Source organism: Diospyros lotus, chromosome 5 (assembly GCF_014633365.1).
Source record: "Diospyros lotus cultivar Yz01 chromosome 5, ASM1463336v1, whole genome shotgun sequence".
Lineage (NCBI taxonomy): Eukaryota > Viridiplantae > Streptophyta > Magnoliopsida > Ericales > Ebenaceae > Diospyros > Diospyros lotus.
The window spans coordinates 11,022,407-11,310,764 of record NC_068342.1 but is presented as its reverse complement, the minus strand read 5'-3'; the positions used below and the strand labels follow the sequence as shown (position 1 = coordinate 11,310,764).

The window sequence follows — 288,358 nt, the reverse complement described above, 5'->3', positions numbered from 1 at the left end:
GAAAAGAGAATTCCTGGGTTGACTTCACTGAAATAAAACTTTTCTCAACTTCAACGATGGGTTTGGCTCTCATGCCTTGAGTTTCATAACCATGAATGACATTCTTTTCTAAAGCTTCTGCCAACACACACAACACATAATTTTCAAACCTGAAAAAGAGGCATTTTGTCCACAATTTGAGTTTTATGCCTTTGGCCTTTTGCCCTAAAAAATTCCAAGAAAGTGCAGTTGAGATTCTTTCTGCATTTTCTTTCAATGTTAATACTGGCCATTATGTTTCCAAGGTTTTACTGTGGAAAGAATTATGAATGTTGAGCATTTTTCGTCATTGTAAACTATGCTTTCTAAATTTTAGGTTGCTGTTTCATTCTAATTTTTGAAGCTCAGTTCTGTATGTGGTTAGCAACCTGCTCCATTTGTCTGCCTGTAACTATCACTGCCCACTGTCTCGGACTCTGTGCGCCCTCTGGCTCTTTTTCTCCAGAACGGGCTGTGGCCCAAAATACTTTGACTAGTGGTAACATTGCTTTGGGTGATTACTGACCATAACTTACCCAAAAAGCAATTAATGGTTGGGGAGTAGGTACATTGGCTTTAACTGTGTTATGGCCCACCTTCTTGTCTATAGATTTGGCCCTTTGCTGGCGGGGTAGTTGAAGTCAGGAATGTCATTTTTATTTATTTGGATATTAATTATGTTATTAGGGCCGACTTAGTGGGTTATCACCAAACAAAAAGGTAAGCAGCATTATGGAGGGATGTCGTTTGCTCACGAACTTTAATTTTTAGAGAAACACTATTAAATTGCTTGTTAATATCTCTATTGGTTACAGGTTCATTCTTTCAGAAATTGATTGACCTATAGAAAACTAAGGCATTATGGCTGCTTTACAGCTGTTAGTGAACTAACCGTTTTGGGTACACCCCCATAATTAGCCTTTTATTTTGATATTGATTATTTTGTGGGTTATTTTTTAATGCTGAGACAATTAGTTTATGGGTTAAATTTTTAATGCAAATAAGTTGATGGTAATACCATACGTAATTACATTTAGGAAGCATGAAATATAAAGCTTTAGAACTATCTCAGATAAAGCTATGTCAATTGTAGTAATGGTTTCAGTAAGGTAGAAGACTTAAAAGGATTAATTATGCTAGTTTTGGAATGTCACATAGCTCCCCCCTAATAGCATTAAGATGATACAAACTTATTTTGATATTTGCTTGATGTGGTGTAATCGTATTGTTATGCTGATGAAAAGTAGCTTGCTGCTTAAATAAGCCAAGTTAACATCATTAGGATAATTCATGCAGGTTCATGTACATGTGGAGATCCATGAACCAGTTCCATGAAGTCCAGAATGACATTGTACAGCAAGTACGGGGCCTTGTGAACAGTTCAACCAAGGGTGAGTCCACATCTGATTTGCATCGTCAGGCTACTCGTGACCTTGAGTCGGCTGTCTCTGCCTGGCACTCTAGTTTCTGCTGCCTGATAAGATTCCAGCGGGACTTTATTTGCTCACTCCACAGCTGGTTCAGGTTGACCCTCCTTCCTGTCGACAGTGAACCAACTAATGGCAGCAGGGAACCTTCTGAGGCACTTGCCTTCTGTGATGAGTGGAAGCTTGCCCTTGATCGTCTTCCAGACACAGTTGCATCCGAAGCCATCAAAAGCTTCATCAATGTCGTCCATTCAATATCAATGAAGCAGACAGAGGAACTGAAGATTAAAAAACGTACAGAATCTGCATCAAAAGAGCTTGTGAAGAAATCTTTATCCCTTAGGAATATAGAAAAGAAGTATTACCATTCATACTCTATGGTTGGTATTGGGCTTCCTGATCCTGGGACTGATACTGGTCACGCCTTGGACGCCCGCGACCCACTTGCTGAGAAAAAATCTGAGCTTGAAGCTTCCCGAAGGCGAGTGGAAGATGAGATGTTGAGGCACTCCAACGCAGTCGAAGTGACCAGAGCAATGACACTGAATAACATCCAGACAGGCTTGCCTGGTGTTTTCCAGGCTATGACCAGTTTTTCTGCCTTAATTGTGGAGGCACTCGAGACAGTGTGCAATCGATCTTATGCCATAAGTAGATAAGCACATAACATTCATCTTAATACACCAATATGATATATATTTTTTAGTTTTAAAGACATGTTGCAGTAAGGGCAAGGACTTCTAAGCGGCTGCTCTTGATGTCATGTTTAAATTCCCGCTCCCCGCTTCCCCCCCCCCTCTTCTGTTTTTTTTTTTCCTATTTTTTTTGGGTATGTAGATATATGGAATTTTTGCAGTTTTGTCATCCTTTTTTTGGTTGGAAGGGAACAGGAATGTTTCTGTACAGGAAATTGCTTGGATTATTGTATCAGAGATTTCACTTTTTCAGCAGAGAATAAATGTAATATCTTCAGCCTTTTGCTGAGTTTTAACTATTTCTTTCCACACGAGTAGTCTTCTTTCTTCCTTTAAAAGCATTGCTGTTTCTCTACTTTTATAGTATTGGATTCACCTTTCATGGCCTTTCCTGCTGCAAAGTACAACACTAGATAGGGTTGTCTTTTTAAGGACTGTTCTGTTCTTAAGGATGGGTTTGAAATTCTGAATCCATTCTGAAATTATATCATCTTATCACCAGTAAAACTCGCTTGTTTTTAACAGATTGAATGTTACAACTGGGCTTTATCAGGCTCCCTATGTCCTGCAGGACACTCAATTTTTCCTGTGTATTTTAAAGATTTGACAACAACAATAGCAAACCTCAATTCTAGCAGATGAAATCAGCTATATGAATTTCAAGAGATTCAAAAACTGAAAATGACAGCTTGGGATGGAAGAAGATGCTGTCAGCCACTGTAAAACACTCCAGTTTTCTCAGGTAACAACTCGGATCTTGCTGCTCTGCTCTGCTAGTCTGTCTGTCCATTTTTCACCTTACGTGCAAAAAGAGGAAGAACAGTCAACCCAAACTACTCTCATAATCGTTTGTTTGTACTAGCTTGATGATGCATCAGATTAGTGTTCTTTAATATTTTCAGATCTGGCCCAGAAACTGCGCCTAGAAGATAGGGGAATCTACACCGAATTGCAGAGATACTCTTCTTTACAGTTGCAGTGTAGGTTCTGGAACTTATTACTTTTTAACTGCTGCCGCATCTCAGTTGCCCCCTTCAGTCTGTAAGATGAATATTAGTTTATGTTTTGACATTACTTAATCTTTGATCCAGAGTATGCATGTTTTTCTTGTCTTCTTGTTTGGGTTTTTTTTTTTTTTTTTAAAGATCTTTTTCCTAATAAAAATATTAGAGATGTAGCTCAAAGTCAGGTTAATTACACTAATAATAACCCAATTTTGTATTCTATTACTCTTTGGTCACTGAATTTTGAAATGTTACCTGTTAGTCACTGATATTTCAAAACGGTTACTGCTTAATCACTAAATTTTGAAATGTTACCTATTAGTCACTGATATTTCAAAATTATTACTGCTTAGTTATTGAACTTTAAAATGTTACATATTAGTCACTGATATTTCAAAACTGTTACACTGAACTTTAAAATATTACCTGTTAGTCACTAATATTTCAAAACTATTTCTCATTCGTTACTCGTGAACTTAAAGTTTAGTGACTATCGAGCGACGGGTGAAAAATAATTTTGAAATATCAATGACTAACAAGTAATATTTTAAAGTTAAGTATAACAGTTTTGAAATATCAGTGACTAATAGGTACCATTTTAAAATTCAATGACTAAGTAGTAATAATTTTGAAATATCAGTGACTAACATGTAATATTTTAAAGTTCAGTGACTAAATAGTAACCGTTTTGAAATATCAGTGACTAATAGGCAACATTTCAAAATTCAGTGACCAAACAGTAATAGAATGCAAAGTTAAGTTATTATTGGTGTAATTAACTCCTAAAATCACCTTGTCCAACAATCTAAAGAAATTGAAAAATATTATGTTTTGTCTTGGTTGCACTTGAGCCAAATTTTTTTTTTTTGCTAGAATGTCTTTGTCAATATTATGATGCACGACAACTTAAAATTAATAAAATTAAAAATTAAACTCACTCAGGTCTCAATCTCAACCCATAAGATAATATTTTAAAAAAATGTTGTTATATTGGACGTTACTTGTTAAGAATTTAGAATTTTACTTTTTACCGCATAATCTTACAAAAAGATATGACTATAATAAAGTTTTTATATTTTTGTGAAGTTATTGCCATGATCAGATCATCATACTTGTGAAATATGCCATTGAAAAGGAATGCATGTCCTTGTATGCATGCATGCACGATGATGATGATGATGATGATGATGATGGGTATGAATAAGGGAGATGGGTGAGTTTGTGTCGTGGAAAGTGAGCGAAAAAGCTCCAAGTGCGTGGGTGGGTGGGTGGGCGGGCGTTTAGATTCCAAATGTACAGATGCTGAGTCATGAGTGATGATGACTGATGAAGATGGATGGATTAAGTTTCCACGATGAGGTATATTGTCATGAAAAGGGCATAAAAAGTGTCCATGACCATAATAAGATGCTATAATGGCCGGCCCTCTCATTCATGTAGAGATGGCAAAATGGGCCCGGCCCGGGACCGGGCTAGGGCCAGCAGTTTGTTGGCCCATTTAAGGCCGGGCCGATTTGGCCCGGCCCGCTTGGCCCGGCGGGCCGGGCTGGCCCGCCGGCCCGTTAATCGCCCGCGGCCCACAAAACCCCCCCCACCCTCAGCCTCGCCTCTCTCTCGCCCTCGCCCTAACCCTAACCCTAACCCTTGCCCTCGCCCTCGCCTTCACCCTCGTCTCGCCCTCTGTCATTCTCGCCCTCGCCCTTGGCTCTCGCCCTCGCTCGCCCTCGTCTCGCTCTCTGTCTCGCTCGCCCTCTGTCTCGCCCTCGCCCTAGTCATCGCCCTCGCCTGCGCCCCTGTCTTGCCCTAGCCCTCGTTCTCGCCCGCGCCCTCGCCCTCGCCCGCGCTCGCCCTCTGTCTCGTCCTCGCCCGCGCTTGCCCTAGCCCTCTGTCTCGCCCGCGCCCCTCGCCTGCGCTCGCCCTCTGTCTCGCCCTCGCCCTCGCCCGTGCCCACGCCCGAGCCCCTGGCCCGCGCCTCTTGCTCTCGCCCTCGCTCCTCAGTCGCCCGCGCCCCTCGCCATCTCTCGCTTACTGCCTCGCTCACGCTGCCTGTCTCTGACTTTCAAAAATTTGGCGGGCCCGTTTGGCCCGCGGGCCCGTGGCGGGCCGGGCTAGGGCCAGCAATCTGCTGGCCCGTTTTTAAGCGGGCCGATTTGGCCCGGCCCGCTTGGCCCGCGGGCCACTTGGTAGCGGGCCGGGCCGGCCCGGCCCGGCCCGTTTGCCATTTCTACATTCATGGCATTAAGTGGAGTGGAAAATGCGGGACCCATTATTGAAATTATGAAGATGATCATGTTCAACTATAAAATTTAATAAGTCAAATGATGTGTGGGGGTATGTAAATTTTAAATTAAATTGAATTGAATTTAAATAATTATTTAATTTAAAATTAAATTATTATGATTTGATCGAGTTTTGATTTTCAATTTAGTCTTGATATTAAATTAAAAAGTGAGATTTTAAAATAAAAAAATTTATTGTCCAAACTCTATTTATAAACATAACATGACAATAACAAATCTTAAAAATTATTACCTCATTTTACTACGCCTTCAATCATCTTCATCTCTCTTATCTTCTCAAATTATAGTTGTCGATTGACCAATTTCGTGTATGTTCTTACCATCAACAACATCTCTATTGTTGTTGTCTATCATTATCGTTCACAATGTTGTCCCTTATGCTCTACTCTTGTCTTTGAAGCCTACCAACCACCTCATTATACTTGTGTCATCTCTAATTGTCGTCCTCCTTTACTTGAGTTGTCCTCTTTGGTCATTAACTACCTTTTTATCTTGACTGACTTATTGGACTAGCCTAGTCCAAATCGATTGCATACTCTTATGTGGGGGTTCAAATATGTTTTTTTCTTAAATAAAATATGAAATTTAAAATAAAAAATTAAGTACTGTATTAAATGAATAATAATTTGATTGACGTACAAAATATTTATTGACAAATTTAAACAAGATAAATATAAATCTAACAAATTCAATCAAGAATTTGAACTTGATTTAACTAATAACTTAAAAGGCACATTTTATCTAAACACTTTATTAACTTAAGACACTATATAACAATAAAGATTTAAAAGACTTTAAATTAAAAATAACTTATAACTAAACAGGCTGTTAGTTCAAATTTTATCTTATTGTAATATTAACAATATATATATAATAGATTTTGTTGTTTGCTGAATGGCTGGTAAGAATTATGATTTTTAAATAAACGGGCCGAGATGCATTGTCCTGGCCGGGCTAAACCCATTTCCATCGGGCCAGATGAGTCAGGTCTGCCAAGCCCACCGATTCTTTCTTTGTTCTTTTAAATTTTTTATATTCTGCATAGGGTTGGGTTGGGCCGTGCCAGAAGACCTTGCCAGCCCGGCCCATGGGTCATGCCTGGCATAGCCATCGTGCAGATTAAGCACTCATTTGAGCATAATTTTGTTTTTTTTTTTTCAGAATTTTTGAGAACGAAAAAAAAAAAAAAAAAAAAACTGAAACAAAGCTACAGTCAGTCAAACAAGTGCTAACTGGGCTGTCAAGCATCTGACAGCCCAGTATATATCGGCCCAAATAAACTATCTAGAGCCCATTTTTAACTGGGCTGGAATGGGCCTAAAGTGATCGAATTGGACTGAGTCATGTATAAAAATCGAAATCTAACAATTCTTGCTCGGTCACATGAGCCCAGACAGGTTGAGCTAAACCAAATTAATTTAGTTTGGGTTGATTTGGTTCGGCTTGACTCTAGCTCGATTCTAACTTGCGTTTATAGGATTTAAATTATTTATACAAAACTTTACTAAATTAAAAAAGTTAACCAAATATAACATAATGATACATCATCAGGTTAAAACAAAAGTCGTATAACATTTAAAATTTTTAACAACTAAAATCTACAATAGAAAGAAAGAAAAAAATTGCATTACAAACAACCTCCAATAACTTCCGATTGGTTTCTAATGATGAGCTGGAATCAAATTCGGTCTGTCCAGAACTTGGTGAACAGAGCACACTAAACTTATACAACACGACCTATTTTACATATCTAGACTTTAGATCTGTGCATATGAATATATGGGGGGGGGGGGGGGGGGGGGGGGGGGAGGGAATGTCATTTTGATGGTGTGCGCGCGTGTGTGGGTGCATACATCTGCATTACCCTTAAGAATACAAATAGATGATCTAGTTAAGCATGCGAAAACCAGATTCAGCAGGTACAGACAAAAAAGATAACCCACCAATTTCAATTAAAAAATGCTAGCTTTAGTGAAGGGGAATGAGTTGTCTACTTGACAAGTTGGGTTTGTTAACTGTTCAATCTTTTGCCCATCTCAAAGAATGAGAAGTTTCATTTAAGTTTGAAGGCAAAGATTTTGCTTGCTTTATAACTGGGGTAAAATGCCACTAGCAAACATGTATGGCAATGCAGAAAAGGAGTCCTCTCCTCTGGGCAGATCCCCTAACTGACAGACATAACTACACCACAGCACGGAACATTGCTATTATTATCACCCTAAAATTAGAAGAACTCAAAGTCCAGATATTTACCCCCTGACTTCATGTCTGTTCCTACCATCCTTTTACTGCTGCTGCCACCGACCCCGAGCGCGTCTACGGCCCCGAACTTGCCAGGCAGCTCGTACTCAACTGGTCGCGGTATCTCTGGCGGCGTGCTGCACCTTATCAGAGCCCAATTTACACCTTCAAAGAAAGGGTGCTGCTTGATCTCGGTTGCTCCCCTCTTCACTCCAAGCCGGTGCTGTGGCTCCTTCACGAGCAAGCCCCGGATTAGGTCCCTGCTGTGATAACTGGTTGCCGGCGAATCTGGAAATTTGAGTTGCTGTCCCACCACATTGAACAGGGTAGCACGGTTTCCTGAACCCTTAAATGGTGTTTTACCAAAAAGTAGTTCGTGTAAGAAAATGCCGAATGTCCACCAATCGACTGCGCTGCCATGGCCTTCTCCCTTGATAATTTCAGGTGCCAAATACTCATGGGTCCCGACAAAGGACATGGACCGTGCTGCAGTTGGCTCGGCAACAAGCTCTGGAAGAGTATTTGAAGGCAACCCAGGCTCAACTCGGGGTTTTCGGGTTTTTTTCTTGTTCTTCTGGGGAAAGAGTCGGGGAATTAAACATCCAGGCTGGATGCATACGGATGAGGGTTCAATGCAGGCAGGCTGGACACAGAATGCAGCTCCGTTCCCACGATTAGATGGGTCAGAATCAAATGAAGTTTTGATGAGGGTAGGGCAAACAGCGCATCTTAAAGAAAGGTCAAAATCTGAGAGCATTATGTGACCGTCATCACGTACCAGAACATTTTCTGGTTTCAGGTCCCTGTAAACAACTCCCAACATGTGCAGATACTCGAGCGCCAGAAGAACTTCTGCAGCATAGAACCTGGCCACAGGAGGAAAGATAGCATTTAATACCATTGCTCCCCCCAAAACTGCATAGTTAAAGAAAACAAATTGTGGAACAAATTAATGGCATTCCAATATGACAGTCCCCTTCTCCTTTTTCAGAAGCTTCATTTATTATTAAGCTCATTGTTTTACGGAGAACATAGCCAAAAAAATTAACATTATAGGCAAACATAAGTAGCCACAAAATGCATGAAATCACATCATTAAGTAATTATCTAATAATTATCAAGCATTGATCACGCTTGTTTACAAATTGAACAAAGCATAGAGTAGTCATTTTTGACATGGGACAAAATGGGCTTCTTTTGTTTAGCACTCCTAGTGTACTTAATGAAAGCTGTTTTATGATCTTAAAACAAGTCCACTCCATGTAAAGCTTTGGGTCCCATCAACCAACAGGGTACAGCAGGGGCTTTTAACATTATCTCTCCTTAAGCTGGTTCACCAAAAATTTAACAAAAGGGCCAGAGGAGATTGCAAGTGGGAAAGATCTTAGGTTTTAAAATGAGCCAAAGTAGACTCTCCAGAAGAGAAATTTCCAAATATTCCAGGTCAAACTTTTTCTTGCTAGCACTCCTATTTTTTACCGTTTTCTCTACTTCGCATAACTAAAGTATATCAAATGCAATATGATAGATAGCTCCAGTAGGCATTTATATGTATCAATTGCAATTGTTAAAAGTAGCAGTATAATAAGATGGATGATTCTAATAAAAGTATAATAATCAACAACAAATTCACAAGTCTTAATTCTGCTAGGTGGGGTCGGTTACATGAATTCTAGGTCTCCAATCATCTCTATCTATGGCCATATCCTGATTGTTTTAATAAAAGTAAAAACACAAAATGGTGCTTAGGAAAAAACAAACACAGAATAGTGCATAACCATAAGCAAAAGAAAGTTGAGCTATCCAAAAACCACAAGATTGAGGACGAGCAAAAAATGAGTGTCCATCCTTGACAAAAATCAAGTGAAAAAAAATATAACCTTCCAATAAAAAACCAAGCTCTCCACTCCTTAAAAAGTCCTCCTGTTTATAAATACTCCACCAAACACAGAGACAATGTTGGCTATACAGATATCTGCTAACCTGGTGGGCTACTCCTCCAAGGGAACAAAAATCCAGTAACAACTAACTCTTAATAAGGAAGAAGACAAACCCCCAAAAATCTCATGCCACTTCACAGCGGAGGAGAACATGATCCATTTACTCGCTCTATTTCTACACATACAACCCAACAGAACTTGCCTATGCATTGCCTTCTAAGGCAATAAATAGCAACAGCAGCTTCAAGAGCAGCTGACCACACAAAGAATGCAACTCCTGGAGAACCAATTGATTTCCACGCTGCTTTGCAAGAAAAGCAGGAGAAACCTTTATCATAGAGAGATTACCGTAAAAAATAAGAAAGGGCTTTATACCAGTGTTTTCAAAAGCACTAAGCACACTAAAGTGCAGAAGGCCTATGGAGCTTAAGCTCAAACCCCAAGCACACAATGAAGTGAAGTGAAGTGCACACAAACAAAATAAAAGGTATGAACTTAAATAAGAATAAAAAATATAGACTATTAAAAAGCAATCATAAACAAGGATGAAAGGTCTTAACTCTTCATCTCCCATCAGAAGTCTGGGCATTTCTAGGAATCTGGAGTCTTCTTTTTTTAACATATCTGATTTTATTAAGATCTTTTTTAGATCTGATGACAGTTGTTTTTGGGTAAGGACTCCATCCAAGCAGCCACACAACATCAGAAATTCAAACAAATCCAACAATCCATATGAAAAGCGTGCTTTTTAGTGCTTCACAGCTCAAATAAAAGCACAAATTAAGCATGCTTTTACTGTGCTCAACTGGAGTTGCTGAGCTTCCACCACAAAAAGCTCTTAAGGAGTTGCACTTCGCACTTAAAGCACACTTTTGAAATGCTGCTCCACACTCATTTGTCCACCCTTTGCTTGGTCATACAATAAATGCAATCCTAAAAGTTTAATCTAGAGAATGATATTCTGCTAGGAGATGATGAGAAACATTTAGACAAGACTGTTCTCTTTATTGACAACCATCAAAAAGAGGTCAAGAATTTGCTCTTGCAACAGCCTATAGCCACACCAACTATCCTGCCTAAATCTTACCCCAAAATCATCTCTCAGCTTACACTGTACAAAACTTATTAATGCCTTCTCAAAACCTTGTAAGAGCTCTCCATAAACCCACCTCAATGGGAGATTGAAATCATTTGAACAACCTTGGGCCCCCTAGAACCTGGATCATTTATGATAAGCAGCGCCTTTTAACATCTCATATGTATGCGTATATTACTTCATAGAATATTCATATCTATATCCAGACTTTCTAGAAGAGTATATTCATCCAGCTTAAATATGAATAAAATTTACATCCTAGACTACCAGAATTTATATCATCATTGATATTACAAATATACTCAGAGCTTGATTTGACTGTCCCATCATTCTCAAAGTTCCAGCAACTTCTTTTTTGCCTAAAGAAAATGATGAAGAAGAACAAAGCGCCAGCTATGGGTGCTAGTTATCAGAGACATAACTTTATAATAAGGCCAACATGAAGTTTTCATCTTTGTAATTGACTATCATAGTTTTGATAGGACAGAATTGAGCCACCAGGAATGCTGAAATGAAATCATGAATGGAAGATCAAAAGGTCACAAGATTACATCACTAGGAATGCTATTCTCAGCCCACTAGAATAAACAAAACTAACACCTTATTCCTAACACAGTAAAACAACTAGGGGCAAAAACGGTGTCAATAATGGAATAAACCAAGATCTCAGCCACACAACCAGCGAGCACAGTGATATCATAAAGAGTTCATACCAGGATAGGGGACAGCCCAAAAATTTGAGGCAAATACTTGTCAAGCATAAGAAGGCCCCAAGATTTAAAAAAGCAGTACCATCCAACAGAATGATGAATTAGGGAGGAGTTCAAAAACTAAAAGGCAAAGGAATGGAAACCTGAAACATTTTACATAAATGAAGTAGGGCCAAGGAAACTGCTGGACTATACTACGAACAGGACTGGAGATAGTGAGGAAGGGAAACAATGTGTTAAGGAAATTATAAATTCACTTCCCCATATAATTACAGTGCCTCTAGAGGCATGTGGTCTTGCTGCATCTGCTTCCATTGTGAATCTCACTACATTTGTCATAAATTAGGCCTTGTACACGGGTGGATTGTGAGGGAAATAACTTAGGGCTAGAATTGGAAAAAAAAAAAATTCCTGCATGGCCTTACCATGTTAAAGCCAATAAGTTAGATAATCTTTTTTTGTTTTTTGGGTAACATGGAGTATCCAGACTTTCAACCTGACTAATCTCCATGACCCCATGCAAACCACCCCATCTACACGAGCTAGGCAAAGCTCCACCACTATGCAGGCAAAATCCCACAGCAGCCACAAAGGGCATGTAGTGCCTACACAGACTCCACCACACAGTGTGGTGGGAAGAGCACCGCATCAACGACATGCAGTGTGCAGGGACACAAATTGCACAACGCATTGTGGGGGCGTGACCCCCCAAGAATCCTGCCGGAAAATGGCTTCTGCATGTAGTCAATGAGAATCGAACCTGCACCAGGCAACCCCAATCTTGTGGCAAGGACTAACTTGGACAACCCCAAGGGGTTTATACTAAGATAATCTTATTAGCTCTAAAAATACAAGAAGTAAAGACAATATGGTAAAAAAAAAGAAAAAAAAAACACCAAGCAAATAGTGATTCATGGTCCAGAATTTTCCTCCTATACTTGGTTCATGTGGAAGCATATTACAACTAATTTTTGTTAAGAAAAAGAAAATACAATAAGTGTCAGCTTAGGTCAAAAAAATTGGTAACACAATCCATCTCCATAATGTCTCAGATTTACAGTTACTCCAGCAACTTGTTTTAAGGCATATTTAATGGGATGGAGTTGGGGAAGGGGATATTTTTTTTTTCCTTTTTGTGTGCCTACCTGGGGCCTGGGTGCATACATCCCAAGGTAGATCCTGGGTGAGCTGAGCCCCAACCTCGTGAAGAAGGCAAGTCAAGGATTTGAACCTACACCAGCCGTGTGAGGGGAGACCCACCTACCAACGCACATGGCCCTAGGGGCACCAAAAGAGGCTAAGGTGGAGTGTTAATGTGATCAAGCTAAACTACTTGGGTGCCGCAGCAGATAACTATAAATGTAGAACAATCAAATGCAGTTCAAGACACTAGCATGCTGCAACCTGGAAAAAAATAATGCCTATATGTGGTAGATCGTAAGTCAATTGTTTGATTGTTGGAAAACAGCAGAAAAAAAAACAGCTCAAACCCTTGCATGTAACATAAGATAGTGAGTGTTTTGACAAAAATGAAGTACATCATGATTATGATACAAGCACTTCACAAATAAATGGTCAACACAATACAGAAATTCACAAACCCATCCCCCATGCAAAACTTTGAATGAAATAAAATCAGAAAGATTCAAAGAAATGAGTGTGCTAAATCAAGATTATGTATATCTGTCACCCTGAACAAAAGCTCCTAAAAAAGGAAACATACATTGAATTATATTTTAGAAGGCAAGGTATGTGAAAGTGATCACCTCCATCAACTGAAGGCATGCAATTCAACTGTGGAAAACATAAATTTCTAAACCTTACTATTTGGTTGGAACCTCAGCTCATCCTATTCCAATTTATATTTGTTGTCTTTATATAAATCAACACAAACACTTATTGCTATTACAATTACATATAAAATGGCCCGGTAAACTCAAAGCTTTCAGTATAACAACATCAAATAAAAAGTAAGACAACAAATAATGACATGTATCACGGTATAGAGACAAGGGTCAAAACATGCAGAGGGGATATTAAACCGTTTAAAATTACAATAGAACTGCATCAAGGTTCTGCACTAAGTCCATACTTATTTGCTTTAGTAATGGATGAACTCACTAACACATTCAGACAGACGTGCCATGGTATATGCTATTTGCAGATGATATAGTGTTGGTGGATGAAACACAAGAGAGAGTGAACACTAAGCTTGAGTTGTGGAGAAACAATTTAGAATCTAAGGGATTTAAATTAAGTAAAAGGAAAACAAAATATATGGAATATAAATTTAGTAAGAATGCAAGAGTGAAGGACGTTATAATAAAATTGGAATACCAAATCATATAAAGAAAAGGCTATTTTTGATATTTGGGATTAGTGATTCAAAAAGATAGAGAAATTCACGAGGATGTCACACATAGAATTAAGGCAGGTTGGCTAAAATGGAGAAATGCATCGGGGGTGTTATATGATGGTAAAATCCCATTAAAACTGAAAGAAAAATTCTATAGGACAGCTATAAGACCAACTTTGTTGTATGGCTCAGAATGTTGGGCAGTCAAATACTAACATGAGCAAAAAACGACTGTAGTGGAGATGATAATGCTAAGATGGATGTGCAACCATATAAGAAAAGATAAAATTAGAAATGAGATTATTTGTAATAAGGTAGGAATAGTGCCAATCGAGGAAAAGATGAGAGAGATTAGACTAAAATGGTTTGGTCATGTGAGAAGAAGACCAAGAGACACTCTTGTGAGAAGAGTTGATGAAATAGAACAATTAGTCAAAAAAAGAGGTGAGGCAGACCCAAGAAAACTTTGGGAGAGACATTAAAGTTTGATATGAAGTGTATGGGCCTAAATGAAGATATGACAAAAGACAAAAATACATGAAAGTCTAGAATTCATGTAGCCGACCCTACATAGTGGGATAAAGGCTGGATATGTTGTTGTTGTTGTATAGCAAAAGAAATTAGGTGAAAGCCATGAGTCTCTAGATGCAAACTCACCCATAATAGATCAGTAACTGTTGTAATTTCTATAACTATATCATGTATAGTTATAAAATTGAATCAAAACAAAACCACATTAAATTTATGAAACAATTCCTGGGTGGATGGCTATTGTAATATTCTTACTGTTTTCAAGGTTTAAATGAAATTTTCATTACACATATGGGTCAAGTGCCAGCCCCTTAAATTGGCATCAAGCATAAGAAATCCTGGGAGTGGGGGGCACAATGGTTAGGATGTTATATTGATGTGGCATGATTAAAAGAAGAAGCATCTGGTATCATTAACCATAGAGAAAGTGTAAAAAAGGAAAATTTATTTTCAGCGGGTCATATAGCAACACAATCAGCCAAAATTGACCAACTCAGAAAAATAAAAGATGGCCTGTGTAACAGAAGTTCCTAATGGTGAGCTTCATGTGATAGAAAATTATGCATAATCTGTATATACAACGAGCTACATTTGTTATTCCAGGTAGGCCTCAACCATTGTAGATAAAAACAGAAAAAGAAGAGGGGCATCATAGAGAAATGATGCATCAGTTGTATGTATAGAAAGCATTAAAAGTGAAATGAAGTAGAAAGCAATTAGTAACTAGAAAGCAAGGCCTCAGGCAGAAAAGTTATAAAATAAAAATCATACCTTGCTGCATACTCAGAAAAGTGCTTTCCAGGTTGCCGTTGTCTCAGAGAGTGCAGATCACCCCCAGGACAATATTCCATGACCAAACATGAGAATCTGTCTGTCTCAAAATGAGTATACAATGTTGGCAAAAATGGATGGTCCAGCAACTGCAAAATCTCCCTTTCTGTCTGAGCTCTTGTCAACTTCTTCCGGCTTGCAAGGGATGCCTTGTCCATCACTTTCATTGCAAAATAACACCGGGTTCCACTCAACTCAGAGAGATAAACACTGCCAATGTCACCACAACCAAGCCGTTTGAGTAATCGAAAATGACTCATGCCCAATATTCCATCCCGTGCTCGAATGGCTAGAATAGCTTTCCATCTAGGATCATTTCCCTTATGAGGCTTATTAGCACTCCCAGTAAGGTTACTCCAATTACTATCATCACTGAGGCCACTGCTATCGCTTGCACGACTAAGGCTAGTTTTTGCACTTTCCAATGAATCTCCTCGTACGCTCCCTTTCATACTCTCACAATTCCTGTCAATGCTAAGCATGCCATCACTCATAATGACATCGCTCCGATATGTCCCATCACTCCGATATGTACTAGTGCAGCTATTGACAATGCTCATAGCTCTGACCACTCCAATACTATCAATGCTACTGTGTGGACTAACATTGCCGCTTGGTGGCAAAGAAACATCCCAAATACACTCCTTTTCATCAGAATCTGGGGGAAAAAGTGTGCTCCCTGTGTTTTGTGAAGGCCGAGGAACTGAAAATGGCGAAGAAACTGCACCCAAGTCACTCGGTTCTTCAACCAAGCTCTCCACTGGTGAAAGACCAGATGGGCTTGGTTTTCTGATGCCAGGAACCCGAATTGAAAGATCTTCAAGAAATGGACCCTTCATAGACAAGTTCTTCACCAAGCATTTACCCTCTGATTTGCTTTGACCAATTGGTACATAGACTGGTCTCATTAGATCAGTATCTACAGGTTCTGGAGGGTGACTAGCCCCAGAAAAAGAACTAGGGCCACCTTCCTCAGATGAGTCACCACTGCCCTTAAATGCAACAACATCAGGCATGAGTTCCTCTTTATCCTGCAAAGAGTTCTTTCCTTTCCACGTTCTTACAGGTTGAGGAGATTCCCCATCTTCAGAGTCCCGTTCATCTGATTGACCCACATCATCTCTTACAGAAATTATGCAGGAAGCTGATGTCTGACGGAAATGAGGCAGCTTCCCAGAAAGCGCCTTTGTTTCAGGAATCATCTCCATTTCTGGTTAATGTATGTCCTTACATGGAACTCTTGCAGCAAAACAACCTGAAATTGGGTAGAAATGCAATTCAATAGGCAAAACCCCAGAGCTCCTAAATATTAGCACGAGGATCATTAATTCTGATCTCATAAAATATCGTTAAATGAACTTTAACGCAACTCATGACTAAGATTTGCCGTCATTCAGTTTCATTGTCCACAGACCCCGATAGGGGACAACAAACAACATAAATATCGATTATTTAGGAAGACGTAAAACATCAATCACAACCTTTAATCCCACTAGGTGGGGTTGGCTATTTAGGAAGATGTAAAAAAAAAAAAAAGTTCACATAAGAATAACCATCTTCCGATTTTTCATACAGGTAGCTGACTTCTCCTACAATTCCATTTGACTGTTGAACAATCAAAAGCAACCAACAATATACCAAGCCTCAATCCCACTAGTTAGGGAGTAATCAAATGTGGACGAGGAAAGAAAATGGGAATCTGACAAGTAACAAATTAACAGACGCCTCAACTCGAAGCATCCATCAAATTAAGTTTATCGTTCACTTTCCCATGATTCATCATCATTTAAAATTCACACGAAAATGAAAGTGAATCCGAAGAAAAAATATCCAAAAAGATGTTAAAATAACACCAAGCAGCAAGCCATAGGCTCCATATTAGTCCGCCAACTGCAAATTTTGAACCATTAAAACAAGAAAAAAACAAGCCTGTGCACCTATCTAGAACCTCTGTGTGTGTGTCCGTGTAACAGGAAAAGAGAGGAGGCTAAAAGCAACGGTAATCTTGACCAACCTATGAGTATGAAGGCCTGGAACTCGAAGACAAGATATGAATAATTAAAGCACTAAAAGTGCACCCCATAACCACAAATCTTAACTTGACTAACAATCAAGTGAAGAACAAAAGAGTCCAGAAAAAAAAAGACTAAACAAACCCCATCAAACCATAAGGCAAAGCCGCAACAGGAAAATATGCCAAATTGCTACATTCCCACCACATTACAGTAGATAGGATTAATAAATACTTAAAAGAACCGGACGTTATCTTCAATCCCACTCGAAAATACCTCAAACAAATTGGAAATTTAAAAACCATAAAATTCCCTAAAAATGAGAATCACAATCAATCAGTGACTAACAAATGAGAACTCCGCGCTGATGAATCTGGATCTAGGGCTTGTCCCGGGGAGCAACAAATTGCAGCGAATTTCGGTTTCGGCAACTGGGTTCTTCCTCGTGCTTCTGTTCTAGGGTTCTGGTGTGCAGAGCTTTGAATCGATCTTTTTCTCTCTCTCTCTCTCTACACAGAGAGCAGCAGAAGGTGTCTCTCTCTGTATCTTCAGAGAGCAGCAGCTCTGCAAAAAGAGACTGCAAACTAAAGGTATTGTTGCTGATTGCGAGTACTATTTGTGCTCCTAACTTCTTCAGCTTTTGCTTTTCTCCTCCATTTTTTTTTTTTTTTTAGCCCGTTCTTTCTCTGGTTTTGATGTGGCGCTTCGCTTGAGATGATGAGAGAGAAAATGCGTCGTTTCTGGTCAGAGAAGATGATGAGAATGGATACCCCCATGCTTATTTTTCTTTTATTTACAAGTAATAATAATATGATTAAAAATAATAAAATTTGATCAAATTACAAATATTTTTATTTATATAATATTTATTAATTAAAATATAAATTATAAAATTAAGATATAAAAAATATTTTAAATATAAATATTTTTTATTATATTTGTTGATGTCAGTTTAATGGACTGTGAATTCGATTCTCGTCCTACGTAATAATGATGCGAAATCTCTTACTTATAATTTATTTCTCCTAATATAATTGAGAATACAAATATCGAGAGTCACACAAAAATATCATCACAATAATAATAATAGTATGATTATTTTTTATTAAAAATTATGTCCTTTTCTTTTAGTTTAGTTATTTTATATATAATAATTAAATTCAAACACAACACAAGACTGAAGGTGATGACAGGGAGAGAGCCAGAAGGGGTGGCTTGCGGGCAACTTTCAGTGTCGGGTCGGGCCGAAGTAGTGGGCCCACAACTGTTGGTTCTTTACACTACACGTCTTTTCAGAGACTGCCGCTCTCTCAGTCTCACAAGTCTCCCGAGTGGAGTCGGGTTTCGACCCGATCGGCGACCTTCATTTTCCTACAACGCCACGCATGGCGCGTCCGTGCACGCTCTATTTTTTATTTCTTAATTTATTTTATTTTGCTAAAATAGTATTTATTAACCAAAATATAAATCCAAAAAATTAAAATATATAAAATATTTTAAAAAAATATTTTTCATTATTTTTGTTAAATTTATCTATAACTCTTGAAAATAAAGTCACATGACATCTAATCTAACATTTTTCAAATATCTAAGTATATTTTGAATCTTACAGACAAGAAAAAAATGGTGCATGTATCCTCAAGTGTATTTTAAAATATTTAGCAAATAATTTAATAAAAATTTTAAAATATTTTTTAGTCTTATTTTGACCATTCTATATTTTTGTTATAATATTTTACTCTTGTGATTGATTTTGATGATGAAAAATAAATGGTTATATACCTTAAGTCAAGTTTATATTTTTTAAAAAAAATCAATTTCAATATACTTTGTTAAAATGAGAATCAAATCAAATGAACTATGTCTTTATATATATATATATATCTTAAATGGAGATTTGCAAAAATACGTATTATGTTTTTAATTGAATCTCTTAAATGATTTTTAAAAATTGGTTTTGGTTCGATGGTTAAAATAGAGAAAAAAAAATTTAAAGGCAAAAGTCCAACTATTGATCGATTCTAGGAATCTTTCGATTGTTTTGGTCAAGTTATTGACCGACCTTTTTAGGCTATTGACTGACGGAATACATGCTCCTAGTGATTCATTTTTGGATTCATATTTAACGATTGTTTCATGTAAATTGTCGACCAATATAATCTTTGCATTAGTAAGTGTCGACCTTTTTTAGTTCTTGTTAATTATTTATTTTGTTTTTAATCTAATCAGCTGACTGTTTCTTAGAATCTATCGATCGTTTTATCACAGGTTTTTCTAATTGTTAGTTTTGCAGGCTTCAATAGTTACAAATGATTAGTTGGTTTCAAAACTCTTGGGATGCCTATAAATATCATTTTAGGAAAAGCTTGAGAAGACTAATAAAGAAGAATAAATTCATTTGAGCTTACATTTATATTGATAGTGCTTGAGTTTTCATTTTTTTTATATCAAAAAGACTTTAAACTTTATTTGTTTCAATTTATTCAAGCTTTTATATTTTTGTCTAGAGACATTTGTAATGAGAGATTCATCTCTTAAATTATCTCCAATTGTATCATTATTGTATTTCATAGCTTTTAAAACTAGAGAGTATTTTAATAATATAAGGTTGTGATTTCTTTGTGGTTTATGCTAGAGGGCTTGTCGAGTGTGGTAGGAGATTTTAGTGGATATTTTCAAATCATCAATGATGAGCTAAGATAGTAGATTAGGCTTAATTTAGCTGAACTACTATATATCATTGTGTTTGTTCCTTCTTGACCAAAATAGGGGCTATCGGAGGCGGGGCGCAAGCTCCAGGGACAGATCCGTCCAGGAGGCGGTTGGCACCTGCAAGCACTCCAACGGTCTAGTGAGTAAGAGAGCAAGATGATGTAGTGTATCTGTAGATCAAATGTGAGAACATACATTGACTCTGAAAGAGAGTTGGTTGATATAAAAGGAGGAGATGTCATCCGGCATGCATGAGACATGTGTTTGCAAGTGATGGGACTGGGTATCTAGTGCCAAGGGAGGTTCCCAGGTGATAGCATGGTGGCGACGAGACCCTCATTAACGTGGATGGGACCTGCCATTAATGAGGATGTGATCTGAGACGGTTGCGCAGATATTCAGTGAGAGCAGTAATGATGCCGTGACAAGCTGGCACTGGGACAAAACTGGGTTCAGAAGGGAGATCAGATTGGGCCTGAAAGAGGGGTCGAGATTGGGGCTGAGATTAGGCTTGGAGGAAAGGCCGAGATTGGTCCTGGACGATCCAGTGTCTTTCTTACATTAATTTTATTATTTATGTTTTCATTTCACTTTTTGTGAATATTTTTTTAAAACCTCATAAAAAGTTTTGTAATTTTTCAATCACCCAATTTACCCTCTCTCTTAGGTGTGTGGTGTCATTCATTATACCAAAACCATTTCTAATAGGTCTAAAAAATATTCCAACCCTATCTTAATATAAGCTCATTATTCATTTTAACGAATGTTATTTAAGACTAAAATTGAAATTTTGACACATAAAACAAAAAAGTGAGCTTAAAAATGAAAGCGATAAAAGAATATTGAAAATAATTTATTTTACGTTAATTTGCTTTCGAGATTATGCAAATTCAAAGTCAATTATTCTTTGTGCAATTTTGTTATTCATTAAAATTATGTACTTACAAATAATTCTTATTTGTATTATTGATGATATATAAGAAAATTCATATAAGACAAAAGTATCAAATCATTCGAGTTATGCTAGAAGTTAAATCACTATGTCACCACTTAATGCCCAAATATTAATGCCTAAATGTATAGAAGAATTGGGATCCACACTAAATACAACTAAGGGAACCAGAGATACATTACTCAGAAGGAGTTCCCCATCTAGCTACTATATAATCGATGTTGATTTTGTGTTTGAATTTTATTGTTGGGTTTTGTGATTTAATTTTTTTGTAAAAATTTTGAGATTGAGCTACGAGAACCTATGTTACATGAAAATGGAAAACATTTTTAATAGGAAACGAAAATGTGGAAACGGACATTTTTTTTAAAAAATAGACATAAATAGGGTCCAAAACGGGAATAAGAAATATTTCAAAAACGAAAAAATAACACCTATAATATGTTTCCGTGCAGCATAGGTGAAAACTCCTAGGTGAGGAATTTCACCTTTTGATTCAAAAAAATCAGGGAAGTTGTGTTCTCATAGGCCTTCTCTCTTCTCTACTCGGTTAGATTAATTTGAATTGTTGGTATTATTAAAAAAATAAATATACTTATGCTATTTTGAATTTTTGTTATTATTATTATTTTTACATTTAATATTTTAAATTATAAATACTTAATAAATACCTTTTAAACTACCAAATACATCAATATTAAGATTTAAATAACATTCTCAAACCATTATATATATTTTTAATTACCCATCAATCTCGTTTAACAAATATATATTACATATATGTTCAATTGAAATAATGGACACTACACTGGGGTAGGATTTGCTAAAATGAATCAGATAAGATTGTATCAAAATAATTTTAGAATGTTTTTTGAATTAAAATATGAAAAAATTAAGATAAGACTTGAAATTATTCTAAGATTTTTATCAAATTATTTGTTAAATTTTTTAAAATATACTAAATGATATATGCGTCATTTTTTATTATTTGTAAGTTTCAATACATGTTTATTTGAAGGGAAAGAGAAATAAGTATATTTAAAAAATATCAGATAAGAAGTCATGTGATTTTTTTTTAAGGGTTATCAGATAAATTTAACAAACATATTAATAATAATAAAAATATAAAATAATTTTTATATCTTATTTTTTTTAATTCTTGATTAACGAATACTATTAATAATAGTCTTCGAGGTTGATAGTAATGAATGGTGAGACAACAAAATAACTTATGATTAAAATTAAATTAAAAAATAAGAACTGTAAGAGGAGCGACGAATGTGCAACTCACGTCTCTAGACAGACAATGCCAACAAAGAACACCGAATGAGGTGAAATGACAGAAAAGCCCTTTGATGCAGACGGTTGAAACCATAGGATAAGTCGGGGCTCGAAGGTTAAAATGGACAGTGAAAAAAAATAATGGGTGTGAGTGCCTGCTTCGCCCATGTCAAGTGTAGACACAACCATTAAGAAAGGAATACCACTCAACAAGGGCGTTTATGTAATTTTAACTTTCTTCAATTTATGAATTTGAATGAATTTTCATTTTTTTTTTAAAGTTCCTATTCTTTTCCCTACCTTCCTCTGTCATTCATGCCCTATTTTAGATTAATTTTTAAAATGAAAAAAAGGGGTGAATTTGATGGGTGTATACGTATGGTTCCTCATCCTGGCCCAAATAATTGAAGAGAAGAGGGGAGGGGAGGGGAGGGGAGGTGTTTGGATGGAATGGGTTTTGATTAGACTAAAGTTGAGAGCCTCAGCCTCAAAACTTGACTCTTCCCCTCAGTCACAAGGCAACCCACACTCCTCACTCGGCATCAAAATAACATTTATTAAACTCTGTCCAAGAGAGAGAGAGAGAGAGAGGGCCTACATTGAACGAACTAGACAAGCTTGGAATTAAAAAAATAATGAAAAGCGCCAGATAATGGGTGGATGATGTGCATAATGATTAGCAAACTTTTACTATTGGTGGGGGATGCTTGGATTGAATTGAATTGAATATACAAGTTGTCATGTGGGTGGGTCTCTAACTCTAATCCCATGAATGCAAAGCTTAGTGATGAAAATGATTAGCTCAATGTTTTTTTACCACTCCTCACCCCCCACATTTTCCCAAAAAGAAGGATTTTGTAATGTATTTTTGTGGACCATGGAATTCCTCCCCCCCCCCCCCCCCCCTTCTTTCTTGCTTTTTGAAAAGGGGGTTTGAAAATTAGCGTTGGAATTGGCAAAAGGGGATTGGCCATTGCATTCAATCCTGCCCTTTCTTTCTTCATTCCTTTCTCACTTTTGAATGCCCATGCTCCAAGTCCAACAACCCCCCCAACCCCAACCCCAACCCCAACCCCATTTGCTTGCTTGTTTTTTCTTCATTCATACCACATATTTTATAAATATTCTTCTTAAGCTCCACAGTAAACACACACATTTATGTTACAAATATGAAACAATATCTATTGATTTCTTGGGCATTGGTCCTTATTATTGGGGAGCCTTGAGCTTGCTTTTCTAACCCTTTTTGCCTTTCGGTTTAATTTTTATATATGATTAGATTTTAGATATATTAATGCATTATTATTGTATTGAATATGTTGGGTTGTGCCTCTCATTCTGCAGCCCAAAAATAATAATAATAATAAAAAATAACCCTGATGTTTGATTCAAACTGGACTCGCATCATGCATGACATATTCTGATCAAATATCAACCAATCAATCATTCAAAAATAAAGATGAATGTTCTTTTTGACCTACATGGGCGGCCCAAATGGATCTTGGGCTCTATAGAATAGGCCCTAACTATGTAGCAAATTGTCTTCGTTGGGTGGGGATGTGAGACCTTTCATCATCAAGTACCATCCCTCAATAGCTTCAATTGGCCATAGGTTGTGGGCTCCTACGAAAGACAAGAAGCCCCCCAAGAAAGGGCATTTACAAATAAAATTCTTGATGAATGTTAATGCTACATGTTATATAAAGGATCGAAACTTAGTCTCTAAATAAATAGTATTTTTAGTATCTGAAAATGCTATATATATATATATAATCACTTAATTATGATATTGATGTTTTTGATGCATTATATTTTGTGTTACTTCCCGAACATAAACCTTATTAAAATATTACAATTGAATGTTAAGTAACATTTTCGCCAAAGTGTCTGGTGGGTGGCTGGCCACGTGTAGCTCTTGTGGGAGGATGCCGAGCCCTGCTCTCTCTGGACCATGCATGCGAAACATGTGGGGACTCGTCAAAAATACAGTACATGCGAAACATGGTAATGCATGCGTATGTGTGTACGTATGCATGTCTGATGATAAGCCCAACGAAACATGTGGGACTCGTCAAAAACACAACTACATCCGAAACATGGTAATGCATGCGTATGTGTGTACGTATGCATGTATGATAAGCCCAACGAAACATGTATGTATGATAAGCCCAATCGTTGACATGCACATTGATATTATGTATGATCATATATTCAAAATATTCACGAATGTTATTTGTCTTTGTTTATTGGTATGGATTAAACTAAAAAAATATGATTAAATTGAAATTGAGTGGTTTAATTATGGTTTTAAATTTTTAAAATCAAATGAGTAATGGTTTGGTTTTAATTTTAGTAATTTAAATTTGATTTGATTATAATTTTTTGACAAAAATTAAAATCAAACCGAACCATTACCGACCCTACGTCCAAATACCATTCCCATAATTAGTTACTTGCACACTAAAGCACATCCAAGTCTCAAGGTTCCTGTATGTATGTTTTATCTTATCATTTGTTATTTGAATTTTTCAAATCAAATGTTTGAATACAATATAATACTATTGCAATGGATTTTTCAATTCAAATGTTTAGCGACCCTAATTTTAACGTCGAAATTTGAAGTTTTAGTGATGAATTTTTTCGCCATTAAATGTCTCTCTCTCTTTTTTTTTTTTTTAAAGTATTAAAAGCATCTCAAATTCAAATTCAAGATATATTCATAACCCAAAAAATACAAATATTTGAAGTGACACGTGCACAGGGTCATTTACAATAATATTGTTTTCAACACATCCAACTACTATCGCCATACTTTGCCCCCGCCCCATTAAAACTGTCAATAAATATTATTTATTATAATCGGCGGCAGCAAATTACCAACAAACATATATTTGTTTGGGAATGTCATTAGCTCGTCCCATGTCAAGGGAGCCTGTGATCGTTCAGTTTGACCAATATCAAATTCAACCCAAACAAATGTACCTTTTTTCTAGCTAGGTATGGACGCGTAGGAGTCAACCTGTACACATGAGAGTCACCATCGATCTTCAGCTCCTCCCGGAAGCTGGTTTCTTTGTATTTTGCCGACCTGACCATGCTTAATTTCTTAATGAAGGACTTGGCTTCTTTGGGTCGAGGTTGAACTTTGAAGGGCACCCACCCTTAAAACTACCCTGGGTACACGTAGAAGCATATACAGTCACAAAACTTGCATGTTCCGTGAACTTCATTAGTTAATCAATCACGTTCATATATTTCTCTCTGTCGGTGGCAATGCTGGTTTGTTAAGCATCACAATATATATATAGTCAAAACTAAAGCTAGCAAGCAACAATCATTAGTTTGAAAATAGATATGTGGGTGGGTGTGTCTCTGTATATATGAATCAAATCTAGGTTTTATAATAATTCATATACATGCACGAACTAATTAAACAAGGCGCGCTTGTCTGGTTACTGGGTGGTGGAGCCAGAAACCTGAATACATATATATATATATATATTTTGGTGAAGAAAACTTGGAAGTCTTAAAGGAGTCTAAAATTGGACATTCTGTTGGGTTTGGGGCTGGCATAAACAATTGACTATAACTTTTAACTTGCATCGATGCCTGGGTGGTCGACACTTTTTTGTTGGTTTGCCGACACAATATATATATCAAACTCGATCGAAAGCCTCAAGACTTTATAATTACCATGACCAGACAGACAGACACCCACACAGATGGATGGACGCAGATGATCGATGGTAGTTTTGTAGGTATGATGTGGGGAAATTAAGGCCAATAATACTCTCGTTGCACTGCACTCATGCCAAACTAATTAATGTGCAGCAGCACAAAAATCTTTCAACATTAATTTCCATACTACTCTTGAGTTGAAAAACAAAGTTAAGATTGGGAGGGATGATTGACTGGGGGTCTACTCTACTCTACTAGACTAGAACTAGAGTTTGATTCATTCATTAATGCTACGTACCATATAAATAATGTATGTATGTATGTATGTATATTCTGGCTTGTATTTGGAGTTCCGTACGTCGTCGACAGCTAGGTGCCAGGCAAGGCATGTCTTTTGAATGCTGAGTTTCTTTGTTTGAATCGCCATTTTCAAAGCGCGGTGATCTCAGTGGCTGGCAGGAGGATCCAAATTATAACTTTCTCATTTTGTGAGTTTTTCCAAATTGTGGATTCTTAATTATGTTAGTCCATCATTATGTTTGATTTGGTTTGATTTTTTTTTATTTTTAATATAAAACTTTTAAAATTATATATATTTATGTGTTATATTTGTTGTCTTTAATTTAATTATTATTTATATTTAATAACCTTTTATCGATGGTAGATCGAACTAAAAATTCATTTTCTCTAATATTAGACTTAAATTGGAGGGTTGTTTGTGTAATTCTCGCATTGGCATTAGTGAACTTTGTCTTATTTCTATGTTTAATCCTATTTTGTTAGTTTATGGTTCATCGGTTCTTTTATTTTATTTTAACTTTTGTAAATGGAATCATAAATTTAACTGAGAAAGCAACGACACTTTCACCGTAAACTTGCTAGTACTATATCGTTCATATAACATATTTGATTTGAATTTGATTTCAGTTTTGATAAATAAAAATATACATCTCCTTTTTGCCTAAAAATTTATCTTTTATATGAAAATAAATATCATAAGAATATTTGGTCTTTATAATTTTTAGCTATTTAGATGAGGATGAATTATCTTTTTATTTTTTATTTTAATTATGAAACAACTAAACACAGATTAAAGAATGATTCACTCTTGTTGGTAAAATATTTAAACAAAACAAAAATTGACAAAAAAATCACAAAACCCTTAAAAAGGAGCATAACCAAAGAAGTCACCGCCGCCAAGGGGGATCAAAGTCCAAAATTGGAGGCAATCATATCAAATCAAAGAATGAAAATAACACCAAGACAACACAAACAAGTGAAGGAAGAAGAAGGAGGGGGGGGGGGGGGGGGGGGGTGTTAGTCCATACAGTACTTTGGAGCAGGAAGAAACACACATATGTGAACGGCTGATTGGATCTAAGTACTTTTGCGTCCCAAAAAAGTAGTGGACTGGCCACCATCGAATCATAGACTTTTGTGGGCTTGGCTTTGAATCCGCAAAGTTTGGCAGTGATTCTATGTCTCTTAAGACTTGTTATTAATCAACTATCCTACGGTTTCCCTGCAGCTGATAATCCACCAACGGAGGGTGTGCCAAGTGGACCTCCTTGAGTGGTTTGGTCGCCTCAAGTGAGTCTCTCTGTCTCTGTATTTCCATCATCGACATGCTCCCGTACTATTTGGACGGTTGCTTAATTAATTGCTTCTTCTTTTTCCAGTTTATTAATTATGTGGATATATACATTAAAGGAGAGATAAGCTCGATCGGACTAGTGGTTTACAAACTGCCCATGCTTTTCTTGACTCATAAGTTGCTTTCATGTCAAGAAGAAAATGGGGTGACCTTGAGATCTTGATTGATTGGTACATATTCATTTCATGACTCTCCATTCACTAATTATGTGGTAGACATAGAAAGGGTGTCTTTGATCAGCGCGCCCCCCCCCCAAACAAACAAGATTCCAACAAAATAAGGACAGCAAACACCCCCATAAAATTGAATCCTCAATTAAAGAGCAAATGAGAAGCATATGAACATTTTAATAACACATAATGCACCTGCAGTCACGCCTGAAGCTTCACATAATACACCCAATTTTTCTCAAAAAAGAAACGAAAAAAACAACTCAAATGGTGGAAAACTAAATAGGTGACTAGTAAGCATTCAATAAGAAATTAAGAATCTTCTACTTTGGTCAACAAATCTATTAATTAGGAATGATACACACAATCTAAGAAACATGGATCACAACCTGTGTAATAGGGCTATGACCCTAAGAAAACCACAATTTATTTATAATTTACGTTTTTAGGATTCGTTTTTGGTTCAGTCGGGTCGGCGAAATGATGACAGTTGAGCAACCATGGACTCCTTCCACGGGTAAGGTTGTAAACTAATTGGGTCAGAAGTCAAACTTGATTAACAGCTAGCCTGCAGCTTGCTTATACTCTTCAGTCCTCATCAATTTTATATTTAGAAGCTAAAAAAGTCAAAATATAATGACCATTACCATTTGTTCTTTGAAAAATTGTGCTTCAAAAATGTTTCTTTATTTCAAATCCCTTCCCAAAACTCTGCTTTCTAAAACTATAAGGAATAAATATATATTTATTTCAGGGTACGATAACCTACAAACCCATCTAACTTATTTTATATATGTATTATGTGGAATTATGAAACAAACATGAACAATCTTGTGGACAAGGAGAACGAATTCTGTACGTCTAATGTAATTGGGGTCGGCTGCATTGATATCTTAGGGGCATGTGAGTAACCTTAGGGGCATGTGAATTTGGTGAGGCCAAAATCTTTTGGCAAGAATCTATTTTGATATCCATCTTACTTGACGTAAGAAATTATAAAAAATATTCATGTTAATTAGATCACTATTTAAACGATATTTAGAGATGCTTATTTTTTGTGGACTGACAAATGTGTTTTTCCTTTTGTTAAATACATAATAATTATCAAGTGATGAAATCTAACTACTTGGGTATCTACAAATAACTGTCTAATCTATCACCTTGTTGCTGAAGGTGACTTAATTAAAAGAGGAGTGTGTAGTGTGACAAAAGAATTTTTCAATTGGATTTTAATTATGGGCAATAATTATTCCCTAAATGAGTAACCATCTACGTTTGTACTCAATCAAATGGAAATGTTAGATCAAGTCGAGTTGGGTCCCTTTTTATATAAAGTACGCGTGTATTTTAATCTCAATCCTTTTGTCTCTTTTTTTTTTTCCTAAAAAATATAAAAACAATTGGGTAATTTTTTTCGTAGAAGATACGAATTTCCTAGAAGATACAAAAAGTTGACTTATTTTGAGGGCGATACAAGGGAAGGGAAGGGAAGGGATCCTGAGGGCCATCAGCCATGGCCATCGCTAGCGCGCGGTTGTCGTATATATATATATATATATAACCCACACGAGCATCATGAGCAGCCAGCGGCTGCCTCAAATTCATTTCAGTTTCACACATGGCGGCGAATGCAGGTAATTAATCTCCGGAAGCTTTTATTTTCTTTCTATCTTTCTTATTCGTACCAAGTTATACCCTTTCTATGTACAATTTTAAGTTCATCCGTGCCCTCTACTTCTATTAATAATTAATTAATTAATTAAGCCGCTGTCCCTGTTTTCTTCTTCTTCATCATCTTCATCCTCTTCGCAGTGGCCCTGAATGGGCAGCCGGAGCTCACGAACCCGTTCACAAGGTGGAGGTACGTTTTCAGGTCGTGGCATACCGCCACATTGCCGCCGGCCACGTACGGCGAGTCCCGGCTGCTCAGCCGCAGCTCCCGCCCCACGTCCGCGTACACCCACTGGGTCTGCTCCACGCTTCTCCCGATCCATGTCGGTAGACTCCCACTCGACGCCATTGCCATTTCTGGCCGGTTATTGGGTCTTTTGTCGATGACGAAGCCAGGGACTTTTGTTATCGGGTCGTCGGAGTTCACTATCCGGAGCACCTTCGTCCCCTGCTTCTCCAGGCACCGGCGGAAGCTCCCGTTCCCGACGCGCGGGCAGCCGAACGAGATGACGGTCACCAACGGCGCCCGGCTGAATGTTGTCTTGATGTCGTAAGCTGTCAGCGTGGCCAGGGCCGCCCCGAGGCTGTGCCCGGTGATCGTCAAGCTCAGCGGCTCGTCGCCGTAGCTTTGGAGCAGCCTCTTGATCTCTTCCCTCACCAAAGTCTGTAAACTGGGGCTGGTCTCGGTCCCAGAAGTGTACAAGCTGAGAAAGCCGCTCTCCACCATAGGCTCTGTCTCTGTGCCGCCGGAGCCTGCATTGGGCACCGGCGCGAGAGTGGCCCGGAGATTCTCGAGCCACTCCAAGCAAGTGGCGGTGCCACGGAAGGCCACCACCACGTCACGGCGGCCCAGCCGGGAAATCTCGTCCTTGTCCTGGCACACTGCCACGTAGCCAATCCAGCTGGACTGGGTGGCCATCCAGGCGGGAGCCCTCTCGACCCAGGGCGGCAGGCGGATGCCGGAGGTGGCGCGCAGGTTCCTGGTCAGGCGGAAACCGGTGCGGGCGAAGCCGGAGCGTTCGAACAGGGAGCTCTTGGGGTAGCGGCAAGAAGCGTAAGAAGGCGAAGAGATGTCGAAATCGAAAGCCTTATAAGCGGCATCGACGAAGTGTCCGTATCGAATGATCTCACTGCGTAAGGTATCGTCCAGTGGGTCCAGAAGCCCTTCCCAGTTCCGGACCCCTTGATATTCCATCCAGTTCCTGCCCAATCGCCCCGACTCCGAATCCGACACGATCGGGTCAGGCCCGCCCGATTGCAACCGGAGGCGGGTGTGCTTGCTGTTGCTGCTCCGGAGCTTTAAATGTAACGCCTCGGGGGTCACGTGGCGCGCAGGTGCCGTGAATTTGCATGGCCGGATAGTCCTTGTTGTCGCGTGGCAACGGATGATCATCACCATCGTACTCTGTGGCCGGGGATTATTATTATATATATATATATTAAAATTATATATATATATATATGTAACAGAACAGCCTCACCCACGAGTGCACGGAGTTTCTTGTCCTAAGCAACCAACAAAAAGTGTTTTGTAAAGTTGAGAGAGAGAGAGAGAGAGAGTTCAGTTCAGTGGAATGAATGTGAGATATAATAGCAAAATGCATGCATATATGTATATTATATAAATGTCATCACAAGTCTCTTGGACATTGAATATGGAAGGGTGTGTGTGGCCGGGGGGGGGGGGGGGGGGGGGGGTTTATAATTGCAAAAAAGGTTAAGTTCACTCCAATTGAATCTTAATTGCATGAATTAATTGTGAATCCGTAAATGTTGTGACGTGGGCGTGAACGTAGTAGCGTCCGACACAAGGGGGTACTTTGAAGAAATTTATCTAAGACTTTAACCATCAAAAACAAGATTGCATTTATTTTTTTATTAATTATTACGACAATATCAACCGCCACAACACCACCAAACATTATCTAGAAATCAAGAATAATGTTATTTATTTAGATTGAGTGACATCTTTTTATTAAACAGTAAAAAGATGCACAAAAAATATGATTACTTACACATTTTTATTACCTAATGAAAATGTGCCACCTACACTGGAGATCGGTCTAGATAAATAGCATTACTCAAAAATCAAACACTAAATGCATTACATCATCAAAATTAATTAATATCCTTGATATTAATTATGAATACTATTAGAAGTCATAACTAAGTTATATAATATTTTTTTATTAAAAGAAATAAAAAGACTATGTATTATTATTTTCTCTGTCTAACACATCCTCTAATAAGAAAGCAATACATGACTGACTGATGATACTGTCAATATTAGTCACGACTCCTAATATTACTTATTGCTTAATTAATCAAAAATTCTATTTCTTTTATTTGATAATCTCAACCCAACTTCTAATTTTAGGTTTTAAGACTTCTTCTGTTTGAATGTAAAATAAATAATTTCTTGACTAATATTAATAATTCAGGCCATGGTATGGTATGGTATGTTATGATATGTTATGTAATGTATGTGGAGGTATAGATGCCTGCATGCATGAATAACATGTGGATGGATCCATGGTGATGGTGGGAATTAGATACGCATGGTTGGTGGGTGACACAAGAGTTATAACGGGAAAAACTGCAGTGGCGGGGCTGCGATTGATCCGACGACGGACGGAGTGGGGTCGCCGTCACATCCAACGGTCCACATCCAATCGGCGGACCGAACTTATATATAGCGCAGAAAAAGACACCATATATATAGTGGCATTTTCCGACCTAACAAAAGGTAAGGGTCGGTCACTCACCAGTCATTCGTGTCCTTGTTAAGATAAAAGGGTGCTATTTGTTCTTTAGATTCAAAAAAATTAAAAGAACCTGTCGCGATGGCTTCACTGTGGCATGCCGATTATACATCAAGGATCATTGATCAATCACTAATTAAGTAGCATCAATCAAATTAATTAACCACGTGATATTAGCCACACATAATTCTAATATCAACTGTGTTTGGATTAACAGTTTTAACTTGCATATATATATATATATATATATGTACAACTAATTAACCAAGAAAATAATAGTAGTGCTCTAAATATTTTGTACCACTCTCTCTTATATATGTTACCTACCAATGCCAATAAGGCATAAGGATGCCCTCTAAGTTATGCTTAGTAGTCGTTTGTGTCCTTAAACTTAAATGGAAGTATCATGTCGCTAAAATTTTAATTTTGATCCTATTACACACTTGGAATCTCAAATACGCACGTGCGCATGACTTACACGTGATTGGTTAAAATCCTATCATACAATTGGGTTGATGTGTGGGGGGCAAGCAGTCGCCAACGATGAATATGGGCAGAAGTGACGAGCCAGCGATAGTAGCAGCATAGGCAGCAGATCTAGTCGTCGATGGCGTGGGAGGCGAGCGGTCACTCGCCTTCCTCGTGCAGGTGGCGACAATAGATCTAAACCTATTATGCCATGTTGCTAGTGTTAGAAATTATGATCTGATCATACGTAGCGGGAACATAAAATATGTTTTATTTGGTATCACGTTTTTTAAATCTTATGGTTAAATCGAAGACACAAAATGAAAAGTTATCTCAAAACAAAATCTGATTGCATAGCCGATAACCCGCCTGATATCTTCCACACGTAAGATGTTAAGTCGGTCCACCCGAAATCGCCAAAACTCTAAGAGAATTGAAAGTAAAAAGGGACACGAAAATTTTCTATAAAATTTTTGTTTTTCAATTCAACTGATTGATTTTCTGGATTCTGGGTTTAATGGTCTATTTATAGACAAAACCCTAAAACCCGAAGTGTTATTGGATCGAGCTTTAGGTGCTAGCAAAAATTCCAATCTAATTTGATAATTAAATAAATAATTATATTAATTATTTAATTATTTTTATTTAATTAATAAATAATTGCACTTAATGTAATACCCGAGAAATCCTAAAGGGTATAAATGGTGTTTGATGAAGGGTATAACTGGAATTTTTGAAAGAAAAAGACTATAGGGTACACTATCGCAGTTTTAAGTGACCGAATCAGTCGAAGGGAGTACCCTGGACCCTAGATTATTAAGAAAAATATAATGGTATTGTCGAGTAATACGAGTTATGATTTTAGGCATAAAAAAAAATTGAATTGGGAATAGTTTTCGATATAACTGTCGACCGAGCTGAGAAAATCAAATCGACATAGGGAATATTCGAAAAGTCAATGGAGCGTGTTGAGGACCAATATTCTATGTGTAGAACAACCCTCTAATGATTTCGGGTCGAAACGAAGAGATTTAGGATCAAACCGATCAATCAGACCTAAGTATAATTTTTTAATTTTGCCCGATAGAGGTCAAAAAGATAAATTTTCATAAATTCCAAGGGTGAAATGAGGATTACAAAACTTGTAGGCCGTAGTGGTATAGTTGGATAGTGCAGGGGGTGTTATGGAAAAGGCCAAAATGATATTGAAAGAAATCAGGGGGCTAAAGTGCAATTTATCAAACATAAACAGTATAAACGCGCAAGGGAATTTGGCCGCTGCCTTCCACCGCACTTAGCCACCGTTTTCGGCTATGGGATGGCCAAGGGAAACTTGGGAAAGGTCGTATATGGCATGGGCTGGCTTGGGGGCCAAGCCTCAGCTGTAGATTGGTCGAAATTTGGCCGAAAATCGCCTACAAATAGTTAGGTTTTGGCCGAGAGTTTACACAAAAATTACTCACGTTTGGGAGTGAATCGAAGGCAAGGGATAGAAGGCTTTTGTTCTCGAAGGGTCAATGATCAATCTTGAAAAATTTGGTGAGCAAAGGATTTGTTTTGAGTGGGTTTTGGAGCTTGGTCGGAAAGCTTGAGGCGGATGCCTCCGCCACACCAGCAATTACCGATCTGAGGGATTTTTCAGTGTCCTTTTGGCCGGCAACCGGTGCCATTGAGATCAATTCATCAAGAGCTTCAAGGGGGTGTCATCATTTTGGCCATCGAGGTATTTGCCGACGGCTGAAAATCGGAGAAGAAGGTGGCGCGTGAGCTGCACACGCCACATTTTACGCGCAGCCACGCGCTAGGGGCGTAAGGGCGCATAAGCAAGGGTATTTCAATAATTTCTCTTCCAGTATTTTTCTTGAATTATTTTAGGATTTATTGTGTGAAAAAATTGGGGAAAATGTTTGAGGAAATAATTATTTTGGAATTATCGAGGTGAAAATTGAGAGAAAAAATGAGGAAATTATGGAAAAATTAAAGAAAATAGATTTTGATGCTTCTTTAATTAAATATGGTGTTTAGGAAGTGTCATGGCTCGAGGTTGAGTATAAGTTCGGGTGTTTATGATTTAGCACACAAATCGAGATAGTGCACGAGGATCGAAACGATCTGAATACATTCGAGGTGAGTGTTTGCCCCCAAAACTTGACTTATTGTACCCTAAAAACTTTGTGTTTGTTCTATCTAAACATGTTGTAATTTCATGCAAAATGGTTTTGTTGCATGCAAATAATAACCGGTGACGGTTGGTTTTATGAGGAATGTTTGTCCCTAAACGTTTTGTACTTGTGCATTGTATTTTATAAAATTGTTGTTTATATGATGCATTGAATTGTGAATTATGGCATTATCTTGCATTTTGTAGTTGTTTATATGGAATGTCAGCCTAAGATGTTGTCTGAATAGTGTAGCTATAATTCTCTAAGAACGTAACAGAATAATAGAGATATCTCATGCTGGTGTTCATACCAGGGTAGCCACCTTGGTTTTCGTGCTGGGCCGTTTAGTCAGGAAAGTTGCACTAGGATGACTAGGTGGTCCATATGGGATTTGAGTAGTGGTTCCTAGATGCTTAGAGTGAGAACGTAATCTCCGACGTAAATATGGTGAGCTGGGTTCCTGTGTTGATGTGACGTTCCTGAGCCGGGAGTTGGTAACGATTGTTCCCGAGATGTTGGGGAGATGCGTTGACTTGCCCCTCTTAAGCTAGAAGCGCGTCGTGTCGATGTGTCGGTATGGTGGTATAGTTTTTAGAGAGATTGCTCTTTCCCCATGGTAGGGTTAAGCGCTTTAGGATTCTCTTAGGCTAGGGCTTACCGGGTTGTGATGGTTTATTTCATGTCTTGCATTCATTCATAAAAATGTGATTTTGAACTCTCACTTAGATGATTCGTCATCTAATATGGACTATGTCCCTGGAATATTCAAACGTCTCAGGTGAAGGCAGCGGTGCGAAAGGGAAAGGCATCGCCAAGGAGTGACGATGATTAGTGGATAGTTTACTTTATGTCGTTTCAATTATATTGGTTATTTTGATGACGCCATGTAAAACGCTGGTTTGGCTTTATGATATGAATAAAGTGGTTTCGATTTTGTTATATTGAGGTTTCGATCTAACTTCCGTATTTGAGGTGATTTATCTGTCTTAGTTTATTAATAGTTCATAATTGATATACTGAGAAGGTGTAACGGGATCTTCAGGGAACGATTTTTTGTGTTGAGTTCTGTTGTTTGGAAAAAAAAAATTATTCCCGAAATCTTACGTTACCTAACGCCCTAGGAAGACGGGATGTTACACTTATAATTTAGTAATTTCATAATTACTAAATTTGCTATTTTTCTTTTAAAACGATTTTTATTGGGTGGGATTTTCTGGATTCACAATTAAATTGGTAACGAAAATTAATCAATTATTAATTTTAATAAATCATGAGTGACATTTAGCAATATGTCACGATTACCCAATTTAATGTGAAGCGGGAATGTGAACTTTTCACTATGGTGCCATGCAATATAGTCCTTCTATTATCTTATATCCCAACAAGATATAAAATCACAAACAACAGGTCAAATCTCTCGATTTCGTCATATGACCAAATCCAATAATCACACTTGTCTAATATGACATAACCTCTATGGAATCCAAATTTCGTTATCATATTACCTCAACCAAGGATTTATCGTCAAGTGACCACTAGATCGCATATGATATCCTACTCGTATATCTCAAGGTGATAGATTTCATGTCTGATGCACACATACATCGTTTGTTACTGAACTAGGCACATAGATACATACGACTATCCCTGATTAGGACAATCATATAACATCGTTGATATCCTAATCCACCAACACACAGATATCCATGTCATCTCAAGTCTAAAGACTAATGCAAATTCGTAGTTAATATTGAATTATTGACCCGTGAAATAAAACCAATGTGATTCAATATTAATAATCTCATTCAATGAACTCGTTCCTATAACGAGCACCCACTCGTTTTCATTCTATATCTCATATAGAGTGGTATGAGACACACCAAGAATAAAGAGGAAGATGATGTGTCAACCTTTGCGAGTTGCTAATTATCCGGGTTAAGAACTCTATGGGCAGGAATATATTTATAGTATAACGTATTGTGAATTATCCGTCTCGATTATTCTTAACAATTAAGAATGGTATCAACTCTTTATTATACTAAGAATATTTGTATGTTCAATTCAAACCGTATTACAACTTAAATTAAACATAAAACTTGTCATTAAATAGAGTTTAAAGAATTACAAAATTAAGCTTTATTGTGTTACTAGAATTGGTCTTAAAGACTTATATCTAACAACTAGCCACTAGCATGAAAAAGACGAGTGAGCGAGCAACCGCTCGCCTCTCACACTACAGGCAACCAGATTTGTCTGCTCATTCCCATGTCGTTGCTATAGCTGACTTCGATTGACGCCGTTGCTAGCCACTGGCACAAGAAAGACAAGCGACCAACCAATCGCTCGTCTCCTACGCCGCTGCCGACTTGATTTATTCCCTACACTGCTGCTATTGCCAGCCCACAGCTGCCCGCCCCCATCCATTGCCAACAACCACTCGCCTCCTATGCCACCAAACCCAAGTTCAAGGACATGATAGGTTCTGATTCAAATTTAAGGACACAAATGACTTTTAGGCATAACTTGGAATGCGTGTTGATTTATGCCTTATGCCAATGGCAATAACTAAGGTGGTGTTCTCTTTGTGTTTTAGTTTTGTGTTTTGAGTTTTGAATTCATTTTGAGTTTTGTGTTTTGAGTGTCTGTTTTGAAATTTTTGAAAATGCGTTCTTTTTATCATTCTGAAAAATTATTTTTCAAAACAAAAAACTAGAAAACGCGTTTGTTTTTAAATTTTAAAAATGATTTTTTTTTGTTATAATGATATTTTATTTAATAAATTTAATTTAAAATAAATAATAAATATTTATTAATAAATTATAAATTTGATTCAAATACTTTAAACTATAAAATAAAATTTAAATAAAATAAAATAAAAAAATCAATAACCTTATAAATATCATTTAAAAAAATTAATACAAACAAAACATCACATATTCAGTTTAATAAATAAATAAAATTAAATAACAAAAAAAAAATCAAATCAGGAGCCGCAACCATCTTCTCCATCTAGGGTTTTCTGTGTATGTGTGTGGGGGGAGGAGGGGCGCTATTAGCGATGGCTGTGGCGGTGGGGGTGCTGGTCACGGGTGCTGGTCACGGAGGCGCGGTCGCGATGGCGGAGAGGGGTGCTGGTTGCGGTCGCGATGGCGGAGGGGGGTGCTGGTCGCAGTAGCAATGGCAGAGAGGGATGCTGGTCGCGGTGGCTGTAGGGGGCTAGGTCGATGATAGTGGTTGCGGTATTGGTCGCGGTGGCGTTGGGAGGCGGTGGCGGCAGAGTCGAAGGTCGACGGTGATGGCGATAGCTGTCGATGGCTAGAAGAGAAGAGGAGAATGGAGAGAAGAAGGGGGGAGAGAGAAAGAGAAAGAGAGAGAAGGGGGCAGTGGGTCTGTCCGTGTGAGCGCGGGGGGGGGCGCAGGGGGCTGTTTTCCGCGTTTTCCATTTGTTTTGTGTTTTCAGTGTATTTTCACTGAAAACGCCCAAAACAACAAAATGTTGTTTTGGGTTTTCTTAACAAAATTTTTAGTTGTTTTCGAAAACGCATTTTGAAAAATAACAAAGAAAACGTATTTTCGATATTTTCAAAAACTGAAAACAGAAAATGGCCCGAAAACGGGAAATAGAACAGCCCCTAACTTTTTCTATGGGTATGTATCCATAAAATTTATCCTAATATAAGGTTTTTTTAAATTAAAATAATATTTAATTTTGTTCTTTCTCATTAACAAATTATTTAAGCCTATAATACCTTATAATTTTTTAAATTTGTATTTTACTTTAAATATTTAATTTGTATTATTTGAGTTTGAATTATTTTATATATATTACTTCATTGTTCGAAACCAAATGAGAGAACCCAAGTGGCAAAATATTTATGATATGCGATTGGAATTTTGCTTCGGGGTTAGAGTTTGATTTGATGTAGACTGTAGTCCGCTAATAGAATTTAAATATTGTTTATTGACATTTAGACACCATTTATTGTTTATTGACATTTAGACACCATTTATTATAAGGGTTTATATATGTAGTTCTAATTAAGTCTAAAAAATATGTTAATCATTTTAAAAATAGGATAGCTAATAAAATTTAAAAAATATGTTAATCATTTATTATAAGAGTTAATAAATAAATAAGTTATAAATTTTTCCACTTTCATGAAAATTGAACCAGTGAGAAGACAAGCTTTGCTTATTATGCCCTTATATATGGATATATATATAAAGTGTTTTCTCCATTTTATTAATTTGATTTAGGGAACTATAGTCTTATAGTTTGCACCATGTATGATGATTCATGACAGAATGAGACTTTGGTTAATTATGAAATGCTTCTTACTTGGTATAACAATGTATATACACACATATTAATATATAATTGATTATATAAATAAATACTTTGCATAAAATAATATAAATACTTTATTAAACCGGGTTGGAAAAAGTAACCATGATTCAAGCTTACAATTAAAATAAATTAAATAGGAAACTCTCTCTGAACAGATATTTATGAATGTTGATGCTACAATAAATAAAAATATACACACATTGTATATATTATTTTGTTATTATCACTATTATTTGGATACACATCAAAACCCATAAAGAAATCAAATTAAATTAATTATGGGTCTGGAGATGAACTCATGGACCATACCCTTGACCATCTATGGAACACTGAATTAAAGGTGCTCCCTCTGTGTTTATTTAATTTATAAGTCTCATGATTTTCCAGTTGGTTTGAATATGCATGTCCGAATGAATTTCTTTGTTTGTTTACCAAAAGTCTTGACTTTATGGACTCTAATGATTGGAATTTCTCGAGAATGAGAAAGATTTTTTTTCTGAATTTGCTTCAAATTGATGTAAAATTTTTATGGTCACAAGAAGTTCTTTGTAAAGATGACGCTTAGTGGAAAAATATCTATACAAAAGTATATTCATAATCTACTGATTGGATTTTAAAATCAAATGTGGCCCCTAAGTTTTTTGGTGACAATAGAACTATTTGTTACCACACAAAAGGTCATCTCAATCGAACAAGTCACAATGCGTGCAAGTGTTTGGACATGATAGTAAGAGAAATAAAAGTAAGGGAGTTCAGGGTTACAGTATTTGTGTGCAAGTGTTTGGAGATGACAGTAAGAGAAATGAAAGTGAGGGAGTTCAAGGTTAAAGCATTTATATATATATATATATATATATACTGCCCTCACGATCATCTATGTAATTTAATTTATATATATCCTTAAATGTAGTAATCATTGTAAATTTTGAAACCCTAATAATTAGAGTTAATGAGAATGATATCTGTTAATTTCATGTACGTTTATGAATAATGTTCGAGCCCTACCTAAGAATAAGGATCGATCACTATCTATCCAATTAAAAAACTCTTTTTTAAGCTCAAGTACGTAACTAGCTAGTTGGGCATTTCTCCTTTATCCTCCACAGATTTTCTTTTTCTTTTTTTTCTTTTTCTTTTTCTTTTTGTTTGTTTGCTAGTTTGCATTAATTCTTAATTGCAAGGAAAGAGATCGAGTAGAGCTGGTTGTCATCATTTATTGCCAAAAGTGTTTGACTCTCTATCGATTGAGACAGACTTTGGTGCAACATTGAGGCGTACCATTGCTTGCTACCTAACTTTGACTATATATATAATCAGTATCTTCCACCCCTTTGGCAATCTGAGTGGTTTATAAGTGTCAATGGTAGTACTACTGATGAGCTGTTTCTATTTTTTGTCGCACGGGCTTGCTGTCATACTGCTAGCCTCTGCTTGTCTTAAAGCCAAATTCCTTTGCAGTTTACAGTCATTACAAAAATATCATATTGTCTATATTTATATATATATATATATATATCCTGTGTATATAATCAACATCAATATGTCATCTGTACCAACACAACACTATTACAAAGTAAGCTCTTCTCATCAGTTTTGAGCCGGAGAATTAAAACAAGTTTATCCAATGAAGGGTCTCTCCTCCATACCAATAAAAAAAAAGGGTCTTTCTAAGTAGAAGGTCTCCCTTCCCTGGGTCCCTATCGGCCCTTTATTTGGTTCTTCGCTTTATACATGATCCCAAGTGAAGATGTGAGTTTATTATGATAAAATATCTAGAAAAAGTCTCCCAACACCCAAAGATCTCCTCAAGGAGGATTATATATAACAAATAGTTTTATGTTTTAACATATAAATATAAAAGAGGTTACATATCATTGTACGTAACTGTGTTTTTTTATGTAAAAATTAATTAATCTTGAAACTATAAGTAAAAAAGATGCATTCGTCCCATGAAGATTATTAATGGGTTTTGTGGCGAAAGAGACTAAGAATGTCTTAAAATGTTAGAATTTGAGATAAGAACATAGCCGATGATCACAAGAGACAATTAAGGGCTTTGATTTTCTTAATTTTGTAGAGTTTTAGTGGGTTCCAGCCCTTAATTTGTTTAGGTGTCACGTGCATGTGTGTGTGTGTGTGTGTGTGTATATATCTTCTTTGTTAATTAGCAGAATTTCTATTCTCAGCAACAGATCAGCTGATGTGTCACCCAGAAATGGCAATGACACACTGTGCTTTGAAGAGACAACTAATTAATTGGCTGGCATGTGGTTGCATGCATAATACCCATATGCATATACATATACATATATAGATGTATATAACATAACGTAACCACACATACATAGATAGAGTAATCAAGGGAGAAGAGCGTGACATGCTTTGTTAACTAAATTAATGAATCATATGACACCTAATTTTTATTTGTATCTATTTTATAAATACGAACATTGCAATCAAGGGAGAATATATATATATATATAGCGGCACAATAACGACCAATTAGTCATCTTTTACTTACAAATATTGTATACTCAATCGTGCAGTTAAGTCCAATTCAGTAAGTAAAGTTGTCACTCAACACATAATTCACGTTAGCAATCATAGCGACAGTCAACACAAGGAGCCTTAGGATTCAAATTTTAGCAGAGTATATACTATTATATATTCATGTTGATAATAATTTTTTATACAAAATTCTGTACACAATAACATACTTGAAGATGGTATGTATGATTAAGAGGTAATCACACGTCATGGTATAAATATAATATATAAAATATATATGTGAATACGTATATATCCATACATATTGTCCTTCGATCCCATTAATTCTGAATTTGAAGAAATCAAGGTGGTCATTTGGAAGAGGAGTGACTGGACCCTTGAGTCACTTTCATTATTGTACTAGCTAATTCCTTTTTGGCAGAAATTAAGATTGATTGAATTAGAAGTTGAAATCAACTGGATTAGACTGAAAATTAATGTTTTTGCACTGGTGATGGGCATGAATATGTTAATTAACGTTATAGGACTTTGCTTCTTGAATTGAACCCATATATAACTAAACTGTTGATGATGATGATGATAAAATGAGTTGCATATTGAAATTAAGGTTGCCTTCTGAACGAGGAAAATGTGTGAATGCTCAAAGATTTAGGAAGAATACAAGGGAGGAGGATGATGGAATGCTTTTGGGGGGGTAATTACTAGAAATGTGCTTTTGTCTCAAAATATTCCCAAGTGCTTTGCTCCCTCAAACCCTACCATCTTTGGGAACATCCAAAAGAAACTAGTCGTTATCCCCATGCTATATAAGCTTTGATTGAATCCTATATTAATTATTTCTTTTTAAGGCAATTGCCCAATTTAATTTGGTTACTAATTATTAAATACTTTCTCTTCTGTACAATCCATGCATATTTGATGTCATTATCTCACATATAATTTTAGCCGTCTAATTAAGTGCTTGATTTCACTGTCTTGACTGTCCCTAATGCGTGCCACTAAGATTACATTTTGGGGCATTAATTCACTTGGGAACTACAACTACATATATATATGTATATATATAAAAGTTAGACGTGGCTTAATAAAATTAGAACTTGGCTTTCATTTGATTGTTCTAAGTAATTGATTGGCCTTTCGCTTCTGCTTTGTCCTATATAGAACAAATGCCTTCTCTTGTTAATGCCTTCTGATCCTTCTGTCTCTGCTTTGTCCTATATATAAACATTCGAATGTTGAGTAAATATCAAAAAGAAATAAATCAATTGATTCAGATAATTTTGAAGAGGAAATATTTTGTTCAGTAAATTAAATTACCCGAAAATAAATAATAAATATATTTTCTTGGTAAATATCAAAAGAACAATTAATTAGAAGAGTGGCTTTAAGCCATTAATTGCTTATCGTATAGAATTAGGAGTCTCTTCTTAATCCAATTATTGGAATTTTAGAAGCATGCCGTTGCAATGCAATGCTATGCTTGGAATAAGTTGATGACAATTAATAAGCTCTCAGGAGGTGTCCTTTTTTGCCGTCCAGAACTTCTCCTCGCCTCTTGTGTACTTATGGCTTCAAGACAAATTATTATTTGGGATTTGGCAATGCGATTCAAATTCCAACAAGCTGACTATATATGTAATAAAAATTCTATTTTTAGGGTTTCTTTTTTTTTTTTTTGGGGGGGGGGGGGGGGGGGTAGTAAAAAATACAATGACACTTTGCAAAATTTTCAATCAAAATGATAGATGATTTGATTTGAAAAGAACATATCGCAAATGATTAAATCATTCTGGATTAGCAATTATGCATATCAATTGCATTAGGGGCTCTTTATCTTAATGGGCAGCAGGGCTGGCCTGACCCGACCCGGACCTTTTACCATTTTGGAAATCACATTTAATCTCAGATATAACAGACAGGATTCAAATAAGAGCAGAAGAACAAAATCAACCCTCTGAGAGAGAGAGAGAGAGAGAGAGAGAGAGAGAGAGATGCTTCATTAATTGCCTTGTTTTATAGCCAAGTTTGAATAAAACAATGCAGCTTGGGTGTAAACGAATCAGAAGGAGACAAGGAAGAATAAAGAGGAGAAAAACAAAATAAAAGCAACTTGCCCACCCCCCCTTCTCAAACTACAGCCACCTATTTCATTGCAACAGTACAAACAAAACCAACCAGTCACTGACTGGTTGCTCTATTCAATCACTAGCTAAGCACTGTGCCTCCAATCAAACAAGCTTGACCTGGGAAAACTAAAGGCGAAGATAAAATACTTCAAAATGAAATGCCAAGGCCTAGAATTCAATAACAATCACTCACTTTCTCTCCAGCTTGAAATCACACACAATGCGAGACCAAGACAAATGGGTGGTTGGTATTGATAAAAAGGGTCCTTTGGATGCTAATGAGAGGTTCAATCACGCATTAAATAAACTACATTACAGAAATTTCACAATGTCACATTTGAATTGTAGATAGTTACCAACATCATACAGGACAGGCAAATTATTCAACACAGTTTTCTTTGTGAGACAGACCTTGCCCACAAAAATACGACAAAGTGGTTGGCGAAAAAAAAGAAGAAGAGATATCTCCTTCTCCTTTTCAAATTTCATAGTTACTGCACATTTCTACTACAATTTCCTTTTCCTTCTTTGAAATGTTGTTTTCTACTACAATTAACATCCATTCTAAAGAAGCATTTAAAAACAAAAAATCAAGAATTTCTATCTAGAACCTGAATCTGCATTCCCATTCTCCTTCTTAATCCACTGACTAATCTGCTTTCTTGAATTTTGTCCTCGGTGCTTCCTCATACCTGAGTTTCTGTGCTCATTAGTGCTAGGTCTATTTGAAGACCCCCCGGAAGTTACTGAAATGATGGTAGGATCGGTGTGCCGTTGCTCAGCTGTTTCCTTGGTTGACACAGCTGTAGGCTGTGGAATTGGCCGTGGAAGAAACATACCCGGCTGTAATACTAGATCCTTTCTGGGCTCAATTAAGCCATTATTCTCCTGCTGCAGTTTTAAGATGGCTTCAAATTTTTGTCTTCTGATCTTCTCTGAATCTGCCTGAAGAAGGTTCTCATCCTCATTTGCTTCAGCGTCATTGCAACTCTGCGTCTGACAATCAATGTGAAAGAAATAGCTTAAGTTCACTTAATATGGTTGGTTGGTACTCAAAAAAATGCAAACAATCATTTTTATGTAAGATATTAAAGCTTTAAACAACAGAAAATTCACAAATTAACCAACTAGCTTATTGAGGTGTTCTCCTTTTTTATTAAATTTAACTGATTGCTATTGAATGGCTTAATCCTTTATGTCATAGTTGATAGGAATGCCAAGAGCGCAGGTGTTTTTCTCTCATACACATAATCACTAATTTTTTAGTCTCCACATGTAAATTGTCCTAAAAAATTATTCACCTTGATGGCTGTTTACAGGGCATCATATTGTTGATCTAATGCTTATTTGCCAGTACCCTAAATTGAAAATTCCTTAAATTCAGAATCAGAACCACATTTATGAATCACATGTGAGACAAAAAAATTGGCAATATATGTGAAATAAACAATTGATTAATATGTTATGAGCTGACCATGATAACTGCCCAAAGACATTCACATGAACCCTCAGCTATCCATTGTCTCAAAAGTTTAGGACCCAAACACTAACAATAAAAAAAAAAAACAATGTCCATTACTGAAAAGAAGATGAAAATAACTGATAGGTTTTATAACCACAGACATACGGACAGGGTAGTAAATCCCACTTACAGAATCAGCATGCCTCAACTACAGACTGCACTTACAACATCTGTTTGCTTCAAGATTTTATAATTTCATGTTTGGAGCAACCAAAATATGTCAATCAGTCACATTTTTGGAGAATAAGTGGGCTGAGCATGCATATTCAAGGAGATTCAAAGATTCCATATATTAATGTTTTGTTCCCTTTTTTTCTTATAAAACTGAAAATTTCATTTTATAGTATAACCACAGCCAAGATGTGAAAAAGTAAGGCATGCTTGATAGTACTTTTATTAATTGGACACAACTTTTTCAATTTTCTGATGTTACTGACAACCAAAAAGAAAAAGGTAAAGTGAGCTCTTATGCCTATTAGTTGGTTTTATAATTAAACATTGCTAAAAAAATACTCCCCCTCAAATTCTAAGGTTATAATGTCTTCACTCTATACATAGTTCATGCTCTAAAATAGAAAATAATATTTTTCTCTACTTTTCCCAATTCTCATCTCATTTTTGAAATATCTAGTTAGTTGTTAAAGGTTCTGGCATAACTTTTCATTTCATCATAATGAAAATTTATCTAACCACTTGTGATCTCCCCCTTCTTTCTAAAATAATTGATGTGTTCTTTTTTTATTTTCTTTGGGTTTTAATCTTTTTTATTTTATATAAATGAATAATTCAAGAACATAAAGCCACAATACATAATGAAAGTAGTAAGTAGTATTTTGCTGATCAGATAAGCAGACAAACAAAAAGGACAAGCGAAGTTAAGGAGACTGCTAGTTTCCACATTGTTGTAAGAATAAGTATTAGTAATTTTTCTATCTAAATTTTACTATCCAATCATTTCAAAAAAAAATAGGTACCTATCATTACTATCAACATCTTGTATACTCTCAAAAAATTTGAGAACACATATGAACATATCCGATTGGTTCTAATTTTTGTTCTTTTTATAACTGAAAAGATAGCTCTAATTCATCTGAAAGCCAGAATATATTTTATAAGATAAATCGAAAAATCAAATCTTGCTCATGAATTGCACAAGGCAACTTGAACTAATATTAGTATAAAAATGACAAACTTGCATTAGTTAAGTTTAGCACATGATCACATACCAACTCAGAATGAGCGCTAACCAAGTCAAGCACATGTTCAATGTCCTTTGCAAGGAAAACCCTGCGACAAACAGGACAGCTACCTGTGATTTCTTCTGGTATTCCATACGTGCCCATGCAAACAAGCCAAACACATACTTATCAGAATAACTATTGCCAAAAAGAATAGCACAATATCTGGTTCTAAAAGCAAGAGCATATAAATGCTACTTTCCCTAGCTGCCATATAACAACATAACAGAAATGCATGTATGCTACACATGTTTTGCAATTTGCAGTGATCGAGATAAAGGTAGATAATTTGTACATCTTCCATGCAAGATGATCTCCACCAGAAGAAAATCTTGCAGATAAAGCATAATATTTTCAGCACTATATAGATGCAAACATAGATGTTAAAGGCGAACCTAGACACAAGGCGCCAGTTTGGCGCTTGAATGGGCTGAGGCGACATGTTTTCCGAGAGGCCCTCGCCTTGCATGGCGAGGCGCGCCTCATGAAACCTAGGTTTTATTTAAAACCTGGGCAGCCCAAGTCGGTAGGTCGGCTCGTCACTCCCATCTTCCTCCCGATGTCACTCCCATCTTCTCCCTCTCCTTTCGACCTTCAAGCCAGCCACCGAAACCATGGGAGCCTCTAGAAACACCCTCCTCAAGCTGTCCAGCCGTCGGAAACTCCCATCTTCTCTAATGCCAGCCGTCGATCGGCCTGATCTTCCTCTTCTCGTTGTTAAGCCGCGCCCGCCTCTCTTTATACGGTTGTTGTTTTCTTGTTGATTGGAGAATTTTGTGGAATTTGGAACTGTGTTGTAGCAGCCCAGTCAATGTCGTTGACAACTTCCAAAACTGACCCAGAATGGAATTATTTTGAAGCTGATCCTCATAATAGAAATACCACCACATGTAAATTTTGTCGTAAAGTACCAAAAAGTGGCATATTTCAAGCGAAACAACATCTTGTTGGTGGTTTTAGGAATATTAAAACTTGTCCAAAATGTCCTCCATCAGCAAAATAAGATATTGGAGAGTACATGCAAAAGTGAGACAGAGACCGAAGATGATGAAGACTTGGAAGAGGGAGAAGAATTGGGCTGAAGAAGAAGATGAAGGGGTGATTGAAGGGTATAATGAAGATATTGACCTTGATGTTAATGATCTTCTTGATGATGATTGATTAAAACTTCTTTATTGATTGTGGACTTGTAGTGTTTATTGATTGTAGACTTGTAGTGTTTATGTATTTGTTTAGAACTTTGCATGATGATTGGTACTTGTTTGAGTTTGAGACTTTGAGTTTAAACTTTGATGATATTTCTAATTTAGAATTTGCATAATGAATAAATCAACTTTGATGTTGTTAGTTTAGAATTTGAAGATGATAAATCATGAATGACATGCATGTGTTATTATTGATAATTTGACAGTTGTTTATGATTTTACAAGATTTTGAGTTTTTTTCTAAAATGTGCGTCTCGCTTCGCAATGGCGTGCCTTGGCTCATGCGCCTCGCGCCTCAGGCTTCAGGACCCTTTGCGCCTCGATGCGCCTATCGCCTTTCAGAACTATGGATGAAAAGGATGATAGCTACCTTCTGGAACATGTGGCAAACAAGAATACTAAAAATAAATTCAGCATATTTACATTGGACAATGGCAAGCACGAGAATACTACAAAAGGAAGGAAAAGAAAAAGATAGTGTTCATAAATTCAGCCTGAATGTTATTTTCACACCCGTGGAAACTGAATTAATCATTTGATTCTATATAGCATCCAAACCCTCAAGTTGACATAGTAAAGCAGGAGAACCACATATTGTGGAACACCAAAGTCAAACAAACAAAATCACCTTGAGCCAAAAGAAAAAAAATAATTTATTCATTTAACTGCTAATGAAAACTCAACAACCTAATGTCAAATGCCATGTTAGGCTATCAAAAGGGCCAATCAAAGAGTTTATATAATTAAAAAAATCCTACCACAAGCTATCCAGTCATGCACAGAAAACTAGTTTCAACCATTCAGGAGTTTTTGGATTACCTTGTTGATTTACCATATCCCTGGAAGCACGCAGCAATGCAACTGATGAACTAGCAAGGTTGGTCTCTTTTTGAGACTGCAGCCAATTCCACCACCGTATAATACAATCACTAGCCAAAAAAAATGAAATAATTAATGAAACTGAAAACCAGAGACACCTGTCCATACAGAAAAATCAACATGTATACAATATTAAACAGAAACGTAAAAGAATAGGACTAAGATCCAGAGGTTACCAATGAAAGCAATGAAAACAAGACATTAACTTCATAAATGGCAACTTATTATCATCAGCATCTTCTTCAACCAATGGAAGCAAACACAACGGACAATTCCCATCTGGGTGATTCATGCCAGATAACCTTTCCATTGCTTCCTAATAATATGGTTAGAACATCAATATTTTCCAAACTTGTAAGCATCAGTATATTCAATATGCTCTTTCAGATTTTGCAAATTTGATAATGTAAAAATTCAATAACCAGGTTCAATCAGGCAGTAATGACCAAACAGAATATGATCTATTGAGTACTGAATTTTATTCGTAGCACAGGATTAAAAGATATCTATAACATTGTATCCAAACAAAATGAAAGATCTTTCAGTGACAACAAAGTCCTCCATAGAAGACAAAATTGTTCAAGATCTGAAGATATTTGTTGTAGAAAAAAGAACATTACCTGCTTTGGTGGATGCTATGGTGTCATGGAGAGGTGCTAGAATTGGCCATAGAAGAAGGTGGCTTAGTACTTCATGATATTTTATAATTTTTGGGGGAGACCACAGTCTAGTTTTGCTGGTAGTGTTGAGTCCTCTGTTTAAGGTCAAATTGTTCTCTTTTGCATGCTTGGTTCTTGAGCTGAGTTCATTCTACCTTGAATCACAAATTGGATTTTCCCGAGTTTTCTGAGTACACATGGGCATTGATGAATTGAGAAGATCAATTTCCTGTCAAATTGTTCTATACATGGGTGGTAACCCTTGGGCCTCTTACCTATATATAATACATATTTTACCAATCAAAGAAAAAAATTAAGATGCTACAAAAAAAATATTAAATGGCAAGAGGCCTCACCAAATGATATAGATAAATTTGCCTGAAGGAATACTTGTTCCATTGATATGCTGCATCATTAAAGGTTGGTTCATTTAGGAATTATTAACACTATCTCCTCCCCTTTTGTTCTCCTTCATCCACCTCCTTTGCTCTTCTTTCTCTTGATTCCCTCCCTTCTTGATAACCAAAGATTGCTATTTTAAGAATAAGTTTATTTCAAGCCAACCAAAAAAGTGCTTGCATATCTTTAATTCCATCTAGAAACTATAGTTTATTATCTCTCATCACTTGAAACAACACTCACTATGAAGCAAACTATTATCTTGACCATTTCTTTCTTTGTTGAGTTAGAACTCACCTGAGAGTTGAGATGAACAAGACTAAGAGTGTCCAATATGCCCAACTAACCAACATATCCCAAGTATATCATAGAATAAGCCGAACCAACCAACACATCCTATGTATAAATACTTATTACCCATGGAAAAGAAAAGCTTTGGACTCACAGTACTGACACTTTGCATTCCACATTCATTTTAGACCGGCCAGATCAAAACTCCACAGTGAACTGATATACTCTAAGTGACGCAGCGTGTAGCACAAGTGTGGAGAAAACACACCAAAATAAACCCTTGAAAGAGTAAACTTCAATGGCCGAAGCTTGGCTTTCAAGAAAACGCAAAAACAAGACTGTTTTGCTAAGAAAACCCAAATAAGTTGCTGAAATTTGATTAAGAAAAACTTGATTACAAACTCTAGATCCTAAGCATATTTATAGTATTTGGCTAATCCAAATCCATCTAATATTTGGAAAACAAAATCCAACTAGAATCCTAATAGAAATAAATCCTAATCCAACATGAAGTAAAATCCTAAATCAAGTAGAAACATGAAATTGAATCCTAAATCAAATAGAATTCTAAAAACTTAAGAAGTATTAAAATAACATAAAGTAGAATCCTAAACCAAGTAGAATTCTAAAACTTAAGAAGTATTAAAATATTGTTCCGGCGTGGTCGGGTCAGCTTTGGGCCGGGTCTTGATTGGTGACCGCATCATTCACCTCCACTTGAGAAGAATTCGTCCTCGAATTATGATCTGGGTATGATAACTCAACGTCCGACAAATACAAAGAAAGATCAGCAACATTAAATGTTTTGGAAATATCCATATGATTTGGCAAATCCATAACATAAGCATTATCATTGATCTTCTTTGTAATCTTGTAAAGACCATGCTTCTTTGGCTTGAGCTTGTTCTGTTGTCTTGTAGGAATCTGTTCCTTCTTCAAGAATATCATGACTTTATCTCCAACCGCAAATACCTTGTGCTTCCTATGCTTGTCAGCTGCTGCCTTGTACTTCTTATTCGCCTCGTGCAACTTTTGCTTGACATCTTCCTGAACTGCTTGAACGTGTTCGGCTAAGTCACTAGCTGCAACACTGAAACCTGGTACTTTTGGTAATTTTACCAAATCCAATGCATGATTAGGAACTTTCATGTATACAATAGAGAATGGTGATCTTCCTGTTGAGCTATGCATGGCGTTGTTATAGGCAAATTCCGCTTGAGCTATGATTAGGTCCCATTGTCTTGGCTTGTCTTTGCAAACACTGCGAATCAGATTTCCTAAGGTACAATTCACCACCTCTGTTTGTCCATCAGTCTGGGGATGTGCTATGCTACTGAAATTCAAAGAAGAATCGAACATTCTCCACAAGGTAATCCAGAAGTGACTCAAAAACCTTGTATCACGATCCGAAGTAATAGTTTTAGGGACTCCATGTAGTCTAACAATCTCCTTGAAAAACAGTTTGGCTGTAGCTACTGCATCTACCGTCTTCTTGTATGGAAGAAAGTGCGCTATCTTGGAAAACCTGTCAACCACTACAAAAATAGAATCCATGCCTCGTTGGGTTCGCAGTAGACCCAACACGAAGTCCATAGACAAATCTTCCCAAATAGCATTGGGAACAGGCAATGGCATGTAGAGACCGGCGTTAGAAGAGTGCCCCTTAGCTATTTGACATATATAACACCTCGCCACAATAATAGAAACATCTCTCCTTGCTCTTGGCCAATAATACCTTCCCATAACAGCTTCAATAGTCTTGTCTCTGCCAAGATGCCCTGCTAAGCCACCACCATGCAAATCCCGAATAATTTTCTCACGAAGAGATGTGCAAGGGATGCACAACTTATTTCCCTTCATGAGAAACCCATCATGCACATAGAAATCTCCTGATGGTTGCTGAGACATGCATTGTTCCCATACATGTTTGAAATCCTTGTCTGTCGCATATAATTCTTTCAAGCACTCAAACCCAACAATCTCAACACTAAGGGTCTTGATCAAATCCACAGGCCTACTCAAAGCGTCTGCCACTCGATTATGCTGTCCCGACTTATGTACAATTTTATATGAAAATTTATCAATAAAAGCAGACCATCTAGCATGCATATCACTCCTCAATTACCTTTGGCTACTCAAGTACTTAAGAGCTTGGAGATCCGTGTAAAGAACAAATTCTTTGGCAATCAAGTAATGTTCCCATATCTTAAGAGCCCTCACTACTGCATAAAACTCCTTATCATAAGTAGACCACTTTCTTCTGGCTTCACACAACTTCTCACTGAAAAATGCAATTGGTCTCTTCTCTTGGGACAACACAGCACCTATACCCACTTCACTCGCATCACACTCAACCTCAAACAATTTGTCAAAGCTTGGCAAAGCTAAGACATGAGTGGTACATAATTTATCTTTTATCAAGGTGAAACTTTGCTCTTGTTCTTCACCCCAATGGAACTTTCCTTTCTTTAAACACTCAGTAATTGGAGCCACAATACTACTAAAGTGTTTGATAAACCGCCTATAGAAAGTTGCTAACCCATGGAGACTTCGCACATTACTAACATTTTTAGGAGTTGGCCACTCTCTAATAGTTCGCACTTTTTCCTCATCTACCTTTACGCCCTCTTTACTTATAACAAAGCCCAAGAACAACAAGCTCTCACTCATAAAAGTACATTTCTTCAAATTAGCATAAAGTTTGTTTTTCCTCAACACACTCAACACCTCTCGAATATGCCCCTCATGCTCATTAATAGACTTACTGTATATCAAAATATCATCAAAATACACCACAACGAATTTACCAATGAAATGGCGTAATACTTGGTTCATTAGTCTCATGAAAGTGCTTGGTGCATTGGTTAGTCCAAAGGGCATGACTAACCACTCAAACAACCCATCTCTCGTCTTGAAAGCTGTCTTCCACTCATCTCCAGGTCGAATTCTGATTTGATGATAACCACTTCTAAGATCAATTTTGGTAAAAATCACAGCCCCATCAAGTTGATCAAGCATGTCGTCGAGCCAAGGAATTGGAAATTTGTACCCAATAGTAATTTTGTTGATGGCTCTACTGTCAACACACATCCTCCAACTCCCATCTTTCTTTGGTGTCAATAATGCTGGCACTGCACATGGACTCATGCTAGTCTGAATATGCCCTTTTCTCAACAATTCCTCTATCTGCTCACGCAAAATCTCATTCTCCCTAGGACTTATCCTGTAGTGTGGTAGGTTAGGCAAGCTAGCACCAGGAACCAAGTCAATGTGGTGTTGAATATCTCTCATAGGAGGTAGCTCATTAGGCAACTCCTCAGGAACCACATCATGAAATTCCTCCAACAATCCCTGCACCTCCACTGGAATTTGATTCACCTTCAGTAGCTCACTCACACTCTCTCCCTTGATAACCAATAAGTGAACCTCTCGAGTATCCTTACACTCCCTCACAAACTCAGTGTGTTTATGTGTAGGGATGGCAATTGCAACCGAAACCGTGGGGAATTGAACCGAAACCGAACCGGTCAACGCAGTTAAAAACCGTTTGACTGGATAATGGTTTGGTTCGGGGAAAAACCGAACATTGTTTTAATGGGTATGGTTTGGTTATGGTTTTCACTAAAACCAAACCAAAACCCGAACCGAATGGTGGGTAACCGAACCGAACCGAATATATATATATAATATGTATAATATGTATATATAATATATATTATATACAACCCCGCCCACCTGAGCCTAGCCTACCTGAGGCTAGCCCACCCCAACCCAATTGCCTTGCTTGCAAACCCTTCTCCCCTTCTCTTCTCCTTCATCTCTCAACCTCACTCTCACTCTCTCTCACCCTCGCTGCCTCTCGCTCGTCCGCCTGCCCTCGCCCTTGCTCTCTGCATGTCTCTTGCTCTCGCTCGCCCTCGCTGGATCTCTCTTGCTCTTGCTAGGGCTCGGACCCTGCTCTCGCTTGCCCTCAATCTCTCTCACCTTTTCTGCCTCATTTCTCTTGCTCCTCCGCGCGAGCTCGCCAATCGCCCTAGCTCTCTGCATCTCTCTTGCTCTCACTCGCCCTCGCTAGATCTCTCTTGCTCTCGCTAGGGCTCGGCCCCTCTTGCTCTCGCTCACCCTCAATCTCTCTCACCCTCGCTGCCTCTCGCTCTCTACCTCATCTCTCTTCATATTAATTTATTTTTTATATTTATAATTTTGTTAGATGGAGTTAGCTCATTCATTTCAGATGGATATGCATCAATTTACGAAGAATATATTAATGTTGTTGATGAAGGAATTAATTTTCGTAGCTAATTTTTTTTAGCTTAAATTACAATTTAATTATGCATATATTAATTTATTGATTTTAACAATTGTAGGTTTGGAAATGTGATTTTATATCCAATAAGTTTTGTAACTTTATGCAAGAATAAGGTAACTTTATTAGAATTTATCTTTATTTGTTGTGAAATTATCAAAAAAATTTATGAATGCTATTTGTCTTTGTTTGTTGATATGGATTAAACTAAAAAAACCATGGTTAAACCGAAACCAAACCGAAACCGAATGGTTTGGTTATAGTTTTAAATTTTTAAAACCAAATGGGTAATGGTTTGGTTTTGGTTTTAGTAATTTAAGTTTGGTTTGGTTATGGTTTTGACAAAAACCGAAACCAAACCGAACCATTGCCAACCCTATTTATGTGTAATGGTAAGAAAATTTCGCCCCTCCACTTTAGAAGCTTTGGTTTGATTCTTTTCCACTATGGGTAACAAAGTATAACGCACACCTTTTTTCTCAAGCTGATATGTGTTCTTCCTACCCGAGTGCTTAGCATCCACATCAAATTGCCAAGGCCTCCCAAATAAAATATGGCAAGCATCCATATCAACAATATCACAATAGACTTCATCGGAGTACTTACCAATAGAGAAAGGCACCCTGCAACGTTCATCCATATGTATGCCACCAACTTCTTTGATCCATCCAATCATGTAAGGGCTTGGATGTTTTTTAGAAGTTAACTACATCTTTGTCACCACGTCTCTTCCTATGATGTTCTCCTGACTTCCACTATCAATAATCAACTCAAAGATTTTTCCTTTCGCCGTACACCTCGTGCGAAAAAGCTTATGCCGTTGAGTAGTATCATCATTCTTTTGAGATAGCATTAACTTCCTCACTACACAGGTATATTGCCCATGTCCATAATCTTCTTCGTCATCCTCCCCATCAAGCCCGCAATATACTTCCTCTTTAGCAACATCTTCCTCTTCCTTTTCTACAATGTTAACTGTTTTCCTCCTTGGACAATCACTAGATCGATGCTCAACCTCATTGCACTTGAAACATTTTAAAAGAATAGGCTTTGCATAAGGATTAGGGGATTTTGGAAGATTAGAAGTAGTACCTCGAATGTTTCCCCCCGTTGTAGCCTTATTAGGGTTGACTGTATGGGGTGGATTGGAGGGTTGCGCTCCTTGAACCGACTTGCCTTTATCAAAAGCTGGTTGTTTATTTTCATTCCCATTATACCGACGATAGTTGTCATTACGAGATCTCTCACTCAACATTAACTCAGCCTTTAAAGCTAAGTTCCTTGCTTCTTGCACACTCAGAACCATCTGAACCCCAATTTTATCACGAATAGCAAGCTTCAATCCATTCAAGTAACGAGCTGCTTGTTGATTGTCACTTTCTGACAATTGGTTTCTCTCCGCTAATTGTAAAAACTCAGAGGTATATTCATTCACACTCTTCATTCCCTGTGCACATCTTTGATAAGATTCAAACATATATTGTTCATAGTCAGGGGGCAAAAACCTACCTCTTAACAGTTGCTTCATTCGTCTCCATGTCTGAACTGGCTGTCAGCCTTCCCTCAATCTCGTTTCTCTTAATCGCTCCCACCAAACAGATGCACCGCCCTTCAACCTGTAAGCCACTAACTTTACTTGTCGTTCATCTGGGATCTCCATGTATTCGAAAAAACGGTCAACCTCAGTGATCCAATCCAGGAACCCCTCAATATCAAGATCTTCACTAAAGGTGGGAATATCAACTTTTAGTTTATACTCATCGTTGCCCCAGTAGTTGTGCTGATGCGCATTCCTCCTAACCCCTCTACCATCAGGGTTAGCTATTGCTCGACCAAAATCATCCTCTTCATCGCTATCTTCAATCACTGGTCTTCTAGGATTAACAAGGACATGATTAATAGGTGGTCTTCCCGCTCCGGCTTGATTCACCCCATTATTCAGGTTCCTGTCATGATCAACTCGTAGTAAGGTGCCCAATTGGTTGCTATGTTGCTCCAATCGTTGCTGGATAGTACGAGTTACTTCCCGTTGTTCTTCGATTGCTCTCCAAACTGCGGACAACCCCTGATCACCTTCATGAGGCTGATTGCTACCATTACCTTCAAGATTGGCCATCTGATTGGTTGATTAACCACTCTGATACCACCTGACGCAGCGTGTAGCGCGAGTGTGAAGAAAACACACCAAAATAAACCCTTGAAAGAGCAAACTTCAATGGCCGAAACTTGGCTTTCAAGAAGACGCAAAAACAAGACTGTTTTGCTAAGAAAACCCAAATAGGTTGCTGAAATTTGATTAAGAAAAACTTGATTACAAACTCTAGATCCTAGGCATATTTAGAGTATTTGGCTAATCCAAATCCATCTAATATTTGGAAAACAAAATCCAACTAAAATCCTAATAGAAATAAATCCTAATCCAACATGAAGTAGAATCCTAAATCAAGTAGAAACATGAAATTGAATCCTAAATCAAGTAGAATTCTAAAAACTTAAGAAGTATTAAAATAACATAAAGTAGAATCCTAAACCAAGTAGAATTCTAAAACTTAAGAAGTATTAAAATATTATTCCGGCGTGGTCGGGTCGGCTTTGGGCCGAGTCTTGATTGGTGACCGCATCACTAAGCTACAAAACAAAAATATGGATTAAGCACCCACCAGAGTATGTATATTTAATCAGTCACCATGGAATCATAAACACAATGTTAAACTAAAATTTCAGAAAACAATAAAAAGTTAAAAAGGGTGGAAATGAGAATGACGCTGGTTTACCTAAAAATAGGCTCCTCTAAACAAGTATGCAGTCTGATGTAATTAATAATATGAAGTAAAAGCAAGTATATACTCATCTTTCAACCAAGCAGTCAACATCTAAATTTACCAGTTGAAGATATGAACAAGAGTAGTACACTAATTACCTCACAAAGTGCTACAAGCATTAAACAAGAGGACAGTTCGCGAGCTTTGTCCTGAATACGATCTCTAAGATACTGTTGCCTCTGTTCATCAAGGCCCTTGGACTCTATTATATAAATATGAGGTGGTTCCTTTGGATACTGCAAAGAAAAAGGTAAAGATGAGCACAAACATAATAAGCAATTGAGTGGTTGAAAAAGTGTTCCAGCTGCTTCTTTTTTTACCAAGTGAAATCCATTAAAAGATAAACAATCAGAAAGAAGACAAACCTTGTGTGACGTTTCAAAAGAAAATAAAGATAAAAGCCTACTTATCCATAGGCATATACAAGAACCCACAAAAAGAAAAAGAAAAAAGAAAATGCAATATCCACTCAAAAACGAGAGATAGAGAGAGAATGGAAGGGATGGAGGGAGGTTCCTTTCAAACAATGAATCAAGGTCTTGATGTAGGAAAGGCCTCAATTTGTTTCCCTCCAAAAGGACCAAGCTGCACAAAGAGGATTGTAATATCCCGTATCGAGCGAGGAAGGACCAAAACAACTTATTCTGATGGGCCTACGCGAACTTCCCAAGGGTCACCCATTCTTAAGCTTCTCTAACTCAAGCACGCTTAACTCAAGATTTCTTTGCCTACATTCAGCCCAAAAGGTACCCAGCTAGTGTTATTTCCTTCTTTACTTATCCTCGATATATACTACTATTCTCTAGGCTCTTGAGGTATTATCCCCCCCTTGAGCACATGACATGTCATGAACCTAGGGTTTAGCCTAGGGTTGGAATGACAATCGAAAGGTGCTGATGAATAGAATCAAAAACATAATATTTGAGAGGAAGAAATGGACAGAAATGGGAAAGAATGTAGAGAGAAATGAGGGAGGGAAGTAGAGAGAAAATGAGAGGGAGATTGTAGAGAAATTGTAGAGAGAGAATCAGATTTCATTCATTTAATTCAACCATATCCTTCTCCTCTTACAATTGGCCTTTTTATAGGCATAGCTAGATGTTTAACTAATTTCTAACAATATCCTAACAGCACTCATGTGCTTCTAACAACTTGTAAAATATTCCTAACTAACTATTATACCCTATTACAATAATGCCCATTTATTACTCCTAAGGTCATGACATGACGTGCTCGTCATACGACCTTACAACTAGTCTCAACTCTCCCCTTTGGAGGCTTCCATCCTAGAAGCCTGTCAGGAATCGCTCCTTGTTCAGGCCCTTGAGCCCCGGCGCCACTCCCCGCCCTCATCGGACCGCCTTCACCAAGGGTTGGCTCTGATACCACCTGTAACATCCCGCATCGAGCGATAGGAATGACCAAAACAACTTGCCTTGCTGGGCCTACGCGAACTTCCCAGGGATCACCCATCCTTAAGTTTCCCCAACTCAAACACGCTTAACCCGGGAGTTCTTTACCTACATTTAGCCCAAAAGATATCCAGCTGGTATTGTTTCATTCCTTACTTATCCTCGATATATACTACCCTTCTCTGGACTCTTGGGGTATTACAAGGACTGCAGGTGGTAGGTTCCATACATGCTTATGGAGTGGAAAGTGTTGATCCCCTTCTAGTACATTGTTTCATTAAGGAGAGGTGGACGCCTCTTCTGTTGGTTTATCAAATGTAAAGAGTGAAGCCAGTAATTGTTTATGGTCTAAAAAGTTCGTCTATTTGTACAATAATATATATATATACGCACAGAACAAAACTCCACTAGCCTGCCATGAAAATGAATTGTTATCCAGCCTGTATCCAGTGGCCTTCATAAAGTACAAATTGTCTACTTCTCACCTCTACTCATCCCCTCTTTTCTTCATAAAAATGGCAATCCATCAACATATGTTAAACATATATTTTGGTCAGCTGAGTTTATCCTACCAATCTATGTTATCAAATCTTTGCTCTAACAGGTCCATATCTATAAATCATAGTCCAAAATGTCAAGATCCTAACATACATGGATAGTCCTAATAGCAAAAATATAGTGCTTAATCACAACCAATTAGACTCAATAAATTCATGGATGACACAGCCACAGTTAAGAAGTCATGTGGATCACTAGAACATAGAGTCTAGACCAAATAATTACTGGAATTTCCATCATATTCGCTCTCACCATAAGAAAACAAGAGCCTCTACAATATAAAAGCTACTAAAATTTACCATCACAAAAAACTACTACATCATTCTCCAAAATCCACCCATTTTATATCCTTGGAGACAGGTGGATTTAGAACTTTTTTTAACTGGGGTCATAATTGAAATAAAATGGTGGATTCAAACTTCTGTTTAAAGAGGGACATGATTGAAATAAACTGATATACGAAATTATTTTAATAAATAGCTAGAGAAAATTAAAAATAAAACTAAATGTTTGTTGGCATGCAATTTTGATTTACAAATTTAAATGTGACATAATAAAAATTAAAAACTAATAAAAGTAGAATAATAACAAAAACTTTATGTACAATATACTCTAATTAAGAATTTACACTATTGTTAAGAAAAAGTAAAATAAGCCAAACAATGGTATAATGAACTAATTTTTAAAAAAAATTAAACAAAATACTACGGTTTCCAAACTAATTAACAAACTATTACACTTTTTCTGCCATGTCAGTCCATGCTAGATGTGGGCTCAGTGTGAGAAATTTAACCAGACAAAACTTGCTCCTTACTGTGACTCCTCACAGGAGTGAGTTCCACTTTTCCCAGGCAGCCCCTCTTGTGATGCATTACACAAGGCTAAAAGCAAGCTTGGCCCTTGCATTACAGTGCAAGGCAGCCTTGCACTGTAGAATCTGGGAGGAGTCAGTTCCACAGTAACTCGCTCGTGCCAAAAGCAAGTTTGTTCCATCAAATTAACACACTAGCATGTGATGCTAACATGGAAAAATTTGCAGCTATTTCTTAAATAGTTTCAAAATTGAAGAATTTTTTTTAAACATGTTTAGAAATTGTATTATTTTTAAAAATTCCTCATGTACTAATAATAATGCAAGTATGAAGCAAGTAATAATTCATATTCTTTCTCTAATTATCTAATAAGAGAGCGAGTCTTGATGGTAATGGTCAGGTAGCTCCTTTGTGATACAAACAGCCTCTTCACAAAGCAAGGGTAAGGCTACGTGCAAAAACGACCAAACCCCAACCCCAGAAAGAAAGTAGTCTTGGCCATTGGAGAAAGTCCTATTATTATCTAATAATTAGGGGCATACTGAAATATTAAATTCCAAATGGCAACATTTTGTTGAATCAAACTCACCAATAAAAAAGCTATTGAATGAAATTTGACAAAGATATGCATATATATTTGACCAAAATTATTTCAATGTACACTAAATATACAAGTTTATACGCAATTTGATATGTATCTATAATTAGAAAAAGAAGCAAATAAAATATGAAAAACTACTTGCATCTATAAGTATAGCACAAATAAGTTAGCTTCGGAAAATACCAAATGTTTACCCATTATTCTTTAAAAAATGTTCAAAGGCCAAAAAACAAAAGAAAGAGAACTAGAAACCAAGCTGAGCCAAAAAAAAAGAAACAGAGAGGAAGAAAGATAGAAAAATAGAAAGCGAAAACAAATGAGTGGAAACTACAATACATTTGACTGGAAGCAATTGAGTGGAAACTAAAATAATGGCCAATGCAACTTCAAAAATGTCTGTTTCCAAGAAAAAGATAGTTAACTATCATCCATTAACCATTCAATTTGCAAACTACAACTTTTGGTAAAATAGAAAAGGACGACCAAATGATTCTGTTTGCTTTCTTAGATGGTTATAAGACCAACATTATTGTATTACGTGGAATGTTGGGCAATTAAGCACCAAGAAGTTCAAAATATGTGTGAATGAGTTAAGGATGTTAATAGATTTACAGGCATACAAGAAAAGGACAAAATTAGAAATGTTTTGAAAATGTAGATGAAAACCAACAGATATACCTGTGAGGAAAGCGGGTTGGAGCAAGACATTTATGGTAAAAGAGATAAAGGAACATCAAAAAATCTTTGTGAACAACTCTTTAGACATGACGTGGTTTATAGTGGCCCCACTAAATAAATGGTCAGCAATAGAGACGATTGGTGAGATAGGATAGTTTTTTGTTATTGTTGTAATTATACAAAATTCTAATAAAATACTTATCTTGAAAAAAAAAATGAAATTGCTAGATGAAAAAAATTGCAGTCTTTTATCAGCTAACCTCGTCCATCAAAATGAACATTAGATGTTGTAAACCAAAGAAATATATGTTGCAAGGGAACTTCCCAGATTTTCTCCCCAAACAAATCTTTTCTCATCTTTCAGGAAAAACAAAAGTACAACTTGCAAGGAAACAGTGTCTAATAAAGAAAACAAACCAAAAGGCAAAAATGAATGGGTAAAGAGTGACAAAGGAACCAGGCCCAAGCTAATGCTTGGTTTGTAGCAAATCTAAAAGTTATCGACCAACCTCCCACAATATCTAGAATGAAGTCATAAAATAACAGTGCCAGTCTGAACCAACTTTCAGGTATCACTATTTTGGATACTAATTGAAGAGAAGAACAAAGACCTTAACTAACAAAATGTGAATGCAAGACAATATATTAAAAAATAACTGTATTCTGAAGCAATAATGGCAGATCTTGATATATTTATGCTACAGATTACCTGGGAACCAGCTTGTATCTCAAGAACTGCTTCCACAAACTGCAAAGTAAATAATGAAGAAGCAGCAAATATTTGATCATCACCAATGAAGAAACAGAAACAGGCAGATATAAGCCAAATATATATACATACATAGACATGGAGAAAGAGAGATTGATCTGAGAATATATGTTGACAAAATGAGTGTTGCTTCTACCTTGTACTTCCAACATAATCTTGCCATAGCAATAGAGGTCATGTCAGTAAGTGATGGAAATAGCTTTCTTCTTTTACTGTCATCTGTTTGGAATGTAAAAGCTTTTAAAATTATACCCATTGTAGTATAGATATAACAAGCCAGAATTTTGTTGTTTTTTACCCATTTCTGTGACCCTTTCTCTTCTTTGAGCCAATTTTTTTTTTTTTTTTTTTTTTTTTGTGCGTGGGGGGGGGGGGGGCATTTTTAGCCCAAAGTTTTGGGCCTGTGAAAGGCACATCTGGTTGATATTCTTATTTTAGATTCACTTTTTCCTTTGTCTTCTTTCCCTATCTTTTCTTTTCTCCTTTTTTTTCTCCATTCCAAACAAAATCCACATCCCTCTTCCATCTACCTCTCCCATCCATTCTTGAAGCCACCAAGCTTACAATCCTCTTGCCTTCACAGGCCATCACCATAACTTCGATCAGCTACTGATAACACACAAGAAGGAAACCTCAAGCTCACTTTTTTTATTTTCTTCACCTCCCTTTTTTTGGTCTTGGGTGCTTGATTTAGCAAGGTTGTGAGATAAGGATTTTCTTTAAAATCCAATTCAAAATCTTGTTTTCCTCGTGTTATTATTTGATTTAAGCAACGGTTGTGTAGATTGTTATGATTGAATGTGAAGGTAGAGAGAGAGAGAGAGAGAGAGTGGGTCTCTAACATTGGCAGGATTCGTTGATTGATTTTGGAGCTTTTGTTATCCTAATAATTTTGGTATTATTTCTAGGGGATTCAGTTTAAGGAGTTACATTGGTTTTTGGTGTGGGGTATTTTGCAAACATGTAAAGAACTCTACAAAGTTTTATTAACCTAGAAAAAAGAGTTTTATTAAATTTACGCATGATAAACACTTTAAAAAACCAAATCAAATAAAGTTTACATCAACATAGAGCTGCAAGCCTTTTTCATAATTAGTCCATGCATGAGTTAAAGTTTTATATATGAGTTCCAATATAAATTACTCAACTCAGGCTATTATTTCAAATGTGCTTCTGCATGATTTACTGAATCCATTCATTTTAGGCTACTTTGGGATACAATATGAAGAAGAAACTTAATTGAAAAAATAGCTTTTAGCCCTTAGTAACTAGACTGTGCAAGGATAATCGCTAAAAGGCTTTGCTCCCCATAGAAGAGTATTTGGTACAAATGACATATTTGTTTCCATTCATTCATGTGGATTTAGATCAAAACCACTATCAATTTTCTTTGATATCCTACATGAGTTTCTCACCACTAACTACTACTTAATAAGTCAAGGCTCTCTCCAAGTAATTACAAATTTACAATAAAGTCATGATATTGCCAATACCGCAAGTAAAATAGAGGAAACGTTCAACTATCCTACATACCAAACAGTATTCACTTCAAACTTCAAAAACTATAATTCACGTCTCTAGTATAAGAGTTCTAGTCGTTAGAAACCGCATGGCCTCTTTAAATTGATAGAGCCTAACACAGCAAATACCCAATAATGGAATTAGACCCTTCGTATACCATTTTGGAACCAAATAAAGCGTAATGAAGCACGATCTTGAATTCCATCACTTTGGTACAGATAAAGTGGCTAATACTTTCATCGCAGATTCTGGCAGATAAATTATTTTCCATCAAATTAACAGAACACCCTAAAAATATTCCATACTGTGATTGTGGTTAACTAATCAAAATGCACAACCCACTACGGATACGCGAGAGAAGTGAGCATGAATTGGGTATACACGTATAGACAGAGAAGTTTAGATTATAGGGGACCTGCTGGGAGGAGACATCCGCGGTCCGGGGCTTGACGTGAAGGTGGAGACGAGGAGGGTGCGATTGAAGAACAACGCAATCGTCTCCGTACACTGCTTCCACTGCCTCAACTTCCATCGCCACTTCTTCGTCTTCTGCCATGTTGTTTGTTTGATTAATTGCTCCGCCTTCGCGTTGAGCCGTGCTATTGCGGTCTAGGATATCTGAGGGAACGAACAGTTCTATTGCCGCCGGGATGTCAATGCCCACCTTCGTGCATCCTCGTGAAATATGAACACTCCACTGCCCGTTGCCTCTCGTGTCCTTTTCTGTAAATTACGTTCACGTGGCCCCAGTTTTGGCAAAATTCAATGGACACCCCCTCTGACTCTGAGAATTTTCAAAACAACTATAAAATTATAATTTTACCATTTCCATCTATTTCTCACTCCTCGTCTAATATAAAAAACAATAACACAGACCTATCAAACCACTTTATCCCCGATTTGTGTGGTCTATTATTAATGGTTTGTAATTTTTTTTTTGAAGATCTCTAATTTATATTTATTTTACTTAAGTCAACAAGTTTTATTTTAATTGTCAAATAATATAAAATAATGTCAATAATCTTTTATGGATAACTAATTTTTATCTCTACAAATTTTTGATAAATAGTTTTTATTTTTATCAAATATATAATAAGGTAACTTCTGTTCTAAATCACTTGTCGTTGAGTTATAGAAACCCATCGATTGGGTTAGTTCCTACATAAATAAATAATAAGAATTTGATATAACAAAAAAAATAATATAAAAAATATTAGAAAAGATATTGTTATCATCATGTGTTGCGGAAAAACACTTACAAAAATAGAATCGATTAGAGCAATAATCAAAACTAGTGCATCAAAAATAAGAACACAGATAAGAGCATGAAAAATAGAACTATCTGTAAAGGCGTTTCAAGGCTCAGATCTCAGTCTGTTCAGATCGTACTACTCAGGTAACACCAACGGAATAGAGCAACCAAACCACAGAAAAGCCCCCAAATCCCAAGGACATAAACCCTTTAACAAACAAAGCCCTCTTATAGATCTCGCTCATAAATCACCCAAACGGATACTTACCAAAACGATTCATAAAGAAACAACCAGCACCATTCACAAATAAGATGGAAGCAAGAACATAAGGCCGGGAGTTTTTTTTACACGGATTTGTCGAAACGAATAAATAAAGGCTACTCACCGATTGACCAAGGGCTTCCAAATAAAAGGAAGACCACTGCCATGGAAAATGAGATATAGTCGAAAGAGGAAGAACTGACTCATGAAGATCGGCCATCAAAAGAAACTATCGGGGGAGCAAAAAGAGAGAGAATCGGCCATTCAATAAAGAGCAATAAAAAACAGCAAATGGGCTTTTATATGACGATGCTAGGGCAAGGCAAAGGGTTAAGTGGGCTTGGGCTTAGGCTTCCTTAAGCCTTGAGCAAATGGGCTCAGACCATTTCTCCTCCAAAGGTTTAATAAAGGGCTTATGGGCCGACTTTTTTAATGGGTTGCCAATGAGTGGTATGAACTATGGATGGTACTTCAATCCCAGGCTTAAGCCTATGAAGATAAACCCGAAAAATTCGTCATAGCCTTGGCCTCATTGGGAAACAAAAAAAAAAAAAAAACAAATCTCCATATGATTCCCAATGAGGCCAGCAAACACAAACAGAAAGACAACAAGCACATGCAACATAATGCAAATAATGCAACAAATGCATAAGCAATTATCAAGTAACCTTACCAATGTTAAGAAAATCGAGACAGCTTCTAAATTTAGCCATAGGCAAAATTTTAGTCCCCATATCAGCAGGATTATATTTAGAAAGCACTTTTTTCCAGTCTAATAATGTTTTGAGACACAATACCATGAATGAAATGCAATCTCACATCTATATGTTTAGTGCATTTGTGAAAAATAGGGTTTTTACATAAGTGAATTACAGATTGACTATCAGAGAAAATAGTCACATTTTCATTAAGAACACACAGTTCATTTAGCAATATCTTAAACCACAAGGCTTCCTTAATAGCCTATGTAACAGCAATGTATTCTGACTTGGTGGTAAAGAGGGTAATAATATGTTGAAGCTGAGACTTCCAACTAATGCATCATTCACACAAAGTAAATATATAGGATGAGGTGGACTTCCTATTATTTCTATCACTAGCATAGTCTGAATCAGTAAACCATTTAATCTCACACTATTAGACTTATGCTTATATATTAATCCTACATTGTAGGTGTCCGTCAAATACTTCAATAACCATTTCACTGCTTCCCAATGAGAGGGACATGGGTTTGTCATAAATCTACTAAGAGTACTAACAGCATAAGCTAGGTCTGACCTATTACACACCATAAAATACATGATCGAACCTGTTACATTTAAGTAAGGAATTATATTCATATATTCTTCTTATTCCTCATTAGTCGGAGATTTATCTTTAGATAATATGAAATGATTTCCTAAAGGTAATAATACTGATTTACTATCATGCATACCAAATCTTTTTAGAATTTTTAACACATATGTTGTTTAATGCAAAAATAACATAGAATTTGACATATCTCTTACAATTTCAATACCTAGGATCTTCTTAGCCATACCTAGGTCTTTTATGTCAAATTATTCACCTAAAGTGGAATTTGTGCTATTGATCTTTTTAACATTAGGGCTAATAAGAAGCACATCATCAACATAAAGTAAAATAAACACATAGTTATTTTTATTTTATGCTGAAAATATAAGTAATGATCAAACTCACTTCTTTTAAAACCAATTGATTTAACAAAAGAGTCAAAACGTTTATATCATTGTCTTGGGGATTGTTTTAAACCATATAAGGATTTTTTTAAGAAATACACAAAAATTGGTTTCCTTTTATCTTCAAAACCTTTGGGTTGATACATAATTTTTTTTTCCTCTAAATCATCATGCAAGAAAATAGTTTTTACATCTAGTTGTTCAAGTTCCCAGTCAAAATATGCAACCAATGCAAGCATAACATGAATGATGGTGTACTTAACAACTGGTGAAAAAATCTCATTACAATCTACCCCTTTCTTTTTGTGTGAATCACTTGGCTACTAACCTAGCCTTAAATATTATTGGTTCACTATCAGTTGTACCCTCTTTAACTTATAAATCCACTTGCAACCCACAATTGACTTATCCTTAAGTATAGAGACTAACTCCCAAGTTTGGTTCTTGTTGAGGGAACTCGTCTCCTCTTTCATTGCTTTTATCCATTATTTTGAATATTTGCTTCTTATGGCTTCCTCATATGTGTTAGGCTCATTTTCATCTAACTCTTGATAGTTAGCATAGGCTAATTCGAAATCTGATGCTAACTTTGAGGTAATCTATGAGACATTTTTTCCCTATCCCTGGCTAGCTGATAATCAAAAACTAATGGCTGGTCAATATGATATTCTTCTATTGTTTCTCTCTTCTCATCTATTTAGGGCTGATTTTGACTCTCCACCTCACTAGAGGTTGAATGAGTGTTCTCCACCTCATCTGAGTTTATAGGAGCTTGGGTACTTGAGTTTTTCAACTCTTCTTGAGGACACTTGTCCTCATTAACTTTGTCACCACTAGGCTTTGTACAAGGTATTTCAGATTCATTAAATGTGACATCTTTACTAACAATAATCTTTATTCCCTTTTGGTTTCTATCCTACACCTTATACCCTTTTACTCCCTTAACGTATCATAAGAAAACACATTTCCTAACTCTAGGCTCTAATTTTCCCTCATTTTGATGAGTGAATGCAGCACAACCAAAAGTTATAAGAATTGAATAATTAGCACATTTTTCATGCCATTTTTTATAAGGAGTATCACCATTTAAAGCAGTTGAAGGAGTTAGATTAATTAGATAACATGCAGTCATAACGGCTTCTCCCCACAATGACATAGGTATATTTAAACTAATCATCATACACCTAACCTTGTCTAAAAGTGTCATATTCATCATCTCAGCTACTCCATTCTGTTGATGAGTGTAAGGGACTGTTTTATGCCTAATAACTCCATATTCCTTGCACAAATTGTCAAAATCAAAATTACAAAATTCTAAACCATTGTCAGTCCTAAGGTATTTTATCTTCTTGTCCGTTTGATTCTCTATTTGAGTTTTACAGTTTTTAAAACTTTTAAAAGTTTCAGACTTATCTTTTAAGAGGATAACCCAAACTCTCATAGAGTAATCATCAATTATGGACATAAAATACTTATTACCACCTGAAGTGGGATTTGACGTTGGCCCTCGTAGATCTGAATGAATGTATTCTAAGGCTCTAGAGATTCTACGGACATTAGAGGAGAAAGACAACCTATGATGTTTTCAAAGGACAAAATGATCACAGAAAGGGATATCAGACACAAAGTCTTTACCAGATGCACCCTTATCACTTAGCAACTTAAGCCCTTTAACACTCGCATGGGCTAACCTATTATGCCACTGGATGGTGGCATCCTGATTGATTAATCCAATATGGGATCCTAGATTATTAATTACCTCAACATTTAATACATAAATCCCATTTCTCCTTACCCCCTTACAGACTACCATTGCTCCTTTAAACATTTTTAACATTCCATTTTCAATTTTTCCAGTTAGACTACTATTTTCTAACTCTCCCACTGAAATTAAATTCCTAACCATTTCGGGTATATACCTAACATCTTTTAATTTGAAGACATAACTAGTGTCTAACTTAACAGAGATGTCTCCTACCCTAATGACCTTATATGCTATGTTGCTACACACTATGGCATGCCTATTTTCATATTCATGCAAAATTTCAAACCAATGTTTTTGTGATGTGACATGAAATGATGCACCTGGATCTAAAATCCATTCATGCATGTTTGACCTAGATGTAACATTTATTTCAATGGAGTCAGAATTTAAGAGCATGTATACTTCACTAGGGTCATATGAGGTTTGTTAGCTTTTTCTTGATCCCTATCTTTTTCTTTATTTTAATTTTTCTATATATAGCAATTTTTAATAAAGTGCCCAGTTTTACCACACCCATAGCACTTCTTACCCTTTTCCTCGGTTTTTGGATTTGGATCTACTTCTACATTTTTTCTTACCACCTCCCTCTTGATTCTTAGACTGAGACCTACCTCTCATCATATGGACCTTACCAAGTCTTTTCTCATATTTTAGTTATATTTCTTTACTTCTTAAGGAATCTATGATAATTTCTGGTGTTAGGGTATCCCTACCATATTTAATGGCATTTTTAACCTCTTTATAAATATCAGAAATAGCATTTAATAAGATCACAACCTTATATTCTTCAGATACTGTTTCACCACAATTAATGATATCTTGAACTAATTTGTTGAAGACATCTAAGTTGTCATCTAGATCCTTAGAGGGGTCAATCTTAAAACTGAAAAAATTCTCTAACAAATAGAGTTTATTTGGTGTGGACTTTTTCACATATAATTTTTTCAATTTTTCCAATAACTCTTTAGTTGTGTCAAGTTTTTCTACTTTTCTTAACACTAAATCAGAAATATGTAAGATTATAGAAGTATATGTTAATTCATCACCTTCTAGTTTTTGTTATTCTTTAGTACCTTCAGGGTATTTACCATATATGGCCTTAGATACTTTATGTTGTACTAAAATTTCCTTCATTTTTTGTTGTCATATAGAAAGTCTTCATTCCCATTGAAAATCCCCAATTCGAAGTGTGTGGTCATATTCACTAAGTATATGAATTACACAAAGAATATGTAGCCTAATTAAATTAATACAAACACACAGTTTAAAATTTAACTCAGGCAGCTGATTCACAGAGGGATAATAAACAGAACTGGAATATGACTAAATAGGGACATAGAAAACTGATTAACAAAGTAAACAGTATTCTAAACCGGTTTTGCACACAGCCAAATAACTGATATCACACACAATAGATTATCAAGATGCACACAACAAAGTATATATATGCACTGAAAATAAATTTCAGAGAACAGTAACTATAAAACAAAATCTCAAACAAGTTGATACAGATTTACCGAGCTAGATCTCAAGAAAGAGATCTATAAAGAAAACGAATCGAGTCTCATGGACCTACAAGCCTCTACGCGCAGCAGCCTGCCAATTACACACCCCGTCACCCCTCGGAGAGTAGGCTGGCATGCGCCGGTCAAAGCGAAGCTACTCGGACGAACGATCACGAATCTGGGGTTGGTTTACCCCGAATCACTCACTGCACAAAGTAATAGAAGTTAGACGATTCGAGTTCCAACGTAAACCCTAGAATCACTTACCGTGTAAATCGATCGAGAAAACCAAAAAGGTTTTTCAATTAGGTTTTGATTTTGCACAACCCAGGAGTCACATGAGGCTCTGATACCATTTGTTGCGGAAGAACACTTACAAAAACAGAATTGGTTAAAGCAATAATCAAAACTAGTGCATTGAAAATAAGAGCATGAAAAATAGAACTCCCTGTAAAGGCGTTTCAAGGCTTAGATTTGAGCCTGTCCAGATCGTACCACTCAGGTAACACCAACGGAATAAAGCCACCAAACCATAGAGAAGCCCCAAAATCCCAAGGACATAAACTCTTTAACAAACAAAGCCCTCTTACAGATCTCGCTTAGAAATCACCCAAACGGATACTCACCAAAACGATCCACAAAGGAACAATCAGCACCACTCACAAATAAGATGCAAGCAAGAACATAAGGCTGAGAGCTTTTTTTAGACGAATCTGTCGAAACGAATAAATAAAGGCTACTCATTGATCGACCAAGGGTTTCCAAAGGAAAGGAATACCACTGCCATGGACAAAGAGATCTGGTCGAAAGAGGAAGAACCGACTCACGAAGATAAACCATCAAAGGAAATTATTGGGAGAGCAGAGAGAGAGAGAGAGAATCGATCGTCAATAAAGGGCAACAAAATACAGCAATGGGCCTTTTATATGACGATGCTAGGGCAAGGCAGAGGGCTAAGTGGGCTTGGGCTTGGGCTTCCTTAAGCCTTGAGCAAATGGGCTTAGCCCATTTCTCCTTCAAAAGCTTAATAAAGGGCTTATGGGCCGACTTCTTTAATGGGCTGCCAATGAGTGGTACGAATTATGGACGGTACTTCAATTCCGGACTGAAACCTATAAAGATAAACCCGAAAAAATCGTCATAGCCTTAGGCCTCATTGGAAAACAAAAACAACATCATGCATATAAGAAAATAAGAAAAAAATATATAGAAAAAAAAGAAATATATGATAAATGTGTAAAAGATAAAGAGAATAAGAGCATTTTAAGCATTACATCAAATTTAATGCTCGATTACTTAATAACAAGGACTAAATTGTGTCAAATTTTAAATCTCAATAGAGATTAGTGTAATTTTTCAAAATTAAGAGGTATTTTTAAATTTTGTCTAGCCTTATGGTTCATAAGTGTAATTTACCCTTTCACTTTTATTTTTTTCCTTTTCTATTTTTCCATTTTATTGTATAAATAAACAATTAGAAAAATTTACATTAAACACTGTCAAGACTTGTTTTTAATTATGAAAAAAATTTCTTATATTTTAAAAAACAAAACTACCTTTATTATTAAAAATTAAAAAAAAAGTAACCGTTTCACCCATAATTTTTCTATTCCTTCTATTTCTCTATTTTCTCGTGCACTTCATCTCTCATACAACTTTTCCTTTTTTCTCTCATTTTAATTACAAAAAATCTTATTTTAACTTACTACAAAATAAAATTTTATATTTAAAAATATATTTGTTAATTACAAAAATAATATTTTTTTACGAATATATTATATGTAGTTAACAAAATTATTGCAATACATTTTAATTACAAATAATTTATAATATTTATATAAATTAAAATGCTTTACGAAAGTGTACATATATAAATTAATATACATATCGACTAAATGTGTAAGTATAAAAAGAAATATTTATAAATATATAAAATTGGAAAAAAATCAAAAGATAAGAAAAAAAAATCAGTAACTTTATATACATATAAATATAAAATTTTGAATACATATTATAAAAAAATCACAAGTGGTTAGTAGTTGGATCGCCAATGCTACATCAAAAACCTATATTTAGTTTAGTATAATGATGATTGGCAATGGACAATACATGTGATTTTAAAAAAAAAAATAGTGTGCAATAAATCATCGAAATAATTGATTGATTATTTTTTATTCTCCATTACATGTCGTGGGTATACAAGTTGTATTGCTTGACAACTACTATCTTGAATTGCACGTAACTTTGGCCATTGATTGTAAAAATGTATAATTGTCGGTATTGGTTTTAGATCATTGAAAATAATATATTTTCTCATCTATATTGTCCAATTATTTGGGATATGGTGGAAAATCCTATCACAATTTGCCAAAAACAAATCTCTATTATGTTGTTATTCGGGATGGAATGAAAAAATCCCATCCCAATTTGCCAAATATAAAAATAAAGAAAGTCAATATTTGCCCTCAAGGTACAGATCAAATGGTTGGACGTTAGAATTCGCACCAGTAGGTTGTGTGTTTGATTTGTTGCCCTACGCAGTGAGACAAAACCTTAATCTGTGATTTACTTTTTCTGTCGAAATCGAGAACATGAGCAATGGGAGACCGTATAATGACGAAAATCCCAATAAAGTCAATATTTGTTTTGTTGCTTTAATTGGGATCCATTTATGTTGCATGAGAAATGGGATAAATATGGGAAAACGCCGTCACTATGTGAGTTGTAAGAGCATCTCTAATGTTGTCCAACATTGGTTTATACCAAAAATTTTAATGCCATTTTAGTGTTGTCTCCAATGTGTAACACCATTGGTGTAAAAGATAATCAAATATGAATATTCTATAAATAAATATTTAATAAATATTAATTTATTTATTTAACTTAGTATAATAAAAAAATATTTATTTATTTAAATATTTTCTTTCTATTAAGTAATTATTAAAATAAAAAAATTCATATACATAAACAAAAATAGTTCATTTTATATTAACATGGTATTTATAAAATATATTAAATATTTTAAAATATATTAATATTATACTCATTTTATAGATTTTAATAAAATATTCCTGTCGGTATATATTTTTTGTAATAATTTAATTAATATTTCTAATTATTAATCAAGATATACAAATATAATAAAAGTGATAAAGGATATAAGGGGAATAAGTTGTTTTGAAGTTCTACAAAGAGGGGTAAAATTGGAAATAAAATGAAAAATAAAATTTGATGTTGGTGAATAGTATAACACTATTCACTCAACACCAAATTTGGTGATTGAAAATTGTGCCCAACACCATTTTGCTGTATTCATTTGAGAGGTTTATGCGCCAAATAACAATTAGCGCTGCAATTGTCGCATTTGTTAGAGATGCTCTAAATTTGTGGTTTCTCATCACTATTGTTAACAACTCAATTTGCACGTGACAAAATGAGCTAAAATGAGAAAAGGTACTTGAAATGCTACCTATCGTTAATTAAAGAGAGATACAAAGCGAATAAAAGAGAGAGAGACAAAGTAAATGAGTGCATTTTTTTATATTTAGGAACATTTGATAACCGTAAATAGACAATAATGGGCTAATTGGAAAAAAAATTTTGTATAATAAGGGTAATTGTTTTATTTTTTTAATTTATTTACTTGTTCATGATGATATGCTCTACCTATATATATATATAATAAACGTGTAATAATAAAACTATGATATTCGTAAATAAAACAAGAATTTCCAATCATGTCCTAAATTCTTATACACAATTTTGTGTCAACACACGTGTCATATCCAAAGTTCATTTTCGTCATTCAATCAACATTAATTTTTGACCTCGTTACGTTCATATGCAACATTGTTGTCATTTGGCATTAGCTGTCAATTGTTTGATGAAAAAGAAAAAAATAAGTATTAGCAAAATAAGAAAAATAAACATGCATATTTATTATCTCTATTTAGACGTTTCAATTTTCTTGTTGTTCATAAGAATTGTTATAACTTGTTTCAACAACGATGTGTTTTGTTGATTTAAAAACTATTGACGAATTAGTATTTCAATCAAAATCTCTGGTTTAATTAACGATGAAACCTATTATCAATGGATTCTATTGGTCACTAGATTAAGTTGTGGACAAAACTTAGTCGTATATTTTCTTTCTATCCATTTGTATTTGTCCATGTTGCTATATCTCTCTCCCCCAACATTCATGCGTGACCACAATAATAATAGGGCATAACTGACATTATAGGTAGTCATCGACAGATAATCATATTGTTCATAATCGAATTGTAGATAAATATATATATATATAAATATATATTTTAAAAACATAAAAGTTTATAAAATATAATTGTAAATGATATATAATTTATAATAGATAAATTGTTCATTAAACATAAATTTAAAACATAACGTATGTTATACTTTTGTTATCAAGATAATTAGTTATACTTTTAATTATAATTATGCTTTAATTAATTTATTTACACAAATAGTAATACGACATTCTTGATTATTTGAATAATTTATAATAACTTTAAACTCTTATTTTACCAGACACATCTCTATATAACTAACAATTTAAAATACATTTTATCTATATTTTTATTAATTTGAAACACCACATAAAAATTTTAAAAACAAAAAATAACTTAAAGCTTATAAAAAAAAAAAGCCCGGCGAAACAGTCTCTAAATCATATAGAAGCTCAGTCCTGCGAATCTCTCTCTCTCTCTCTCTCTCTCTCTCTCACGGTCTCTGTTCTCAACTCCTTTCGGATAGATAAGCCCCAAACCCGAAGGCCTGCCCGCTGGCGTTGATTTCTCTTTCCTTTTCATCCGCCGCCATGGCGAGTCTGGCTCTGCCCATTCTCACCTCTCTGCTTAAACCCCATAAAACCCACCTCTCCTTCCTATTCTCGGCAAGCCCCAACGCCGTTTTTATTCGCCAACGCCATTTCAAGACGCCCGTGGTCTCTGCAATCACCACCTCTGCGAATACTCGACACTCGGACCCAGAAGAGGCCGCCAAGAAGGCCTCGTCGGTGCCCACCTTCCAACAAGCCATTCAGCGCCTCCAGGTTCGCTTGCCCTGCTCTTTACGTGTTTCTCTGTTCGTCGGTTGCCTGTTGGGTTCCGAGAAAATGATGGGAAAATTTTAAGTGAAGTTAAAAAAAAAAAAGCCTTTCCGTGTATAGCAGAGAGCAGAGAACCCTGACTTTGTTGGGTTTTATCGTTTCTTATCTGTTTGTTTGCGTTTTCAACCGGTTCAGGCAATCAAAGGGAATGCTTCGCGGTTCATTTTTAAAATTCAGTGGTTCCCCGTTTGGTCGCTGGGAAAGCCTGGGGAAGTAGAGTGAAACAAATTTAGAAATTCGAAGTTGTAGAAGTAATGCAGGAACTTGCCATGAAGCCTTACCCTAACGCTTGTGCTTTTTCGCCGAGGCAGACAAGAACCGAATTAGCTTCTTTGCATTTCTTATTGTCTTACATTTTTTAGAAGCTACCAAGAAAATTGATGCGAATATATAGGAAAATAAACTTGTTAATTATTTGGAAGTTGGACAATTTTAATTGGTTATTGCTTGCTACATTAGGGCTATCTTTTTGATTTGGATGTGAATAATATGCATGGTACTTCTCCTCCATGCTTTCCTATTTATGATTATCTGTAATGAATGCTCTTAATGATGTAGGAATATTGGGCTTCTGTAGGATGTGCTGTAATGCAGTGCAGCAACACTGAGGTAAGTAATACAAGCTTTCTTCTTAGAGAGTCTTTGTATCCTGTCCGTATGTCATCTTTACCTAAGCTCCTTTCTCTTCATTGTCTTTATTTCTTTAAACTAATTCTGAAAGATAGTGGTATTTACTGCTGGTAAATTTCCATGTCATTCTGGGGCAATGTCTTCTAGTTTGCCTGGACTGAGGTTAACATGTCAGGGGCCATTTGACAGAGTTTTCTGTTTTCGTGTTCAATTTTCATTTCACTTTAAAAACAACTTAACGTGCTGTTTGATAAAAATATGTTGTTTTCATTTTTGTGTTCGTTTATGTCATGGCCCAAGGGTTAACATGTAATTAGATGGTTATTAGAAGGGTATGGCAGGCTATTGTAGGTTGTTATAACTGTAATAACCCACTTGGCATGGCAGCCTAGTTGGCACATGGCCACTTGGAGATTCTAGAGAGTTAGTTAGAAGGAGCTTCTAATGTAACCAGCTCCTATAAATAAGAAGCTGCTCATGAGGATGGGGATATGTGAAGATTATTCCACAAGTCCTTTCCCTCCCATTCAATCTCAATTCTCTCTCTCTCTCTCTCTCTCTCTCTCTCTCTCGCTCATATCTCCTTTCTCGCCATTATTCATTCCTAAAATCCTAGAAACACAACCCGACAGATCTCAGATCTGACATTTGGTATCAGAGACAGCGACCTAGCGAAGGGTAGTATGGCCGACGGAATGTGAGGGAAGCAGGCGGAGGCACGGGTGGATGCCATGGAAGCCGAGTTGCGTCAGAATCAGGCTCAAGTAGAGGATCGCCTAGAAATCTTGGAGTTAGGAATACGGAATACACAGGAAGAGATTAATCGAAGTCGATCGGAATATACGTCCAATTTGGACCAGGTAGCGAGCGAAATTAGATCGGAATTCGTGGGATATGCGGCCAGTTTCGATAGAGCTATTAACGGGATCAGGGATGAATTCGCCGATTTAAACCAACAGCTTAGTCAGCAGCTGAGTGTGGCTTTGGGAATATTTGCTCGGCAACCCCAAGCCAGTCTGCCAACTGACTTTCCCCCGAGGGCCTCGTCAGCGCCAATTTTGACTACACCGCGAGCACGGCAAGGGATGGATGACCTAGTGGAGGTCAGGAACCGGGAGGAAACAGAGGACGATCTCATGAACCGAGGCGGGCGAATCAACCACTCCCATCCTCAAGGGCTGCGGATGGACATTCCGCTGTTCGAGCGTGATCGTCCTCGATGGTGGGTACGACGTTGTGAAAGGGTCTTCTACCAGTACCGGGTGGCGGAGGGTGATAAGGTAAATATGGCGGCAACTTACTTGGATGATGTGGCTGATGCCTGGTTCCAGAATTGGAGCAGGGGCAGAGAGGAGCTGAGTTGGCCTAGATTTGTGAATGACATATGCAATCGGTTTGGAGAGAAGACAAGGACTAACGTCATAGAAGAATTTAACAAACTCAAGCAAAAGGGATCGGTGGAAGAATACTTAATGAAATTTGAGGTGCTAAGATCGTTGTTAGCCTTAGCTCATCCATCCTTGGACGAAGCTTATTTCGTGTCCAGCTTCATCAGCGGGTTGGATGAACAAATCCGACCCACAGTTAAGATGCTCTATCCGACTTCGGTGGAACAAGCCGCTGAACAAGCATACTTGCATGAGATGGCGTTGGACGCTTTTGTCAAGAGACATCGGTTATTTCCTAAAGGGAGTAGGGAGGAGAGTCCATATGGGACTTCCAGTAAGGGTAGCAATCCACCATGGTCAAAGAATGGGATGGCAGGAAGACCTCCCCCAACGCCAAACCTAGCTAAAGATCTCACGCTAGATCAGAAGCGACAACTGAGATTATGTTTTCGTTGTGGTGAGAAGTTTGGCCCCGGACACCAATGCAAACGTATGTTACTTACGATGGAAGGCCTCCAGAATGAAGAGACGGACCAAGATGGAGGGGAGGACCTTGGGGCACAAGAGGAAGGCGACAAAGGAGGGGAGATCTCAATGCATGCATTGCAAGGTCATGCATCAGGCCGAGTATTAAAGGTATGGGGAACAACAGGAAAAAGGAACCTGGTAGTACTCATTGATAGCGGCAACACCCATAGTTTCCTTGATTAGGAAACAGCCTCCACCCTCCAGTGTGAACTGCTGGCAACTACTCCTCTGTCAGTAATGATTGCAAATGGAAGCAAAATGGTAAGTCACTACAAATGCAGGGAGTTCAAATGGCAGATGGGGGGTCTTGAGTTTGCAGTAGATTTGAGGATTCTTCGGCTTGGGGGATGCCACATTGTGTTGGGAGTAGATTGGATGAGGACGGTAAGCCCTCTGGTATTTGACTTCAACACACTCGAAGTCACCTTTGATAAAGAAGGCCGCAAAATCACCCTAAAAGGGTGCCAGGAGACAGGGGAGTGCAAAGCGGTATCGGGTAAATGATTACAGAAGTTGCTGGATCAAGGGGAAACACTGGTAGGGCAGCTACATTCACTGTACGCCTTGGAAAGGGGCAACTACGTCGGAGAATGCAAGCTAAGAACCAGAGACCAACTTACCACCCACTCAACTGATCCCTATCTCAAGCAGGTACACTCTCTTGACCCTGTCCACACATTGTTGATGGAATTTGAGGATTTGTTTGCTGTTCCGACTAACCTACCCCCACAACGATTCCTTGATCATTCCATCCATCTTAAATCCAATATTGAACCCGTTAACCTAAGAGCCTACCGTTATTCACCTATCCAAAAGGCAGAAATTGAGAGCCTCATCAAAGACATGCTCAATAAATCCCTCATTCAACCCAGCTAGAGTCCCTTTGCCTCTCCAATACTGTTAGTAAAGAAAAAAGACGGTACATGGAGGTTTTGTGTCGATTATCGGCAACTAAACTCCCTCACCATCAAGAATAAATTTCCCATTCCCATCATTGAGGACCTTTTGGATGAACTAACCGGAGCAACCATCTTTTCCAAACTAGATCTCATCTCCGGTTACCACCAAATCAGAATGAACCCACAAGACTGTTACAAGACCGCCTTTAGGACACACCAGGGACACTATGAGTTCTTGGTAATGCCTTTTGGCCTTACTAATGCCCCAGCTACATTCCAAGCTCTTATGAATCACATTTTTGCTCCCTACCTTCGAAAATTTCTTTGATGACATTTTAATATATAGCCCCAGCCTACACCAGCACCTCAGCCACCTACGAACAGCATTTGAAATCCTCAAAAAACATCAACTCTTTGTGAAAAAGTCTAAATGTACATTTGCAGAGCCAAGAGTGAAATACCTAGGCCATATAATTACTGGCCAAGGGGTCAGTACAGACCCATAGAAGGTAGCTGCCATGGAGAATTGGCCTAAACCTAAATCACTGAAGGAATTGAGGGGTTTCTTGGGGCTCACTGGTTATTATCGGCGATTCATCAGAAGCTATGGGGTATTGAGCAAACCTCTAACTGTTTTGCTTAAAAAGAATAATTTCCATTGGGGCCAGGAGGTAGATGAGGCTTTTGCAGCTTTAAAGGTCGCCATGACTCAAGCTCCAGTATTGGCCCTCCCCGATTTTTTGAAGGAATTTGTACTGGAAACGGATGCCTGTGACGTAGGAGTAGGTGCTGTTCCAAGTCAAGAGGGCAGACCAATATCGTACTTGAGTTAAGCCCTTGCAACCCGGCATTTAGGTCTCTGCATATACGACAAAGAGCTGCTAGCGGTTCTGATGGCAGTAGATAAGTGAAGGTACTATCTAGAGGGTAAGCGATTTATCATTCGAACAGACCATGAAAGCTTGAAGTTCTTATCGCAGCAAAGGGTGAACAATCAACTTCAACGCAAAGGGATTACTAAACTGATGGGCTATGACTATCTCATCCAATACAGAAAAGGAAAAGAAAATTTGGTGGCAGATGCGTTATCTAGAAAGGCGGAACCGGGCATTTGCCATGCCATCTCAGCTTTGGTACCCGATTGGGTGTAGGAGATATCTAACAGCTATGAGAACACGGCTTGGGTTAAGGACAAAATCACTGAGCTGACAGTCCAACCTCAAGGGGACACGAGATACACCTTCCAGGGTGGCTTGCTGAAGTATCAAAGCCGAGTGGTCATCGGCGACTACGAGCAGTTGAGGAGCCGAATATTGCGAGCTTTGCATGATTCTCCTATAGGGGGCCATTCGGGATTACAGGTTACATACCGACGGGTAAGACAGCTATTCTATTGGTCGGGTCTGAAGAAGGACACCACTCAATATGTGCTGCAATGCACCATCTGTCAAAGGTGCAGGCATGAGTAGGTCCCATATCCCGGCCTTCTACAACCATTGGAGATCCCAGCCCAAGCTTGGGAACAAATCTCCATGGACTTCATTGAAGCTCTCCCTAAATCGGAAGGATTTGATACCATCCTGGTAGTCGTAGATCGCCTAACTAAGTTCGGTCACTTCATCCTCCTCGCTCACCCATTTACAGCCACTGAAGTCGCCAGAAAATTGATGGATAGCGTCTTTAAGGTTCATGGGATGCCGAAAGCTATGATTTCAGATCGAGATAAAATATTTACAATCCAATTCTGGAAAACATTATGCTAGGGGCTGGGCATCGGGTTGCAAATGTCATCCGCCTACCATCCGGAGACCGACGGCCAAACTGAACGCGTCAACCAGTGTCTAGAGACCTACCTCTGGTGCCTATGTTTTACCAAACCCCGAAGTTGGAGCCGTTGGTTATCATTGGCTTAATGGTGGTATAACACCAACTTCCATACCGCACACAAAAGAACCCCATTTGAGGCCTTATTCGGCTATCCTCCCCCAATCATTCCTGCTGTGATGCACTACACTTCAGCAGAAGTATCAGCAGACCACTATCTCCAGACACGACAGGATGCCCTTCAGATGATAAAGAGGGAACTCAGCTTGGCTCAACAAAGGATGAAACATCAGGCTGACAAACACCGAACTGATCGGACCTTTGAGGTGGGTGACGAAGTATTTCTGAAGGTCAAACGGTTCCAACAGCATTTGTTTCACAAGGGACCTATCTCTAAAATTAGCCCAAAGTACTATGGTCCCTTCAAAATATTGGATAAGATCGGCACTGTCGCCTATAAACTGCAATTACCGGATGGTGTGGGGCTACATCCAGTATTTCAGGTCTCACTCCTCAAGAAGGTAGTCGGCACTGCAGCTGTTGTTAGCCAGAATCTACCCGAGCTATCTGATGATGCAGTTATGGACGGTGAACCTAAGGCTGTGATTGATCGGCGGGTCATTTATAGGGATTCCTAGCCCATCACTCAGGTCCTAGTCCAATGGACACACCTACATCCGGACAATTCCACTTGGGAATACTTGCCGGAGCTACTTCAGCGTTACCCCAGGATGACTAGCCTTCTATAATTTCTTGAGGGCAAGAAATATTTTAAGGGGCGGGGAGTGTCACGGCCCAAGGGTTAACATGTAATTAGATGGTTATTAGAAGGGTATGGCAGGCTATTGTAGGTTGTTATAACTGTAATAACCCACTTGGCATGGCAGCCTAGTTGGCACATGGCCACTTGGAGATTCTAGAGAGTTAGTTAGAAGGAGCCTCTAATGTAACCAGCTACTATAAATAAGAAGCTGCTCATGAGGATGGGGATATGTGAAGATTATTCCACAAGTCCTTTCCCTCCCATTCAATCTCAATTCTCTAACTCTATCTCATTCTTTCTCTCTCTCTCTCGCTCATATCTCCTTTCTCGCCATTATTCATTCCTAAAATCCTAGAAACACAACCCGACAGATCCCAGATCTGACAGTTTATTTCTTAATTTTTTATTTTCTCACTCCAACCTCACCTGTCGATAGCCACCATAGAATCGTCAACACACCAGTGGCTCTCAGACAGTCTTCTGAGATATTTTCCCAATTCCTTGTGATTTTTCTTGGTCGACACATGTTGCTCTCTGTCTACCCATTATTTTACAGCTATACGTGTTGTGCTTCTTTTTGGTGGATCTGGTCACGAACAAAGACCGAAGTGATTGAATTTCCTTTGGGATTCCTTTTGTTTGGGTCAAAATCTGAGATAATATTATGAGCATGAGCATTGAATTGAATGATTCAGTTTGTTGGAGCTCTGGAAGCTTGATTTTGGCTGGTAGACACTTGATTAGGTTGAATATTTTGTTGTTGGTGTCACTGCTCGCGCTGCTACTGCTGGTTGTTGTTGCAGACAACAATGGAGTTGACAGTTCACATCCCAATCTGCACCACGTGCTATATGCAGAAGGGGGGGGGGGGGGGGGGAGTGATGCACTGCCATTATAGCAATAGTGCGAGTGTTTTCTTGCTCGAGATCTGGTAGGGGTTCGCGCCACCAGTGGTGGGGTGACTCCATGGGCGTTTGATGGTGAGAGACACACAAGGTTGGGGGGGGGGGGGGGGGGGGGGAAGATGCCATGGTAGCTGGTGATAAACTTCCCCTGTTCTCTATTTTCTGGGTATGTTCTGGTTTGATGAGAAAATTTGGTTGGGTTTGTCTTATTTCTTGGTGAAAGAGAATGTGGGAGGGAGAAATGAAAAAAGTGCAAACACCTTTTTGGAGTTTTTAAAATTTGTGAAAATGAAATAAAGGAATAAAATGCCATTTTCTGTTTTCATTGTCAAAATAGTGAAAATGAACATTGAAAACTGAAAATGGTAAGCCTACCAGATGGACCCTTAATGAGTGATTCTCCTTGTTTATGCTTATGCATAGTTGCTAAAAGAAAAATATGCAAGGATGCTGTTCAATGTGCACACATAAATATGCCTTTAGGTTCTGTTGAGATATTCATTCTCCATACTCTGGAATAATGGGCAAAACACCCAAATCTGTTTCAACTTTGCAAATCCACCTTCTTGTAATTTACTAATGTGGTTTATTTTGGCATTGATTGCATTGTCCAGGTTGGAGCAGGGACTATGAATCCTCTAACTTTCTTAAGGGTACTTGGTCCAGAACCATGGAATGTCGCGTAAGTATGTTTTAACTTTGTAGTGGTTCCTGCTTCCTAGATATTAAGGGGATTGCTATACTGGGACATCAGAATATAATTCTGGATGGATTTTGATGTCAATAATGATATTGTTGGCTCTGATCACAAGGAGCTTTGAATGGACAATGAATGACCGTATTTATTTGAGAGAATGATTGTGCATTTCTGCTACTGGCATTTGGAGATGACTTAAATTTAAGTACTTAAATGGTTGCAAAGTGAACTCAATACTGCCTGGAATGATTATGCAAATGCATTACTAATTTATCTATTCTTAGGCTAATATGGTTGCTCAGATTTTCATTTATTTTGGTGAAATTGTGTTATGTAATGGTCAAAATTTGTGCATCTGATCTAAATCTATCCGTGATGCCTAAGTGTTGCCTATTCTTCACAAATCAAAGAAGTCTAATATTCTTTTATGATGTGGTGACCAAGCCAATGAAGTGTATATGCAGAAGGCTTCTTTTTTCTAGTGGGATGAGTATCTCGTGAAACTTTCTGAAGGAGGCACTTGTATGTTTTCAAGCAGTCACTTAGGTGTGGTTTACAAAATTCTGTGAAGCAATACTTGGCGTTGGTCTCAATTGGGGTCAGACACACCATTCAGTTTTTCATTGGTCCTGAAATTTGGTTTCTATTTGTTGTATTTTGAGAGGTGAAAAGTATTCTGATTTCTTTATTCACAATGAGGTGTATATATATATATATATATACCAATCTACAAGGTACAACCATAGGACAACATATCTTCCTAATATATATGTACAGCACTATCTAGCATATATATATATATATTTTATAGTACAACACTAGTTCTAACATTCCCCCTCAAGCGGACGCATATATATCATATGTACCTAATTTGGTACAAATGTAGGCAAGCCGTGGACCCCGTAATTCCTTGGTAAGAAAATTAGCCAGCTGGTCATTAGGGCCAACAAATGAGGTACTAATCTCTCTAGAAATCAACTTTTGTCTCACAAAGTGACAATCTATCTTTATGTGTTTGATCCGCTCATGAAAAACTGTATTAGAGACAATATGAAGAGCTGTTTGATTATAAAAAATAAGTTGTATAGGCCCTGAATCTCCAAATTTCAACTCCATGAGAAGTTGCTTGAGCCAAATCAACTCACATGTGGCTAAAGCCATGGCTCAATATTCTGCTTCTGTGCTAGATTTAGCCACAACATTTTATTTCTTACTCTTCCTAGACACCAAAGTTCCTCTAACCATGATACAATAACCTAAGATAGAGCGCCTATTTGTAGGACAACCAACCCAATCCGCATCAGTAAATCCCATAACGTGCTTGTGTCTTTTGTTCTCAAACAACAAACCTTTATCAAGAACACTTTTAATGTACCTTAAGATACACACTAAAGTGTGCCAGTGACTATCACAAGGGGAGTCCAAGAATTGTCTTACTACACTTACAACAAAAGAGATGTCTGGCCGTGTAATGGTGAGGTAATTAAGCTTCCCAACCAATCTCCTATATTGCCAAGGATCCTCTAATGGCTCCCCCTATTTTGGTACAAGCTTAACATTAGGATCCATAAGAGTATCTATAGGCCAGGAATCAAGCATATCAGTTTCTTCCAAAATATCTAAGGCATACTTCCTTTGAGAGGTGCACACACCATGGGCTGATTGAGCTACCTCAATGCCAAGAAAATACTTCAACCTGCTCAAATCCATGGTCTGAAAATGAGAATGCAAATGAGTCCTCAACTGCTCAATACGAACCTCATCATTTCATGTAATAACAATATCATCTACGTACACCACCAATAATATGACTCCAGCAGTAGAATGACGATAGAAAACAGAATGATTAGCTTCACTTTTACTCATACCAAAAGATTGGATGACAGAACTGAAGCGGCCAAACCATCACCGAGGAGATTGCTTCAGGCCATATAAGGATTTCTTCATGCGACATACTAGTCGAGACTCCCTCCTTTTGAGCAACAAAATCAGGAGGTTGCTTCATGTATACTTCCTCTTGAAGATTGCTATGAAGAAAAACATTTTTAATATCCAGCTAATAAAGAGGCCACTGCTGAATAGCGGCCATGGTAAGAAAAACATGAATAGAAGCAATCTTAGCCATGAGAGAGAATGTATCACCATAATCCAGGCAAAAAATTTGAGTATAGCCCTTAGTAACCAACTGAGCCTTTAGATAATCAATAGACCAACTTTAACTATAAACACCCACTGACAACCAACAGTAGACTTCCTCGGAGGGAGAGGAACTAGATTCCATGTCTCATTAGCCAGCAAGGTAGGCATCTACTCATCCATAGCATGTCTCCACCCAGGGTGAGAAAGAGCTTCAGCATCTGTCTTAGGAATAGAAACAAAAGAGAGCAAATGCAAAAGCAAAATAAATAGGTGACAAACGGTGATAGCTCATAAAAGTATAAATGGGATGAGGGTTGCGAGTGGAACATGTACCACGACGAACAGGAGCTTGGGCAGAGTCAGAGGGAGACGAAATGATGGCACCAACTGGAGGAAGACATGAATCTAAAGGAATACCATAATTGACAATCGGAGGAGTGGCAGCTGAAGGCACTAATGGAGGCTTAGAACAACGTTGATAAGTTTTGAGAGGAACAGGAGGAACAAGAACAAGTATTGAGACCAGAGGAGGAAAAGAAGGGATAGGAAGAACCTCATGAAGGGAGGAAGAAGACCCACCAGACGAAGAAGAGAAAAAAGGTGTAGACTCAAAGAATGTGGCATCAAAAGAGAGAGTATCTACCAAGTTCAAGAGAGTAGCACTTGTATCCCTTCTAATGACGAGAGTAGCCTAGAAATACACACTTGATTGAGCGAGGAGACAATTTATCATGACCAAGGGAAAGAAGATGAACAAAACAGGTTGAGCTAAAGACACGAGGGGGAATAGGATAGATGGGATCATGAGGAAAAAGTAAAGTATGCGGAATGGCCCCATTTAGAATAGTGGATGGCATCCGGTTGATCAGATAACTAGAAGTGAGAAGAGTGGCATCCCAAAAGACAACAGGAACATGCATGTGAAGGAGCAGTCTCAATGAGATGACGGTTTTTACGTTCAACCACCCCATTTTGTTGCCGAGTATAAAAACAAGAAAATTGATGAACAATACCCCAAGATGAGAGAAAAACCTGAAATACATGAGAACAATATTCCTTGGCATTATCACTGTGAAGGATCCGAATGGTATGACCAAATTGAGTAGAAATTTCATTACAAAAAGTGAATAAAGATTGCAATTCAGCACGATCTTTCATTAAGTAAGGCCAAGTACAACGAGAATGATCGTCAATGAATATAACAAAATAGAAAAAACCCTGTTTAGTGTTGACTCTACTAGGACTCCAAATGTCTGAATGTACAAGATCAAAAGGAGCATCAGCTCGTTTATTAAGATGACTAGAATAAGAAGAACGAACATGTTTGCCTAGCTGATAAGACTCGTATTCTAGAATAGTTAATGAAGAGTAGATAAATGAGGATGACCAAGCTGAGAATGAATCTGAAAAGGAGATGCCCTTGTAGTATATCATAAGCAGATGACGTAGATGACGACAGGGCCAGATAGTAAAGTCCCTCATACTCATGTTCTATGTCAATCATCAGTCTCATACCTCGTTCCTGCACAAGAACAGACTCATAATCAAAGATAACACGACAATTCAAAGAATGAGTGAGACGACTAATAGAAATGAGACTATACGGGCAACTAGGAACATGTAAAACAAAATTAAGAAAAATAGATGGAAGTGGACCAGCCCTACTGATACCGATGGAAAGGATTTTAGACTCATCAACCACAGTGATAGGAGGAAGGGACGCAAAGGAATCAAAGTGAGAGAATAAAGATTTATTACTAGAAATATGCTCTGAAGCAACATAATCAAGAATCCAAGGACTAAATTGAGTATGAGTAAGACATATATGAGGAGTACCAGTGGGTGATTGAGTAGAAGAAAGAGATCCTTGGGCAATAGAAACTACGGGGGATGAGGCATGCCAAGCTACCTGGAACTGATGATACTTAGCCAACTCCTCAGCATAAATTGTATATGTAGAAGCTAATCGCTCAGTATGAGAGGTATTGAATCTCACGGACTATGTGTCTGCACCCTCAGGAATTGCAACATTGGCCTTGGCAGGGTGACCATGGAGTGCATAATATGTATCTTTATAATGACCATGGCGACGACAATAATTACAATAAGGGCGCTTACCATTGCGACCACACCCAACGCCCCTATCACGACCACTTCCAGGTCCAATCTTAGTGGAAGATCCAAGAATCTGAGAGGCAAGTATAGATTTCTCTCTAACTGAAGTCTCATAAAATGTTTGTATACTACGAAGGATCTGGGCAAACAGCTCTTCCATGGTAGGTATAGTGGGACTATTCAGGATTTGAGTGAGAACATCCTCCATATCGGGCCCAAGTCCTGCAAGGGTAAGCACCATAAGCAATTTGTCTCTTTGTTTCTTTTGCTTATTTATATCTGTTGTAACCAAGAGCATAGCGTTAAAATTTGTCACAACAGATTGAATACGACCCAAGTATGTAGGCACATCGGAGTCCCCTTTCTGAATACAGAACAAATTACTAATGATAGTGTATACACATACAATATCATTAGTATATGGCTATTGAGCATCAGATCAAATATCGAAATAGTTCTCATAGATATGAAATAAGGGGATTAAATCAACATCTATTGACTGCTGTTATGTTGTTTTCTCGAGTCTAGGATAAAGTCAGTCCTAGCAGATCAGTGAAGGCAGTGCACAAAAGTGGTTATTGAAGATTTAGATAGGAAATTGTAACCCCATGTGAAATTAGTGAAAGTTATGGGGTTAAATTGTAATTATCTAAAGTCTTCATTGGGATGTCCGCCCTATTCTATAAATAGAGGGAAAGGGCTAGCTGAGTGAGTGCAATTTTCTCATTCTATTGTATCGAGTGGATATTCATTTTGAGAGGAAGGTTAGTGAGCAAGATAGCTTTATAATCTTGGGAATGAGTGTTGGATATACTCGGGAATAGGAGAAATTATTCATGCTGTTGTATTGATCATTCTTGGTAATAAAGAAGGCTGCTCTTGGTGGGTGTTTGGACGCTGGATGTAGGGTTGTAACCATTTTTTCCAAATCAGGATATATCGCATGCCTCTTGTTTGTGGTTTGTTTTTTTGTTCACTTTCTTGTTATTGTTTTCTGCATATTGATTGTTTATGTTCTTAAATCAATCTGTGAGAGAAAGTTCATGAGACATACTTAATTCCATCTAAAGAATCCTAATCCGGTGAATATAAATATAACATTGCCACAACAATGTAACCAATTGTGCATTTATGCGATCCCATATAGTCCTATCTACTTCAGCAATTTCAAAAAGCTTCGTAGTCAAATGGTCACTAATACCATGCCCACGAAATCACATTTGATTAGACGCTGACCATGACATATAATTCTTACCATTCAATTTGTCAGTGGTAATGACTGTAATATCATAAAAAGATGGTACAGGTATAGGAACGGTTGCTGGTACAGTCACAGTCGAAGAGGTACTTACCACTCTAGGATTTGAAGAGGCTATAGCGTAAAACCCAAGTCAAACTATAACACGACTCTGATCTGAGTTAAAATCTTACAAATCGAAGCATTGTGAACCAGATATGAACCTGATGACCCAAGACAGATTTGAAGTTACTACAAACCATATCTGAAACTGCAAAACCTAGATCTGAAACCAGATAGCTATTGCAAACCAGATCTGAAATTGTAAAGCCTAGATCTGGTTCAGGTGGCTAACGGTGATGGAAGGAGAAACGGCGGTGACAGACGCGAGATCTGAAACCAGCCGCGACAGAAGGAGAAAACAACGACAACGACAGATGGAAACAACCACGCGAGATTTGAGAAACCGGCCGTGATGCACGAGATTTGAGAAACCGGCGTTGGATAGTAATGGCGACGATGATAGGCAAAGTGACTGGCGGCAACAATGGCGGTGGCAATGTTTGGAACTAGGGTTGGGTTAGGGTTTGTATGGTGGCTCTAATGCCATGTTGTATTTTGAGAGGAGAAAAGTATTCTGATTTTTTTTACTCAAAATGAGGTATATATATATGAAACAAGTCTCAGGAAATTGTGAATGCTTGCTTAGATTGATATTTAGAGGGCTTTGAAAATATATATAGGTTACAACTTATTCTCTTTCCTATAAAGTAGGAAAGGATTTGAGTAATCTACTCCTAAAATCTAGGAACAACTATCTCCTAAAGTTTAGGAGATAAAATAGATATAAAATACAAATTTACAACAATTATCTACAATTGAAACATAATTTAACAACTTAAGATAGTTTGATTTAATCTCTTCACTGAGTGTTGCAAAGCGTCGACACTCCTCTTTAACTTAGACTTCTCCTTCCACTTGGAACCTCATTCTCGTCCAACACTCCCCCTCAAGCTGGTGAATAGATGTAAGTCATTCCCAACTTGCTAATTAGGGACTCAAAACATGGTCTTGCAATTGCCTTTGTTAAAACATCAGTTACTTGATGGAAGGTATATAGGACAAACTTATCCCTTCTTTCTCAATCTCTTTCTTTATAAAACTTTGATCTATTTTCACATGCTTCATTCGGTCATGCTAAACCGGATTTTTAACAATACTGATAGCTGATTTGCTATCATTAAATACCTTTATTTGTTGAGATAAAGGTATCCCCAAGTCTTCCATTAGCCTTTCCAACCAAATCAGCTCACATATCCCATGAGCAATTGCACAGAACTCGACTTCAGCACTATTGCGAGCCACAACTGATTGCTTCTTGCTTCTCCATGTAACTACATTTCCCTAAACCTTGGTACAATACCTTGAAGTTGACCGACTGTCTTCTCTAGAACCGGCCCAATCAACATCCACATAGCCTTCAATTCCCTTTTTTTCAGTTTTCTTAAACATCAATCCCTTCCCCGGTGTCCCCTTTAGGTATCTTAGAACATGATGAACATCCCTCATGTGTCTTTGAGTAGGAGAATGCATGTATTGAATGATTATATTTACTAAATAGGCTATATTTGGCCTTGTTAGTGACAAATAAATCAATCTTCCTAATAACCTTTGATACCTCTCTTTTTCCACCGGAGCATCATCACCATTTTCTTCAACTTTCCAGCCCTTTTCCAAGGGAGTTCCAGCTGGTCTGTAGGCCATCATTACTTTATCCTTTAGCAAATCCAGGGTATATTTTCGTTATGAGATGAATAAGCATTCTTTGCTTCGGGCCACCTCCATGCTTAGGAAATATCTCATGGTTCCTAGGTCTTTTACTTCAAACTTAGCCTTCAATTGCTTCTTTAGGTTATCAATTTCTTGCAAATCATCCCCTGTCACAATAATATCATCAACATAAACAATCAATATAGCCATTTTTTTATTTTTCTTTTTAGTGTGTTTAATAAACAAGGTGCGATCAAATTGTCCTTGTAAACCCTAATCGGATGAGAGTCATGTTAAATTTATGGAACTAAGCCCTCGGTGACTGTTTTAATCCATAGAGGGATTTCTTTAGCTTGCACACACTTCAATTATCAACCACATGCTCAAAATTGGGGGGAACCTTCATGTAGATTTCCTCATCCAGATCGCCATTAAGGAAAGCATTCTTAATGTCGAATTGGAAGAGGAGCCAATCTAAATTCTTAGCGATATATAATAACACTCGGATAGAATTTAGCTTAGCAACTGGTGCAAATGTCTCATCATAATCAATCTCATAGGTTTGAGTGAAGCCTTGGGCAACCAATCTAGCATTGTATCTCTTAATACTCCCATCCGCATTATGTTTTATTGTAAATACCCACCTGCATCCAATCGGTTTCTTGTTTGGAGACAGTGGAACAATCTCCTAGGTTTTGTTTCCCACTAGGGCAACCATTTCTTCCATAACAACCACTTCCACTTTGGATCACTCATAGCATTTTGAATATTTTTAGGAACTTCAGTGCTATTAATCTTGGCCACAAATCCCCTGAACTGTGGAGACAGTTTGTCATATGTTAAATGGTTATACATAGGATATTTGATACACGACCTTACCTCTTTTCTTAGAGCTATAAGAACAGCCCAATCCAAACCATCTTCCTCTCTAGCATTGTTGTTAGTGTTGTTTTTGAGTGTAGTAGTCCCCTCATCATTAACCATATTCTCTTCTGATGGACCAGCATCTGAGAGTAATGGCTAGTCTTGCTTTGGTTCTGGTCGGGCTTTAGGTCTTCTAGAGTAAAAAGACAGAGGGTTATTAGCGGCTGTATGTGGGGGATGCTGATGAGGACCAAATTTAGGGCTAGAACCTGTTTTCTCATGCCCAGAATGATGAGGAGATTCAGAGGTATGAGAAACAGAGGGGGGAATAGAATGTACAGGCTCAATAGGGGAAGCAACTGGTTCTACTAGTGTGTTATCACAAGGTGCTAAGGATGCTCCCCTTTGAGAACATACTGGTAGGACAGGATCAATGGGAAAGAAGGAGGGAAGAAGATCGGTAGGGACTAGTTTTGTGCATGTGATGGGATAAAATAAAAGATCCTTGTAGAAGGTAACATTGGTAGAAACAAAAAATCTGTGATTGGTAGGACAATAGCACTTGTATCCCTTTTGAGAGGGTGAATACCCAACAAAGATGCATTTGTGAGCTTTAGGGTCCAATTTGGTTCGAGATAGAGCATTGTTGTGAACATAACAATGCATCCAAAGACCTTAGGATCATTGGAAAAAATGTTGGAGGCATTCGGATACAGATTACAAAGGATGCTAAGGGGGGTTTGGAATTGCAATGTTTTGGAGGGTAGACGGTTGATTAAATAAGCAGTTGTGAGGACAACTTCTCCCCAATAGGAGTGAGACACATTAGTGGTAAACATCCTAGCTCTAGCCACTTCTAGGAGATATCGATTTTTTCTTTCAGCTATCCCATTTTGTTGGAGTGTATATGGACAAGAGTTTTCATGAAAGATACCATGCTCGGCCAAGTAGTTTGTGAAATCATGTGAAAAATACTCTTGACCATCGCGGTTCGAAGGATTTTAATAGAAGTTTGGAACATATTCATAATAAACTTATGAAATCTTTTGAATATGTTACTAGCTTTTGATTTTTCCCTCATTAAATACACCCAACAAGCCTTAAAATGATCATCGATGAAGGTAATAAACCATCTAGAACCAACGATATTAGGGCATTTTGAAAGACCACCCCAAATATCACTATGGATCAAATGGAAAGGTTTAGAAGGCTTATATAATTGAATAAGATGATGTGATCTAGGCTGTTTAGCAAGAGTGCATTGTTCACATGACAGAATCTGCTCTTTATTGTTGAAAATATTGGGATACAAAGATTTTAGATAAGGGAAGTTAGGGTGTCCTAAGCGTTTATGCAATAACAAGACTTTGACATTGGTGTTAATGCTTAGGATAATTTTATTTGAAGAAGAATTAGGGAAATCTCCTGCAAGACAGTAAAGGCCGTCCAACACCTTAGCATTGCCAATCATCCTCCCCAAGGCTTGATCCTGAAACACACAATAGGAAAGGTAAAAGATTACATTGTAATTCATATCCTTGGTGATTCGACTGACTGATAGTAAGTTATGTTGCAAACTAGGAACATATAGTACAAAATTGAGCCTCAGTTTAGATATACATACTATTCCCATTCCTAAAGCAAGTGAGGTGGTTCCATCAGCCATAGATATATTAAGGGAGGAGTTACATAGGGTATAATCAGTCATCGAACATGTAGAATTTGTCATATGATTTGATGCACCAATATCAACTACCCATATGTTCTTAGAAAACCTTTTAGAAGCTAAGGAGTAGTGCTAGGAATTACCTTGCAAGGCTAGTGATGCAGTGGATTGTGGATTATTAGAACTTGATTGGGCTGTACCTTGATTGAGGAGCCTGTACAAGGCTTGTATCTGATCTTCGGATAAGTTCAAACTAAGTTTAGTTCTTGCTGAAACCTCTACATTATATGCAGATCTGGGGCTCTCCTTCCTGGGTCGTGGCTTCCAATTTGCTGGTTTGCCATGGATCTTCCAACAGGTCTCCTTAGTGTGATAGGGTTTCTTGCAATGGTCACCATATTTTTTCCTTTCCTTGAGTCTTGGGGCAGAAGTTCTCCCTGTTTGATAGAGGCAAGGGCCGAGTTTTGGTGTGGCGAAACAAGGTCGGTTTGGTGCTGAAGCATCACCTTACGCCTGCTTTCCTCCTTTCTTACTTCTGCAAATACTTCCTTAAGAGATGGTAAGGGCTTTGTGCCCAAGATTTTCCCTCAAACTTCATCCAAGTCGGGATTAAGGCCATGTAGGAAGTCAAAAATTCGATATTTTTCTATCATCTTATTGTATTTGTTGTTATCAGTTGGAGATTCCCAATTGATGGTATAAAACATATCCATTTCATGCCACAATTCCACCAAAACATTAAAATATTCAGTAACACTGCTCATATCTTGTTTGGTTGTCCTAGTGGTAGATCGAATTTCAAAGCATTGAGAGGAATTCTCTAAATCTGAGTACATCTCTTGGATTGATTCCCAAATCTCTTTTGCTGTTTTGTAGAATAGGTATGTTCTCTCAATTTTAGGTTCCATAGAGTTGATCAACCAAGCCATGATAGTTGAATTCTTTGCCTCCCAAAAGCCATAGGTGGCTGCCATGGATGATGGAGTAAAGATAGATCCGGTTAGATAATCGGATTTGCCCTTGCCCTTGATCACTAACATTATCGATTGAGACCACCCTCTAAAATTACTCCCATTTAGCTTATGCTGAATAATTTGTAAAGGGTGGTTATCAATAGGTGTTGTAGAGAGATTTGATGAAGACGGAAGTGGGAGAAAGGTTCTCGGAGAATTGGTGGCTGATGCTTCGGTTAGGGTTGGATTTGGGTTTGTTTCGGCCATGATCGAAACTAAAAGAAGTCACTGTCGCTTCTGATCGAACCTGTGCTTTGATACCATGAAACAAGCCTTAGGAAATCGAGAATGCTTGCTTAGATTGATATTGAGAGGGCTTTGAAAATATATAAAGGTTACAACTTAATCTCTTTCCTATAAAGTAGGAAAGGATTTGAGTAATCTACTCCTAAAACTAAGAACAACTATCTCCTAAAGTTTAGGAGATAAAACAGATATAAAATACAAATTTACAACAATTATCTACAACTTAAATATAATTTAAACAACTTAAGATAATCTGATTTAATCTCTTCACTGGGTGTTGCAAAGCTTCAACACTCCTCTTTAACTTAGACTTCTCCTTCCACTTGAACCTCATTCTCATCCAACAATATATACCAATCTATAAGGTACAATCATGGGACAACATATCTTCGTAATATATATGTGCAACACTATCTAGCATATTTATATTATATATGTACAACACTAGTTCTAACACTATTATTCTCTTGGTAGGCTATGATGAAATTGCCAAGTTGAAGCATGTTATTCAGTTTTGTTTGAGTGGCTGGAAGACTAGAGGGACTCAGACATATCAGTTGTTAGGTATTTAAATGTGGCAGTGGCAGTTAGGTAAATAGGCTAATTGTAAATATGTTATTAAGTGAGGGGTATATGAGAATTGTCTCAGTTAGTACTCACTTTGTAAATCTCGCCCTTATGTCTATAAATAAGGGGGAGAAGGAGACTGCCGATTTACATATTTTTTCTGATCATTCTCATTGTTAAGTGCGAGGGCTGGATTGCAAGAGAAAGCTAGTGTGAGAGATAGTCTTGTAATCTTGCAGTGAGTGTTCTCATGTAACAGTGAGGGAAGGGATGTTGTGAGTGAAAGTCTTGTACAGTTTTCATCAAGAAATTAGTGGATTGCTCTCTTTGTTGAAGGCTGGATGTAGGACTGATTTATCAGTTCGAACCAAGATAAATTCTCGATGCCTATTGTGTGGTTTGATTGTTCTTAACTTTGATCTTTTCAATTCTGATTCTGTTCTTTAATTTCTATTTATGTATTATGATAGTACCGGTGAGTTGAAAGAGTGAAGAGTGTGTTATTTGTTGGCTTCTTGGGTAAATTAATAGACTGCCAGTGCGCTCCCAATTGTAACAAAACAGTTTCTGATGCATTTTCATACTGAGGGGTTGGGCAGACTGCACTATTTTCTTTGTTATGAGTTGCTACATGTAAGATGTGTATACTTATCATAGAGGAAGTATTTACTTGGCTTCGTAGTAGAAATTGGTTGGGTTGTCTACCAGTTGGTCCTGTCGCTCCTAATCCCGGAGTGTGAGAGACAAAGAAACTTGTGTGAAAATTTTGAAAGTTACGTTGCCTAATTGGAAAGTGAAGTATCTTTATATCACTTGACCTGAAATATGACATGCACCTGGTACATAAGTTAGTTATTGGAGTATTATGGAGTACCACACTGATATGGTACCTTAACTGAGCTTGAGAATTTGGGTGGTTGTGTGGATCAAATGTACATCTTAATGGAAGGTCTCACAGTTGCAGACATGGAAATTTCTCTTCTGGATGGAATTCTACCATGTACTTTCTTTGGGAATAATTTGGTCATCTGGAGGAGAAAGAAATGGTCACAGGACCTAGTAGTGAAGTTGAGTACACAGCTTGGCACTCACATCTAGTGTGTTAGTTTGGTTACAGCACTTTCTTCAGAAACATTCGTTCCTAGGCCAGATCCTCTTCAATTATCTAGTGTTAATTAGACAACTTCCCCCAAATGTCTCCTAATAATGTGTTTCATCAAAGGATTTGACATATTTTGGTTAATTCATCACTTTGTTTGGAATAAGTTATTCAACAGAGACATAGGTATATAGTTTTTGAGGTATGAGGATCAATTATATGGTGTTTTAGTAAACCTTAAGTTTAATTGCTTTAAGATTTTTGTTCCAAGCTCAGATGAGTTAATTCACACCCATGCCCAAACATGCACATGGAGTCATAGACACATATTGTAATACCCTGGGTTTCAGTTTAAGAATGTGTGATGGATGAATGGACTGAAAATAGATGACCTTTTAGTGCTGCCTGTCAACCTAGAGTTGACTTGGGCATTGTTTGGTGGAAGGGAAGGCTTGTTGGTGCTACTGGTTGACCTAAAGCCTACTTGGGCATCAACTGGAGAAGGAGGTGATATCTGTTGGTAATGCTAGTCGACCCATAAGTTGACTTAGTATTGGTTGTGCTTCCTGCTGAAAAATTCCGTAAGTGTTGACAGACAAGGGGAGGAGTTATTTTTGAAGAGCACTTTGGGAGACAGATTGAATTAGAGTATACACCATTTTTGTAGCTTGCATCAAGATTGAGGAGATTCTACAATGCCTAATTTGATGAATCTTGGTTGAGATTTGATAGGATTTTAAAATGGTTAAAAAGGGCAATTTGAAGCTGCTGAAAATTTGAATTTAGGTTGATATCAGGATTAAGATATTAAGTTAGCCTAAATCACCTTAGCTAAATCCAGCAGGTTGGCTGGAGTATGAGAGAAAGTTGTAGAATCAGGTGGGGAGGCTTGCTTCAAGTGGCAAGAAGAGGGGTTGCCACCAAGCTGGTGCTAGGTGGCAGCAGATGGCTGCCAAACACCCACCTGCTAACTTAACTTGCTTAGGAAACCCAATATAAAGAGCATTTGAATAGCTCTTTGAAGCAGAAGAGAGTTGGAGGAAAGACTAAACATGCTAGAGAGAGGGAGAGAAACTAAGCAGAGAACATAAAGAAGAAAGGTTGTAGAAGGAAAAATTTGCTGAGAGGCTGAAGGAAATCTGAGGAGGAGCATTCCTCAATTGCTTCCAAAAGAATTATACCTTGGCTCTGTCCTCATGGAGGCATGGACCTTGAACCAAGGTGATGCATGCAGGAAACTGAGGTCGTACAAAGTGGTGGCTACTAGCATGCTCTGTGTGTATGCCTAATCTATTTGCGTGCCTTGATATATTTCCGTTGAGTGCCATATTCATGTGTGCATGCATGCTAATCATTTTAGATAAGGCAAGTGGAGGAGCTCTAGGAGAAGGTGGAAGGGGTTCTCAAATCACATGGAAACTGACCGTTGCATTTTAGTTCTGAGTTGTGTTTAAGCATCTTAGTTACCATTTTGATGTTGTAGTACTGTTGTATTCTAAGTATGCATACCTTGATGTGTGGTGTATGGAAGATGGTTTATTAGCCTTAAGAGTAATTTGCAAGTTAAGTTGCAATGCACACGGTTAGAATTATTAGTATAATTGTATATATTGTAATTATTGTATGTGTGTTTTATTTATAATTAGATTAAGTGTATAGGTTAAGCTTGTAGGTGTTTAAGGCCCGTTATGCCTATTATAAATAACAAGTTAAGAGAGATTAATCTCTTAAGTTCTCTCTCATAATTATTTTTTCACATGGTATTAGAGCCACTAGTGAGAAAAATCCTAGTCATCCCTGTGTATCTTTTTCCAACGACATTCAAACCCTAGCCGTTGTCGTCACCGTCATTGCCCATGCTAGAACACCATTGTCTGGCCACCACTTGCTAACACTGCCACCACCCTAGGGTTCGCCGCCATTAGATCGACCGACCGCCTAAGACCTGCCACCCATGGACCACCCACGTGCCCCCACGCGCTGCCGCCACGCGTTGCCTTTGCCTCCACGCGCCGACGTGTGATAGCGCGTTCGCTGGGCACTTCTCTTCGACTTCTCCAGATCTGATCTCCGACAACCCCTCAAGCTATTTCCAGTGTCAAAGTTCTCGCCATGTTTGATCTCAGTGACGCGGTTTCTGCCGGCGCTACTCTCACTCTGGCATCTGTTGCCCCTACTGCCTCTCAATCCTTTACTGTCTCCAATCTTGGGGCAACCAATATTACCACTGTCAAGTTGATAGGGTTTGCCAATTATCTTTCATGGGTAGCCTCTGTCAAAATGTGGTTCAATGGGCAAGGCCAAGCGGATCATTTTACCACAAAGGCTGAAAGTGTGACAAAAGCTAATCGGGTTAGATGGGAACAAGTTGATGCCCAGTTATGTTGTCTCCTATGGCAGTCTATTGATCCGTCCATCATGCAGCTCTTTCGCCCATTTGAAACTTGTGTTGATGTGTGGAAGGAAGCTGAAGAATGTTATACAAATGACATCCAACGTTTGTACACTGTGGTCTCCAATATCAAGAATCTCAAGCAGGAGTCGTCCATGGAATCTTATCTGGGGTAAGTTCGGTCTCTCATGCAAGAATTTGATGCTCTTCTTCCTCTTACTATGACCTGCACCGAACAGATTACTCAATGAGAAAAGTTTTTTATGGTTATTGCTCTCTCCGGTTTGAAACCAGAGTTTGACGCCATCAGACATCAAATCTTAACCAGCTCTGCTAGTCCTACCGTGAATGATTCTTTTAAAAGGTTGTTGAATATGACAGGTGCACATGGTATGTCCTCTTCTTCTCATGTTGTTTTCCAGCTGAATCTTCAACTCTTATGTCTTAGACTTTCACCTTAGGAGGAAATAGAGAACGCAATAATAGTCGCTCACGTCCATAATGTACCTTTTGTAAGAAACTGGGTCATCTTGAGGACAAATGCTTGAAGGAACATGGTCGGCCAATTGCTCTACTTGCATCATCTACCAGTGCAGCTCATGTATTTCAGAGCGATCTTAGTCTTGCTCAATCTCTACCAGATTCACAATTGGTATCTATGTCTGTATCTGGGTCTCATTCTGGTAATCCCGTTGCTTGTGTTGCTCAAAGCTCATCTGTTGGTCCTTGGATTATAGATTCTAGCGCCACTGACTATATGTGTGGTAATGAATTTCTTTTCTCCTCACTTACCTATTCTGATACCTTGCCTACTGTTACCCTAGCTGATGGTACCAAAACTGTAGTTAAAGGGATCGGTCAAATCACACCCACCTCGTCTTTCTCATTAAATTCTGTTTTACATGTTCCTGATAGTCATTTTAATTTGATTTCAATTGGCTAACTCACCAAAATCCTTAACTGTTCTATTATCTTTACTCCTACCTTTGTTTGTGTAATACCCTAAGAGCCCAGAGAAGGGTAACATATATCGAGGATAAGTAAGGAAGGAAACAATACCAACTAGATACTTTTTGGGCTGAATGTGGATAAAGAACTCTCGGGTTAAGCGTGCTTGAGCTATGGTAGCTCAAGGATGGGTGACCCCTAGGAAGTTCGCGTAGGCCCATTAGAGTAAGTTGTTCCGGTCCCTCCTATCGCTCGATACGGGATGTTACAAGTGGTATTAGAGCAACCCGGGTCGTGTGTTGGGACTGCATACTAGCCAAAGGCTGGGGGTACTGGACCAGAGACATTGGACGGGGGAGAGCGGGGACTAGTTGTAAGGTCACATGTCGATGACGTCACGTGCTCAAGGGGGGAGAATGTAATACCCCAAGAGCCCAGAGAAGGGTAGTATATGTAAAAGATAAGTAAAGAAAGAAACAACACTAGCTGGATACCTTTTTGGCTAAATATAGATAAAAAAACTCTCGGGTTAAGTGTGTTTGAGCTATGGTAGCTCAAGGATGGGTGACCCTTGGGAAGTTCGCATAGGCCCATCAGGGTAAGTTGTTTCGGCCTTTCCTATCGCTCTATGCGGGATGTTACAGTTTGTGTTCAGGACCAGGGTATGGGGCGAACGATTGGTGTCGGGCGTGAGTCACAAGGTCCCTATCATCTTGCTGTGCCTAGTTCGCCTGTAGCTTGCACCAGTGCCGCTTCCCCAGATCTTTTCAACTATTGTCTCAGTCATCCCAACCTCTCCAAACTGAAGAAATTAGTTTCTAGTTTGTCATCATTGCCCATGTTTAATTGTGAGTCGTGTTAGCGTGGTCAACAGGCTCGTAATTCTTTTTTTTATTAGGTCAATAATAGGGTTGATGCTCCCTTTTCCCTTGTGCACTCTGATATTTAGGGGCCTAGTCGCGTCAATTCTACTCTTGGTTTTTCATATTTTGTTACTTTTATTGATGACTTTTCTCGTTGCACCTGGTTGTTTCTTATGAGGAGTCGATCCTAGTTCTTTTCTATCTTTCAGACATTTACTGTTGAAATAAAAACACAGTTTGGAGTTTCTATACGTGCCTTACGTAGTGATAATGCTCCTGAGTATTTTTCTTCTCAATTTACTACCTTTATGACTGCGCATCAATCCTCTTGTTCTTACACACCTCAATAAAATGGTGTTGCTGAGCATAAAAATCGCCATCTTATTGAGACTGCATGGACGTTCCTTTTACATGCCAATCTCTTCACCAAATTTTGGGGAGATGCTGTTCTAACTGCATGTTATCTAATCAATCGCATGCCATCTTCAGCGTTACATGACCAAATTCCTCATTCCCTTTTGTTCCCTACATAGTCGCTTTATTTTGTTCCTCTTCGTGTTTTTGGATGTATCTGTTCTGTGCATTCTTTTTCACCTAAACAGGATAAACTTGTTGCAAAATCTCTTAAGTGTATCTTCCTCGGCTATTCCCAGTTGCAGAAAGGCTATAAGTGTTACTCTCCTGAGCTGAACCGCTATCTTATGTCTGTTGATGTCACATTCTTTGAACAATAGTTTTTCTTTTCAGTTGCTTAGCCTGATTCACAGAGTCTTCACTAGGTTTTGCTTGTTCTTTTTTCTTTTCTTCCTCTGTCCTCGTCGGGTCCGTCTGTCTCCTCCTCTGTGGTGCCTACCCTACCATTTTTCGGTCCACCTTCCACAGCTCCTCCACTTCTTACATATCATCGTCATTCTCATCTTGCTACCGACGCTAGCATTCCTCCAGCCCAGGACTCTCCTGACTCGCTCTCTCCGTCTGTGGTCCCTTTTGCCCCGGATCCTGAGCCCGACAATCTCCCTGTTGCTCTTCGCAAAGGTACACAATCTACTCGTAATCCCCATCCTATTTATAACTTTTTATGCTATGATTGTTTATCTCCTTCTTATAGTTTGTTTCGAGTCTTTCCTCTGTTTCTATTCCTAAAACCACATGTGAAGCTCTGTCTCATCCTGGTTGGTGCCAAACTATGTTAGATGAGATTGATGCCTTACATTCAAATGGTACTTGGGATTTGGTGCCTTTACCACCAGGAAAGACTCTCGTTGGTTGCCGGTGGGTATTCACTCTCAAAGTGGGTCCTGATGGACAAGTGGAACGTCTTAAGGCCCACTTGGTTGGCTAAGGCTTTACACATATCTATGGGTTGGATTATAGTGATACCTTATCTCCTATTGCGAAAATGGCCTCTCTTCGCCTCTTTCTCTCTCTGGCTGCCACGCGTTATTGGCCACTCTATTAGCTCGATATTAAAAATTCCTTTCTTCATGGTGATTTGCAGGAACATCTATATATGGAGCAACCCCCTGCTTTTGTTGTTCAAGGGGAGTCCAATGTAGTCTGCAAACTCAAGAAGTTTCTCTATGGTCTGAAATAATCTCCGTGGGCATGGTTTGGCAGGTTCAACACTGTGGTTCAAGTCTTTGGTCTCACTCGAAGTGAAGCTGATCATTCGATTTTCTATTGTCATTTTTCTTCCTTATGTATCTACCTTGTTGTTTATGTAGATTGCATTGTTATCACAGAGAGTAATCAGGTTGGAATACAGAAGCTGAAGGAACATCTACATCAACACTTTCAGACTAAAGACCTAGGACGACTTCAATATTTCTTGGGTATTGAAGTTGCTCAATCAGGAAATGGTATCTCAATTTCTCAGAGGAAGTATGCCTTTGACATCATAGATGAAACTGGTATAGTGAACTACAAACCAGTTGACACCCCAATGGATCCAAATGTCCAACTCTTGTCGAGACAGGGGGAGCTTTATTCAGATCCTAGAAGGTATAGGAGACTGGTAGGCAAGTTGAATTATCTTACAGTCACTCATCTCGACATTGCTTTTGCTGTGAGTGTAGTTAGTTAGTTAGTTCCTCAGTTCTCCATGTGATTCTCACTGGGATGTTGTTATCCAGATTTTGAGGTATATCAAAAGAGCGCTAGGTAAAGGGATACTCTATGAAGATAAGGGACACACAGATATTTGTTGTTATGCAGATTCAAATTGGACAGGATCTCCTTCTGATCGTCGGTCAATCTCTGGGTATTGTGTTCTTGTGGGAGGAAATCTGGTTTCTTGGAAAAGTAAGAAACAAAATATAGTAGCTAGATTTAGTGCAAAGGTAGAGTATCGGGCTATGGCTAATGCAACTTGTGAGCTCATCTGGTTGAAACAACTCTTGTAGGAACTCAAGTTTTGTGAAGTGTCCCCTATGAAACTTGTTTGTGATAATCAGACTGCCTTATACATTGCTTCCAATCTAGTGTTTCATGAGCGGACTAAACATATTGAAATCGACTAACATTTTATTAGAGAAAAACTGGTCGAAAGTGTTATTGTTACAGAGTTTGTTAATTCCAATGATCAACTTGTAGATGTCTTCACCAAGTCTCTAAAGGGTCATCGAGTGGAATATATTTGTAACAAGTTTGGTGCATATGATATCTATGCTCCAACTTGAGGGGGAGTGTTAGAATTATTAGTATAATTGTATATATTGTAATTATTGTATGCGTGTATTTTATTTGTAATTAGATTAAGCCCATAGGTGTTTAAGGCCCGTTATGTCTATTATAAATAATATGTTAAGAGAGGCTAATATCTTAAGTTTTTCTCTCATATTTATTCTCTCACACACCATTGATTCCATAAAATGCAACTTGTAGTGCTGAAAGTTGACTGCAAGAGTGGACTTTGCCATTGACTATAAGGTGTGCGGAGTGAGAATTCAACTAGAAAGTTGACTTTGGATGACTAGAGAACTTGGAAGGTCTACTTAGAAGGGTAAAGTTGACTTTGAGGTCAATTGTCCAATCTAGTGGCTGAAGTATTTTTACTTACCAAATGACAAGTTGATTTTAGGGCCTGACTATCCTAGCCTATGACAAGTCATCCCAACCAATCACAGGAAAGTTCACTATGGGGTCAGTTGTGAGAGCTAGAGGTCCTGGAAGGTTAGTTGCATAGGGTGAAAGTCAATTGGAGGCTCAGATGCCAGACCTGTAAATGAACCTTGACTAGCCATGAGAAAAGTTGACTGAAGGAAGCAGAAATATATACAAAAGGGGATCCCCCTAGCACCAGCCATTTGAGTCCCAAAGACCATGCCATTGGAAGTTAGCAAGGAGTAGTGTGCACACACATGAACCAAAAGATTTTGATAGAGGACAAAACCGTAAAAAAAATTGGATTAGGGTTCCTGCACTCACCTTACTTAATGGTGACCCTACAAGTACCTGTCATGCGGCCTATGTCCTGAGGATTGTTGTCTTGGGCCACATTTTTCAAGTTGCTTTGCGGGCCCCTAGGTGACCCTGAACATTCTATCTTGCTATAAAACAGCCTTGACAGGAACACAAGTTTGAGAGTGTAGCATGACTCTCCGAGTAGTGTCATGGTGGTAATGTCAATGTGGGGATGGGGTGCCATGCATTACAACTGTAAGTGAGGAGTAGGGACTTATAGTTTTCCCCACATTCTTCTCTCTCTTCTTTCTTTTCTCATTCTTGTTCTCATAAACCTTAAACACCCATCTTCCTAATTAAGAATTTTTGTCACAAACTGCTTTACTAATTACTGTTCAGAATCACTCTTTTACTTCCAAGGTTGAGGCAATCTTCTTGTTTGAAATTGCATTGGATGGTTATACTTGTTTGCTGGCATTGGGCTTCATGTTCTGAAAATGTATAGTGACCTGTCAAGAAAAATCTAGTAGATGAAATAGGAAAGAAATGGCAGATTTAGTTGATTTAATGCATCCATAGGGTGGTGTTTGAAATTGAATGATGTCATAATATTTACCTTCATTTCTGGAGCATCGCTTGTTAAGAATGTTCTCTTTTACCGTCTTAGATGTAACCTTTTTCTTTGGTGGATTCTGTATATTATTATTTTCTTGCATGGAAGTTTCACCTCTGATTTTATGGTTGTACTCGTGTTGGAGTTTTTTGATTTTCTTTTGTAGTCTGAGCTGATTTGATGGCAAGTGATTCATCTTCAAGTTTCTGATTGCTGAATTACATGTGGTCCTTTTAATTTGTTTGATGTGACTGGTGATATGGTAGTTTCTGGTGGAAGGTATGTGGAGCCTAGTATCAGGCCAGATGACAGTCGCTATGGTGAAAACCCAAATAGACTGCAGCGCCACACTCAATTTCAGGTTTTGGCATCACTTATGAATAAAATGAAACAATTATGATATTGTTTTGATCCTTCTATAATGCTTTAGGGATAATTTTGGCTTTTGATCATCTTTTCTTCATATTCTTCAATTTTTTCTCAGGTCATATTGAAGCCCGATCCTGGAAATTCACAAGACTTGTTTATCCGTAGCCTATCTGCCCTAGGTAGCAATTGCACCCACCACTATGTTTACCAATACGTTAAGGCATAACATATTTGTGGAAGAAGTTGTCCATCTGCTAGCCTTAATGTTGCCCATGCTGATGTTCTGCCATACATGCCTGCCAGTTATTCCCCATTCAGTTTTGATTTCTTTTGGGTAACTGCTAGGAACCTAGCCTGTGCTGTACGGGTTATCTTTTTTGAACAGGTGTGAAACCTTTGCTAAATAGATATCTCCAAAAAATCCACAAAAGGATAGCATGGAAGACATCAAACATTTTTCAGCCAAGAAAAGGTGCATCTTGAATACAACACTTCTCAAATCAGAAAGTTTACTCATTGCTTCAGAACACTGCCTATTCTTGTTATTCCAATTTAGAAGAGACAGGTTACAATAGGTGAAAAAGCTGTCTTCCACTCTTCTTCTGCTTCACTGGAGAGCTCTTTGTCACCTCCCTAAAGATCCTTCTTGATCTCAGCAATACACAATGCACTCCAAATATGGGAGGAAGAGGAGCCTATAATATCCAAGCAACTTGATGATGCAACATCAAGTGACTTATACTTTGCCACATTTTTATTCAAAAAGCACCTATGGATGAACCTTCTCTTGGAGAAATCAACAACAGTCAGAATGGCCTTACGAGTCTCCATCTACCATCATCATCCCTCATCAACTGCACCTTATTCTAATCAAGTTATGGTGGCATGACATTTATAATGTCAATTGACTTCTAAAAGTCACATTAACAATACAAATCCACGCAAAAGATTAATGTGGCAAAATTTTTTGTTAGATGCCTTCCTAATGCCACCCTCTAGCAATGGAATAGTTTCCCTCTACCAAAAATGGGAGTTTCCCTATCACTTTTCAAAAGCAAATGATTTATGGTGAGACTTGAAGACCAAGTTTTTTCAAGAAAATATTAGTTTAGATATTCGGATCAATTGTTCAAAAAGATGGGGGAATTATTGAGGATATTACTTATAGAATTAATGTAGGATGGTTAAGATGGAAAAACGCAATCAACTTGTTATGCGATTATAAAATCCCATTAAAGTTAAAAGGAAAATTTATCAGATAACTGTTAGACCAGTTTTTCTATATGGTACGAAATGTTGGACAGTAACACAGTAACATGTGCAAAATATTAGTGTTAGGCAATGGGTGTGTGGCTAGACAAGAGAGGATATAATAAAAAATGAGGTTATATGTCATAAAGTTGATGCAACTCTTATTGAAGGTAAGATCATGAGGCATGATTAAGATGGGTTGGTCATGTGAGAAGATGACTAATAGATATTCATGTGATGGGTGAGCTAGAATTCATGTAGCTGGCCTTACATAGTTGAAGTTGTTTGATTTGATAATTTCTTCCTTTTCACCAATCAGATCATGCACTAGTTTCTGCTGTGCTTATCCTATAAATTCTTCCCTGATTTATTTCCTGGTTTCAGCATGTTAGAACAAAATGCTTGAGTGGCCATATTGTTTTGTTTTTAATGGACACTTTTACAGGTATCAATGTGAATGAACATGATATACGTTTTGTGGAGGACAACTGGGAAAGCCCGGTAAGGTCGCATGTCTTACTTTTGGTTATGTGTAGTGTGCTGGTCTGGTGCATGCAATATTTCTAGTTGAGGTTATGGCATATTGATTCCCATCTTTTGGATGTACTCCAAGGATTTTGGTTGGTTATATAACTCTGGCTTAAAGTGGTTAATACCATAAAGCAATACAGATCTCTGCCTTTCCCTTCCTTTTTCTTTTAATTAGTATATTGATAGGAACCAGAAAAGGAAACACTGGAACTTCTATTCAATTCACCAACTCAATCTAATTACAAGAAGAAAACTGGGCATTCGAGAGGCCCTTAACTCTCCCAAGAACTTAATACCAAAATCCCCCCCCCCCCCCCCCCCCCCAATATTCTCCTAGCCTCTCTTATTTATAGTTTGTTATCCAGCGACACTCCCCTCCAACGGCCTCAGCTATCAGCCATGCTCCCTTGGCTGCTCTTCCCCTTTTTGCCCTTCAACTATTTTTGTCACCTTCCCCCTCTCCCAATGTCCTGTTCTGCCCCCTGCTTCTTCCCTCCTATTTCTTTGCTGGTACATGTGACTAACAAGGGTCCTATCATATACTTTTTATATTTACATTAATTTGAATCTTGGTTTCTTTTTTATTGGCTTGAAATGCTTGTAGGTACTCGGTGCTTGGGGTTTGGGCTGGGAAATTTGGATGGATGGGATGGAAATCACACAATTCACCTACTTTCAACAGGTTTTACTCTTATTTGATAAGTTTCTTCTTCCTTTTGAATATTATGAGCTCATTGCTCAACCTGGTTAAGGATGAAGTTTGTGAAATCCCTTCAGCGTGATACATTTTTTTTTTTCACATTCTTCATTTATTTTTACCATAGTTCTTTCCCTCCATTTTGGCACTTTTTCTAGGCTGGAAGTCTGCAATTGGTGCCCGTATCTGTTGAGATAACTTATGGGCTTGAACGCATCCTCATGTTGCTTCAGGTCCCTTTTTATTCTCTCTCTCTCTCTCTCCCTCTGATGTGTGTGTACTTTCTGAAGCAGTCAAAGTAATTTGCAGGGAGTTGACCATTTCAAGAAAATTCACTATGCAGATGGAATTACATACGGAGAGCTGTTTCTAGAGAATGAGTAACTTACCCACTTTACATACTGATGATTAAGATACTGCACAGTGCTATTTAGCTGGAAGATGGTGACTAAATATGCTACCTTCAGAGGAAATTTGAAATTATGAGAAGAAGAATGAGAAAAGTGATGTTCATAATGAAAAAAATTAATTACATAAAAATGCTGTTGTAGAGGTATTGATTTTTTGATTTGATAGGTTTCATTTTATTCATCTTACTTTTATGGCTGAGGGAGGATACTCCCTCTTGCTTGCACTCTATTGGATAGTTTCTAGATGAATTATTCTTGTTAGCTTCTAGGTAGGGGAAACTTTCCTTAAGCACTCAGCACCTTTAAAAACTGAAGAAACTCTTTTTTGCCCTCTCCTTTTGGTTCCCTGCAAAGAGTCCAAGTCTAAAAATCAGAAGCAAATGCATTTTGTTAGGGCACAAAGATTAATGGTGATTCCCATTACTTGTGGAGTAATGCCACTGCCTACTTATACACTGAGACCTCATCAGTTCACAATTCTTGGTGGCATTGATCATGTGGCTCCATAATCTGATGGTAAAGCAGCTTAGAGGGCTGAGACAATCCTCAATTGTTGAGAATCTAGTCCATTCTTTATTTATTTGATCCTTTGATCTAGTGCCACCTCAAGTGGGGAGGAGTGCATGTAGTCTTTCATCTCTCAATGGAAAGTACTTCATTCATGCCATTTTTAGCCTTTTGGGCAATTAAAACAACTTGTTGGTTTCCCTGCCCCAAGAGGACCTTGAAAATGGTTTTTTGGTGCCTTGACTTTGTTGATGCCAATTAGTAAGTGCCATATCCCTTGTATATGGGTTCAAATGGAGACCTATGGCAATTTCTCCTCTTTAGGAACTATATATCATTTCTTTACCTTAACATCAGAAGGAAATAATTAGACAATCTTGTATGCATAAACAAGCTGGGCCTGGGATGCTATTTGTTTCAGCTTTCATGGTTTCCAAGAGATTTTCCTTTTGTCCAGTTTCCAGTGAAATTTGCGTGGACTTTACTTTTTTTTTTTTGCTGTTTTCAGTATGCTTTTGGTATTCTTGAATCTTTTCCAGAGGTCTTTAGTGGATTAATTTTAACTGTATCAGAAAAAAAGAACTATATGGCATATTGCTTAACACCTGGTTTTCTTGATCTTGCCCAAGATCTCTAAAATCATACAGCTCATTACCATAGCCAATGTCAATGATAATTCGCTTCTCTTGATTTAGGTAGTTTTGGGATTTGAAAGAGTTCAAAATGTTAATGTGTCTTAGAGTTCCTAGATGATATGAGCATTTGAATGTTTAGAAATACTTAATTATGAAACTTGTCTTTCACACTACTTACTATATGAAATTTATTATTTGTTATTGAAGAAAGTAATAATTTGAGGGAGGTCTTGTTTCATGAAATTTAAAAGCTTTAATTATTCTTGTTGATTACATCAATCTTTCTGTTAAACGATAATTATGTGGGGTTTGTCATGTATCTACTTCTTAATGGTGTTGTTTACTGCTTCCTTTGCCCATAATTTGTTGTTGCAGAAATATTTTCTTTCCGTCTCTTTCCTCATTGCAAAAAGGGTATCACTAGTGTACGAGGATCTCTGCTAAGCTAGGGTTGTTTTTGTATGCAATATTACCCTTGCTTATAAAGATGCTGTTTCTACAATTTGAATCATAACCTTTTAGTTGCAAAGGAGAAACCTTATTGTTGCTATGAAGGCGCACCACTCTCCTTATCTTTCCTCTGTAATCTTAATAAATCTCTTGGAGAGGAACTGTCTTCTTTTCTGCTATGCTCTTCCTTAGATGGACCTGTTCTGGTTCTCATCTTTGCTCGTCCTTATTAGGACACCTTTTCAGCACTGGGCTTTTCATTTTGTTGCTAATAGTGACATTAGAATATGGAGCATGTGCGATGGATAAAAAACCCATATATCTGGCGAATTTATGCTTATGCTCTATGATTTTATGCTCAATTTTATCTTTATTTTGTTTTATTTTTTGTCACATGCACTCCCCATATAAGGCATGTTTTAAAAATCTCATTGAACTACCTGAACAGAACTGAAAACAGCTGCTTGAAGCAACGTTGGAAGAATACTTGATTAGAGAGGAAGGAAAAAAACTTAATGAAATGGAAAACTGCTTCAATATCTTATTGAGTATACGAATGGGGTATATATACAAGAATTCTTCTACAACATCTCCTAAAAAACAGGGAGATTGAATATCTTTAAAGGATAAAGTTTATCACTAAAGCTAGACTTATCACTTTACTTCTTTTCACATAGGTAAATATGAAATTCAGATAAATCAACTGCCTCCTTTGTTTTTTTTAAGGAACTTACCTCTTTATCAGTTTAATTTTTTGAATCTTCCCTTAACTCCAACCATCCTTATCTCTTGGTCTCATCCGTATTCAAATTTATTTCCAACCAACCTTATCTCTTGGTCTTATCCATATTCAAACTTTTTGATTTGATATTCCAACACTCCCTCTCAAACTGGTGAATAGATATCCAATCATTCCCAGCTTGCTAATTAACACTTCTAAACTTGGCTTGGACATAGCTTTAGTTAGAATATCAGCCTCTTGATTTTGAGTTGAAATGTACGAGAAGATAATTGTTCCGTTTTTAATTTCAATCTTGATGAAGTGTCTTTCAGTCCTTACATGCTTGAATTGGAATGTGAATTATGCTAATGGCTGATTTGCTGTCACTATACAACTTCATAGGTATATCCCATGATATCTTTAAGTTCACATATTCGTTGGGTAATTGCTCTATACTCTGCTTTTGCACTGCTTCTAGTTACCACTGACTGCTTTTTACTCCTCAAAGTAACTAGGTTTTCCATAATTTAGTGCAGTATCCTGAAGTAGATTTACTGTCTTCAACAACTCATGCCCAATCTTCATTAGTATAGCATTCAATTTCACGGTTATCACATTTTCTGAACAATAGGCCATTTCTTGGTGTACCCTTGAGATATCTGAGAATATGATTTATTGCATCTAGATGTCTTTGTGTAGGAGCATGCATAAATTGACTTACAACACTTACACTAAACGCAATATCTGGTCTTGTTAGAGATAGATAGATCAATTTTCCTATCAGCCTTTGGTATCTTGCCTTATCCACAAGATAATTAGCCTTTGTGCACCTTGTTTTCCAATTATGTTCCAAAGGAGTACTTGTAGGTTTGCAAGCTAAGTTTCAGTGAGAAGATCTAGAGTATATTTCCTCCTTGCTACTTCCATGCCAAGGAAGTATTTAAGTGTTCCAAGGTCTTTCACTTTAAACTCAGCTTGTAGACCCTCTTTTAGTTGTTGAATCCCTACAGTATCATCACTTGTAAGAATTATGTCATCCACATACACAATTAGAATAGATTTTCCATTTTTTGTTTGCTTGATAAACATGGTGTGATCAGCCTGCCCTTGTTGATAGCCAAGCTTCTTCATAGTTGCACTAAATTTTGTAAACCATGCCCTGGGTGATTGCTTTAGACCATAAAGAGCCTTCTTTAATTTGCATACCTTTGATTTTCTAATGATTCAAAATCATGACGTATTCGCATGAAAACTTTTTCTTCCAAACTTCCATTCGAAGGCATTCTTTATGTCTAATTGGTGAAGTTCCCAATCTAGATTTGCAGCCATTGACAATAATACTCTAATGGAATTCAATTTAGCTACAGGGGCAAAAGTCTCTGTTAGGATTCCAATAGAATTCCAATACAATCCAATATATTCCAATCCCTTTCAACAGAAAAACAAGAATGAAACAGGGCATTCGAGAGGCCCTAACTCTCCCAATTCTCTACCAAAGGCTCCATCATCAATTCTCCATCTCCTATCCTACTTATACCCCCTTCCCACGCTTTCCTAACAGAATTCCCCATTCACACTGCTGATTATTCTTTCAGCAGTGTGGATTACAACTTTACCCCTCCTTCCCCATGCGCACATGCTGTTTGTTACACCTGCATGTGCGGTCCCCTTAATTCCAGCCTCCAGCCTTCAGTTGCTTGTTACGCCTATGATAGGTTTGTTGCACCGGTGGCCTATCAGTCTCTTCATAATCTATTTTATATGTTTGAGTAAAGCCCTGTGCAACCAATTGTGCCTTGTACCTGTTAATTTTTCCATTAGCATTATATTTTCCTGTAAATATCCACTTGCTGCCCACTATTTTCTTGTCTTTAGGTGGCTCACCAATGTCCCTAGTTTCATTGTCAACTAAGGCCTTCATTTCCTCTAATACAACCTCTTTTCACTTGGGATTTTTCAAAGCTTGCTGTATATTTGTAGGAACTTTTACCTCATGCTACTGAAGCAGTGAATGCCCTATTATGCTTCGGAGATATCTTAGCATAAGTAAGATAGTTTGAGATGGGATGTTTAGTGCAAGACCTCACTCCCTTCCTTATAGCAATAGGTACATCAAAATCATCCTCAATTCTCGTTTCTTCTAGGTTAGAACCCGCATTCAGTCAGATGATTGGATTTGAGAAGAAATTTTAGGTCTCCTTGAATAGACTTTAAGGGGCTGATCAGAGGGTTGAGATGGATCAATGGATTTTTTTGCTCCTTTTGCACATAATTTTGGAATATGTTCAGTGGTAGATTTAGCAAAGACATTTGGCTCATTCAATGGAGAAGGATTTGTAGAAACATTGGGAGGCAGAATAATAGGAAGAGATAGATACAAGTCCTACTACTTCTCTTTTGTAGATATCTCCCGTTGAAGAGAAGTAGGGTAGTAGGGTTGGTGTTTAAGGAATAAAACATCACAGGACATATAGAATTGTTTGGCTGTAGGAGAGTAACACTTGTACCATTGCTGTGTCGGAGAATAGCCAACAAAAATACATTTCAGACTTTTGTTATCTAGTTTACTCCGATGTATAGATGGAATATGAACAAAAGTTGTGCAGCCAAAGACCATGGGGTAAGAGAGTTAAGAATATGGATGTTAGGAAATATTTTTAGCAAACAACTCAAAAAGAGTTTTGAATTTAAGGGTTTTAGAAGGAAGCCTGTTAATTAGGTATGTAGCAATTAACATAGCATCCCCCCTAAAGGAGTTAGGAACATTGCTAGAGAACATAATGGATCAAACAACTTCAAGGAGGTGCCTATTTTTTCTTTTAGCTATCCCATTTTGCTATGGGGTGTAAGGGCAAGAGCTTTGATGAAAAATACCTTGATAAAAAAGGCATTTTGCGAAATCTGGGCCAAAGTATTCCCTCCCATAATGCGATCTAAGTATATGAATAGAGGATTGAAACATATTTTGTATAAGTTTATGAAATCGAATAAAAATTGCACTAGCTCTTGATTTGTCTTTTATTAGATAAACCCAACACACTCTTGAGTGATCATCGATAAAATCATAAAAGTAATAAACCAGCGAGTACTAGTTAAGTTTGGGTCTCAGGATGGTCCCCAAATATCACTATGAATATGATGGAAGGGTATGGAAGGTTTATGAGTGTGAGGAGGATGAGAATTACGAGATTGTTTGGTAAGAACACACTGTGCACAATTGAAAGAAATCATGTCTTTCTTACCAAATAATCTAGGGTACAAGCGTTTTAGGTAAACAAAACTAGGATGACCTAATCGCTTGTGCCATAACATAAAATCACAATGAGACAGAGGAATTGAATTAAAAGATTTGTAAAGAGTGGGACTAGACAGAAAATAGAGACCATATTTTCCTTCAGCATTGCCAGTCATCTTCCCCGAAGTTAGGTCCTGAAAAACACACAAAGAAAAAGAAAATTTAGCTGCACATTGCATATCTCTAGTCAATTTACTAACTAATATAAGATTGTAGCTGATATTTGGAATATGTAAACCAGAAGAAAGTGTTAATCCTGGCAGTTTAATATCTCATTTTCGGCTATACTAGTCAAACTGCTATCTGCTACTGCAACTTGGGCATTATCATTACATTTCTCATATGTAGAAAATAGGGAGGAACAACTGGTCATATGATCTGATGCTCCTGAATCTATAATCCACATATTTTCAGATTTCCGGTGAGATAACAAGGATAAGTGAAAATTACCTCATTGAGCAACTGCAATATTAGGGACTGTATGTTAAGGTTCTTTAGATACCTTGGATTGAGATAATAGATTTTTCAAAATCCCCATCTGTTCTGCAGTACATGGAGGAGTATTAACAGGTTTCTCCTCTGCCGGAACTGATTTAGTCACATAGGCCACCTTAGATTGGTTCCTTTGATTCTTTGATTTCCAATTTGTTGGTTTTCCATGTAGTTTCCAACAAGTCTCCCTGGTGTGATTAGGTTTGTTGTAGTAATCACACCATAGATTCTTGTCTTTATTCTTTTGATTTTTCTGATGGAATGGACTATTTTGATGAACTGCCAAAGCAGAGTTTTGAATACCTATATCCGGAGGAGATCAGTTGTTGAGCATCACCTTCTTGCGGCTTTCCCCTATTCTAATTTCAGCGAAGGCCTCATGAATGGAGGGAAAAGGTTTAGAACCTAGGAGTCGGCCACGAACTTCATCCAAGTCCTTGTTGAGTCCATGCAAAAAATCAAGCAGTCTTTCCTTCTCAAGCTTCTTGACATATTTGGCACTATCTTCAGAACAATGCCAGTTTATGTCATAGAATAGATCCATTTCTTGCCATAATGTTGTTAGAACATTGTAATATTCAATCACTGACATATTACCTTGTTGAGTAGTCCTGATGGCTGATTGAATCTCAAAGCATTGTGAGGTGTCTTCGAGGTCTAAATAGATTTCTTGCACTGCTGTCCAAATATCCTTTGCAGTTTTCTAGAATAGGTAAGTCCTTCCTATTTTTGGCTCCATGTAACTTATGAACCAAGCCATTACAATAGAATTCTTAGCATCCCAGGTTAAGTAGTTAGGTGTTCTTTTAGGAGGCACGAGAAGAGATCCATCGAGCTAACCTACTTTTCCTTTACTTTTCATTACCAACAAAACTAATTGGAACCATTCCTGGAAATTTGTCCCATTCAATTTGTGTTGGGTAATTTAAAAGGAACGGAAATCAAGGTTTGAAGGGATGGAAGGCATAGAGTCATAGATTGAGATGGAGCATCAGGGATCAAAGAGGTGGCATAAGGATTATCAGAGGAAGAGGTATTATCCACCATAAGCACAGGGACTGGTAACTTTAGATGAGATAACCAGAAGGGAAGGAATCAGCCAGAAGGATTGCTGGCTTTGATACCATGAACAGAACTGAAAACAGCTAAGCAACGGTTGCAGAATACTCGATTAGAGAGGAAGAAAAAAAAAAACTTAATGAAATGGAAAACTGCTTCAATATCTTATTGAGTATACGAATTGGGTATGTATACAAGAACTCTTCTACAATATCTCCTAAAAAATAGGAAAATTAAATATATTTAAAGGATAAAGTTTATCACTAAAACTGGACTTATCATTTGAAATCAACTGCCTCCCTTTTTTTTTTTTTAGGAACTTACCTCTTTATCAATTTAATTTTTTGAATCTTCCCTTATCTCCAACCAACCTTATGTCTTGGCTTCATCCGTATTCAAATTTATCTCCAACCAACCTTATCTCTCGGTCTTATCTGTATTCAAACTTTTTGATTTGATATTCCAACACTACCCATAAAAAATAAACCTTCCAATTTCTCTTTTTTGGCAATCTGGATGTGTATTTTGTATCTTGCACCCTATGTTTTGTTTGTTTCTGATGATGAATCAAATGTTCTGGACAAGTCTTTTCTTGTGCTGTCTTTACAGCTGTGATTCTTGTACTCTTTGTCATATATATATATATGCCTCCAAGTTTCTGTTCTTCATACTTGAATTTGTTTCTTATGTTTCTACTAACTAATAAGGTAAGATGTTCCTACTAACTAATGAAAGTTGTTTGTCCTGTTTTAGGATGGAAATGAGCAGATATTACCTAGAGCATGCCAGTGTTGCATGTATTCAAAAACACTTTGATCTTTTTGAGGAAGAGGCTCGCTCTTTGCTTGATTTAGGCTTAGCAATACCTGCGTATGTGTCTGAAATTTTCTTGTCATTTATATGCCATACTTATGCTATCCACAATTGTTAAAAAGTTTTTATTTTAATTGATATTTTCTTCCAACTTGCTAGGTATGATCAGCTTTTAAAGACATCTCATGCTTTTAACATTTTAGACTCTAGAGGTTTTGTTGGGGTGACAGAAAGGGCTCGTTATTTTGGTCGGATGCGTAGGTGAGTATGCCTCCCTTGCTTTCTTTATTGTCACCAATATGTATTTAGCAAGGCTTGTATTTGGTAGTATACGAAGCAAAACTGAGAAATGACTTATGTTTTAATATGGTCAATGCGATTGCCATTCCATCATCCGATGGAACACCAGAAGATTCTCTAGATCTTATGTCTAGGTGCAGTCGACTACATGAATTCTAGATTTCTTATGTCAAGGCATGTAATGGAAATGTTGGCACATCAAGATTACCTGTGTTGATTTTTCAAGTATGTGGATGGAGAATTTTGGCTAGTGATTACTTGAAAGAATATAGACTTTCTACTCTAATGTTTGTGATGTTTCACAACTTTACTTGTTATACTTGCATTTTGTATTTCTTTCCAGTTTGGCTCGTCAATGTGCACAACTTTGGTTAAAGACAAGGGAGTCTCTTGTGCATCCATTGGGTGTTATTTCTGAAGCTGATAATCTTGTTTGTCCTGAGGAAGTTTTGGAGGCAGCAGCTAGAAAGGTGTGCTTGGTGAAACTCGGTTTTTCTTGTTTTTCCTCTTCTGTTGGGATCTGTGTTTTCTATGACTGAATGCTAGGTTACTTCTTATCTTGTCTTCTCTTTTCGTCCTTTGCCCTCAGAGGTTTAGTAGTTGTAAATGTTAGGGAAATTCTTATTGTAAACTGTTTTCTTGGGTAGGTGATGTTGAGAATTCATATTAGCTTGTATTAGGTGTGCTGTACAGATTAGTCTTTATGCATAGCAGTTACAGTGTTTTAGTAGAAATACTTGTAACCCTAGATTAATAGATTTGATTTGTTTTTTTCCCCTCCAATTTCTCTTTTCCTCTGTTCTTTTTCTTTCAATTCTGTATGTCATTTTTCATGGTATCAGAGTTATTGAGGGATAAATCTGGAGAATTGGAGCAGATTTGATGTAATTCAATCATCAAATCTTGTTTAGGACTGTATCCTCTTGGTTTGAACAAGGGCTGCAATCTGATCAAGAGTTGCAATCTACTCAAATAATCATCTCTCACGTGATGTTCAGATAAAGGGCTGTGATCTGAGATAGGAACTTCTCTGGATCTCTGGAAATCTGATCTGACCTGCTGAATCTGCTGTTCTGCTACAACCTACTGGTTGAGATTTCTCTGGTCTGGTACAATCTGCTCTTCCTGAACGTGGGATCTGCTGCTCTCGAATTCTTGAGACTGTGATTTGGTATTTTGGTGTCATCTTGTTGTGTTGATTGTTGGAATTAGGGTTTAACATGTCTGGTTCTGGGGTCATATCCCATACTTCTGTTGTTGTTCCAAACATATCTGGTGCTCTTGTGATTAGAACTGAAAAGCTGAATGGGAAAAATCATGTTTCCTGGTCAGCTTTAGTTAAAATGTGGTTTTGAGGCCAAGGGGTTAGTAATCATCTAACTAAGAAATTGAATGATATACCAGAGAATGGTGGGACATTATGGGATAAAGTTGATGCACAACTTGTCTGTGTTGTGGTAGTCCATTGAATTAGATCTAGTGCTTCTTTTTCATGTTTACAAAAGAAGTGCAAAAATATGGTCACAGACTCATGCACACAGGCTTTATACAAACGACATCCTTTGTTTGTGCACAATTATTATTACATTGTTTAATCTTCAAAAAGGAGATTTAGATATGACAACATCATATCTGAGAAAGGCTTGCTGTGACAAATTTCAATATCATGCTGCGAATCACTGAAAATGTTACTGACCAACTTGTCCAACGTGATAAACTGTTCATGGTGCTTACATTGGCTGGATTAGGATCTGACTTGGGGGGAGTGTTAGAACACAAATCCTTATTGGACCTGTCTTTCCTACTTTGGAAGGAGTGTTGCAAGGCTGCTGTGTAGTACTCAGACTTTTAATGGCCCTGATTCAGCAACTGAGGGTCTACTTGTGGAAGAGTAGTTTATGTTGTTCTGTTTGTTATTGTTTAATTACTGGTTTAATTAGTTGTTAGTTATTGTGTTAGTAGACTGTAGTTTATATTCAGTTGTATATAAGGACATTCAAGTCCTCAGTTGTTGTATCGGTACATTTTATCTGTTTTTCAATAACATTTGAGTCTCAAGGTATTTTTCATCTCGTTTTCCTTTCTGTGCAACCTTGAGGCTCTTGCTTCATGGTATCAGAGCCAATCTGACTTGCGTCGATGGCTTCTTCTCACACTATTAGCTCCTCTCTGTTGCCTCGCTCCAATTCTGCAGTATCTTCGGCTTCACATTCAGAATTTATAGCGGTGGCGAAGGCTTTTAGTTTTGTTCTGATCAAATTGAATTCCAGCAATTATTTGTTCTGGAAAGCTCATATCTCAACTACAATTAGGGCGTTTGACTTGCAGCAATACATTAAGAAGTCTCCAACACCTGCGCAGTACATTTGCGATCCAGAGAATCCAGATCGCGATGCTCAAGTGATCAATCTTGATTATTTTAGTTGGATCAGGTTAGATCAACTTCTCTTAGGCTGGCTATTTTCGACTATAGAGAAGGATGTTTTAGCACAAGACATTCATTGTGAGTCTTCTTCTGAAGTCTGGAGTGTGCTTGAAAATTTATACTCACAACAAACTGTTGCAAAATCATTTCAATTAAAGCAATAGTGAAGGTCTATGAAGAAGAATGATCTGTCTGTTAATAAGTATATTTTGAAACTTAAGAGTATTGGACATGCCCTAGCTGCTATTGGAGAACTGCTGAATGATAGAGAATTATTGATGGCTATTCTACACGGTTTGGATAGTGATTTTGAGACTGTCGTAAGTTTAGTTACATACCAGATGGATGATATTGATATTGATAAAGTTCAATATCTTCTATTAATGCATGAACAGAGGCTTGCTGCTAAGAACACTTCTAGTGTTTCTTTTGTTTATAACATTGGATCTACCAGTGTTAATTTGACCTCATAATGGACAAAGGATGATTCTGGAGTGTCTAGAGATGGTGTTGGTTCTAGAGGTGCGCCTTTTAGAGGTGGAAATTATAGAGGACGTGGACGTGGTCGTTCCTCTTGCCGTAAAATGTATTGTCAATTTTGTGGACGGCTTGGTTATTTGGTTGATCGCTGTTATCATCGATTTGATCAGAACTTTCAGAGGAGCACACCATTTTCTTTTACACCTCCTAAACCAAATTTTGGCTCTCAGTTTGGTAGAGGCAGTGGTCCTTTGGTGAATAATCGCGGTCATTCGTGGCTCATCCCATTGGCTCTAATGAAGCCTACTCAGCTGATAGTTCTGAGGCTTATTATGGCACCTTGCCTCCGCCTTACTATGGTAACTTGCCTCCACCTCCATCTTCAGACACTTCGTCATTTTCTGCTAATCATTTCTCTCCTATTTCATCTTCTCGTGGTGAAACGTCGTGGATTGTGGACTTCGGTGCCACAAATCATATTACTTCCAACCTAAATAACTTGTCAATACATTCTCCTTATGGTGGTAGTGATAGAGTTGCCGTCGGTAATGGTAAGAAGTTATCCATCACTCACATTGGCTCTAGTCACCTATGCACACAAACATCTCCTAAAACTTTCTTATCTCTACCTAATGTGTTGCATGTTCCTTCTATGTAATAGAATCTTCTCAATGTTTCTCAACTCACTAAAGACCATAATTTGGTTACTGAGTTTCATGCTGATTCTTGTTTTGTTAAGGACAAGGCATTCGGTCGTATGTTGCTTCGAGGGATTCTTAGAGATGGACTGTATTGTCTTGATCCAGTTTTTGGTTCTGCTGATTCAAAATTGGTGCCAAACTCTGTTTCTCAGTCCAGATCATTAGTTTCCTTGTCAAAAAGATTTCAAGTTGCTTTTGCTTCGTTAGATAGTTCCTTTTCAAATAATTGTAATGGACTAGTTTTGTCTACTAAGTCCTCTTTTTTTTTTTTGTTGCTTCTTATGTTTCTAAAACTTGTCAGCAGTGGCATGCCAAATTAGGGCATCCGTCTTTGAATGTTCTTTGACTTGTATTGAATAAAATTGGTCTATCTTGTTCAAGATCAGATGTCTTCTTTTGTGATTCTTTCAAGGTTGGCAAAATGCATAAACTTTGTTTTGATGATTGCATAATTACAGCCAAAGCTCCCCTAGAACTTGTGTATTCCGATCTATGGGGACCAGCACCAATGCTGTCCACTGAGGGGTTTAGATACTATATTATTTTTGTTGATGCATACACTCGATACACATGGCTATATCCTTTGAAATTAAAGTCTGATGCCCTAGCCATTTTTCAAACTTTTCATAAGCTTGCTGAACTCCAATATAATGCCAAACTAAAGGCTCTCCAAACTGACAATGGAGGTGAGTTCGAAGCCTTCCTACCTTATCTTACCACTTGTGGTATTCAACCTAGGTTCACTTGTCCTCATACACACCAACAAAATGGTGTGACTGAGCGTAAACATTGCCACATAGCTGAAATGGGGCTTACCTTATTTGCTCATGCTCAAATATCTTTAAAATTTTGGGTAGAAGCTTTTACCACAGCTGTTCATATTATTAATCATTTGCCCGTTTCTACCTTAAACTTTGAGTCCCCATTCTCAGTTCTTTATCATAAAGGGCCTGATTATATGCAATTACAACCATTTGGTTAGGCATGTTTTCCTTTCCTTCGACCCTATAATAGACACAAATTTCAGTTTCATTCCACCAAGTGTGTTTTTCTAGGTTATAGTCATGTTCATGCTGGTTTCAAGTGTTTACACCCCTCAGGGAGAATCTATATTTCTCGTCATGTCAAATTTAATTCAGAGGAGTTTCCTTATTCTGTATTGTGGAGTTCCTCCTCAAATTGCACCTCTGCATCCTCTGCTTCGAATGTTTATTCTGGTCAATCTACTTCCACTCTTCATTCCATCTCTTCTTTTCTGGTCAGTTCTTCCTCTTTAATATCTCCTCAAGCAGCACGGTCCTCTCCCTTGTCCTTTGTCGTTCCACCTAATTCTTCTGCTCAACCCTTTTCTAGATCTCCCGAATGTTTGAGGTCTGCTCAACCTGATCGTCCTAAATTTTCTACCTCTAAGCATGCTCCTGCTCCATCCATTCACCCTATGATCACCCGGTCCAAGTCCAAACATCTCTCTGTTTCATCTCCATTTGCCTTTGTAAGTACCTCAGAGCCTAATTCAGTTCAAGAGGCTTTCTTAGATCCTAAATGAGTGAGAGCTATGAATGACGAATATACTGCACTTCAATGCAATCATACATGGGATTTGGTTCCATTTTCTTCTAATATGAATCTAATTGATTGCAAATGGGTGTTTCGGGTGAAATATAATTCTGATGGCTCAGCTTTGAAGCATAAGGCTCGGCTGGTTGCCAAAGGTTTCCTTCAAAACCCTGTTGATTATAATGAGACTTTTAGTCCGGTAGTTAAGGCTCCTACTATTCGGGTTTTGTTCTCTTTGGCAGTTACATTCGGTGGGATATTCAACAAGTTGATGTTAGCAATGAAATTAAATGGTGATCTTGATGAGATTGTTTTTATGAGGTAGCCAAAAGGATTTGTAAGTTCTGATTTTCCTACTCATGTTTGTCAGTTGAAAAAGTCTTTGTATGGACTTCGCCAAGCTCCTCATGCTTGGTATAATAAGCTTAAGGGAGCTTTACAACAGTGGGGTTTTAAGAAGGCAGTGTCTGATGCTTTTCTTTTTATTAAAAGAACATCTTCTTATGTGTTATTTGTTTTAATCTATGTTGATGATATCTTGGTGACTGGTTCGGACTCCTTGGCTCTTCAAGCGTGTACTGGTGATTTGGATAAGACTTTTGCACTGAAAACTCTTGGTTCGATTAACTATTTTCTTGGGTTTGAAGTCTATAGAAACTCCACTGGACTTTATCTCACCTAGTCTAAGTACACCATGGACTTGTTAAAGAAAGCAACAATGGAGAACTGTAAATCTTGTCTAACACCTATGACTTCGGGTTTATCTTTGATTGATGAGGGTGTTCTCTTTTCTGAGCCTTCATTTTATTGAACCATCATCGGATCCCTCCAATATTTGACCTATACTCGGCCAGATATTGCATTCACAGTAAATAAACTCAGTCAATTTCTCTCAGCCCCTAAAGTTCAACATTGGCAAGCCTGCAAAAGGTTGTTGAGATATCTTAAGGGCACTACTCATTTAGGGCTGATATTTACACCTTCTCCTCAAGATATGGGTCTCAATGTATTCACAGATGCTGATCATGCTGGGTGTAGGGTAACTCGAAAATCTACCAGTGGATTGTGTGTGTTTCTTGGTTGTAACTTGCTGGTCTGGAGTTCTAGAAAGCAATCAGTAGTGGGCTCGGTCTGTAGGGGAAGCAGAATATCGAGCAGTTGCTCAAGGAGTTACCGAGATCTTGTGGCTAAAGTCCTTACTGTCAGAATTAGGATTTCCTTGTGAGAAGACTCCTATCTTGTGGTGTGACAACCTAGCAGCTAAAACTATGGCTGAGAACCCAGTTTTTCATTCTAGGACAAAGCATATTGAGATTGATGTGCATTTTGTCCGTGAGAATATTGAAAGTTGAGATGTTGATGTTAGATATGTTCCTACTCTTCATCAAGGGGCTGATATTTTTACATAAGGTTTGTCAAGAAATTGGTTTGTTTTTCTGTGTAACAAGCTAAGGCTTCAGCAATCACCTATGAGTCCCTCTCAGTCTGATTCAAAAGCATTATCTTCAACAATGTTATCTTCAACTGCTGAAATTGGTTCTGCTGGCTTGGTGCTACCAAGGGAGCCTAATCTGAGGGGGAGCGTGGAAGAGTAGTTTATGTTGTTCTGTTTGTTATTGTTTAATTACTGGTTTAATTAGTTGTTAGTTATTGTGTTAGTAGACAGTAGTTTATATTCAGTTGTATATAAGGACATTCAAGTCCTTAGTTATTGTATCGGTACATTTTATCTGTTTTTCAATAACATTTGAGTCCCGAGGTATTTTTCATCCCGTTTTCCTTTCTGTGCGACCTTGAGGCTCTCGCTTCACTACTATGGTTTCTCAGGCTACATCCTTTGGTAATCAATCCAAGAATAATCAGCCATAGTGTGGTGGAAAAGGGGGAAAACGACCTTTTTCCTTATATTGTTGTAAACCATGTCATTATAAAGAGACCTGTTATGCATTATGTGGTTGTCCACCTAAAGCAAATGTGGATCTATGGATGATATCGCCGACCAGTTGACTGCCGATTCTGTTTCTATCTCAGTTTCAGCTGGATAGGGTGTTATTTCAGGGTCAGGTGTTGTTTCTCAGCTTGTTTCCAGGGAGAGTTAGCTGAATTTTGCCAGTTCCAAGTAACTAAGCAGGCATCTACTTTCGTAGCCTCAGTTGCACAAGTTGCAGGTTCTATTATTTTTCCAATGGCAGGTTCTTCCTCTGCTTGTGTATCCCATTCATTACTTAGTCCTTGGATCCTTGATTCTGCAGCCTTTGAACATATTTTTTGTAATAATTTTTTGTTTTCTCATATTGAGTCCTCTAATATATTGCCTTCTATTACGGTGGCTGATGGTTCTAAGGCCATCCCTGTGGGTATAGGCCAAGCCAATCCATCGCCTTCATTATCTCTTAATTCAGTCCTGCATGTACCTCATTGTCCTTATAGTTTAATCTTTGTTAGTCGTTTGACTAAATCTCTTGATTGTCGGGTTATCTTTGATTCCAATTTTGTTTTAGTGTAGGATTGGAATATTGGACGAATGATTGGCGCATGACATAAATCTGAAGGCCTTTATCATCTTTCCTTACCCTCTGTTTGTACTATTACTATGACCACACTTTTATCGATTCATTGTAGGTTAGGCCATTGTCATTTGTCTTTACTTAAACAGATTGTCCTATCTTTTTCTTCTTTACAGTCTTCAGATTGTAAATCTGGCTAATTTAGCAAAAATGTATGCTATTCTTTTCCTAATTGGATTAATAAAATAGCCGATTCTCCTTTTTCTCTTATGCATTTTGGATGTTTAGGTCCAAGTCTAGTTTAATCTAAACAAGGTTTTTCTTACTTTGGTTTCATGCTTGATAAGTCAACAATGGAAGCTATATACCTACTGAGACGCCTAATGGAAAGGTATCGGAATCATCAGAAGGACCTGCATATAGTATTTATAGATCTAGAAAAGGCCTATGATAGGGTCCTTGGAGAAGTATTATGGAGGGTTTTAGAGAAGAAAGGAGTCTGAATAGCCTATATACAAGCCTTTAGGGACATGTATCATGGTGCAGAGACAAGGGTCAAAACATGTGGAGGGGATACTGAACCGTTTAAAATTGTAATGGGACTGCATCAAGGTTTTACACTTAGTCCATACTTATTTGCTTTAGTAATGGATGAACTCACTAAACACGTTCCGACAGAGGTGCCTTGGTGTATAATATTTGTAGATGACATAGTGTTGGTGGATGAAACAAAAGAGGGAGTGAACACTAAACTTGAGTTGTGGAGAAATAATTTAGAATCTAAGGGATTTAAATTAAGTAGAAGGAAAACATAATATATGGAATGCAAATTTAGTAAGAATGCAAGAGTGAAGGATGTTATAATAAAATTGGAAGACTAAATCATACAAAGAAAAGACCATTTTCGATATTTGGGATCAATGATTCAAAAAGATGGAGAAATGCACGAGGATGTCACGCATAGAATTAAGGTAGGTTGGCTAAAATGGAGAAATGCATCGGGAGTGTTATATGATGGTAAAATCCCATTTAAACTGAAAGGAAAATTCTATATGACAGTTATAAGACTAATTTTGTTGTATGGCTCAGAGTGTTGGGTAGTCAAATACCAGCATGAGCAAAAGACGAGTGTAGCAGAGATGAGGATGCTAAGATGGATGTGCGGCCATACAAGAAAAGATAAAATTAGAAATTAGATTATTTGTAATAAGGTAGAAGTAGTGCTAATTGAGGAGAAGATGAGAGAGACTAGACTAAGATGGTTTGGTCATGTGAGACGAAGACCAAGAGACGCTCTTATGAGGAGAGTTGATGAAATGGAACAATTAGTCCAAAAAAAGAGATAGAGGCAAACCCAAGAAGACTTTGGGAGAAACATTAAAGTTTGATATAAAGTGTATGGGCCTAAATGAAGATATGACAAAAGACAGAAATACATGGAAGTTTAGAATTCATGTAGCCGACCCCACATAGTGGGATAAAGCCTGGATATGTTGTTGTTGTTGTAAGGTTTTTCTTACTTTGCTACTTTTATTGACGATTTTTTTTTTTGTTGTGCTTGGCTCTGTTTGATGAAGGGTCAAACTATGTTGTTGTCTTCATTCACTTCATTTTATAATGAGGTTAAGACATAGTTTGATTATTCTATTTGTATCCTTCAAAGTGATATTGCCAAGGAATATTGTTCCAAGTCTTCTCAATCTTTTCTATTTTCTCATGGCATTCTTCATCAAACTTCGTGTCCATATACTCCGCAACAAAGTGGGGTAGCAAAACGTAAAAATCTCTTCCCATTGAGACATCTCATACCTTATTGGTTCATATGCATATTCCTCTTCTTTTTTGGGATGTTGCTCTTTTAACTTCTTGCTATGTGATTAATTGGATGCCTTCTATTGTTCCTCATACCGTACTTATTCCTCATGAACCCTTGTATCCTTTTCATATTTTTGGTTCCACCTATTTTGTTCATGTTTTATCACCAGGAATGGGCAAACTATCACCTCGATTTGTTAAATGTGTCTTCTTGGGATATTCTCGATTTCAGAAGGGTTATTATAAGTGTTTCTCCCTTGATCTCCATCAGTATTTGCCTTCTTCTAATGTTACCTTTTTTGGGTGTATCCTTTCTTTACTTCTTCTACCCTTTCTTCTTCCTCATCTCTTGATGAGGTTCTTCCTGTTCCTTCTTTTTCTGATTTGGTTTCTACTATTTATTATCCCATTACTTCCTTTATTCCTTCTTATCCTCTCTTGACATATCAATGTTGTTCTTGGACTTCTTCTATTCCTCCAGATGGTGTGGTTTCTCCATTTCATGTTCCTCTAGATGCTGCAGTTCCCATCCCTCTCTATTGTCGTTGTGTCGCAAAAGAGAGGGATGTGACTAGGCCAAAGAAAAGTTGTGTCTTCTTTGGTTCTATTGTGTAACCACTCAGAGGGTTGGGAAGTCATAAGTAGCTGGTTAGTAGACTGTGCATGGCATTTCATGGGGTTGGTTCAAATGCAATATGTGTTGATGCTTGTCTTCCTATGGGTGCCATTATTTCTTTAGTTTTCGGTCTAGTTCAATGTTCTCTATATAGAGGTACTTATTCTTCTCATAATTCGCAACCTATTTACACTTTTTTGAGCTATCATTTTTTATCTTCTATCCATTCCACCTTTGTTTCTATTCTTTCGTCTATTTCTATTCTTAAAACAGTTGCAAAGTGTTGAAGAGAATGAGACAGCTCAATTGTAATCTTATTCTTTATAACAATTGTTTCTTTTATTATGCTGTGTTTTGTATTTGGCTAGTTGTATTATTCAACGGTGGTTCTGGTTGTAAAGGATTATTAATTAGCTATGAGGTGTAGGCATAGTAGTCAAGGCTATATATATTCGATAGCCTTTCTATTGTAATGTGTGGAGAATCATTTTATTTCTTTTAATCAGATTGGACGAGGTACTACTTCTTTTCAAACCTTCTATTTTCATCCTGTTTCATGGTATCCGAGCCATCGCAACTTGCGTCCATGGCTTCTCGTGATTTGACCTCATCTTCTTCCTCCTTATCCTCTGCCACTTTGTCGGATTTTGCTTCTGTGTCTAAAGCATTTAGTTTTGTGCCTACAAAACTTGATTCGAACAATTACCTCTATTGGAAGGCGCGGATCTTAGCTACAATTAGGGCTTTTGATCTGCTGCTGTTCATAAACAAAACAGATCTACCGCCTAAATATGTTCAATCTGATGATATTAAGCCAGTTGTTAATCCTGATTTCCTTAAGTGGATGCGATCAGCTCAACTTCTCCTAGGATGGCTATTTTTGACAATTGATAAGGAGGTAATCGGTCAAGTTATTCATTGTGAATCTGCAACAGAGGTATGGACTACTTTTGATAATCTGTTTTGTCGTCAAACTGTTGCTGGTTCTTTTCAGTTGAAACAACAACTTAGGTCGATTAAGAAAGGTGATATGACAGTAACTGACTATGTTCTAAGAATCAAAACTATCAATCATGCGTTAGCAGCAATTGGAGAACCGTTAAATAATCAAGATCTATTAATGACTATTTTGCATGGATTAGATGAGGATTATGACATAGTTGTTGGCTTAATTATGTATCAGATGAATGAGATTGATCTTGAGAAAGTTCAGTATCTTTTAATGATGCATGATTAGAGGTTAGCTTCAAAGAACATGAATATGTCTAGTACAATGCCTAAATTTGATTCTACTGCTGCTATGAATGTTAACTATGCTTCACAACAGACTAGAAATAGCAATGTGAATAATAATAGAGGAGGTTTTCAAAATAGAGGAGGTCGAGACAGAGGCTGATTTTCTGGAAGGAGATTTTATTGTCAACTTTGTGGAAACTTGGACACTTAGCTGATCGATGTTATCATAGATTTGATAGCAATTTTCAACGTCCATCCTTTGGTAGAGGTGGAAATGAATCCAGTTCTCAGGCTTTTGTAGCTTCTCATGAGGGTAATGGAGCTTTCTTGACAGACTTAGGGTTTGCTCATGAGACTCATCATGGTTTATCCTCTCCTCCTTTGAATGAGCAATATTCGTCTTCTTCTTCGTCATCTTATCAACTTGGTGATACTTCTTGGTGTGTAGACTCTGGTGCTACAAACCATATCACCTCTAGCCTTCACAACCTTTCTCTTCATACTCCCTATGGTGGCAGTGACAAAGTAGTAGTAGGAAATGGTAAGGCTCTTGCTATTGCTAATGTTGGAACTGGTAATATCCTTACACAAACTAATCCTCTTTCTATTCTTTCCTTATCTCAAGTTCTTCATGTTCCTTGCATGAAAAAGAACTTAATGATTGTTTCACAGCTTACCAATGATCATAATGTCATTACTGAATTTCATTCTAATTTTTGTTTGATTAAGGACAAGGTGTCGGGCAAGGTGCTACTTCAAGGAGTTCTTAAAAATGGCCTCTATCAGCTGGATCTGGCATTTGTTCATGCTACATCTTCAGCTGGTTCTAGCTCTCCTGTTGCTGTGTTTCCTTCAAAATCTTCAAGGCCTTTTTTGTCAAGTGTCTGCTGTTTAGCAAGTTGTAATAGTAGTTAGGGAAATTGTAATAAATCCAGCATGTCAGTGTCTTGTACTGATAGACTCTATAAGTAGTGGCAAGCTAGGTTGGGACATCCTTCTTTTTCTGTATTAAAACAATTTCTAAATAAAATCAGTGTTCCTTGTTCGTCTACTGATTTATCATTTTGTGATTCATGCAAATTTGGTAAATTGCATCAATTACCCTTTACAAACTGTTCTATTACAGCAGGTCATCCCTTGGAATTGGTTTATTCAGATCTATGGGGTCCTGCCCCTATGTTGTCTGTTGAGGGTTATAGGTATTATATTATCTTTGTTGATGCCTATACTCGATATACCTGGCTGTATTCAATGAAATTAAAGTTTGAAACCTTATCCATTTTCAAAGCTTTTCATAAGTTTGCTGAATTGCAATATCAGTTTAAACTCAAAGCTCTTCAAACGGATAATGGTGGGGAATTTATAGCTTTTTTACCCTATCTTCATACTTCCGATATTCAATATCGTTTTTCTTATCCCTACACTCACCGACAAAATGGTGTGGCCGAAAGAAAACATAAGCACATTGCTGAAATGAGACTTACTCTTTTAACACATGCCAATATGCCTTTGAAGTATTGGGTTGAAGCTTTTCAAACAGCTATTTACACTATCAATTTGCTTCTAGCTTCACCACTTCGTTTTCTTACTCCATTTGAGAAGTTATTTCGTAAAAGGACCTCTGAGTTTTTTTTTGTTTGTACTTGTCTATGTTGATGATATCTTAGTAACTGGATCAAACATTGTTGCTTTGCATGATTTTATTGGTGATCTTGATAAAAAATTTGCTTTGAAGACGCTTGGTTCGGTGAATTATTTTCTAGGGTTTGAAGCTTATAGAGATTCTACAGGTCTCTATCTAACTCAATCAAAATATACCCTTGATTTACTTAACAAGGCTGCTATGGCTGATTACAAGCCTTGTGCTGTTCCACTCAGTTCTGCCACTTCATTACTAATGAAGGAGACCTATTTTTTGATCCATTGCTATATAGAACAGTTGTAGGTTCTCTTCAGTATCTTACATACACCTGACTGGATGTTGCTTTTGTAGTAAACAAGCTAAGTCGGTTTTTAAGCTGTCCTAAGGATCAACATTGGTGGGCTTGTAAGCGGTTAGTTCGTTATCTCAAGGGACAGTTGGCTTAGGTCTGGTATTTACTCCATCGTCTACAGATTTACCTCTAAGTGTTTATACTGATGCGGATCATGATGGATGCAAGATCACAAGGCGGTCTACTGGTGGTTGGTGTGCTTTTCTTGGAAATAATCTACTTGTTTGGGGATCTAAGAAGCAGACCGTTGTTGCTAGGTCTGTTGGAGAAGCAGAATATCGGGCTGTTGCCCAAGGAGTTACAAAAATTTTGTGGTTGAAATCTCTTTTTCATGAGCTTGGGTTTTCGTGCTCTAAGACTCATTTTCTTTGGTGTGATAATTTGGCAGCAAAGTCTATCTCTGAAAATCCTGTTTTCCATTACAGAACCAAGTACATTGAGATTGATGTGCATTTCGTTTGTAAAAAGGTTAAGAGTGTGGTGCTGTGGAAATTCGTTATGTTCCCACAATGTACCAAATTGCTGATATTTTTACTAAAGGACTGCCTAAGGATAGATTTCAGTTCTTGTGTAATAAGCTTGGTCTTCAAATGACACCTATGTATTGGCAGTTTACTATTACAGCAGCAGCACAGAAGAATGCTTCAAGGAAGTCTCAATTGAAGGGGCATGTTGAAGAGAATGAGACAGCTCAATTGTAGTCTTATTCTTTATAACAGTTGTTTCTTGTATTATGCTGTGTTTTGTATTTGGCTAGTTGTATTATTCAACGGTGGTTCTAGTTGTAGAGGATTATTAATTAGCTGTGAGGTGTAGGTATAGTAGTCAAGGCTATATATATTCGATAGCCTCTCTATTGTAAAGTTTGGAGAATCATTTTATTTCTTTTAATCAGATTGGATGTGGTACTACTTCTTTTCAAACCTTCTGTTTTCATTCTGTTTCACAGAGGCTCTTGCTCATTGTGGTTGGCATCATGCTATGGATGAGGAGATGTTTGCTTTGCTTGCTAATGGGACTTGCGATTTGGTTCCCATTTCTCTCGGGAAATCCATAGTTGGTTGCCGCTGAGTTTTTACTGTTATCATTGGCCATGATGACTCTATTGACAGATTGAAAGCACATCTGGTTCCTAGGGTTATACACATCTTTAGTCTTGATATGGAGATACCTTTTCCCTAGTCGAATTGCTTCAGTCTGTTTTTTTCTTTCCATGGCTGCCATTAGACATTGGCCTCTTCATCAGCTTGACATAAAAAATGCTTTTCTCCATGATTCTAGGCCCATTGATCCACCCATGGATCCTAATTCTAAGCTTGTTCTAGGACAAGGGGAGCCTGTTCATGATCTAGGGCATTATAGGAGACTGATTGGGAAGCTGAATTATGCTATAGTGATTTGACTAGATGTTGTTTGCTATTAGTGTGGTTAGCCAGTTTTTGGATTCTCCTTGTGATGGTTATTAGCAGGCTTTGGTGCATATTTTGCGACATATTAAGAGTTCGTCTGGTAAAGGCTTATTATTTGAGGATAAAGGTCATACACAAGTGACTGGTTATGCAGATGTTGATTGGGCAGGCTGTCCATTTGTTAGATGGTCTAGTTCTGGCTATGGTTGGAGGCATTCTGGTTTCTTGGAAGAGTAAAAAGCAGCTTGTTATTGCCAGATCTAGTGCTGAAGCCGAGTATAGAGGCTTGGCATTAGCTACATGTGAGCTGATTTGGCTGAAATAACTTCTTAAAGGAGCTGTAGTTTGGTGATTCAGGTTCTATGTAGCTTATGTGTGAGAATTAGGCTGCTTTTCATATTTCCCGTAATCCTGTTTTCCATGAAAGGACCAAGCATATTGAAATAGACTATCACTTTGTGCGAGAAAAACTGGTTTCTAGTGAGATTTCTAGAGCATTGGTTGGGACTATGGATCGGCTGGCTAACCTGTTTACTAAGGCTCTTTGAAGTCAGAGGATTGAATATATTTGTTCCAAGTTAGGCGCATATGATATGTATATGCTTGCTTGAGGGGGAGTGTTGAGAATTTGTATTTAGCTTGTATTAGATTTTCTGCATAGACTAGTACCTTGTACATAGCAGTTGCAGGTTTTTAGTATAAATACTTGTAACCTTAGCTTAATAGATTTGATTAGTTCTTTTCCTCTTTTCTTTTTTCTCTCAATTCTGTGTATCATTTTTCAGGTGACAGTAGTATCCTTATTGTGGTTCATTTTGTAGGCCACCTGTAACTCTAACTGCTGTTTAAGCTTCATCCCTTCAAACACTTTTGGGTGAAGGGATGCAAATTCTGATACACAATTTGCATGCAAATTCTGATGCTTTTATACACAATTTGCATGCTTATTATTTGTTTCTTCCTCTTTTTATCAAATGAGATTCTGAGAAGGAAAAAAATGCTTGAATTGTGTTATTACCATTCTAGACCCGACTTCTTAATTTTTGGAAGTGATTTATGTTTTCCTTCCTGAAGCTCTCGCTGGCACGTAGGTCCCTGATACACATCCCATTGACAAAAAATTTGGAAAATGCAGCCACTATTCTAGATTCCATTATGGCAAAGTTTTGCAGGTTAATGAATTTTTCTCTCATTTGATAAGATGGCTAATAGATTACTTATGGTTACCCTTTTTGTCTGTGCCTCTGATGCTATTGGCAAAAAGAGAACTCTCATCAATAAGGCTCTTACTGCTGCTTTGATTCTCATTTGTCTGAGATTGTGTGTCCATTCAACTCTTGTAAATAAATCATGTTTTCATATCGTGATGCTTGGCCTGCATTCTGCATCTTATCCTTGCTGTTAACCCAAATTTAATCTTAGTCTCCTGCATTCCTCTATCTAATCATCCACGTTGAAACTGTTACTGATGAATTTCCTTTGGCTTGTCACTTTCCAGGCTACTTCCTGTTTCTTACAACTGTATCTATCTCTTATTTTTGTTGTTCGTTGTGTTTTTTTATTTGCTTATCTTGCTTCATTATCTATTTAACAATGAGGTGTTGGCTATAGTCATTTATTTTATTTATTTTTTCGTAATTGTGTAAAAGTTGTACCACAATTAGTCTATTTTGCTTGAGAATCCTTTTGGTTCAGTAGAGATATAGGAATTGCCCTGGTTGCTTTCTCTTCCACCCCCAATGATTTTTAACTTATCTTTACCAATGCTATTTTATTTGAAACTTTGATGAAAAATGCAGCTGGTTTGTTGCACCTGTTCTTGCTTTTACATTAAAATTCCATTTGTTGGGGGGTAAAGTTTTGATGTGATTATGCATTTGAATGTAATTTGTATTATGAAAGCTAAGGGGTGTGGAGATTTTTGCAATGATTATGTTCTGCTTTTTTATATTTTTTATTTTACTGCACTCACCAATGTTCTTCTATCCTCATATTTTTTATTGACTTGCCCTTCTCTTATGATTGTTGAGATTCAGGTTCAGTAATATTTTTATTTGCAACTTTTTTGTCTCTCTCTCTTGTACTTCCCATTTCTTTGTGTTAAATGAATAGTAAAGCCCTGGGTATCTAAGATTTTTTTGGCCCATCTCTGTTGACCATTCGACTTTTATTATGCTTCCACTAATTTTGGGATTATACCAATTCATGATATTGATTTGTTTTTGTTATTTTTGTTGCCTAGGTCCCTGAGGAACCAAGGATGTTCATGCTTGAAGTTGGGACAGAAGAGTTACCACCTACTGATGTAGTTAACGCAAGCCAACAAGTGTGTAGTTAATTATGTGGTAGACGTGTTTGTTATTTTATTTGCTATTTTATAACTCTAGTATATTGGTTGGTCAATATTTTTATTTAACTTCATTCCTTTATTTTCTTAGAGCTGCCAAGTGATATATATATATATATATTGTTTTTGAGTGATATATCCATGGTAAAGGTATATTGTGCATTATCTAACACTTATGCTTATCATGCTGGTCTTTGCAGCTTAAGGAACTAATTGTGCAATTACTGGAGAAACAAAGGTTGACCCATGGAGAAGTGCTAGCATTTGGCACACCTCGCAGACTGGTGGTATGGCTTCCTTCATCATCTGTTTGGTGCTTATTGATGGTTTTTTGGCTTAAATAATGTTGGCTTGAAAAGCAATATATACTTTTTTCATTCCATCCACTCTCCTCATAGGATCTCTACTGGTTTTCTTTTCATATGATCAAACTATCTTAATTGTGTCTCTTGCATCTTATCTTCAATGAGAGTGGCTATGACTTTATTATGAATACTCTCATGTCAGGAACCGTGACTTTGCCTAGGGTTTAGAATGGAATTTGGAAGAAATCGAGGGAGAGCGGATAGAAAGGGAGGGAGAAATTAGAAAAATAGAGGGGGAATTCAGAAATAACAGAGAGAGAATAGGGAGAATTTGGGAGAGAATTGATGAGAGAGAGATGATTGGAAATTTGTTATCATTCAACAACTAATGACAATCCTCTAACTGATAGCCTATTTATAGTTCTCTTATCTTTCAGTTTTAGTTGTAACTGAAAGGTACAATATGAATCAGTAGCCTAAGGTACAAACAATAAATGCATTCAACTACAACTACTATTATATTCTTGGGGTCATGACAATTCCCCCTCCTTGAGAGATTTCTTGTCCCCAATAAATTACAACAACCGTATCGTCATTTCTTCATCCAATCCTTGTTTTCACCATTTGATCATTCCTTCGCCTTCTCTTGGTCCTTTATCTTTTCTTTGTCATATTTTTCTTTCTTCTTCTTGCCTTTTTCTCTTTTTCTTTTTCCAATTGATTTGTATTATGAGCTCTCAAAAATCTATTTGCTTTCCTTCCAATAGAAGTTCTTGTGATTTCCTTGATTCATGCAGTCATTATGCCTTCCTCAGCCTTCGGCTTCTTTCTTTGGTCCAGGTACTCGTTGAATGCCTGTTTATGCTCACCAAAAGTTCATAAAGGCCCATACCTCCTGTTATTGATGATTACTCTCATTGCCTGCTCCTATGTTCAGTTGGATTCAACATTTATAGACTCCACCAGTGCTTTAAAAGCATCTGTTGCTTTCGGCTTGCTAGCATACACCAAAGGTTCATCTTCAATAGATTTCTGCTCCAATGGTGTCACAGTGACTTTTTTTGCAACTGCCATTCCTTTCTTGACATTTTGATTGCTTAGGAAGAGACGAGAATGTTCCGCAGATTCCTTAGTGGCTGAAACATGACCTCCATATCTAGATTTAAACCACTTGTAATGATTTTCTGGAGTCCAAAGGTCCAAAATTCCTAGTCTTAGGACCTCATCTGCGTTATGATTAGTTTCCTTGGAGCCAATATAAAGATTGTTCTGGTTCGAATTGCCCAATTAGAACTTCTTTAACTTCATGTGGAGCATCAAAAATTTGATCCAGCCTAGAGTAGATATCTCTTCATCGCGGCTTTCATCTCCAACATGATTTATAGTTGGATTATCTAATGAATCAATATTTTTTTCCAATTCAAATTGTTCCTCAGTTTCCTGTCAGTCAGAAATATGAGGAAGGACTCCAGCACCAATTTCCTCACAAATGAATGATCTTTCAGTCAGAATTACTTGATCCAATGTAGGTAATTCATCAGCTTCTTGCAAACTAGAAGCATTAGGTAGGATTCCAGTGCCTGCTTGAATCAGTTCTACTATGGAGCTTGAAAGAAATTCTTAAGGTTGGAAAACATCGTTCACAATATCCTTTTTATTACTTCTTTCTTCCTTAGTTGAACTCTTTGGTTTGTTAATAAAATACTGATTTCATTGATTGTTAATGTAATACTGATTCCTTGGATGAGTAACGTATGGATCTCCAATTGTCACATGGACTGGTTTCTTTCTTTGAATAATTGGATCAGAATTTTCCTTAGAAAGTAATTCAGCTGGAAGACTAACTTGATATGTTTGGCCAACATATTCATGAATTTGTCCATTTTCATTTCAAATCTATCCATAGAAGCTTTGAGTGTCTGATAACCATTAGCCATGGAGAAAATCCGAAAAGTGCTAGATCTGAGGCCAAGGAACTACTCTAGACAGTCTCCTGAGAATTGGTTGACTCTGATACAACTGCTATGATTTGCTTGAATGTCAGCCGAGAATTGATCACCTCACAAGTCAACAACTTAGGATTGGTTGATGTAGATTAACTGCTAAGATCGCCTAGATCAATTTGTCGAGAATCATTGGAATTTGCCTTTGAATTGCTTCTAGTACTCAACTAGATCTAAATTCCAGAAACCTGAATCCGCCCCAATCAACAGTCGAAATAGAGAAATCAGCGGCTGAGAATTGCCTTGCTCTGCTTTGCCTTCAAAATCTAAATTCAGTTGCTAAGAATTACGTTAAGAATTGCTAGAATCACAACCGAGAATCGTTGGCTCTAATACCAAATGTCTGGAACTGTGACTTTGCTTAGGGTTTAGAATGGAATTTGGAAGAAATTGAGGGAGAAGGAATAGAAAGGGAGGGAGAAATTAGAAGAACAGAGGGACAATTTAGAAAGAATAGAGAGAGAAAGATAGAATAGGGAGAAATCAAAAAGAATTTGGAAGAGAATTGACGTGAGAGAGATGACTGGGATCTGTATCATTCAACAACTAATGAAAATCCTCTAACTGATAGCCTATTTATAGTTCTCTATCTTTCAGTTTTAGTTGTAACTGAAAGGTACAATATGAATTAGCATCCTAAGGTACAAAACAGTAAATGCATTAAACAACTACTATTATTATATCCTTGGGGTCGTGACATCTCTTTTCTAATTTCATCTTTTTGTGTATGGGTGCACATCCATCTTGACAATCTCATCTTTCATACACTCATATTTTGCATATGTTAGTGGTTTATTACCCAACATTTTATGCCATACAACTCCTCATCTCCTTTATGCTCATATTTTTCACATGTTTGTGCTTTATTACCTAATATTCTATTCCTTACAACTCCTCTTAAATCAACAAGTGAATTTTTTTAGCACTTAAAAGTTGAATTGTATATGTTATGTTCCATACAACATTCTCTGCTGCTTTATATTGCTGACTGATCACTTGCCGATGAGCTCCTCTCCTTCTCTCTCTTTCCCCTGCCCCCTGCAATGCTTAGACCTTAGAGGACGATCGGCTTTTATAGCTGAGGTTGGTTGCCAAAGCACGCCATCGTTGATTCCCAGCCATGCTCCCGTACAACCATTGCCATGCCCTGTCATGTTCATTGTACCTTGGTTGCCTCAACCCATACATCAGTTGCCCTTACCCATGTTTATTGTTAATCACCGCCTAACCACCTCCATCATCTCAATTTGCTCCCAATCACACCCATCTCCTCCATTAACCTCTACCACTCCACCATGCATGGAGAAAAACAAGGGTGGCTGCTGGCTATGTCGTCGCCACCCACTGCTATCATCTCCTCTAATCACCTTCTTCGATATGTCTTTAGAGGGGCATGGCCGACATAATCTTGTAGAGGTGTGGGCCTTTGCCTTGTATGACTTATATGCATATATATGCGTGCAATATATATGTACACACACATGGATTTTAACTTATATTTTTCAATTTCTTTATAAGTTTGTTCTAATCTCTTCATAAACTAGTCTAGAACTTTCTATTCAACTAAAATCAAGCTCAGTCTAGTCAAATTTAAACCATAATTGATGGAGGGATTGGATTGTGCATATCTTGACATGGGGTGATTTTTGCTGATTTTGGCGCCCAATTTCTCTCTATTTGGTGACCAGTAATTTAAATCAAAATTATTGGGTGACTCTCCTATGTGCTATCGTCAAAACCCATTGATCGGTTCTATCCAATTCTAAGTTGATTGAGTAGAAATTGAGTTTGAAGTGATCCACTTAAATGGCCTGATATGTCGTTCACATGTTATTTTGTCAACTTTTGAGCCCAATTTCATTCAATCTGTTTGCGGCTGATGCTTATCGAGAACACTGTGATGTTCCCTGCCATCTCTCATTCGATTGCCCTCTTTCAATTTGGCTTAACCCAAGCTCGATTTATTTTATTTTATTATACTTTTTTTGGGGGGGGTGGGGGGGGGGGGGTTTAAAGTAAGCTACTTGATTAACTTGTGTGTTTTTATAAACTTTGAGTGTGAATTTCAAATCTCTCAACAATATCTGATGAAATCGAGTCCCATAGGTTCCCCTTATTCCCATCTATGAAGCCCAATATTGAGCTCAGGCAAATTTGAGTCGTATCACTTGAATTTTGGGTGCAACATAGGTTACCAAGTTGCCAAATTTGTCCAAAACGGTCATTTTTCCATATTACAGTTTGGCCCCAAAATTCTGAATAATTGACATTTGGACCCATTTTCAAATTTATCACCAAAGCGGCAATGCCTGTAATTTTGATAAGTTATGCTAATGTCCAATTAAATTGTCTTTGGTCCAATTTTTTCTTCCGAATTTTCTTTGAAACTTGAAGGCATTACATCCAACTCCCGTTAAAGAAGTTTTGTCCTCAAATTTTCTTAGGCTCAATGTCAAGCCCTTGAATTAGGGCTGGCCAATTTTTGTAATTGCAAGAGAGAGAGAAAGGAGAGATAGATCGTATTATTCATTCCATGCCCTTTCACCCTGCCGAAGGTCTCTATTATAGAGCCTCTAGCTACATCATCATCTATTATCAATCACCTACTAACCTAACAGCCATGCTAACTGTTGTACAAGTTAGTTATTCCCTTTTCCTGCCTAACCTCTTAACCCCTTTCAGTTAGCCCCCTAACAGCTTACACATCATGAATTTTCCCCAATTACAATCATACCCCTAGGGTCGTGACACTCAATTCCTCCAAATATCTGTAAAATCCGAGGTATCACAATGATGATATAAAATTCTAACACCATCTTCATCATATGGAAAAGATTCAAGAGATGTTAGTGAATGAAAGTAATTGATATGGTTGTATTCTATCACATAGTTGATATTGTGAAACTGACTTGTACAACTTGGAAGCGTGACAAGATGGTGGTGAATACCTATATGTCCTAAGCCTTATTATCTGGAAATGAGTAACATACAAGGGGAATCTTTGATAATGTGATCAAATGATTCCTGCACTCTATCCCTTGTCATTTCTCAAAACAATGTACAACTAGAGAGATGGTAATATAATAATCACTTGTAAGAGGAAATAAAAAAATGGTACTCTAACATGATGGAGCACCAAAACTGTTATGTCCAATTCGTGTCAAGCAGAGACAATCTCTTTTTCCTTTGTATTTAACATGATATTTGGACACTCAATTAGCAATATTAAGGTTCCCTAAGAGGTTGCTTGGCCCCCATCCTTTTCAATGAGATTCTAAAAATATTTGTAGTTAGTATTAACCATTGGCATTTGTTTAGATGTTGAAATGATAGATAAGAAATGTGCATCTCATTTATAGAGATATCATTACTAGTAATCTAAGAAGCAGATATGGGGACACTAGAAACAATTTTATTAACATAAATCCAGTGGGGGAAAAAACAGTAAGTTCATTTCTATATTATCTCCAAATTTTCGTTTCACTAATTTTGTTTCTTTTTGGGTACCATGGCAATGATCTAATTAGGATTTTCTAATGCATTATGATAATTAGGTTTATTTGATGTGTGGACTAGTTATTGCTTCTATTATAGTTTTACTTAACACTGACACATGCACACACATGCAAAACACAAGAATCTTGCATGATAGTTTCTTTCTTTTTTTCTTTTTTTCTTTTTTTTTTTTTGTTGGTCTTGTATGACAGTTTCAAGTCTATAAGGGTTTGACCCTGGTGAGGTATGGAGCTTGAACCCTAATGTGGTGCTTTTTGGTAGTCTTTTTGTACCATTTATGATTACCCTATAAATGATTGCCTAGTGTTCACTTCCTCTTCCATTTTTTTGATTGTAAACCTGATTGTCTAAAAAATTTTCTGAGCTCATCCTGCCCTAGAGCAGTTTAATGACTATCATTTTTCTGGATTTGTGATGTTTCTACTTTAATTCTCTACATTGCTAGGTATAAATGGAGAATGTATGGTGGGTAGATCTTCTGTATTCCACAACCATTTACATATAACTCCCCTTTTGCTCCTCATTCTTTTTAGGGGTTCTAAAGTTTTGAATATCCACCATTTATGCAGATGAATTTTTAAGTTATCTCTCCATGTATTACTATTTTACTTCTAACAATTCCAAATATCTGTTGATATCAATAGGCTCATCCTATTATTTGTGAAAAAGAAAAAAAGGCAAGCAATGCAGTACTGTTGTTTTGCAGGTTCAAGTTGAGAGCCTATGCTCCAGGCAAGTGGAAAATGAGGTTGAAATCCGGGGACCTCCAGTTTCTAAAGCATTTGATAAGCAAGGAAATCCTACCAAGGTCTTGCCTTCTTCAAGTATTCTGTTTATTTACAAACTTCTAGTGCCTTTTGAAGTTAGTACATATCCTGCAATCTGTGTTGGCAAAATTAGTTCTGTCATCTTATGTAATTCAATCTGGAATATGTGAGGCCAATGGGACGTGTATGTCAGGACTCTGCGTCAAATCTATTTGACATAGATCTGGGAAGAGGTTTTACCCCTTGCACATGGGATTCGTGACAGATCTTGATGCATCTTGTTACTGTTCCTAAACATATTGATGCTTAATATTGTCTTTTTATATGTGTTGACGTTTCTGTGGATGTGCATTTGCACACTCACCCACTGTGAAAGGAAATATCACATAAGCTGTTTTTGATTTTTCTGTTAATTCATTTATATTGTGTATGTTGTAGCAGCAGTTATTTTAAACTTGCGCTTCTTGTTGTTTCCCTTTATTATGTCGGTAGTTTAGATTTGGCTGAGTATATAATCAGCTTAGTCTTATTTTCTGTAGTTGTTTGATAATTCATTAATTGGAATATTCAAAGCATTCTCTTCCTCATTTGTTTGCGTTCTATTCTCTGCCCTAGCTCAATCTTTACATGGTATTAGAGCCAACAACTAAGGTCAATGGCGTTCAATTCGGATCACAGTGCTTCTTCTTTTCTTCCTCCTCGATCTCTTTCAGCCTTATCTTCTGCCTCACAATCTGATTTTTCAGCGATGGCAAAAGCTTTTAGCTATATACCTATCAAACTAGATCCGAACAACTACATTTTTTGGAAGGCGCAGATTTCTGCTACAATTCGAGTGTTTGATCTTCAATCCTTCCTCAACAAATCTCCACCTCCTTCTAAGTATATCACAGATCCGAATGCTAATGAAGACGGAGCACCTGTGTTGAATCCAAAATTTTTGAGTTGGATGCAATCGGATCAGCTGTTGCTTGGTTGGCTCTTCTCGACAATTGATAAAGAAGTCTTGGTGCAGGTGATTCACTATGAATCATTTGCTGAGGTATGGTTGGCGCTTGAAAATTTATACTCTCGTCAAACAATTGCCAAGTCTTTTCAATTGAAGCAGCAACTTAGGTCAATTAAGAAGGACTTTTTGTCTATAAATGACTAAGTTAAGATCAAAACTATAGGCCACTCTCTTATAGCCATCGGAGAACCTCTAAGTGACAAAGATTTGCTTCTTGCAATTCTAAATGGACTGGATTATGATTATGAGACAGTAGTCAGTCTCATTACATATCAAATGGATGATATAGATCTTGAGAAGGTTCAATACTTGCTATTGATGCATGAACAAAGATTAAACTCTAAAAATTTGGCACAAACGTCAACTGTAAATGTTGAGTCAGTTATGCCATCTTCTATGCAAGTAAACATGGCTGCTTATACATAGAAGAGCTCTGGAAATTCTGGTAATAATAGAGGAGGTTTTGCTCAAAACAGAGGTGGTTTTGTAACTTGAGGAGGTAGAGGCAGAGGTAGACATGGAAAAAGATTTTACTGCCAGCTTTGTGGCAAGCCAGGGCATTTTGTTGATAAATGTTATCATCGGTTTGATTGAAATTTTCAAAGTTCTCCTATGTCGAATTCAAATTTTGGAAGGCCACCTATGGTTTCCCAACAACCAGATTCAAGAGCCTTTGTAGCTTCCCTTAGTGATTCTAACGAGGCTTACATGAGTGATCTAGGTTCTACACAAGGAACTTATTATAATAATTTTTCTCAACCTATTGATTATAATACATCTTTGTCACGGCCTTCTTTTCAAGATCCAGCTTGGTTTGTTGACTCAAGAGCCACAAATCACATAACCTCAAACCTTAATAATCTCACTTCATGCTCCTTACAATGGGAATGACAAAGTCTCCGTTGGTAATGGTAAGCAACTTTCAATTTCTAATATTGGTCTTGGACATTTGTTCACTCAAACTGCACCTATTTCAAATATCTCTTTGTGAAATGTTTTACATGTTCCTGCTATGAAAAAGAATCTCATTAGTGTCTCACAACTTATAAGAGATCATGATCTCGTGGCAGAATTTAATTCTAGTTCTTGTTTGATTAAGGACAAGAATACTGGGGAGGTGCTAGTCAAAGGATGCCTTAAGGATGGCTTATATCAACTGAGTTCAACAACTAATTCTGCTGTTCCTTGTGCTTCAGCCCAGCCTTGTGTTTCAGCTCAGTCTATTGAGTCTAATTCTACTTCTAACAGTACATCTTCTTTTGATTGTAACATTTTTCATTCAAATAAATGTAAGGGACAACTTCCATTTTGTTCTGGACTGTCACCTAATGTTCATCTAGCTCAAATTGAGAGAATGTATAATCAATGGCATTCCAAGCTAGGCCATCCATCATTCAATGTACTTCGTTTCATTCTTAATAAAATTCGTCTGCCTTGTTCTCATTCAAATGTTTTTTTTTGTGATTCATGTAAAATTGGCAAACTTAGGTTACTTCCTTTTGCTGATTGTCCTATTACAGCAAATAAACCTCTTGAATTGATTTACTCAGACTTATGGGGTCCTTCTCCTACTTTGTCCATTGAAGGACATCGATACTATATCATTTTTGTTGATGCTTATACCAGATATACATGGCTATACCCTTTGAAACTTAAATTAGATGCCCTGTCCACCTTTGTAACCTTTCACAAACTTGCTGAGGTTCAATTTCACACAAAATTACAGGCTTTACAAACGGACAATGGGGGAGAGTTTAAGGCATTTTTACCCTATCTTCATAGTTGTGGTATTCAACCAAGATTCACTTGTCCTTATACTCATAAGCAAAACAGTGTTGCTAAAGGAAACATAGGCGTATCACTGAAATGGGACTTACTTTGCTGTCTCATGCTAACATGCCATTAAAATTTTGGGTTGAAGCCTTCCAAACAACTGTTCATATTATAAATTTGCTTCCCTCGTCATCTCTTCAATTTAAAATACCTTTTGAACTTCACTATCACAAGCAACCGAATTATATGGTGTTGCAACCGTTTGGATGTGCTTGTTTTCCTTTTCTACATTCTTATAATAAGCACAAATTTGCCTTTCACTCAACCAAATGTATATTCATTGGGTATAGTCATGTACATTCCGGTTATAAATGCTTACATCTGTCTGGTTGAGTTTATATATCTCGTCATATGCAATTTAATCCAGATGAGTTTCCTTTTCAGCACTTATTTTCTCTTCCTCCTACATCTCAACCCTCTTCAACTTGTTTTTCTACTCGTTTCTTTGACTCTCTTTCAGTCGCTGCTTCCTTTGAAGTAGTACCTCCTGTATCCTCTTCCTTATCAAGCAATGCAACTTCCTCTCCATCTCAGGATTCTGTTACTTCATCTTCTACTTCATTGGTTCCTTAGCCTTTTTCGTCTCCTACTCCATTAGTTCCTCAGCCTTCTTCCAAACCTGCAGCACATAATCCTAAATATATTGCCGGATCCCTTCCTTCTATTCACCCTATGCTTACCCGGTCCAAGACCAAGTAGCTCCCATTTACTTCTCCTCATGCTCTAACCAGTTCCTTAGTGTCTAGTTCTGTCCATGAAGCCTTTTTAGACTCACAATGGGTTAAAGCTATGGAGGATGAGTTTGTAGCTTTGCAGCGCAATCAAACTTGGGACTTAGTTCCCTTTTCTAAGGAAACGAACCTTATTGGCTGCAAGTGGGTGTATAGAATAAAGTATAATCCTGATGAAACTATTCTTAAACACAAGGCTAGGTTTGTTGCCAAGGGCTTTCTTCAAACACCGGGGGTTGATTATGCTGAAATTTTTAATCCGGTTGTTAAGGCACCAACTATTAGAGTTTTGTTTACCTTGGCTGTTACTTTTGGATGGGATATACAACAAGTAGACATTAATAATGCGTTTTTAAATAGAGACTGGACCGAGAATGTTTACATGTCCCAACTTGAAGGGTTTATTTATTCTCGGTGTCCCTCTTATGTTTGTAAGCTCGGAAAATCCCTCTATGGCCTTAAACAGGCGCCTTGAGCATGGTACACTAAGTTGAGGGAAGCTTTACAATCATGGGGATTTAAAAGAGCTGTTTCAAATGCCTCTTTGTTCATTAAAAGAACCTCTCAGTTTGTTTTGTTTGCTTTGGTATATGTTGATGATATTTTAATCACTGGTTCTAATCCAACAGCTCTTTAAGAGTTTATTCGTGATTTGGATACAAACTTTGCTCTAAAAACACTTGGATCAGTGCATTATTTTCTTGGCTTTGAAGCTCATAGAAATAAATCTGGAATTTATCTTACACCGTCTAAATATGCTTTGGATTTATTGAAAAAAGCTGATATGCAAGACTGTAAATCATGTGACACTCCTATGAATTCTGCTGTGTCACTAACAGATGAAGGTGATTCTTTTGGAAATCCCTCTCTATAAGATTAGTCAATTCTTGTCCTCTCCTAAACAGCAACATTGGACAGCTTGTAAGCGTTTGCTTAGATATCTAAAGGGTACTCTTGGTCTGGGTCTCTTTTTCTCACCAGCATCTCTTGATTTACCTCTAATTGTGTACATTGATGCTGATTTCGCTGGCTGCAAAGTTAGCAGACGCTCTACCAGTGGGATTTGTGTCTTTCTTGGTCAAAATTTGATTGTATGGAGTTCAAGAAAGCAATCTGTGGTTGCTCGATCAGTTGGAGAGGCAGAATATAGAGCTGTTGCACAAGGGGTGACTGAGATTTTATGGTTGCAATCTCTGTTTTCAGAGCTGGGTTATAAGAGTGGTTCAAAACCTATAGTGTGGAGTGATAACCTAGCTGCAAAAAGTATTGCTGAAAATCCGGTTTTCCATTCTCGTACTAAACATATTGAGATTGATGTTCATTTTGTGCAAGAAAAGATTGAAAATGGTGAGCTTGAAATTTGGTACGTGCCTACTTTACATTAGCTAGCTGATATTTTTACCAAGAGTTTGCCAAGAAGCAGGTTTCAGGCTTTGTGTGCTAAGATCAGTCTCAAAGAGACCTATTCAAACAGTCTCAACTTTTCAAGAGGTTTCAGGGAAGCAACTGGTTAGAAGGGAGCTTTCATTGAGGGGGAATGTAAAAGGAAATATCACATAAGCTGTTTTTGATTTTTCTGTAATTCATTTATATTGTGTATGTTGCTGTATGTTGTAGCAGCAGTTATTTTAAACTTGCGCTTCTTGTTGTTTCCATTTATTATGTCGGTAGTTTAGACTTGGCTGAGTATATAATCAGCTTAGTCTTATTTTCTATTGTTGTTCGATAATTCATTAATTGGAATATTCAGAGCATTCTCCTCCTCATTTGTTTGCGTTCTATTCTCTGCCTTAGCTCAATCTTTACACACACCAATCAGTGGTCTGGATTGATTTGTACAAAGTTTTCTTCCACAGAAGGATTTGTTTGATTGGTTTTATGTAATTTGGACACATGCACATAAACATACACATATGAAGGTTGCGTTTAAATTTTATTTTATCATTCCTTCGCTAGAGGGTTGCATTAAGAAGGGCATCTGGTGTAAAATTTTTCCACATTGTTCTTTTTGAATGGATTTGTACTGTTAATGTGACTTTTGTAAGTTAATTGACATTATAAATGTCGTGCCACTGACCCTAACTTGGTTAGGACAAGGTTTAGTTATGATGATGATGATGCACATAAACACACACGGACAGGAGCAGCACTCTGTCCTGAAACCATATTATGGCTGTTAAACTCTCTCTTTCCCCCATTAGATTAGACATTTAACATTTAAATTTTGCTTTTATTACATCATATTGATTTCTGTTTCATATTGCGTTATTTACCTTGTGTGATTGCAATTGGGATAAAGTGTAACTACTGCTTTCAGGCTGCTGAGGGTTTCTGCCGTAGATACCACATATCACTGGATTCCTTGTACATAAAGGTTGAAGGTATATCATAGATTGAGCCTATGTTTAAAGTTGTGTGTGTTCTTAGTTTTCATTTTTGTGGAACTTGCTTATATGTCTACATTTTCATCACTAGAAGGGCTACTTAATCCCTTTAAACTTGGGATGGAACTATCAAATCCCTTCACTATTTTATTCCATCCTTAACTTAGTGCCGTCACTATTTAATCTGGATGCCAAATGGCCCCTGAATTTTTAATTCATGTAGGACAATTCACAGTCCAAGATTTATTTTTTAAGATTGACCTCTTTCATGAGGTGAGGCCAATATTTTCTCAAATATTTCAGCTACTCCATTGCAAATAGTGATTAGATTGCTCTTAGTCTAGTCTTAGGCTAGTTAATCAGCTTTGGGAAGTAATTCTAGGACAGAAGAAAGAGCCAGGAAGCAAAGGAGCGAAAAAGGGTGGGAGGCATGTACCATACATATTCTAATAAATTAGAAAGACCAGTCTTAATTAGCTCTTTGGCTAGTTAAGAAGTACTGCTTGGTCTCAGTCCCTTGCTCTTGCTATCAATCCTCTCAGTCTGTCCAAGGGTAGAAGGTAGGTCTCTTTTCATCAGATGTGCGCTAGAATAAGAATAAGAGAAGCAATGGGTAAATCATATGAGAGATTGAGAATCAGATCTTAGCGGAAAAAAGACTTCTTCTTAGTCTTATACTACTTTAAGAACCTATTTTCACTTAGACCAATAAGTTTTGACGGAATTTGTCAAGACCCTAGGGTTAATACACTAATTGCTGCTTGTTTCAATTACTGCATTGTAATTTTTTTGCTACAACTTGTAACTTCTTTAGTTTACAGTTACAACTGAAAGCAACTTGTAACTTTTAGTTACAATTGTAACTGAAAGCTAGAAGGCCTATAAATAGGCCACTACTTGGAGGATGAGGGATATGATGTGAAATAACAGAATCCATTCTCTCTAATTCTCTGTCTTTTCTCGCTCTCTCTCTCTCGACTCTCTCTCTATTTGCTGGAATTATGCTCAATAAAGGCTGATCTCTAGGATAAGTGTTTTATGTAAATATTATATAAATATAGAAAGACAATAATGTAAATTAGGATTGTAGGATGCTGTCTATTATTTCTTTCCTTCTTTGCTAATAATCCTCTCCTTAAAAGAGGATATTGTACACATTCATTTGGTATTCAATCAAGACATTGTCTTTGATAATTTCTAAGTTGGCATCAGAGCAGGATTAAATCACAGCCATACACTATGCCCCTAGGCAGTTTTTTAATCACAACCTTCCATTTTCTGTGAAACCCTACGCTGCCTCTTCATCCATCAGATCTGATACCCATCAGCATACAGCCATCCCTAGCCGCCGCCATCGGCCCTCCTAACCGTCGCTGCCATCGGCCACCCTAGCCGCTACCGATCTCAAGTCCGATACCCCATCAACGCGACCATTTCAGAGCCATCGGTTGCCACCCCAACCGCCGTCGATCTCAGGTCTGATACCCATCAACGCGACAGTTTCAAAGCCGTCGGTCTTCCATAGCCATCGATTGTGGCTTCTTCAGAGCTCGTCAACGCGGTTGGTTCTAACGCCGTTGATCGCCGTCGACCGCCACACCCAACGCGGCCATTTCAGTCGCCATCCGACCACTAGCCACCACAACCCAAAGTCGTCGCTGCATCCTAGAGTTGCTGCTGTCCTTACACCAGTAGCCACCTCCCAGGTTTTGTTCACCGTGTTTCTCTTCTTGTTCTTTTGTTTCCAACTAGCTCAGTTATGTTAGAAGTTACATCTAAATCCATCCCAAATCCTGTCGCTGCCATCCAGACAAGAATTCCAACGACCCATTCCAGTACCCATTCTGTTCAAATCACCACCATTTGTTTAAATGGTGATAATTTTTTTTGTTGGTCTCAATCTGTCTGGATGTATATTCGCGGACAAGGGAAAATTGGCTACATCACAGGGGAGAAGAAGGAACTTGCAGCAGATGATCCATTGCACCTCATTTGGGATGTTGAAAACTCCGTGGTAATGACATGGCTGGTCAATTCCATGGATGAAGATATCAATTCCAATTATATGTGTTATTCTTAGAAATAACCAAAGACAATTTGTCTTCATTGATTGAAATGAGCAAGAACAACATCCTCTTTTAAGGAGAGGATTATGAACAAAAAAAGGAAGGAAATAATCTAAATATTGACAGCATCCTAAACTACATCCTTGACTTACTTTATTTACATATTATTTACATAAAACTCAGATCCTAGAATATTCTAGGATCAAGGACAAATCTCTCTTGATTTTAGCATATTTCCAGCACTCCCCCTCAAGCTGACTTGTAGATGTCTTCCATAGCTAGCTTGCCAATAAGTTTATCAAATTGCTTCTTATGAAGACCCTTAGTTAGAACATCAACAATTTGTTCAGTTGTTGGAAGATATGGCATGCATATTATTCCAGCATCGAGCTTCTCCTTGATGAAATGTTTGTCCACTTCTATATGTTTCGTACGATCATGCAATACCGGATTATGAGCAATAGAGATGGTAGCTTTGTTGTCACAATAGACTTTTATAGGTTTTGATTGAGGAAATTTCAGCTCTTCAAGTATCCTTTTGATCCACATCCCCTCATAGATTCCATGAGCAACAACTCTGAATTCTGCTTCAGCACTACTTCTAGCCACAATATTTTGTTTTTTGCTTCGTTAGGTGACAGGGTTTCCTCCAACAAACAAACAGTAGCCTGAAGTAGATCTCCTATCATTAACACTTCCTGCCCAATCTGCATCAGTGTAGATCTCAACTTGTAGATGGCCATGTTTCTTGAATAGTAAGCCCCTTCCAGGAGAACCTTTCAGATATCTGAGGATTCTGTAGACTGCTTCAAAATGCTCTAGCCCTGGTGAGTGCATAAATTGACTCACCACACTCACTGCAAAAGCAATGTCAGGTCGCGTATGAGACAAGTAGATTAATCTGCCCACAAGTCTCTGATATTGTTCCCTATCCTTTACTTCTTCAGCTTTGACAGCATATAGTTTCACATTAGGCTCAATGAGAGTTTCTGACACCTTGCAGCCGAGTAATCCTATTTCTCCAAGAAGGTCAAGAACATATTTTCTCTGATTGACAAATATGCCTTCTTTGGATCTTGCAAATTCCATTCCAAGGAAGTATTTTAGGATTCCCAGGTCTTTGATTTGGAACTCATTTGCAAGTTTCTGCTTGAGGACTGCTAACTCTGTCTCATTATTACCAGTTAAAATAATGTCATCAACATAAACAATCAAAATTGCAACTTTACCATCATTTGAGTGTTTATAAAATATAGTGTGATCTGCCTGACTTTGAAGGAAGCCATAACTGGTAACTGCCTTTCCAAAGCGTTCGAACCATGCTCTTGGAGACTGTTTGAGACCATACAGGGATTTCTTCAGTCTACATACTTTGTTACTCCCAAGTTTATTTTCAAATCCAGGAGGTAAACTCATAAAGACCTCTTCAAGATCATCGTTAAGAAATGCATTTTTGACATCAAGTTGGTGTAGAGGCCAATCTGAATTTACTGTAAGAGACAACAGAACTCTGATAGAGTTTATTTTTGCCACAGGAGCAAAGGTCTCCTGATATTCAATCCCATAAGTCTGGGTGAAGCCTTTAGCCACTAGTCTGGCTTTGTACCTGTTAACACTCCCGTCAGCCTTACATTTTATTGTAAACACCCATTTACACCCTACTATTTTTTTTGTCTCTAGGCAAGTTAACTATCTCCCAAGTACCACTTCTCCTTAGAGCATTCATCTCCTCTATAACGACTAATTTCCAGTTTGGATCATCTAAAGCTTCCTGTATATTCCTTGGCACAAACAAGTGTGAAATCCTAGATGTGAAAGCCTTATGATTCTTAGATAATCTGTGGTAGGAGAGGTATTTAGCAATAGGATATTTAGTGCAACTCTTGACACCTTTCCTAATTGCTATAGGAATATCAAGATTAGAAATAGTAGGTAAATGATTGGAAATAGTTGAAGAATCAATTTGGAACTATTAGGTAAAGTAGAACGAGGTGGACTAGAAGTTGAAGTGGGAGTTCTTGAACTTACAGTGCCATTTATCAAGTTTTCAGACTGGTTTTGTGCAGAATTGACATTCAAGTCTTTGTTCTTTTGATGAAATCTCTTCCTGGTATAAACCTGAAGCTCAGAATTTAGATCATTATGATCAATTTGTAGTAATTCTCTCCCTGCCCGAGAAACCCTTTTACTTGGCATCAAAGAACCAGAATCTCCTAGGTGACCATTATCAGAAACATGTGATTCCTGAGTAGGACAAATTGCATTTGGAAGGGGGACAGAAACATCCCAAAAATTGTCTTCAGCTTCATGGTTCTCCCCCTGAAGGGAATTTTTGGTAAAATAGGGTTTGTTTTCAACAAATGAGACATCCATACTCACGTGAGTCTTTTTTGTGAGAGGATCATAACACTTATAGCCTTTTTTATGAGAGGTATAACCCAAGAAAACACATTTGACAGCCCTAGGATCAAGTTTTGAGCGAAATTGAGTAGCTATATGAACATACACAATACATCCAAAAGCTTTGATCGGAAGGTCCGAATGTAATCTAGTGTTGGGAAAAATGTCTGTGAGGCACTCAAGGGGGGTTTGGTACTTTAATACTTTAGTAGGCATCCGATTTATCAAATAGGACGCCGTTAAAACAGCTTCGCCCCATAAATATTTTGGAACATGCATAGAAAACATGATGGCACGTGCTACATCGAGTAAATGTTGATTTTTACGTTCAGCAATGCCATTTTGTTGAGGAGTATACTGACAAGTAGTTTGGTGGTGAATACCTTTGGTTTTCAAAAAATCCCCCAAGTGCTCATTGAAATACTCGGTGCCATTGTCAGAGTGTAAAATGCCAATTTTGGTTTGAAATTGGTTTTCAATTAGTGTAAAAGTTTTTGAATAAAGTTTCCACTTCAGATTTTTTGTGCATCAAATAAACCCAACACAAACGAGTATGATCGTCTATAAAGGTAACATACCATTTTTTTCCAGATAGAGTAGAAATTTTAGATGGGCCCCAAACATCACTATGAATTATATAAAAAAGTTTGGATGCTTGGTAGGGCTTTGGTAAATATGTAGAACGATGATTTTTGCCAAGATGCAACTTTCACATTGAAAAGAAGAACAATCCATTTTTTTAAATAATTCAGGAAATAAACGTTTCATATAGGTAAAACTAGGATGTCTTAGTCTAAGATGCCATAACATAATTATGTCTTGAATAGGAATTGAACTAGTACTACTAAAGCCCTGAGCTTTTTTATTACCAGAAGACTTTTCATCAAAGTAGTAAAGACCTTCAATCATCCTAGCACGCCCAATCACCGTCCCCAAGTTCTGGTCCTGAAATTCACAATAGGATTCAAAGAAAGTAACACGACAGTTATAGTCTTTGCAAAGTTTACTAACAGACAAAAGATTGCAGGCGAAGTTAGGAACATGAAGAATGGAATGGAGATTAATTTTTTCGGTTAGTTGAATAAGACATTTTTCTGCAATAGATGAAAAACTACCATCGGCAATTCTGATTTTTTCATTTCCAAAGCTAGGAGAATAGGTATTAAATAAATAAGGAGAACTAGTCATATGATCGGAGGCTCCGGAATCAATAACCCATGGAGAGGAATGTAGACAAGAAAGAGCTTTAGGTTTTCTACCTGTGTGTGCCAAGGAAACACTAGGAATACCAGATGAGGAACTAGATTGTAACAGCTTCAAGAGTTGATCAATCTGCTCTTTGTTGAAGGGACCTGTGTCAACTTCATTCGCAGTAGGGACCCCATGGTTACTACTCTTGTCTCCTCGCTTGTTGCTCTTCCAATTGGCAGGTTTGCCATGAATTTTTCAGCAAGTCTCACGAGTATGGCGTGGCTTGTTGCAATGGTCACACCAGACCCGACATAACTTACACGCTGGATATTTTGTTTGGATAGTAGCGGCAGGATTTAAGGATGTTTCGGAAGTGACTTCCGACATAACTTACACGCTGGAAGAGGAAAAAAACAAGAAGGAAATGAAGCAAGCAAGGTTACCAAGATCTGGGAGATGGCTGCAAAATTGGTTGCTGTCAATGTTAGGTGCCAGCAAGCAGAAGGCGGTCGCGGCTCTCTGCATAAGCGGTTGCAACAGTAATGTTGTGAACAACAGTTGCGGCAATGCTTTCCAGTGGCTACGGTGGCTGCGACGTGCGGCTGCGTTGCGCTATGCAGCAACAGTGACTGAAACTGGTCAAGGTAGAGAAGTCGCGAGCAATCGGCAGTGGCTGAAGCGAACACAGCGGACCCAATTAGAGTGGGTGTCACCGTTCGGAAGCGAACACTGGTCACGGTAGAGAGGCCGTGGGCAATCAGCAGTGGCTGAAGCGAACACAGCCGACCCAATCGAACACCACTTGCACTCGCCCAGTGGAAGCTTGCACTCGCAGGAGATAGAAAGAATCTTGGAGGTTGACGATGGAGGATGCGACAGAGAAGATGACCTTAGGTCAATCTTAGGTGGCTACGACCAGCAGATTCAGGCTTGGCGAAGGCTGGGAATTGCCGAATCCGGGCATCAGCAACCAATCGAGAGGCCAATAGAGGAGGCGTAGACGATTGCGCGAAGAGCCTCACACGGAGTGGATGGCTGGGATTTAATCTAGCTCTGATACCATCTTAGAAATAACCAAAGACAATTTGTCTTCATTGATTGAAATGAGCAAGAACAACATCCTCTTTTAAGGAGAGGATTATGAACAAAAAAAGGAAGGAAATAATCTAAATATTGACAGCATCCTAAACTACATCCTTGACTTACTATATTTACATATTATTTACATAAAACTCAGATCCTAGAATATTCTAGGATGAAGGACAAATCTCTCTTGATTTTAGCATATTTCTAGTAGTTATCCTACTGCAAAGGAATTGTGGGATAATGTAAATCAAATGTACTTAGACCTGGGGAACCAATCTTAGGTTTTTGAATTGACTCTGAAACTGGGAGAGGTCCAACAAGGAGATGATTCTGTCACTAAGTACTTTCACTCTTTGAAGCGATTGTGGCAAGATCTTGATCTCTTCAACATGTATGAGTGGAAATCTACAAATGATTGCAACCACCATAAAAAACTGGTTGACGATAGCTGTATTTACAAGTTTCTTGTTGGTCTCAATATCGAATTCGATGAAGTGCGAGGAAGGATCATTGGTTGGTCTCCCCTTCCCCCTATTAGTGACATATTTGCTGAAGTTAGAAGAGAAGAAAATCGAAGGAGTGTCTTGCTAGGTAAAAAGACCACTGGTGAGTCCCTTGAAAATTCTGCTCTAATTACTGCCTACAAGCTGAAAATTATCAGTGTAGGAGCGATGAGTGACCTTGAGTCTGGTGTGACCATTACAATAAGCCACGCCATACTCGTGAAACTTGCTGGAAACTTCATGGCAAACCAACTAATTGGAAGAGCAGTAAGCAAGGAGAAAAGAGCCATCGTGGGGTCCCTACTGCCAATGGGGTTGATACTGGTCCCTTCAACAAAGAGCAAATTGATCAACTCTTGCAGCTGTTAAGATTCAATTCCTCATCTGGTATTCCTAGTGTTTCCTTGGCACACACAGGTAGAAAACCTAACACTCTTTCTTGTCTTCATTTCTCTCCATGGGTTATAAATTCCAGAGCCTCCGATCATATGACTAGTTCTTCTCATTTCTTTAATACCTATTCTCCTTGCCCTGACACTGAAAAAATCAGAATCGTTGATGATAGTTTTTCACCCATTGCAAGCAAAGGGCTTATTAAACTGACTGAGAATATTAATCTCACTTATGTCCTTCATGTTCTTAACTTAGCTTGCAATCTTTTGTCTGTTAGTAAACTGTGCAAAGATTCTAATTGTCGTGTTACTTTCTTTGACTCTCATTGTGAATTTTAGGACCAGACCTTGGGGACGATGATTGGGCATGCTAGGATGATTGAAGGTTTTTACTACTTTGATGATATCTCTGTTGGTAATAAACAAGCTCAGGGCTTGACTAGTACTAGTTCAATTCCTATTCCAGACACAATTATACCATGGCATCTTAGACTTGGTCATCCTAGTTTTGCCTATTTGAAACATTTATTTCCTGATTTGTTTAAAGGAATAGATTATTCATTTTTTCAATGTGACAGTTGTATCTTGGCAAAAAATCATCGTTTTACATATTTACCAAGTTTCCAAACCTTTTTATATAATTCATAGTGATGTTTGGGGTCCATCCAAAATTTTTACTCTTTCTGGAGAACGATGGTATGTTACCTTTATTGATGATCATACACGTCTGTGCTGGATTTATTTGATGCAAAAAAAATTTGAAGTGGAATACTTATTCAAAAAATATGTACACTATGATTGAAAATCAATTTCAAACCAAAATTGGTATTTTACACTCTGACAATGGCACCGAGTATTTTAACGAGCACTTGAGGGATTTTTTGAAAACAAATGGTATTCACCACACATCTACTTGTCGAAATACTCCTCAACAGAATGGCATTGCTGAACGTAAAAACAAATATTTACTCAAAGTCGCCCGTGCCATAATGTTTTCTATGCATATTCCAAAATATTTATGGGGTGAAGCTGTTTTGACGGTGTCTTATTTGATAAACAGGATGCCCGCTAAAGTATTAAAGTACAAAACACCTCTTGAGTGCTTGAAAGAAGTTTTTCCCAACACTCGGTTAGATTCGGATCTTCCTATCAAAGTTTTTGGATGTACTATGTATGTTCATATTCCTAGTCAATTTCATTCCAAACTTGACCCTAGGGCTGTCAAATGTGTTTTTTTGGGTTATGCCTCACATCAAAGAGGCTATAAGTGTTATGATCCTCACACAAAAAAATTCTTTATCTGTATGGATGTTTCATTTTTTCAAAAACAACTCTATTTTACCCAAAATTCTCTTCAGGGAGAGAAACATGGAGTTGAAGATAATTTTTGGAATGTTTTTGTCCCACTTCCAAACGCAATTTGTCCTACTCAAGAATCACATGGTTCCAATAATGGTCACTTAGGAGATTCTAGTTCTTTGGTGCCTAGTGAAAGGGTTTCTCGTGCAGGGGGAGAAGTACTACAGACTGATCATCATGATCTGAATTCTGAGCTTCAGGTTTATACTAGGCAGAGATTTCATCAAAGGAACAAAGACCTGAATATCAACTCTGCATAAAACCAGTTTGAAAACCCGAGCAATGGCACTGTAAGTTCAAGAAATCCCATTTCAACTTCTAGTTTACTTCCTTCAACTGTGCCCAATAGTTCCCCAATTGATTCTTCAACTATTATCAATTATTTACCTACTATTCCTGATTTCGATGTTCCTATAGCCATTAGGAAAGGTGTCAGAAGTTGCACTAAGCATCCTATTGCTAAATATCTCTCTTACCATAGACTATCAAAAAATCATAAAGCTTTCACATCTAGGATTTCACACTTGTTTGTTCCAAGGAATATACAAGAAGCTTTGGATGATCTGAATTGGAAATTAGCAGTCATAGAGGAGATGAATGCTCTAAGGCGAAGTGGCACTTGGGGGATAGTTTATTTGCCCAAAAGCAAGAAAATAGTAGGGTGTAAATGTGTGCTTACAATAAAGTGTAAGGCTGATGGGAGTGTTGATAGGTACGAAACCAGACTTGTGGCTAAGGGCTTCACCTAGACTTATGGAATTGACTACCAGGAGACCTTTGCTCCTGTTGCTAAAATAAACTCTATCAGAGTCCTATTGTCTTTTGCAGTAAATTCAGATTGGCCTCTACACCAGCTTGATGTCAAAAATGTGTTTCTTAATAGTGATCTTGAAGAGCTGGTCTTCATGAGTTTGCCTCCGGAATTCGAAAAGAAACTTGGGAGTGACAAAGTATGTAGGCTGAAGAAATCCTTGTACGGTCTCAAACAGTCACCAAGAACATGGTTTGAACGCTTTGGAAAGGCAGTTACCAGTTATGGCTTCCTTTAGAGTTAGGCAAATCACACTATATTTTATAAATTCAAAAGATGGTAAAGTTGCAATTTTGATTGTTTATGTTGATGACATTATTTTAACTGGTGATGATGAGACAGAGTTAGCAGCCCTTAAGTAGAAACTTGCGAATGAGTTCCAAATTAAGGACCTGGGAAGTCTAAAATACTTTCTTGGAATGGAGTTTGCAAGATCCAAAGAAGGTATTTTTGTCAATCGGAGAAAATATGTTCTTGATCTTCTTGGAGAAATAGGTTTACTCGGTTGCAAGATGCCGGAGACTCCCATTGAGCCTAATGTGAAACTACAGGCTGCTAAAACTGATGAAGTGAAGGACAAAGAACAATATCAGAGACTTGTGGGCAGGTTAATCTACTTGTCTCATACGCGGTCTGATATTGCTTTTGCAGTTAGTATGGCAAGTCAGTTTATGCACTCATCAGGGCCAGAGCATTTCGAAGTGGTCTACAGAATCCTAAGATATCTAAAAGGGACATCTGGCAAAGGGTTAATGTTCAAGAAACATGGTCACCTGCAAGTTGAGATTTACACTGATGCAGATTGGGCATGAAGTGTTGATGATAGGAGATCTACTTCGGGCTACTGTTCTTTTGTTAGGGGTAACCTAGTCACCTGGCAAAGCAAAAAATAAAATGTAGTGGGTAGTAGTAGTGCAGAAGCAGAGTTTAGAGCTGTTGCCCATGGAATTTGTGAGGGAATGTGGATCAAACGAATACTTGAAGAACTGAAGTTTTCTCATTCAGTACCTATAAAAGTCTACTATGACAACAAGGCTGTCATCTCTATAGCTCACAATGCAGTGTTGCATGACCGTACAAAACATATAGAAGTGGACAAACATTTCATCAAGGAGAAGATCGATGTTGGAGTAATATGCATGGCATACCTTCCAACAACCGAACAAATTGCTGATGTTCTAACTAAGGGTCTTCACAAGAAATAGTTTGATAAACTTATTGGCAAGCTGGCTATGGAAGATATTTACAAACTAGCTTGAGGGGGAGTGCTGGAATTATGCTCAATTAAGGCTGATCTCTAGGATCAGTGTTTTATGTAAATATTATGTAAATATAGAAAGACAATAATGTAAATTAGGATTGTAGGATGCTGTCTATTATTTCTTTCCTTCTTTGCTAATAAGTTTTCTCATTGTCTTTGATAATCTCTAAGTCTATTCTTCCTATTCTTTCTGTTATCTCTCTCTCTCGATTACTTTCTCTCTCTATTTCTTTCTAATTACCTAAGAAACCCTAGGTTAGGTTCAGGAACCTAACATAATTTATTACTGATTTGATAGAGTAAGTGGGAAAGGGAAGGAGTTCCTTATTAAAGAGATCTTCTAGTCCACTTGTAGGAGAGTGAAGATGGAATTTTTTCTTCCTATATTCCTAGTAGGACTGATGCCTTTGCCTTTTGGTTATGGAGTCTTTTCTTCCCTTCCTTCCAAGCCACTTTCTTCCAAGCTTGACCCCGACTATATGCCTGCGAAGAGAACATATCTTATCTCTAGGTTAGAGGCTAATGTATGACCCTTTCCACTTCCTTAACAATGGTGTCGCTCTTGGATGTGATGTTTACATGGGCCCTGAGACTACCCCTACACAAAGTAAAGTTGCCCTTAGAAAAGTAGTATCATCCACAACAGGTAAGTGAGAAATTTTCAAATTAAGAGCCTACTCCGTTTCAAACATCTAAACCCTTGATCCATTACCATTGTTCAAGATGTTGTCACATCAAGCTAAAGGAACTCACAAACAAAATAAACAAAAAAAGGTGTATGCTGGATTCCCTTTCCTAAAACTGCTGGAGGCATTAATACTTTTGGGATTCTATTAATAAGAATTGTTAATCCAACAATATAGAACCAACCCCACTCCCTCTAGTTGGATCCAAAACTCATTCTCTCTCACATGAACAAAGAACATTCTAATTAACATGATTGTATGCTTTTGGCAAAATATATATTTTAATTCCTGTAGTTATATGTTTTTTTCATTTAGACACTCGAACTTTTTTGTTGTTTCAAAAACACCCTTGAACTTGCAAATTTGTGTCAATTGTACCTTGAACTTTTTTGTTGTTTCAATTACACCATTGAATTATACAATTTCGAGTCAATTGTACACCATAACAAATTTGTTGAAAATAATGAATTCAAGGGTGTAATTGAAACAACAAAAAGTTCAATGGTGCAATCGACTCGAAATTGCATAGTTCGAGGGTGTCTTTAAAATAACAAAAAGTTCGAGTGTCTAAATAAAAAAAGTATAAAGTACAGGGGCTAAAATATGTATTTGGCCTATGCTTTTTAAATGTCCAATTTACACAATTCCTTGTGACCTACTTTTTGGTTTAGAATCTAAACATTAACTACCAGGACTACATCTAGGATTTGACTATTTCCTCTTGAACTTATCTACAAAACTTTATCCTTGATCATATAGGTTTCCCCAAAAGACATATAGTTTTGTGGTCATATTTTGTTTATTTTTTTTTTAATTAGTATTTTTTAGAGTAAATTACCACTAGACCCCCGTGGTTTGGACGATTTGTATGAAGACACCCTTGTGATTTAATTAGTATTTTTTAGATGTATGTTTCCTTTGTCCCTATGGTTTAAATTTTTACTCGGGTGTTCCCCTTTGTCACAAACAACGTTAATTAAGCTGAACTAAATTAAATTCAACTAAAACTAAAAATTAAAGAATCTAGCAAACAAACAAAAAAAAAAGAAAATAATGAACAGGAAATTAGTGGTCAGTGGAATCCATTGGTGATGGGTTCCAATTGGAATCGATCACAATGATGGTGTCTCAATCATCGTAACCCATCATCTTCTTTTTCTTCATCGTTGGCCCCTCCTCTTCTCTCTCTCTCTCTATATATATATATATATGTAGGTTTGAGAACCCCATCTTTTGGGAATGATTGATTCTAGACCCCATCAGAGATCAATTCTAAAACCCAAAGATTTTTTATGGGTTTGGGAACCTAGAGAAACCCATTGCCAAACCCATATTTTTCTTGACTGAAACCATCGTTTTCAATACTAGAAATGATGGATTCCCCTTTTTTGTTTTTGAATTTTTATTTGTTTAAATTTCACCTAATTTGAATTAATTAGGATTTATTAACATCGATTGCAATAGAAGGGGTGCCTGAGCATAAACAATAAACTACAAGGACCTTCAAAGACATTTTTAACTCATCGGGGGTCTCTGTTCAAATGGTCGAAACCACAGGGGTCTAGGATAACATACACTTTTTTTCCTTTGTTTTTGTTTGTACAGGGTTTGTCCCCTCTGTGGTGGTGCTTCTTTTAATTATATTTCTATTCTTTGTTGCTTGAAAAAGATAAGTAAATAAAGAAAAAGAAATTAAGAGATTAGACGCCAACCAGTTCTATTATTGTAAAATCCTTCTTGGCAGACACCGCTCAGTCTTTTTGGTTATTGAGAATGATCACCACCTCTGCCAGGACCGGAATGATTGTCCCTGCCCAATGGGTCTATATCCATCCCTGAATGTCATTGGGTACTATTAACTTTCCCGCCATTCTTGTAACTGTCACCTGTAGTCCACACAGGTGTGTCCGGGGTTTGCTCCCTCTTTGGGGGTGCTTCTTTTAATTATATTTCTATTCTTTGTTACTTAAAAAAAGATAAATAAATAAATAAAAATAAATTAAGAGATTAGACTTCAACCAATTCTATTATAATAAAATCCTTCTTGGTGACACCGCTGTACAAATCTCAGCTGGATCTATCAAAATTTCAGTTGTCCCCACACCAGGAACTGCCTCACCATCCTAGATACTGCAATCAAAATGAACTCCTGCAGCACCCAAAACTAAAATCTGCAATCCAAAAATAGATCCTGCAAATCCAGTGTAATTTAATGAGATCATTTTCTGTTATGTTAGATCTGATTGCTCAGTAGTAAAATGGTGTTTCATCTATGAGTTTGGCTCTTGCAAAGTTAGATTATTTTGAAAAGGAAAAAGAAGAAACTGTCAACATAGTTGTATCACAAATGAAACTTAAGATTCTTTCAACTGTAAATTGACCTCTCCAAGTGCTTTCTGATGTTGATTATTCTTGGTATTGTTAATTGGTTGGGTTAAGGGCTTAGTTGCAGTAATTGGGCATGCTTCTTTGTTGAGCAGTTGAATTCATTTTGTAGGTTAGAATTTATATATATATATATATATGTTTTTTTCATTTCCACATGACCATCTCTACTGCCCATTGAGAATTTGAGAATGTATACTTTATTGGTGTTTATGTTTCAGGGAAAACGGAATATGTTTATGCTCGTGTGGTGGAGTCTACAAGACTGGCTTTGGAGGTATATTAACAAACATATCTTTTGCTAGTACCATCAAGAAGTTTTGGTTACTATTGAGATCCTATTGGAAAAAGAGCATAATCTCTGTGTTAATGACATCTTCAACCTATGTGATACCATTTCAGCATGACCAGTGTTATTATAATTTCTTTCCTTCCACTATGCATGATTTGCTTATGCTTCAATGCTGGCAACCTTCCCGCACCGCGGGGGGGGGGGGGGGTTACATATAGATGAAGGCTGGTTTAAATCAGATTCGACTTGTCTTAAACATTAGGAGATTTTGTATTTTCAAATCAATTCAATCAGTAACATGTAATTTTCCCTTAAAATATCTGCTCAACTAAACCATCAAACAGCGCCATCCATGAGAATAAGTTTTGTTATGTAAGAAATTGTATTTGGCAACCTGATTTGATTGCATCTTTCATGTTTCTTTATATGCTAAAACATTCCTTTTCACTTTAAACAAAGTTGGTTCTAGTACTTGGATTCACAATATTTCCAGTGATTTCTATGTGGGTGTATGTATATGTGTATGATGTATTTGAATTCATTTGAAACATATTCCAACAAAGATGTTAATGTTTTTCATTGTGTGCAATTAACTTTAATTGTGCTTATCCCCTTTGCTTTTTTACTTGTCTTTTTCGTGTTGTTTCTTGCATCTTAGGCAAGTGCCTTGTTGGCCATCGCAGACTGGAATTGGTTCATTTGACTATTAAAAAATCAAAGTTGTTTTTGAAACAAATTCCAACAAAGATAGTAATGTTTTCCATTGGGTATAATTAACTTTGATTGTGCTTATCCTCTTTGCTTTTTTACTTGTCTTTTTCGTTTTATTTTTGGCATCTTGAGCAAGTTCCTTATTTGTCATTTTGCTGACTTCACCTTTGCCATCGTCAAAGAAGAAGGGGAGAGAGAAAGTGGAAGAAAGAAAGATAGGGAAAGAGTAGGGATGATGAGGGCATTTTAGTTTTTTACAAAATTTAACTAGGGTTAAGTAGTAGCAGGTGGTTATTGCAACAAAATTTATGAAGTCAAGGGAGGTCATCGGAACCTGAGGGGTATTGCCTATATTTAGGGCCAACTTGTGGGTACTACATGTATTTTTTCCTAGGAAAATGCTATTGGTACACCTTTGTGTACACTTTGGGCTACATAAAGGTGTGCTAATGACAAAAAAGGCCCTCATGAGGCGCATAAAAGCACGTGAGGCGCGGGGTCATAATACCCCCTTATGTAGTCCAAGATGTACAAAAAGGTTGTACATCTAGCATGATTCTTTTCCCTAACTAAAAGACGTTTGGAAAAAAAAAAAAAAAACAAGAGATTGTGGCCTGGGGAGTGAAAATACTATTGTCACAATCCAAGGATATATTAGGAATAATCTAATATGTGTATTTCCTTCTTGATGTACGTTGCTGCTTACCTGTTATACTTTTTTGTTGTTATAGTACCTAGACAGCCTATAAATTGGCTATAGTACTTGGTGAATGTATGTTTGAATTGTTGAATGAAATTTCTCATTTCCCTCTCTTGAATTCTCTCAATCTCCCTCCAATTTCCCTCTCTTTCTCTTGATTCTCCCTAATTTCCTTCTTTGTTATGTACTTCCCTAATTTCTTCCCATTTCTTTCGATCTAACTCTCACAATTCCTTCCAATTACCTTTTAAACTAGTCATGAACCCTAGGTTCATGACAATTGGTATCAGAGCCAACGATTCTTGGCTGTGATTTCGTCGATTCTAATAGTGAATTCAATTCAGTTACGTATTTGAGACGGATCCTAGCCATCAGGATCCTAGCGATCGTGATTGAATCGGTGAATTGCATTGATCCATCGTGATTGGTTCAGAATTGTGGACTGTCGATCCACAGCAGGTGGTGTGATCAGAGCCAATCCATTCAGGAGGCAGTGCTAGAGGTGCTTCCTAGCTACAACTCTGATTGTCGATTTAACAGAAATTATCAAGCGACGTGTGAAGGTGAAGCAGATTCTAGCAAATTTCATGATTATGGCAGATCCGAGTTTGTGTCTTGAAGACGAAGCCAGTGGTTGACTCGGGGTTGGAAATTCAGAGGTTGCCCGACTTTTGGAGGTGACTTGAAGGACGGGATCTATTTTTCACATTCGACTGTGACGTACGAGGAGGTGAGTTACAATTCGGCTATCCTAGCGGCTAGATCCAAGTCGTTGCATGTGGTAAAGGCAAACAAGCCCAGGCGATCTTGGTTGTTGTTTCCCAGCGACAATCCTTAGCTATTGCTTTGTAATTTTTGATCACTTCACGGTTGGTGATTCCAGTGGTGAATTTTGGTGTGATTAAGATTCGATTTGAAGGCTAGTGAAATCAATTTTAGAAATTAAAGTTCAGGGTCTGGTGATTCAATGGACTCGATGAGTTCAAGCATTCAAGTGAGTTTGGGTGGGTCTCTCGGTTGAGAATTAATTCTCGGCAATTGATTCTCGAAATTAGATTCTGATGTATGGAGGGGATTGACGACTGATAGGCAGTCGTGATTTCGAATTTGAAGGCAGTTCAAAGCCGGTGGTTATTGGCTATTGCACGATGACTTAGACAAAACCTACAGGTTGATTTCGGCTGAGATTTCCACCGATTTAGAGTAGCAGAGTCGATTAATTTGATAGGCAATTCATAGCAGTGATTCAGTGAAATGGATCCAAGGTTGTTGAATTGAGAGGAGATCAATTCTCAATTAGGCAGAGCATAGCAGTTGTTTTGGAGTTAATTGATTTTTTGGAGGTTGCAACATAATTGATTGAACTCACGGGAAGTACTTGGGGCTTCCACTTCGAATAATGGAGGGGAAGCGGAAGGCTCGACTGTGAAGGCGGAGCAGCAGTTTGATTCATTGTTGCAGTCGAGGTTCAGGGAGGCGACCTTAGCTATTATCGGAACTGTTTGAGTAGTGATTTAGGAGATTCTGATTAGAAGTCCGACAACGCATCTCAACAAATCAGTGAAGAGAATTCCACAGGGGGTGGATTCCAATTGAAATTCTAGGCCGAGTAAAGGGAAACAAGAGGTAGATTTTGGCTGTGAATTTGGGTTAACTTGGGTTCGAATTGGAAAGGCAAAGAAGAGCGAGTGCCTCTACTATTTAATTGCATTGAGGCGATTCTAGTTTAGAGTCGATTAGCTCATGGAAGGGTGTGGATTCAGTATGTATAGGACTCCTGCTCCTTTGTCTTTGAACTATCCTGTTCTAGAGAAGTCTGCCATGGGGGGCAGTGCACATATGAGACAATTGGAGACCCAATCGCAACAGAAGAATGCTTGGTCTTCGAAGTGTCCTGTTCGTGAGATATTGGCAATGGGGAGCAGTGCACACATGAAACAAGTGAAGTATTAGTTGCAGTAGAAGGATGCTGCATTTTCAATTGGATACAATAGAAATCATGTGGAGTTTGGCTTGAAGCATCATACATGGGAAAGGAAATTACATAATCAGGTCAGCAGAATACGTGAGTAGATCGACAATGTTATATGCGAGGAGATACAAAATTTTTGGATAACGCTATCTAAAATGTATTAGGTTAACCTTCTCGCTGAATTTATTCTATAAACCAAGAAGAAATCTTTTCAGATGATTATCGCAGAAGTTTTAACCAAGAGGAGTTCCTTAAAATGGAGCAACCGAAGGAGACGTCAAGATAGCGAAAAACTGATTAACTGCTAACCTCCGGTTTTGGGCAAAAGAAGTATTATGATTTAGGTAAAATTGATGAGAAGGGTGATTGTAATGACAATGTTGGCAGCAATAGCCATAATTCCGGGATTTGATCCAAGGTGTTTGGGCAAAAGGAGAATTAATGGAACACCCTAATTTTTGTGGAAAATAAGTTCTTGATGGCGATGTTCCACATGATGATCACGGAAGTCCAAAACTAGAGCTGAATGATGCAGTCAGTAGGAGGACATGAACAATAGGAGGCAACGTGGAATTTTTGGCATGGGAGAGGAATTTTGCTGCTATTATTGAGAAGTTAGAAGAAGAAATATCACCTCAAGAGGCAAGTACCGAAAGGTCGTAAGAGGAAAATGGGGAACTATTTGATGAAGTGACTGACGAAGCCAAGGCCAATTCGTTACCCCTTGTGACTAGTGCACGGACTGAAGGATTGGGTGGTGTCCTGGATCAAAATTCTGTAAGAAACGGAATCGATAGTGGAGTTCCTAAGAATACTATTCCATTGCCTTTGGTTTCGGGCAATGCTGAAGGTTCCTTAGCTAACGATAAAGTGAAGTCTGCATGAGCAGGAGGAAGTGTTGCTGATCCTAAATGGTGTCACTGTGTTGCTGTCATTTTTGAAGATGATGTGATGGGAGGAACATATGTAAACTGGGGTTTGTAGGATTTAGTTGCTAACTATGACAGACAGGACTTGGATTGGGTCTTAAGATAGGAAGGTTGGTCCAAAGAGTTTTACTAAACCCAAAAAAACATTGTCTCACACTGGAATGTGTGCATCCAAGGTTATTATAGCAAAGGATGGGAACCCAGTCTTGGTTGAGCTCATCAAAGCCAATAACACAAGTATACCTTGGAGGTAGATGTAGCTTTGATCGCAACTATAAGAGCTGCATTTTCAAAAGACTTTGGACTGTCGAATATCAGTGTGACATGCTTCATTTACAAATTGGTATGCTTATAGTGGTTTTTCAAGATTTATCCAGATAGGCTGTGGCAGAAAAGGAAAAAGAAAAGGGAAAGAAACAAGAGAAGGCAATGGACGAATCAGAAAGTGAAAACTGGGATTAGATGAAAAAACAACAACACAATTGTCGTAAGTTCTTGGGGACAAGAACTCTCTCAAGGAGGGGGGAATTGTCACAACCCAAGGATATATTAGGAATAATCTAATACGTGTATTTTCTTCTTGATGTATGTTGCTACTTACCTGTTGTACCTTTCCGTTGTTACATTGCCTAGACAGCCTATAAATAGGCTATAATACTTGGAGAATGTATGTTTGAATGAAATCTCTCATTTCCCTCTCTTGAATTCTCTCAATCTCCCTCCAATTTCCCTCTAATCTCTCTCAATTTTTCTCTCTTTCTCTCAGTTCTCCCTAATCTCCCTCTCTATTATGTTCTTCCCTAATTTCTTCTCATTTCTTTTGATCTAACTCTCCCAATTCCTTTCAGTTGCCTTTTAAACCAATCATGAACTGTAGGTTCATGACAACTATTAGGATAAGTGAAATAGATGCACTTATAAAACTTGGACCTATGAGGCACCTTTCTAAGCTTTTTCTTCTTCCCATATTTGCACCTTTCCAAGTCAAAACAAGGTCAACCACTTGTTATGGGAATACTGAATCCAACCCAAACTATCCAAGAATAAGAGAATAGTTTGCTAGCGACTAAATGAATAAGGAAATCATGACACTGTTCAATTGACTTTGCACATTGAACACCAATTGATTTGTTCCTTCTCCTAGTAAAATTGTTCAGTGTCAGGATTTTGATATCTAGAATTGATGTAGCTGCCTAACCTTGTGGGATTAAGGCTTGTAATTGTTGTTGTAGCATCACCAAAGAGAAACCTTAGACGAGACTTGGGTGCCCAAACTTTTCTCTAATTGAACTTCCCAGTACTATGACTAATCAAAGCCTTATAAAATGATTTCCTTTGAAAATAACCCCAGCTTGATTTATTTATTTTTTTAATTCGTCTTCTAATTAGCAACCGGAGCCAAATCTGGTATGTTATCATTCACTATGTCTTTGGGAATATAGAAAAGACTAAAGAAAGGATTTTATGAAGTGCGCCAATGTAAAAAACCCAAAATTTTAGGACAAGGATAATAAAGAAAATATAAAGAGATATATACACAAATATATATATGGTCAGAGATCTACAAGATAACTGGAAACATAATAATAATAATTGAAGAAGTTTGGACTGTATAACTCCTTAATCTATTATTCGGATTAGACACACATATATATTATAAATGGTAACTGCTTCTATGGAAACAGTTAAATACAGAAAAAACTGGCCAACTTAGGAAAACAAATAATTGTATAATAAATTAATTAAATTGTCCTTTTTATTTTGTCTAGGAGTTTTACAATCCAAACTTCTTCATGGTATCAAAGTATTTCTGATTAGAAAATTCCTCCATCGTCCCAATGGCGTCCTTCACCACAACAGTCTCTACTTCTTTCTCTCAAGTTCTTGCTATTCCTAATTCTAATGGACATTCAATTATGATGTTCATAAGCGATAAAGGAAAATATAACTATCTTAATGGTGAAGCCCCTAAACCAAATTCAAAAGATTTGAAGTACAAGACATGTAAGGCAAAACACAATATGGTAATGTCATGGCTGTCAATTCCATGACTAATGAAGTCAAAGAAAATCTCGTCCTCCATGAGACGGCACAAGAAATCTGGGATGTCACAAAGGAGATGGATTACATAGCAGAGGCATTGTCAAGTAAACCTCTCAATCATTCAATATTTTAGTCATCTAACTAGATTTCGACATCAACTCAACATATTCAAAGTGACCTAAATAGAAAGAAAAATTGAAGGTGGATTTCTTACATATCAAAGATCTACTAGAGACTACCTATCGAAGACTCAGTTTGAAAATGTGAAGGTCCAAATTGGGCTTACTTCATATTTACAGTCTAGCTTAAGGGGGCGCGTAGAAAACCAGGTGCAAAAATATAGGAACAATTAGATAGTTAGGCAAAATAATAGGGACCGTTTAATTGATCATTATACAGTTATTTGTTTTCCTAAGTTAGAGGCAGATCCAAAAAGACTTTGGGAGAGACATTAAAGTTTGATATGAAATGTATGGGCTTAAATGAAGATATGACAAAAGACAGAAATACATAGAAGTCTAGAATTCATGTAACCGACCCCACATGGGATAAATGCTAGATATGTTGTTATTGTTGTTTAACTGTCTCCATAGAGACAACTACCAATTTTAATATATATATATATGTGTGCACGCACGTGTGGCCAATCCGAATTATAGATCAAGGAGTTTTATAGTCCAAACTTCTTCAATAATAGTAATAATAATAATTAAAATAATCCAAATCCTGTTTGAGGATGGACTTCACAATGCCAACTCTTGATGGACTAGATACATATGATGAGTGAAGATAAGATTTCAAAAATTAAGGTTTTACAATGTCCAAGTAGGATATGGATTAGCAATAGTGTAACCTAAACCAACTAGGAATAATCGGTTTTGTTGAATATCGATCTATAGTATTTGATATCCAACAAATTAGATGGGTATGCAAGCAGATAAATGATACAGTTTCATTTATTCAAGTTTTGGATACAAACCACTTCCTAATTGAAGATGGATTTCATAGGATTAGAAGACCAATGGATAATTAGAAGTATGGCTATTCAAAGATTATCTGAAGTATAAAAAAAGGAAAAAAAAGTGATAATTAAATGGATACACACATATTACGATAATTTGTGTATAGACAAAATCTGGAAACAAATAAATGTTGAAGATAAAAGAAAAGATAAACCTTCTCATAAAGACTTATCCTATATAAATGGGATTGGCTTCTATATAAAAGATTAAGAGAAGGGAAAAATATAATAATCACTTGATTAAATAACAAGTCCTTGCTAAGGAAGGACTTATAGAACCAAATCCATATTAGATTATTGATTTTGTTAAATACTTGTTGTAACGGGTATGCATGCTTCTGTACTAAATATAGAAACATATATATGCGTGTTTTATACCAAATCCATGTAAGAATATGTCGGGAACCTAGGTTTAACCTAGGGTTTTGAGTGGAAATTGGTAGAAATTGAGAGAGAGACAGAGAGTCGAAAGGGAGGGAAAATTCAGACAAAACATAGAGAAATCGGAGAGAAAGAACCGAGAGGGAGAAAAGACAGAGAGATTTCAGGGAGAGAATTGTAGAGAGAGAATACTTGAATTCAGATTATCATTCAACCCCTTGTTATCTAACTGATGTAGCCTATTTATAGTTTTTTCTATCTATCAGTTAGTGATAAACTGAAAGGTACAACAGCTACAATACAACAAGGTGCAACCAACTAGAATACATGTAATATACTTTGACTACTATATCCTTGGGGTCGTGACAATCTCTCCTCCTTTAGAGATTTCTTGTTCCCAAGAAATTACAACAACTGCATTGTTGTTTCTTCATCTAATCCCTATTTTCACTATCTGGTTCATCCTTCGCCTTCTCTTGTTCCTTTCTCTTTTCTTTTGTCTATTTTTTCTTTCTCCTTCTTGGCTTTATCTTATGGATGAAAGAAGAAACATCTCTTTGTTTTTTAAGTATTTCAAGCTCCCTTGAAGTACCTGCTTTACTTACCTTTGCTAAAACTAGCACCAAAAACTGATCTACACCATCTAAAATGGCAACAAGTCTGTCATATTGTTTAGGATCAAAACATTCAGAACAACAGTAAGATATTTTCCTGTCGGAATTGTCTTAACATTCTTGATGTTTGATTTAACCAAAGCTATGGACTCCTTAACCTTCTATGGAGCCAAAGGCAAAGAAACAATATTCTTAGGACTTTTGTTTTCAGAACAATTTGTCTCTTTCTCAATCTCAACATATTCTCCGTTAACTTCTTTCAATCCTGATGATTGATTGCCTGAATCAATCATCTCATGATCAAAACTTTTGAGATAGTCATCTTGAGCATCTTCTTCAAAAACTTCTTTTTTTAAGGAATTACGTTGTTCCTTTAGATCTTACTTTCTAAACATCCTAGACCTTTCTTTGAATAATTGGATTAGAATATTCCTTAGAAAGTAATTAAGCTAGAAGACTAACCTAATACCGTTTGGTTATCATAATCATGATTTCGTCCAGCTTTTGGCTGATATTAGCGAATTCTTCCATAAATTGCCTGCCAATTATTTGTACACTTCTTTCCAAGGAGTGCACGGCTTCTCTGGTTGCCGTATTCTCCAATTGCTTCTTGTAAATTCTTTCTGCCATCTCCACAATTCAAATTCTTTGAAAATTCACCTTTGCTTGCCTTCAATAAGAATCGCAAGTCAACAAGTTAGGATCTACTGCTCTAGATCAATTGCCAAGGATCGCCTAGATCAATTAACATAGATTCATCGGAATTCCACTTCTAAACTGCTTCTAGTACTTTCCTAAGTCACAATGCAATAGTCGAGGATCGTCGCTCTACAGTGAATTCAAAAAATCGATTGGATTTGTCTTTGAAAACAGCCTCTAGGAATCGCTTGCATCTGTCTCAATTAAGAATCGAGAATTGTCAGAATCACAGCCAAGAACTATTGGTCTACTTCACCTTCAAAATTCGAACCTTGATTAGCTGTTAATAATTGCCAAAATCACAGTTTAGAATCAACTTGCTCTAATACCAAATGTCAGGAACCTAGGTTTAACCTAGGGTTTTGAGTGGAAATTGGTAGAAATCGAGAGAGAGTGAGAATCAAAAGGGAGGGAGAATTCAGAAAGAACATAGAGAAATTAGAGAGAAAGAATCGAGAGGGAGAAAAGACAGAGAGAATTGTAAAGCGAGAAGACTTGAATTTAGATTCTTATTCAACCCCCTATTCCCTAACTGATGTAGCCTATTTATGGTCTTTCCTATCTTTCAATTAGGGCCTGTTTGATTGATCATATTTTCCATGGAAAATGGCCATTTTTCATGTAAATTTTAGTTTTGGAGGTGTTTGATTAGCTATATTTTCCAGGTAATACAAATTCTAACTTTGGTCACGTGATGGCCTTTTTCTCACTTTTGTTGGAAAACAAATTCTTTGGGTTTGGGTGTGTGTGTGTGTGGGGGGGGGGGGGGGGGGGGGGGGGAAGAATACATTTTCCAGGCAATTCACTCACTCGCTTCACTCCCGACCGCTTCTTCATCCTCAAGTTTCTCTTCCCATTTGGTGCCGAATCTTCCCCTTGTTCGTTGCCATCTCCGTCGAAGACGAGTTCCGAGGGTTCATCTTCATCTTCGTTCAAGGTAAGGTTTCCAGTCATCTTATGTTTTCATTTCCGACTTCCCCATCCCCTGGAAGCAGATCTGCAGCGAGGGAGGGACAAAGAGCAAACGAGAGGCAGAGACGGAGTGAGTGAGTGAGAGAGAGGCAGCGAGCGAGAGCAACGGTGAGCGGCCGATAGTGAGCGATCGTTTCCTCTCCATCATCCCCTTCCCCTTCCCCTTCCCTCTTACACGGCTCTACAACAACCCTAAGACCCGATTCGATCTGACCCACAAACAACCCATCACCGATCATGTTCTTCCACTTTTCTTTCTTTATGCAATTCCATGCATATTCATTCATTTGTTATAATATACAAAGTGGTTTTCTTTGGAAGGCTATATGGACAGTGAGGCCTTTATTTGTATGAATGACATAACTTGAATCTGTTCTCACCATTAATGATTTCATCATTGATAATTGTAGGAAGAGAAGATGCATTAGGACTGACTAGTGCTTTGTGTGTAAGGTGTAGGGATTTGGTAGATCTTTGGAAAATAATAACAATCAAACACCAAAAGTTGGAAAAGTATAACAATTTCTAGGTAGAAAATTAAACCAATCAAATTCTTTCAATTGACATTTTCTCTGGAATTTAATTCTAGGCAATTCAATTGCCTAGAAAATATTTTCTTTTCATGCAAATTCCATGCTTGCAATCAAACGCACCCTTAGTGATAAATTGAAAGGTACAACCACTACTATACAACAAGGTACAACCAACTACAATACATGTAATATATTATGACTACTATATCTTTGGGGTCCTGACAGAATAGGTATATTTTTTATTAAATAAATATAGAAATGAGGATATATCTCATTCAAAATTCATATAGGAATACGCATTCCAACTCCAAGTAGGAATATGCATTAGTAGATGTATATATTATATACACATAGAGGGGTAGATAGATAGAGATAGCATGCAAAGATGAAAAGAAGAGAGTAGGATTAAAGGAAGGAGTCATTAGCAAGTCGTGGTCTAGCTTAGTTCTTCATAAGCTCCTATTCAGTTTGGCCTTTAAAGTCAAACATGGTCAAGGTGAGTAGACAATCTATTATTGTGATAAATGGTTTTTTTATTTTCTCATCAACTATCATGTATACAATAATTTTTTTTTTTTTTTTTAAATTTGCAATGCTTGTGGAAAAGAAAATTATCCCTCAAAATATTTTATTCCTTTATGTCAAATTATTTGTGTTAAAATTGTAGAGGCTAGATTGTTGGGACAAGTCCTTTATTACTCTTCTGTTTGCTCAGTGCTTAACTGATAATTGCTATGCATTTGATTCTTTATTACAAATCAGTTTGTTAAATATTGTTGATTGATCAGTTTGATACATGATACATGAATTTATACATATGTTAAATGTTTTGTGAGCACCTTTGATTGAATATTGCAAGTTAACGGTGGTAAACATTAGCCCTGGTGCACCTTGACAACCCGACTTAGCAAGGGTAATGCTAACCGTGTGTGTCAGCCAACACGTGGACTTACTTTGGAATGGATGTGGTCAATGACTGTCATATTGATATGTTCTGCTTAATGTACTCCCATGAAATAGAAAGTATTGGTTTCTTGATTAGTCTCAAAAAGAAAATAGTTTATTTGAAAAAGAAAGAATTTTCTTGGAAAAGAATTTGTTTGCCTTATTATGAAAAATAATTTTTCTTTCATTTATTTCCTGAGAAAATTATTTATTCAATAAAAGCTTGTGCTTCTGGCTTGTCCGTATTCCCACAATATATATTGTTTTGTTTGCTGGGTTTCAACTCATTAAATACTATTTTAGATTTTTAGGCCACGGTTCAGCTGTAGAACCTGTGCATCAATCAACTTGAAGGAAGAAGTCGATTTAGTTATCCCAATTAGTTTAGCTGTTCATTTTGGCATGTCCCACTTTGTTCTTTTGGGCTTTCGTTTGATCTTAGTAGTTTTTATTGATTCTTAGTAGTTTTCTTTGAGACTGTTACAGGCAGGATTTGTTCAAACAATTATTCAGTTTTTTTTATGGATTGGATTTCAGTTTGAATAAAATTTTTTGTTATTGCTATGACATGATTCATTTAGAGGTTTACCAAATTCTAACGGGCCTTTGGTTTGTTAAGACGTTAGGTGCCATTCATGGGCCCCCCCATGGGTCGTGACACCCAATTTCCAGCTGCCGTATTTTTTAAATGTCATATTTCAGACAAAGAGAAGATTTAAGGGGAGCCTTTGAAGCCCAAACTTCTCTCCAAGGATGCTCCCATTACTATGACTAACCAGAGCCTTGTAAAATGATTCCACTTGAAAGTGATCATTAATATATCCAACCTTAGTAAAATTGGTCCACCAAATGCAATCATCATTTCCTTGGGAAGGTGGTTGAGAATAAAAAAATTGCTATCAACTTCTTAAACTGCCTGATTTCCTATCATTGCAGTTGTGCCTGGAGGAGAGTGTTGTGTACCTTGGAGTCAACATGATCAAAGAATCACCAACCTCTGCCCTTTTATCCCATCAGCCAAATTAGAGCCATAAAACCCATTTTCAGTCTCGTATCTTGACAAATCACGTGATTGCAAGAAATCATCTGATCCCTTTTTCCTGACTTTAGAGGAGAGTGTTGTGTGCCCTATTGGAACCAATGAGACCAAAGACCCACCAAATACTATCTCCTATCACTATAAACTAGCGTCTTTTAACTTTTCAAGGTCCTTACTCCTGAGGGCTAGATCTTAAGGTGTGACATAAACTATGTAAGAAAGACACAATACTCCTAGTTCAAGATTGGTTTAACTTCCTTTAACATGTATTGCCTCTTCCAAATGCTAAAATTGTTCTAAAACAATATCCAATAAGTCCCACTCTAAAAGATTCTCTTAGAGGGATCCCATATAGCTAAAAGCCAAGCAATCCACTTTACAATTGGGAAGAGGGGACTTTCCTTATTTCTTAAACTCCTCACCTATTGGATATGAACTAGGCCACTAAGTTTAACGTTTGCACCAATGACTGTTCCAAAACTTGAAGGCAGTTCAAATGACAAAAGTGTTGAAGAAAATGATAACAGATAGTATTTGTATTTCTATTACTTATTTAGCTTGATGTTGCTGCTAAGTTTTGTTATTTTGTTATTTTTGTTTTGCTGTTAAGACTTAGCACTTCTGTTAATAGCTGAGTATAAATACCAGCTAGCTTATGTTTGTTATTCATTCAATATAGAAAGGACAAGGCATTCTTTGTTGCTTTTCTCTTCCTGTTTCTAATCTTTGTTTCTTACATGGTATTAGAGCCATAGCTATGGCTTCTGATCCGAATTGTAGTGCTTCTTCTTTTCCTCGATCTTCCGCATCTTTTCTTTCAGATTCGCAACTCGATTTCTCTTCGGTTGCCAAAGCTCTTAATTACAGTTCAATTCTGCTAGGAACGAGCAATTATCTGTTCTAGAAGGCGCAAGTTCTTGCCACCGTTAGGGCATATGATTTGTCGCAATTCCTCAATAAACATCCTCCTCCTCCTAAATATCTTCCTACTCCAAAATCAAACTTGAATTCCGAGTTGAATCCAATTGGAGAAGGACCAGATGGATCGATTCTCAATCCAGCTTACATGAATTGGATTAGGTCAAAGCAGCTGCTCCTTGGATGACTGTTTTCAACAATGGAGCAGGACGTACTTGTTCAGGTAATTCACTGTGAGTCTTCATCAGAGGTATGGCTTTCGCTTGAGAACTTGTATTCTTAGCAAACTATTGCAAAATCCTTCCAGTTGAAACAATAGTTGCGGTCGGTAAAGAAAGATTCTCTATCTGTTAACGACTATATTCTAAAAATTAAGACAATTGGACATACTTTGGCTGCTATTGGAGAACCCCTAGTTGATAAAGATCTACTATTAGCTATATTAAATGGATTGGATCGTGAGTATGAAACTTTAGTCAACCTGATCACTTATCAAATGGATGAAATCAATATTGAGAAAGTACAATATCTCCTGCTTATGCATGAGCAATGCCTAGCTACCAAAAATCAGTCTGTTCTTTCTTCTGTTAGTTCTGATATGGGTAGCTCAATGAATGTTAATGTTGTCTCCTATGGATCAAGATCTGGTGATAGGTTTGCTAATAACAGAGGTAGTTTTGCTCCTAGAGGGGGTGGTTATGTGAATAGAGGAGGTCGTGGCCGTGGTGGCAGGTTTGGTGGCAGATGCATATATTGTCAACTTTGTGGCAAACCTGGTCATTTAGTTGACAAGTGTTATCATCGTTTTGATAGAAACTTTTAGAGAGTTTCTGCTCAAAATCAAAATGCCTCCAAATTTAACAGTCAGTTTCAACCGTCCAATCAGTTTCAAACAGATTATCAAGCCTTTTTAACTAGTCCTAATGAGTCTAGTGAGGCTTACATGGTTGAGGTAGGTTCTATGTCACCTTGTGGGTAAACTTTTGAAACTCAATCCCTGCCTTCTTCTTCTCGTGGAGAAGCTCCATGGTTTGTTGACTCTAGAGCAAGCAGCCACATTACTACCAGCCTCAACAATCTATCGGTTCATTCTCCATATCACGACAGTGACAAAGTAGCTATTGGTGATGGTAAGAAATTGCCTATATCTAATATTTGTTACAGCAATCTATACACTCATACTAAACCTGTTTTAGTTCTTGATTTGCCTAATGTCTTACATGTTCCACATATGAATAAAAGTCTTCTTAGTGTTTCCCAGTTAACCAAAGACAATAATGTTGTTGTTGAGTTTAATTCTATTTCTTGTGTGATTAAGGACAAGGATTTAGGGCTAGTGCTACTTCGAGGACTACTTAAGGATGGTTTATATCAATTGACATCAGCTTTTGATCCAGCTGAGTCCACACTTGCTGTTTCATCCAAGTTTTCCAAGTCTTCGAGTGTTATTGTTATGTATCCTTCTGTTTTTCACAAATGTAATCAACAGAGTCATGTTGTTCCTGATCTGTTGTCTAACAATGTCCGTGTCGCCTATACTACTTCAAATAATATTGTACAGCAGTGGCATGCCAAGTTGGGGCACCCTACTTCTCATGTACTGAAACATGTTTTGAATAAAATTCGAGTTTCTTGTTCAAACTCTGATTTTGCATTTTGTGATTCTTGCAAACTTGGTAAGCTACATCAGTTACCTTTTTCTTCTTGTCCAATAACTACAACACATCCATTAGAATTGGTGTATGTTGATGTATGGGGTCCAGCACCTATTCTTTCTACTGAGGGATTTAGATACTATATGATTCTTGTTGATGCTTATTCACGTTATTCTTGGTTGTATCCTCTGAAATTAAAATCTGATGTTCTCTCCACACTCAGTGCTTTTCACAAATTAGCTGAGTTGCAATATAACTTCAAACTTAAAAGTCTACAAACTGACAATGGTGGGGAATTTAAAGCCTTGTTGCCTTATCTTCATTCATGTGGTATACAACCTAGATTTACATGTCCTTACACACACCAACAAAATGGGACTTACATGCAAATGTTGAAGGGAGGTCTAAACTGAAGGGAATTCCAAGTCTGAAGGGAGGTCTAAACTGAGGGGAAATGTTGAAAAAAATGATAATAGATAGTATTTGTATTTCTGTTACTTATTTAGCTTGATGTTGCTGCTAAGTTCTGTTATTCTGTTGTTTTTGTTTTGCTGTTAAGACTTACCGCTTCTGTTAATAGCTGAGTATAAATACCAGCTAGCTTATGTTTGTTATTCATTCAATATAGAAAGGACGAGGCATTCTTTGTTGCTCTTCTCTTCCTGTTTCTAATCTTCGTTTCTTACAAAAAGGCAGCTACTTCCTAAATACCTAACTTCTGGAAGAGCAATGCATATCAATTGAGAACTTCCTTATTTATTGCATTGTTAAGGGAGGCTCATTTTCACAGGTTGGTTATGTTTCGGATGTGTAGATCTGAACCAAACAGTGGCAGATTTGGTTGGATAGGTTGGAGATTTTTTCTAAATGATGTTGGTTTTATTTTCTCCTTCTCTAGTTTTGGAATTTGGGAAGGTGGAATTAAAAGATCTTGTGGAAGTAGGGAACCAGTGTATAGCGTTGAAAGATTCCAGGTAGCCTCTAGAGTTGGGTGAATGGACAGGTTAACCCCTTCTTGAAACATTTGGATTGGTATAGTTTGAATCTACTGCTTGGAACCCCTTTAGACACCTTGTATTGAAATGCTTTGTGACAGGAAAAAAGTCCTAAGAACGTCTGTACCTTCAGCAGTGATGTTATAATACTACTGGGATTGGTCGTAAAAAAAAAACACTATATTATTTGATTTCATGAATCTGCTTTTTCATCTATGAACCATGCATCATCCTCATTGGTGACTATGCTCCAATCAGGGATAATTTATGTTTTCTCTTACATCTGATATCTTTTTTTGTCACTTTGGCTAGGTTTTATCTGAAGATTTGCCTTCTATGATTGCTAGAATATCTTTCCCTAAGTCAATGCGCTGGAACTCTCAGGTGTGTACCAATTTAATGATGTAGCTTGATTGTTTGATGCTTGATTGAGAGCAGCTCATGTAGTTCCCATGTTTTTAAGATCAAGCATTTAATTGCTCCATCATGTAGTCTACTATATATTATTTGTTCCCATGCTTCAGTGAATATTAGTTGTAATCCATTGACATACTTTCTGCCCACTAGAATTTATTATTGCAACTTAGTGCGTTTATGCCTCTGCATTTTTGTTTGTTAATTTATCTATATTTTCTGCTATGGCATTTTACTAGGTGGCAAACTAATTTGTTCTGCATTGTGATGATTATTTTCTATTTTCAATAAAGTGAAAATGCTGTTCGTTTGCTTGTATTTTGTAGGTCATGTTTAGCAGGCCAATTCGTTGGATTTTGGCCCTCCATGGAGATGTAGTTATTCCATTTACATTTGCTGGTGTATTAAGGTCAGTGTTAGCATCAACATCTATTATTTCTCTCTCTCTCTTTGAAGACATATCTGAGGATTGGCACTAGTAAGATATTTTATGTCAGACAATATATTTCTGCTATTGTTATCACTTCCTCATCTTAATTAGTATTGCTAGTTTCTTTGATATTCCATTTTGCTTGTCTGTTTTAAAAGGTTTTTTTTTTTTTTTTTCTGCAAATCTGTTTGAAAGGAATTATTCATCTGAAGTGTGTAGCCATTTACATGCATACTGCACTTTATCTGGGTGTTCTTTTGTGAGTTTTAAAGTATTTTTTCTTCTTTATTTTGTGTTATCTAGTAGTACAATTTTATCTAATATTTTTCTTTTTTCTTTTCCCCGATGGAACAAGGAAGAGTAGAAAAATGGTAGATCATTACTTGTAGTTAAGCCCTGAGGAATGCAAAGGGGATGATGGCTCTGGTTTCTACTCATAAGAATTTTAATGTATCAAGTGCATAGAGCATACTAATATAATTGTGGAGAGTTTTTGTTTCTCCTTGTTCATGAGTTAACCACATTGCTTTATATATTGAGTTTGTGAAGTCCATTACTAGATATGCTAGAAGTATATGGATTTGCTGATAGTGGACTGCTAAATTATGGACAGATAACTTGCTTTAACTACAAATGGAACTAATATATATATATAAATTATTTAGTATAAGGAGGCCTTTAGTTGTAGATGACTTTATTAACTTATTATTAATAGGTGTCTTATTGTTGATTTAGGCCTCATGGCTGTTAATATGTTACCAAAAAATGGATTTGCAGCTTTATAGCTCACGTTACTTGTTCTGTTCTCTTTTTTCATTGAACTTTAATTCTTCATTTTCTTATATTGTTCTGTAGTGGAAACCTATCCTATGGCCTCCGGAATACTCCATCTGCTACTGTGAGGGTAATGTCCATGAAACTAAACATTGTCAACTTCCTAAATGTTTTGGCTGTTTTACTGAAAAAAAAGTGATTAATGACAATACTTGTGTAGTATGTATTATTTCCATTTTCTGTTAACATTTAGGTCATCTTTCTCTTTTTGTTGTTCCTCCTATACTTATTGATGACAGATGTGGGGGGCTTTCTCACTGTCTGGCGCCATTAGCAACCTCTTAGTTATGATGCTATCAATTTGTCACTGGATTTATGAATTCATAATTCTACTTTGCCATTACAAACTTTTGAAATAATTTGTTGCCTATTCTCTTGACTATAAATACGTACAGAATCTCTGTAACTAATTCTTTTTCCAGGTTGAAAGTGCAGAATCATATTCCAACATAATGCAGCATGCTGGAATTTCTGTTGCAATTGAGGTATAACCATGATATTTAACTTCTCATTCTATTTATGTTGCTAATTAGCATTAACAAGCAGAAAGTATTTGCTTCTAAAGAAGGTGTTTTATTTTACAGCAACGCAAGAGAACAATTTTGGAACGCTCAAATAATTTAGCAAAAGGTGTTAATGGATGTATTGTTGTGCAGACTGCCTTACTTGATGAGGTAACAGACTTGCTTTTGTATTTTTGTTGTCATTCAGAATGATAAATGATCTTCCCTCATGAAATTTAGGTTGCAAATCTTGTTGAGGCACCTGTTCCAATACTGGGGAGGTTTCACGAGTCATTCTTAGAGCTTCCAAAAGATCTACTGATAATGGTATGACTTCCAGTTTGCAAATGTTTTGCTTGGCTGAATGGTTCTGTGTTCTGGTTCCAAGTGTGAGTGACAAAATACTGATGGAGCATTTTTCAGTTGAAGTATCCAGTCTATCTGTCCAATAAGCTCAATTTCAATGCAAATAGGCCAATCAAAGTAATTCAAGGATGCTCTTGTGCAAAACCTTCTCAAATCTGTCTATGGAGTGTACTGATGAAAATATAGTGGAGAAAAAACATACATGCAAGTAGACCTGAATCTAAGACCGCCCCCAAAACCCAGTTTTCAGATATATTAGACAATTAATTGCAATAAAGACTAACCTGTTATGTAATGGATCCTAGAAATATATATATATATATATATCTGTATCTTACAGACCATTCTCTGTTTTGCTGAGATATAGATGTAGAGGCGTGTTCTGATGGAATGATAAATATCATTAGGGCAAAATAACAATCCCTTGCAAGATGAATCTTAGGAGCAGAAATTCTGAGAAAGCAGTATCCAGCATGGTGGCCACAAAGTGCGTGGATTTAAGATGTTTTATCTTTGGTCCTTGCATGAAGTGCTTAAATGTTCTATGCCTCTTGTCTTCTTTCCCCCACTTTTGATTTCTTGCATGTGTGTAGGTATGTGCTTAAAGTTAGTCGATTTGTTTTGTGAACTTTTTATGCTGAAGTTGCAGCAAGAGTTTCTTCCCCCTTTTCATGCACAGAATCAGGCTTTTTATATATGCAATTATACTCATAGCTTGGACATGTCTTAAAATAGTTTCTGCTTCCTGCATGATAATATTGATCTTCTGTGAAAAGATATTGCCCCTATAATTTTTGCTCCTATACAAAAACAGAGTATTTCCATTATATAGATGAAGTGTTGTATATGTTGATGATCCCTGCTTTTGTGGCAAATAGTTTGGTGGATCTTCCTACTTGCCACGCCCTATGAGATCCATATATCAAACTGGGCTTTCATTTGCCTTCCCAATTCTTGGTTTTCCTTCTTTTGCTTTGTTCTATTAGGCTGGAAAAATAAAGGCATAGAACATCAAATGTCAATCCTAGTTCTAGTTTAAGTAGTTCATGTGCCAATGACCCTAGATTTGGACTTGTTCTAGCAACTTGCTATTACTTGCTTCATTTGAGTATTTAATTTGGAGCAGTTAATAATCAATGGGACAAAAGAAGGTGTGAATAACAAAGTTGAATTCTGGAGAAATGCCTTAGAATCCAAAGCTTTTAAACTAAGTAGGTTGAAAACTAAATATGTGGAATGTAACTTCAGTAATAATATAAGTGTGAATGATATTATTGTGAAAGTTGGAGATCAAGTTATTCTCAGAAAAGATCAATTTTGATATCTTGGACCAATGGTTGAAAAAAAGGAGAGAATATAGAGATGTTACTCATAGAATTAAGACATGATGGTTAAAGTGGAGAAGTTTGTCCAAGATTTTTATGTGATCGTAAGATTCCTTTGCAGGTCGTATGGAAACCTAAAAAACTCTAAAATTGGAATTCCAGTTCCAGAGTTTTAATTAATTCTTGTATCTGGAATTAAAAAAGTGCAAGACTTGGAATTCCATTACCCTCAAACTTTGGAATTAGAATTTGATCAAAGTTGGTTGGAATTGTCGAATAAAGAAATGGAATTCTCAAGCCCAACATATTTATTTATTTTATTTCCACAAATACCCCTCCTCCATTCTATTTACTACCCTTTTCTATCTTCATTTTTGTCATCTTCTTCTTCGCCTTCTCCTCCCCATCTCCTCTATATTTGTGATGCTTGTAATAGAAAGCTAAGACAACAAAAGAAACCTAGGGCACAAAGGTACAACAAGAGAGAAGAAAATGCTCTCGTGTAATTCATTGAACTGAAATGATTAAAATGAATCAAAGATACAAGAGAAGAGGCATTGCTGAGTTTATAAACTCAACGAGCCTAAGGCCAGAATGTCGAGCCGCCTAACTAAGTTACACCAAAGCAATCAACAACAACATATATATATATATATATGAACAAGCCCAGAGGAATTAGGAATAGACTCTAAGCAAATACACTTTTTCTATGATACATGCAGCTTATTAAATATAGAAAATCTAACTAAAATCTAGGAATTTAAATTACAAATACAACAATAGATAAGGGAGAAATTTTCTCCTAAATTTTCTAGGTTTCCTCCTACTTCTTAGGAATAGATGAAGCCTCATCTTTTCCTATTTCTTTGGAACGGTTGGGGCTTTATCTCTTTTCTATTCAATCTGGTCTTTCAGATTCTTTTTTATCGTGAATTCCTCCTCAACACTCCCTTTCAAACTGGTGAATAAATGTCTTTCATTCCCACCTTGCCTCTAATCAGCTCAAATCCTTGTTCATTGCCTTAGTGAGGATATCAACTTCTTGTATACCTGTAGGAATATATACCAGATTGATACCACCATCTTCAATCATTTGCTTGATAAAATGTCTATCTATCCTCACATATTTCATCCGGTCATGTTGTATTAGATTATTTACTATACTTATAGCAAACTTGCTATCACAGTATAGCCTTGTAGGAGTAGCATTATCTTCCATAAATTTTTCCAGCCATATTACCTCACATATACCTTGAGCCTATGTTGTATGGAAACGGGAAACGAGCATTTTTCTAAAAAAATAAGTGTAAACCGTTCCGAAACAAGAAACGTTTCCCGGTTTGGAAATGGTTCGGAAACGCCAAAACGACATCTCCAAGTCGTTTTCATGCTCCACTGCCTTGAGCTATGGCTCGGTTTTCTACCTCAACACTGCTTCTAGCCACTACACACTGCTTCTTGCTCCTCCATATCACAAAGTTTCCCCATACCTTGGTGCAAAACTCGGAAGTGTATTTACTGTCCTCTAAAGAACCTACCCAATCAACATCTACAAAACACTGAATTCCTCGATCTTCATTCATCTTGAATAAGATTCCCTTACCAAGAGTTCCCTTATCAATTAAGGAAATGGCAAAATTCACAGGAGTAGCACAAGGCTTACAATCTTGCATAGCAACCTTCTTCAATAAATCCAAAATGTACTTGGATTGAATAAGGTAAATGCCACTGTGATCCCGATATGCTTCAAACTCTAGAAAATAGTTGATAGAATCTAGGGTTTTAAGAGCAAAATGGGTATCCAAATCTTGAATACATGCCCGAAGAGCTGAAGAATCAAAGCCCGAAACCAAAATATCATCTACATAGACCATAATGAACAACACAAACTTAGGAGTCCATTTAATAAACAAAGAGCCATCAGACACAGCTCTTGTTAGTCCATCGAGGGACTTTTTCATCCTACATACATGAGAGGGAAATTGTGAACTAACAAACCCTTCTGGCTGTGACATAAAAATCTCTTCCATAAGATCACCATTTAGAAAGGCATTGTTGACATCAACCTGTTGTATATCCCAGTCAAAAGTCACAGCTAATGAGAATAACACTCTAATAGTAGGGGCCTTAACAATAGGGTTTTGAAGAAAGCATGATGTCCCAGCCTGTAATGATGTAGCCAAATAGTATCCTTGTGGGGTATATGTGGTTCTGGAAGGCATGTTAAGGGTTGCTTCCACCTGCCAACAGGTAATTTCTCAGATTTCTCAAGATAGTATAAGCCATCACATTCCTTAGCATGTCCAATCATCAGTCCAAAGTCCTTGTTTTGAAACCAACAACAAGACAGAAGAAAAAACACTTTGCAATTAGTGTCATAAGATAGCTTGGATACGGAGATTAGGTTTGGACAATTTAGGCACATGAAGAACATTTTTTAGGGTCAAGGAATGGTTGATTTTGATCTTTCCTATTCCAGCTACTGTGATCAAAGAACCATCAGTTGTAGCAATTTTTCGATTGGTAGAACAGGGTGAGTATGAGAGAAAAAACTGGGATGAATGAGTCATATGGTCTGTGGTTCTGGAGTCAATAATCTGAGTCTTTTAAGAGATGTATCAAAGGCATTTAAAGCATGTGAAATTGAGGTTTTACTTGATTGTTGCAGTGTGCATGTACCTGAAGAGGATGGTGCCTCAAGGGTACTTAAAAAGTACCGCAACCTTTCAATCTCCTCCTTGTTGAATTCTTTTGGTTCACAGGACTGTTTTTCCTCCTGTAGAGTTGCCATATTAACTTTCCCGTAGCTCCTATGCTGATGTTGTCCACCTCTATTTCCCCATTCCTTGCTTGGTGGCTTTCCATGTAGCTTATAGCACATCTCCCTAGTATGCCGTGGTTTCTTGCAAAAAGTACACCACATCTTCTCACGGTTGTCATTCCCCATGGATTTGATACCTGTTTTTCCATTTTCTCCTAGCAGTTGGTCATTCTTAAACCCACGATTTCCTCTTTCTTTTGCCACCATTGCTGAGGGCTCAACTGGTTTGGGGTCCAACATGACACCTCTCTTGCTTTTCTTAACTATGATAATTGAAATTACTTTATTAAGTGAAGGTAAGTCATCCTTGCCTAGGATTTGAACTCTCACCTGATCATACTCCACATTTAGGCCTGCAAGAAAATCATAGGTGCGATCTTTGTCTATGAAAGCTTTCAAGGTGGGTACATCATCACTGTTCTTCATCTCAATTACCCTATAGTGATCCATTTCTTGCCATAGTCCCTTTAGGAAATTGGCATACTCGGTGACAACTCTGTTATCTTGCTTTGCTATAGCTATTTTGGTCTTTAACATGAGCCCTTTCTACATCCTGGTTCACAAACAGAAGGGGGAAAGGCCACTACTGACAATCAATTTTAATAGATTTACTCAAGAAGGAAAAATCCAGAACCCGAACCAAGGCTATACCAATCATTAGACCCAACTTTTGGAAATGAGGTAATACCTCTTAGCTCTCCTTCTAACATTGATCCCTTGATTGACATTGATTTTCCCATAACACTCAGGAAAGGAACCAAAGAGTGCACAAAACATCCCTTATACCCAATATCTCACTTTGTATCCTTTACAAGATGCTCTTCATCTCATAGAAGTTTCCTTGCAAACATAAACACAACATCCATTCCCACAACATTATTAGAGGCTTTAAACTGTGAGAAGTGGAAGAATATGCTATGAATGTTGAAATGTAGGCCCTGGAGAAGAACAATACTTGGGAGATTGTGGATTTACCAAAAGGAAAGAAACTAGTGGGATGCAAGTGGGTCTTCACAGTCAAGTATAGAGCGGATGGGACACTTGAAAGATACAAAGCTAGGTTGCTAGCTAAAGGATATTGTCACAACCTAGGGTTGGGCTAGGGTTTAGAAAGGAAACTAAGAAGAATTCGGGAGAGAGAAATTAGAATTGGAGGGAGAGACTAAGCAAAAACATAGAGAATAGAGGGAAAATAGGGAGATCGAGAGAGAGAAATGTAGGGAGAGAAGTCTGAATTCAATATATCATTCCACCAAACAAATTCTAGAAACATCACTCATGTGCTCTCAACAGAAATTAAAAATATCTCCTAACAAACAATTGTGGCTCAATTACATTATTGCCCCTCTATTACCCTCGGGAATGTAATAATTCCCCCCTCCTTGAGAGAGTTCTTGTCCCCAAGAACTTACAGCAATTGGCCATTGTTATTCATCCAATCCCAGGTTTATTTATCTAAATTATTCTTCTTTCTTTCTTTCTCCTTCTAGGCTTTTTCCTCTTTTCTTTTACGTTCTTATTCTCTTGCTCTTCCTCTACTAGGACCAACACTAGAAATTGGTCTGCAGCATTTGCTCCAGTTGAAAGGACAGCAAGACTGTCATATTGCTTGGGATCAAACATATTCATAACAGCAGTGAGATATTTTCCTGCTAGAATTGTCGTCGTCATCTTGACACCTAATTTAACCAAAGTCACAAATTCCTCAGCCCTTCCGAAGCCAAGAGCAAGGGTGTAGTATGCCTAGAACCTTTATTCTCAAGACCAAGCCTCTTAAGGTTCCATTCCTGAATATTAGCCGGTGGCACCCGAGGTACTGCAATGGACTTTGCTTCCTCTATCAATTCATTGAATAATTCTTCATTTATCTCATGTAACCTCCCAATAGGCACATCTTGATTCATTAGCTCCTCTTCTTGTTTATTGACAACTGTAACCGAATATGTAGAAAAATAACCTCTTGCTAGTTGATTTTAACTTAATCAATCTCGAATGAGATCCTAAAATATATACACAATGGATTCTAAGAATTCTCCTAGATTTTAGAGATTATATTCCTACTTTGTAGGACTAGGTTACAACAAACTTAAATACAAACAAATCTAATAAAAAAAAACTAACTAAGAAGATACAATACAATAGTAAGATAAATCAAGATAAATCAGAAAGATAAACTTGCAGCAAATAACGAGCAGCTCCATCACAATCAACACACACGGCCCAACAGCCTATCAATCAAATAACACCAAATATTTTATCAGAATACATTTCAACAAATTTCTTCCCCAGTGGAACCTTAATAACGTCTTCGATAGCTGTCATTCCTTCTTTGTAATCCTGAATTGTTTGCCTCCAATTCAGGTCTTTCCTTAGCTGTAGTAGAAAAATTCAGAACAGACAAACTGCCTTCCGGAACTTTTCTTTTTAATGAATCAAAAAGTTTCTTGGAAAAACATTTAGCTAGAATACTAACCTGGAACTTTTGTTTCATGCCTAGTAGGTTAACAATGGAAGTTATATACCTACTGAAGCGCCTAATGGAAAGGTATCGAGATACGGAGACAAGGGTCAGAACATGCGGAGGGGATACTGAACCGTTTAAAATTACAATGAGACTGCATCAAGGTTATGCACTAAGTGCATACTTATTTGCTTTAGTAATGGATGAACTCACTAAACATGTTCAGACAGAGGTGCCATGGTGTATGCTATTTGCAGATGACGTAGTGTTGGTGGATGAAACAAAAGAGGGAGTGAACACTAAGCTTGAGTTGTGGAGAAACAATTTAGAATCTAAGGGATTTAAATTAAGTAAAAAGAAAATAAAATATATAGAATATAAATTTAGTAAGAATGCAAGAGTGGTGGATGTTATATAAAATTGGAAGACCAAATCATACAAAAAAAATACCATTTTCGATATTTGGGATTAGTGATTCAAAAGGATGGAGAAATTCACGAGGATGTCACGCATAGAATTAAGGCAGGTTGGCTAAAATAGAGAAATGCATCAGGGTGTTATGTGATGGAAAAATCCCATTAAAATTGAAAGAAAAATTCTATAAAACAGTTATAAGACCAATTTTGTTGTATGACTCAAAATGTTGGGCAATCAAGCACCAGCATGAACAAAAGACGAGTGTAGCCGAGATGAAGATGCTAAGATGGATGTGCGGCCATATAAGAAAAGATAAAATTAAAAATGAGGTTATTCGTAATAAGGTAGGAGTAGTGCCAATCTAGGAGAAGATGAGAGAGACTAGACTAAGATGGTTTGATCATGTGAGAAGAAGACCAAGAGACGCTCATGTGAGGAGAGTTGATGAAATGGAACAATTAGTCAAAAAAAGGTAGAGGCAGAACCCAAGAAGACTTTGTGAGAGACATTAAAGTTTGATATGAAGTGTATGAGCTTAAATGAAGATATGACAAAAGACAGAAATACATAGAAGTCTAGAATTCATGTAACCGACCCCACATAGTAGGATGAAGGCTGGATATATTGTTGTTGTTGTTACTAATCTGGAACTTCTGTGAAAAAGGAATCAGTAAGTCATCTAGCTTGTGTTTAAGGTCAACGAGTTGATTGCGTCCTTCCTAAATTTCTTTTCTTGTTGTAGTGCATTCCTCCTCGAGTCCTTTTCTGATTGTAGCCCATTCTTCTTGATACTAACTTGCCTCCACCTAAATTTCTCCCAATCCTGAAGGTCGCTTGACTCACAATCGAGGACCAATTGGAAATTAACTGCCGAGAAGTGTTGCGAAGTAATAACCGAGTACCGTTGGAAATTAATAGTCGAGGAGTGTCGGAAATCATCGCCAAGAATCAACCTGTATGTATTGCTAGAATTAGTTGGCTCTGCCTCGCTACTCTGCTTCTCCTTCAATTCCAAGCCGAACCTGGATCTGCCTCAATTTGATATTGCTGCTGATATCGACTCTGATCTTCCTTCCTAATACTAGCTTCGCAAGAGTTCGATTGGCTCTCATTTGAACTCCTTGTGAATCGCCTATTCTTAGTTTTGCTGACTCTTCTTTACCACATGCAGCGACCTAAATCCACCCACTATGGAACAATAGTTGAAATTCGCCTGGATCTACTTCGTGACTCATTGTCGAGAATCAACCTCCTACCTCGCCTTCACAATTTGAACCGAGAAGTGACCGAAAATCTCCTGTCTTGGCATCGTTGGATTTGCTACTCCGATTGATTACAATCTATCTCTGATGAAGTCGGATCGGAATTTCTATAAGGAATCGCCGAAAATCACAACCAATAATCGTTGCCTCTAATACTAGATGTCACAACCTGAGGTTGGGCTAGGGTTTGTAAAGGAAATTGAGAAGAATTTAGGAGAGAGAGAGCAAAATTAGAGGGAGTGACTGAGCAGAAACAATGAGAATAGAGGGAAAACAAGGGAGATCGAGAAAGAGAAATGCAGGGAAAGAAGTTTGAATTTAATCTATCATTTCACCATGACATTCTCTACATACTATAGCCTATTTATCGGTTGCTAACTAGAAGCAGATTCTAGAAACAACACCCATGTGCTCTCAAACAATTGTAGCTCAATTACATTATTGCCCCTCTATTGCCCTTGCAAATGTGACAGATACAACTAAACATATGGGATAGATTACCAAGAAACCTTTGCCCTGGTAGCCAAGATGAACACGGTGAAAATTCTTTTGTCCCGAGCAGCTAACTTTGACTAGCCTTTACAGCGGTTTGATGTGAAAAATGCATCCTTCCACGGAGAGCTTGAGGAGGAAATTTACATGGAAAGACCCCCAGGGTTCAACAGGAACATAGCTAGAAACAAGGTTTGCATGCTCAAGAAGGCACTATATGGCCGGAAACAATCATCAAGAGCTTAGTTTGGGAGATTTTCCAAGGTAATGCAAGCCATTGGGTACAAGCTGAGCCAAGGGGATCACACCCTATTCATAAAACACTCAAGTTCAGGTTCAATTACTACTCTTGTTGTTTATGTTGGTGACATTATAGTGGCAGGAAATGATGAAAAGGAGAGGCAAAACTTGGGAACCCTAGGAAAGGGGATTTTATTCAAGCAAAGTGACAAACTCACCCTTGAGGCCTACACCGATGCTGATTATGCAAGCTCAATGGTTGATAGGAGGTCCACCATAGGATACTACATTTTCTTAGGAGGAAACTTAGTTACTTGGAGGAGCAAAAAGAAGAATGTTGTTGTAGGATCAAGTGCAGAATCAGAATTTTGGACAATGGCACAGGGTATATGTGAGCTGTTATGGTTGAATTTTATTTTGGAAGATCTAAGACCTAAGTGGGATGGTCCTATGAAGCTTTATTGTGACAATAAGTCTACAATCAGCATGGTACACAATCCTTTGCAGCATGACCAAACAAAATACATTAAGATTGACCGACATTTTATCAAGAAAAAGCTAGATAGTGGTCTTATTTGCACCTCTTAGGTACTGAGTGAATCACAGCTGGGAGATGTCCTAACCAAGGGACTAAAAAGTCCAGTCTTTCACAAGATTATAGCCAAGTTGGGAATGGGCAATGTCTATTTACTAGCTTGAGAGGGAGTGTCGGGAATCAAGGCAAGATACAGGATGTAATTAGTCAATATTTTGTAGGGAATTAAGGCTGTAATTAGGCTGTGATTATGTCTATATTATTGTAAATAGATGATCACCCTAAGTAGGAGATTAAGAGATTTGTTTCTATATCTATGTAAGCGTCTACTGTGCATATATTCCTACTGATTCAATGAATATTAGACAGAAAATTCTACCATAATTTTCCACAATTATTAATTGTGATTACCCGCTCAATAAAAAAAAGGTGTTGATCACATATTCATGAATCAGCACTCATACAGTTATCAAAGTCTTGATTCTTTTGATGGCAGGAAAATGATTGTTTATTGTTACCTGTAAAATATATGCTTTCTCCATGATGATTGCATGATGGGTCATTAAAGATGCACTTGGAACTTGGCTAATTCATCAATCATTTTATAGATGCAAGTAGTGTTACTATTTCACACCCTTCTTTTATTATCTTACAAACAACAATCACCACACCTGCAGGTTATGCAAAAGCACCAGAAGTATTTTGCCATAACTGATGAGGATGGAAAACTTTTGGCATACTTCATTGCTGTAAGTCCTACTTCCATCTATTTGCGCTTTGAAATTATACACTGATCTTAGAACTAAGAATGTTTTTATAATTTATCTATTAAGATTTACATTGCGTTTAGGTGGCAAATGGAGCAATCAATGAGATGGTAGTAAGGAAAGGAAATGAAGCTGTGCTCAGGTTGATCTTGACCTTGGTCATTTACCATTTTGTGCATAGAAACATTTGAATTTTGCAAATTATTATATTTATGCAATGTATGCTTCTTTTTTTTTTTTTTTTTTTTTTTTTTTGTAATATGGTCTTTTATAGAGATGACTGTAGAGCTAAAATTCATGTAGCCAACCCCATAGTGGGATTAAGGCTTGTGATGATGATGATCTGTATGCATCTTCTCTTCAGCTGGAAGTTGTCTTTAAAGAAAATTATTAATTGCTGTCTTTGATCAGAAGTTGAATTTGCATCAGAGTCCATAAACTAATCTTATCAACTTTGTATCCGTTGCCGTCATTCCTCCCCCCTCCCTCCTATCTCCCTTTTTTCAGTCTACCAGGAATAAGTCTTTTATTTTTGCAGGGCTCGGTATGAAGATGCCAAGTTTTTCTACGAGATGGACACACGCAAAAAGTTTTCAGAATTCCGAGATCAACTTAATGGGATTCTTTTTCATGTAAGTTTTACCATTTTATACACAGTCAACTTAAGCTACATTCACCAGGAGACTTGATTTCAGGTCACATTTAGTTTGTGAGTGAGAGAGAGAGAGAGAGAGTTAATTGCGAGAGGGATTTTCACATGGATAAAGGTATTGATTACATGAATCAAGAGTTAATTGCATTGTTCTTTTACACAAGTAATAGAATATTGCTTTTCCAAAACAACTCTGATAGCTAACCAATCTTCTTCTTTTAAACTATTCTTGGTGACTGGCCTAATTTTTGTTCAATGTAAAGTTGTCAAAATTCATGTGAAATTTAACTAAAAGATTTATTCCTTGATCTATGCTATTTTTGTGTAATGTGAAATTAAACAGGAGAAGCTAGGAACCATGTTGGACAAGATGAAACGTGTTCAAAGTACAGTTTCCCAAATTGGCTTAGCTCTAGGGTTTGGGGAAGATAAGCTCAAAATTGTTGAGGTTGCTGCATCACTGGCGATGTCAGATCTTGCTACTGCTGTTGTTACTGAATTTACTTCCCTCTTGGGGATAATGGCACGGCATTATGCCCTTAGAGATGGATACTCAGAGCAGGTTGTCAAATTCAGAACAAGAACTATCTCAATTCTTTTTTTATGTTAATCTATGTTTACCATGGACCTTTCTTTTACATAAATAATTATAAGAATCGGTTTGTTTGGACATAAAACACTTTACATTGGAAAACATTTTTCAATGTAAAATGTTTTCCACAACAATATTTTTTTTATCTATTTTCTGGTGTTTAGTTGCTTTGTAAAATATTTCCCAAAAATTAGTTATATGCATATGTAAACACACATATATATGTATGTATGAATTAATGAATATATGAATGTGTATGTATGTATATGCACGCTTATGCATGTATGTGTGTGTGTGTGTCCATGTATATATGTGTCTGTGTGTGCATGTGTATGTATATATGTATCTGTGTGCATGCATATGTGCATGTGTGTGTACCTGTATGTATGTATATGTATGTGTGTGTACGTATATGTATGTATGGATATATATCTGCATGTTCATGTATATATTTGTATGGTAGAGCACCATAGTAGTTATATCTCATGACCTGAATTCGTAACTCAACAATTGGGCTTCATGAAATCAATGAAGCAGGGCAAGATCAGTGCAGCGACACAGGGCCAAATTACGTAAGGTCTAATTCAATCATAGATAAGCCTCCTTAGTGGTTTGAGGTGGGACTTTAGAATCAGATGCGTTCACCTACCCCAAAAGGCCCTGACCATGTGAAGACCATTTGAGGTATTTAGGTTGAGTGTTTAAATTTGAGCTAGTCCATTTCTCTCATGTAGACGAACTTATTATTTCACTCAATTCTTATGGCTCCCCTGGTTCAGAGAAGGGAAGTGCCTCAGCTGAGATGTAAGGTGGGGTTGGAAGTGGGCAGGTCGGTTCCGTAATTGGTGGGTGGGTGTGTGTGGGTGTGTGTGTGTGTGTGGGGGGGGGGGGGGGGGGGGGTGTTGTTAAGTTTACAAGCAATCCTTGTGGCCATTGAAGCAAGAGTTAGATTTCACTGGCTCTAACTACCACTGTGCTTGTTTTGGCTCTTGCTGCTAGCTGGTTATTGATTTGGTCCTATTTGGTCATGCCAGTTTATCTGTTATTTGGACAAAATGAGATCATGTTGTTGTAGTTATAGGGAAATGGCATGCAACAGAGACATTTTTTTTCTAACCCTAATATAGATTGTTTAGTTCGAAGTAACACCAAGATAGTGACGTCTTTGCTATAGGGACGTCTTTGCTATCAATGTACAGCTCATGATGCAACTGGTCAACACCTTTAGTTCCTGTTATTATCATTCATGATGTTTGGCATCCCAAAAGTCAAACAACCAGCTTTAAACTTGTATATCATATCCTGCCACCCACAATTGGGGCTGGTTCAAGGTCTCTAGTCAATTCAGGTTGAAAAGGTGAGAGTAGTAGAAAATTGAACTTCTGGGCTCAAACCAAGTGGTCGGACCTTCGGAGAAAGGTAGAGTAGATTCCTATTGATAATCATGCTAACAGTAGTTGTTTGATATGGAATTTTAGTACACTATTACTTTCCAGCCTATTTAATATGGAATTTTTTTCCTGTTTCAATTTCCTCTTGATGCGGGACAGCAATGAATCACAAAAAGTTGACAAAGAATTGATTAAGAAGAATAAGCTGGAGAAGAGAAAAGCCAAGAGAGAGGGAGGGAGGGAGGGGAAATCATTTTGTTCTATTATTAGTCAATCATCCAAAGCTGAATTGAAGATTACATTATGTGCCTTATTTATAGGCAATGAAAAGATAAACCTATCTAAAAGATCACAACTAACCAAAACATGATTCTGATCTCTGAATCAAGTATAACTCTATCTAATCCCTAAATCAAATGTAATTCTATCACTTAACAACTATGATAAATGAAAACTGAACAAAATAAAACAAGATAAAACCTAATCTAAATCTTATTTTTAAAATCAAAATAGAACACGTATCAAAATATCCCTTTCGCCTCCCTCTTAATATTTTTGTTGTTCTTTTTTTTTTTTCCATATTGCAGATTGCAGATGCATTGTTTGAAATCACGCTCCCAAGATATTCTGGAGATATGCTTCCAAAAACTGATGCAGGGACTGTATTGGCAATTGCCGACAGGTCAATACAAGTTACATACTTTAATCTGACACTGCTATACAATAACCATTTGAGAAATGTTTCTCATTGTTTTTGGGAACTGTATATAATTTAAGTATATTATTTTTCTGATTGCCAGTATAATATAGCCAAATTGGTGCAGAGGTCGCTAGAAAACATTGGTACACTGTTTGTTTATCTAAATCTTGCTATATGAGGCATTGAAACATGCTTGTGCAACAGCTTTTTTGTCTTGCTCTTTATTAGAAATAGGGAAAGCTGCCTGTTTCATATCCCAGAAGTTGTCTTAATTTCTTTGGTTGATTTGTTTTAAAGAAACAAAGCCAGAACATTTGTCTAATATCTCAGACTCAAAAGAGGCAAGAGATATTTTGGGAATTTTATAGAATGTGGTCGTGCCCAAAAGTATGATCTAAACCAAGGTGTCTTAATTTCTTTGGGTTGATTTGTTTTAAATAAACATAGCCAGAACATTTATCTAATGTCTCAAGACTCAAAAGAGTGAAGAGATATTTTGGGAATTTTATAGAATGTATAGTGCCCAAAAGAATTATCTAAACGAAGTCATACTTTCCTTGGTTGCTGTTATTGTACTAAGAAGAAGAACTCGCTGCTCTATTGAGGCCTGTGCAAGCTAGTGGCCTGTATAAAAATGAGTAGCAGATACTTTGATAATGGAGCAAGTTTACTTTCATGTATGTTTGTGATTGAGTAGCATCATTTTTGGCATGAAAGAGCCTAGCATGCATGGTGAACAAAACCAAGAGACAAGATCAATCAACTACCGAATCTGCTAAATTTATTAAAATTTTAATCACTTTCAATTTTGCCTAAAAGAATAGACCAAATTAATTCTAATAAATTAGTTTTTGTAATTTTAAACATGCTTTATTGTGTGAAAATTACAAAAACATAGTAATTATAATAATTCATGTATATTAATTGTCTGTAATTAATAAATTAAAAAACTCCTCAAGATTTTTTTTGTCTTAGATGAGAAAGCTATACTGTCCAAAATTTGAAACTTATATTGTATTTGTTGGTTTTGAACATGTACTTAATCCCACTAGGTGGGGTCCCTAACTTTTTTGATGATGGATTTATATTAAATTTCTTATTTAGTACATGTCCTTAACAATTGTATGATTTTTAGGTGTTTTTAATGTAATTTGAATAGAAAAAAACCAAGATGAAACCAGAACGAGAGAGAAAGAGAGCGAAAGAAAGCTATCTGAAAAATGCCTCGTTCAATGAATATTATTGATAGGTGAACCTGCTATTTATACAACTGACCTATCTCTTTAATAACACTTTAAAACATAACAAATAACCAACTACAATGTAGACTGCCCGGTAACAGTGGAACTCAATCGCTTAGCCTCATCTGAACTTGAGTCTGCTGTTATAGAAGCATGAACAGGAGATCACTGTAGCCCACGTTTATTACATAGAAAAGAGAATCTGTCCCTTGGCAACCCTTTAGTAAAAATATCTGCTACTTGATACAATGTAGGAACATATCTAATCTCAATATCTCCATTTTCCACCTTCTCTCGAACAAAATGAACATCTATCTCAATATGCTTTGTACGAGAGTGAAATACCGGATTTTCTGCTATGCTTTTAGCAGCTATATTATCACACCACAAAACTAGAGCATGAGACAAAGAGTAACCCAATTCAATGAAGAGGGATTTTAACCACATAACTTCAGTTACACCCTGTGCCATAGCTCGATATTCAACTTCTCCCACTGAGTGAGCAACAACAGACTATTTTCTCAAGCTCCCCAAATACCACTTGTAGACTTTCTAGTTACCTTGTAGCCAGCATGGTCTACATCAGTATAAACTGTCAAGGCTAAATCAGACACATTAGGTGTAAACAACAACCCCAAGCCGATAGTACCTTTCAAGTACCGAAGTAAGCATTTACAACTTGTCCAATGTTGTATTTTAGGAGTAGACAAGAATTGACTCAGCTTATTTACCATAAATGAGATATCTGGCCGGGTATAGATCAAGTATTGAAGAGAATCTGTTATGGTTCTATATAGTGACGGATCTAAGAAATTATCACCCTCATCAATGAAAAATAATCCCATATTCACTAGCGTGTCACATGCCTTACAATCACACATACTAGCTTTGTGCAACAAGTCCATTGTATACTTGGATTGAGTGAGATACAATCTGGTTTTATCCCTAAATGCCTCAAACCCTAGCAAGTAATTAACCGAACCTAAGGTTTTGAGAGTAAAATAAGTGTCCAAATCATGTATACAGGCTTTAAGAGCTGAGGGATCAGACCCCGTGATAAGTATATCATCCACATACACTGCACAGGCTTAGGAGTTCGTTTAATGAATAAGGATGCATCTAAAACAGACCGAACAAAACCCCAACCATGTAAAACTTGGCGCAACTTGGTATACCAAGCTCTCGGAGCTTGCTTTAGCCCATAAAGGGACTTCTTAAGTTTGCAAACATAAGATGGAAACCCAGAATCTGTAAATCCTTCCAGTTGTGCCATATATACATCTTCGGTTAGATCTCCATTTAAGAAGGCATTGTTAATATCAACCTGTTGTATGTCCCAACCAAATTTTACAGCCAAAGAAAAAAAAAAAAAAAAAACTCTTATTGTTGGAGCCTTTACAACAGGACTAAAAGTCTCTCCATAATCTATACCCGATGTTTGCAAGAAACCCTCAGCTACCAAACAAGGCTTGTGTTTCAGAATAGACCCTTCAGATTTATACTTGATACGAAAAACCCATTTACACACAATAAGATTCATATATGAAGAGAAGGGAACCAAAACCCAAGTGTGATTAGACTGTAGAGCAGTAAACTCCTCCTGCATAGCCTTAGTTTAGTGAGGATCTAAGAGAGCTTCATGTACTGAGCTAGGTTCTAAGGTAGTTAACAAGACATGAGGAAAAGTAACCAAGGACTGTTTAGCTTGAGATCTAGTAAGCATAGGATGAACTGAAGGTGCTAGAGGAAGTTTGTACTTTGGTACACGAGAGGATAAAGAAGGCCGACATATATAATGACTGGAGGAGGATGAAGAAGAGTCCTGAGACACGGCAGGGTTCTCCAAAGGCACTGGAGAAGTGTTGACTGAGCCACCATTACTAGTGTTTGACAAGGGAGGATCTGAGGACTAGATCACCCGAGGAACACTTGAAGAAGATGAGGGAAGATAATGAAAAACATCAGTTGAAGGGCCAACAACTTTAACCATAGAAAATAAACCACCAGATGATTGAAAAAGATTAGGATAAGGATATTCATTTGGGTTAAACTGAACATGCCTTGAAACATAACTCTCCTTGATGGATGTAAGCATTTATACCCTGCTTGATCATGGCTATACCCAATAAAGACACATTTAGATGAATGAAAATCAAACTTGTGTCGATTGTAAGGTCTAAGATAGGGAAAACAAGTGCAGCCAAACGGTTGAAGAGCAAAATAGTTGGGCTATTTATGATAGAGCAGCTCAAATGGACAAGAAAAATTAACAACTGAAGGTAAAAGGTTAACGAGATAAACAGCTATGTGAAAGGCTGCAACCCAAAAGGACAAAGGCATTCTAACATGAGCGAGGAAGGTTAGTCCCATTTCAGCAATATGACGATGTTTTCTCTCAACAACACCATTCTGTTGGTGTGTGTAAGGACAAGAAAAGCGAGGTTGAATGCCACAAGTACAAAGATAGGATAAAAAGGCCTTAAACTCACCCCCATTATCAGTTTGTAGGGCTTTCAAATTGAAGTTATACTACAATTCAGTTAGCTTATGAAAGTTTATAAAAGTCTGTAAGGCATCAAATTTCAACTTTAAAGGGTAAAGCCATGAGTATCTGGTGTATGCATCAACAAAAACAATATAGTAATGATAGCCCTCAACAGAAGTAACAGGTGCTAGACCCCAAACATCATAATATACTAATTCCAGTTGGTTTTTAGCTGTGATTGGACAGTTAGAAAAAGGAAGTTGATGTGATTTTCCCATCTTACAGGAGTCACAAAAAGAAAGAGTAGACTTTGGACAAGAAACTTGTATTTTATTCAGCACATGTTTTAATACATGATAGGCAGGGTGCCCTAATTAGGCATGCCACTGCTACACTACACAGTCTGCTTGGGCTACATTTACATTCAATAACAGATCTGGAGAAATCAGACTCTGTTGCATACAACTTTTATTAGAAAAGGGAGAAACAACATCTGAGACCTTGAAACAACACTTGGCAACAATTTCTAAGGTCTTGAAAGGAGTGACAGTCTGAGATGAATTGGACACAGCAGAATCGAAAGCTGATACCAACTGATACAGACCATCTCTAAGGGTTCCTCGAAGTAATACTAGCCCAGAGTCCTTGTCCTTAATCAAACAAGTAGAATTAAACTCAGCAACTACATTATTATCTCTTGTGAGTTGAGAAACACTAAGACTCTTCTTCATATAAGGAACATGAAGAACATTAGGTAACAAATGAACAGATTGAGGACAAGATTGTGTACGTAAATGACTAAAACCAACATGAGAAATAGGTAAGGCCTTACCATCACCAACAGTAACCCTATCAGTGCCTTGATAAGGAGATGATAAAGATAAATTGTTGAGATTAGTGGTAATATGATTGGTTGCACCAGAATCAACGAACCAAAGAGAATCAGCACGTGAGGACAGTTGAGAAAAATTATCTGTTGATTGAGGCAAATAATTGTAGGTAGAATTAGAACCTAGATCAGCCATAAAAGCCTCATTAGACTCACTAGGACTGGCTACATATGCTTGTGGTTCTATTTGAACCTAAAAACCACTTCCTCAGCCAAATTGACCATAACCTTGTAACTGAACTGAATCTCGCTGAAAATTTCTGTCAAACCGGTGATAGCATTTGTCCACAAAATGACCAAGTTTGCCACATAACTAGCAATAAATTCTCCTGCCACTAGACCGACCTCTACCTCAACCACCTCCATTCATATAGCCTCCTCCACGAGACATATTTCCTCCTCTAGTGTTATTAATTGAATCATTTCCAAATCTAGAGCCATAGGTTGCAACATTGACATTAACAGCATAATCAAAATTCACAAATGAAGAATCAAACTGACTTCTTAGAGGCTAAGCGTTGTTCATGCATAAGGAGGAGATATTGCACCTTCTCTAGATTGATCTCATCCATCTGATAAGTAATCAAGCTTACTACTATGTCATAGTCATGATCTAGACCATTTAAGATAGACAATAACAAATCCTTGTCACCTAGAGGTTCACCGATTGCAGCTAAAGCATGTGCGATAGTTAAGATTCACAGAATATAGTCATTAATAGAAAATGAGTGTTTCTTAACTGACCGCAATTGTTGTTTCAATTGAAACGACTTTGCAACGATTTGCTGCGAATACAAAGTTTCAAGCGACGACCATACCTCCTTCAAAGTCTCATAGTGTATCACTTGAGCGAGAACTTCCTTGTCCATTGTCGAGAATAACCAGCCAAGAAGCAGTTGGTCAGAGCGAATCCATGTCATGTATGTTGGATTCAAAAGTGTCAAATCCGAACCTTCTGCATCAGAATTTGGATTCAAAATGTACTTCAACAGTGATTGAGACTCGTTTATGAATACAGGAAGATCAAAGTCTCTAATGGTAGCTAGCACTTGTGCTTTCTTGAACAGGTAGTTTCCGGTGTCGAGTTTGATTGGAACGAAGTTTAGAGATTTCGCAACCGATGGAAAATCGATTTGCAAATCGGAGGAACAATTTGATCGAGGCACTAGAATCTCAAGCAGCAGCCATTGACGTTGGTTGTGTTTTTGATACCTTGTAATTTGAATAGAAACAAACGAAGATGAAACCAGAAAGAGACGAGAGAGAAAGAGAGTGAAAGAAAGCTATCTGAAAAATGCCTCATTCAATGAATATTATTGATAGGTGAACCTGCTATTTATACAACTGACCTATCTCTTTAATTACACTTTAAAACACAACAAATAACCAACTACAAGTGGCAGCTATTACTGAACAAATACAACACTGCTAATTGGCAACTCAAAGACTTCGAACAGTCTTAATTCCTTCAACATTTAACTTATAATTGTATTGCATAGTATGGTTTTTTTGTGTTAAAATTATTATTGGTTAAAAGAAATCCATGATATACTTGTATGATTTCATTATGTATACAAACTTTATTACAATTATACATATCTTTTTATAATATATTAATCTGTTATAGTGGTATATTCAAAACAGTACCGGTATTGTCTTGTACTGGTACTATGCAATACTAGTAACAAAACTATTACATTGTCTGATACAGTATTAATAACTATGGGAGAAGCAATCATTAACAAAAACTATCTTATCACTAGCTAAACTAAAAAGGTCCAAGAATTGTTCCCACAAAGTCCAATTGTCACACTAACTATAAAGCTAAAACGTCTGAGGAGACCCGCTACCCACTTCAATAAACACAAATTTGAAGAAAACATCCCAAACCCTCATCTTCCATTTCCATAAAACTACCTAGCAAGGCGACCTAGTTGGCCATGTAAATCACCCAGCTCTTGGGATCAGTACTTGGCCAAATTGACTCCCAACATCTGCCCCTTTTGCATGCAAACCTTCACAGTCATTTACAAAGGAGGGCCTTATTGATTGTTCTCAATTTTTAATCCCATCAATAGGAATCTTGAACAGGGATATTTCATAAGTAGGAGTACTAGACAAAATGCTTTTAATAAGAGCAACTCTCCCACCTTATGCGAGATCTCCACTTTGGCCTATACTCTATTCTATCCATGGTACAAGGTAGAAAACCCCTGCAAACATGATTGTAGGCCTTTGCAATATCTTATTTGCAAATGAGGCCCAAATTTATCCCTCAACCAAGAATTCAGACATTCAATTGCCACTAAGGCTGCTTTCCGTCTCAATATCTTTATGGATTGAACCTACTTTAAGCAATTTTATCTTCTTGTTTAGTCACTTTTTTTTTCTTTTTTCTTTTTTTTCTTTTTTTTTGGTTTTGACACCATTAATCTTTGCAATACGTAGGTTCTTCAAGGAGAACAATTTGTTTGTGGTTTCATATTATGCTATATGCTCTGCAGGTTAGATAGCCTTGTTGGCTTGTTTGGAGCCGGTTGTCAGCCAAGCTCCACTAATGACCCATTTGGCTTGCGGAGAATCTCTTATGGTCTAGTAAGTTAATGGAGCATACTAGAAAAAAATTTTGAGACCAGTTTGACCGCATCAACTAAAGGCTACCTTTATCTGGTATAGGTTCAAGTATTGGTGGAAAACAACAGAAATTTGGATCTAAGAAATGCTTTGGAACTAGCTGCTGAAGTCCAACCTTTAAAGATAGATGCTGGAACAATTGATGATGTAATTTAACTATTTTGTATTCATTGAGGAAGTTTATTTCAATTTTGAGCAGTTGAAATTTTGCTTATCTACAAAGCTGCATTAACCATTTAATGAGTTTATGTTTGGTACTTCTTGTGGGTAGTGCTACAATTTGGGCATCATAATGTCTTGGGCATGTTAAACCACAGAAATGTTTCCACAGTACCTTTCAATATTGATGGTCTGTTCAATAAGTGGCTGCCCACAAAACCTTGTATTTTTTACTATGTCTTCATAGAATTTAACTCTGTGTCTCTTGTTTTTATCATAATCATTTACTTCTTATTTCTATGTATAGGTGCATCATTTTGTGACTCGGAGGCTTGAGCAATTTCTGGTATGTTCTCATGGATCATTTTGTCTCTGAAAATGTTCTATTTTTGCAAGCAGCAGTTCCCTATTTAATTTTACTGATAGCTAAAAGGGCAGATGATCATCAAGGGCATGAAACCCGTCCTTTATGCATGAGACTTCACCCTGTGTTTGTTTAACCAATATCCATCTGGATTAGTTTGACTAACCACAACCTTGGATTTAATTAGTTGTTGACTTTGAGCTACTGAATTTGCTGAAAAATAAACCCGAAAGAGGATAAATCTATATTTTAAAGCTGAAGGTTTTGAATGCCAGGAATCACATTGCAGCACAAATAAAGATGGTCGACCTGTTTTCTTTTGCCCTAGTGCATCTGCGTAGCATGGCTTACAATTGTTTATTTTTCTATTCACATTTCTCTCCAGCTTGAATCTGGATCAACTTAGGATTTACTAGCTCTCATTGTACTGAACGCATAATTCAAGCCAAATTTCACTTCCATTCTGTTTGTGTAACAGTTTTTTCAAATTAAGTGTACAGCCTGCATTGTGGTGGAATCATAAAACCAGGGATTTGAGTAAACCTCAGATGAATCAGCTAAAACACATGGAGACTTTAAGAGTCTGCCTGTCTTTGTTCATGTTTTGGTATCTGTACTCGCTGTCTTCGACAAGTTGGATATGTGTCCAAATGCATATAATTTTGTTAATATATGCAAACATGCTTCAGAATTTGGGGGCCTCACTTGTCCATTGGTTCCACATCTTCCACATCATAACACACTTTGATGCTTGGTAAATTGGCTGTCGGTGTTTAATATATAATCATAATGGGGTTATACATGCTCCTTCAAACTTTACTACTTCTTAAATCAAAACAATGTGGAATTAAAATAGAGATTAGAAACTTAAAGAAAAAATATTAGTATAACTTTTGTTTGCATTTATTTCTTTACATATTTGGAAAGACATCTTCTATTCTTTTGTTTTGTGTATGTGTGAATTTGTTGTCATGTAAATGATGAGGAATTATTACTGTTTTAATATAATATACTGAAATATGCTTTTACCTGTTGCCCAGTTTGGTGCTCACGTCATGTCCTTGACTTGTGAAAATTGTTCTGTTGGTGTGTCCACACATATGTTTAATTCATTTCTATGTCGAAATTCCTGCGTTTTTCTTAGTCAGTGATTGACATTTGTCTTTTCTTTAAATAGGGCAACCTATAATATGTTTTACACTTGAAGAACCAGAGTGAAGAGCATTTTTTTTTTTTTTTGGTGTCAAAACCATAAGTGATAGAAGCTTCTATGATTTCAGAAAATGCAAAATACATGGATGCTTCAAGAAAATTAATGGTTGCGCTAGTTATTGGATAATTTGATGGTTGAGCTAATAACTAATTACTTTCCTGACTGTTTATTTGATTTGTTGGGTCTGAGGTATGTTTGGCTATTCATGAAACAGATTGTCTATACTACCACTAAATATGCTTTATACCTGTCATTTTTCAATGTTCACGGATAGAAGCATATAGCAGTGTGTACTGCTTCATTATTGTGAAGGTCATGATTTATATTTTACTTTTGTTCCACAAAAGCTTTCTGTTGCATGGAAACTGCAGATAATATCCTCAGAAAGGAAGATGAGATAATTTTGAACATATATGCTGTATCTTGATTGCAGGTTGACAAGGGAATAAGTCCTGAAGTTGTTCGTTCTATCCTCATTGAGCGTGGGAACTGTCCTTCCCTGGCAGCGACATCTGCATATAAAGTAAGTACATATCAGTAGTCAGCTTTCTTTAAGCTACTTCTAACCTCCTGTTGTTCCTACTTCCAACTGTTCATCAATCTTTGAACCACCATAACAAAGTTAAGTCATATACTAAGTCATATATATTCTGATCAAATCATTTGGATGGCAAAAGGTAAAAGTGACTTATTACATGCTATAGATGAGATAAGCAAGTTTAAAATTCTCTCCATCTTTATCTCCGAAGGGGAAGCTTCAGTGAGATTAATTTGCCACCTTCTATACTGTTTAGAATTCATGTCCCTTCCTTTTGCCAATTGACCAAAATTATGACAGCTTCTAAGCCAAAACATAGTTAAATTTTCTGATGACAGTGGTTACTAAATTTGGTTTTACAAATCACTCATTTTTCTGATCTTTCTGTTCTCAATCTACAGATTTAAAGAGAAAAAAGAATTTTTTACTTGTACATGGGTGGTGCTCATGGCACTTTCTTTCTAAAGAATCTTTTCAGAAAAAAAGATTTTTGTTTTTCTAATCTTAGCATATTCGTCAATGTTATGGAATCTCAATTTGTTTTTAATTTAATTGAAGTTCCCATATTTTAAAGTTCCCTTTCTCAATAGGTAAGTTAACTTGGTGTTTTTTTTTTATTTTCAGAAAGTAATTTAGACTGGCCCAATTTTGAAATTAGTGGTGGTGAAGCATGTGAACAGTTTTAGTTTCATCTGTTTTGAAATCTTGTTCAAACTGCTTCTTCATCAAATTCAACTTGAATAGTAGAGTTAGATTGTCTTGCCAAAAGCATGATAGTCTGTGAAGAGCATTTAACCAGTTTTCAAAAATGCCATCCTATGCTACTTTTTCTAAATATGTCTGGTAAGGATTGAACTCACCAAATATTGGGTGAACTCATTTCCTTTCAAGGTGAGTAGAAACTAGTTACAGAACCAGTTGAGAGATCAGAAGTTAATAAATAATTCTTTTGGCTAACTGGATAATAGGCCTGAGTACTGACTAGTGAAGGATCTTGAGTAAAAGTGCCATGTCAGTAATCTATGCATGCCCAGATTGTTTCTGGTAGAGTCATGTAAGCCTATTAGTATATTGTCATTTGTTTGGTATCTGGATATGTCAATTTATAATGTCATGAGTCAATTGTCCATAGATGGAAGCACTGTCAAGGGGTAAACTTCTGGCAAAGGTTGTTGAAGCATATTCTCGTCCGACAAGGATAGTTCGCGGAAAGGATGTCAGTGCTGATATGAAGGTACCTTTTTTTTCTTCTATTTTTTACTCTTATGTTTCTTTTTTTTCTTTTTCTTTGTTTCTTTTCGCTGGCTGGATATGTTTTCCAGTATGAGAGAGGTTGATAGAATTGAACTGATATGGCACACACCAAGAGGGGGGGTGAATTGGTGTAATTAAAAAAATTCTTTTAAGAAGTAAAAATATTTTGGTTAAAGAAAAATTTATCAATGAATAAGCTAAGTCAAAAGAGCAAGGATGCAAACATAAAACAGAAAAGATGAATAGTAGTGAAGACACAGATTTATAGTGGTTCAGCCTTCCAAGCTTAGTCCACTACCTTAGCTATCCACTAAGGATTTTAAAAGCAATTTCACTATCAAACCCCCTACTCAATATGAGCAGGTCCTCTAGTCCTTGACTAGGCAGAGTTACAACCTCCCAATTTAATGGCCCTCTAGCTACTGCTAGGAAAAATACAGAAAATGAAGTAGAGATTCTAAGAGTACAACTCTTAATTACAAGTTCTCTCTTTAAATGAATGATCGAGGCTTAAAAGAATAGAACAGTAAGATATCAAAGCCTCTTAAATGGAAATACAGAGAGAAAGAAAAATAAACGCTCAATGTAACAGTGAAGGCACAGTCGTTTTTGATATTCAATAAGATTCAGCAGCCTTCAATGCGTCTTCAACCACCTATTTATAGTTGATGGTGGGCAAGTTCAAAATTTGGACCGTTGTGGGTGGTTGGGCGAGCATTTAATGAGCCAAAAACTAGTCGTTATAAGTTTCTGTGAAACACATAGTCGACAGAAAAAATAGGTTAGTCGACTATTTTATCAAATAAAGCTAAGTATAGTCGACAGACAGAAAGAGATAGTCGACTATCTTTTAATACAAAAATCCTATAGTCGACAGATACAAGTGTATAGTCGACAGATGTGAAAATGTAAAGAAAATTTTAAATTTACAGAACAAAAATAGTCGACAGATGAAAAGCCATAGTCGACTATCCTTTCTTGATAGTCGACAGATGCCTCACATAGTCGACAGATCAAACCAGCATAGTCGACTATTCTAAGGCATAGTCAACAGAATGAAACACATAGTCGACTACCCTTTTGAAAACATATAAAACTTAAACACATCCTCATTTTGATCTTTTTGAAAGCAAGTTGAGATTATCAAAAGTATATTTTTAAAATAAATATCACTCAACCAAACTCAATATTTCTTCTATAGGATTTCATATCTTGCTTCAAAATTCATGTATTACAAATTTGTTTTCTCATTCACAATTCACATATTAAAAGCTATTTTCTCATTTATATAATTCATGCCTTGCTTCATATTATAAAAGTTATTTTCTCATTTATGTAATCCATATTGTAGAGATTGATTTTCATATAGTCATTATCAAAACCATTTTATTACTAAGAGTAAAATATCAGAGGTTCTTTTTCACCAAGTTTATATTATGTATTTCCCCTGCCATACAAACCATAAACTAAGACAATTTTCTTTTCCTACATGAACAATTGCTTGCCTAACCTAAAAATGGCATGCCTTGTTCTTATTGATTGCCTCTATTATGCATTGCCCTTAATAACCGTCATCCTTCTATTAATAATTCATGGAATAGATTTTGGTCGTATGGTGGGCAATCATATGGTATTGAGTAAGTCAGTTCTTGGAATAGTCATATGGTGGGCAACTATGCCCATTTTTTATTTTCTTTTGGTGAAAATGAAAGAAACTATATGAATAGGGAAAGCGCAAAATAAAATAGATGAAAGGAGGCAGGAAAACTGGAACCCATGGGAAAAGGCACAAACGTGAGCACAAAGTTATTTTGATGTTAAATAATTTGAAGAAAGGAGGTGAATCTTGATGAATGACATTTTATGTACAACGACACAATATGGTTTGCATCCCTCCTTTTGTATGACCAGTAGCTGAAAGTTTTGGATTTGGAGGTGGTTTTCTTAGTATGTAGGATGAAGTGACACCTCGTCAGTCAGGGACCTATTTGGTGTTAGGGACTGTAGGTGGGACAGGAAGGCTTGCAAAGCTGCTTCTTGATGCTTGATATTGTGCTCATTGTGGGTGAGGATCTGAATTACAGTGAAGAAGTGGAGTTAAAATGGCGTTGTCCCCTTGTATTTTGGACTTAAGGTGACTTCTGTCATCGAGAAGTGTTGATCTTATGAGGAACTGTTTTGTTTGTGCTGGCAACTTACACTCAGCCACCATAAAATGTATAGGATTTTTTCTAGAACTGATCACAGTTTGAACACTTGGGGAAGGCAAAGTTAAAATAAAGTATCAATTAGACGAACATGAAGTTCATTGTATGGACTTTTATACCTGTTAATCGCTGTTTCTCAGACCTTTTAGTTTTAACATCTACATGTTGTAAATTCCAATGTTCTGTTTATGCATAAAGTTCTTGAAAGTGTGTATTAAAACCTTTTGGTTAGACTTATTACTCAAAGTGTAGATTCCACAAAATAATTTCTTAATGTTTTGGAGGTAATTGAATATTTCCTTATTCCTGATTTCTATTATTACATGCAATTCAAATTTCATCATGATTGGGATCCATCTTTTGATCTTACATTACTGTCAAATAATCTTTATCAGGTGGATGAGGCTGCATTTGAAACAGATGAAGAGAGAGCTCTTTGGAGAACTTTCTTGTCATTAAGCAGTGAAATTCATCCTGGTACCTACCGTGTTTCTGTCAAACGTCTTCTTGCTGTTTTGTTCATAAATTTGCAGAGCATGATCATTTTCTAATCTTATGGATAATTTATTCTGTGCTGGTTATATTTCAGCAATATAAGGTATATCATCAATTATTATCCTTTAATCACTATTTTTTTAATCCTCTCTACAGGTGTTGAGGTTGAGGATTTTGTAGAAAAATCTATTCAACTATTGCATCCGCTGGAGGATTTTTTTAATAATGTTTTTGTGATGGTGGTAAGTTACCTCAGATCTTTAGTGCTGAATGAGAAATCTAGGTCCTTTTACCTGTCCAATTAATTGTGCTGCAGTTCTGAAGCACTTACTTTTTAAGTTTTGTTGGTGGTTTGTAGTTTCAATGATCCCTATTCCAGAACTCCACTCCCACTCAAAAACAAAAGAAAGAAAAAGAAAGGAATAGGAGCCACCTTTCTTCTTTTTGTATACAAATCCATTGATCTCTGAATAAAATGAAAAAAAAAAAAAAAAGAAAGAAGGTTTTTGCCTATGACGTCTGAAAAGAGAACAAAAATAAAACAGGAAAAAATTGTTTGTCCGTCATCCCATTATGTTAGTTTCTTTCATTCAAGGCCTCGTAACAATAAACTAATACGAAGGGGTGGGATAACCTAGAAAAATGCACCAGTATTTTGTGATGGACTCCACATCATTCATAGGTTTTCCAATGTACTTCTATTGTAAATATTTTCTTCAGTGATCATTACATGTATTTTTCAATGAAGCTCTTCCCTTACCGAGTCTGTCACCTCAAGTGATTGATAATAATGATAATAGTTAAACTCTTTCTTTGTGATGTTTATATGAAAATTTGCAAAAAGCTGGTGTTGGTACCTCATAAAATTTCACTTTCAGTGAGGATCAATTCCCCCCCTCCCCCGGCCGGGAAAATAATAATGATATAGGGAAAAGAGGAAAAGAATTGCCAGATAATCAGATGCACATCAGTCAAACCAAAATGGTGCTGATTTGGAATGTTGAATCCATACATTCATGTTGACCAAATCATCTCCTTTTTTATTGCTTGATAGCATGGGATGTTTGGAGCTTTTTGTGTTCCTTATTTTTCGTGTTAACTGGGTTATGCTTACCTCTGTTCTTGGTCTATTACAGTCTTGGGGCAGAGCATTTCCTGATCATAGACTGGTCCATGTTAAGGCTGTTCCTTTCTGTGTTTTGTGGTCCTTGTGGAGGGAGTTCAACGTGTGCGGCAGTTGATGTGGAACAGTAGAAAGATTGTAGAAATTTGAAGGGAAAGAGAAGAAATTAAGGGGAAAATTGAAATTTGAAGAAATTAGAGAGATTCCATTTGAAAAGGAAGAGAAGAACAGAGAGAGCGCCGGGGGGGGGGGGGGGGGGGGGGAATCAGCGGGGAAAATTTGTATTCACTATCAAAAGTGTGAATTTCTAAATAAATTGAAAGCCTATTTATAGACTAAGATCCTATCCAACTAAAATATAATTAACTAAACTACAGTTATCTTAGAAAAATAAATAAAAGATAAAACTAACTAAAAGATAAAGTCTAATGTCTAAATTCTGGAATTCAAATTCAAACATTAAAATTTAAGAATCCTCATTCCTTCTCAGCACTCTTTGGACTTTTTGTGGGGCATTCTCATTTTTGTGTTAAAGGGGGGAGAGCTCCCCTGCCCCGAATCCTTCGTTGATGATGTGGAATTTGCTTTGGGGGGGTTATTATCCCCCTTTTTGATCTAATGTTCGCCCTGTTAAAGGCTGGTTTCTCTCTTTATACATGTCAAAATGTGATGTTGATTTTTTTTTGGTTTTGCTCAACGGGTCATTCTGATTTGAATTTGTAGAAATGTAGATGCATGAGCTTCTAATTCTGATGCAACATCATGTTGATTCAAATTTGTAGCAATGAATTCGTGAGTGTTTTATTCTGACATAATAAGGGACTCAAAATAATCATCCTTCTTGACTAGTGAACCATGAATGGAAATTGTACTAAAAGTTTGTGCTGATTGTTTTCTTAAAGATCTGGCTTTTCATGGACTGAACTTCTCGGTGCAGGAAGACGAAAAAATCAGAAAGAATCGACTTTCTATGCTCAGGAAAATTGCAGACCTTCCTAAAGGGATCGCAGACCTCTCAGTTTTGCCTGGATTTTGAACCTTGTCCTCCTTGTATTCATTTGTAGCAACTTTGTCACCATTTTAGAGAAAGTTGGGAACAAGGAAAAGAGAAGGGGGGCATGTCTTTAATTCTTTCGCCACATTCATACAAGAGAGGCCCATTTTCTTGTTCCCCCCCGGGGGGGGGGGGGGGGGGGGGGGGGGTGATCAGGTTCCCTGACCTATTTTTTGAGGTAATTTTGTAGAAATTCTTGTTGTATGATAATACTCTTGTAATATTCTTTTTATCTAATAAATAGCTGATTTTGCCCTATGTTTCACTTGTACATCTCCCCAGCAACCTGCCTTTTTGAGACAGAGGGTATTTCAGCAAGTTCTGTAAAGCAGCTGAGGAATTTAGCTCTCAAAATTGGGTAAAATTTCACCCTAGCCTCCAACTATTTGGACTATTTTTGCCGATACTCCATCCATGTAATTTATTTTTAGTATTAAGGGATTCCTATGGCTTGTTTACTATTCAAAACAATCGTTTTTGTTAAGTTTACTTATCCTGTAAAATATGTTTCAAAACATAAACGATATAATATTTACAGTAAATTATAAAAATAGTCTGAATTACATTAGATTTTTGGTGAAATTTACACTTAAAAACTTGTGAACTAATTCATTTCGTTACAACGTTTGCAGTCTTCCCCAGAAACACTCACCCACATGCTTCACTACAATCTTCTTATGGGCCTCTTCTCATTTTGTTCACATCGAACAAATTTTATTTTATTTATTTCGAGCAACATAACATTCTCGTATTTTTTAAAGTGACAATCGCTTTTGCTGGAATAATTTGGAATTGATTTTATTTTCTTACCTACTCCTCTACAGGAAAAGCCCACCATACATCTCGTGGTATGGACATTAGTAGGCATTATTTTGTGAAGAAAAAGGATATGAATGTTAATCATGTTTAGTTTAATAATTGGAAATAAATCTTTAAAAAATCAAACTGCCATTTAAATTTTTAGTTTAGGTCTATGCGCTTAAACACTGCAGTCAGCCTAATGGTACATCTCAATGAAAAGAGACAAGATAAGAACAAACATCCCATTCTAGACATAGACATGGCTTCTAAATTATTTGAAGCTTATTATTGGGTTGGCTGAACTTGGATGCATTCATTATTGCGGTTCGTTCTCTATCCTCTTCTTTTCTTTAAATAAATGCAGTTTATTCCTAAATATCCCTAAATATCTAATATATACCCACACATCAATTCAGTGCAATTTTATGTTTATATATTTTAAAATACAAAAAAAAAAGCCATTATTACATTAAATTAAATACTTTTATTATATTTTATTTTATATTTAATATATGCTTTTATGCTCTTTTTTATATTACGGCCCGATTATTTGCCACGTGGATCGAGTCACTTTCGGATAAGCGGTAATGACGCATAACTCCGTCCCCACTTCCCCATGGCATATCCGTAATAACATTATGTACGGGCGTCAATTTCCAAAGCATTGATGACTTATGAAGCTAATCAACAATTAATTGCTTTTGGATGTTTCAATTTTCGCGCGTGTTCGATTAACACCCTAAACTAAAAGATAATACCCTTACGCCCCCGTGTTTTTATTCCATACTTCTAGTTTATTGAGCTTTTTAATATTTTTTCATGAGTTCAATTTGAACTCTTTTATGCTTGCTTACTAAATAAATAAAAAAATGAATAAAATTTAAATCTTGTTTAATAAATAAGTCGAGTTTGAATAGAAATTTGATCAATTTATTTATATTGATGAACAAATTGTTTATAATTTATTTAAATTTTATTTATTTATTCATTAAGGAGAATGTGTGAATATATATATACTCATAAGATGATTTGTAATTTTTTATTTGACAAATGTTCATAAACGAACTTGATAATTTATCATGAACAAAATTAATAATTTTTTATTTATAAATAAGTTTGAATTTGACTTGTTTAGCTTGAATAGTATGAGTTTAAACTAAATTCTAACATAAAAACTTAAGCACGATCTGAGTTTAAATACTCTTTATAAAATTTAATTTATAAAAGAGTCGAGTTTGAATATCTTAATAAGTAAATTAGAGCCAGTTCAACCAATTTGGGGAACTTAGGCAAAAATGTTTGTCGAAATTTTAATATTAATTTTTTTATAAAATAATAAATAATACACTTTTTTTATAAAAAAAAATTCATCATTTCATTAAATTAAAAAATAAAAAAATATTTACATCATTTATATCTCTATTTGAGTTGAATATCTTAAAAAGTTATAAATGAGTCGAATTTGAATACCTTAATAGGTAAATGAGTTGAATTTGAATAGAACTAAAATCAACTCATTTGCATCTATATTTGATACCATCTACAAAAAAATAAAAAAAAAATTATATATTTTTTATATAGTATAAATTACAAATTAAAACCTAAATAAAACTAATCTAAAAATATAACTATTTGTCATATCCTCCGACTCTTTTTATAATGAATTACATATCTTAACTCTTCATAAATTTTAGTTAAAAATGAGTGTTCAATATAAAAATAATAAAAAAGACGATAAAGATTATTTATAAATTAAGATAATATTTATTAACATATATATAGATTCAAAAAAATAAAATATGAAAAATATTTCAGACTTTTTGTCATTTTAAAATGTTTGTTTATAAATTAAGATAATATTTATTAACATATATATAGATTCAAAAAAATAAAATATAAAAAATATTTCAAACTTTTTGTCATTTTAAAATGTTTGTTAACACCTTAGACTAAAAAATAATACACTTACGCCTCATGTTTTTATTCCATACTTCTCATTTATTGAGTTTTTTAATATTTTATTACGAGTTAAATTTGAGCTTTTTTATATTTGCTTACTAAATAAATAAATAAAATTAAACAAAAATCTCAACCTCACCTAATAAACAAGTCGAGCTCAAATAAAAATTTATTCAATTTATTTATATTCATGATTAAATTTGTTCAAAATTTATTTAAATTTTATTTATTAAGAATAATGTGTGAATATATATATATATATACTCATAAGATGATTTATAATTTTTTATTTGACAAATGTTCATAAACAACTTGATAACTTGTCATGAACAAATTTGATAATTTCTTATTTATAAGTAAGTTTGAATTTAACTCATTTAGCTTAAATGAGTTTGAATTAAATTCAAATATAAAAACTTGTGACATAAACTTAGTTTAAACACCTTTTATAAAATTTAACTTATAAATGAGTCGAGTTTTAATACCTTAATAGGTAAATAAGTTAAATTTGACTATAACTAAAAGCTCAATTCATTTACATCTCTATTTGATATCATCTAAAAAAATTATAATTTTTTGAATATAGTATAAATTATAAATTAAAACCCAAATACAATTAATCTAAAAATAGAACTATTTGTCATATACCCTCGGTTCTGTTTTTAATGAATTATATATCTCAACTCTTCAATAATTTTAAGTTAAAAATGAGTGTCTAGTATAAAAATAATAAAAAAGACGATCAATATTATTTATAAATTAAGATAGTATTTGTTAAGCAATATATAGACCAAAAAATATAAGATATAGAAAATATTTTAGAATTTTGTCATTTTCAATGTATTTATTAAATTTATCTGATAATCTTTAAAAAAAAAAAGTTACGCGACTTCTTATCTAGATGTTTTTAGATATGCTTATCTCTTTCCCTCAAGATAATCATATATTTGAAAATAAGAAAAAATGATTCATATATTCTACTGCATTTCAAAAAATTTAACAAACAATTTGATAAAAATTTTGACATATTTCCCAATGTTATTTTGATTATTTTATATCTTAATTCATAAAGCAATTTAATCTTATTTTAATATAATCTTATTTTGCTTATTTTAATAAACACTATCTTAAAAAAATGTTATCAAAATGGTTTATGTTACAATTTAAAACAACTTTAGAAACTACCAATGTAGTAATAATAAATTGCTTTGACATTTGTTCAATAAACAAGGAATTGCCATAGTGATTGATGTTTGACAAATATTGTTTTTGACAAAATTTGCTTCAATGACTTATGCTGTTTGGATTAAACCAACTTTTATAATTCTTTTAAATCGCATTAGTAGATAACTTTATTTTTAAGCTAAAATAAATATCCTTGCCATTTTTTGAACAAGGGTTGCAATTGGCGTGACAAGTAATGTTGCATAGTTTAATTTTATTTTATATATTTCTTAGATAGTTTTAAAATTTAAAAAATAAAGCTCTAGTTTATCTTTTTATTAGCCACACATTTCACTTTGTAAAGAAAAAAAGAAAGTCAAACTTTATTAATTATAAAGTAACGTACGGTGATAAGATATTTAATGATGAAATTACTATTGAAATTTATTATATTGTCAAGGTAGGCTTACCAAACTTTGATAAGAAAAATAATTTAGATGGGTTGACAAATAAAATTAAGAAGTTGTCAAGTTGGTGGGTATTGTTAGTAATTAAAGATTTTGAGAAAATGATAAACATTAAGACTGCGTTCTCTTTGCTGTTTTTAAGTCATTTTTAGTTTTTAATTTTTTAAAATAATGAAAACGCGTTCTTTTTGTTATTTTTAAAAATGTATTTTTGAAAAAAAAAATTATAAAGAAAACTCAAAATAACAAAAAGTTGTTTTGAGTGTTTTTATCAAAAAAAAAACTATAAACTCAAAACACATTTATTTATTTATATTTTATTATTATAATGAAAAAAATATTACAAATTTCATTAATTTTAAAAAAATATATTTTAATCATATATTAACATTAAATATTTTTAATTTACTGAATAATCAAATTTATTGAATAAAATATTATTAAAAAAATATTTACAAAATTTTAAAGAGAACGCGTTTTCTAATTTTTTGTTTTGAGAAATAATTTTTTAAAATGACAAAAAGAATGCGTTTTCAATTTTCTAAAAACAGACTATCAAAATAGAAAACTGAAAATGAATTCAAAACTCAAAATTGAAAATTGAAAAGTAAAGAGAACGCACCCTAAAGATTTTTCAAGTTTAAGTTCTTTTGTGGAGCAAGTTATTTGGAATAAAAAAAATTAAAAAATAAAAGAGATGATATTTTACACATTTTTATGTCATTTTTAAGAAAAACAATAATCAGTGATGATAGTATTTTAGTCGTTCTTGCTTTTCTTTCTTTTTTTTGCATTATCACGAGCGTTTCCTATTGTTTGGTCCTACGATTTCAGTAAGAGATGTAAATCAAGGAACCTACTAGCTAGTTTCTATCCATAGTCTCTCTCTACTAATGTGAGGACGATTTGATAGTTTTTTAATTTTTATGATAGTTCTTAATTACTAAGTTTTCTTCCTTGTCTAGAGCTCGACACAAACAACTTGAGGCTCCAGAGCGAAATCATAGTGGAAGGGCTAAAAGTGAGAATAGCCATAATTTGAGGGTCTATGTGCATTAAAAAAAAAAAAAAAAAAAAAAAGGAGTACAACACGCACAAGAATCAAAGGCTACACATACGGAATGGAACGATTTCCTCAGATTATTATTGAGATCTTCTCTCTCTCTCTCTCTCTCTCTCTCTCTGATGCGTTGCGGCTAGGGTTTCACCGAACCCTCCTGGCACTCTCTCTCTACTTTTTTTGTATCGGCAACTGTGAGTGAGGGCTCAGATCTGTGTATATGGAGTCCAGGGCCGTGAAGTGGGGGAACTAGCGGCAGTCAGGAAGCGTGCACGCTCAGACTTCGTTTGCTCGGGGCTTAGGAAATGGCGACCACGAATCCTTTCGATTTGCTGGGCGACGATGACAACGAGGATCCCTCACAGTTGGTCGCAGCAGCTCAGAAGGTAGCGCCGAAGAAGACGCCGGCTCCGACGCAAGCCCCGGCTGTTCGGCCGTCCAAGCCGGTTAAGCTGCCCTCCAAGCCTCTCCCTCCAGCAGAAGCTGGTGTGCTATTTTTAATTTATTCATTTCACTTTTAATCTGCGTGTGTAGATTTGATATATTATGCGTGGTTTGTGTTGCGTTTGATTGATGGTTTTTGTTCAGTCATGTAGGATGTTTTTGTTTTTCTCTGAATTGATAGGATACATCGGATTTGTGGATTCTTTCCCCTTCTTTGTCGTTTGGCTTGATACTTCGTGTTCTGAGATCTGCATAGTTGTCTTGGTTCTTCCTCTTGCTGTTTATACTTTGTCTGGGACAGGGGTGGGGTAGAGACCGAAAGGTACATAATAGAAACGAATGGACAAGAAAAGTAACGGAAAAGTAATTGCTTTCTCCTTATTTGAGAAGAATGAATTAAAAGTTGTTACTCCTTGTTTGAGATGGAACAGAAATATGAGTAATATAATTTCGAAAATGATTATCCGAAAGGTACATAGTGGAAAATAGTGGATAAGTAGGGAAAGAAATGGAAGTGTTATTGCTCTCACTGTATTTGGGAAGAATGGAATAAAAGGTGTTCCTCACCTTGTTTGAGAAGGATGCAATAGAAAGATGAGTAATAAAGTTGGAAAATGATTATTTGGCTGACCCATTTTGCTGCATGGGTTAAACGACGGGTGAAAGGACACTGTCACCTTCTCTGCACCCCTGTCAACCAATGCATTCAGTGCAATGGATTGGATAATAAATGCAGTCCAAATTGTTTTATTTTGTTTGGATTGAGAATGGAATGTGAGGGAACTCGAATGTAATAAAAAATGAGAATTATATCCTTTACTTTAAAATAAATTACAAGGTATGTAAAGTTGAATTAATGATAATAAAGATAAGATAGTTAAATTAAAAAAAAACTGCTCGTTATTGATTCTCATCTCCCTTCCTATGCCAATTGGGGTGTATAAAATTAATTGTGGGGTTAGGTTTGGAAACTGATCTGAACCCACATGTATCTAAGCGGGACTAAATTTTGATCAAGCCTGCCTTGTGACATTATATGTTTTTCCAGGCCCTACAAAATGTGGCTGCTTGGGTGGTTCGGCTGAGAAAATGTTCCCTCCCCTCTTGTCTTCATGTTTCAATTATAGAGTGTCTTTCCCATGAATTGTTTTTTTTGCTTCCGTAATTTATGCTTCATAAATATCTTAAAACAGTACCTTTATGTGCTCTGTGTACTCTTTGTCTACTTGGTACTGCTGGGTTAATATTGGTGAGTAATGTTTCATGCTATTATGTTGTGCAATAATTTGATTTTGATAGAGGTAGTCTTGAGTTTCTTTTCAAAGCTTGCTCTTTATATTTTAATTTCATTATTTTCATATAATTTATGCACTTGTTCATTTGTGCAGTTAGGGAGGCAAAGACTGAAGGAGGCCGTGGTGGAGGCCGTGGTGGTGGACGTGGATATGGGCGTGGTCGTGGTGGATTTAATAGAGATTCTTTCAACGAGAATTTCAGCAGTAGTGGGATTTCTGGTGGTCAAGGTGGTACCGAGGAAACTGATACTGGGAAACCTCTTGAAAGGCGTGGTGGATATGGTGGACCGCGTAGTCCTTTCCGGGGTGGTCGCCGTGGTGGTTTTGGTAATGAAGAAGCAGAAGGGGAACGCCCCCGTAGGGCATTTGAACGCCGCAGTGGTACTGGACGAGGGTAAATATTTACCTCTTGTTAGTTTTCCTTGACAATTTCCTTTGGTCCTTCTCCACATGCCAGTTTTATGAGTTCACTTGCATATCCCGCTTCAATGTCATAGAGCTGTAATATATATTCTTTGGATCTAACCTCATTTTATGTGCAGAAATGAGCTCAAACGTGAAGGATCTGGTCGAGGAAACTGGGGAACTCCAACTGATGAAATTGCTCCGTTAGTATTTCATTTTGTCCTTTAATTTTATGTATTATGTTTGGGACATTTGAACACTTTGAAAGTCTGTCCAAAGCTGACATATCTCTACTCTTGTCTACTGTTCAGAGTGACTGAGGAAGTTGTGAATGAAGGTGAGAAAAATTTGGATGTCAAGAAGCCCTCTGGAGAGGAGGATGTCACAGATGCCAACAAGGAGAGCCCTGCTGTTGAGGCTGAAGAAAAAGAACCTGAGGAGAAGGTGAACGTCTTCTATTTCCATATAATTATAGTGATGATTCAAAACTCACTTCTCATGAAATTATTTAAAATCACGGGCTTTAAGCTAGATAATAATGGTGATGGTGGGGTTGTATGTCAATGTGAATATTTCTTCTTTGATTAATTAGATCAACTAACACCTTCCGGACTTGTCTATGGAAAACTAGACCACTTAAAACATCTGTAAAATTATGTTTTGCTGCTACCATGTGTTTTTGGTTAGTAGTGTCTTGCTGCGACCCTGTGACAGGAGGCAGGCCTTTTTCCAGAGTTGCAGGAATCTTGAGCCTTAGATATTCTCTATCTGCCCACCTTTTTTGAGTTCCAGTTATCTTCACAGCTGAGTACCCTTTGTCATTCTAATTTCCTTTGCTTTGGTTTTTCCCCAACATATTCTAGTCTTCTTATGAGGGACTTGTCTGTATTTTGATATTTGATTCTGTCATAATGTTTTCTTCATTGAAGAACTGTTTTGTGCACCTTCAGTGTAAATATGCAGACAACTATGCCTGCTGGGAAGGTCGTCTTTGATCTGATGCTATTTTATTAAGTATATTGATTTTCTCTATATTGATAGTCATTGTTTTTCTTTTATTTATTTATGCATTAGATATGTTGTTCTGGTATTATTTAGTGTGCTTGGATCATCAGTGCAATTACATTTGTCCTGCTGTAAACTTTTCTTGAGTCTGCCTTCTCCGATTCTTGGTACTCGTAGCTTTTTGACAATTATCATGTCTGCAATTGAACTAAGGACTCTCTCTTAGCTAAATGGATGTGATGGTTTGTTGGAGTATTTGTTGTAGTAGCTTCCAATGGCTTTCGCTGCTGCAGATTGGCCTATTATAACTTTATTTTGCAACCACCAGCCGTTCTATGCTTTCCTGTGTGATCACTATCTACTTTATCACAAGCTTCCAATCAGATTTGATGTCGTTCTTTGAGATGGAAAGTATAGTTTGAAAGTATTAACTCTCAATTATTGATGATTCTAGGATCTGGGTGGGGATTGGAAGTAATTTATCTTGGTTTGATAAGTCTCTCATCATTTTGCAATGATAAATGAATCTAAATGATTTCAGGGATTCTAAGCCTAACTGTCATTGGAAACTTGTAACAGATTTTCATCGCATTAGTCAGTTATTGCCTTTTCTTTTTTCAACAAAAAACAAATCTTTCGGTCAAGAAAATGGAATGAGAAAATGAACCATATTTGATTTTCCTATGTACTGATCGATGATGGGCTCCGCTATGAATCGACGACGGAAATTACAACCAATAAAATCGACCAACTCACTTACAAGAATGATTGAATTTACAACCAAGGAACGATTGGCTTTGGTCGGAATCACCTCCTGATCCAAATGAGCAGCACACCGTTGAGCCCCAATCGGATTCACCTTCAAATTGGAGCTGCAACAGAATCACAGCCAAGGATGGTACTGCTCTGTTGTAAACATCTGAGAATCCAATTAACTTTGTTGAAGTAGCTGCACTGAATCACCAAAATTTCCTGTGGAATTAGCTTCACTTCATTGCGGCTATGATTCGCCCATTCGCTTCAACTGCGCCACTATGATCTGCCTTCAATTTCGGAATTTCAATTGCAGCGACTCAGAAAAATAGTAGCGAATCAACCTACTGCTTTGGAATTCAATAGTTGAACATTCCGCTTTTCTTCCACAATTGAGGTCGCCTTCCTTGATCGAACAACACTTTCGAATTTTTCAAGCCGAGAGCCACTCCTCCGTCGGACTAACTGGAATCGAATTCGCTGAATTCAATTCGCTCCACACACTTACTATCATTGATCGACTCAATTGTTCGATTAATTCCACCGCTGCTTCTGATTTTTGTAGTCGTCTTCAAAGTTCGTTAACCAGTCCTCCTTGCGTTGGACAATATTCGTCAATTCCCGTTGGAAATTAATCAACAAGAATAACTACTGAGGAGCGATGCTCTGATACCAATTGTCACGACTCTAGGATTTGATTAAAGTTAGAAAGGAAAGTGAGAAGAGTTCACGGGAGAGAGAGCAGAATTCGGAGGGAGATTGAATAGAATTAGGGAGAGAAGGGATGGAGCAGTGGAGAACAAGAGAGAGAGAGAGAGCCGGGGGGGGGGGGAAGAGAGAGAAATTGGAATTTCAATTATCATTCAACATGAGAATCCCATCCATTTATAGTAGCTTTATATAGGCATATTTGTCTCCTATCAGCCTTGCACATGCAGCCATGTGCTCCTAACTAAAAAATATCCAAAACAAACTATTTTTCCCTATTACAATAATACCCCTTTATTGCTCATAGGGTCATGACACGTTGGAAGGGGGGTTATTGCGGAGACGATGTTGGTGGTTGGGAATGAAAAGGAAAATGGGATGGACATCTTTGAAGAAGGAATGATGTTTTTGTGCTTCCATTGTTTCCAATCATTCCATTTTGTTTTTAGTTTTTTGGTTCGGAAAGTGGTAGCCAAACAGCTTTCCAAGTCTATTTATTAATTTAACTTGACTTCCTTATATCACATTTTGGAATCAACTTAAAAACAAATTACTCAGATTTAACTTGAGGTTTTGTCATTTTTAAGTCATAGGAAGAGGTGAAGGTAATGTCATGTTGGAGTAGGGAATAAGAGGATCATAGTCAATTGTTAGTGCATGGTTGGTATAGCACGGTTAGTTGCTCATGACTCATTGAGCAGGCAAAGGTCTTAGAAAGGGAAAATTATATACGATTAAACTAACATATCAAGCCTACTATAAAGGGAAAACTATGTAGTTAGTGTCATTTGGCAGTTTGGTTATTCTTGGCCTTTGGATGGAGCACCCCCAATGCATGAGCGCCCTGGCTTTCCGAAGATTAGGGAAGGTTGTTTTTGTATGCTGTCTTACCTTTGCTTTGTGGGGATACTGTTCTAAGTTGGTCTATATTTGACATTTATTTTTGTATGCTGCTAGATTGGTTACAACTCTCTCGCTATGTATGGATTTTTTGTTCTTTAATATCCTCTTTTTTGGGGGTAGCAATGAGGCTTTTGTAAGAATTTATTTTACTACCTTTACATAAGTTTCACTACCTCCAAGTTTATTAAACACAACAACTTCGAAGCATAGGCAATTTAATCTCTAAGTTGCTCCTGCTGAAGCAATCCTATTTGTTTTATTTTGGAACTACTTATATATAGCAACCTTTTTAGCGTATTCAACAAACTTATATTCAATTGCTTCAGCATAAACCTTCAGAACCTTCTGCATGCTGGAGTTCCTAAAAATTTCTTCATACAGGTTTGCACAAAGCAGCTGTTCATGAATGTTTTACAAAACATATATTATAGGCAAGATATGTAAATTATGGTTCATGCTTCTAATTTTGATAGTCATGTTTAAGTGGAGTATATTAGGAACTTGTGACATGTAAAAACTAGTGAATATGGTTATAAGTTAGCAGGGAAGTTAATGGTCTTATTATCTTGATGAACCTGGAAATGTATGTGTAATAGAAATTTGTTATGCAAGTTACGGGCTTATGTGATATAGTATGAATTATGGCTTGAGGTTCCATATTAAAATTGAGTATAATAGGTGATACTAGCCAAAAATGCAATGTTTATCAATAGATGTATATGCTATATGGTGTTCAGCTGAATTCCTTAAATATAATGTAAGTTGCATGATGGTATAAACGTGGCCCTAGTTATAGGACTAAGTGTAGGTTAGCATCACACCCACACTTAGCTTGTAGCAAGCAAATTGGATGTTGGATTATTTTAGAGGATATTGTTACGACACGGGTAGATTAGTCATTGGGGGTGAATTCTTGTAACCAACTGTAACAACAAGAGGTTAAGTGGTTGTAGGCGGTTGGAGACAGGTGGTAGAATAGTTAGACCAGTTACAAGTCCAGCTGACAGTTAGCTATCTAACTGGAAGGAGTATAGCCTTTAAGAAGGATGTTGTAGAAGAGTTAAAAGGAGTTTTGGGAATAACAGAACTCTCTCTCTCTCTCTCTCTATCGTTCTATCTGTTTCTTCCTCAACTTCTATTCTCTTTCTTGAGATTTCACCTGAATTCCCAGATTGCCTAACCCTCAACTCGAGGGTGTGTCAGATATATTCCAGGTTTATGCAGCAAGAAAACGGGTTGGGGAATTCAATTAAGAAAGGAACCTCCCAAGTGTTACAATAGTGATTGAGGATATATATATATATATGTAATTATGAGTCGTGAAAGATTTTACATTATGTTATAAATGTCTTGTAAATCACAGGATAAGTTGGGAGTGGAAGTTTTCCAACTGTGTTAGGTTACAAAATATTACCACCTAACATATGAGTTTGAATCCGTTGCAGTTTCTTGTAAGGGGGCCACAGACTGGATCCAGTTAATTGATATATGCTGACCAATTCATGCTAAAAGGCATGTAAAGCAGAAGAAAAAAAAGTAGAAATGGAGACAAAAAATATGAAGGGATTGGGGAAGGGGAAGATTGTGAAAATAATAGCACTATGGAAAAAGGAGGGAGAAAAATGAGCCAAAGAGAGAGATGATGGGAGGGAAGAAAAGGATATATCTAGTTCTATAATTCTCAACTTCAATTTCTTCTGGGCTGCTTTCATCTTATGCCACTGAGGTTGCTTCGTAGATATCCTCCCACGTGAAGTCTTCTTGCATGGTGCATTCATGTCGTCAGGATTCTGTCACTTTATAGACTGAGAATCCTAGGAGATTGGAACACAGTATTTCAGGCTCCAGATAATATTTGAGATGTTAAATATGTTAATTAACATTGTCTTTTTGGATGTCACATATCAATTTTGTTCTCTCAGAATGTTTTCTTTTTGTGCCACTGCGAATACCTCCTACAGGAGTAATAAAAAAAAAAGATGCAACACATTTAAACTCCTATTAGGATTACAGGACAAGGCTCCTACATGGATTGAAATGATTGGTGAGCTGGAATTCATGTAGGCAACCCCACATGGTGGGGTTAGACTTGATATGTCATTATATGATTACAGGAAGTTTACTGAAGAGGGTTCATCTGTTTAATTGGCATATTGGTGCAACTCTAAATGTGCTTATGTAACTGTTTTCTAAACAAATGCAGGAGATGACACTTGAACAGTATGAAAAGTTGCTGGAAGAGAAGAGGAAGGCATTGCAGGCCCTCAAGACTGAGGAGAGGAAGGTAGACGTTGACAAAGACTTTGCATCCATGCAACAACTCTCAAGCAAGAAGGACAATACTGATATCTTCATTAAACTGGTAAAATTCATCAACCTTCCTTGGACTTCTGTCTTTTTTTGAACTTACATTATGATAATGCTTTATATAGGGCTCTGATAAGGATAAACGGAAAGAAATTGCTGAAAAGGAAGAGAAATCCAAGAAGGTACTGCTTCCTTGTTTTCCTTGCTTGTTTCTTCTTGTGAATAATCTTCCATCTGCTTACTGAAATTACTGTCGTAAATTTCTTGATTATTTTCAATGTCAAAGTATCTTGTTTTAATAAATGAACAAACTTGATAATGTGTTCTGAAAGTACATCGCAATTGCAAATGTGTTCTTGCCTGCATTTTTTTTTTTAAATTTTCCAGTGATTGGGTTGAGAGCCCTTTTATGCAAGACGAATAACACTTGGGTAGTTAAATGATTGTTCATTTTTCTTGTTTCTAGGCCGTCAGCATTAATGAGTTCCTGAAGCCTGCTGAAAGAGAGAGGCACTATGGTCGTGGTCGAGGACGTGGCCATGGTCCAAGAGGACCGTATGGTGGAGGTAATACAGTGAGCAATGTGGCAGCCCCAAAAATTGAAGATCCCGGGCAGTTTCCAACCTTAGGTGCCAAGTGAGATATATCTAGTGCCTCGCCCACAGTTTATTTGAATGCATCTTCTAATCTTCCGAACCTGAGTCTTGAGTGGTGGGGAATTGACTGGAATAATGGAGTTTGATATGTATCATCTAGAAGTCTTGATGCCCGTAAAAATGTAAAGCTCCAGTGTTCCCATGTAGTAGCCTCCTTCCCCTTGCTGGTATTTTATAATGTTCTTGCGCTTTGAAATTTTGGGGCATGAAAAAGTAACTTGTGACTTTAAATTGTTGTTGCTCAGTTTTGTTTTGAATAGATTGAAGAAGACAGAGACTTAGTTCTTTTCGGTGTGTGATCCGCCACTCATTTATGTATGGCAATTTCCTTGAGAGGCACTCGGTTCCTAAAAGCAGCATAAGAAGATATGATTGGTTATTGCTGTGGCGTGAATATGTTAAATGGGGACTAGCTGGGGGGTGAAGTCACCTCGGTATATCAGAGATTGTTGAAGATGGCTGTAAGACGTGTGCATAAAGATCACCGTTACAATCATACAATCCAGCCCGTCCCAGTGTCAGTCTAGGCGTTATTCGGCAAAAGACAAATAGAAATAAAGCCAAGTTCATTATTGGATGTTTTCTAGTAAAAATAAAAAAAACCAAATAAAAAACCGTGATTATTGTAGTCGTTGCTAAATATTGATATATACGTTAGGTTGCTCATAGATTTGAGTTATCTGAAATTTATTTTAAACGAACAAAATCTAACAAATATGGAATTGATTAAATTGTAAGACAACCAAATCGACCTAATCAATTTAAAATATGGTATGATTTGAGTTGGTTCATTATTTTCGGGACTGCAGTTATACGAGAAATTATTTCTAGATAGATAATCTTGTGTATCAACAAAGATGTGCTTGCAACAAAATTAATCATCTCTTTTGCGAATAATTAATGTTAAAACTATGGATGCCATCGGAGATTTTCTACCCCGAAAATACAAAAAAAAAAAAAAAATAAAATTGGGGATTTTTATGTCGGTATAGGATATGATAAAAATTTTAAGAGATTTTTATATGATTAGATTATTAATTATTAAATTTTGTTATTAATTTTAAAATAATAATAATAATAATTAAGAAATATGCTATAATTTACTAAATTCTCGCGTAGTTTATAACTTGAAATACCTAACCTCTTCGTAATTTTATTTTTGATTTTGACAGCTCCATTTGACATCATTTCTTAACCCCAAAAACTAGAGTAAACTGATTTAAGATTAGGTTATATTTTTTTATTTTTGTAATCAGAAAATAAAGTTACAAAAATTACATTTAACTAGGTAGAGTATTAGATATTAATTATATCAAGTTAATTAGACATTTGAAATTAAATTTACATTACAAAAGATGCTGTTGCGAAAAATCTCTTCAAAACAGAAATTGTTAGTGTAATAAAACGAATCAAATATAGATCAAAATAAGAACGTAAAGTAAACAGAATACAAACTCCCTATTTTAACCGTGCTCAGATCTGAAAGAGCAGTCACCACTCTTGATAACGCCAACGAATAGGAACCACAAGCCACAAACAAAGCTTTCAAACCGTAAGCCCAGAAAAGCCCCAACACCTCTCGACCAAACCAGCAAAGTAAAACCCTCTCTCACCCAAAGGATCACAGCCACACAAAGTAGGTAGATCGGTCACAAAGACAGTGAGTTCAAAGCACAAAGCAAGGAGAAAGAGCTTACCCCAAAAGAGAACCAAGATCTGAATATATAAAAGGCTTCCAGCGACATCAGAGGGGCCACCTTTCTCACACAAGGAAAGGCGGTTGAATACATGAAAGGAAACAGCATCCATAGAAGGAAAGAATGCCTTCATCGCTATCGGATGAACAAGACAGAAGCGATGAAGCAATCGGCTAGGATAGGAAACACGAGGAAGAGAGAGAGAGAGAACTAGGGTTTGACCGAGAATGATAGAGACGCAAAAAGGCTCTTTTATATGAGGGCTAAAAAAGGCTAAGGATAAGTGGGCTTTACCCCAATTTGAGCAAATGGGCTGAGGCCCATTTCTCATCTAAAATGGGCTGTCAAAAGAAAATGGTGACAGTCTTGGATCCTTCAATCCCGGGCCGAAGCCTATGAAGACCCACCCGAAAAAATTGTCATGGCCTCGGGCCTTATTAGGGAACAAAAAATAACAAATATCCACCTTGTTTCCTAATAAGGCCAACAAACACATACAACAAAAGAACATATAGCATAAAGCATAATCAGTAGGCAATTTGAGAAAGAAGACCTTGCCAATTCTCACGTAACTTTACCAATACTTAGAAGGTCTAGGCATCTTTTGAATTTTTCAACAATAAGCACCTTTGTTCCCATATTAGAGGGGTTGATATCTGAATGCACTTTTTCAAGTCTAATAATATCTTGAGATATAATATCACGAATAAAGTGCAATCTTACATCAATGTGTTTAGTGCGTTCGTGAAAAACAAGATTTTTACACAAATGTATAGTTGACTGACTATCAGAAAAGACAATAACATTTTCTGTTAGAACACACAGTTCATTAAGCAAGCCTTTAAGCCACAAAATTTCTTTAATTGCTTCTGTAGCAACTATATAGTCAGATTCAATGGTGGACAAAGCAACAATGTGTTGGAGTTGAGACTTCCAACTAATGCATGAATTACATAAAGTAAACACATAGGATGATGTTGATTTCCTATTGTCTCTATCACCTGCATAATTTAAATCTGTAAACCCCATTAGACTCATTTTATCTGAATGATGTTTATACACTAAACCTACATTGAAAGTACCCCTCAAATACCTAAGCAACCATTTCAATGCTTCCCAATGAACAGGACTTGGGTTTGTCATAAATCTACTTAATGTGCTAACTGCATGGGCTAGGTCTAGTCTAGTACACACTATGAGGTACATAATTGATCCTATTGCATTTGAATAAGGGACTTTACTCATGTACTCCTCTTCTTCTTTGTTAGTTGGAGATTTTTCTCTTGACAGTATGAAGTGGGCTCTTAAGGGTAAAGAAACTGATTTGCTTTCATGCATGCTAAATCTTTTTAGAATTTTTAACATATATGAAGTTTGATGCAAGAATAACATGGAATTTGACCTATCTCTTACAATTTACCTAAGATTCTTTTAGCCATACTTAGGTTTTAGGTTTTTCATGTCAAATTCTCCACCTAAAGCAGATTTTATGTTGTTGATCTTTTTAATATCAGGGCCAATAAAAAGCATGTCATCAACATAAAGTAAAAGAAATATATAGTCATCTTTATTTTTATGTTGAAAATATAGGCAATGATCAAAATCACTCATTTTAAAACCAATTGATTTAACAAATGAATCAAAACGTTTATACCATTGCCTAGGAGATTGCTTTAAACCATATAAAGATTTTTCAAGAAACACACAAAATCTGGTTTTTTCTTATCTTCAAAATCTTTGGGTTGAGACATATAGATTTTTTCATCTAAGTCATCATGCAAAAAAGCAATTTTAACATCTAGTTGTTCAAGTTCCAATCAAAATATGCAACAAATGCAAGCATGACACGTATGGTGGTATACTTAACAACTGGTGAAAAATCTCATTATAATCTACCCCTTCCTTTTGTGTGAAACCTTTAGCTACTAACTTAGCCTTAAATCTTATGGGGTCTTTTTCACTTGTACCTTCTTTAACCTTAAAGATCCACTTACAGCCCACAATGGACTTATCTTTTGGTCTAGATACTAACTCCCATGTATGATTTTTATTTAAGGAACTCATCTCCTCTCCCTATCTTGGGCCAACTGATAGTTAGATAGCGGTGGCTGTTCTTCTACTATCTCATTTATCTCATTTTCTTCAGTTTGGTTTTGTATCTCCACCTCACTTGAGGTGGTCGGAATGTTGGTACTAATATTCCTAGACTCTTCTAGGGAATCCTCACTCTCACTGTCTTGCTGTTTGTCACTGTTTGATTGTAAACAAGGCATTTTTGATTCATTAAATGTGACATTTCTACTTACAATTATTTTTACTCCCTTTTGAATTCTATCCCAAAGCCTATAATCCTTTACTCCTTCAGGATATCTTAAGAAAACACGTTTTCTTCATCTAGGTTCCAATTTGCCTTCATTCTGATGAGAATAGGCAGCATAACCAAAGGTTTTAAGGGTTGAATAATCTGCACATTTTTCATGCCATTTCTCATAAGGAGTGTCACCATTTAATGTAGTTGATGGGGTTAAGTTAACCAAGTAACAAGCAGTCATCACTGCTTCACCCCAAAATGATTTAGGTATATTAAAACTAATCATCATACATCTAACCTTGTCTAGGAGAGTTCTATTCATTCTCTCAGCCACCCCATTTTGCTGTGGGGTGTGAGGGACAGTTTTATGCCTTGTTACACCACATTCTTTACACAAGTCATCAAAATTCTTGTTGCAAAACTCTAGACCATTATCAATTCTTAGATATTTTATTGTTTTGCTTGTTTGATTTTCTATTTGAGTTTTCCAAGTTTTGAAACTTTTAAAGGTTTATGTTTTGTCTTTAAGAGAAAAACCCACACTTTCCTAGAGAAATCATCTATAATAAACAAAAAATATCTATTCCCACCAAATGTAGGATTTGATGTTGGTCCCCATAAATTTGAATGGATATACTCTAAAACCCTTGAGGCTCTATACACATTTGAAGAGAAGGATAATCTATGATGTTTGCCTAACACATAATGGTCACAAAAGGGGATATCGGACACATAGTCCTTGCCAAATACTCCCTTATCATTTAGGAACTTAAGCCCTTTAATACTAACATGGGCTAACCTATTGTGCCATTTTTGAGTGACATTAGAATTGATTGAATCAATGTGAGCCTGAGCTACTCATTACCTCGGCAGTTAAGGCATATATCCCATTTCTTTTAACTCCCTTACATACCATCATTGCCCCTTTAAACATTTTAATAATTTCATTTTCTATTTTTCCTATAAATCCATTCTTTTCTAACTCTTCTACTAAAATTAAGTTTCTAGCCATTTCAGGGATGAATCTAATATCTCTCAACTTTAAGACATATCCTGATTCTAACTTAAGAGTGATGTCTCCAATCCCTACAACCTTATAGGCTATATTACTATAAACTATGACATGACAACCCACGGATTTGCACATATTTTTAAATCAATGTCTTTGGGATATGACATGGAATGATGCACCTGAGTCAAGAATCCATTCTTGCCCATGTGCCCTAAGTGTAACATTAATTTCAGCAGTGTCAGAATCTATAAGCATGTAAACTTCACTAGGGTCAAAAGAGGTTATTGCATTTGCTTCTTCTTGATCTTTTAATTTTTCTTTTTGCTTATTTTTCTCAGCATAATAGTCTTTAATATAATGTCCGATTTTCCCACAACCAAAACACTTATCTTTACCCTTACCTTTGGTCTTAGACTTAGACCTACTTCTACCTTTTTTCTTACCACCTCCCTCATGTCCTCTAAATTGAGATCTACCTTTCATCAAATGGACCTCTCCGTGTCTTTTCTCATTTTTTAACTCTATATCTTTGCTCCTAAAGGAATCTATGACTATTTCGGGTGTCAAGGTGTCCCTACCATACTTAATGGCATTTTTAACTTCCTTATATGCATTTGGAATTGCATTTAAAAGAATTATTGCTTTGTATTCTTCGGTTACCTTTTCACCACTATTAGTTATATCTTGCACCAACTTATTGAAGATATCTAGGTTGTCATCAAGATCCCTAGAGGAGTCTATCTTAAAACTGAAGAAGCTTTCAAGCAAGAAAAGTTTGTTGGGAGTGGATTTTTTCACATAGAGTTTTTCCAATTTTTCCCATAACTCTTTTGTAGAATCAAGTTTTTCAACCTTTCTTAGAACAGAATCAGAAAGATGTAAAATAATAGAAGTATAAGCCAATTCATCAGCCTTAGTTTTTTGTTCAACAATATATGATTCATGGTATTTGCCATCTAAGACTTTAGAAACTTTCTGTTGTACCAAAATTCCTCTAATTTTTTGTTGCCAAATTGAGAAATCCCCCTTCGCATTGAAAACCCCTAATTCAAAGTGATGTGCAGACATGTTCACACAAAAGAATATGCTTAACACACACAAACAAAATAATTTTATGGTTTTAATTTCAACCTAACATATAGGAATAACTAAGGCAGATTTCACACACAGCACAATAACACTGATTTTCTAAGCAAGACTTAACTGTACCAAAATAGTTTATGCTAGCGCAAGAAAATCACAGATAATCCTAAGTCTAGCAACAAGCAATGGTTACCATCACCAGATAACCTCCAAACCTAATGGCCACCCCCACACGATGACCTGCTAATTGCTAGAAAAAGAAAACAAAGAAGTTACCAGTACAGATCTCAAGACCGAGATCTATGAATGATGCAAACTCAGATCTGGAATAGAATAGAGGCACCCCGGCCTCCACGCGCTGCCACTTACACGCTCATGCGCCGCTGGTCGGCAAGCGAGTGAGTAGCCACATGCTGCTCGGAGAAAATACCCAAAACTTGCTGGATCTGGATCTGGGGTCCTCGCAACCCAACTCAGAACCTGCAAGGGTCAATTGAACCGAGATCAGATCTGATATGGAACAAACTTACCGTGAGATCAGATTTGAAAACGATAGGGCTTGTCAGATCTGATTCGAACAAGGCACTACCCAGGAGCCACACAAGATTCTGATACCATTTGTTGTGAAAAATCTCTTCAAAACAGAAAGGGTTAGTGCAATAAAATGAATCAAATATAGATCAAAACAAGAACGTAAAGTAAATAGAATACAAACCCATGTTTTAACCGTTCAAAGCTCAGATCTAAAAGATCAGTCACCACTCTTGGTAACGCTAACGAATAGAAACCACAAGCTACAAATGAATCTCTCAAACCGTAAGCCCAGAAAAGCCCCAACACCTCTCGACCAAACTAGTAAAGTAAAACCCTCTCTCACCCAAACGATCACAGCCACATAAAGTAGGTAGATCGGTCACAAAGATAGTGAGTTCAAAGCACAAAGCAAGGAGAAAGAGCTTACCCCAAAAGAGAACCCAGATCTGAATATATAAAAGGCTTCTAGCAATATCAGAAGAGCCACATTTCTCACACAAGGAAAGACGGCTTAATACATGAAAGGAAATAACATCCACAGAAAGCAAGAATGCCTTCATCGCTATCGGATGAACAAGACAGAAGCGACGAAGCAATCGGCCAGGATAGGAAACACGAGAGAGAGAGAGAGAGAGAGAGACAACTAGGGTTCGACCAAGAATGATGGAGATGCTAAAAGAAGAGCCAAAAGACCCTTTTATATGAGAGCTAAAAAGGGCTAATGATGAGTGGGCTTCACCCCCATTTGAGTAAATGGGTAGTAGGCTTGTGGCCCGACTTCTAAAATAGGCTGTCAAAAGAAATGGTGATGCTCTTGGATCCTTCAATTCCGTGCCTGAATCCTATGAAGACTCACCCAAAAAAATCGTCATGGCCTCGGGCCTTATCAGGGAACAAAAACAACATATGCTATTGAAATTTTAAAAGATTATACAAATTTCTCAACCATTATTTCACCGAAAGAAATCGATGTTGTGGTTGTCTTTAAAATGTAAGGGGCATGCCGCGCGCAATTTAATGAAATCTAATTTTATTTAAAAATTATTATTCCGGCTGACGTAATAACCAACCATATGCGCGCGGCGCGTAATTCTCTCTAGAAAGTGACAGAAAGCGTGTTTGTTTGTAGACCTGTTTATTTAATTAATTTCTACTATGATGCCGACACGGAGGGGTGTACACCTGAAGGCTGAATCTGATCCAGTTCAGTATCAGTGGCGTTGAATATTATCTAAATTCTCTGTCAACTGGACCAAAACCACTGGTTGGTTGGTGCCAATGTAATCACTGAAACGTGGCGCTATTTTCCCGAGAACGTGATAGAAAGTATGGATGTCCAAGTGCAGCTCCGAGGCAAAACCTGGGGAGGCCACGTCTAATTGAGCTCAAATTCAAAGCAAAATTGAGCCGCTATCATCACCCCCAAGAAATCAAATTCCTGTGGGACCTACATAGGAAAATTTATTTAATTATTATTATTATTAATTAAATAGTAGCAAGTGATTTCATCAATCGTCATGCATTCATTGAAACTGTACATAAAAATTCTCTGACATGCATCATCTGTTAATTCGTCACACTTGCACGGTAACGGATTGAGTTTCAGCAGCTTATAAATACCGGGCCCTTAATTTGCACACACATCGACTCCGTTGAGGAGGAGAAGAAGAAGAAGAAGAAGAAGAAACATATCAATGGAGCCAATAAGGAATTCGTTTACCAGTGCCATGACACTAGCCAGGATGGGCGTTCCCCACATCCCAAGCCGCTTTGTTCTGCCGCCGTCCCAGAGGCCAAACCCTAGCATTCCCGCCGCCGCCATGCCCGTCATTGATATTTCCGGTCTGCATGACCCAGCTCACAGGCCTCACGTAATCCACCAAGTTGGCTTGGCCTGCAAGGAACTTGGTTTTTTCCAGGTACTTTTTTGTGGATTAATTAATGATTTGCATTTCACATAGAATCGTTTTAAGTGTGTGTATATATATATATATGTTTATAGCAGTACTCTTAATGAAATCGTTTATATATATATAGCAGTCTTCTTAATGAAATATCTAAAACGAGAATCACGTGGGAGAATTGTATGCTTTCCGTTCGAGTCAAGCATTTCTGTATTGCAATTTAGGTATCGATTACAAATAAATAAATAAAATGGTAATGGTACAACATTAAGATTGACGCCATTTTTATATTTATATGTATATTTTTGATGTAGAATGAATTGACAAAAAGCGATTTTGTAGTACGTACGTAGTAGGCATGGAATGGGTGCTTTAATTTTAATTAATAATAATAATAATCAAATTAACGATGGTTAACAGGTGATTAACCATGGCATTCCTTCATCATTGATGAAGGATGCGATGGATGTCGGGGCGGAGTTCTTCGAGTTGGCAGACGAGGAAAAGAAGCATCTTGTGTCGGATGATGTTCATCACCCTGTAAGATATGGCACAAGCCTGAATCATGTCAAGGACAAAGTTCATTTCTGGAGGGATTTCATCAAGCATTACTCCCATCCACTCTCCTCTTGGATCCATCTCTGGCCATCCAATCCACCAACCTACAAGTAACTACTCTACATCATCAATCAATCAATCATCAATCTTCCCAATTAAGGATCTATATATATATATCCATATATACTACATGATCATGTAACTTAATGTTTAAACCTTCGTCTCCTCGTGACTGTTATATGAATTCTAACTCATCTCATCTCATCTCTCAATCCCTCAGGGAGAAGATGGGTAGCTATGCAGTGGCAGTGCAGGGGCTGCACAAGCAACTAATAGGAGCAGTGTTTGACAGCTTAGGGCTAAGGGCTGATTACTTGGAAGAAGACATTGAGCAAGGCTCCCAAGTCATGGCCGTGAACTTCTACCCAGCCTGCCCGGAGCCGGAGCTGACGCTCGGGCTGCCGCCCCACTCCGACTACGGAGCCCTAACCATCTTAGCCCAGACCCACCAAGGCCTCCAAATCATGGACCATGCCCAGAGCTGGCATTTTGTCCCAGCCACAGAAGGTGCCCTAGTAGTGCAGATGGGGGACCAAATGGAGGTGATCAGCAATGGGAGATACAAGAGTATGCTTCACAGAGCAACTGTGAACTTCGAGAAGAAGAGGCTGTCAATAGCCAGCCTCCACAGCCTGGCGCTGGAGAAGAAGGTCGGTCCAGCGCCGGAGCTGGTGGATGACCAGCACGGCTCGGGGTACAAAGAGGCCAGCTTCGGTGGCTTTCTGAAACACATTTCTGGGAATGAATTCACCAAGCTGGGAAGGTACATAGAGACTTTGAAGATGAGCCCCCATGAAGACGAAGTTTAGATGCAATTATATAATCTTATTGCTATATGCACAGAATAAGCGAAGTCAACATGCAAAAGGGCGCAAGTCAATGTTTTTAGCTCCTCCGAGTTTGATGCCATATTTGCCAATTCCCTGTATCATGCAGCCAATCATCTTCATTCTTTTGATTCTCTGTTCAAATTAATTGATCACAGTGATTTCCTACATATATGTGTCCATGAATAGAGGTGCTAGCTCCAGGAAACAGATCACAAGAAGGAAATATATTCTGGGATTTTTCTTGCTGAAATTCTTCATATCACAGAACGATTATGATCTAGATATCTGAATGCTTAAATTAGGTGGACAATTAATCGAAGATGGAAAGCTTTTCATCAACCTAATTAATACAAGCTCAAAGTATTAATTCAGTCAATTAAAATGTCTACATATATAATTAACACTTAGATTATTCTCTCCTACTGAATGGTTTTTTACAAACAGATTTCTGCAGACTAGTAAAATTAATTCCAACCTGATTAATATTTTAATTCTCTAATATCAAAGTTGAAAAATAAAATATGGTAAATATTTCTTTTTTTGTAAAAATTCCCCAGATTTGTAATTATTCATCTCAACGCTTTCTGTTGGCACAATTTATGGTCGACTCAATCAATTCAATCTTAACTAAGAATTTGGAGATCATCTAGGCAAACTTTGATAGTTGAGGTGGCTGTAAGTTTCTCACCAAAGTTTGTGGTTCAAATCCTGACACCAATAATAGGTCAACTAAAGATATGGCGACATCCTGAGTACTTTAATCAGTGTACCTCGACATAAAAAGGTAAAGAGACAGAGAGATTAAGCATTAGCATGGGTCATATCCACTACGGGCCAAACAGAGTGATAGTAATCCTATGGAATGGTTTGGGATAATATATTCATAGATGGTGTGATATTATATGCGGTTGATTCCAGTTAAGTGGTGATCAGATGAACTATTCCTAAACAAAACTTAACTCCTCATCCCAAACCATTTTAAGACCATTCACATGATCTGATCAATTTAATTTGCAAACTCGCCTTCGTCGTTGCGCAATCAAATACATATACGAATCAACACTAAAATTGAGAATGAAAAAGTTCATCCGATCAATCCCCAAACGTTATCGAACGTAATTTGGAAAAATTCGCAACGGAAAAGGGCCACTTACAGGCTTTTAACCTAATTCCTCTCTCCTACCGTCTGCTCCTCGCGCGGCTCTTCTCTCCGGCGCTCTCCTTTCGCTGAAATTACATCTGTGCCATCTCCCCCGTGAAGCTCCCGTTCAGAGGAAAGAAAGGGGGAAGTATCAGCCTTCTGAAAGCGAAGAAGGATATGGCGGCGCAATCCACTGTGACACGCTGCACCTACCAACTATACCTACTTCTGTCCGTCGATCGGTGCTCAGATTACAGGAGAAAACATGTGGTGTGGCCGCTCATAGGTCTTTCACAATTATTATACTAATTATGTAACATTCTTTTGTCTTGTCAAACAGCATTAATAAATGGTGGAAAAGGAAGGGCTAGTAAACCGAGTGTGATTTTTGTTCACCCCTTTAACGGGGTGACTATTATCCCCAGTGTTTTGAAGATTAAAAATAAGGGAAGAGCAGCCTCTTGTGTTATTTTTAATCTCTCATCTGTTATTTTTAACTATCAAAACACTTAGAGTTATAATCACCCTCGTTAAAGGGGTGAATAAAATCGCACTCTAGTAAACCGAATTTCAACTCAGAGGTGTAATCTAAATATACGTACTTACTATTTCTTAATTAAAATATAAACTAAAAAAATAAAATATAAAAAATATTTTAAATAAAAGTTTTTTTTATTAAATTTATTTAATAATCTTTAAAAATAAAATCACGTGATTCTTATTTGATATTGTTCAGATAAATTTATCTTAAATCTTATAAATAAAAAAAAAAAACTCATATGTCTCTCTGTACATATCAAAATTTTTAAAAAAAATTCACTCTTATCTTGATTATTACATATTTTGACGTGAAAAATATTCTAATCTTATCTTGATAAATTTTATCTTATTCATCTTAACCAACATTGCTATAATACCCGAGAAATTTGGATTAATTAAAAAGAAGCAATTTATTAGAGAAATGGGATTTTAGAGAAAATTGGTATCTGAATAGCCTGAAAAATTGACCAAATCGACTACCGGGAGTGCCTTGGAGCCGAGATGCCAAAGGAAAATGATGCGGCATTAACAAGCACCCCGATATAGGATTTATGGTGCCGAAAGAAATTGGATCGGGAACAATTTTCGGTATAGCAAAAATATAGCTGCCATTTAGGCTGCAATACCGAATTATTGTAGACGACTTCCCGGAAGTCAACGGAAGCTTGAGGGGGTTTCGTTTTTTCATAAGAAACAACCCTTCAGTGGTTTCAGGAAGAAACGAAGAGGTTTAGGACCAAAACGAAGATTCGGGCCTAAGTGTCGTTTTTCAAAATTGGTAGAGGGAGGCCGAAACGATATTTTTTCGGAATCCTCAGGGGTCAAATTGATGTTTTAGGACTTGAGGGTCTTGAAAGCAATTATCAAAAGTTCAGGGGTTAGGTGGAAAAGGGCCAAAATGAGAATACCAAAAGTTGAGGGGCCAAAATGCAATTTTTCGAAAAAGCTAGCATGGGCAAATATGACCAGTCAGCCATGCCCGATTTTGGCCACGCGGTTGCACGAGACTTGGTCGGGGGAGCATCTTTTGTAAAGAGCTTGCTCGACAAAAGCCATCGTGGTGGCCGAATTTTGAAGAAAAAGAATCCGAAGTTGGCCGGATTTTCGGTGCGCCTGCAAATGGCTTTTTGTGGTCGGTTGAGGCCGATTCGAGGCTCACCCAGGGGCGGGTGAGACTCCTAAGGCAGTGGGTCGAGTGTCCAAGGGTGTTTGAAGGTTCGTTATTGCCTATATATAGGCATTTGAAGCCGCCGAATTTTGGGAGAAATATGAGCTTCAAATCGAGGCTTGTATTGAACGAATTGGAGCTCCAAAATAAGGGTCTTTTGAAGCCCATGAGGTGTAGAGCATATTTGGAAACTTTGGAGCATTTTCATGGAGTTTTGATAGGGTTTCGAAGCTCGCCGGAGTTTGGAGGCGGGCGGTCTGGCCGAGCCTTTGGCCGGCAAATCGGAGGCCTTCCCGGCCTCTTTTTGAGCTCAAAGATATGCCAAGTGGATCGACTAAAGCAGAGGAAGAAGATGGCATAAAAAACTAGCATGGCCTGCATGGCCGGCGCCGGAAAAGATGATCTGCGCGTGGGCCACACGCGCAGCCCACGTGCCAGCGCGTGAGGGCGCGTGGGGCCTCCTAAAATTCTAGAAAAAATCTTGTAAAGTCCAGAAAATTATTTTACGGGATTCTGTGCAAAAAGTTTTGAAGTTTGGGTTTTCAATGTCTCGGTTTTTACACCAAAGAATCTCGTTTTGCATGAAAACACACCATCTGGGTGAGCCCAGTATTTTTCCTTTGAATTTTATAGCATATTATGAATTGTTGTAAAGATAGATTTGAGGAAATAGTCTCGATGTAATTATTGGGATTTTTAGAAGGAAAAATGAAGGAAAATAGGAAATAAATGGAATATTGAGGATATTTAGTGATTAAATATTATTTTATGATTGAGCAGATCGAGATGATGTGATTGGTGCAACTTTTGAGAGTTGGCACGAAAATCAAGGCAGGGCACGCATATCGAGGCGATGCACGCTTTTCGAGAAAATGCAAGTTTATCTCAAAAGGTGAGTAATTTTATACCAAACATGGTTTTTTGAGTTTTTCTATCCTATATGATATGATTGTTTATTATGCATGATATTTATGAAATATATGATTGCTTATATATGCATAATATTTACGAAAGATATGATTCATTTTGTCATATTACATGGAAAGTCGTGATAATTGTATGGCACGATATTATTGTCATATTGATATTTGTGCATGAGAATGGGATGTCGCCCCCAGAGTGTAGCCGTAATTCTCCAAGGGCGTTGAGGGAATAATGTTAGGCTTATCCTGCATAGGTTCGGGATTTGCCTAAGATTTCTAGCCGGGCTTGCGGGCCAGGGAAGTTACACTAAGGGCAAATGTTGTTCATGTTATTGCATCATGCATTCGCATATATGTTTTGGACCCTCACTAGAAGTTTCATCTTCTAATGGGTTATGTCCTTGGAACATTCCACATTCCAGTTTAGACTTGCAGCTCAGGCAGGGAGCAGATTGAGATATGACGGCACATGATGGCGTGGCCGATGGATTCAGCGAGCTGACTCGGATATGTTTTAGTTGATATTTTATTGATGTTTAGCCTTATTAGAATATTATGAATCTCATGTATTTATGTATTTCAATATTGAGATATGATGTTAATTATGGTACGGATTTTTATGTTATAAATAAAGTGAATTGATTATGTACTATATCAGATTTAGATTATCGCTTCCGCATTTTTAATGATTTGCTGGGGGTTTTGTTTGGAATTCGGTACTTACGATTAAGTTATGTACCGAGAAAGAAAAAAAAAATAATAAATTATGTATATTTTGGGCCCAGCATAATGACATGCTCGATAAGAGAAAAGCGGGGTGTTACAATTACCTTATGAATAAGACATGTATATTAGATATCCATTCATGATTTCATTGTTCCAAATCACGAATGGATTTAAAATGAATTTAGAGATAAATTTTAAAAATTAGTTTTAAGAACAAATTTAGAGAAAAATTAGTCGTTTCTTATTTTGTTTTGCTTAGAAATAGATTTAGAGATGAAAAAATTCTCGCTTCTTCCCTTAGAGACGAAATTAATTATATCTCTACCTTCAATTCATATAGAATTTTTTTTTCCTCTAAACTCTATATTAGGGGTTTTTTATTTTATAATAAAATAATATAAAATTAGTATTTTTACATGTGATAATTTAATAATAATTTAATTGGTCATTGATAGGATGAAGAGTAAGACAAAAATTTAAAATTTTATTATAAAAATAAAAAAAAATAACTTAAATATGAGTTAAGATGAATAAAAAATTAATTAAGTTCATAACCCGTGGGCAAGCAAGCCATGTTAGGGCCTTCAATCACATCAAGTTCGAATTTTTGGTCTCAGCGTTGGGATTTTTTTTTGTCTCCATTAGCGATAAATTTGAAAACATATCGGTATGTAATTAGCGTCGTCCCGTTAAGTGACGAATTTTAATCTATCGTTAATTACTTAGATATTTAGTGACGGATTTATTCGGTCACTAAAAATCAATTTTTTTTTTTTTTTTTTTTTGGGTAGCGATTAGATATGTTAATTTAACACTAGCTAGGTTCAAAGATAGCTCAATCAAACTCAAAGACAAGGCTGTGCATGTTCAGATGAGTAATATTCTATGTATATACATGTGCTGTTTGAGCTCACTTTCATCTTCTGTTCTGTGCACACCTGACCTCGCTAGCTAGCATGCATTTTTAATTAATTAATTTGGTTCATCGATCAAATATTCATTCTAATTATAAAAATCAGACAGCTCATTTGATACGCAGTGCTGTTGCCTAAGAGAAATGTGCAAGCACATGAACAATGATATCACAAAATTTGTCCAAAAAGAAATAAAAAAATGTTAATATTAATTAATTATGATATGAAATTTAGATATTCTTTTGTGTGTATATTGTTTTATTCTCTGTGTGTGTGTGTGTTATTTCCTTTATATATTAGAATAAGAATATTCATGTATATATATATATATATGTATACTTAAAAAAGAATCAGAGAATACGGCAAACAGTCGTCTATTTTCTTCTATCTCCGACTCCGATCCACTGCTAAAATAACACTGATATGCTAAGGACGAGGACATGCAGCAACTTGGGGCCAGCAAATTAATAAAAACAGAAGAAGAAGAAGAAGAAGAAGAAACTGCAGGAGATCAGAGAGAGAGAGAGCTAGCTTTATATGTCAAGTTGTTCCCTATATATATATGCCATAGCATCGTGGACTGACGTTTATATATATATATTTGGCCAGCAGCAAGTGCATGGCTTTGGTGAGCCTATCTATGAAATCTAACAAAACCACGGAGCTATATATAGAGGGAAAGAAAAATAGTTTCCTACACACATATACGTTGAAAAGGATCTCTAGAGAGAGGGTAACATTTCTTATCCATCTGTCTGTCCGCCCTACCGATCGAGCAGACCGGATCTCTCGGCTCAACCAACTGGTTTTTTCTTCTCTTCTTCTTAATTCTCCTCTGTTTCTATGCAGGAAAAATCTAAAATAAAAAAGAAAGAGAGGAATCTGAGTATTGGTACTGGAGAGCGGTGTTATTTTATTTATTTATTTTTATTTTTTCACTGTTGAAAAATGATAACGCGAGGGGGGAGGAATTAATGGTGGTAGGATGTGATCGCATTCGCACAACTTGTTGGGGCGGAAGCAATGCAAATCAATCGTTAGTGCACAAAACTAAAGTCAAAAGAGTAAATCGATAATAACAACAAGAAGAACACGAAATAAACTCCCTGTTTCGACCAATGAATGATAGTCACGAAGACTGCTTCAAAACTTATATCTGGACGTCTAACACCACTTAGGAAACATCGAGAATAGGCACACCAGAACCATAAAGGAAAGCCCCAAAACACCCAATAGCCACAATTCTCAAATCGCCCCCCACCCTCTCGACTGAAATGAAAAACCCCTCTTTACCACAGAAAACTCCACACACAATAGAGACCATAGAAGGAGCAAAGGATCACAAAGATGGTGGGTTCAAAGAAATGGCTGAAAAGCTTATTAAAGAGAAGACAACAACTCAAAATAAATAGGCGTCACAAACGCCATTGATGGACAACCACAACACACAAAGAAGGTGTGGCACCCAACAAGGAAATGAGCATCGAATTGAGATGGAAAGGCAACCATGGAGAATCGGCCAAGCATGGAAAGGGGGAGAGAGCAAATCGGCCACCACAACAAACCAACAAAGGGTTAAAACCTTTTATATGGAGGGTTTAAGGCAAGACAATGGGTTTTGGGCTTCAAGGGGGGCTTCCTCTTGTTTGAGCAAATGGGCTAGGCCCATTTTTCATCCAAAACAAGAGATAATGGGCTATGGCCTGTCTTCCAATTCGGTTGCCAATAAGTGTGTTGAACTTCATTCACGGGCCAAAGTTTATGAAGCTTAAACACACTCAATTACATCACTACCTTAGGCTTCATTAGGAAACACAAAATCAACACAACTCAACTTCTATCTCTGTCACATGACTTTATTTACAAGTGAATCGAATTCCATTCATTCCTATATATGGTGTTTTTGCAATAATAAACTATTATCTCAAGTAAATTTATCAACTCTCTAATTGTGTACGTGTGAAATGAAATGAGAGGAAAAGTAAATTTTTTTATGACTCGAAGTACGTACAACTTATATCACACTAGCTAGTAACTTCATTCATTAATTTGAGCAAGATATATAAGATAAGGTTAATTAATTTCATTTTCTTTTTAACACTCTTAAGCCAAGAAAAAGAAGATGAAAACCTTTTAGCAATGAGGTTGAAAGGTTGGTTGGTTGGTAATTAATTGCTCGATCTACTCTTATTATTTCTTGCTTTTCATCACCATGATGAGCTGCTTTACAATTTTTGTCACTTGTATTCACTGTCTAAACTTTCGACCATTTTCTCTTCCCTTTGTTCTCATTTATGAAATATTTATGATGCTACAAATCTATCTAAAAACCTTTTATGAAGGGGAAAGTTGAGCTTTGGTGCAGCTTATAAGGAAAAGAAATTAGATTTACTTACTTTTTTTGGGGTTTAATTTCACTATCAAGAAATAAAATTTGATTATTGTTACTTTTCAATTTTAAAAAATAACAGTTAAAAGAACGAGAGCTTACCATAATCTTAGGACAGGTGTAAGATTGAGAAGCGAATTTAGGGTTTCATTCCTATGAATTGGACTTGAAAGTAGGATTAGACTATGATTGGATGTAAACAAGAAAATTTGTTTTTATTTTCTTGCTCTTTCCTTCGGAATGAATCGTTTTTGGATAGAAAGATGGACGAGAGAGAAAGAAAAATTGACAAAACGAACAAACAAACTAGAAATATATATATATATATATATAGTAAAGGTAGCAAATAACATACCAAGTTTTTATTTAAAAAAAAAACAAAAAATGACTCCTTAGCTAGGTGCCATCTTACCCAGCCCTTCAATTTAATTAATTAGGTTAGCATTAGTGACAATTATATATGTATTGCTTCTACTTTTATGTTTTATGTTTTTTGGTTCCCCCACACTCCTCCTCTCTTGACTTCTTCTCTATCGAGTTACTAGATTACACCATGCCAGCAACCTCAGACCAACGACAAATAAAATGCTGCTAGATGATCGATGTGCCCTTTTATATTTATACCCAGAGAATGAAAATTAAATTACATACAGTACTCTTATTGCAATCTCCCTAAACCCTAATCCCTAATTAATGCTACAAGCCCTACTGTTCTCTCTGATTTTGTGGTCTCCAGATGTTTTCTCTTAATTTTAATATTGTAAAGACCATTTTGTTATTCTAAGGTAATTTAGTTATAAAAAATAAAAGAGGGTCATCATAATTTTGTGACCAGCAAAGTGGAATCTAGCATTCTTTTTCGAAAAATACTATAGGTATATATTTGTGTACTTCTTGAGCTACATAAAGGTGTATCAATGACAAAAAAGTCCCCCATAAAGCGCATAGAAGCGCGTGAAGTGCATGTGAGGTGCAAGATATTTTAGTCATAATACCCCTTATGTAGCTCAAGATGTACAAAATGATTGTATATCTAACATGATTCTTCTTTTTATTTGCTCCGCAACCACTCTCGCATCACAACACGTGTCTCCAAATTTTTATATCATTTGACACGTGTGATATCATGTTTGGCTTGTATCTTTGATAATCGACTGCTTGCGTGGCCTGTGGGGTCAGACAGATTGCTTTAACATGCAGCCACTCATACCCAAAATGGGCACATATATATTATTTTTAGATATCATATATTATTATAATTTATTTTATATTATTATTTAAAAAGACCAATACCTTGTATAGTACAAGGTTTATTTTTTTTTTTTGGTTAACGTACCATTACGAGCGCTCCTATTACTAAAACCCCACGATTTCGGTAGAAGATGTAAATTTGGGAACTCATCAGTCAGTTTCTATCCCTACTCTCTCTCCACTGATGTGAGGATGATCTGGCATTTTTCAATTTTTCGGGATAGTCCCTGATTGATGAGCTTTCTTCCCTTAGGGTTCAAACACGAAATTTGATAACTTAGAGAATAACACCTTTGTAAAATATAAAAAAAATATACATTATATTATAAAGTACAGGCTTTACATTGTATAAGATAGCGATGGAGGGCAGGATTCTGAGCAGGCCTAGGTGTGGTAAGTAGAGCTCGCCACAGAGGATCGCGCCAAAATATCCATCCCCTTTTTGAGAAGCTCGGCTTTCCTCTGAAGAAAGGGGGCTTCAATGGGTGGGGAGAGATGTAATTTCGGGTCAAAGAGGGGCTTCGGCAGAGCAGAGATTAAAAAAGAAAGAGGATTGCTTAGGGAGGGAAGCGCCAGAAATTGGGTTAAATCCTGTAAGTGGCCCTTTTCCCTTGCAAAATTTGAATTTACAATTGTGTAATATATATATATGTATGTATGTGTATTTGATTGTTTGGTTGATGGATTAAACCTTTGAATTTGAATGAATCATCGTCACCGCCATTTCAATTAGTTAGTAGTATCTGTTTTTGAGCGTTGGGTGATTATCATTCTTCACTTTGGGGGGGGGGGGAGTGGAAATGGAGGAATTGAATCATCCTGCGATCACGGAGGGATTTGAGTTGAACTTGTGAATTTGACCGATTTGAAATTAGCCTTCCCGATGATCTGAGAATTAGATTTGGACAGAGAATAAATAATAAAATGGGAGAATTAGTAGATGGAATTATCAAGCTAATTAATTAATTAAAATTAAGCTAAAACTGAGTAGCTATAGCTCTGTGTGTGTGTGAAGAAATTAATGGAGGAAAAATCTGAAAATGTTTAGGTAAATTATATATACATCAATCAATACCCATCTGATCAGTTTAATTAACTAATAACTGGGTGGGTCTAATTAATTAATATATAATATCCGATTATGACGTGGCATGTCATGAATATTGAGAGGTTTAACTATTGAATTAATTAATGTGGGTTTTGGATGGATATATATATATATATAATATAGCCCTTTTGAAGACCAAGATTTTTGATTAAGAAGTTGCTTAAAAAGTGATTATATAAGAGGAGGCAGTGCCCTTTTGAAGACCAAGATTTTTGATTAAGAAGTTGCTTAAAAAGTGATTATATAAGAGGAGGCAGTTTCAGAAATATATATATATATATAATATATATATGGATGGCCAGATTTAAAGATAAATGGTTTAATTATTTCTAAAATTTTCAAACGCAATTATCAATCAAGAATATTAAAAATGGTATTAATTAGGTGTGTATTTTGAAATTTCCTTATATATATATATACATACTTTAATTAAGAATATATAGTGAAAATTGAAAACTGAAAATTCACTTAAGAATATTATGTGTAAGTACTTCTCTTTGCTTTTGACTTAATAATTATATATACACTTGCTAGAAAAATTAATATTTCTTGTTTAGGAACAAAAGATAGAAATTGGTTGTAATATATATTCTTTTATTATTTCACCCAATTATTTCAGATTCTGATCATCAAGAATTAGCATAGAAATCATTTTGCTTTGTTGGAGGGGATCAATATTAATTCCAAACCATTCCAATTCCTCATCCTAATTATTAACAAATACCCTAATTAAAATGCATTTCCATATATATTTTACTATTTGCATAGGATTACTATCAGTGTTTGGCTTTAGTGCATGCCTGGATATGAGCCCTACTAATTCTTAATTTTTTTTCTATGTCGCTTGTGATGTCAGGACATAATTGGTTGACGAGTTAGGTACTTCTGTGTTAGTTCTTTTACTGATAGAATAAATAAATGGACCGTACTACTTATATCGACGGGATGATAGATTCGATAATCAAATCAGACTTCATCGCTTGGGCTTCATAAAGCTCGATCGAGCTTCATCCAGAGACAATTAAGAGTAGGGGTAGTGAATATACAAATTGGATGAAGATATTTTTATTATTTGATACTTTCAGTCATCTTTCGATAACTTAATTGTTTGTATAAATAACATTTTTTTAAATAAATTATTAAGTACTATTGGAATTTGAACCTCAAAATTAGTGAGAAACTTGCAACACCTCGACTATCAAAGTTTACCAAGAAGAAATGATCTCCAAAGTCTTAATTAAATTGAATGTCATTATTCAATCTGTCCTCATTTGTACCAATAGAACCTTAGAGATTTGTAATCACAAACGTTGGGAACTTTTACAGTAAGAAATATTGACTATATACTTGATATTAGATAACTAAAATAATTAATTTCAACCCAAGTCCGATTGCAATTTGTTGCTTTCGGTCCAAAGGGTTGTCGAACGGGGAGATTCCAGGAGTGTGAAAGCTGGTTTCGGTGATCGAAGTAGAGAATGCAGTACCTGCAAAACACTCTGATGATGAAGTGAGTAAGAGATTTAGTTGGCAGAGTGTCGATAGATTAAAAAGAACATATATTAGCATATGAGCAGGTTGGCTTCGGTTCCTTGACATGCAAGTAAGCCCGGGATGGGACGATATCCGACACTGACAAGGCTTTCTGACAGAGGTGTGGTATTGATAGGACCTTCATTAAATGCTACATTAAATGCCAATGAAACTTGTAGTGGACGCGGGAGTGTTGCAAGTACAAAGGTGATGATGATCACTGTTGGCAGGTATGGGGCCGAGATTGGCCCAGAAGGCCGATAGAGGTCTTGAGCCTTTATCGAGCTAGGCCTGATTGAGCCAGTACGATCCATAGTCCCCCATGTCGGATTTTCGCAAGGATGAGCATTCGAGCTCGGAATGCAAAGATAATAGCTGAAATCTTGACGTGTTAGACCGACAATCAAGCTCGGAATGAAACCCTTATGTTGAACATTTGCAAGGGCGAGTTTTCGAGCTCGGATTGCCAAGTCGTTTGTAAATGAGCTTGTAACACCTCGCTTTTCTAGGCATGTTATAACTTAGGATAATTCTGTGATAGTAAATTTTTTCTTTTCAAAATTAATGCTAAAGCATATCATTTTTCATATTCATCCCAAAATTTTCATTCATCTATCTCAAATGAAAATTATCATAAATATCAAATGCGGAAGTTAAGAATCAAACCTCAAAAATAACATTGAACCATAACAGTATTACATAATCGTTCCTCAAACATAGTTCATAGTAAATAACATTCTTTTATTTTATAAGATTGTTCATCAATGGAACATAAGTTTCTCAACATGACTAAAATATAATCGAATCTTCATAAAGAAGTAAAATACAGGGACAATTTGCCAAACCCATCGGACATGACATCTTGTGCCATTACATCTCAACTGTTTTCTTGCCTTTGCTGCAAGCCCTAACTGGAGCATTTAAATGTTTCAAGGGCATAAGCCAAGTTAAATGTTGAATTATCTAAGTAAGGGATTCATAATAAACATGATTTGAGCATGAATGCAAAATGTAATAATAACATCATCTCTTTACCTTCCTTTAGTGACCATGGAAAATCCCTTTGCTATTTTCTAACCTCCTTTCCGAGGCTAGGACATTCATCAACATCCATGATGAAATAGCATTCTGACCATCATTTCACAACCTCCATTCCAAGGCTGGAATGTAATATAACATCCATGATAGACTGTTGATTTCCCATTTCACCAAATAAACATACAATGCATGATAAATAAATTTCACCAATGAATATATATATTTCTCATCAACATAACATGTGTATGCAATCTATATGATACATAGCATGATAAGGCATGACAATATGATAAAACTATTTATTCAAGGATATCAATATTCTATTTTTCCTAATTTTCTCATAATTTTCCTTTATTTTTTCATATTTTTCCTCAATAATTCCACACTAAATAATTCTTCAAACATTTTCCCAATTTTTCCACCACCACAATTCATAAAATAATTTCTGAGAAAAATCACTCGCATTGACTTAGCCTCTTAGCCTTCCTAGGTATACGTGCCCTGGCAATTTCCTGGGTTAGAGGTTATTCCTTTAGTCCCAAATTAATTTCTCGAATTTTTTATAATTCTTTTGAAAACTTTTTCCCATTTTTTCCTCATTTTCTCTATTTTCTTTTTTTTTCTTCATTCTCCTTTTCCCTGTGCACATACTGCCACGCCGCACCGTCGACCACCTCCGCGTGCGCCACGACTGGCCACCTACGGCTGCCACCTGCTGGACCACCGCCTCCACCCATGGCCGCTGTTGCTTTCTACCTTTTCCCTCTGATTTCACTCCCCTCTCCATCTTATTTATAGTCGCTTTCAGCTTAGGTACTATACATACATATATACATATAATATATGTTTTACTGCCTAGGCCATCACACGTATATCTATATAGTATATTATAACTATATAATATATTATGTAATATAATATACTAATAAAGAAAATTACATATTTAGATCCCAAATTTCATCTCCATTTTGTTTAGGTATTTCTCCAATTGTAATTACGCCCTCAACCATTTAATTAATTTGTACTAAGATGCTTAAAATCCCCAATTAACAACTCAAAGTTATTCGATAAGTACGTTTTTACCCCAGTGTCCTCACAAGACATTTACTTCATTCTGAAATCAGTTCAGAGTTGATTCTTATATAAAACTAGAGCCCCCTCAGCGTTCTGTTGATTTTTCGAAGGTCCCTTATAATCATTCAGTTTTCTAGGCTGTATCATAGCTGTATCGAAAACTATATCTCATTTGATTTCTTTTAGCGTCATAAATCTTGTCTCGAGATATTTGTCAATGACATACCATTTTCTTTAAACATCTAAGTTTTGAGGTGTTCGTTGTCGTTGATTCGATGACTTATTTTACTATTAAGCCAATCTTCCAGTATTTCGAACTCATTTAAATTACGTGGCAACCTCATAAAAACATTGGGTATTACATCTTCCACCACTTTGTATACTTCGAGCCATCATTTTTCAACGTTCATCTTGTCTGTACCCTTGCCTAACGATTTTCGCCTTCCCGGCACATTGGAACTACATGATGGCACTATCGACTCCTAGGAGCATTTGGCCATGTACTCCATGATGCTGCTAAGTGGAGGCACAAATCCAATCGTGTGCTGAGCTTTTCCCAGTACACTCAAAAAGTCCACACTATTATGGTTCTTTTTATAATATCCTAGTATTTTGAGAATAATAATAATTAATTTTTTATTTTTAACATCAATTAGAGTTTATAGTTGAAAAAAATTAACGGTTTTAGAGTTAGTGGGCTAAGTTGAAAAAATAAAGACTAAGTAAATGAGTTTAGAGTTAGTGAGCTAAGTTGAAAAAAATAAAAGGCTAAGTAAATGGCCTAATTAGTAGGCTAAGAAAATAGGTTTAAAATTAATGAATTAAATAAAAGAATAATTTATTTAGAAGAAGATTTAGTGAAAAATAATTAAGGTGACAAAATAATTAAAGATAGTAGATGAAATAATTGAGAAATGTGGGAGACAAAGTAGAGTGTGGACAAATAATTAAAGATTATGAGTGAGATTTAGTGAAAATAATTAAAAATGATGGGTGAAATAATTGAGAAATGTGGGAGACAAATTAAGGTGTAGACAAATAATAAAAAATAATGAGTGAAATAATTAAGAAATGTTGGAGACAAAGTAAAGTATGGACAAATAATTAAAGATTATGAGTGAGATTTAGTGAAAAATAATTAAGAAAGATGACAAAATAATTAAAGATGATGGGTGAAATAATTAAGAAATGTGGAAGACAAATTAAGGTGTGGACAAATAATTAAAGATAATAAGTGAAATAATTGAGAAATATTGGAGACAAAGTAGGGTGTGGACAAATAATTAAAGATTATGAGTGAGATTTAGTGAAAAATAATTAAGAAATATGTCAAAATAATTAAAGATAATGAGTGAAATAATTGATAAATGTGAGAGACAAAGTAAGGTGTGGACAAATAATCAAAGATAATGAGTGAAATAATTGAAAAATGTGGGAGACAAAGTAAGATGTGGATAAATAATTAAAGATTTTTAGTTAGATTTAGTGAAAAATAATTAAGAAATGTGACAAAATAATTAAAGATAGTAGGTCACTACAATTATGTTAAGCTTAATTCAACCTCCTATAAATAGAGGAAACTTGAAAAGTTTGAAAACTTAAATTAGAAAAAGAAATGTTAAAAGAAAGATTTGAGAGTGAGAAAGAGATTTGAAAAAGAGAAAGAAAAAAAAATAGAGAGAGAGAGAGAAAAAATACCAAATTTTTTTTCTAGAAAAATCCTATAGGCTGGGTTTAGTAGTTTGTGTGAAAATTTGTGGTAGAAGGCATTGTTGGATGCGCAAATCGAGGCTTCGTTGTAATATAAAAGAATACCGAATCGCTCCGCAGGAAGGTAAGTTATCTTCAAAAATTTCTTGAAAAATTTGAAAAATATGATAATGATATTTTAAAATTTTTGGTGACGAAATTGGAAGAGAAATGCATGATTGGTATTTATTATGAATTTTTGAGGTAATAGATGCTTGAAAATCAAAGAGAAAATGAGAAATAAATAGAATATGGATTCTGAAAATTATGAGGAAATTTATGGGGCTTAGAAATATTGTTTTAGGAATTATTGTGAAGAGAAATTGAGAAAATTTTATGAGAAGCTATTTATTTCATAATTTAGAGGAAATAATAGGAGAAATGGGAGAAATTAGAAAAATTAGAAAAATTATAAATCTGATTTTCTTAAGTAATTATGATGCCCAGGATACGTCAAGGTTTATAATTGAGTATGATTGGAAGTCCGACGCGAATTTTGAAGCAAAATTATGTTAGGGGCAAAATTATCTTTTTGCAAAGTAAGTGGTACTTCCAAACTGAATTTAATTTTATAAAAATATTTGGTTTGTAGGTGGTTCGATCCAAAACTTGATTTTACGTAAATGATTTTATCATGTTGTCATGCCTTAATGTGAGTATGTCATGTAGATTGCATTTACATGTTTGATTTATGAAATATGCATATGAGCATAATAAGATTCACGGTCATACGTTGCATGGGTTTGAGATTAGGTACTGGCTCCGTTATTTTGCCAAGGGTGCACCCATACACCTCAATCTGGCAGGGAGACTGGAAAAATGGCAGGTAATCTTAAGGTGCAGTCGACCCAAATATGAGAGTTATAATGTTATGTGCATTGCATACATACATGAGCATTAAATGTTTTGTATCCTTACTTAGATGATTCATCATCTAACCTGGGCTTTGCCCCTAGAATATTCAAACGTTCCAGATAAAGATAGTAGCAGAAACGAGGATGAATGAAGCATGTAGTGGCACTTAGCAAAGTGCATGATGAGTTATATGATCAGTTGAACGTATGTTATGTTGCTCATGTATTTAAGTTCTACTACTTCGAATTCTAAATGTTTGAGAAATGATGATGTAAAACCCTATTTAGGGTTAATGTTAGTTGAGAACTTATGATTAAGTCATGTTGAGAAATTTATGTTCTCGTGATGTAAGAGCTGATTTTTTATTAATGTTATGATATTAGGTTCGATTCTAGTTTCGGCATTTAATGTTTATGATAATTCTCCTTGGAGATAAATGAATGAAAATTTTGGGATAGATAAGAGTAATGATATGGTATAGTCTTAGTTATAGTAGTATAAAAAAAAAAAAAAATTATCCCAGAATTGTCATGAGTTTTAACGCGCTCGAAAAACAGGGTGTTACACTTTTTCTTGGAACCAAACTCTGTTCACGACTTCTCCGAGCTAACAACCCGCTTCCTTAAACATTTCTCCACCAACAGAGCTCCTTGTACGACCACAGTCATTCTGATTAACCTGAAACATGGAGAAGACGAACCACTACGGGAGTTCATGAATTAATTTAACTGTGAGGCCATCCAAATCAAGGATCTCAACCCGGCAATTTCTCTGCATGCTATCACAACAAGGCTACAGCCCGGACCGTTCTCCAATTCATTGGTAAGAAAGCCACCGGCTAACCTCGATAAACTTTAGCTACTGCGACAGCCTACATTAACATCGAGGAAGCTGCAGCTGCCAAATATGGTAGCTCTCGACCCTGAGCCCAATCACAATCGGGTCATAAGGTGGTGCAACCAATCGAGCGCCACAAATAGCCTAACAGAAGCTTCGAACGAGGAAGGGAGCGCAACCCTTTAAATCACCCCAGGAGAAGATAACAAGCCCACATACCCAAACCACCTTGGCTCCAGTAAGAAATCTAGACCCCTTTGACAACCAGGAAAGATTGAATCCTCTGGGAAGTCTACAACTCGAGGATCATCCACCTCCCTAAAGATAAAAGGCAGTAGAACCCCGACGCCCACGTTGACTTGACTAAACGATGCGACTATCACCAAATGTATGGCCATACCACTAAGGAATGTGTCGCGCTCAAGGATCAAATTGAGTTACTAATCCGAGGACACCTCGTCCAATATGTTTATGGGTAAAGCCGACATGGGGCACCACGTGAGGATCGAGACCGAAGGAGTCGAAGCCCACAACGGAGGCCTAGAGCTAATGAGGGCCAAAATGAGACACCTCCAGCCTTAACCAACCAAATAAGGGGGATAATCGATACCATCTCGGGAGGCTTTTGCCGGAGAAGGAGAATCCAGCTCGGCACCGAAGCGACACCCTTCGAGTGGTCATGTCAGTCAGCAACACTAAGTATAGTCATAAGAAGATGGCCCAACACCCAGTAATCTCCTTTACTGACAGGGACTACAAGGGAACCGACCAAAACCTCAATGACCCTATGGTCATATCTGTCGTGACAACCAACTTTGTTGTTAAGAAGGTTCTCATTAACTAGGGGAGTTCGACCAACTTATTGTATTTATTAACCTGAAGAAACGTCAAATCTCAAAGGAGGACCTCAAGCAGTTCCATGGGAGTCTGGTCGGCTTCTTTGGCAAACAAGTGCACGTTAGGGGGTACATCGAGCTATTAACCACCTTCGGATCAACACCCTTTCTTAAGACGATCAATGTCAAATATTTGGTTATTGATTGCCAAACTCCATAAAATGTCATCCTCGGTCGACCGTCATTCAATGCTTTGGGCGTGATTATCTCCACCGTACACCTAGCAATGAAGTTTTTGATGTTGGCCACTGGCGTCGTTCATGTAGACCAAAGGACAACACGACAATGCTACAACGATAGCTTGAAGACCCCAGCTCCTAGGCTTGAGAAAGGCACTAGCAACCAAGCTCCCTATCACAACGTCAATATGGTTGAACTAGAACCACGAAGCGAGCATCCCAATAGCCGACCACAAGCCACGGAGGAACTACACTTTGTAGCTGACGAATGTGGTTATGGTAAAAAAGTCTTCAAGAAAGTGGCGGATGTGCGTGGACTTTACCGACATGAATAAGGCTCGAAGGATTCTTACCCCTTACCCAACATCAACCAGCTTGTGGAGAGAGCCTCAAGCTATAGATACCTGAGCTTCATGGATGCATAATTCGGTTATAATCAAATCTTGATGAACCCTGCTGACGAGGAGAAAACGACATTCCTCACAAAAAATGCAAACTTTTGCTATAAGGTCATGTCGTTCGGGTTGAAAAATGTAGGGGCAACCTATCAATGACTCATGAATAAGGTATTCGCAAATCAGATGGGCCAGAACATCGAGATGTACGTAGATGACATGACAGCTAAAACATCAGAAGATAATGACCATTGCTCGAATTTGGTTGAGATCTTCGAATAGTTCCAACGACATAACATGAGGCTCAACCCGAAAAAGTATGCGTTTGGGGTACAAGCTGAAAAATTCCTCGGCTTCATGTTGACTAGTCGGGAGATCAAAGCCAACCCCAATAAGCGTAGAGCCATCCTCGAAATATGCAGCCCTAACAATGTGAAGCAAGTCCAACGATTAACCGATCGGATAGCAACTCTATCCTATTTCCTCTCAAGATTGAGCTCTTCTATTCTTCCAATGCCTGAAGAGGCCAGTGGAATTTCAATGGACAGAGCAGTGTGAAATTGCTTTTCAGGAGCTAAAGCACTTCTTGGCAACTCCCCTTATACTTACAAAACCCAAGCTGGGTGAGGAATTACTCCTCTATCTCTCCATTATCGAAAGTGCTCTCAATGTCGTGCTGGTCAGAGAGGAAGATAGAACACAACAATTAATATATTTTGTCAGTCGAGTCTTGCAAGGACCCGAGCTCCGGTACTAAAAGATAGAAAAATTGGCACTAGCTAGCATTGGTGATTGTAACATGAAAACTCAGACCGTGCTTCCAAAGCCATCAAGTCATGGTTCAAACTGACCAGCCGATCTGAAAAATACTCCAGAAGCCCGAGCTCTTAGGAAGAATAATCACATGGTCAATCGAATTATCCGAGTTCGACATATGGTACCAACCCCGAAGACACATCAAGTCCCAGGTACTATCCAACTTTTGCATAGAACTATCTTCTCTCGCCCCAACTTCTGATAGTAACCCTTGGATTTTATTGGTGAACGGAGCCTCAAACATCAAGGAAAGCTGGGTAGGAATAGTCTTGGAAGGACCAGATGGGCTTCTGATTGAACAGTCCCTCTGTTTTAACTTTAGGGTAAGCAACAACCAAGTCGAATATGAAGCCATCATTGCCGATTTAGCCTTAGCCAAAGAAGTTGGGGCCACTAGGCTCATCGCAAGCAGTGATTCTCAGTTGGTGGCTAATCAAGTCAAGGGTGAATTCTAGACAACAGATCCCCAGCTCGGCAAGTATCTCGACAAGGTCGGAATTTTATCTAAAACCTTTGAATCATTTCACATTGAGCATGTCCCAAGGGAGCAAAACTCAAGAGCGGACCTGCTCTCAAAACTCGCTAGCACCACGACTCTAGAAAACAATTAGTCGGTCATACAGGAAACATTGGATTCCCCCATAGTTAATTTATAAGTGTATAATGTAGTGGCAGACCCTAGCTTCTAAAGGGTCCCCATTATTCGGTTCCTTAAGGAATGAGTCCTACCTGACAGCCCGAAGGAAGCCAAGAAGCTGAGGTAAACGACTAGCCTTTATACCATGATTGGGGATCAGCTATACAAACAAAGTTTCACCATGCCACTTCTCAAGTGCGTGGATGGAAGGCATGCTCCTTCCGCAATGGTTGAAGTTCATGAGGGTGTCTGTGGAAGCCACATCGGAGGTCAGTCCTTAGCAACGAAAATACTTCAGGTTGGGTACTACTGGTCGACCATGCGCAACAAATGCTTGGAATATGTGAAAAGATGCGAGAAGTGCTAGAAATATGCAAATGCACATCACTCTTCCTTGGAAGAACTCCACAGCCTCGACGTTTCTTGGCCTTTCTACAAATGGGGGATCGACCTACTTGGACCTTTCCCTTTGGCCTTGGGCCAACTCAAGTTCATCGTAGTGGCCATTGATCACTTCACCAAGTGGATCGAAGCTGAACCCCTAGCAACAATTACGGCATAAAAGGTCAAAACATTCGTATGGAAAAATGTTGTTTGCAGACATGACCTGCCTGGTTTAATCATTTTCGATAATGGTACTCAATTTACCAATGCAAAGTTTCCATAATTTTGCAAAGAGCTCAGCATTCATCAGGCCTTCACTTCGGTGGAGCATCCCCAGGCAAACGGGAAAATCGAAGCCACCAATAAGGTCATCTTCGCCAGGCTCAAGAAACGACTAGACCAGAAAAATGGGGCCTGGGCGGAAGAGCTCCCTATGGTTTTGTGGTTATACCATACCACAATACAAATATCAATGATGGAGAACCCTTTCAAGCTCACTTGTGGGTCGGAAGCAATGATTCTGATGGAAGTAGGGAGCGGAGCCCCCGAAGGTAGCATTTCCAAGAAACTTCCAATGGCGATGAATAAAGAGTTGATCTAGATCTCTTCCAGGAAGTATGAATCTTAGCCCATATCAGAGAACAAGCAGTTAAACAAAGGGCAACCCAAAATTACAATTTTGGGGTCAGGCTTCGAAGTTTTCAAGAATGAGACCTGGTCCTGAGGAAGATGGAAGTCGTAAGACAACAACCTAGAGAAGGGAACCTCGACACCAACTGGGGAGGTCCCTACTGGGTCACTCGTAACCTCCGCAACGAAGCCTACCACCTCATTGAACTCTCAGAGCGACCCTTGCCAAGAGCGTGGAATGCGGTTAGCCTGCGAAAATATTACAGCTAAGTAACGATCTCATGATCATACTCGCAAATTACTTACGCTTAAAAAATAATTCATGTTGTAGTATGATTTTTTGTTTCTTGTCAATATTTAATATACTCTTTGATTATACCATTGTCGCTTTAGTTTTGTTATGAGGCATATTATTCGGTTCTACACTAAGGTTGTCTTGTCTTATCAATGAAATCAAGTCCCGACAGATGTTATATTATCCGGTTCTACAACAGGGTTCTCTCGACAACGAAATTGGATGTTTAGAAAAATAGTTTTTACACTCTTAAGTCGTGCTCGGGGCCCAAATCGACGCGGTCAATCCACACCCAAGGGCCTGGGTCCATATCCCGACGTGCAGACCTTGGGTTTACCCCAACCTCACTCTTAAGTGGTGCTCGGGGCCCAAACCAATGTGGTCAGTCCGCACCCAAGCACCCGGGTCCATCCTGACGTGTGGACCTCGAGTCTACTTTGACCGTCATCATGAGCATGCCGAGCTCAGCCACCTCGGTCGTATATACCAAGCTCAAAACATCTTAGTTACACATCCTAAGCTTTCTTTTAATTACAAAACCCCGCCTCTTTGTCTAATGCACCCCAAGCTCTATAATACCCCATGTTTTTATGAGGTTGTCACATAATTTAAATGAGTTTGAAATACTTAAAGAATAACTTAATAGTAAAATAAGTCGTCAAATCAACGGCAATGAGCACCTCAAAACTTAAATGTCTAAAGAAAAGGGTATGTCATTGAAAAGCGTCTCAAGACAAGATTTATAACACTAAAAGAAATCAAATCATAGATAGTTTTCGTCACAGATACAGCCTAGAAAATTGAATGATTGTAAGGGGCCTCCAGAAAGTCAACAGAACCCTTAGAGAGCTCCAATTTTATGTAATGATCAACCCTGAAGTGGTTTTGGGATGAAACAAATGTCCTGTGAGAACACTGGGACAAAAACGTACTTATCGAATAACTTTGAGTTGTTAATTGGGAATTTTAAGCATCTTAATGCAAATTAATTAAATGTTTGATGGTGTAATTACAATTAGAGAAATATCCAAATGAAATGAAGATGAAATTTGAAATTTAAATAAGTAATTTTCTTTATTAGTATATTATATTACATAATATATTATATAGTTATAATATACTATATAGATATACGCGTGATGGCCAAGGAGCTTCCTGGCCAAGATTTCTGCAAGTGCTATAGATATATATAGATATAATATGTGTGAGTGATGGCCAAGGCAATGAAGCATATATTATATGTTTATATGTATGCGTGGTGCCCAAGTTGAAAGCGGTTATAAATAGGATGGAGAAGGGAGTGAAATCAGAGAAAGAAGATAGAAGGCAGCGGTGGCCATGGGCGGAGGCAGTAGTCCAGCAGACGGGTGGCCGATGGTGGCACATGGTTGCGCATGATAGCGCGCGGAGGTGGCCTGTGGCTGGCAGTCACGCGCGTGGAGGTGGCCAGCGATGCGACATGGCAATATGTGTGCAGGGAGAAGAAGAAGGAAGAAAAAAAAAGGAAAAAAAAATAGAGAAAATGAGGAAAAAATGGGGAAACTTTCCAAACAATCCTAGAAAAATCGGGGAATTAATTTGGGACTAGAGGGACATGCTCGAAACCAGGAAATTGTTCGGACACACGTTTTGAGGTCAGACACATATATCGAGGAAGCCTGAGAGGCTAACTCAAGATGAGTGGTTTTTCTCAGAAATTATTTTATGAATTGTGGTGGTAAGAAAATTGAAAAAAATGTTTGAGGAATTATTTAGTGTGGAATTATTGAGGAAAAATAAGAAGAAATAGAGAAAAATTATGAAAAAAATAGGAAAAATAGAATATGGATATCCTTGAATAAATATGATGGCCAAGGTACGTTGAGGTTCCGAATTGAGTACATAACAAGTCTGGCACGAGAATCAAGATATTCTGAGATACATTCGAGATAAATGGTTCGACCCAAAATCCAATTTTATGTAAATGGTTTTATTATGTTTATGTTGTCATGCCTTGTCATGCTATGCATCATGTGGATTGCATACACATGTTATGTTGATGAGAAATGCATATATTCATTGGTGAAGTTTATTTGTCATGCATTGTATGTTTATTTGGTGACACGAGAAATCGATAGTCTATCATGAATGTTATATTACATCCCAACCTCAAAAAGGAGGTTGCCTTGGAATGGAGGTTGTGAAATGATGATCAGAATGCTATTTCATCACGGATGTTGATGAATGTCCTGACCTGGGAAGGGAGGTTGGAAAATGGTGATAGCAAAGGGATTCCTCGTGGTCACTAAAGGAAGGTGAAGAGATGATGTTATTATTGCATTTTGCATTCATGCTCAAATCACGTTTATTATGAATCCCTTACTTAGATGATTCAACATCTAATTTGGGCTATGTACCTAGAACATTCAAACATTCCAGTTGGGCTTGTAGCAAAAGCAAGGAAGTGGTTGAGATGTAACGGCACGAGATGTCTTGACTGATGGTTTTGGCAAGTTATTCATGCATTTTTCTTCTTCATGAAGATTCGATTATGTTTTAGTCATGTTGAGAAACTTATGTTCTGTTGATGAGTAGTCTTGTAAAATAAAAGAATGTTATTTACTACGAACTATGTTTGAGGAACGATTATGTAATACTGTTATGGTTCAATGTTATTTTTGAGGTTCAATTCTTAGCTTTTGTATTTAATGTTTATGATGATTTTCATTCGTGATAGATAAATGAAAATTTTGGAATGGATATGAAAAATGATATGGTTTAGCATTAGTTTTGAAAAGGAAAAATTTACTATCCCAGAATTGTCCTAAGTTATAACACGCTTGGAAAAGCGGGGTGTTACAGAAGATGGTGGAACAGGGATATGGATGGCCTACTGGTGTTGGTAGTGGCTTCCTTGTGCATCGTCATCAACCCACTCATTGCGTTGGTCGCGCTTTTGATTGTGGGTTAACTTAACAACCTGATTTTGGTGTTGCTGGATGGTTTGGAGAAGGATTTCCATGGTGGCTAGATTTTCCGGCTGAGAATGGTTAGTGTTTAGGTTTTCTAGGATGAGAATGAAGTTGTTTTGGCTTCTGGTTCTAGTCATAGCTGATTGAAGGGTAAATTAAGAGATTTAGGTGGGTGGGTGGGGTAGGTATGCTTTACTGGCCCCATGGTGGGCGTCAAATGTCCCTTTCGGCCCAAATGGTTGTCAAACGGGGAGATTCTGGGAGTGTGGGAGCTGAATCCGATAACCAGAGTGAGGGGTGGTGGCACCTGCAAAATACTCCGATGGTGAAGTGAGTAAGAGATTTAGTTAGCAGAGTGTCGATAGACTGAAAAGAACATACCTTAGCTTGTGAGCGAGCTGACTTATGTAAAGGGAAGAAAGGGTTCCCTGACATGCAAGCAAGCCCGGGATAAGACGGTATCCGCCGTCAATGAGGCTCTCTAACGAAGGTGTGGTGCCAACGGGACCTTCATTAAATACCGATGGAACCAATAGTGGGCGCAAGAGTGTTGTAGGTACAAATGTGGTGATGATTATTGCTAGAAGGTATGAGATCGAGATTGGGCTAGAAGGCTAATAGAGATCTTGGGCCTTTATTTGGCTAGGCCCGATTGGGCCAGTAAGGTCCACAATTAGTATTACTAGTTTGGTCTGTTAAGCTCAGTCACCTGTTCAAAATTTTAACTCAAAACCATTCAGAGGCAGAAAAAGTATAAACTATCTAGCAAATATATATCTATTAATTATGTAAATGTTTAATTGACTGAATTAAAGGAAAATCAACATTTTTTGTTGTTTGTTTTTTGTACAAATATTGTATAGTGAGTGATCTTTTCACCACTTCATATTCTTACGCATATAGTATAACTTAAGCTTGATGAAGATGATCATTGGGTGCATGATGCTAAAGTGGTTGGAAGAGTATGTCTTACATTACAATATATTGTAATTGTAATGGGATAGAGAATATATTTAGATAAATATTTTATTAAAGCAAGAGGAAAATATGAGAAAATAATACTTCGTTTATTCTATAATGAGAAAGAAAGAAAAGCTACTTTTAGCTTGAATACATAAGTGCCCTGCCCTTGTTATATGTCCTGCTCTAACATAACTGCCGACTAAAAGCACAACTAACCAACTAACTGTACACATAAAATACAAATAGAATACATCAAAGATACACCCAATACATTTAATAGTTCCCCTCAAAATGGACTATGAATATCCCAAATGGCCATCTTATCCAATAAAGGGAACAATCTAGCAGCTGATAGAGGCTTAGTAAATGCATCAACAAACTGGTGTTGAGTACGAATAGGAAGCAGCTTAGTAAATGCATCAACAATCTTGTTCAATATGCTTCGTACGCTCATGGAAAACAGGATTATTAACAATGTGTACAACAACCTGGTTATCACAAAATAAAAGAGCAGTAGTAGTAGAATTAATATGAAAATCAGGCAAAAGTTGAGTTAACCACACCAATTCACTAGCAATAGAGGCAAGTGCTTTGTATTCAGCCTCAGCAGATGACTTGGAAATAGTGCTTTGCTTCTTGGCCTTCCATGATACTAACAAGTCCCCAAGAAATACACAAAACCCAGTTATAGACTTCCGAGTATCTAAACAAGACCCCCAATCAACATCAAAGAAAGCTCGAAGTTGAAGAGAAGAAGATGCTAAAAAGAACAATCCTTGACTTGGAGTAGATTTCAGATGTTGGAGAAGATGGTAAGCAACACCAAGATGAGGCTGTCGTGGCTGGGAAACATATTAGCTGAGCTTGTGCACAGCAAAAGTGATAACAGGTCTTGAGATAGTAAGATACAATAAGCGGCTAATAAGTATTCTATATACAGTAGGATCTTGAAGCAAATCTTTCTCAAATGAACAAAGTTTAGAATTAGGAACCATAGGGACAGAAGCAGGCTTAGATGCTAAAAACCCAGTATCTTCAAGAAGTTGAAAAGTATATTGTCTCTGAGAGAAGAAGATACCCTTATCAAATTTAACTATTTCGAGCCCAAGAAAGTATCTCAAACGACTAAGGTCTTTAAGCGTAAACTGAGTATGAAGAAATCCTTTAAGAGAATCAATGATAGCAACATTTGGGCCTGTTATGATGATATCATTGACATAAACAAAGAAAGCCACAAAAGAAGAACCATGTCCCTTAGTGAATAAAGAATAATCTGATTTGGACTGAGCAAAACCATGCTGAACAAAAATAATGGAGAATTTGGAGAACCACTACCTTGAGGCTTGTTTTAAGCCATAGATGGACTTATGGAGTTAACATACTAATCTCTCCCCCTGAGAATGAACCAAATTCTCAAACTTATAACCAAGTGGAATATTCATATATACCTCCTCAAAAAGATCCTCATTCAAAAAAGCATTGTTAACATCAAGTTGTACAAGTGACCACTTGTTAATGGCAACAAGAGCTAAGAGTACCTTGACAGTGACTGACTTTGCTACGAGAGAAAAGGTGTTAAGAAAGTATAAAGTATAGGCCCTTTTGTTGGTATACCCTTTTGCAACTAACTGGGCTTTGTATCTCTCTATGGTACCATCAAAATTGTACTTGCTCTTATATACCCATCGACAACCAATAGAATGTTTGTCACAAGGTAGGGGAACAGACCATGTACGATTTTGCTGCATAGCCTCAATTCTGCAGCCATGACATCCCTCCAATGAGGATATTTAACAACATGGTTATAATGTTGGGACTCAAAAGAAGAGGACACTGTAAGAAGAAAAAATCTATGGAAAGGAAAAACACGAGTGTAAGAAAGATGATCTTGCGAAGGATATAAATGTTGAATGTAAGAATGAGACCTCCCAATTAAGAGATTACAATGGAAATCTAGTAGGAAAGAAGAAGGTTTGGAAGATCTAGTAGACTTTCGAATAGGAGGAGGATGAGGATCATGATGAGTAGGATGATCATCACCTAGAATAGGGGAAGGAACCATTGGGGAAGACAAATTAGTGGTTGGCTTAGGTAAAACAAAGTTAGGGAACAAATCTTGTACTTCATTAGAAGGAGTGACAAAATGGAAAGAAAATATGTGTTCATGAAAAACAACATCTCGAGAGACAAAAATAATTTTAGTAGTTATGTCATACAGCTTGTAACCTTTAATGCCTAGAGGATAACCAATGAATACATAGGCTATAGCCCTTGGATGAAATTTTATCCTACGAGAAGGCAAAGTGGAAGCAAAGCACAAGTTTCCAAATATTCTAAAAGATTCATATTCCATAGAGGCATTGTATAACAACTGATAAGGAAAGCTATTATGTAAAAGAGAGGTTGGTAGCCTATTAATCAAGAAGGCTGCAGTAAGGACACAATCTCCCCAAAACCTGATAGGCACCTGAGACTGAAAATATAAGGCCCTAGCCACATTTAAGAGATGTTGATGTTTACGCTTCACAACTGAGGTTTGCTCAAGTTTCTCAACACATGAAAATTGGTGAACTGCCCATTTTGAGTCAAAGAAGTCACTAAATTGCAACTCGGGGATATTATTATATCTAAAACCCTTAATGACCTTATGGAATTGAGTTTCCATTAATGAAAAGAACTTGGGAACAATATACTTTGCATTAGACTTGTGTGTCATAAGATATACCCAAGTGAACCGTATGCAATCATCCACCAAATTCAAGAAATAACGATGTCCATTATATGTAGGAACATGATAAGGGCCCTACATATGTCACAATGAATAAGATCAAATGCACACTTAGACAAATGGTTATGAGAAATAAAAGACAGATGTCTTTTCTTGGCTAATGGACATACTGAACAAAGAATATCATTCATCTTATGATCATGAGAAAAATGTAATACGTCTTTCAACAAATTCAATATTTTCGTAGAAGGGTGTCCTAACTTGCTGTGTCAAACATGGCTACATATTACATTTATGAGAGTAACAGAGGGAGTGCATGTCTTATGTATATCTTGGCTGCCAAGCTGTAGGAAATGTGCATCCAAAACACATAGCCTTTCAAGCAAATTACCCTTGCCAATCATCCTCAAGTGGCATACATCCTGAATTATACATGCATGATTAAAAAAACTAAGAGATACATCATTCGTCCCAATCAATGCACTCACTGATATCAAATTAAACTTGAAATAGGGCACATAAAGTACATTCTTCAATACTAAGTGGCTGCTAATTTTCACTATCCTAATAAAATTGATCGAAATATGATTGTGATTAAGGAGAGTGACAAAAGAATCCTTAATTGGTCTCATGCATTCAAAAGAAGATCTAGTACAACATATATGATTTGTAGCCCTCAAGTCAATTATCCAATTTCTAGGATATCTAAGTCCTAGATTAACCAAAATAGAATAACATGTACCTGATGCTTGATCAAGAGAAGCATCAGCATCCATGGTAGTCTTAGCATTTGAGAGATATGAGCTGAGCTTTCCTATTAAATGTTGGCACTGAACAGGGCTCAACATATGCATAAAACTCTCAAAATTCTCATGACCTTTAGATTGGTTAGGAACCTTAGAAACTTGATTAACCATGGCTAAATTTGCCTGACTATGTCTTTGTCTAGGCTTATATCCCACAAGATATTCATGTAATTTGTAACATTTCTCAACTGTATGGCTACTATAACCGCAATGTGTACAAACTGGACGTTCTTTTTTATGATTATTACCAAGAACATGCTTATTCCCATAATGCTTCACAAAAAAAGCCTACTGATTCATTTCCACCAATAGAGTTAACTATATTCCTTTGGTTCTTTTCTTGTGATACAAGAGCAAAAACTTTATTTATCGGGGCAATGGGATCCATGAGAAGTAATTGACCTCTTACTTGGGCAAAAGAATGATTTAGTCCCATCAGAAAAGACATAATGTATTCAGTCTGATAATGGTCTACAAGAGCCTTAGAACCCCCACAGGTACATTTTCCACAAGAGCACATTAGCCTATAATTGCTAAGCTCATCCCAAATTATCTTGAGTTTGGTAAAATAAGAGCTTATAAAAAGATGACATTGATTGAGATTCATTAACTCAGGTGTAATTGGAAGATCCAAGGCCCGTTGCTTTGCTAATAGCATTTCTTGAGATCAATCCAAATTTCGTGTGCAGACTCTAAATAGATTACACTAGTCGAAATTTCCTTGGATATGGAATTGAGTATCCAGGAAATGACCATGTAATTGTTGGGAATCCATGCGTTGAAATTTGGATCTCCAATCGTCAGCCACCCAATTGTCCCATTGATAAACCCTAGTTTGTTCATGATAGAGAGTGCAATTAACATAGCACAACTCCAAGAGGGGTAATTATTGCCGATGAGAGGTTAAGACATCAAGATTAAGCTTGGACTATCAAAATGATGAAGGAAAAACAGACTTGATCCATTGTTGATGGCTAAATTACTCATCAATGATGAAGATAGAACAGAACAATTTATGGACAAACAACAAGCTTTGAAAGAAAAATGAAATTGCAGCCTTCGAATGAAGAAAGATGCAAGATCCGTTGAGGTTACCGGAAAATGGCCGAAAAACCACGAATCGGATCACGAAAACAAAAGGTGGGCTATTCGCTTTAATACCATGTTGAGACAAGAGGGAATGTAAAAAGAATCATGCTATATGTACAATCATTTTGTACATTTTGTGTTACATAAGGGGGTATTATGAACAAAATATCCCTCGCCTCACATGCGTCTCTATGCGCCTCATGAGAGACTTTTTTGTCATTGGTACACCGTTATGTAGCCCAAGGTGTACCAATAGCACTTTCCATGTAAAAAATACATCGTTCATTAGAGTGAAAGAAAGAAAGCTGCTTGCAGCTTTAAGTACACAAGTATCCTGCCAACAACAACTAATTAACTAACTGTACACATAAAACAATACAACAAAACATAGCAAAAATACAACCAATATATGTAATATGAGAGCTTTGTATAACGTGACTTTGATTGAACGTTATTTTCCAACAGTCCGTGCTGATCGAAATGATATGGAATATAAACTTCGTCTTCATGGGGGCTCATCGATCTTCAAAGTGTCTACGTACCTTCCCAGCTTGGTGAATTCATTCCCAGAAATGTGTTTCAGAAAGCCACCGAAGCTGGCCTCTTTGTACCCTGAGCTGTGCTTGTCATCCACCAGCTCCGGCGCCGGACCGACCTTCTTCTCCAGCGCCAGGCTGTGAAGGCTGGCTATTGACAGCCTCTTCTTCTCGCAGTTCACAGTCGCTCTGTGAAGCACACTCTTGTATCTCCCATTGTTGATCACCTCCATTTGGTCCCCCAGCTGCACTACTAGGGCACGTTCTGTGGCTGGGACAGAATGCCAGCTCTTGGCATGGTCCATGATTTGGAGGCCTTGGTGGGTCTGGGCTAAGATGGTTAGGGTTCCGTAGTCGGAGTGGGTCGGCATACCGAGCGTCAGCTCCGGCTCCGGGCAGGCTGGGTAGAAGTTCACGGCCATGACTTGGGAGCCTTGCTCAATGTCTTCTTCCAAGTAATCAGCCCTTAGCCCTAAGCTGTCAAACACTGCTCCTATTAGTTGCTTGTGCAGCCCCTGCACTGCCACTGCATAGCTACCCATCTTCTCCCTGAGGGATTGAGAGATGAGATGAGATGAGTTAGAATTCATATAACAGTCACGAGGAGACGAAGGTTTAAACATTAAGTTACATGATCATGTAGTATATATGGATATATATATATATATATAGATCCTTAATTGGGAAGATTGATGATTGATTGATGATGTAGAGTAGTTACTTGTAGGTTGGTGGATTGGATGGCCAGAGATGGATCCAAGAGGAGAGTGGATGGGAGTAATGCTTGATGAAATCCCTCCAGAAATGAACTTTGTCCTTGACATGATTCAGGCTTGTGCCATATCTTACAGGGTGATGAACATCATCCGACACGAGATGCTTCTTTTCCTCGTCTGCCAACTCGAAGAACTCCGCCCCGACATCCATCGCATCCTTCATCAATGATGAAGGAATGCCATGGTTAATCACCTGTTAACCATCGTTAATTTGATTATTAATTAAAATTAAAGCACCCATTCCATGCCTACTACGTACGTACTACAAAATCGCTTTTTGTCAATCCATTCTACATCAAAAATATACATATAAATATAAATATAAAAATGGCGTCAATCTTAATGTTGTACCATTTTATTTATTTATTTGTAATCTATACCTAAATTGCAATACAAAAATGCTCGACTCGGACGGAAAGCATACAATTCTGCCACGTGATTCTTGTTTTAGATATTTCATTAAGAAGACTGCTATATATATATAAATGATCATTAAACGATTTCATTAAGACTGCTATAAACATATATATATACACTTAAAACGATTCTATGTGAAATGAAAATCATTAATTAATCCACAAAAAGTACCTGGAAAAAACCAAGTTCCTTGCAGGCCAAGCCAACTTGGTGGATTATGTGAGGCCTGTGAGCTGGGTCATGCAGACCAGAAATGTCAATGACGGGCATGGCGGCGGCGGCGGGAATGCTAGGGTTTGGCCTCTGCGACGGCGGCAGAACAAAGCGGTTTGGGAGGTGGGGATCGCCCATCCTGGTGAGTGTCATGGCACTGGTAAACGAACTTGGAATTGGTGGGCCCTCCATTGATGATGTTGATCTTAATTTTTCTTCTTCTCCGTCTTCTTCTTCTTCTTCTAGCTCTGTCTTCTGCAAATTAATCTATCTCCAAGTGTACCCAGTATTTATAAGCGGATGAAACTCCATTGTTGTGTCATGGGAGTCCAGAAGTTTTCATGTACAGTTTCAATGAATGCAATATCTTACCCACGAAATCACTTGGCAAATTAAATTAATATATTATTATATATACGGCAAGATGGATGAGCATGTGGAAGAGCATAGAACTTTGCTCTCATAATATGTGTGGGACCCATAAGCCGGCCAAAATTTTGTATGGATGGTGATCTCACTCACACCTTCCACCCCCCAGGCTGACCTGTTCCATTTGAGTCAGCGATATCATACATATTGCCCTTTTTTTATTATTTTGTTTTCATGTGAACTAGCTATAGCTATACTGCTTTTAGGAAAAAAAAAAAAGAGAAAAATAAATATATATTGCCACTGTTGCAAACAAATTAAGTGAAAATATATATATATATAGCCTCTTAGCTGAAAGAATAAAGAAAACGCTGCGTAGGAGAGAAGAACAATGGCATTTTTCTTTTTTAATTATAAAAATATCAATTGGTAGGTATGTATATATGTATCATATAATGAATGATAAAAAAAAAAACATTAACAAAAATTAAAAGGAAAAACTCGAATGGGATGGTGAATAAAATATTTTTTGAATAAAGATGAAATTTTTTCATCTCTATTCAAAATATTATTTTTTAATTGAAGATGTTTCAAAAATAGATTTAGAAGCAGAAGATTAGGGTTTAGGGTTTAGGGTTTAGAAAAAAAAAAAAAAATCTCCTCTAAATAAAAATTTGTCTAAGAGACAAAAGTAGAGACGAAAAAATCTATCTCCATGCTTGGTTTGAGTTTAATCTCAAATCTTCTCATTTCTTCTTCATTTGTCAATTTGTGAAGCATATTTTATAATCCTAGGTCAAATCTCAACCTCCTCCACCAACCATCCCTTTTGTCGTCGTTGTCGTTGCTGCCCTCGCCATTTGTCTTCCTTGCCATCAACACCATCATTCCTTGCCATTCTCATCACCTCTGCCATCCATCTCCCTCGCAATTAATGTTTTTTTCTTGTCATTCTCGTTGTCGACACTATCCTTCTTCGTCATCTTTGCCTTCTCTACCATTCGTCTCCCTCACTGTCAACGCCTCTTTCTCACCATTGTTATCGTCTTCGTCACCACTCCACCTCCATCATTGTTTGCGCGTTGCCCTATTTTCTTCTAAGTGGGAAGCATAGGAGTTCCTCTACTAATCCTCTATTGGCAAACTCGAGTTTACCCATCTTATGCAAAGAAGGTGGACCAATTATGTATTATCTTGGAGGTGAGGTAGTCAAAAGCCAAAATATGCCATGTAAGATAAAACAATCAAGGGATACAAAACCTTTATAGTGATATATATATTTAATTAAATCATGAATATAAGATTATGGGTGAAAATAAATTTTACTTTAGGTTATTAAGTTTCACTAGTGATATTAAATATCACGTACTTAGGATCACAATGAATAATAAACATATAATTATATTGTAACATTAGACTAATTATTAAATTAGTCTTATAGTTGTAATGAATATCTTTTTTTTTAAAAAAAAAATGATATCCAATCGGACAATTTGATACGGATTTGGTCCAAATGGGAGAGCCGTTTGTGTTAAAACAGACGGAGGGAGAGTGCGAACGCGTGTGCGAGTGCGAACGGAGATTTAACCATTTTGACTATCATCTACGATTCGAATTGGGGATATCAAACTCTTTGTTTTTTGTGCGATAAGTGGCTTCACCAGGTTTGGCCAGTCTCCATCCAGAGCCCTCCTTAGAAAGCTGCGAGTCAAAACAGATCCAAGAGCATCATGCTTATGCTTTTGCTCTTTTCTCTCTCTCTCTCTCTCTCTCTCTGTGTCGGCTAAATTACAGGCCCTTCGGCTCATTCAACGTGACTGGAGCAGGTGCAGCCGCAATTGTTTTACTTACTTGGGAAGAAAGAAAGAAAGACGTGTACCGGATATGTGATTGTGTCTCATTTTCTCCGGAAAATTGCACGCGGCGCGGATAGGGTTTGGCGCAAAAGTTTCTCAGTGCAGAATCACACCTTAGCTTCCATCATTACGTAAATAGGAATTAGATGTGATTTTATATATATATATTTTGTTTCGTTTGGAGGGTGGTTTAGGGTGTTTGGATATGAAATCGATTATTCTTTAGGATAATGAGTTTAATAATCTTTTTAAGTTTATGTGAAAACTTATTTACACAGTTCATGCCATCACCCACCCAACATCCCAATCCCAAATCAAAGGGCAAAAAAGGCGCAGCAGCAAGCAGCAAGCAGCCACTGCCGCATAGAAATAATTTCTCTTGATATGCCATTCTTTTTCATTAATCATGGGTTTTTGAACCCCTGAGAAACACTATCCTTTTATGTAAGTGACTATAATTTCACAGAGAAAACCATGCAATAAACAATAATATGGGATTACAATCATTTCATTAACCTAATCTCGGCATGACCATGATATTATTCTTTATCTAAATGTTAGGTGGGATCATCAAAAAGAAAATACACATCAATGAAGAATCAGGTCAGCATAGGGATGATTAGAACTTTTATCAATTGTAATGTTACCTGGGCTTATCTGGGAGCCTCGTAGCCGTTACTTCTGATACTCAATTCTATCCTTACAAGTGACCATCTAGACAAGTACATATTTTACCAATAAGTAACACCCAAAACTATTCGTACAAGTCATGACCGTCTGGAGGTGTCAGCGTCTTACTATGAGAGCCACATATATAACCCAAGAGAAAAGGTTATGCTCCTTTCATAATCCAACTATCAAATCAAACTATTCTGACAGCAAATTAGAAAACAACCAAGGACCAAACCAAAAAGAAACCGTTGAAACTTGGTTGAAGGGTCTGGCAATCCTTTTATAGTGAAGAAAATCTCCCGTAATATCAGTACAGAATTAATGAATTTCTATTCTTCATTGGTTATGGAAATTTTTGTTCAAAACAATATTTGGGTATGTTAGCATGACTACGGCAACACCAAACCTACTGAGGCTTTAACTCATTGAGAGAGAGAGAGAGAGAGAGAGAGAGAGACTTAAATGGTTTACGTAGGGATGGGAAGGGAGGCACCTAATCTAACCAATATAGTCTTACTTTCAGAGAGAAGCAGCTAAATAATAAGCCAAAAATGAGTTCTAGAAGTAACTTCTTTGCTTTCCAATCAAATTCATTACCTACTTCAGAACCATAGCCTGCCTATATAATTCCCTACAATATGAGACCAATATTACACATGCTTGTATCTCTTCTTTTTCTGATCCATTGCTGGCCAAAAGTTTTAAAAGAGTATAATTACCTAATAAGATGGCCATGGTAGCAGCCCTGCTTGTTCTTGCTGTGCTCACTGCAAGGTCAGCCTATGCAGTGGAGCACGTGGTTGGGGGTAGCTCAGGATGGAGCCAGGCAACGGATTACTCCACTTGGGTAGCCTCACAAACATTCACTGTTGGTGACACTCTCTGTAAGTTAGTTACACTTATCAATGTTCACTTCGTTTATGCTTCATGAGAATATAAACAAAATCTCCCAACATTACAATCAAGAGATTATCCCATGCTCAAGCGCTCTGCTCTATTTCCCAGATATTTCTCAACTCAATTTCCTTTTCCAGTTATTTTTTTCCTGTCCTTGGCCGAAATTGGCTCATAATTCAAAGTATACATTGAAAATAATAATATTTCATTCGCTTCAAACTTCAGCTCACATGGTGCATTCGAAGAAACACACATTTGACCAAACACAACTAATTACGCCATTCTATGGTTGACCGCCACATGTTCACAGCAGAACTAATCATTCCCAGAAATTTCCTTCTTTTTTTTTTGTCAACTCAAAATAGGTTTGGATTCAAGGTGATCTTTTTTTTCATTCTTGATTCTGCCAGTGTTTCAATATGACAGTACCCAAAGTGTGGACATAGTTGGCCAAAGCGACTACACTAAATGCAACGACAGGAAATACCCTGCAGTCGTACTCTGGCGGCCGAACCACCATCACCCTAGACAAACCTGGTCCAATGTATTCCATTTGTCCCAGATTTGGTCACTGCCAAGGAGGCATGAAACTAGCAATCAACATCATGATTGCTATGGGATCGCCACCAGCCACCCCATCTCCTCATAGAACTCCACCCTCAACCCCTTCTAAATCCCCACCACCATCGAGTGGCAGTGCAGCTGGCACGGATGACGAGAACTATGTGGTATTGGCCTTATCACTTCTAGTAGCTGAAGTGGCATTTATGGGCTAGGCCTGATGCTGCGCCGTCTTTTATAGATTAAATTTCTGAGCATGGTTTCATGATTGCCAGATCCGTGATTGTCAGACTTATGGCATTGCGTTTATAAAATTCACGAATGAAATGATGATTGTGAGATAAGTGGCTTTACATAAACATGATTTTTTAATGAAACGCAGTTTAATAAAAAAAAAAATTATACACAAACCTGATCAGGTTTGCTCTCCCTCGTATGCTAAGTCTCTAGTAATCACACCATGCTCAAATCCTGATTTGAAAAGTATGGATTAAAGTTAAAACAAGTTCAACATAAGTAACATTTTGGACAATTTTGTAAGATACGTTCTTACGCAGCTATGCTGGTAGTGGCTCCGGCCACCTTCTTTTTACTTCGGACTTCGATCGAACCTCCCTAAGGTTTCCATCAACCCCGTACTCTCTCTCCATAACGAGGTTGATCCCTTCATCCGAGTACCATCCAACCCCAATACACAGGACGCCTTCCTTGCTCACATCAACATAGCCTGTAACACCACCAGGCAGCCAAAGCATGGTTATATCCTGCATATCCAGCATCTCTTCCTCCCCAAAGCAAACTGTGTTCCCAGGTAAGCTTCTCTTCTTCAAGGTCTCTGTGCAAAGGTACACATAAGGGGCACCATTGCTTTCCTCTATTAATGCCTCTTCACCATATATTGGTGTAGCACTCACCTCAAACACCTTCCAGGACCCAGTCAGCTCTGATGGCTGAGTTCTTTTTCTCTGGGAAAATGGCTTCAAATCGAACTCCAGATCACTGTAATGATAGGTACATCATCATCAAAGGCCAATTCCACAGCTTTAAGAACCCAATCTCAGTTGTTGCTAAAAGGTGGCAAGACTTTCAATAAATTTCTCAATATTGAAAAGAAAAAATGCTGTGAAACCTTAGTGTCAGAGAAATGCTGCATTTTGGGGCATAATATAGCAAAGAGCACCAATTCTACACTATTTTCAGAAAATTAATGGAAATACACATGCAGATATTTAGCAGCTTAACTCACAATGAAGGGAGTCCATGTATATCAAGATGCATGAGCCACAATTAAGACGACTTGGTCATGTGAAATGACGACTTATTGAGACTCGTAAGGAGAATGGATGGACCGGAATAAGTCTTTAACAAAATAGGTAGGGAAAGACTAAAAAAGACTTGGTGGAAACTCTTACATATAATATGAGTTATTACCTTATAGAAAGATATGGCCATAAATAGAGATGATTGGTGGTTTAAAATTCATGTAGTCAACTCCACTTAGTGGGATTCAGGCTTGATATATTGTTGTTGAAGGGGAGTCCACGTATTGCATTGATGAATCAAGGAAAATAAGCATTGCATGCACATGAACAAGACACAAAAGTTTAGATAAATGTCTAAACCTCATACTTTGCAAATAACCAACAGCAGGCACATATGCCATCCTCATTGCTTGTAGCCCAAAGTTTCAGGTTTCTTACATTCCATATTAGATTCCAGGGGTAACTTTGGCAGCCAGAAAGTAGCAAATAAAAGACCACAAATATATAGGAAAGAAACGAACAATATAGAAGCAAAAGCTGAAGTGTTTGATTCATGAACTCTCCCATTTAGTGACCAAGTGACTGGAATGAAGAACTTGGCCTACTCATTGTCAAGTCAAGAAGGCCATTTCAGATGGAATCAGAATGCCAAAATCTGCATGACTGATTAGAGAAAAATTTTCCAACTCTTACAAGTAAGCAAATGAAGATGTTTTGAGAAATCATCAATCTGGTCACTCTGGCACCACCATTTTTCAGCAAGTAACTTGCTCATCTTAATGGAAAATTATTTTTGGCTGACCCAATCCACGAACTAAGTTGACCAAAAAATTGTGTCCTATCCTAATTTGAGTGGATATTGACTACACATAGCTTTGCAAGTGGGGTTTCCAAGGGCCCTATCTATCAATCATTCAAGTAAAAAATAAAAAAATAAAAGAAATAGGATGACATAGCACATGCATTTCCAAGCTTATGACCTATATGCAACATTTTTTATTAGTTCGGAAAATGAATGGAATTTATTTTGGAGGATAGAGTAAAAAGAACAAGGCTATGCACATGTAAGGATGAAAAGGGAAAAGCAAAGGAAATTAACAAGAACATGAATTAATACAACAGGTGTCTTGCTAAAATAGATAATTGCTAGAGCAAAAAAATTCCAATAAACAGACCTGGGACAGAACGGTGGTTTGCATTGCCATACACATTTAAAAAAAAAAAAAAAAAAAATTCACGGGTGTAGAAAATGGCTTCTTTTAAGCTAGAAACGATATCAGTAGAAAAAGTGCAAAAAGAAACAAATAGCAAATGTGATGTGGAGAAACGAAACATAGTAACAAGAACCTGTTATGGATGGACTCTTCTACTATCACTCACATACCCATTTACAACAAATATGAAGTCAGTAAAAATATGAAATCTGCATATGATGCACATACCCAAATTGGACATTTGAATTCTCTAATTTTTTCAACAGTGTTTGCAGAAATGAAACTGAGGTTTCATTGTGAGAAAAGATTTCAAACCTGTGACACTAAATGAGTAAGGAGGAAAGAAAAATGAGGAATTGCCACATACAAGAATGACACCTGAACATGAAGTCAGGAAAGTTATTCCTAGAATTTTCGAAGTTTGCAGGGGGATCATTTTTCCACTAAGAATCCCCATAAGATACCATGATTTACACTATTCTGCAAGGAAAACTTATTTTCCTCTTCAAGTGAAGTAAATAACTTCCTCCAACATCAAAATGCAGCCTTACAGTTTCTTTGAGCACAATCAAACAAATTATATCCAGAGATAGTTCGTGTTCACAAGAGTAAGTTCATTGGCTTTTCCAGGATGTTATATAATTGAAAGAAAAAAAAGAATCAAGAAATGCAATAAGAATCAACATCACAGAAAACAAAGAAGAAAACAATAAGATTAAGAACTGAGCATTCAATACATGCACCTACAAAAATGAATAAGCACTATGGGAAGAAGAAGCTATCTTCCAGATAACTGTTGAGTGTTACAGGACAACCTACAAGAAACCGTCCCCAGCAAGAAACATAACAAAATATCCATTTAATTCAAAGGAGCCAGAAATGGATAAAGCATCCATGCCTATAGGCCGAATGCTGCAGTTGATGGTGGCCATGCTGGTCTTAGAAGATAGAAGTTGAATCAACTTTAAAAAGTATTTCATTGCCCTTGTTATTCAATGTATGCATAATAGGCATATTTCTGATAAGCAAATATCCTTCTCTCATTTATTTTATTCTGATTTATATTTTTTTTCCTTCCTTTGAATGTGTATATATCAACAGTACAGCCATTAGAATAGGCAAAAGGTCCACAGTCACCAATTTTCTTATTCCATTCTAGAAAACTGGAACAGAACGTCAAATTCAAAATAACAAGGGAGACTAAGACCCAATGCCCTATATCTTCATTCTCTAATATTAGACAAACAAAAACAAATTGGTACATAAAACTTTCCAAGTATGTAGCACCAAAATGCATATAACCAAAATGATACCTTTCATCATGGATATTAGCAGGGCTGACCCACTGCTCTTCATAAACTGCAACCCTCATAATCTGGATGTTCGAACCACCATTACTGAACTCTATTGTATGAACAATACGCAATCTTTTATGGCAACCTTTCACCAAACACTGAGCAAGGGAACATTAGTACCTGAATAACTACTTTATTTTCCAAAGATCCTACTAACTAAAAAGAAACTAGTACATTCTATTCTAGGGAAATATACTACGTTTTTTAGCATGAAACTAGAAAAAACTGCCTAGAAGGGGGTAACTTTAAAGGACAATATTTAAGTTAATATGAGTTTTTGGGAGCAAAATATAAATTGAGTAAAGGAGAGAGCAACAAATTTCAACATTGCAGCTATATGACATTCATAGCATTGTCTAAGTATAAAAGATGGTGTCATGCAATTAACTTATTGCATGTGAAAGAAGAAGTTTCAACTTTCAACTCTAGATTTTGAATTTTCAAGGGAGATATTCATTTTCTAAATTGTTTTTTACTTTAATTTTGATTAACAAAAGAGAGTAAAAATGCCAGAATTTTGTTTTTTCTTAGTGCATTTTTGCTCTAAAATCCATAAAGGATAAAAGGAAAAACAAAAATATAACAGATGATATCCGAGAAAATAAATAAATAAACGTCAGTCAAACCACATCAATGGTCAACACCCAATCAACTCCCAATTTAACCTTGACTAGTTAACCCAATACCAAGCCAAAATAGACACCAAGAAGGATTAGGACCCCAGATACAACCTGTCTATAAAGAAACCTAAGTGAAGTAGGACAAGGAAACCCAATCAAGGTAGAAGGCAAACACTAAAATACACTCCAAGCAAGATAAAGGTAAGTATTATCTATTCAACACCGCAATCACAATTATAGCAGGAGAGGACATCAAAGACTTATCAATTAAGCCCTCAACTTGAGGCAAAACCCTAACATTTAGGGAACAAGTAAATACAAACCTAGTATGAAGAATCAAGAGATTGGCAATCTAAGCCGCCTTCTTAATGCTACATGTCCCCACCTCCATAGTCCTAGGTTAAGATAACAAACAACTATCTAGCAATTACAATTCAACTCAAACCCAAACTCACAAAACAAAGGAAAATCAACTAATCATTTACGATATGAGCGGGCCCGGCTAAACTTATCACTATCCTCATCCTAAAAGGTATAAAAGGATCTCAAGAGGCGAGCCAAAGGTATGAAATTGGTTACAGTTTTCATAGCTTTTGATTCTCAGAATCTCTTACTGACTTAACTCAAGCATTAGAGTGACGTCATCCTAGTCGAGCACCAAAGCAGTCTTTTCTTGTTTTTTGTATACAAGGGCAACTCTAGTCCGTCTCACCACACACGTGGTTGAAGTCTCGCTTAAATTTTATAAATTCAATTGGTGGTCAATCCTTGAGTCGTCAATAACAATTATCTAGGTGGGGTTGGTTATATGGATTCTAACTCAACAATCATCTCTATCTATAACCATATCTTCTATAAGGCCATTATAACACATATCATGCTAAGTTTCCCACTAAGTTTTTCTTGATCTTCCTCTTGCCTCTTTTATTAAAAATGTCTTCTATTCCATCCATTCTCCTCACAAAAGCATTTATTAGCTTTCAATGTTACATGACCAGACCATCTTAAGCGTGTCTCATGTACCTTCTTTTCAATAGGAGCCACTATGACTTAATGATGTATAACCTTATTTTTACTTTAATCCTTTGTTGTATGGCCACACATCCAACCTTAAAGGAAACAAAATTCCAGTAGCTAGTGTTAAATCACTAGCAGCTAGGATAACAAATGTTTTAATTCATTTCATCATCAACAGGTCCAAACCCCTATATGGTCAAGCCATCATAACATGTCCTTTCCATGACCATTTATGAACTGTAAAAATGCTTCAATATAGGGATTTTAACCATATTTGAGCAGCAAAAATTAGAACATCTTCCCTTCAGCTAATGTGCTAACTAAAAGAAATAATTGCCACATGGCAAAACACAGGCAGTTGCTTAAAGGATGATGAGATATACCTCAAAATTCATAACCCATTGTATTAAGAGGCACCGCACATCATGAAGGACAGGAAGTGCTCAAATATTTTGTTCTAATTTCCACTATTTTTCTTTGTTAAACACATAATACTCCCATTTATCTGTGGTACCCATAGTATAATTTTAACTTACCCCAATGGGTGCATACCACCATATTATTTTATAAGTAATAGCACACTCCAACTTTGCACCCCTACCAAATCATATAAATAATACTAACTATACCATGTCTTTCAGTAGTACTATAATAGTGATACTAACAAAGACTAAAATAATTACCAGGAAACATGTTGGAGAACAAATTTCATTCTGAACTTACTTGTTCAAATTTGAAAGTTGGGTTAAGGTAGTAATTGGATTCATCAGCTTCACCAACTGGAATATCAACTGGACCTCTAGAGTAAGATCCATCCTGAAATTCAACTGAAAGTACTATTAACGTTGTGAAAAAAGCAATCAAAGTCAAAAATAATCCTATGACTTCCTGTCATAGTATGCATTTGCTATTTTCAAATTGAAAAAGATATGATGATTAATCAGATTTCTCTTCCATCTTCTTAAGTACGAGAGATAATATAAACCCTTCCACCTCTGTTCAATGCCTCAATATTTAATAAAGTTTTGAAATGAGGTCTTAACAGTTAACAATAAGGGAAGGCAATGACTACTCATGCAGGCAAACGTAACTGGTATAAAAAACATGATTACTTAGCAATGAGGATAGTGATATTAAGAAGTAATTTTGGCTAATATTTTCTCCAGATATCACTAGGGTATCATGAACTTGGTTTGTTTTCATAGAAGCATCGTCGTCTATCAAAATTTTGGACAATCTAAGTCCCAAAATATGTTTTGTTTGGAAGCCAAGCATTTGGGGATTTCATGAAGAAGTCAACACATTAAAGATCAAAAACTGAAGAAAACAATTCATTAACTTCCTGGATGTCAACTGCAAATCTTATAGTTCTCAGAAAGGGCATATAAGTTTAGAAGATTCTGGATCCTGACACATTTATAATCAAAATTCATCTAAGGGCCTGTTTGATTGCAAGCATGGAACTTACATAGAAAGAAAAAAAGTTATAGACAATTCAATTGTCTAGAACTTATTTACATGGAAATTATCAATTAGAAGTGTTTGATTGAATTTTATTTTCTATGCAATTTCCTCCCCAAACCCACCCCCGTCTTCTCCCCGCCTTCTCCTATCTCTCTCTCTCTCTCTCTCCCCCCTGCCTCCCAAACCCAGTTCTTCGCCCTGCCATTCTCCATCGCCGCCATCGCTAGAGAATGGAGAGATCCAGCATCACAAGACCATGTTGCCCTGCCTTCTCCCATCGTCGCCATCGCTAGAGAAAGCATTGCCACCATCACTGCCTTCTCCCATCAGAACCTGGAGAATAAGGCGGCGCCAGAGGAAGGAGATGAGGTCGATGAGGCATCCGTCGACCGGATTTTCGACTCCAAGGAGGTGCCGCCATGGAAGGACCAACTCATTTTCAAAACCTTCGTGGTAAGCTACCCATCTCTCTCTCTCTCAAACCCAGTTCTTCTCCCTGCCTCCCCCCATCGCCGGTTGCAGCGGCCATCGTCGTCGCTGCCATCTTTGTTACCCATCGTCGATGGCCGCTGCAACTGCTGATGGCCGATCTTCACTGGCCGTGGCTTCTCATTCGTGCTTCCGCTTTTCTTCTTCTTCTTCCCTGGAATTTCTTTTCCAAGCCCCCCCCCCCCCCCCTAAAGAATTGATTTTCCAGCAAAAGTGGGAATTGGACATCACGTGAGCAAAAGTGAGAATTGTAATTACCTAGAAAATATGGCTAATCAAACAACACAAAAACTAGAATTTACATAGAAAATGGCTATTTTCCATGGAAAATATGGCCAATCAAACAGGCCCTAAAAGGATTATAGTTCTAGCACCTAAGATCCAAGTTTGACTACCCACTTTTTGTTAATCCGTGTGTGCAGATCAATTTTGATTAGATACCAAAAAGTTCACCCAAACATTGTAGTCTAACCAAAACAAATGATATAACACAATGTAAAAAGTTATCCATATAACCCTACAGATAAAATATAATTATAAAGCATAATATAATGGACTTTCTACAGGGAATGGAGCAACTCATACTGGACAACAGCCAAATAAATGCCTAATAAGAAAAGAGAAGAACAAGAAAATATAGAGGCCTATATCTTAATGATACAGATACAGGAAATAAAAGTAGGCAGGCTCTACACACACTGGGAGAGAAAGGAAGTAGCCTGCTGCAAGTAGAGCTCAGGAATCAACAAAATGGAAGTGGGTTTTCTACTTCACAATATTTTTCTATTATTTTCTTCATTCTCTCCAACATGGCAGTAGTTGGTAAGAAGGAGATAGTTTTATGCACATAAAATGAAACATAGAAGGGAGAAAAATAGCATCACCACCCTTCAGGACACATTATAATAAACCAACGAGACAATAGCCCCTAGCAGCCAGCCCTACAGCTAGTAGCACATAATTGACTCAAGACCAACCGACTTCATTTAGGTAGCCAAGGTAGTTTTTCCCAGCCATAAGAAATTGCTGAATAGATGCATCACAAAGGAGGTAAAATCTACCTCAAAGAAAACAAGACCAGGCTCCACTCCCATTTGATCTTCTTCCATTACATCAGTAGTTTTAAAATCAAAAGACTCAAATTTAGGTAAAGTATGTCTTTTCAGCCTTCCGCTATCTGTTTCCTTCAAAAGTAAGGATGCGTCTCCATTTTTGGACTTCTTTTTAATGTTATTGCTCCCTCCATCTGCCATTTGAATTTCACCATAAGGATTCATTGTTACCCAATTTATTGTCCTTCGGATCTGAGATGTCTTCCCTCCAGAAGGGGGTGGCACTGCCTCAATCCGCAACAGGGTATAGCAGTCATAAAGATTCTCATTCTTATTTCCCATATCAATCGGTTCCATCTCAGCTGTTATGGGTGAAAATACAGCTCCCACTCCCTTCCATATCCCACTGACACTACTTGCAAAGGTATTCCATGCTGGCCGAATAACTGGTTCCTGAAAGGGAAGCCACCACATCCATATGTTATGATACAAGACCACGATTCAAGCAGAATACTTGACAGCACCCAAATAGAGGCAACTAAAAACAAGCACATGGACAAACAACACCATCATCATCAACTGCACCTTATCCTAACCAAGTTAGGATTGATGGCATGGCATTCATATTGTCAATTAACTTCTAAAAGTCATGTTGATAATACAAATCTACGCAAAAGAACAATGTGGCAAAATTTTATGCTTGATGCAACCCCCTAGCAAGGGGGAATGTTGAGATAAGTTCCAATGCAATCTTCATATAAAAAGTTTCATGAGGTGGAAGTGAAAGAAGATAATTGATATGGTCATGTTCCATCACATGGTAGATATTATAAACCAACCTGTACAACATAGAAACATGACAAACATATTTAAGAGTTAAAACCTTGTTTCTTTGGGGTTATATTTAACTTTTTGAAGCATCCAAACTTTTTATTAACCTTGACCAACTATGATTTTTAAAAATGAAAATAGAAAAGTCACCATCTTTTCAGTCCAACCTCTAAACTTACCACCTTGGTGTCCCAAGAATAGAGGGCTCCTGCTCCCATCTGAACCTTGAGATGATACCAACTCCAACTTACAGCAATTTTCTTTCTCTTTTTTTTCTCTTTGATATATAACTTGAAGGGACTTGAGCTTGAGCCTCTTTATTGGGGGAATGACACTTAATACAGTACCCCTAAGGGACTTTTTTATTTATGTACTTTTATCCACATCCCTCTCGTCACCAGCAACCCCTCTGGCGACTTTCAATGGCTAGCAGCAAGGCTGGGGGTGGGGGAAGAAATGAAAACGAAATGAGATTATGAAAACACCTGTTTCTCGCTTACAAAACTTTTGAAACAAAAACGAGCTACCAGACACCATTTTCTGTTTTCATGGTCAAAATAGGAAAAATTAAAAAGAACAAAAAACTAAGAACTCAAACCGGATGGTTAACCAAACATGCCCTGAAATATTGCAGTTTGACCGATCATCATATCCAACAATCATGTGATTGTAAAGCAACTTCCAGAATTGTAATTCTAACAACCAAAATTTTTATTTGTAATTTTGACTGAACTCCAATAAGAAAGCATTCAAAGAGACGTTGAAGCGCGAAGCTTGCATTGTGTATCAATTACCAAGCAAATTAATCCAATTCAGCTACTCAAAGAGACGTTGAAGCGCGAAGCTTGCATTGTGTATCAATACCAAGCAAATTAATCCAATTCAGCTACTCGTTATATATCAATACCAAGCAAGTTAATCCAATTCAGCTACTCGGCATAAAACCTACCCGAACAGACCATAAAAAAATCAGACTGTAAAATCTGCCCAAGATCATAATCACTCATTTCGCTTCATGCTCACACAAAGCTATATAACACACTTCCCCTAAAAAATCGAAGGTACCTGAGTTTGAAGAACAGTCTCAACCTCCACCAACATGGCACCAGAGAGCATAACCTTATCACTCTTCGACCACTTCCTCAAGCTCTTCCCTCTCTTCCGCCTCCTGGCCGCCGCCGCCCTCTCCTTGGCCGCCTTGGCCATGTCATTGTCAGCGCTCCAGACATTGTCCTTGCCCCTTGCCGTCACTCTCTCTCTACTTCCTCCGTCGAACCCGCACGACACGCTTGGATAGAATTTACAAATGGATACGAAAGCCAAGGACGAGGAAGAGGACGGGGATGAGAGGGAGGATTGGTTGCGGAACCCTCGCAGGTGGTGGAGATGGCACGAACTCGTGAAGGTTTTACAAGCGACTATACATGGGGATTGCATTCTCGATATATATGTATGTATGGATATGCAGATAGAGAGAGAGAGAGTCGTGTTCGTCGTCAAGTCTAGGGTTTTGATTTCCGGTTCAATCGGAAATTGCTTCCGTGAAACGGTGAATAATATTGACGGTTAAAGAGATCGCTCGCTTCTTCCGCAGCAGACCTTGCACTCAACTCTAACTTCTGTTTCCAGAGTTCGAACTGTTTCCGGATTTATCCGTTTTCCATATTTTTAAGGCAAAATGGGTTACACAAATAGTCCTAATTCAACAAACCTACCAAATGTTTTCAAAATTACACTAAATATTTTTCTTAATGTTCAAAAATTAATACCCTGTAGGCAACACAACGATGATTAAATTTTTTAAAATGTTCAAATGCTATCCCACCACCATTTTTATAATTTTTAAAGTATTCAAATAATAATTACAATGTTCGTGATATAAGAAAGTGATATTCTTCTTCAATAACATGTTGTGACAATAAAGGATAGATAGTGCCCCCAGGGGCACAACAAAGTGGTAAAGAAGAGGGTTGTAAAGATGCAGTCATGCTAAAGACTGCTAGCGTGAGATCTATTTTTGGGAGAAGCAATTCCTTCTGGAGGTAGTCCTTAGTAAGTATTAGTGGACGCAGCCTCAAACCTTGATTATTTGGGCATATCCCTCGATTTACCTCCCTCGTGATGAACTAGGGGCGGGTTAGGCGAGGAGCGCGAGTGATGGCGCGAAATCCAAAAAATAAAGAATAGATAGTGATCAAGAGATAAGATAATTATATTTTTACACTAAACTTATAAATAAAATTATAATCATACCATCCAATCAAAGGAAAATACTTTTAGGATTATCGTTCTTACACAAATTCTCACCGCGAGTCTTCGATTTCAGCAGAAGAAGTAAATCGTAGGTGGAGGATTTGCTTCACTGCACAGGGCAAGAAATCGAATACACGATCTATTAGTACGAATCTTAACTTATCATGGTCTAATCACTTGATTTGTAGCTTGAAAACGGAATTTTTTTTTTTATCAATATAAAAAATTGATCATGAGTCGTTCTATAGGGCTCGACAAGCCTACCGAGTAGCTCACAGAATGGGGCAAAAAAGACGATTTTACCCCGCTCGCTTTGCAAATTTACAAAGTGGGTCACTGCCCCCCATCTCTGGTGCGTCTCCCTTGCCATGGCCACCGCCTCGCCCTTGCCGACAGTCAATAACAGTCGCTGCATCGACTATCGGCGAGGACGAGGCCAGGCGACAGCCATGGTAGGGGAGACGCACCAGAGCAGATGGGAATCCATGGGAGGGGGAGGGAGAAAGTAGGGTGTGGGGGCAAAATCGACTTTTTGCTCCCTTTCGATAAAGTCATCGGTAAGCTCATCGGGCTTTCTAGCATTTTTCATTGATCATTATACTCATTTGTATAGCAACTAAACAACATTTTACAAGAAGGAATCTATTCCTAATCCTATTCCCTGCACTCTCAATCTGATTAAATTTGACAAGGTAAATTTTATATTATCTGGTAGTTGGTCTTGAAAGAAGTATTAGTATTCCAGAAGGCACGAACATCTTCAAATCTCTCTTTCTTCCCGCGATTCGCGAACGTCCCAAAAGAGTCACTCCACTTCTCCCAAGATACACGAGTTGTTCTGAAACCTTCAAGAACAATTCAATGCCAAACGACGATGAAGCAAGGGCAAAGCTACGCATATATTGAAGCCTTCTCCATTCTCGTTCTCGCTCTGAAACTACCTGTCTCTTTCTCGTCCGGCTCCATGCTGTGTTGCTATTCGCCGCCGCAATTCGCTTCTGTGCCTGGCTTTCAGTACGGTTGTCGGAATGAGTGCGTTTTTCGAAAAGAACTGGGACTCTGAAACCGTCACGAACCTCGCCTCGGCATGATCTCGCCATTTGTTCGGCTTCACCAGTTCACCTCAAGCAGGTTCGTTTTCTCTCGCAATTTATCTGCTTGGTTCCCTAGAAAAATTCCGCAAACAACTTAAATTTTATGTTCTCGTTATTGTTTGCAGGTGATTTCGGGTTTTGTTATCTTTTCCTTCCTTCCTCTGTCTTGTCAGCTGATAAGGTCTGACCTTATGTTGAATCTTGATAGCATTTCGCTTTAGTTTTGATAAGTGCTTCTTGAAACAAACTTGGATTGGTGACTATTGTTTGAATTGTGCAGCATATTTTAGTTTTGTTCTAGGATTCTCTATTGCTATTTTTTCGTCCACATTAATAATTTACTAATTGTTTGGACGTGAATCTCAATCTTTTGGCATGTTGTGCTTTTGTGTCCTGATATTTATACTTGTCTTGAATCTTCGTTTACAACCTCCGCTAACAGTTCAACTCTTGCTATTGGCTTCTCTTTTTCGAGGTGTTCTATACTTTATTAGATGTGAGCTTGCATGCATTGTTCTTAAATTATCTATTCTTGTCTTTGGCTTCTTGGATTGACTCATTTAGTCATGTGTTCCTGTTAAACACTCATCTGATTGATGTTCGCATTTTCAAATGTTATGATATGGAGTTCTCCAAAAGACTCTAATATGTCAGAGATTAAATCCACTAAAGATAAAACCCAGACTCAAGAAGAGGAAGAGATATACACCTCAAAATTCGAGAAATTGTTCAGTTTTTGGGAGACTGTCAATAATATCGAGAAGAAGGCCAATGGGAAAAGTTTTGGGAGAGCTTCCAGTCTCTCGAAGACCTCCTCCTCTCCCAAGAAGTCCTAAGCAAAACGTAAACATGATAAACTCCGACATCCGAAAACTCCTCTGAGAATTCCGTAAAGGATAGGCATCATTCATAAAAGTTCTAATGCTAGTTTTGATCTAGGAATACCATGGATGTCTATCACCAACTCGCACGCTCCTCTATAAATAGGTGAACCCTCATTTCAAAAAAAGTACTTCTTTGATATTGTTTTCAATATTGCTTACAAGCTTTTTATAAATTTTAGTGTCTAACTTAAGTATTAAAGTATTCACGCAAGACTATCATGTGCCCTTTGATTGTGTTCTTCCTTGCAGGATCCAGAATGGCCTGATTAACAATTTCCCAATTACAAATCTATTATTATGTCACAGGGACAATAGGCACTTTACCGGTATCTGCAAGATTTTCCCTTTTTAATCTATTGAACGGAGTGCATCTCTGCTTCATGCTGATTCATCTTTCTTATGCTGTGTGGTCTTCAACCTTCTTGATTTATGGTATTGGATTCTGCTATCTACTATAGATTTCCTTCACAAAAGTTGGTTGCTAGATTTTTCTCTGGTAAGTACTAAGTAGGTTAACTTCACTTTGCCCTCTTCAACTACTGGAGTCTGCTTGCATCTCCTCTGGAACATTGGGAGTATACTCACAACACTTGGATTCATTGGAAGCATAGTGTGGTTATCCTCCATACCCCTGTGGAAGTAGGTATTTTGTAAATTGTTTCTGTTAATTTTTCCTTGGAATTTTTATCTTTGTTGCTAATGTTTATGGCACTGTCGAATTCATATTTTTTTAATGAGCAGAGGGAGAGGGTCTCTTCTCTCTCTTGATGACTGCTGCACTGTTTAATGGGGCTTCTATTGGTCCTGCGCTTGAGTTGGTTCTTGCAATTGATCCTGGGTAAGCCTTTTATGCTTGCTTGCCTAAAAAATTTAGGATAACAGTTTGGTTCCCGATCACTTAAATGACACATAGTCAAAGTATGTTGTCTACGAGTTTACTTCATGTAACTCTTTTATTTGGCAGCATAAATTTCTTCAGGGTTGTATTTCTGATGTTATCTAAACAAATTAGTACTAGTGTTATCTCTTGTTCTTTGGTATTCAAAATCAACGTTGTGGTTTTGTTGTGCTAATTGTTAGGTATGTGGGAAAGTAATTTCTCATCTTTGAGTCGAGAAATCCCACTTTATCTGTGCTTGCAATCTTACTTTCTCTTCCTCTTTTTCTATTTCATAGTCCATGGATTGTTTCTTTAATGTCTAAAAATGATATATCCTTTTGCTATGTTTCTCCAATAATCGACAAAGGCACAGCATAAAAAAAATAACATTTTTACACTAGCTGCCTTGGTCACTTTAAGGAATTCAAAATTACTGTGTAATTCTCTATTAGTAAGTAATACTTGTGTATCAAAATCCTGATATGTTACTTCTTGTTACATTACCTTGTAATTGGTAATTCATGTCATGTAGTATGGATTTGCTCCATGAGATCATAATTGAAGCTACATGGGGAAACGGTTTTGCAAGAAATCCTATCTGTGCGTGAACTCCTCGTCATTATGGTGCATAAAATAATGCTTGTGCCTTTGTCAATTATTAAGTCTTATAAAAGTAAGGATTACCTTAAACAGAACATGATTTGAGATCAAACCTCTGACTTGTCTTTTAAGTACGTTTGTTGTGAACAAAGGATATATGAACTTTCTTTGTTGTGGTATTGAAGATTCTAATTTTGCTATTTGCTGCAGAATTAGTTATCTACTTTACTGGCCTAGAGCTTTGAATGTTCTGGAAGAGTATTTATGTTTTTTACCATTTTCTCCTTCAAATTGGAGGAATATTACCTATTAAAGAACAGGTAGACTGTATTATGATTGTAAGCCTATTCAGTTAATAAGTGAAAGTGCCTTCACTACTTTATGCCGGCTATATTACTTTCGTTGTTTGTTTCAGTGTTAAATTAGAAGCATTTCAAAATTCTTAGGGAAGACTTTGTATCCAAGGTTAATATTATGTGTTTTTTTTATGATTTTTGAGAATCAGAAAGATCATAAATTCATTATACCTGGTATATTTTGTGTGTGACTTTCAGCTCTACTATTCTACTTTGGGATTTTTTTTTATTTTTTTGGGGATCCATACTAAAAGGAATTTCAAATCAATAACTTAATGAATTGAGAGAAGTTTTCTGGCTGGCTACTGCAGCATTCTTGTCTTTGCATTGGTGGGCACTGCTGCTGCATTCGGTTGTTCTACAGCAGCAGCCATGCTCGCACAGCGCAGGCAGTACCTTTACTTGGGTGTCCTGCTTTCCTCTGGTCTCTCAATCCTTCTTCGGTTACACTTTGCTTCAACTATCTTTGGTGGCTGTACTCCCCTTTCCGAGTTTGAGATAGATCTTCTAATTTTCTTTTCATCCTTCAATTTGAAATCCCTATTTCCGTTGTAAATCCTAGAAGCCATAATGTAAAAGAATTTTTAAGTTTCTGTGGACTTTTGGTGGGTATCATATTCTGTCCAATATGATTGGAATGAGACTAAATTCCTGACTAATTCTAAGAGTATAAACTAATAAAGTATGTTATTTTTTGACATGTTAAATAAGTTATTAAACTTTGATTTTGGGATCAAATTAACTATTATACTTTAAAGAAAGCCAAACAAACCACTATACTTTTAGGTATAGGGTCAAATTGGTTGCAATATTTTAAAAATAACTAAATTGCAACTGTATGTGATTTGACAAATTTAGATTTTGAATTCAATTTGGGTGTTGCAACTATATGAGAGAATAGAGTTGACACTGTTGAAAAGTAAGACATTGCCGCGTTTGATACCCAATTTTTTTCATGGAAAAAACAAATTTTTCACTCAATTTCTAACTTGTGTATTGTTTAACGATCATTTTTTCTGGGGAATTCATTTTCCCATTAATGGTCACGTGAGAGGATTTTTCTTCAAATCATGAAAACCAAATTTCTTGAGGGAGAGGAGATGAATTTTTCTTGGCAATTGAAAGCAGCAATTTGTCGAGCGAGAGAGTTGAGAGAGACAGAGAGCCAACAAGTGAGAAAACGATGGGAAAGCCGACAGCCAGCGAGGGTGAAGGGCCAAGGGGGTGAAAGCGAGGCCTAGGCTGAGTTGATGCTGGCGAGCGACGAAGTCAAGCAAATGCAAGAGCGATTGAGCGAGGAAGGCGAGCGACGATCCGAGGTACGACGGAGGCAAGGAGGTCGAAGAAGGAGAAAGGTAGGGGGTGGGCGATAACAGTGAGCGAAGCAAGAAAGGGAAAATGGCAGGGGGTGGGCGACAGTTAGGGGATGAGGGAGAAGGGCCGATGGGTGGGGGAGGGTTTGCAAACTATTTATATTTTGTATTTTTAAAAATTAATAAATATAAATATATAAAAAGGAAAAATAAAAAATTATGTATAAATTATTTCTTTGGAAAACAAAAAAAAAATTAATTTTGTAGTTTTATTGAGAAAATAATTTAATTAATTTAAAATATATTATTATTTTAATTTTTCTATACCATATTTAATATTTTTTAATACATTTTCACCGTTGAATTTCATGGAAAATGTGTAATTTTTCAAAAAAAAAAATATCTATCAAACACGAAATGATAGGAAAACGACCAAATTTTATGAAAATATTATCAATCAAACACCAAAAGATGAAAAATAACATCATTTTTTAGGTAAAAAATTATACCAATCAAACAACATAAAATTTCTAATTTTCAGGAATTTATTTTTCTTGCAATTCAATTCCCTAAAATTCATTTTATTTTCCCTCAACTTTTACCCTTACAATTAAAGGCACCCTTATTGTAATACTTAAAGTGGGTTACAAGTCTAAAAGTATAGAGGTTTATTTGGTTTTTTAAAAGTACACAAGCTAATTTGGCCCTTGGTTTGAGAGAATAGTGGTTTATTTGCTCATTCTTAAGTTACAATATAATTAATTTATTTTTTCAAATCAAAGTACATTAACTTATTTGACATCTCACTTTTTTTAAACTAAATAAGAAAATATATTTGAATTATTCAACTATTAAGAAAATTATTTCGGACTTGTGCTGTTCGTGGGGTACATGGTGGTGGACACCCAGGGAATAATTGAGCAGGTGGTGATCTTGGTTATGTGAAACATACTCTCACCCTCTTCACTGATTTTGCTGCTATTTTCGTCCGCCTCGTCATCATCTTGGTCAGTCAATAACTTAAAAGTTTATTTAACTCTTACCTTATTCAAGGAGTAACTAGAGAGCTGAGGTGACACCATTGTTTCTTTGGTGATGCAGCTGAAGAACACGTTCGAGAAAGGGGGGAAGAAAAAAAAAAAAAGATGCTGAACTGAATTAGTGCCGTTATGAGGTTTTTCGTTGTTTATGTTTTCGATTTCAATAAAAAAGATATATTATAAATTGAGTCTTTGTCTCACTACATATGGTAAGAAATCGAACTCATGATCTACTGATTGAATCTCAACTTATCATGGTCCAACCACTTAATCTGTGTCTTGAGAACTATATTTTTTCATTCTTACACGGTCATCTGCTACTCATGCTCATGATTTTGGCAGAGAAAATAAATCATAAGTGGAGGATTTGTCTCACTGCGCAGGGTAAGGAATCGAACTCATGATCTACTGATTGAATCTCAGTTTATCATGGTCCAACCACTTAATCTGTATATTGAGGGCTATATTTTTTTATTTTTGTACGGTTGTTCGCTGCTCATGCTCATGATTTTGGCAGAGGAAATAAATCATAAGTGGAGAGTTTGTCTCACTACGCAGGGTAAGGAATCGAACCCATGATCAACTGATTGAATCTCAGCTTATCATGGTCCAACCACTTAATCTGTGTCTTGAGGGCTATATTTTTTCATTCTTGCACGGTCGTCTGCTGCTCATGCTCATGATTTTGGGAGAGGAAATAAATCATAAGTGGAGGGTTTGTCTCACTGCGCAGGGTAAGAAATCGAACCCATGATCAACTGATACGAATTCTAACTAATCGGCGCAGCGTAAGGAATCGAACCATGATCTACTGATACGAATTCTAACTAATCGTGACCCAACCACTTAATCTGTGCCCTAGACACTAAATTTTTCTACCTTTTGAACATTACTAAAACTGGAGAACTTTACACCAGTTTTATATTCCACATGTAAAATGTCAATAAGCTATATATGCTGTAAATGCCTTCTTATGCTTGAATATCCGACCTAATTATCAAAACTGCCCTGCTTGTATTTTTTTTTTTTTTCAGGTTTGTTGAGAAAATGAATATTTATAGAAATAGTAAAAATATTTTTCTGTGACTAAAAGATTACGAGTTTAAATTGTAGAAACAATCTTTTTTCAGAGTAAAACATACAGTAATAATTATTTACTGATTCTTAAAAAATTGGGAATACGAGTGTTGAATTTCTTAATAGCTAAGCCATATCCGTGAAAAAAAAAGGATAAGCTAACACAGGGTCCGAAGTGGGCTCCAAACAGTACCTAATCACCTGCATTACTGGCCAGAATCTAGAGATAAAAGGAACATAAAAAATTAAAGCAATTGCCAGCCTTATAAAATAGGAAGCCCTAGCCCAGAAGTCACAATTAGACAGATCAAAAAAGCAATTGCCCAAGAGGTCTGTCTAAGAGGGTGACATCCAAATCCAGTGTTCATCTGATGAAGGAAAAAGCTGTTGGGCAGCCAAACCCCATCTGATCCACAAAGTCGAAAAGGTGGGCGCTTAAATAAAGGACGACTGCAGTGAGAAGGCTTATTTAAGAAGCAAAGCCACCTTCCCCTTTCTTGCTCTGTGATTATGAACATTGAGTGCTGCCTAAAAAGGGGGACAGCTTTTCTTTTGCACCCATGTTGTAAGGTGCTTTGGTTCCTCTGGACCTCTCATTGTCACCAACACCAACCCTTCACCTTCCCCCACTATATCCTTTGGTCCCCTCTTGGCCTCTTCCATGTTATGTGTGTGGGTCCTGTCAATCTTTTTCTCTCCTACTCTTCCCCACATTTCCATAGGTATAATAACGGTCAGATTTGAATAACAAAATTCTTTTCTCATTCTGATTCTCGATCTTATATTTATTTTTATCGAGTAATTTATTTATAGTTAGGAATTAGTGGAAGGGAACCTGTATGTTTATAGTTCTTTTCATACAATAACATTAAATTAATATAAACTGTTCCGGCTTTACAATTAGCCATATATGCACATGTGTAAAAAAAAAGACTATTAGCACCAAAAGTCTAAATTTTTTTACATTTTTGTGATTTTATTCAAAAATTTCAATTTTGGTAATAAGTTTTCGATTTGAACAATTGGTTACAATTTTATCCACGACTTGGATATGATTTGTCGGTGTCCAAGACCTGATAACCTGGCATGCCACATGATATTTTAAAATATTTTGAGTGAGTCTCACATGCACGTATGTAAAAAAAATAAAAAACTAAAATAATGTTAAATATATGTTTTATATGTGTGTGTTATAGATTTATTTACAAAGGAAGAGAGGTGGAGGACGGGGACGACGACAGGTGGCGATGCTAGGTTGGGGGGCGATAACCGATCTAGAAGCTAGAGGTAGCGATGGAGGCTGATCTGGAAGAAGGCCGAATCTAGAAACTTGATGGCCAATCGTTGATGTTGATAGGGTCGGCTTAAGTGACTGACAGTGAGGGCGAGGTAGTTGGCAAAGAATATCATCAGCCAACAAGAGTTGAGGGTTGTCGGTCACTTTTGTGAGGTGGCTCTTAGCAGGAGGAAGCCTAGATCAGTGGTTGATCCAGTTTCCAAATCAGTCGTCGTGAGCATGAGCAAGCCTAGATCAATCGTCGCCTCCAGCTTCTAAATCAATTGTTGGCGTCATCATCGCCATCCTCCTTTGTCACCGTCAGCGTCCTTCGCTTGCTTCATTCTCTCTATGCATATATATATATATATGTTAAATATATATATATTTAATATTTTTTTATTTTTTATTTTTATATGCATGTATACATGAGACCACCAAAATATTTTAAAATGCCAAGTACATGTCACGTCAGTAAGTCTTGGACGCCGACTCGTGAATAAAATTGCAATCAATTGATTAAATTAAAATCTTATTATTAAAATTAAAATTTTTAAATAAAATCACAAAAATACAAAATTATTTAAATTTTTCTTGTTGATAGGCCTTTTGAATCTGATACTTGCCAATTGTGCGTTTGATAAAGCCCGCAGTCCAAGAACAAATCATTTTCAAGTCCCAAATGGTCATGATCTTGAAAGATCAACCACCAAGGTGTATTTTTCATTGTTGAAAGTTGCATGTGCATAGTCTATATATGTATGTGACAAGCACTTCTAAATCTGACCAATCCCATTCAAAATCGAGATATTAAATTGCTCCTTAATGTTCCACTTTGTTGGGAAGTTGTTGTTGGGGAGCACCAACAGGAAGAGCAATTTCCAAAATACATGCCTCCCCTAATTTATTAGATTTGCTTCTACCAACCATCACCGTCTTCCTCTATTAGTCGTTGATAGCATGTCA

At 37.0% G+C, this 288,358-nt stretch overlaps 10 protein-coding genes, 1 long non-coding RNA gene and 1 pseudogene across 19 annotated transcripts in view; 7 read left to right on the top strand and 5 right to left on the bottom strand.

The window, feature by feature from the left end:
• Positions 1-2,439, top strand: part of LOC127802153 (nitrate regulatory gene2 protein) — a 6,230-nt gene extending 3,791 nt beyond the window's left edge. The window contains exon 4 of the mRNA XM_052337854.1: positions 1,315-2,439. Within this exon, the coding sequence (XP_052193814.1) occupies positions 1,315-2,104 (790 nt within the window). The 3' untranslated portion in view covers positions 2,105-2,439. The remainder of the gene's footprint in view (positions 1-1,314) is intronic.
• Positions 2,440-7,474: 5,035 nt separating this feature from the next.
• LOC127802308 (serine/threonine-protein kinase D6PK) lies at positions 7,475-17,921 on the bottom strand. The gene is made up of 3 exons (XM_052338039.1): positions 17,510-17,921; positions 15,090-16,404; positions 7,475-8,551 (listed from the first exon to the last, which is right to left on the bottom strand). Exons 2-3 carry the CDS (start codon positions 16,355-16,357, stop codon positions 7,669-7,671), a joined length of 2,151 nt encoding a protein of 716 aa, XP_052193999.1. The 5' UTR covers positions 16,358-16,404; positions 17,510-17,921; the 3' UTR covers positions 7,475-7,668.
• An 11,323-nt stretch (positions 17,922-29,244) lies between these two features.
• On the bottom strand, positions 29,245-30,524 carry LOC127802623 (phospholipase A(1) DAD1, chloroplastic). The gene has a single exon (XM_052338539.1). The coding sequence runs from the start codon at positions 30,472-30,474 to the stop codon at positions 29,368-29,370; it is 1,107 nt and encodes a 368-aa protein (XP_052194499.1). The 5' UTR covers positions 30,475-30,524; the 3' UTR covers positions 29,245-29,367.
• Positions 30,525-43,974: 13,450 nt separating this feature from the next.
• LOC127801757 (transposon Tf2-1 polyprotein) lies at positions 43,975-64,032 on the bottom strand. 5 transcript variants are annotated; one of them, XM_052337142.1, is made up of 7 exons: positions 63,741-64,031; positions 61,745-61,783; positions 57,073-57,210; positions 48,674-48,813; positions 48,438-48,547; positions 46,402-46,496; positions 43,975-44,649 (listed from the first exon to the last, which is right to left on the bottom strand). In XM_052337142.1, exons 1-7 carry the CDS (start codon positions 63,879-63,881, stop codon positions 44,254-44,256), a joined length of 1,059 nt encoding a protein of 352 aa, XP_052193102.1. In that variant the 5' UTR covers positions 63,882-64,031; the 3' UTR covers positions 43,975-44,253. The 5 variants fall into 5 exon arrangements, 3 of the variants coding, with proteins under 3 accessions (XP_052193102.1, XP_052193103.1, XP_052193101.1); XM_052337143.1 differs by lacking the exon at positions 57,073-57,210 and having other exon boundaries at positions 63,741-64,032; XR_008023180.1 differs by lacking the exons at positions 43,975-44,649; positions 46,402-46,496; positions 48,438-48,547; ... (1 more) ...; positions 61,745-61,783; positions 63,741-64,031 and adding exons at positions 48,820-49,431; positions 49,513-56,780 and having other exon boundaries at positions 57,073-57,205.
• Positions 64,033-74,535: 10,503 nt separating this feature from the next.
• On the top strand, positions 74,536-207,655 carry LOC127801162 (glycine--tRNA ligase, chloroplastic/mitochondrial 2). 3 transcript variants are annotated; one of them, XM_052336047.1, is made up of 37 exons: positions 74,536-74,880; positions 75,496-75,546; positions 82,489-82,556; positions 103,785-103,866; positions 103,990-104,053; positions 105,571-105,626; positions 106,261-106,338; positions 106,512-106,586; positions 106,663-106,733; positions 114,676-114,792; positions 114,895-114,996; positions 115,379-115,505; positions 132,018-132,101; positions 132,323-132,409; positions 138,653-138,754; positions 144,604-144,667; positions 159,032-159,087; positions 175,542-175,613; positions 175,970-176,052; positions 176,929-176,977; positions 177,330-177,392; positions 177,492-177,581; positions 177,651-177,737; positions 188,007-188,078; positions 188,180-188,238; positions 188,635-188,728; positions 189,092-189,310; positions 191,319-191,413; positions 198,551-198,641; positions 198,723-198,827; positions 199,147-199,185; positions 200,850-200,939; positions 202,087-202,188; positions 204,811-204,892; positions 205,067-205,152; positions 206,971-207,265; positions 207,370-207,655. In XM_052336047.1, exons 1-36 carry the CDS (start codon positions 74,647-74,649, stop codon positions 207,067-207,069), a joined length of 3,195 nt encoding a protein of 1,064 aa, XP_052192007.1. In that variant the 5' UTR covers positions 74,536-74,646; the 3' UTR covers positions 207,070-207,265; positions 207,370-207,655. The 3 variants fall into 3 exon arrangements, with proteins under 3 accessions (XP_052192007.1, XP_052192008.1, XP_052192009.1); XM_052336048.1 differs by having other exon boundaries at positions 74,851-74,880; positions 103,772-103,866; XM_052336049.1 differs by lacking the exons at positions 103,785-103,866; positions 103,990-104,053 and having other exon boundaries at positions 74,851-74,880.
• A 4,961-nt stretch (positions 207,656-212,616) lies between these two features.
• Positions 212,617-221,300, top strand: LOC127801779 (RGG repeats nuclear RNA binding protein A-like). Its single transcript, XM_052337179.1, has 7 exons — positions 212,617-213,024; positions 214,371-214,671; positions 214,820-214,885; positions 214,994-215,126; positions 220,255-220,413; positions 220,484-220,540; positions 220,825-221,300. The coding sequence occupies exons 1-7, from the start codon at positions 212,844-212,846 to the stop codon at positions 220,996-220,998; spliced, it is 1,071 nt and encodes a 356-aa protein (XP_052193139.1). The 5' UTR covers positions 212,617-212,843; the 3' UTR covers positions 220,999-221,300.
• Positions 221,301-229,228: 7,928 nt separating this feature from the next.
• On the top strand, positions 229,229-231,519 carry LOC127802453 (flavanone 3-dioxygenase 3-like). The gene is made up of 3 exons (XM_052338286.1): positions 229,229-229,570; positions 229,976-230,223; positions 230,394-231,519. Exons 1-3 carry the CDS (start codon positions 229,346-229,348, stop codon positions 230,980-230,982), a joined length of 1,062 nt encoding a protein of 353 aa, XP_052194246.1. The 5' UTR covers positions 229,229-229,345; the 3' UTR covers positions 230,983-231,519.
• An 8,908-nt stretch (positions 231,520-240,427) lies between these two features.
• On the top strand, positions 240,428-247,758 carry LOC127801403 (uncharacterized). Its single transcript, XR_008023053.1, has 2 exons — positions 240,428-240,648; positions 247,514-247,758. It is a non-coding gene; the product is annotated as an uncharacterized LOC127801403 (long non-coding RNA).
• A 13,240-nt stretch (positions 247,759-260,998) lies between these two features.
• LOC127801402 (flavanone 3-dioxygenase 3-like) lies at positions 260,999-263,152 on the bottom strand. The gene is made up of 3 exons (XM_052336508.1): positions 262,919-263,152; positions 262,276-262,523; positions 260,999-262,103 (listed from the first exon to the last, which is right to left on the bottom strand). Exons 1-3 carry the CDS (start codon positions 263,150-263,152, stop codon positions 261,524-261,526), a joined length of 1,062 nt encoding a protein of 353 aa, XP_052192468.1. The 3' UTR covers positions 260,999-261,523.
• Positions 263,153-266,584: 3,432 nt separating this feature from the next.
• On the top strand, positions 266,585-267,659 carry LOC127802097 (uclacyanin-3-like). Its single transcript, XM_052337787.1, has 3 exons — positions 266,585-266,773; positions 267,201-267,482; positions 267,591-267,659. The coding sequence occupies exons 1-3, from the start codon at positions 266,585-266,587 to the stop codon at positions 267,657-267,659; spliced, it is 540 nt and encodes a 179-aa protein (XP_052193747.1).
• On the bottom strand, positions 267,312-278,260 carry LOC127801401 (uncharacterized). 3 transcript variants are annotated; one of them, XM_052336505.1, is made up of 6 exons: positions 277,685-278,260; positions 275,798-276,241; positions 273,507-273,599; positions 271,105-271,244; positions 267,869-268,314; positions 267,321-267,786 (listed from the first exon to the last, which is right to left on the bottom strand). In XM_052336505.1, exons 1-5 carry the CDS (start codon positions 278,054-278,056, stop codon positions 267,873-267,875), a joined length of 1,491 nt encoding a protein of 496 aa, XP_052192465.1. In that variant the 5' UTR covers positions 278,057-278,260; the 3' UTR covers positions 267,321-267,786; positions 267,869-267,872. The 3 variants fall into 3 exon arrangements, with proteins under 3 accessions (XP_052192467.1, XP_052192464.1, XP_052192465.1); XM_052336504.1 differs by having other exon boundaries at positions 267,320-268,314; XM_052336507.1 differs by lacking the exon at positions 273,507-273,599 and having other exon boundaries at positions 267,312-268,314.
• A 1,486-nt stretch (positions 278,261-279,746) lies between these two features.
• On the top strand, positions 279,747-285,151 carry LOC127802096 (bax inhibitor 1-like; annotated as a pseudogene).
• Positions 285,152-288,358: the final 3,207 nt, after the last annotated feature.

What these genes read in the sequence shown, in the direction of transcription:
- LOC127802097 (XM_052337787.1), top strand. Translation starts at nt 266,585, where the DNA reads ATGGCCATGGTAGCAGCCCTGCTTGTTCTTGCTGTGCTCACTGCAAGG. An exon ending in CACTTATCAATGTTCACTTC is followed by an intron (nt 266,774 to 267,200) that starts GTTTATGCTTCA and finishes GTGTGGACATAG; the next exon opens with TTGGCCAAAGCGACTACACT. An exon ending in CGGATGACGAGAACTATGTG is followed by an intron (nt 267,483 to 267,590) that starts GTATTGGCCTTA and finishes CATGATTGCCAG; the next exon opens with ATCCGTGATTGTCAGACTTA.
- LOC127802623 (XM_052338539.1), bottom strand. Translation starts at nt 30,474, where the DNA reads ATGGAATATCAAGGGGTCCGGAACTGGGAAGGGCTTCTGGACCCACTG.
- LOC127801402 (XM_052336508.1), bottom strand. Translation starts at nt 263,152, where the DNA reads ATGGAGGGCCCACCAATTCCAAGTTCGTTTACCAGTGCCATGACACTC. An exon ending in AGGAACTTGGTTTTTTCCAG is followed by an intron (nt 262,524 to 262,918) that starts GTACTTTTTGTG and finishes GATGGTTAACAG; the next exon opens with GTGATTAACCATGGCATTCC. An exon ending in TCCAATCCACCAACCTACAA is followed by an intron (nt 262,104 to 262,275) that starts GTAACTACTCTA and finishes TCAATCCCTCAG; the next exon opens with GGAGAAGATGGGTAGCTATG.
- LOC127802308 (XM_052338039.1), bottom strand. Translation starts at nt 16,357, where the DNA reads ATGGAGATGATTCCTGAAACAAAGGCGCTTTCTGGGAAGCTGCCTCAT. An exon ending in TTTTCTGAGTATGCAGCAAG is followed by an intron (nt 8,552 to 15,089) that starts GTATGATTTTTA and finishes TCCTGTGGCCAG; the next exon opens with GTTCTATGCTGCAGAAGTTC.
- LOC127801162 (XM_052336047.1), top strand. Translation starts at nt 74,647, where the DNA reads ATGGCGAGTCTGGCTCTGCCCATTCTCACCTCTCTGCTTAAACCCCAT. An exon ending in GCATCCTCATGTTGCTTCAG is followed by an intron (nt 106,587 to 106,662) that starts GTCCCTTTTTAT and finishes AGTAATTTGCAG; the next exon opens with GGAGTTGACCATTTCAAGAA. An exon ending in AGCAAGGAAATCCTACCAAG is followed by an intron (nt 138,755 to 144,603) that starts GTCTTGCCTTCT and finishes TACTGCTTTCAG; the next exon opens with GCTGCTGAGGGTTTCTGCCG.
- LOC127801757 (XM_052337141.1), bottom strand. Translation starts at nt 51,955, where the DNA reads ATGCATGCTAGATGGTCTGCTTTTATTGATAAATTTTCATATAAAATT.
- LOC127801401 (XM_052336504.1), bottom strand. Translation starts at nt 278,056, where the DNA reads ATGCAATCCCCATGTATAGTCGCTTGTAAAACCTTCACGAGTTCGTGC. An exon ending in CTGGTCTTGTTTTCTTTGAG is followed by an intron (nt 273,600 to 275,797) that starts GTAGATTTTACC and finishes GTTGAATTTCAG; the next exon opens with GATGGATCTTACTCTAGAGG. An exon ending in GCTAATATCCATGATGAAAG is followed by an intron (nt 268,315 to 271,104) that starts GTATCATTTTGG and finishes CTATCATTACAG; the next exon opens with TGATCTGGAGTTCGATTTGA.
- LOC127801779 (XM_052337179.1), top strand. Translation starts at nt 212,844, where the DNA reads ATGGCGACCACGAATCCTTTCGATTTGCTGGGCGACGATGACAACGAG. An exon ending in CGCAGTGGTACTGGACGAGG is followed by an intron (nt 214,672 to 214,819) that starts GTAAATATTTAC and finishes TTTTATGTGCAG; the next exon opens with AAATGAGCTCAAACGTGAAG. An exon ending in CTGATATCTTCATTAAACTG is followed by an intron (nt 220,414 to 220,483) that starts GTAAAATTCATC and finishes TGCTTTATATAG; the next exon opens with GGCTCTGATAAGGATAAACG.
- LOC127802453 (XM_052338286.1), top strand. Translation starts at nt 229,346, where the DNA reads ATGGAGCCAATAAGGAATTCGTTTACCAGTGCCATGACACTAGCCAGG. An exon ending in AGGAACTTGGTTTTTTCCAG is followed by an intron (nt 229,571 to 229,975) that starts GTACTTTTTTGT and finishes GATGGTTAACAG; the next exon opens with GTGATTAACCATGGCATTCC. An exon ending in TCCAATCCACCAACCTACAA is followed by an intron (nt 230,224 to 230,393) that starts GTAACTACTCTA and finishes TCAATCCCTCAG; the next exon opens with GGAGAAGATGGGTAGCTATG.